At 44.9% G+C, this 288358-nt stretch overlaps 1 protein-coding gene across 1 annotated transcript; it reads left to right on the top strand.

Annotated features, from left to right (window-relative positions):
* Positions 1 to 45877: 45877 nt before the first annotated feature.
* Positions 45878 to 245212, top strand: LOC138481110 (aryl-hydrocarbon-interacting protein-like 1). Its single transcript, XM_069613025.1, has 6 exons — positions 45878 to 46478; positions 114559 to 114738; positions 136306 to 136494; positions 173203 to 173379; positions 187571 to 187712; positions 228952 to 245212. The coding sequence occupies exons 1-6, from the start codon at positions 46383 to 46385 to the stop codon at positions 229602 to 229604; spliced, it is 1437 nt and encodes a 478-aa protein (XP_069469126.1). The 5' UTR covers positions 45878 to 46382; the 3' UTR covers positions 229605 to 245212.
* The last annotated feature ends 43146 nt before the right edge of the window (positions 245213 to 288358 follow it).

Genomic DNA, 288358 nt, shown 5'->3' with positions numbered 1-288358 from the left:
TGATCACATTTAAAGAGTCTTCTCTTTGGGCAGCACCTGCCGGGCCCGTGGCTAACTATATATAATCACCTCCTATGATTCCCATGCAAAGGGATCAACACCAAAAAATAAAGGTTTCGGGCCGGGTGGAGAAGTTCGGCTACCCTCAGGGCTTGTCCTCTGTGTTGGCAAACGCCTCCATGAATTGCAGCCAGTCAGTTTCGATCTGCGCACTTGAGCCTTTTATTGCGGCCATTAGTTTGTTCATAAAGTAGATGTCTTTGGTCACTGCCACCCATTCCCTCTTTGTTGGAAGGGCTGGTCTTTTCCAGGTCCTGGCTCGAGCTGCTCTAGCTGCTAGCAATAGCGAGTGTGTCACGTCTGGTAACTTTTCCCAGTGCTCATCTCTGTGTTGCAGGCCGAAAATCACCAGTATGGGGTCCAAACTGTAGTCCCCCTCCCCCGCCTCCCTAATCCAACTAAGTACCTCTGACCAGTAGGAATGGATCTTGTGGCACGTCCACCACATGTGCCAGTAGTCGGCTTTCTCCCCGCACCCATGCCAACACATTGGGACTATGTCTGGGAACATCCTAGAAAGAGAGATCGGGTCGTACTCCCACCTGTGGAGGAGCTTGACAGCGTGGGACTTGTATTGGCATGAAATCGACGTCTTGAAGGCCCTGGTACAGAGTTTCCCCCAAAGACCATCCCCAATGGTGCAGCCTAGGTCCCTTTCCCATTTTCTCCTGAGGTTCCTGGTGGTTCCCTCACGGGGGGCCAGAAGAGCAGTGTACAGGAGGGAGATGAGGCCCTTCAGTTCCGTGTGGGAGTCCAATATTTTTTCCACCGGGGCGAGTTTCCTCTGTATGCGTTCCTTCAGTTTTGGGTTCATTAGGATTCCCTTAAGTCTGAGGTACAGGATTGGCGAAAGTCTGACGATACCTAAAGCCTCCTCTAGTTCCTGGATAGGTATGAAGGGGTCCACCCTCACCAGTTGGCCAACCCTGTAGAGCCCCGCTTCAAACCAGGATTGGTAATGCTCATGTCCTGGGATCTCTTCCAGAACTGGTGTGGACCATATGTGACTGAGTGGGGAGGGCCATGTTGTGACTTTTTCCTTGTGTCCCTTCCCTGCTAGTGCCTTCCACATAGTTCCCATAATCGGGTGGTCCCTAATCCTTCTCGGGAGTTTTTTTAGTGGGACCCACAACCATTCACCTACAGTAACTGGGCTTATGAGGGAGTTCTCAATGTAGACCCACTGTTTGTTGGGGTCTTCTCTAAGGTGGGGGGCAAATACTCTGAGTTGGGCGGCCCTATGATATGTATCGAGATCTGGGAGTGCAACACCTCCTCTTTCTTTGGGAAGGGTGAGGGTCTCATAACTTATTTTGGGTTTCTGGCCTTGCCATACAAACCTCACTATGCGCCTCCTGGCTTCTCCGAGGTATGCCTCAGGGGCCTCCAGTGGGAGCATCTGGAAGAGGTAGAGCACTCTAGGGAGCAGGTTCATCTTTATAGCATTTATTCTACCCATCCATGAGATTTGCCCCTTCCCCCAACCCTCCATTTCCCTGAACAATTTCTCAAACAGGGGGGATCGTTTGCCTGGGTCAGGTCTTCATTAGGTCTTACAATGTTGATCCCCAGGTATTTCATCCCACCAACGCAGACCTGGAGGCCCAGAGGGGGCAGTTCAGCTATGCACCTATCGGCGTCAGGAGCAAACAGGAAGATCATCGACTTGCCTACATTAACCTTAAAGCCTGAGAAACGACCGATTATCTGAAGGGCTGCCGGGACTGAACGCTTGGGTTCCCTCAGGTGTAGCAGGATGTCATCTGCGTACAGGCCGAGTTTAAAGGTGCGGTCTCCCACCACTATGCCCCGCACCATAGGAGAACCCCTGAGGTACTCTGCAAGGATCTCCATGGTCATAACGAAGAGAAGGGGGAGAGGGGGCAACCCTGCCTCGTCCCTCTCTGGAGGCCAAAAGTACGTGACAGGCGACCATTGACTGTGACTCTGGCAGATGGTGACACATATAGGGCTTTGATGGCCTGTCTGATCCCTATTCCAACCCCCAACTTTTTTAGGACTCCATGTAGGAACTCCCAGTCGACCCGATCAAACGCCTTCTCGGTGTCGATGGACACTAAGACTGGGTTCTCACCCATCGGGGCTGCGATCCGCATGAGGTGTAGAGTTTTACGCAGGGTATCAGCCCCCTGCCTCCCCTGTATAAACCTCACCTGATCCGAGTGGATTAGGTTCGGCATATGGCCGTCCAGCCTCGTTGCTATAATCCTTGTGAATAGCTTTGCGTCCACGTTGAGGAGGGAGATAGGCCTATAAGAGCGGCAGTCCGCTGGGTCCTTCCCTTCCTTCGGAATCACTGTGATCAGTGCTTTACCGAATGACGGGGGTGCCTTCCCTGTCTTCATTATGTTTGAGAATGGGCCCGCTAGGAAGCCCGCCAGTAGGCCCGAGAAGGTCTTGTAGAAGCGTGCGGTAAATCCATCTTCCCCCGGGGCCTTCCCACCTTCAGGCCCGAAATGGCTTTCAGCACCTCCTCCTCTGTTATGGGGGCATCGAGGGCTGTGGACTCCAACATTCCCAGGGTCGGGAGAGAGACCCCCTCGAGGTATACCTCCCGCGCCTCCCTCTCCACTTCTCCCTCTCTCCTATATAGGGTCTCATAGAAACTAGCAAATTTCTCTGCTATGCCTTCCGGGTCTGTACTCTCCTCCTCCGCATCGTTCCCAATTCGTTGGACCCACCTGTCCGCTCTCTGGCCTCTGAGTTTGGCCAGCATGGCGTCGGCCTTATCCCCTTTTTCGTAGTAACTCTGGCGCAGGCGTTGGAGGCCGGCTACTATTTTGCCCAATTCTAGGTCCCTGAGTTCCTGTCTCTTCTCTCTAGTCAAATCTAGGTCTCTCTCTTTCTCTCCTTCCCCCTTCCCCTCGTATCTCACTAGGGAGAGTATGTCTGACCTTAACCTGTGAGCTAGGAGGGTCCTTACCCTTTTCTTTGAGGCTCCTTCACTTATCAGCCTATGCCTCCAGGTTGCCTTCACCGCCTCCCATACCGTTTCCTGAGCCACTTCGCCCGTGTCATTTAGCTAAATAAATTCTCTAATTGCTGATGACATTTCTTCTCTAAAGACGGTGCCCCTCAATAGGAAATCTTTGCACTTCCACAGGGATTCCCTTGCCCTTAAACCAGAGATGCTTAGGTCTGACCAGACCATATCGTGGTCTGACCAACTGACGGGACGAATATCATACGCGTCTATTCTACTCATGAATTGGTGACAAGTGAAGAGATAATCTATTCTTGTCCTAGTTCTGTGGGCTGCTGAATAAAATGTGTACCCCTTTGCCCTCGGGTGGCGTTCCCTCCAAATATCCACCAGACCCTTTTCCCACATCAGGTCCCTGAGGCCCCATCCCTGACCTCCCCCCGCTGCCTGGTCGAGTAACTCCCCCGCTATGGTCTAAATCCCGGTCAGCCCACATGTTGAGGTCTCCACCCAATAACAGGAGACCTTCCGCCCTGGACATCACCTCTTCCATAACCTCTTGCATGAATTCCTTCTGACCTATGTTGGGGCAGTATATGGATACTAGGGAGACCCTGGAGTTGTGGAGATTACCTGACACTACCAGAACCCTCCCATCCTCCCTCTCCCAGTGCGAAATCTCAGTCAGTTTTTGGTGCCTGTGGAGCAAGATCCCAACCCCGGCTTTCTTGGTGGAGCTGGTCTCCCAGAACACCTGGCCCACGTGCGACCCAGGGATGGCCCTCTCCTCACCCCTCACCCATCTCGTCTCCTGCACGAAGAGGACAGCTGCCCCTGAGTTCTTCATTTCTCGCCCCAGAAGGGAGCGCTTAGTTAGGGAGTTAAGTCCTTTGACGTTGAGTGAACCAAGTCTGATTGTCTCGACCCGGCCCTTTCTTTCACCATCTGCCATTACCCCTATGCATGGAGTCCATTAGTTTCCTGATTCGGCGGGGGCTGCCCTGTCCCCCATTGACGCTGGATCCAAGGAGAGCCCGAGTATTCCTTCTCCCCCCAACCCGTCCTCCCCCATCCCCTTTCCCCCCCCTGTTTGTGACGCCTGCCAACAGGCAAGCCGCCAGGGCAAAAGCATGGTTGTGCACCACAGTTCTCCTAGTCGAAAATCATGTCCCCGGCCGGGGTTGCGTCGCTAGAGTCCTGATGCGTCCCATCCACTCGTTCTCGTTCCGTCAGTCACCTCCCGCTTCCGGCGGAAGGGGTGTTAGGTTTTTTACATTTTCTCCTGCCCTTTGTTTTCTTCTTTGTTGACAAGGGGCCAACCGGTTCCCTATCAGTTTCTGTTCTAGGCTGTGTTCCTGCTCCCTCTCGCTCCTCCGGAGGGTCTCCCTTAAGCACCTGTAGGACTTGTGTAGCCTCTTTACCGCTAATCACTCTGTAGTCCACCCCCGCTCGTTCGAAGGATAGGGCGAACGGGAAGGACCATCTGTATCTCATGTCCTGGCTTGTTAGCCACTGTGTGAGTGGGCGGCATTCTCTCCTGCGTGTGAGCGTAAGAGCCGATAGATCTTGGTATATCTTAATGGTGTCACCTTCAAAGACAAAGCTCCCCAGCCTTTTTGCCTTCTCCAAAACTTCAATTTTCTCCCTGTAGCGGAGAAACCTCACCACGATGGACCTTGGGCCACCTCCGGCGCCTCCTCCACCTCGGTGCACCCTTTCTAGCTGGACCTCTTTGCCCCCCTCCAGTGTGAAGAGTTGATTAATCAGGCCCTGACCTTTTCTCCCCACGTCCGCAGGTGTCTCCCCTCTTTCCTGGGACACCCCCATAATGCGCAGGTTGTTTCGACGTTCCCTGTTCTCTAAGTCGTCCATCTTGAGAATCATGTCCTCCTCTCTCATTTCCAGGTCTGTTAACCTGGCCTCATACTTCATATCTAGGAGGTCCGCCTGGAGATGATTGTTTTCCATTCCCTCCATTTTGTCTTCCAGGGTTTCCACTCTCCCTTTGAGGTCTACAATGGAGGCTTGTATATCTGTGCGGATCGCCTTAATCTCCTGGAGGATGTCTTTGAGGTCGTCCTTAGTGAGTGGGGTTAGGGGTGGATCCCCTACGGCAGGCATGGTGGCTCCGGGGGCCCCGGACTGGGGTGGGGGCCGACGGCGAAACTGCTGCAGGGAGCTAATCGCTCCGGGGAGTGGGGTCTGCTCCAGGATCAAGGCCAAGCCGGGCACCCGGGAGGCGGTGTCTCTGTGCCGGTTCCCCCTGTATAGGGCTAAAAGCTCATGTCGGTATTATCTCCGGGACCCCAAGGGAATTCTGTGTTCGGGGCCGGGGCTTTTTTTTTCAGGCGCCCTGGTGTGGTGCCAAAGCTTGGGCGTCCGGTATTAAACTTCTCCCCTGCTGCCTGTACTTCCGCGCTCACTCGCCTCGCCGTCTCCCCACTGGGCCCCACCGTCCGTGCGCCGTGTGAAGCTGAGCGGTTGGATTGAGGGCGGGAGGGGGGGCTCAAGCCACCACGACGACAACAAATTGCTTTCCCCCTTCCGGATCCTCACCTTATCTTGGCGTCGGGTCAGGCCCCTCTGTGAGTCCGGGGTCAGCTGGGGCGGGTCCCCTCATGTGCGCGGGTCCTCTGTAGTCCGGGCACCTGGGCGCTCATGCGGGGGATGGACGAGGAGCGCCTGAAACGGCGCGGAGCAGGCCCATCTTCTCTGGCCAGGGGTTCGCTATGGGTCCTGGACAGCCTCGACTTTTCTCCCCATGTTGCGGGGTCCTACGTGCTTGATGTTGGCACCTGGTGTCTCCCTCCAGACAACGGTAGTGGGGGTGTCTTCCCCAATGCCTGGCTACCACGCTATTTTGGTAGATGCAGGGGGTGGTGATTCCTGCCCTGCTGGCGGCTCCTGTGGACCTCCGGAGCGCCCGCCCGGAAAGGGCGCGAAAGTGGCTCCCCGGCCTCGAACGCTGGTCACGTTAGGCGGGCTGTGTCTCTCCCCCTCACGGTGACTCTCTCCGGGGTTGTGCCGGGGGAGGCTGACTTCTCGGGCTGCAGGGCAGGTGGGGCTTAGTCGGAGGACTGGGATCTCCTCCGAGGCTGCTTAGAAATCCCGGCCGGGGATCCTATAAGTGCACTAGGCCCTGCGGTGCAGACGGAGTGCGAGCTCACAGGTCCTTCATGCTCCGCGCCCCCTGGCGGTCTCCAGGCTGTTTTTTTTTTAACAATTTGCCGCAATCAATTCTCAGAGGGTCAAACAACACCAAACCATATAGATATCGTCCAATGATCTACACTCGGTGAATACGTGTTTAGGGGTATGGCTCCTGGTATCTTACATATTCGGCATAATCTTTGGGCCAGGGGGATCTTCAGATGGTCACCCACAAAAAACAAAAGTGGGAGTTGTTTGGTGCGCAGTCTAAGAATAAGATTGTGCACTGCGGGGGAAGAACTTTGGCAAAGGTAGGGTTGTAAGCTTAGATAGCTATGACCGACTCTTGGCGCATATGTATATGACTTCAGTGTCGATGGACGGGTATAGTTGTTAGGCCAATCCCTTTTGGCCAATCTCTTTCTGAACAGGGCTCTTATAGTTTCATATTTAGTCCCCTGTTCAAAGTTAGGATACAACCCTAAGTTCTCGTACAGCTGCTTAGACATATAAGAGAAGTTTCCACCCTCCTCTCCAATTTTTCCCACTATCCACTCCCACTACTGACAGCAGCATACATCTAGGGTTTGAATTAGCCTTGAGGTGGAGCCGACCTTGCGGTGCAAGCAACTGACCTCGCCAGCCCTCCAGATAAGGTGCGTATGAGGCCTTTTTATGCACAGAAATCTTCCTTGCATACAGCTTACACAGGCTATTTATAGCAGCACCCCCATACATTTTGGAGGTCACTGGAGGCAGGCTGGCCAGCAGCAGCTTGCAAACCCACTCTTTACTTTAGCAATTGCCACCAGTTCCTTGAAAGAAGCAACTGGGATGAGTCCTGGTCTATTTTTTTTTAACACTCTCTGTTAATAATTCTAACAAGATAATACTTTCTGAGCGATGTAGAAGGGGATTTGTGTTTTGTTCACTTTGTTCAACTGCCTGCATTTTGTAGGTTACAGTGTCATTGAAGCATTTTGACAGTAGATGACTCGAGGGCAGCCCCTGAGTGGAAGGACAAAAGGGCTAAACTGGGATATGAAACAAAGGCAGTCTTTCCACTTATCAATTTAACACACTTTTAATCTTGGATGTACCACTTTTTCTGAAATTTGGCTGGGATAAATCAGCCCTAGAGCAATCCTTCAAAGATACTCATGCAGGGTGAATGAAAAAATGTCACTGATATTAATGTTGCCTTGTATCTATGCATTAGTAGGTTGCTTTCACACACTTAACACAGACGGTTTTAACATATACCGCTGTTTATTTTTTGTATATCATTTTTTAGCATTTATTTTTCACAGTTGTGCATTTAAAACATAACAACAAAATGTGTGAAACAATCGTGAGTGACAAAACATGTAAATATGAACAACACATGCATCTGTTTACACTTCGGTGCGAGTAAATGGAATTTAGCCACAAATCAATTCTCATATCATATACATGATACAAGCATAGCTGAAAATGAATTAGTGTATACATTGTAAGTGTGACCTAACTACGGTCATACTGCAGACTAGAAAGTGACCAATCCAGGGTCATGCTGCAGATTAGGTAGTGACCAATTCTGGGTCGACGTGTGGTTCCCTCTGTGTATTATGGACTGGATGGGAGCAGTAGTTGCTTGGTCCATTGACGTTTTGGCTGCATCAAAGGCTGCCTTTTTCTGGGCCTGGCATCGTGTCTCTAAGGAAAAGAGAGCACAGAAGTGTTCAGTGTGGAGAATGTGGGCAAATGAAGGGTTGGATAAAAGCAAAGGAATGTGGGCTGGGCAAATAAAACACCTGCTGGGGCACCACTGACCTGGTAAGAGCACCCTAGTAGGGGGGCTCGGAGTAGGCTGAATTCTACATTTAGAAATGAAAAGTCGCAGTTGTAGTGCCGGCTGCCATATTAGTTGCTGGGTCCTCAGCTTGGATCATGAGTGGCTGACATACGAGATCCAAGGTGGAATCTGCAGAGGAACAGTAAAGGGGTGTGCTGTAGAAGCCTCTTTGCTTGTTGGGCACTTTTTAGGTTTGTCATTTATTACAGTGTGGAAGGGTTGGCAAGGCAAGACAAATTGTGAAAGTAATATTGGTAAAACATGTACCTGCTGCGTGCAGGATAATGTTGCTGGATGTTTCACGCAGCCTACATAATGGTTAGCCAGCGGCCGGGTAACGCTGCAAAAAGAGAGAGAGATGCACAGTGTCAAGGAAGGGCTGCCACATATGTTGCCATGTGTTAGTGGCATTGAGGCAAGTGTGCAGCAAAGGGGAAGAAAACAGAGAGCTTACCTCTGGGCCGTCCTGCTCAGGAATGGATCCTAACAGGAGACGCCGGGTTTGTTTGTTGCAACCCGTTGTTAGGACAATGGTGGATAGATGAGTAAAATAACACATGCGCGTAGGCATGGAAATTGAGCGGAACGGAAAGGCGCATGCGTAGTCGCGGGAGGATTAGATCAATGTGTGCTGGTAGTCATGGAGACGCTCGTGGAGCTGTACACCGAGAATCGAGACTTGGGGGAATTCGTAAGCCCCCGGGAGTAGAACAATTGCTGGCGTGAGCGTGCGCCTGTGGAAAGGCATACATGGTCATGGGATTGAATTCTCGCACATTTAAAGCTGTAACAAATTGAAGTATGAAAATTCTGTGAGCAGTCTGAAGTATAGCTGGGTAGTTCAGTGGTGGGAAGACACGGGGCCAAAAGTGCTGTGTGCATATGTGGCTAAGTCCTGTTGCTGTGTAGGGGAGCGAGGCAAGTGCAGTTGGGCTCCGCCGTGCAATATCATTACTGCGGCCTCATTAAGGCCTTTGTTAATGGTTGTGTAGTTTATGGTCATGCTAGTGGAATAGCACAAATGTAACTGTAAGTAATTGCAGTAAGCACTATTTGCGAACAGCCCAAATTCTAAATGTGAGGCTGCGTAGTGGCAGGGTACAAGGCCATAGGCACTGTGGGCGTATGAGGGAAAACACTGTGGCTATAAAAGGGAATAAGGCAATTGCGGCAGGGCTAATCCATACAGTGTCATTGCTGTGGCCTCATTAAGGCCTTTGTTACTAGTTTGTAATTTTTACATACACTATGCATCTTTGTGGGTCAGTGCATTGCTAATGTTGGTACTGTTTTCAACCTTGTCAACTACCCACCAGCATATATCGTCCTGGTTATGCTGATATTCAATAAAATGTGACACCAGGGGAGCAGTGGAGGATCTGCATCGTATCCTTAAGCGGTGTTCAATGATCTGTTTGTTTACTTGTCTGGTGGTTTGGCCTATATACTTGAGACCACAGGGTCATTCTATAATGTAGATGACATTGGCACTCTTACAATTAGAAAGGTGCCGGAAGGTCCAGTCTTTGCCTGCTATAGCAAAGCTCTTGGGGCCTCATTACACGGTAGGCGGTAAAATACCGGCACCACCTTGGAGGAAAGGGGAATTACCGCCCTATTCCAAGGTTTGCGGGGCGGTAATTCCCCCTTCCCCCATTCCCATTTTTGCCCCATAGGGCATAATGGGAATGGGGAAGGCGCTAATTACGGTGCTGCAAATTGCGGTACCGTAATTAGCACCCTGGTCCCTTTGCAGGTTGGTTTTTAATGCCTGCTAAACAGCAGGTTTTAAAGTACCAACCCTCAAAGGGACCTCGTAGTAAGGCGGTGAGGGTTTACCGGTACCAGTGCCCTTACCGGTACCGGTAAACCCTTACCGCCGTCTGTGTAATGAGGCCCTTGGTCTTTTTGGTAAATTTGCAGATTGAACACGTGCCACAGGGGTAGTGACTTGATAGGTCTCTAAGGTTCCAGAGTGTATTCCTTGATGTCTTCTTCGTGAGCCTGTCATGGGTAAGGAACTCCTTCAAGTTTTTGGAGCAAGTTTTTGGAGCATTTAAGTGCCATCAGGGGATATGGTTCATCCAGAATCTTCAGTTGGATCAGCAACCATTAAATGCGTTTAATTTTTGTCATATCTTGGCCGAAGGTGGAACACACGTAATAATGTCTTGCCCAGTGGTTTTGATATTCGGTTGGAGGAGGGTTTCCTTTGGAGTGTGTAATGCTCGCTTGAAATTCTTTCCAACCAGTTTATTTGGGTGCCCTCCCGCCTGCAGTCTTGTTTTCAACTGTTGGGCATGATGCTAGCACTATGAGATTTCAGTGCAGTTCCTTCTCAGCCATAATAATTGTCCATAAGGTAAGCTGTCCTTAAGGTTTTTTGGGTGACTGTTGCGGTAATGAAGCAGGGTGTTTGCCGATCTGCATTTTTCTTAAAGAGGGTGCACGTCAGTCTATCCTTTTGTACCTGGACGGATAAGTCCAGAAAATTGATTGAAGTGGAACTGGTTGTAAGGGTAAATTGTATTTCAGCAGTGCATGAGCTGAGCCAAACGTGGAAATTCTGCAATGTTGTACGGTCTCCTTTCCAGATGAAGATAATGTCCTCTATATATCTTCTCCATTTCCTGATGTTATTGACAAATTGATTAATTTCATTAATAATGAATGACCTTTCAAATTCTGCCATGTAGATTACCGCTAGACTTGGTGCAAACGCTGCCCCCATGGTGGTTCCACAGGTTTGAATGTAGAAGGTGTCGTCAAAAGAAAAACGGTTCTGGGTAAGTGCTAATTCCACTAAGAAGTTGGTAGGGATCCTTCTTTGGGTCATGTGGTGTGTAAGGTGAGCCCCTACACATTCCAGAGCCGCTCCTTGAGGAATACTTGTATGGAGTGATTTGATATCCATTGTTGTCAAAAGGTCGACAAGTGGATTGTACAAGGTGTCTACAAAGACTTGTATGGTGCCATTGTGTCACGCAAGTAGGTTGGAGTATGTTGGCTCAGGGGCTTGAGAAAGTAATCAATAAACTTTCAGATGGGCTCTAGAATTGATCCCCACCCCAACACTATAGGTCTACCTGGTGGGTACAGTGCATTCTTATGAATTTTCGTGAGGGCGTAGACCGCTGGAATTCAGCCTTCTGATGTATTGAAGTAAGCTTCTTCCTTTTTGGTTATCCAATCATGTTGAGGGGCAAAAGAGGTTATTTCTTGGATCTGTTGCTTAATGCCCAACGTCGGATCATTCTTAAGCTTTTTATAGTTGGTCTCATCACCAGGAGTTCGCCAACCATCTTCCGGTATTGGCTGATATTCTGTATTACGATTCAACCACCCTTGTCGGCTGTCTTTATGACAATGGGCCTCATTAGGACTCTGACGCTAAACCATGGTGCTATTAGCACCATGGTAATGCCGGAGTCCGCCATGGCGGAATGGGGAATTACCACCCCATTCCGAGGTTGGTGGGGCGGTAATTCCCCATGCCGCCATGGCCCTTCACCATAGGGCTCAATGGGAATGGGGAAGGCGCTAATTAGCACCAAGGTCCCTTTGCGGGTCCCTACTTTAACGGCTGGTAAAACCAGCCGTTAAGGTCGGGTCCCGCAAAGGGACCTCGTAATTAGGTGCTCAGTGTTTAACGGCGTCATAATGAGGCCCAATATCTTTGTTGTCCATTAATAGTTTAAGTGCTCTCTGTTCATCGTTCGACATGTTGTGCCTCTGGGTATGGGGGCCCGATTGTAGTTTGTGGATTTCACTTTTCACACATTTTTCAAAGGTGTTGATGGCAGGTGGGGTCTCGTTCACAAAATTCGAAGGGGGGGGTCATGTCAAGCGGAACACAATGAATTAAATAATATTCAACAGACTTCAAATGAACGGCTGTGTGAAGGCTTAATCAGGCCAAAACTAGAAAAACATACTTAAATATAGCAAATTTTATTAATATCAAATAGATGTAAACATATTAAATCTACAAATCTAGCCCATAATGCATATTGGGTTTTCATAATTAAGATACAGCACAAATGAATAAAGTGCTAATGCATGCCTTGTGTAGACCCAATGTCTGGTCAACGCAAGAGGGCAGAACTGGGGGGACAGAACTTCTACCAAGTGAAGGGGATCACATGGGGGAAGGCTGGCACTCCCAAATCTGCCAAAAATAAAACTTTCACAAACATACATGCATGATGCTCAATCAATTATTTCATAGGGGGTCATTACAAGGTTGGAGGTAGCCAATGCCGCTATTTGCGGCATGGCTTCCCCCATACCGCATACCGGGTCCGGGTTCCCTGAATGGGGAAATACCGGGCCATTCCAACCTTGGAGGACCCGGTATTTCCCCATTCAGGGAACACATCCCCATTCCCATTCGAGCCCCCATAGTGCTCAATGGCAATGGGGACCATGCTAACAACGGGGCCCGTTGTTAGTATGCTGGTCCTTTAGCGGATCTCGCTAAGGGCACCTAGTAAAACCAGGCGCCGTTAGCGGGACTCGCTAAATGACCTCGTAATGCGGCCATAAGGGGTTGACGGCTCCGGCACCTTTACCGGCGCCGTTAATCCCTTATTTTTGTAGAGCAATTGCCATGTAGCCTCACTATTGTTCACTAATGATAACCTTGCAATTTTTTGCCACTGTTTCAACTGACTTTCTTTTGTGTGCGTTTTTAACCACTGTAGTTATTTTTAAAATTTTTAATGTGGCTAGAAACTCCGTTAGCCACTTGCATATTGTTACTATGTTTTAACACATTCCTAATTTCAATACGAAGGTTTCTTTTTGCATCTTTTATCATATTATCGTTGCCATTTCTTTTGGGTAATACGAGATTTGATTTTTCACCAACCAATCTATAGGATCTTTTCTCTGCAACTTGAATTTGGATGTTTTCCATCAGCTTGGAGAAATTAGACATCATTAAATGGGTATCCGGTCATATTTTCAAAAACTTATTTTCGAATGACCATTATGTCGAAAACATTTTGCCAACATTTTTTTTTCTAATGGTTTTTTAAAAAAATGTTATGTTTTGTTTTTGGGTTTCGTTAGTAAAAAAAAGTGTAAATAAACAAAATAGGGGTTTGGGGGGAACACCCCATTCTAAAAATAAAATTAAAAAAACATTAGAAAAAGGAATTTCTGCAAATTTGGGGTCGAGAAAGTGTCATTCGAAAATATGGGTTTATAAAATATCATTATAAACCCATTAAATGATCTTTGTTACTCCCCAACACTCCCTCTAATAGGAATTCAGGTAATAAAGTAGACGCTACTTGGCTTGCCTTCTCAATATTTCTTTGATGCAAGAGTATCCGATTTTTACCTTCACTTATATAAACACCCCCATTGCGATAATAGGCAGTATCCTCGTCTTTGCAACTGGGAGAGATGAACAAGAGACATAGTGGTAGGTGATCACTCTCCTCTTGCTCTACAATACTCATATCTACTATGTACTGAATTCCATTTTGTTTGAAAAAATATAGTCGAGGGTTGTGTCACGACCCTCGCCCAAAACCCCCTCTGGCAAACCCATTGGCCAGGTGGAGTCAGGACTCGGGCCTCTAGAGCCTGGCATCCTCTTCAAAAGCCCTCATGGGGCCACTCCTATGGCGCCAGGCTCATAAACCATGAAAAACAATGTGCTTGGGAACTACTTTATTGTATTGTCAGCCAACATGGATGCATCCACATAGCTTGGTTCCTAAGAACCAAGCTATGCGGTCTAGTGTTTTGGGTGTGGTAGCCTAGGGACTACTTTACCTGGACTATTTTGTTGGGGCTATTTAAACCACACCCAAGCAAGACAACATGCTTTGCGTTACTTTGCAGCTTGCAACGTGACGCTCACCGTGTCCAGCTATTCCCTCGAACCTCGGAGAAGCAGAACCTGCAAGGAGACAAAAGGAACATCATAAGCAGCAGCATTTTACCTGCAGTCTTCATCTTTAAACACTCGCAGCTAAAGAGAACAGCTTCCTCGCAACCGCACGCCTCCCAGACAGAACAACCTGAAAGAGGAAGATAGAGGCAACATTAAAGAAAGCAGTAGAGACATTTACAAATTACGAACTGCTCAAAAGGCTTACCTGGCTGGTCGCCTCTCGGCTGGCACCACTCCGGACATTCCACTCGCGCTGAAGAACACTGCGACCTACAAGGAAGGAAAACACAGATTAGCAAAGGCAAGACTTTGCAGCGCTGCACATAGTGCTTACTTAGCGCATCACAGCACTCTTAATGCGCCATCATTTACCAGCGGGGCTCAACCAAACCAGTTCGCTGCGCTGAAGCTCCGCATACCTAAGGGAGAAAAAAGAGACATTTTAAACAAAGAAAGGCATGCAGGATAGCAACAAAACTAAAGAACAGCAATAAAACCTACCTGAACAATATCAAACGGGCCGGCGTCAGTGAAGTAACTGGACCGCACTCGCCCATGAAAGACAACGCGCCCCTGCAAAGAAGGCAGGACGGAGAGCACACCTAATTCTACCGCAAGGTGAGCAGAGGGCGCCAGAGGGACTGAATTCATACGGGGGTGGAGGGAGGATACTTACCCCAGTCGGTCAGTCTTGAACACAGTCCTCCTGTATTTTCAGGCAGAACCTTCCCCTCATCAGGGCAAAGCTGAGAAGCATACCAGTGAGTAACCCGGCTGGGTGGAGCCCCTGTGGATACCAGGTGAGCGTAACAGAACGCAAAGCCTACCATAAATAATCCACCTGGGCGCCATGGAGACATCAGAAATGGACCAATTGGCCCAATTACTAGGACCTGACAAGAGACTAATGCCCTCCGGAGAGACCTAATAGTGACCAAAGAACGCACTGAAGAGATTAGCAGGCAATACTTGCAATCACAGGCAGGACAGGCGCCTCTACCGGGAAGCAATCCAACGATGCAAAACCCTGCCATACCACCCACTCTGGTACAGATCACGTTACCTGGAACAGTGCCCCTGGCACCACCAGAAAGGCTCTCAGGCGATCCACGGAAGTTTGCAGTATTCATCAATCAGTGCCGCCTTCATTTTCTTCGTAGGCCTGGAGCATTTCCAAATGACCAAGCTCGGGTAGCTTTTGTCTTATCATACCTGAGTGGTGTAGTGCAGCAGATTGGTCGGTGCCGTTGGTAACCCATGACAATCCTCTATTACATGACTTTGGGGGGTTCCAGAGAGAAATGGAAAAACGTTTTGCTCGCCATACCCAGGAACAACAGGGGAATCAGGACTTGTTAACGTACATTGCTCCCTTCAACAGACTGGTTGCCGAAGCTAGGTGGCCAGAAAACAAAAGAACCACGTTATTCCATCGAGGCTTAGGAGGCGAATTAAAGCACATCTTAGCCCAGGTGTTTGATCCACCCAGAGACTGTGCAGAATTCATAAATCTGGTCGTGCAGCTAGACCACCTGTTGCAGGACCGAAAGGTAGACCGGTGTCATGATTCCTGCCCCTCATGTCCCCAGCCCTCCAAGATGCCAGGCTGGAGCCAGGCCACTATCACCTACATGGCCCTCAAAGGCCTCTCCATCCCTCCAAAGACCCACTTGGAGTCAGAATTGGCGCTTGTGGCACCAGACTCACTCACTCCCATAGGATAACATTGGGGATTGGACTTGTAGTGCATTGATGGGGACAAGATGGATGCCCCCACATATTTCGGTTCCCAGAACTGCATGTGCAGTATAGTCTTTTGGGTGTGGTTCAGCCCAGAGACACCTGGGATACCCAGAGACAATTTAAGCCCACGCCCAGGCTGAGAAACATGCTTTATGTTTTCTGCACCTGCAGCGTGACACTCACCGTGTTCGGATCGGTCTCCAGTAGGCCTGCATCTTTCTTCTGCGCCCAGCTCCTGCAAGAACAAGAACACTGTTAGGAACAGCCTTACCTTGCGGCGCTTCTGCCCATCATTCATCGCTCCTTCTGTTCTGCGGGCATCTTCGGTGGTGTCATTCCCATCCCGGCACGCCGCTTCCTAAGGAAAAGGGAAAAGAACAGAAAAAAGGCATTAGTAAGCATTCAGCAAATCTTTGTTTTAGGGAGAATTCTCTCTTTAGGTTGAATTTCCTAACCTAGTGAGTCCCCCAGCAGCTTTGCTGGATTTCTGGAGTTTGTTTTTTTCCTTCTGGCAAGAGTGAGACTCTTTTTCTCCCACTCTTGGACATGATTTATGGTGTTCCTTTGACTGCTTATGTGTTTTATGGGCTATAGGGTCCTTTACTCCACAGGGTCTCATGTGTTTTTCCTATGTGTGTTACACAGCACCCTCCGTGCAGTAACACAGGGGTGTCATAGTGACACCCCACCATAGACTCCATACCCTGGGACTGACTACTGTCTCCCAGGGCATGTAAAGTCACCATTGGCTTTACTAGTCCCAAATTATTAACAGAAACCAGTACAAACCATCATATTGTGGACGTACTGGTCGGGGCAATTCGATTGCCCCGGGGTCTGTTAGTCGAGGGGGTACGTCTCTGTCCCCCCTGATCGAGTTTTGGCTGGTGGCAGTGGAAACTACTATTTATATTCGACCGTGAATATTTTCCTATGGGATTTTCCCATTGTTCGAGGCTACCAACTTTAATTATTTAATTCTCATAGCCTTGAACATACCGTCGGTTTATTTAATTAATATTAATTCTCAGGTTGGTATTTTTTGCCAAGACTTGATTCTAAAATGGCGTTTGTTTGCTCTTCTGTGACTCCAACCCAAGTCGAGCCCTTTGTTCCACTTTTTGGCGGGCTTCTCCACAGAAGCCTCCAAAAGTGGTGCCACTCTGTCTGGGTACCCAGGGGGTGTGGGAGGGGGTTTAGGCACCCTGGACCGAGTTACCTTGGTAACTCAGGTCGCACTCTTGTGTGATTGGCCCAAGTGGTGAGCCGGCCGGCTCACCACTTAGCATGTTTGAGTGACAGTTAGGCTGAGTGAATGGGGGTTTTCTGCATAAAAGCAGGGCTTTGGGGACTGGAACTTCAAAAGTCGCCACAGGACCTGAGAATCCGACGAGGGAGAAGCTGAGCCGACCTACCACGACGACACCACCGGTGGAGCCCTGCAGAACCGACTCACCACTTCCCGACGACAGAGAAGATCTCCCGGCTGGAGAGGCTTCTTCCCCTGACTGGTGGGCACAACCAGTTTTCCTTTCTTTCTTCACACCCCAGCCCGGTTTGTGGTCGAACTGCTCGTGCCAAGCACCCCGGCGGCCATATAGCCACTCACCACTGAACCGCGAATCAACGGACCACTCCTTGTACCTGAGAAACTCCACGACTGGTTTCTTCCCTGGCAGTGCAACGGGCCCCTGTCTTCCTCCACGACGAGATCCTCTCTTCCCCCGGACGAAGCACCGACTTGCACCCGCTGCCAGGAACAACTGCCCCCGCTGGAGCGTTCTCACCACTTTAAAGTACCGTGTCCGCCAGGCCTCCCTTTCTTAAGATTGCTACAAGGTAATAATAACTCCTTAACCTTCTGGACTGGACTGGCCGCCTTGACCCTCTAACTGGTCCCTTTCTTTGGTCCAACTCCTTTTTGAACCTTCTCAAGACTTTTGTGCACTGCAACCGTGTGACCTTGGACACATTTCGTTTCGATCCTCTTAAAGCGGATCCAGCCTACTGACTCTGAATTCACGGTTTTACTTTGCCTCCTCTCTTGTTATGCATTGGGATCTGTTTCAACTTGTTCTCTGCTTTTCTCTCCCTTTTTAAAACGAACTATTAGAGTGCCATCTACGTTAAGCACTCACCGCTGTCTGAAAATAAGTGGGGCTTTACTTACGACTTGTCTAATATTCTTTTAAGGGAGTGTATATCTTTTAGTGACCGTGTTTTTGAATTGCTTACCATTAGTGCCTGTGTGTTTTTCTAGATGTGGTTTTAAATAAATAATTATATCTCTTTTACACCAAGCTCTGGTCAGTGTTTACTTGTTCTATTGTGTGTTCTTGACCTATTGTGAATACTCCGTATACTGCCTAACTCTTCTTGAGGGAAGTCTGACTGCTCAGCCACAGCTACCAAGTGAATCTGTGTGGTGCAGACTGCTACCAAGTGGGTTTACTGCCAAACACCTGTAGTCCTAAATCTTTTGCAGTGGTCCCAGAGGGAACTGCACAGGTTTCTGCCTAACACTTTGCTTATTTTGAAAGACTGTACGAGCTTCAAACGCTTAGCTGAATCCCAGCCGCTCTGGGGGAACTCTGTCTCTGGAACTTCTCATCCATCTGCAAGAGGGAAAAGACACTCCAGGTTAGCGTGGAAACATCTAGAGGCGCCACATACCGCGCTTACTCACTGCATTTCTTCTTCATAACCGGCATCCATGCTGAAAATGTCGCGGCACCTAAAAGACACAGAAAAAGAACTCAGTTCAATACAAATACGAAAGGGTCGCATCGCGCATCGCGCTCTCACTCACCTTCAGCACTACTCATCTCAGCAGCACGTTGCCATCCCCGGGCGCCGACCATCATCTAAGGAAGGAAAGGAACGAAGTTAGAGAACTGTTCAAAAGACTCATTATACTTACCTGTCGGACTCTGGCCAGTGAAGTAACTAGGCAGCAACGAGCCTGCATCAATCAACGCGCCCCTGCACTGAAAGCAGGACGGAGAGCACACTTTCCAAGAAAACAAGGTGAGCTGTGGATCAAAGGGAAGGGTTGGACCCCGGGGAAGGAGGGGTTCAAGCACACAGAGACAATAGGGAGTTCAACTCTACCAATCCTGTATTTCAGGCCTAGTCTCCAGTCGAGTAGACTCCAGGGAAGGGTTTGAGGTCGTGAGAGGTCGGAACAGGCTGAGTGACGTCCCCGTGGATACCAGGTGAGCGTTACACCGGTCTAAGACGGACCCTTAGACCGTGTATGTTCGACCAAGGGAAAACACACCCCGTGTACCTGAAAATGCTGTAGAACCCATGCAGATTGGAGGGATACGGCCTCCATTAACAAAACAAGAGTGGGACAATAGAAGACAACAACAGCTTTGTTTGTATTGTGGGAAACCAGGACATTTCCTGAAAGACTGTCCAGTAAAACCCCCAAAAAGAACAGTTGGGGCCACAGAGAAGGATGAAGCTAAGGAATCGGAAAACTACCAAGCTCGACAAACGTAGAGGTCAGTTTGTCGCGCGAGAAGAAAGAGTTGCTGACCTCGCACTTTGCAATAACAGTGATCTTAATTAACCACCAACAGTCGTCAAGAATGCATGCCGTTGAAGCATACATCGATAGCGGAGCAGTTGGAAATTATATTGATCAAGAACTGGCAGCAGAGATGGGGCTTCCTTTGGGTTCTAAGCCAACTATGGACAAGGTAACCACCGTGGATGGGACAGAAATCGCTTCCGGACCAGTAACCCAGTGCACAGCCAGGGTAACCTTGCTGTGCCAGGATGGACATCGGTAGTCTATTTCATTCGATCTCATCAAGGCACCTCAGTTCAGGCTAATACTAGGGATGCCATGGTTGGTTGCTCACAACCCTTTGATAGACTGGCGGGCACGAAAATTAACCTTCCCCGATGTCTGCTCCCCTGCCTGCTATTACCAAGAGGAGAAACCCGACGTCTGTATCCCCATGACTCCCGGAGCGACAGTATCAACCCTGGGAGCAACTAATACCTTGCCAAGTGAATACCATGATTTCCAGGATGTTTTCCGAAAGGACCAAGCCAATACATTGCCGCCACACAGGCCCTATGACTGTCAGATCGACCTTGTTCCTGGTGCACATATCCCTTGCGGCAGGATCTACGCTCTCACAGAACCATAAAACCTTCATTTGAAATCCTATTTAGACCAGTACCTTGCAAACGGATTTATCCGTCCTTCGAAGTCCCCCACAGCCAGTCCTTTGTTCTTCATACTGAAAAAGGAAGGAGACTTGAGAACCTGTATTGACTACCGCGCATTGAACCAGATCACCGTGAAGAACCGCTACCCCTTGCCACTTATCCCTGAGATGCTAGACCAAGTTAAAGATGCCCAGATTTATACCAAATTGGACCTTCGAGGAGCGTACCACCTGGTCCGAGTCAGAAAAGGAGATGAATGGAAAACCGCCTTCCGTACCTAAGTACGGCTTGTTTGAATATCAAGTCATATCCTTCGGGTTATGCAACGCTCCTGCGGCATTCCAGTATTTCATGAATGACGTCTTAAGGGAGTTAATTGATGTGTGCGCCTTAGTGTACATAGACGACATCTTAGTATACATAGCCTCGGAACAAGATCATGTCAGGCACGTTCGTTCAGTCCTCACCAAGCTCCCTCAACATCGCTTGTTTGCAAAGCTTGAAAAATGCTTTTTTCACGTCACCAAAGTAGAATTTCTTGGTTTTATCCTTACTCCAGGAGGCATCAGAATGGACGTGCACAAGGTAGATGCCATTCTGAAATGGCCTTCACCGACGTCTCTGAAAGGGGTACAAAGCATGCAGGGCTTTGCGAACTTCTACCGCCGGTTCATCCCAGACTTCTCTCAGGTTGTGCACCCAATAATAGTACTATTACGAAAAAACAATAAGTTTGCTTGGACCGAAGAAGCAGAAGAAGCCTTTCAGGAACTTAAACAAAGGTTTACCTCTGCTAAAATCCTGTGACATCCTCGTCCAGACCTCCCTTATATCGTTGAAACTGATGCGTGCAGTCTCGCTATGGGGGCTGTCCTTTCACAGAGAGACCCAGAAACCGACCAGCTACATCCTGTGACCTCTGGTCGAAGAAGTTCTCACCTCCAGAGATTATTATGCCATCACGGACAAGGAACTCCTGGCTATCAAATCCGCCTTTAAAGCCTGGAGGCACTACCTTCTGGGGGCCAGACACACCATTACAGTCATCACAGACCACCGAAACCTGCAATATCTCAAAACAGCCAAGGCCCAGTCCTCGCGCCAATTACGGTGGGACCTTTTCTTCGCCGAATATGAATATGTAATCACATTTCGACCAGGAGTCAGAAACGGAAAGGCGGATGCCTTATCTCGCATGGGCATAGATGAAATAGTATATTCAACTCCAGACCCAGTACCTATTATACCTGAAGACAAACTCTTGGATATCACGACAGCCTTAACACAAGCAGAACTACGAAAAGAAATCCAACGGACAATGAATCCTGATGCCTACCTCGCATGGCAAACTCAAGGAGAACAATATACCATCAAGGACCATCTACCCTTTTTTAGGGATCGCCTATATGTACCCAAGAAGGAATTACAGCAGCATATTATTTCAAACTATCACGATTCACTGATCGAAGGGTATCCTGGGATCGCCAAGACCCTAGCTAAAGTGAAAGAGAACTTTTGGTGGCCAACCTGGCGTAAGGACATCATTCAGTATATTCAGTCCTGCGGTGTCTGCGCACAAAATAAATCGCAGAAACAAAAGCCATCTGGTCTCCTACAACCATTGGACATTCCTCCAGTTCCATGGCACACTCTTTCCCTTGACTTCATCACTGATCTACCTCCAAGCCAAGGGTTCAACATCATCCTTGTAGTTGTGGACTTATTCTCGAAGATGGCCCATTTTATTCCTCTCAAAGGCCTCCCAAACGCAGCCACTTTAGCAAAAGTGTTCCTGGAGGGCGTAGTTAAGCTACATGGCTTCCCTTCGGTTCTGGTCTCTGATCGAGGCAGCCAGTTTGTTTCAAACTTCTGGGAAAAATGTTGTGCAATGGTGCAGATCGACGTTCGGCTATCTACCAGTCACCATCCCCAAACGGACACTTGAGCAATATTTACGGTGCATGCTGCACCACGAACAAAGGAATTGAAAAGACCTACTATGGATAGCCGAATATGCATATAACAATTCTTTGCATTCAAGCACGGGACAAACGCCCTTCTATACCCTTTATGGCAGACATCCACGTACCTCTGAACTAGACCTTCTAGACAGCTTGGAAATGCCAGCGGTAAAGACTCTACACACAACCATTACTCAGGCTTTCAAAAGGGCAGGCAAAGGAACACCTTATTCATGCCAAAGAAAAACAAAAGAGATTCGCCGACCAACACTGGAAAAAGGCCCCTGATTATCAAGTAGGAGACAAAGTTTGGTTAGCCGCTAAATTCGTACCCATCAAGGGAACCCGGACCTTTCATCCCAGATTCTTAGGACCCTATACCATTAAGGCAATTGTCAACCCAGCAGCCGTGAAACTGGATTTACCACCTAATCTACACATCCACCCGGTATCCCATGTGTCCCTCCTGAAACCAATGCAACCCGGCACACGGGTTGGGACACCACCTAAGCCCATACTTGTTGACGGAGAACCAGAATTCAAAGTCAAAGATATCTTGGACTCTAAATACTCTAGGACCAAGCTATATCATCTCGTCGATTGGAAAGGATTTGGACCACAAGATAGATCCTGGGAGCCCAGTGAGAATATCCACGCACCACGTCTAATCAGGAAATTCCATCGGAACTTCCCAACCAAACCTGGGCCAGACAGAAGGAACACCATGGGAGGGGCCTTAGGGGGGAGTGCTGTCACGACCCTCACCCAAAACCCCCTCTGGCAAACCCATTGGCCAGGTGGAGTCAGGACTCGGGCCTCTAGAGCCTGGCATCCTCTTCAAAAGCTGTCATGGGACCAGTCCTCTGGCGCCTATGGCGCCAGGCTCATACACCATGAAAAACAATGTCCTTGGGAACTACTTTATTGTATTGTCAGCCAACATGGAGGCATCCACATAGCTTGGTTCCTAAGAACCAAGCTATACGATCTAGTGTTTTGGGTGTGGTAGCCTAGGGACTACTTTACCTGGACTATTTTGTTGGGGCTATTTAAACCACACCCAAGCAAGACAACACGCTTTGCGTTACTTTGCAGCTTGCAACGTGACGCTCACCATGTCCAGCTATTCCCTCGAACCTTGGAGAAGCAGAACCTGCAAGGAGACAAAAGGAACATCATTAGCAGCAGCATCTTACCTGCAGTCTTCATCTTTAAACACTCGCAGCTACTGAGAACAGCTTCCTCGAATCTGCACGCCTCCCGGACAGAACGACCTGAAAGAGGACGATAGAGGCAACATTAAAGAAAGCAGTAGAGACATTTACAAATTACGAACTGCTCAAAAGGCTTACCTGGCCGGTCGCTTCTCGGCTGGCACCACTCCGGACATTCCACTTGCGCTGAAGAACACTGCGACCTACAAGGAAGTAAAACACAGGTTAGCAAAGGCAAGACTTTGCAGCGCTGCGCATAGCGCTTACTTAGCGCATCATAGCGCTCTTAATGCGCCATCATTTACCAGCGGGGCTCAACCAAGCCAGTTTGCCGCGCTGAAGCTCCGCATACCTAAGGGAGAAAAAAGAGACATTTTAAACAAAGAAAGGCATGCAGGATAGCAACAAAGGTAAGGAACAGCAATAAGACCTACTTGAACAATATCAAACGGGCTGGCGTCAGTGAAGTAAATGGACCGCACTCACCCATGAAAGACAACGCGCCCCTGCAAAGAAGGCAGGACAGAGAGCATGCCTAATTCTACCACAAGGTGAGGAGAGAGCGCCAGAGGGACTGAAATCATATGGGGTGGAGGGAGGATACTTACCCCAGTCGGTCAGTCTTGAACACAGTCCTCCTGTATTTTCAGGCAGAACCTTCCCCGCAGACCTCATCAGGGCAAAGCTGAGAAGCATACCAGCGAGTAAACCAGCTGGGTGGCGTCCCTGTGGATACCAGGTGAGCGTAACAGGTTGCCGCAGATCTACCCTCAATTCTAGTGAAAGCCCTTTTGACATCACCCGGAGTTTGGCCATTTAATTTCACCAGAGTATGGGTAAGGAGCATATTATACCATTTCGACCCTTGCCTATTATTAATCATATTATTAGAACTAACCATTTGTGATCTAACAGACATGTAATTATTTATTGGGAGATCTCCAATTTTTGCATTAAAATCCATATTGGTAGACAGTGAATAAATATTTTTAGGACAGTGTCCACAATCTTTACATTTTTTTTACTCATGACCATCTTTCGAGGGTCGTATACATCAATCACTAGAATTATTACTGTTAACCATGTAGGTTTGGTGACTACTATATTCTGAGTAGACAGAGATAGGCAGTTTCTCTATCTTCCAGGGTGGTTGAACAGATACGAGCAGTCCATCTTTATGTCTACCAAGAGGCCCCTTAGTGGCAACCTGGTTTACAGTACTTCGATCATCTAGCTGAACCTCAGCTGTTAACCATGTTTCTTGGAGAGCCACAATTATAAATGGCTCCATGTGTGCAACTAAACCCTCGTTTTCAAAGAGATGTGAGTGACCTCTTGTGTTCCATGAATACAGCAATTCAAGAGTTGGGTCTATAATCTTTTAAAATCTTGTGTGCACATTCATCAAATGGCAACAAAGTTATGTCATCTAAACATGTTGTTACCCCCCTCTAATTTAGCATCCCTCGTCACAAAATCCCACCGAACTTTGAAAAAACATTGAAATCTGGGTGTTAAATCTTTTTGCAAACTTTTGTGCAGATTTGTGAAAAGGCAGCAAATGTATAAGCCTTTCAAATATTTTGGAACAACCGCTCTAATGTTGTTACCTCTTGGAAAAACAGCACCACACATTGAAGGTCAGATCTAGGATGATATCACAACATTTCATGCAGTTTCATTCAGTGGTGCCAAAGTTATAAGCCATCCAAAAACTGCTTTTCACCAACCCAGAATATTACAGGACTGTCCCGAACTGTTAGCAGACTCTGCAGGTAGAAAAACCTGTGTTTCTTTGGCTTTTTATGGCCATATCCCATCACATCCTCATCACCTGTCACCACCCCAGAGATTGTTCATTAGCTTTACAAGTGCAATGTTGTGTTTTCTAATGTTTTTACTGTGATGTTCATGGACACCGGCCGCTGTCCGTGAATTCAACATGGCGGGTGTTTCCAAAAATATGACACCCCTCACACTTTTCACCATCCTATCAGTAGATATCACGACAGGCCCTGGACCAATCAGAAGCCTGTCTGTGGACCAAACAGGGAAGGGAGTCCATGGACCGAACCAGATATCTCACATTCAGTGAGGTCTGCAAGTCTGAATGGATTTTGTCAACTGAGAGCTAAGCAATACGACTATTTTATGTAGGTACACACCTCACTGATGATGCCCAACAAGGCTGAAACACGTGTATGGGGTTACTGATGGTACTCTTGTTCAGAGGAGAATTGCCTAGCATTTCGGCGCTGGACTGCCCCTGGGCAGGACAAAGGCTGATATGCAGGGAAATTTCTTCTCTGTGAAAGGGACAGTGAGCTAAAGACTTGGTAGAGTCTCTCCCAGGGGTTATTCACCCAAGAACAAGTCATTGGGCTGTGTTCGTGCTGGTAGAGAGATTCCCAGACCCCCCTTTGTTTTGAATAAATTAACTTTGGGTTTCACCCTAAGTTAACAGGGCGATCCAGACGTGGACCCCTTGCTCACTGTTCTTAGAGAGGCAACAGTTTCACCTCACTGATGATGCCCAACAAGGCTGAAACACGTGTATGGGGTTACTGATGGTACTCTTGTTCAGAGGAGAATTGCCTAGCATTTCGGCGCTGGACTGCCCCTGGGCAGGACAAAGGCTGATATGCAGGGAAATTTCTTCTCTGTGAAAGGGACAGTGAGCTAAAGACTTGGTAGAGTCTCTCCCAGGGGTTATTCACCCAAGAACAAGTCATTGGGCTGTGTTCGTGCTGGTAGAGAGATTCCCAGACCCCCCTTTGTTTTGAATAAATTAACTTTGGGTTTCACCCTAAGTTAACAGGGCGATCCAGACGTGGACCCCTTGCTCACTGTTCTTAGAGAGGCAACAGTTTCACCTCACTGATGATGCCCAACAAGGCTGAAACACGTGTATGGGGTTACTGATGGTACTCTTGTTCAGAGGAGAATTGCCTAGCATTTCGGCGCTGGACTGCCCCTGGGCAGGACAAAGGCTGATATGCAGGGAAATTTCTTCTCTGTGAAAGGGACAGTGAGCTAAAGACTTGGTAGAGTCTCTCCCAGGGGTTATTCACCCAAGAACAAGTCATTGGGCTGTGTTCGTGCTGGTAGAGAGATTCCCAGACCCCCCTTTGTTTTGAAGCAATTCAAGAGTAGTCGGTCATTGCGAGTATCAGCAAAATGTGATTTAAATGTTAGTGTTAGCCATTGCCAATAGCCTTCTGGTATATCTTTTTGGCTACCCTTCACCTGAGATGGAACCTGAAAGTGTACATCATTTACAACTCTCATTTCATCAGAGCTAGACGGAATGATCAGCTGCACATCATCCCGCTTGCTTGGTTTGTACAGTGGGTACAACCCATTTGCAGCCAAAGTACTATCGTCCAATCCTATGTTACTAGATGTTATATGCAGCAGTTTTGATTGCTCATTGCGTGGTTTCACCAACGGTATCTCCACTCTTTGTACCGCATACCCTAGACGCAGTAAGTCTGCTTCAAAGCACATAATGTAGTTCAAGGTTGCCTCCACTTCAAAACATATATTAGTAATATATTGGTTTCTGAGTTCTAACTGGTCCACTAGTCATATATCTTTAGATGTTATGCCTCTCAGGGGCACGATGGATTTAAAGATACACAATACAGCTGCCCTATTTAGGGGTTGAGATGACTTGTCCTCATGGACTTGAGAGATTTGCAACGCAACCATCATGTCCTTATTTGCATTCTTTTGTTCAGCACATTTAGGAACCTCTATGATTGGCTTATATGTTACCCATACACCCAGTAAAGTCGTTTGCGTCTTACCTACAGGGCAACATAACGACTTCGGGGGACCCGCATTTATTTGCACATTCTTTTTAAGCTTGGTTACATTTGCAGCTGGCAAATCAATTTCTGCTGCCACATAATCACGTTCAATCTGCGCCACAATGTCCATTTGGTTTGATTCCCCACCTGAGGGAATCATGTCTATATGAGCCAATTTGTTGTTAATAATGGGAGCAGATACTAATTCCTTACCCAGACAACTTTGTTTCAACGTAGATGCATCATTTGTCCCCACTGCATTAGGACTCTTTTTCTTCTTCATAATTCTGTTACTATACATAAATGCATGGTGTACACATATTGATGTATTTTTTGTTGGTCGTGTTTCTTTTACCTCTCTTCTTTTATGCTCAACACTCATCAATCGTCCATTCACTTTAGGACTTGCTAGTTTATCACATTCAGAGCCTATCTTTCTTGTGCACATGGCACAACATTGCTCCCTTATGTTAGAATGAATTAACAATGATTGCACATCTAGCTTAGTCTCCAAATGGTCACATTTCTTGAGCAACATAGTCAACAAATTTTCCAGTGCATTACACATGTCATCAGAATTCATGCTTGTGTCGTCATCCCCCTCACATCTATCTCCTCCTGAGTCTTTTATCACTTTAACCATAGGAGCCATCCAGGCTCGCGTCTCAGACTGAGCATTGGATTTAAAGCTAAATACTTGTGGCACTGTGGTATCATACTTCTCTCTGCCAATTCCTATTGTCTCAGTTTTAAAGGCTGGTATCTCATCCAGCACAGTTGGCACCATTGGCAGTACCATCTTATTTGGTGGCGTAAAATATATCGGCGTGGATACAGCCTCTGTGATTGACATTTTGCAATCATGACCCATATACTCTGTATCAAATTCGTCTAACTCAGTGTTAGATAGGTGAATTGCACTATGCACATTAGTACTAATATTGGGCATTATATTACATTGTTCACTATGAATTAAAGCTTTAGTACATCCCTTACTCACACCACCTACTAAAGGTGGCCTATTCGCCATATTAGACACATTAGACACAAATACCTCAGCCTTGGGGTCAAGTTTACTTGTACCAGTACATTAGACTGTATTATCAGCCTCAGTGATCTGAGCATCCTGACAAACCTTTGTCGACTTAGAATGACAACTGAACACATCACACAATAGTTTACCACTCACACATCCTGTCAATTCTGATACCAAGTTTTCAGATGCAACAGTGAGTGCATCACTAGTAGCCACAGAATGCAAATGATGCGCAGACGGTGTTCTACTAAAATATTCTGTAATTTGGTTTCCATGGGCTACAACCTTCTTTGGACGCGATATTATTTTAGGAACACAAATACGTCTATTGCGCAGATTCTTATGCATTGCAATTTCTTTTTCACAATCAGTCATATCGTTCATGTCCTCCATTGTCTATACCCTGAGCCGTGGCCCAATACTAACACTCAGACACTCAGAGATAGGAATGTTACTGTTCCAGATCTAGACAGAATTATCCAATATCGTTCACTTCCAGGGACACATTAACGGTGAAGTATTAGGTGTGGAGAAGGTGGGCTAATGAAGGGTTGGATAAAAGCAAAGGAATGTATCCTTAGAGACACAATCCCAGGCCCAGAAGAAGGCAGCATTTGATGCAGTCGAAACGTCAATGGGACCAAGCAACTGCTGCTCCCATACAGTCCATAATACACTGAGGGAACCACAGCACGATGTCGACCCATGATTGGTCACTACCTAATCTGCAGCATGACCCTGGATTGGTCACTTTCTAGTCTGCAGTATGACCGTAGTTAAGTCAAACTTACAATGCATACACTAATTCAGCTTCAGCTATGCTTGTATCATGTATATGCTATGAGAATTGATTTGTAGCTAAATTCCATTGACCCACACTGAAGTGAAAACAGATATATGTGTGCTTCATGTTTATGTGGTTTGTCACTCAAGATTGTTTCACAAATGTTGTTATGTTTTAAATGCACAACTGTGAAAAATAAATGCTATGCAAAAAATAAAAAGCGGTATATGTTAAAACCGTCTGTGTTAAATGCATGAAACCAACCTACTAATGCATAGGCAACATTAATACCAATGACATTTTTGCATTCACTCTACATGATCATCTTTGAAGGGTTGCTCTAGGGCTGACTTCTACCAGCCAAATTTCAGGAAAAGTGGTACATACAGGATTAAAAGTATGTTAAGTTGATAAGTGGAAAGACTGCCTATATTGAAGCATTTTGAATCATGATCATGCTTTTCACATTGCTTTAGGACACATGTAGTATTGTCTAAAATGAAAATGGTCTTAACCTAGTGCTGCTTTTCTGCTTAATTTTCCTCTGTTTTGATCAGCTTTAATTGAGGCAGCGCAGTTGCAGCATCATGGACATTTCATCTTTTTATCACAGAAGCACATCAATTGCGTTTGATGTCCCAGAGTCTTGGAAGAGCCTCCCAGCAAGCAGTGTTTGGCATTTATGAGAAGGAAAAGCTTTTGGTGTTCTATATGAAGATGTGTTTTATTTAGTCTTAAGATTGTATGTGTCTGTGTGCATATGCATGCGTGAAAGGCCACTGTACATAGTTTGTTGCCTTGGAGAGCAAGAGATAGCTGGGCATGTAGTCTGAACTTAACTTTAACTCCCTTTCTGAAAATATGCCCACCACAAGCGGGTCTAATGGGTGCAGCTAGAAGCAGTGCTGTATTTATTTTCAGTGGCACAGAATGTGCAGGTACCTCTGAACAGGAGTGCTATATATTCAGGCAAAGTAGCCTAATTTATCTTCTGAGCTGCTATACACATGTCATGGCACAGTGCCAATTATTCACAGCAGGGCTGATTGCATAATTCCCACATTTCTTAGCAGGACTCCTATGTTTTGGGACAGTATCTGATTTTCTTAAAAGAGCTGCTTTTGTCACACTCACCTGGGTCTCTGTGGGAGCGATGAAGCCTTCTGGACCCATTCCCTGCTTTGTCGGGATTAGTAGCGTTGTACTGCAGGTACCTGCCAAATAGAGAGGTAAGATGCTTTCTCTACCTGGATTTGGACCCAGAACCCTCTTCCTCCCTCCTCCCCTTGTTGTGTACTGTGATGGTGAAATGTAGGAGTATGGCTAACCTTAGGGATTAATTAGGTGAACTCTCCATCCTGAACTAGGCAGGGGCGCTGTGGTATCTGGAACCAACAGATCAGCATTTCTCTTGACCCAGGGTCTGGTAAGTCTCTGTTCTGCCACTCACTGTGTTCCTTCACCCAGTGGAGATGTAGCAGGTAAGTTCGGATTCCAATTGCTTCACTGGATCTGGTGCTGTTGCAGGTAAATTTGGATTCCAGTTGTTTTACTGGATCCGGTGCTGTTGCAGGTAAGTTCGGATTCCAGTTGCTCCACTGGATATGGTGCTGTTCTCAGCTCGTGAAAAGTGAGTATCTGAAAGTACGTTTTTTCTGGCTATTCCACGTGATCACTGTGGATTCTTAAATCACAGCGAGTTCTGCGCGCGAGAAAGAAGTTGCAGATGCTAATCTAATCCTTATTCTCTCTCTCCACAGGTTTTTTCTGCAGAGTTCGCTGAGAGAGGACGTGCGCGAGAACTCAGAATGCTGCTCAGAAGTTTCCAAGAAGATCGGGTAAGAGGTGCTGTAGATTGTGTGCGCGCTTGCAAGAACGAGCCAGGAGTCAGGTCCAAGCACAAGCGCTTACAAGGATTGTCTTTCTTGTATTTTCTTTTCTCCTAGATGCTGAGTTCAGGAACGTGCGTGCGGAGAATCCAGAGTGGAAGCCAAGGTAGGTGAAGTTCGAGGATCGCGGCGAGCGTGTTGCTTGAAGCTACAGATGCAACACGAAGCACAGGTCTGCCTTTGGGCTTGGCTTATATAGCCAACCACACCCAGAGGCTAGAGCGTGCTACTGGATTCACGGAAAGACTGCCAGGGGCCATCCTGGGTGTACAGGAAGTGTGGCTGGACCAATCAGATTCCTCCAAGGGGGCTGGGGCCAACTGTAATGTGTACCTGATTGTGAGAGGGTGGAAAAGGAGTGTTGGATGCCTGCAAGGTGCGTCTAGTCTGCCAGTCTCTAACCCATCTTGCCCCATTCCTGCTCTCCAGTATATGTGACAGTCTTCCCCCTCAAAGCCCCTCCTAACGCTATACTTCCTGCTCCTGATTTGGTAGGGTTATCTTGGTTTAATTTGCATAGTAATTGAGAGGCATGGATGTTTTCACTAGGTTCCCATGACCTATCTTGGGGTCCATACCCTTTCCAGTCTACCAAATAGTACAGGGTCTTCTTTACGATTTTAGAACCCAGGATACGTTTTACTTTGTATTCGGGTTCTTCTCCTTCGACCACAATTGGTGCCTGAGGAACTTGCACTTGAGTGCCAGGGTATACAGGTTTTAACAACGAGACATGAAATACTGGGTGAATTCGCATGTTGGATGGTAAGGTTAGTTTCATGGCTCCCGGATTGATTGCCTTTTCGATGGTAAACGATCCGATGTATTTTGGCTGACATTTTCTGGGTCCTTTCAGGGATATATATTTTGTCACCAACCACATGGAATCCCCTACTTGGTAATCCGGAGCTTTCCTCCGATGCTGGTCTGCATACTTCTTTTGTGTAGCCTTGGCTGTCTGCAAATGTCTGGTTGCTTTTGTGCTGCTTGAGTTATTCGCTCATGCAATGTTTTTACTGCAGGCATTTCAATTGCTTCCGGTGGCTCGAACACTGAGGTTCGTGGATTTCGGCCATACAAAGTATAAAAGGGGGTCTGCTGTGTAGAAGCATGGATTAAGTTATTATAGGCATATTCTGCCATCCATAAGATTTCTGTCCAAGCTTGATCGGTCTGATGTAATAGACAGCGAAGATACTGTTTGAGGGTCTGGTTAGTGCATTCTGTCTGGCCATCGGTTTGGCGATGGTGACTGGTTGACAATCGGATTTCGGTCCCTGCCAGAGCGCAACATTTCTTCCAGAAATAAGACACAAATTGACATCCCCTGTCCGAAATGATCACAGAGGGAAATCCATGTATTCTTACGATGCACTCAAGGAATACCTGTGCTAATGTTGATGCCAAAGGAATTCCTTTTAATGCTATAAAATGGGCCATTTTAGAGAAGAGGTCAACTACCACTAGTATAGTATTGTACCCAGAACTTGAAGGTAGATCTGTGATGAAGTCCATCGAGATGGTATACCAAGGGTGCAGGTGGTATTGGCATGGGTTGTAATAGACCAGCTGGTTTCTGTCTGGATGCTTTGTATTGAGCACAGACCCCACAAGAGTTCACAAATTCAACCACATCTTCTCGCCATGCCGGCCACCAGCAATGTTTCTTGACCTTCTCAAGGGTTTTCACTATTCCCGGATGGGCTTCCAAAGGAGAGTTATGGTAACTGGCTATAGTTTCCTCTTGGAGAGCACGAGTTGGGAGGAATAGACGATCTTGATGGTAAGGCAGACCGTTGTGCACAGTAAACTGTTTTCCTTTTTTGCCCCAGGCCTGCTTTTTGTGTTCTGATAGACTATTTTTAATTGTTTGTTGGAGTGTTTCCAGTGACGTGGAAGGTCTCCCACAAAGCCCCAGAAACTTGTGGCCAGGAATGATATCTACCGGTTCAGGGGTAATGTAAGCGCCTTCACCCTTACCTATTTGAGAGAGGGCGCCAGCCTTGAAGTTCTTCATTCCAGGCCGGTATGTAATCACAAAGTCGTATTCTGACAGGAACAGGGCCCACCAGAGTTGCCGGGATGACTGCGCTTTTGCAGAGCGTAAATACTGTAGATTTCAGTGATCCGTTATAATGGTAATGGTGTGTTTGGCCCCGAGCAGGTAGTGTCTCCATTCCGACAAGGTGTCTTTAATTGTGAGCAGTTCTTTGTCAGTAACTGCGTAATTGTGTTCTGCTGGAGTAAATTTCCTGGACCAAAAGGCCACGGAGTGTAAACACCCCGTCTCTGGACTTTGCTGAGATAGGACAGCCCCCATGGCAACGCTGGAGGCGTCTGTTTCCATGATGTATGTAAGATCCGGTTGTGGGTGTTGTAGCACCGGTGCAGAGATGCACTTGTCTTTCAAGGCTCTAAACGCTTCTTCTGCTGCTGGTGTCCACTCAAATTTTTGGTTTTTGCATAACAAAGAAGTGATTGGATGTACTAGATGTGAAAACACAGTTATAAACAGTCAATAAAAATTTGCGAAAGCTTTGCACTCCCTTTACTGATGTCGGTGACGGCCACGTAATGATTGCCTCCACTTTTCTGTTGTCCATTTTAATTCCACACAGTGATAATACAAAACCCAGAAACTCCACTTCGGTGATATGAAACAAGCACTTCTCAAGTTTGGCATATAGATGGTTTTCTCTTAGTTTCTGAAGCACTGCATGTACATGCGACACATGTTCTTTCATATCAGCCGAATATATAAGAATGTTGTCGATGTATACGACTGCGCAGATGTCCAGCAGTTCCCTGAGTACATCGTTCATGAAGTGTTGAAATGCTGCTGGAGCGTTGCAAAGACCAAAGGCATCACCTGGTATTCAAATAGACCGTACCTGATCCGGAAAGCGTTCTTCCATTCATCGCCCTCTTTGACACGTACTAAATGGTAGGCGCCGCGGAGATCCAATTTCGTGAAGATCTTGGCTCGTTGCACCTGGTCGAGTAATACTGGAATCAGTGGTAACAGGTATCTGTTCTTCATCGCTACCTGGTTCAAGGCTCGGTAGTCGATGCATGTTCGTAGGTCACCTTCTTTCTTGGGTACGAAGAAAAGCGGCGAGGCTGCGGGGGATTTAGAGGGTCTGATGAAACCGTTTGCCAGATATTGGTCTAAATAAGTCTTTAAATGAGCATTCTCTTTTTCGGTCAAGGCATAAATTCGACTACAGGGTATCTGCACTCCAGGTATCAGGTCAATTTGGCAATCATAAACCCTGTGAGGATGCAAGGTGTTGGCTTGTTCTTTGTCAAACACATCCTGGAATTCTTGATACTCCGTAGGTAATGTCCCTATCATACCCAAACCTGATATCACCCTAAGGGATGCTGGTAATGGATATTCTGATTCCCAGTCCTGACTGTAACAGTGGCTGCATTCCCTGGGGAAGGTTAGTGTTTGTGCACGCCAATCTATAAGTGGATTGTGCAGTTCCAACCAGGGTATGCCAAGTATCACCTGGAACTGGGGAGCAGCGATGAGATCAAATGAGATGCTCTACCTATGGCCGTCTTGACAAATGAATGTGATATCGGCGGTGCATTGGGTTACTGGACCTGAAAGCAATTGGGTTCCGTCCACTGCAGTTACATTCTCAACGTTCCTCTATGTGCAGATTGGCAACCCTATCCTGCCCGAGGTCTCTAAATCCATGTAATTCCCGACACCACCGCTGTCCACAAACGCCTCAAGTGCATGCATTTTGTTAGCTTGTTGCTGGTATACTAAGACCACCGGAATTTCAAAATGGGAGGTCAAGTGAAACTTTCTTGTGCTCGACAAACCGACCTCTAAGTCTGCCGGGCATCAGCGTTTCCCGTCTCATCTGTCCAGTTCGATTCAGTAATCAGGTGGTTGAAAGTGGCTACTTAAGCTATAAGTTCCTGATTGCCCTGCCGAAGGGACAGTAGTTCCTCATCAAGTGCTTGACCCTGTGTACGGCGGGCAAAGAGCGTCTCCAACTCACGTTGGAACCCAGCATAAGTTCCGTAGTAAGGGGTTGTCTCTACTGACCAACGGGACCGACCAATCCGCTGCATGACCCCCTAAATACGAGAGCACAAAAGCTATCCTCGACTGGTCCGCAGCTTGCACAAAAAGTGTAGGCGACACTGATTCATGAAGGTTCCAAACCTTCTTGGATCTCCTGTGAACCTCTCTGGGGTGGCCAAGGGTACATTCCCCAGGATGACTACTTGTACGGGCGGCGCCGATGAAGGCATTGGGCTCAGCCCTTGGGGAACCCCACCCGGAAGAGGGGACAAACCTGCCTGAGTCTGTAGTAACTGCCTAGCCAATTCCTTGGTCTTGTCTCTATTTACCACTAGCTCCCGCCTCAATGTGTTGGTCTCCGAGCGGGCTGCATGTACTTCAGCCCGCAACTCCCCTAACAACAGTGCCAACTGGTCAACCTCAGAAGTCTCCATCGCTTAGGCAGAGTGTTTCAGAATCGTTTTATGTTCTGTCACACTCACCTGGGTTTCTGCTGGAGCAATGAAGCCTTCTGGACCCCTTCCCTGCTTTCTCAGGATTAGTAGCGTTGTACTGCAGGTACCTGCCAAATAGAGAGGTAAGATGCTTCATCTACCTGGATTTGGACCCAGGGCGTTAGGTAGGGGTATTTAATAAAGTAGGTGGGTGTGGAGGGGGTGTGCTGCGAGTGGTCTCCCCCTGCTTTAAAAATACAGAAAATGTGTAATTTCCACGTAGATACTTCCCACCACCCTCCTGAGCTGGTGTGAGGCACACTGGCGGACAGTGTGAGAAGATGGCAATGCTGTCATATACTTCAATCGCTCCTACTCTGCCTGGCACTTTTCAAAACTTTTGCTTCTCCCATGTCACATTCCTGAGTCCCACTACTAAAAATCTAGCACATTTCAAAGCCTCATTATGAATCTACTGACTTGTGTAGCATGGTGCAAAGAGGCTGAGACATTTCTACATGCCAGTTATGTAAGGCAAGCCTCACATGGAACTGCCAGTGCCCTAACGCTATATGCCTTTCCAAGTCAATAGCATGTTGGGAAAAGTGGCTCAATTGGTCAATAACCCTGCTGCAGAGATCTTAGTGTCACCTGTTAGCTCAAATCCTGTTGATAGGTGAGCTAATGCGTCTGCATCAGAGGTATGTGTTCAAAATGCAGGTAACATTAGATTGTAACAGAGCTGACTTAGCTTTCAATTTATCAAAAGGACTACTAAATGTTCAGTGATTCAGAACACACACTGCTGATAGGGATCGTACAATTACTGTGCCTTTTTTCCGACCCCATATATGGGTACAGTGTATAATGAATATAGGGGGTAGCAGGAGGTTGCAGGGGTCTCCCCCTGCATATATATGGGGTGAAAAAGGTGTTGATTTTTGTTAAATAAAATCTGCATTTTCGGTTTTCGCAGTAAAAGCGGCCTCGTGATCACATATATATCCCCTCTCATCAGGCCTGCTATACATGTAATGCCTCGGAACACACACATCTCATCAGGGCTGTTATACTTGTAATGGTTCAGAACAGACACATTCAATCAGGGATGCTATACCTGTAATGGCTCAGAAGAAGCAGATCCCATGAGGGCTGCTAAACTTATAATGGCTCAGACTACACATCTCATCTCGGCTCTTATACCTGTACCTATGAGGTTCAAATGAAGGCCTTTACACTGATAGCATATCCTCCAAAATGTAAGCACAACATAAAGGTATACTCGAAGGTGTATGTTGTTTGCCCACCCCAAAACCTCTTTCTCCAAACCCCGCTTGCTAAGAGTGTCTGTGACTCTGTGCCTGACATTTGTAGGAAAAGTGATTGCACAATTGTAAAAAACACGCAAACTCACTTCCAATGAAAACACCTCCTGCAAATACCTGCTATACCCACAAAGGACAGCGTGTACACACTACCAACATGCATAAATACGCTTTAAGAAACAGTAGCCACTTGAACACGATCCAGTGAGACACTCTGTTCCTATTGAAAGGATCTGTATTTTGTCTTTTTTAACGAAAATGATCTATGGTAGGGAAATCATCCACAACCATAGGGAAGCATACAAACATTTCACACACCCCTACCCCCCACTTTAATCTTTTCCCAATTTGATTGCATGCCTGGATGTTCCCACAACCAAAATATTCCTTAACATCCCCAATGTTCAATCATTTAAACTGCATATTAAGTAAATGCACCCAGCACTGTTGGGTGTGGTCTTAGGGTCACTGCCCGATCCAAACGATACACCATGAGACCAGTCATGTACTGACTGCAGTTTTCCAGATTCTCCCTGGGATTTAATTGGATTTGATTTTCTATGGCACTCGGATATATCTGCTTTCTGGACACCTGTTGCTAAGTCTTTTTTTCTTTATTTAGAATTGCAAATGAAATGCCACGCTGTGTAAATCTGCTATTTCCTCTATTTTGCCACAGCTCACTACGGGTTTTGTTATGTACACATGTCATTGTTTCCTTTTCGTTATGTGGACACCTTACATTGGACCCAATGTTTCGTTATTGCTTTTTTTGCATTATTAGATTTACGTTATTTTTTATTTCGATATTTATTCTTCATTATAAACACATGAAACCATTTTTTCACTTCATTTTTCCACTGCAGAAGGTCAAACTGAGTCTGTCCACTCTGTGCAATTTCCCCTTTGAGGAAAATGCTTTCCCCTCGTGTATGTTGGGAGGAAAAATGAATTGCGAATCGAAGGATACTACGACCACCTTTAAAATCTGCTGGCTGCAGTGGGTTTGAACCCAAGTAAATCCTGCATTGTTACAAGGACAGGTGACCAGGGTGGAGAAGGCAGTTGCATCCTTCAGCCGCCAAAGACGGCAAGGAGTGAAGATTGTGGAGTTACGGGGTAGAAGGGAATCGGAAAAACAAACAAATACATGCTGTACTGGAATTAATATTTACAAATTATAAAAGGAGGTGAGAAAACCTGTGTAATTTAAGGGAGTTTTCAGGCTTCTTCATCTGTCGGGCATTGTACGAACTGGAGTATTTCTGGCATTATCTAATTAGCCAACAGCCCTAATTCCAGGAGCCATCTGGCCCTGTTTCTAATTAGCAACACATGAGCATCAGGAGGGAAACAGTCTTGGGGAAAGCCTTATTTGTGCCTATAACTGGGAACGTGAAGTACGGCTCGTACAAAAGTCCCAGAGATTGAATTCATACTGAAAAAATACAGTGCAGGTGAAACAAGCAAAAGGGTCATGAAGCGAGACATGTCAGGTATATTCGTGGTTAGTACAAAAAAGCTAGCAGGCGCCCCTCTCTAGAAAGAACCTGGCATGATAACTTGTTCTGTGGTTTTTTCCCCACTTTGAGAGTCCGCAGCCATTGCTTTTTGCTCACTGTAATTTTCACAAAGTAGAAATACCCATTTGCATATCTGTCTTTGTCCCGCCCACAAGGGCAGTCCAGCACCGAAATGCCCGGCAAACCTCCTTTGAACAAGAGTACCAACAGCAACCCCTGACACGTGTTTCACCTTGTTGGGCCTTGTCAGTGAGGTGGAGCTGGGCCTCTGTGAGCACAGTGAGCAAAGGGGTCCACGTATGGGTTCCCCCAGGTAACTTAGGGTGTCCAACCCCAAGTTCCTTGCAAAAATACAAAAAAGCTAGCAGGCGCGCCCCTCCCTAGAAAGAACCTGGCATGATAACCTGTTCTCTGGTTTCTTCCCACTTTGAGAGTCCGCAACCATCGCTTTTTGCTCACTGTACTTTTCACAAACGAGGAATATCCATTTGCAATACAGTCTTTGTCCCGCCCCAAGTGCAGTCCAGCACCGAAATGCTAAGCAAACCTCCTTTGAACAAGAGTACCAACAGCAACCCCAGACACGTGTTTCAGCCTTGTTGGGCCTCATAAGTGAGGTGGAGCTGTTTCTCCCTGAGCACAGTGCAAGGGTTCACGTCTCGGTTCCACAGGTAACTTAGGCTGACCAACCCCAAGTTCTTTTAAAAAATACAAAAAAGGTAGCAGGCGTCCCTCTCTAGAAAGTACTTGGCAACATTACCTGTTCTGTGGTTTTTCCCCACTTTGAGAGTCCACAGCCATCGCTTTTTGCTGCCCCAAGATCTCGTGTGATGGGTCCCCACACACCTCCTTTCTTAGGAAAAGCTGGTTCCTAGTCCATGATAAAGTCTGTGACTCTGGTTGGTTTCCTTCTTTCCTGTTGGCACCGGTTCTGGTTAGTAGTTGCCTTTGGGGAATTAGTGGTTATGCAGAATGTGTCGCATGGGGTTTGTTCTGCCCAGGTTGCTTCCCGATGTGGGTCTCAGGTGTGTGGGTGTGGAGCTCAAGGGTACATGTTCACTTTGGTTTTCTTCTTCACTGACCTCTGTCTCTTGCTGTTGGGGGTTGTTGGCTAACTCCTATCGGTCATGGCTATCTCCTACTCCTATGGAGGGGCGGGTTGTGGACTCCCTTTTCCTGTACACGGCCACCCTTTCCAGGTTCCACCTTCTCCGGTCAATGGTGTAGACATGGATGGTGCCTTTTCGTGCGAGGTCTATGGGTTGGCTGTATTTGGAGCCTTTGTCGTTGTGGGGCAAGCGTATCTTCACCAAGTCCCCTTCCTTGACCTCCGTGCGATATGTTGCTCTCCGCTTGTTGCCCTGAGATTTCATAATCTTCTTGCTCTTCTGTAATCTGAACACGATGACGCTCATGTTGATGTCGTCGTCCTCTCTGACTTTGTGTAGCCACGGTGGTACCAGTGTGGATGCGCCCCTTCTCCCTCTCAACATCTGAAATAGAGATACTCCTGTAATTTCATTTGGCGTCAAACAATGCGCTGCTACAGCCTCTTTGACGATTTTGCAGGTATTCATGCCTTATGCACATGCGAATTGTAAGGCTCCTTTAATGAATCGGTTTGCCCTTTCTACCAGCCCGTTGCTCTGTGGGTGAAACAGACTTGCTCTCAATTGCTAGATATTGTGCTTCTTGAGAAAGCTTTCCATGTCTCTGGAAACAAATTCCACTCCATTGTCCGTCACAATCTCTTTAGGGAGTCCTTCTCTTTAAAAGAGCTGAGTACTTATATAACTGTGCCTGTGCTGATGTCCGGCACAAATTCAAATTAGACCCACCCTGAGAGATGGTCCACCATGACTACCCGGTACTTGTTGTCACTCGACATGCCGTCTAATGGGCCAATAAAATCCAGCCCTAATATATGCCATTTACCAGTTGGGATTTCTGTGGGTATCATGGGTGCTTGCCTCACTTTTAGCCATTTGTTGCTGTTTGCGCTGTTAAGGATTTCAACCAAGCAATACACCCGGGTCTCGCCTAGCATGTAATGCACAGATGAAATACTTATTTATTGTGTCTATGGGTTCAATATTCTGAGTGATATACCACTCATATCACACCCATCTCAAAATACCCCCCAGGTCACAGTGGACCAGGAATCAGGCTGGTTGATAAAGGTAAATATTTATTTATTTAAAATTCAAATCAAACACAAATTTGTATATATATATATATATATATTTCAAAAACAAACAGCTTCAAACGGAAACTATTCAAGCGAGCAGCACTCCATGAACAAAAAAGTGTTCCAATGATCCAAATAATCACGAAAGTCCAACAGCAAATACTGCATCATTGGTTGTAAAATATAACAGCCTTTATTTTACATATGCAGCAGATAAAAAGTGATCTCCCAGTGCAAATTTTGCTTAGCCAGACGGCAGCCTGACGCGTTTCACCACTAACCAGTGGCTTGTTATATATATATGGGGCAGCAATCACCAATGTGGTGACAAAACAATTCAGAAAGTAAGTAAAGCAATTGAATTCACTTTTAGTAGTACAGAAGATAAAACACAGGAACAAAAAACAGTTTTGGTTGGTAAAAGATAGCATTTAAGTTAAGATTCCCCCTGCAAAGTTCTCAATTAACAAATGAGCAATTCTACACAGATGTAAGTAAGCAGCAGGCATCTAGTAATGAAGAACAGAGTACAGTGTTTGAATATAATCTTCCCTCCCCAAACAAGAGAGAAAACGTTTTTGGGAAAATTACACTTTTTAAAATGACAGTTGAAAATGGCTTTGTGAAACAGTGAAAAGTGTGCAAAAATCCTTAAATTGATAGAAATTCTTATGAGAGCAACACTGAACAGGTCCTAACAAACATGAGCTACAAGATGAGAAACAGAACACACTTTAATTCCAAACTGGAGTGCGGAAATACTTTGAATGGCAAAAGACACGTGTAAAACCTTTGCAAAAGTGCAAATTCGCGCCTAATTTCTGCTATGTAATTATTAGTAAAAACGGGTCAAATATACTATTCCGCAATGTGGTTTTTATTTGTGGATGTAGCTAGAGGTCTGAGGTTTAAATGAGAGTTGAAATTAAGTCTCTATCTATAAAATTGAAGAAGTTATGCAAGTTTGAATAAGAGATGTTTTTTTTTAAATTAAGACGTGAAAATGAAAACAAAAATCAGTTCCTTCAATGACAATTATGCTCTAAACTAGGGTATTCAGGCTGGTTATCAGTTTGAAACACAGTAAGGCCCAGAGTGGTCCGCGGAAACCAACCCCAGCACCTCCGGGTCCGCCTTGGAGGACTCAGTCGGATTACCCGTGGGATGATTTTAAGGGTTTGGGATTTTCACAAGACAAAAGGATTTTCAAGAAATTATCACTAGCACAAGAAATCAAAGCAAGGTTTCAAGACTGGTTTGGCACTATTACAAGTTTAAGTTAAAGAGAGGATGGGTTGAGATTGGGGTAGGACAAGGCAAATATACTATGGGTTACTATGATTTCTACTGTAATTAAGATTGGACCGTCAGGGTTCTGGTCATCCAGATCGGGTCTACAGGCAGAAGGGCACCTCTGGCAGGATGGTCAGCTGGGCAGTTCTGGTCAATTGGACTGGCACCTCAGACTGGATTTGGATTGGATTGGCCCTTCTGGTCACTGGACATAGTTGATTAGCGGGATTGCAAGTTAGCAGGTAAGCCTGGATGGTAGCGAGCCAAACTGGATCAGAATTATTCCCTTAAGTTTGGGATGGTTCAAGATTTGGGACTAGCTGAAAAGCGTTCAGCAAATGCTGAGGCCTGGGTTTTGCAAAGAGGTCTGGAATCAGCTGCAAGATGAAGAATTCTGGAACAGGGCGTCACGCGGCAATCAGGATGGCGTTGGGAATCAGTGTGTGTCTGTGTGTGGTGAAGTTCCTATATTTATCATGCCAAGTGACATCACAAAATTTATGGTAGGGGCAGAATTTCAAACCACACCTCCACGGCTGTGATAGATCAAAGGCACTTGCCGCTTTCTGGTTGGAAGTCAGATAGAGCTGTCATATTTTATGACGTGATTTGGGCACACTCACATTGATTTGAACCACAATTTAACTTTCCCACAAATGCACATTTCTATAATTATGCCCTCTAATAAAATCGGACAAATACATTACATATTTTGTGGGTTATCCTGACATCTAACTCCCATCTCAGTGAGAGCTGTCTTTGTCGTTCTGTGGAATTTTGTCAATTTTAATCATAACGGTTTGGCCTAACAATTCCTAATTCAGAACATATCTGGGCAATTAGCCCTAGAACACGGGTATACAATATTATATTTGCAGCATCAATAGTGTTGCCACAATTATTCCTTTTGTGTAACTGTGGTTCCTTATGTAGTACAGGGTTCACTCACGTCTTCACAGAAGGAGCATAAAATGAGATCTACAATTACCAATTTTTAGATTTGACCTCCTTCATGGGGCAAAGCTAAAGGTTTTCAAAAGTTAATCACAAACAGGCATTTTAAACAACAATGGGCTTCATTACACGTTAGGCGGTAACCGTGGCGCTATTAGCGCCATGGTTGCCGCCGGTATTTTACCGTGTCCGCCTTGGTGGATGGCGGAATTACCGCCCTACTCCATGGTGAGCAGGGGCGGTAATTCCCCATTCACCAAGGCTCTTCCCCATTCCCATTTTTGCCCCCATAGGGCATAATGGGAATGGGAAGGTGCTAATTACGGTACCGCACATTGCAGTACCGTAATTAGCTCTGAGGTCCCTTTGCGGCACCCTACTTTAACGGCTGGTAAAACCAGCCGTTAAAGTCGGGTCCCGCAAAGGGAACTTGTAGTAAGGCGGTAGGGGTTTACCAGTACCGGTGCCCTTATCAGTACCGGTAAACCCCTACTGCCTACCGTGTAATGAGGCCCAATGTCTTTTAGCAGTTTTCTTTCTTTGTAACTTTCCTTTCAACAGGCAGCAGCTGTCATATTCTTTTGATCAGGGTGGGGGTCCAAAGGGAAGTTTCCTGCCCCTCCCCTAAAGGGGTCAGTGCTCAGCCTGCCACTGTCCTTGGCTGGGCCAGAGATGAAAGTCTGATGAGGTCTTTGTTCTAAATATGCGAGAACCTCCAGCATCAAATAAGCCTTCCTGCTAACAGGGGAGTGTCAACCTGAAGTGTCATCTTTCCTATGCTGGGCACTGTCAACTCAGAATTAAATAGTTAACTCCAAACTGGGTTTTGAATTTAAGATTCACTTTAAGGTCTTTCATTTAAAACATATAAAAATGAATATGTATTTATAATGGATTTGGACATTTAAAGAATTAGGGCTTTCACAAAAACATGCTTTTAAACAGGCGACTTTGCACTTTTTCATGGAAAAAGCACATTTAAACTGAATCCTTTACATCAGAGTTTCCTCTGCATAGCTGGAATTTTGACATGCTTTGCCATGTTTAGATGCATTTTTCCCGTGGAACTGAAAGAAATGTTGCTGGTCTGCCTTTTTCATGAGATACATTGCTTAGCTGCTGTCAGTCAATGAGGCCCGGCTTCTCTGGCCACACTGGATGATCTGTAATTATTTTACTCTCAATGATTCACTGAAAAATTAATGGATGGATCTAGCACCAAAACAGCACTGTGAAGGTTGCAAAAGCTGCATTTTATAGGGCATTTTTGGTTTTTAGCTCAATTATGTGGCCTTGCTTCATGTTAACTGTAACAGCACCCACTGGCATTCTTCTGCAGTGAGAATTCTGTTGTCACCCCCCACTTTGAATGTGTGGCAGGGGTGTGCAGCCTTTGGTAAGTGTGACCCATGCGCAGTTTTGCAGATTTTTACGCACACAGGGGTAAGCACATCCATTTCTGGCTGTTTCTTTCCCCATTTGTACAGGGATGCAGTGGGGCGCATCGGCATGGGTAAAAATATCACACAGTGCATTCATGGGATCTTTTGATCATTGCCCTTACTTCTTGGTCCATTCCAGGCCACCAATACACGTCACACACTCTGCGTCATGTCATATTGCTGCCTAGATGACCTGCATGTGCTCTACATAATATCACTTTGCAAATGCCTCTTGGAGGTATCACCTGGCCGCCTCTCATTACTAGACCATCCATTTCTGTGATCTTGTCGCTGACTTTCCAACACAGTCGCAGACCTACCGGGATTGCTCTCTCGTTAGGCCAACCTTTGCGGGCCCATTCTGCTACTTGGCCCAGGGCATCATCATGTCTCATTTCCTCATGCCATTGAGACTCACTCATCTCCATAAAGTCCTTGTTTTTTAGGTCTCCTATGGATGCCACAATGCATTCGTCTTCCAGGAATGTGGTGCCCGGGGTACTTTGATTCAGTAACTTGGACATGCAGTCCACTTGGGGGTTCTTCCAGCCCGCAATATGGACAACCTCTTTCTCCAAACCCCCCCTTCCAAGAGTGTCTGTGACTCCGTGCCTGACATTTTTGGGGAAAAGTGATTGCAAAATAGTAAAAAAACACACATTTTAACACTCACTTCAAATGAAAACACCCCCTGCAAATACCAACTATACCGACAAAGTACATTGTGTACACACTACCAACATGATACGCTTTAAGAAACAGGAGCCCCTTAAACCGGATCCAGTGACACACTTCATACCTATTGAAAGAATCTGTGTTTTGTGATTTTTAACACAAATCATCTATGGTAGGGAAATCATCCACAACTATATGGAAGCATATAAACATTTAACCCTCCACTTTAATCTTTTCCCAAACTGATTCCATGCATGGATGTTCCCGCAACCAAAATATTCCTGAACATTCCCAGTGTTCATTCATTTAGACTGCGTATTAAGTAAATGCATCCAGCACTGTTGGGTGTGGTCTTAGGGGCACTGCCTGATCCAAACGATACATCATGAGACCAGTAATGTTCCGAGCGCGGGGTGGGATTTGGGGGCGGTATCTTGCCCCCCACAGGGCTCAACTGGGCTGACCACGGGACATTTTAGAGAGGTACAGGACATTTTTCCACCTGCTGGCTCTTCAGGATGGCCCTGCGGCTGGGGAAATTGAAGGGATATGTTTTCACACTTGCTTTTTTTTTATCCCAATGCCCCGCAAATGGGCAGCAATTCATTTTAATGGGTGCAGCTAAGCCCTTTGATTTTGGCAGTTGCTAGAGCAGTGGTCGTCAAACTATGGGGCTGACGCCCTGGGGGGCCCAAAGGGTGTCCGGGGCAGGGCGGGGAGGTGGGAGGCTCCTCCAAAAGGGAGTACGGTGACTGATGTTTACAGGCTGGAAGTCCTTATATGTTAATACTGACGTTTATTGGTGCAGCCTGCATGGACATGGATGGGCACAGCCAGCATGAAATGTTTTATATACTGACATATGTTGTGGGCAATGTCACCATGAAAATGCATTGTAAAATGGTCTTGTGCACTGTTGTTGACTTGCATCTGCTTGTTTTCTATGTGCATTTTTCATCTTCATACAAAACGATTTCCAACAGGGTGGCATTTCACCCAATGTTACATAGAAAGCGCTATAAAACACAAAATCCTAAAGCATTATTAAAACAAATCTATTTCGGGGAGAACCCACCTGAACCCCTTGTTTGGTTGAAGCTCCCTTGCGGCGTTCTGTCACACCCACATATTCGGCGCATACATGTATGCCCCTCCAGTTCAAAACTGTACCCGCCACCACTGTATGAAGGTGATTTTGTCTATGTTTTCCACTTCATTTTTCCACTTCAGAAGTTCAAACGGAGCTTGTCCCCTCCGTGCAATTTCCACTTCGAGGAAAATGCTTTCTCCTCGTGTGTATGTAAGGAGTAAAAAAAAATGCGACTCGTGGGATTCTGCAACCACATTTAAAATCTGCTGGCTGCAGCGGGATTGAACGCAAGTAAATCCCGCATTACAAGGACAGATGACCAGGGTGGAGATTAAAAGGCTGTTGCATCCTTCAGCTGCCAAAGACGGCAAGGACTGATGGTGGAAAGGTGGGGGTAGGGGAGGGGGATTCAGAAAATCAAACAATTACGTGCTGTACTGGAATAAATATTTAGAAATTATAAAATTAGGTGAGAAAACGTGTGTAAATTAAGGGAGTTATCGGGCGTCTTTGTCTGTTGGACATTTGCCGAACTGGAGTATTTCTGGCATTATCTAATTAGCCAACCAGCCCTAATTCCAGGAGCCATCTGGCCCTGTTCATAATTAGCAACACGTGAGCATCAGGAGGGAAACGGTCCTGGGGAAAGTCTTATTCGTGCCTACAACTGGGAATATGAAGTATATCTCGTACAAAAGACCAATATATTGAATTCATACTGAATAAATACAGTGTCGGAGAATCAAGCGGAAGGGCCACGCTGCAAGACGTGTCAGGTATATTCGGGGTTAGGCTTCGTGACGTCGGAAGTTGAATCAGCAAGAGGAGCTCACAGAGTTTGGAAAAGCTGCGCCCTGAGGAATTGGAATAGGACTGAAGGGCCGAAAATGGAAGGCATGCTTCTGCTTGACGTGGAAGGAGTAAGGAAGACGATTCTGCACGGAGGCCACGGGGACCTGCCACACATCCATGATGGCAGCAAGGTAATGCAATACAAGCTTGCCTGGCGGTGGGCGGGGGGGGGGGGGGGTAGTACACCGTTTCCGTGTATATTTGGGCGAGGGAGGATTGAGGTAAAATGGTCCCGAGGAAGTATCCAAGCCCTTTCAATGTTGACAGTTGCTAGAACAGTGGTCTTCAAACTGTGGGGCTGATCCCCTGGGGTCCCACAGGGTGTGGGGGGGCTTAAGGGGGGGGGGGGGGCGAGAGGCTCCTCCAAAAGGGCGAACTGTGACTGGTTTAATGACATCTGGGGCAGCAACAGTTTTACTCATAGGGGCTCAGCATAAAAAAGTTTGATTACCACTGTGCTACAGGGACCCGCTCACCACTGCTACAGGGACCCGCTCACCATCACAGCTGCCATGATTGGGACAAAATGCAGACGACAATACATAGGCACCTTAACAATGCCCCCCCCTCCACCCCCATTTCCTGCAGTAAAAGATTTCTTTTGTTAGCAACACCTAGCTCAAGCATGAGTGATTAGTCTATTGGCAGCGTGATGGGACATTTCCAAGTAAAAGACCCCACACCACTACAGTTACCCACCAGATCTGTGTCTGCTACCAAGGCAATTCAATTGTGTAAAGCTCAAGTCATATCCATTGTGTCTTCTAGCTTGCAAAAAAGAGTACTTTTTATTTGGCTATTCAAATGTTCATAACAAATATATGTCACAGCTAGTTTGGAGTTTGTGACAAATTCAATCTCTATACTCAGGTGACCTTACTACAAGAAATATTTGAGTGTGTGTTTTAAAGTGCTAAAATTAGTGTGAAACAGGAAATGTTTGAACTTCCATTATTTTGCTTTCTGGGACTTGTAGTTTTCCACTCAGAATGTGGAAAAAGACCCACTATGATATTATGTTGTCTTAACTTTTTTCTATAAGTATTTATGTATTGCCATGTTGCTTTATTTTGAGGTATGCATATTTTGTAAGTTATCAGTATAAGGCAGTATTATTGAGATCCATGAAAGCCAAAACTTGAATATCTGTACCAGGTAAATCACAGAAAGTATGTGGTCAAGTGCCTAAATTGCAGAGTAGGCTAACATCCTAGCTTCACTGCTTAATCAAAGTGTGTGATCCTGGACACACAATGCAATCTCACTGTGCCTTAACTGCAAAAAATAGAGTTCTTAGAAGTTATTGTAAATGGATTGCTGTGGGGTTTGCAATTTAATTACTCTTTCACTCGGTATGTAAAAAATTCAACATTTTGTGAAAATAAAAATGTCCACAAAATGTAAAATATGTATTCAATCATGTATGGATTCAATCATGCAACCTTCCAGAACAAGTCATGCATGCCGTGGTCCTGATTTCATTTTCCAAACTACATCCCATGTGTACTCGTTTGGCCATCATCTGTTTATGGATTTGAAGGTTGGGCCATTGTGCATGTTCTTGGATGTCTCATTTCCCTGAATGCTTCACACAGCATGTAAATCAATCATTCAGTCTCCCTCGCTTACCACAAGTTTTCTAACGCACTCTTTCAGGTTAAAGACATGCGCAAACCAGATCAAACGCCTGTTACTACTAACAGCCATTATAACAGTATTGGCACAGTATTAGTTACTAGGAGCACCATGGGAAACCCAGTATAGAAATGTACCAGATAAATCGGTACAATTTGAGGGTCTGGATTATGTCTTTAAATCCAGTTTTTATTAAATAAAGGAATTGTTCATGGTAAGGGAGATTTGGGGAGACGCAGCAGCTCGCTCTTGCTGCGTTCCTCTTAGTTCCCTGGTGCGCCGAATCTTGCCCTGTTTCCTCGGTAGTTCTGCTGCCCCTTGCTGCCATGTGGCATGCTACTGAGACATGCACAATCATAACATCACCTCCCTTCCTAGGAAGGAAGGTGAAGCAGATGAAGTTGGTGGCCTTCCTACTGACTTGGTATGCTCCTGCTCCATTGCGCTCTTGCTGCGTTCCTCTTAGTTCCCTGGTGCGCAGAATCCTGCCCTGCTCTCTCGGTAGTTTTGCTGCCCTTTGCTGCCATGTGGCATGCTCCTGAGACATTCACAATCATGACATCACCTCCCTTCCTAGGAAGGAAGGTGAAGCAGATGAAGTTGGTGGCCTTTGTACTGACTTGGTATGCCCCTGGTCCACTGCGCTCTTGTTGCGTTCCTCTTAGTTCCCTGGTGCGCAGAATCCTGCCCTGCTCTCTCGGTAGTTCTGCTACCATGTGCCATGCTCCTGAGACATGCACAATCATAACATTACCACCCTTCCTAGGAAGGAAGGTGAAGCAGATGAAGTTGGTGGCCTTTGTACTGACTTGGTATGCCCCTGGTCCACTGCGCTCTTGTTGCGTTCCTCTTAGTTCCCTGGTGCGCAGAATCCTGCCCTGCTCTCTCGGTAGTTCTGCTACCATGTGCCATGCTCCTGAGACATGCACAATCATAACATTACCACCCTTCCTAGGAAGGAAGGTGAAGCAGATGAAGTTGGTGGCCTTTGTACTGACTTGGTATGCTCCTGCTCTACTGCGCTCTTGTTGCGTTCCTCTTAGTTCCCTGGTGCGCACAATCCTGCCCTGCTCCCTCGGTAGTTCTGCTGCCCTTTGCTGCCATGTGGCATGCTCCTGAGACATGCACAATCATAACATTACCACCCTTCCTAGGAAGGAAGGTGAAGCAGATGCAGTTGGTGGCCTTTGTACTGACTTGGTATGCTCCTGCTCCACTGCGACCATGTTGGTTCTTCAACGCCTTGCTCAAAGCCTGCCCCTTCCCTTTCTTCTAATTATGCTGTTTCTTCACAATCATGAGTTCCGTTTCTTGGACTACGAAGTTTATTGAGTCCAATCGCACCTATTTTCGAGATCCTTCTGCGAGCTCATGATCAAAACCTTGCTTAGCTTCTTGAATGTTATCACTGTTCCTATTTGTTTCATAGAGCGCTTACCTTGTCCTTTTTCTGTTATGGTTCGCGAGTAGGCGCACTGTATTCTAACTGCGTCTTTCTTATGACAGCAGAGCATTTGTTTCACCTATGAAGAAGTTTAGAAGTGTTGTTACCTTTCTGTTATTGTACACTTCCTTTCTTTTCCTTTGCTGTTCTTGTGCTCTCGGCTTGATTTGTGGTTCTGGCTTTTTTGAGGACCCATGTTTTTGTTAGTTGTTTCTGCCCTCCTTCCACTGACTAGAAAAAAGGAGATAGTCCTCTTACAGAATTTGGGGTGCTGTGGTGTGCACAATAACGTTCAGGACTGCTTCTTCGCAGTGTACGGGGGCGGCCAATGCTGCAAGTATAGTGCCCTTTATGAACTGGTTCATGAGTTCTACCTGTCAATTTTCCCATGGGTGTTATCGGGAAAGCAGTATGTGTTCAATCCCCGATTGTTTCACATACTCTTCCATTTCACTAGATATAAATTGGACTAATTTGTCAGTTACTATTTGTGACGCGGTGGGTGAGATGCTAGTTGCTGTTTTTTTACAATCTGACCCAAATTTGCAGCGTTTTATTAATCAGGTCAGATATATAATCGCGACCGGCGTCAAGGTGCATTAGATATGTGGGTGCACCTTTGGCCGCCCCAGAGAAACTGTGCAGGGTATGATTTTCTTTGGCTTGAACTGGGGAAGCAGGCACATAACCCCACACTTCAGCAGCGTGATTACCAGTCACAGATTACGTTGCGTGATAAATGATTAAAATTTAATCAAAGGTAAATCCTCCAAGGTCCTTTCCAACATTAAGGATAACGCCATTTACTGACCAATTTTAGTGGATGAATTAATGACTTGCGCTCTCCCACCCGTGTTATTGGCAGTAGTGAACCCCAAATTAAAAAACCTGGACTCCCACTTCACCTGTGTTAATATTGGTGGCATCCTTCCACTAAGGTGGCCGACACACATTAAATTAGATTTATTCGTTTTCAGGCAGATATCACGGGCAGCCATGAATTCCACATATCCACTCACAAGTTTCTGCAGGGCTCTTTTGAGTGCAAGCTTTCAGAACGATGTCATCAACATAGGCCATTGCATATGTGTTCCTGTGGACAACAGTTGCAATACCCTTAGTTAATTTATTTATCTCACAAGAGAACGAATTAACGTAACGGTTAAACAGGAGTAGGGCTTGCACACAACCCTGTCTGACCCCTCGAGTAAATCAAAATGGTGAGGACACATTGGCCCTAATTCAATGGAATTATTTGCACAGAAAATAGGGGACATGCACGCGAAATTGAATGCAAGCGCCAGTTTGTGTATTCATGGAACACAATGCGCAGGGCTTACCAGGGACTTGTGATTAATCCGCGCCGGTCCAACATGTCCCTGCGAAACCACAAACACCTTGCGCGAGACTCGTAGCAAAGGGGTGTTGGATTCTGCGCAGTCACCTATAAATGCGCCGGAACACTTGGAATGGTGAACAAGAAGCGAAAATATGGGCTTAACGAGGGATGTACCAAAGTAAAATCCCTGCAACGCCCATAGGCGCGCTAAAATCCCATATTCATAGAATTGAACAGGGCTCTCCATCGCGCAGAAAAAGACGCGTTAATCCGGAAACACGTACACTACGCGAAAGCTGGCGAAGCATCACCCTGCACCAAAACAAATGCATAAAAAGGGAGCACGAACAACCGACGCGCGTATACAGCCAAATGTACCATTTGTCGCAGCAATGATCGTGGTACACCGCAGGAGGAGGAGGATGGCCAAGGCACGGATTTTTCTACCTAGGGCCAGCCTTTTTGGGATGCCTGATGATCAGGTTTATGGCAGGTATAGGTTTCCACCTCGTATCATATTAGACCTGGTCACGGGCCACTCTTTGGCCACTGGGTCATTTCAGAAGACGACTGCCGTAGTTAAGGGCATTTCACAGCCCATGCAGTCACGCTGCCTACACCAGGTGTTGGCAATCATGACTGCATGCCCCTCAGTCCGGGGTGGCGCACTACTCTAAAGTGCTTGGTGCGATTGATTGCACCCATGTGGTTCTACGTCCACCTAGGGCCACAGAGCACATCTATTGCAATCGCAAGCACTGGCATTCCATCAACATGCAGGTCATATGTGATGCCAAGGGTGGCATTACTTCTGTGTATGAAAACTATCCAGGGTCCACCCATGATAGCTTCATATTCAGAATCTCACCCCAACACTGCCCCTGGAAGCTGGGAGGCATGGCAACACATGACTCATTGGTGAGTATAAATGCCTGTGCACATGCATGCATGTCACACACAGACAAATGCACAGCAATGTCAAACATTTTAACATCTACAGGGTACAGTGCCTACCCTCTGAGCACCTACATGATGACGCCAATACGGAACCTTGCCACGCCACCCCAGGTAAGATACAACACAGCCCATATTGCAACTCGGGGTATAGTGGAGTGCACATTCGTAGTGCTCAAGTCACGTTTCTGTTCCCTTGACCACTGTGGTGGTGAGTTGCTATATGCACCACCACTAGTGTGCAGGATCATGGTGACAGCATGTGTCCTGCACAATTTTGCAACACGGCATGGTGTACCGGTGGACATGGTGGTGCCCCCACATCCCCAACCGCATGCACATTGCTTGCGCATGGTAGGGCAAAGGGCACGTGGTGAAGCTGCCCGTACCCAGCTTGTGGCACCATTTTTCACCGAAAATCCAACCCGTCTGGAGTGCACACAGCCCTGGCACATTCCAGACACCATTTAATGATGACAAAGGGGCAATCATCTGTGCCCACAAAACCACCCCGAGAATGTGTCCTTGGAAGTGCTACATTGCACTACCACCATGCCAAACTAGACATCCAATGTCCTCTGTGTCACATAAACCGTCCCATATTTATTTTCAATATCATTTGCATATATAAAGCGCACAACATTCCTTGGCCATCGTAGCACAGTCACAGATGGCGTACTCAGTCACACAAGTGCTTGTCAAACATACATATTGCCTAGCCCCATGTTGCAGGGTGACAGCATCATACAAATGCAGAAAGTCAATTTAGGTGGCTGTGGCTAGGAGGAGAGGGAAGATGGGGAATACACATAACAGGCAACCATAGGAGGGGGCAGGGGGGGTGGGGATATACACAGCATCACATTTGACCATGGGGGTTTAGGGGGCATACACAACATCACAGGTGACCATGGTGGTGGTGGGGGGTGGGGGCATACACATCACAGGCGACCAGGGGTGGGGGGCATACACAACTTCACATGCGACCAGGGGTGGGCGGCATACGCAACATCACAGGCAACCATGGTGGGGGTGGGGGGCATACACAACATCACATGCGACCAGGGATGGGGGGCATACACATCACAGGTGACCAGGGAGGGGGGGGAATACACATCATCACATGCAACCAGGGTTGTGGGGCATACACAACATCACAGGCGACCATGGGGGGCGTGGGGGCATACACATCATCACAGGCGACCATGGTGGGGGTAGGGGGCATACACAACATCACATGTGACCATGGTGGAAGTGGGGGGCATACACAACATCACATGCAGCCAGGGATGGGGGCATACACAACATCACAGGTGACCATGGGGTGGGCATACACAACATCTCAGGTGACCATGGTGGGGTGGGTGCATACACAACATCACATGTGACCATGGTGGGGGTGGGAGGGCATACACAACATCACATGCCACCAGGGGTGTGGGGCATACACAACATCACAGGCGACCATGGTGGGGATGACTGTCCATTGACATTGATCTAACAGGAGGAGTACAGTGTACCACACCAGAAAGAGAGGGAGGGGGAGGGAGAGAGGGAGAGAGGGAGAGAGGGAAAGGGAGAGGGAGAGGGGAGAGAGAGGGAGAGGGGGAGAGAGAGGGAGAGGGAGAGGGAGAGGGAGGGAGGGAGAGGGAGGGAGAGAGAGAGAGAGAGAGAGGACACACCAAGGAGTCCATGGCCCGGTTTACCAATGTACAATGACATGCTGCACAGCACAGTCGGTGCGCCCATTCAGGTATCCACCTAGGTAGCTAACACAGTGATATAGGCTCCAATGAAATTACCACAACGCCATATGAGCATGCAAAGGACACATAAGAGAACCGACACGTGTATCAAAGATGACCAACAATGAAGCATGCACAACATGCAAGACAGTGCAAATGCTTACCAAATAATGACATCTGAATGCTGCAAATCCCACATGACCCTCACCAGTAAATGTGTTTCTTGATTTGATAAAAGAACAACAGGCATGAGGAGTGTGGACTTTGAATGGTGTAGAATGTCTCACCCAGGACAGCAGTCACTGCCACATCACGGATTACTCGAACGACATGGGCGAACATATCAAAACAGACATTATGCAGTATGATTGACACAGCACATGCCTGCCACGGAAAAACAAAGCTATGATTACCTGCACATGCCATCCAGTGCACCCCCATGCAAACATGCTAGATTAGTTCACCAGGCATGCCTGCACGTACAAATAACTAGGGGGTGTGCTGGGAGTCACTCTGCCAGACATTATTCCTGGTTATGAGAACCTTACCCAGAGTCTTTAGCTCACTATCTTTCACAAAGGAGAAATATCCAAAACTTATCAGTCTTTGTCCTGCGGCAGTCCAGCACCGAAATGCTATGCAATTCTTCTCTGAACAAAAGTACCAACAGCAACCCCAGACACGTGTTTCGGTCTGGTTGGACCTCGTCAGTAGGGTGGAGCTGTGCCTCTCTAAGAATAGTGAGCATGGGGTCCACGTCTGGATTCCCCTAGTAACTTAGGGCGAGACCCAACCTGTGTTTCTCGTGAGAATGTGGAATTGGCCACCTTATCCATGCCCTGAGCCAACATCTCATAGGAAGCGGCCTGTTGCAGTGCAACATGCAACATTGACTGCTCCCACACATTATCCCCAGCCACGACACGTCCGCCACGTGGGTGTGCGCCACGGCTGCCGGACCCAAGGGAGCGTGGCCCTTGATGTGAAGCCGCTGTCTGTGGCTGCAGGACTGCATCCCTCCCTTGGTTATCCATCCCAGGACCGGAAGCCAATACACTGGAGTGTGGCTTTGCAGTCGTAATCACCACAGGCGCACGTGACAACACTGACTGGCCCTGTAAGGGGAAGTTACCCCCTGCAGACGCACAGGCTACATCAGCACCATCACCTGATGCATCCACCTCCAACTGCAGAGGGGAATGGACGCCCGGCTCACCACCAGAGCCACTGGTATTGTTGGATGTGACTCATACTGAGTCATGCCCCGTATGGACTGTAGCACCAGTGGATTCTGATGGGCTGCTACAACACGTCCTCCACTGGTGCTCTGTTGGGGCTCAGCCTCCTGTTCCTCCTCTACCTCCTCCCCTGAATCTCGTGGCTCATCACCTGCACATGGACACATAAAGACATGAAGAATCTTCTACTACATGCATTGTCATCACAATGCTGTCCTGCAACACATTTACATGCATGTTAGCATGGCATAATTTGCGTTAATACACTATGTACAAAAATCCCTCAAATCATGGTGTCTGCACACTTGCCACCACATCCCGTGTCCCTGACCATGTAAGCACTGCAGACATTCCCAACAGACGTGTGGTGTCCCAGGTGTGTGACGAGGAGAGAGTGAGGACATGTGCTTGGAGATAGGAAGAGGGAACAGTGACACACAAGAGGGACAGGGCCATGCACCCATGGGGGTTTGGGGGTGTCCAGTGTGGCAGGCCAACATGGATGACTCCAGGCTGATTTCTCACAAGGGACTCAGTGCCATAGCTGCGGCAGGGATTTGCACAGTGTAGCAAAATGCTAGGACACTCATGGCACAATGTCCTGCACGCTGACAGTGTGCATGGAAGGTATGTGTAGCATGAAGCCACCTATGGACATGTGTGGATGGAACCTCTACTACATGCAGTGCATGATGAATATCACATGCTTCAGACACAAGCACTTGACTGGCATAGCTGAGTCATTAACATCACTGATGTACATAGCCAGATGCCACGTTATGTTGTTATGCTGGAAATGTGTATTAGTTATGCTGGAAATGTGTATTAGTATCTGATGGTTGTGGATGACTACTGTCACAAAGCAATGTTCAACCGATGTGCAGCTCGAGTCAGTAGACCATGACATGGTTCACCCATGGCAGTCATACAAATGCAGGCAGAAGTGCCACACAATCATACCAATTCATTCAATCTACATACACATATTCTGGATGCACACCCTTCTTCATTCACCAGACGTTTCCTCGTATTATCGTATTTCCTCGTATTCTGGCGGCCCTCCCACACCTTGGATCTGATTCACATGAATCAACTCGCTCATGGCCTCTTCATGTGGAGTGAGCTCCTCCTCCTGCGGTGACCCACCTCCAGTAACCATAGCAGAAGCAAGGTTGGCACCCAGCTTTTCTTTGGTTTGATGGTGGAGGTCATGCCAACGCTTCATGACCTCACGAGGGGTGCGCCTCTCATTCCCCAAGGCGTTGGTGCCATCCGTGACTCGCTGCCAGTAGACCATACGCTGAGCAGGTCGTATGGGTGCTCCCTGGTCCCATGCACATGTCACAGTGGGGGTCACGCACGTAGTCTACGAGGATTTTGAGTTCATCATCATTGAAGCTCCTCTTCCTCGATGTGGTGGTCTCCTTTGCCATGCTTTGGGATTGAGCCTTTGCCTGTTCTGCACGCTTCTGCCTCTTGGAAGGTGGTGCAGACCCTGTGTGGCTGGGGCCACTCAGGGTATTGGGGGCTGCACCACTAGTGGCCTTGGCCATGGCATCACCCACTGATGTTGGGTCTGTACTTGGCCCTACAGGTCCCTCAACCTGGGAGCTGGATCAAGGTGCTTTGCATTGCCGTCCCTTCTCCTTGGACACACAGGCATCAGCTGCCTCTCCGTGTCCATGTCCCTGTGGGGGGGACAACAGATACTGCAGTTGCTCCCTGACCCTGGTTGTTGGGGACAGGAGCTGCCCCTGCAGATGCCTCAACCTAAGAGCAGGGGAGAGCAGATGACCCTGCAGGTGCCTCAACCTGGGAGCTGGGTCCAGGTGCTTTGCTCTGCCGTCCCTTCAGCTTGGACACACGGGCATCAGCTGCCCCTGGATTTCTGTGTCCCGGGGGGGAGACAACGGAAACTGCAGTTGCTCCCTGACCCTGGTTGTTGGAGGCAGGAGCTGCCCCTGCAGGCGCCTCAACCTGGGAGCGAGCAGGGGAGAGCAGATGACCCTGCAGCTCCCTGACCCAGGGTGCTGGGGACAGCAGCATCACCTGCAGCTCCCTGACCCTGTTGGGGGGTGGTGCACAGCTCTCCCTGTGGCATCTATGACACCTTTCCCTCGTGTGCCCGTTCCACACCATGGTCCAGATGGATTAGTAAAACAGGAGGCACACCAAGCAATTGTCGTGGACAATTGCAGTGAGGGGGCAGGGTACGTGATGTAAAACGTACTAGTATGGTCCAGCAAGGCTCAATATTACCCCTGTTGAAAACATAAACTGGACGCGTAAAGAACAGGCACCCCAAATATCAAAAAAGTGTGTACGCGACCCCTCAGTAGCTCACGTGAAAAGAAAAATTGTTATGTGGTACACTGTGGCACTCAGCAACACAAGAAATGCATAAGCAAAGCACACGAAATCCACTGCGATGTTAACAATAGGGGTACGTGATACACAAGGGCAGCCAGAGTATGAATAATGCGTACGCGACTCACTGTTAGCCTTAAAAAAATACACGCACGTGTGCACAGAGGCAAATCCCCCACCAAAATAAGAAGTTTGCACTGTCACAGTAGTGAACAAAATGCGTGGCACCCCAAAAATCTCCAAAGTCCACATGTCTGTCCGCTCCAACTCACACAAGCCGTATGATGTTCTCCTACGCACTCCTTTATCCAGAATCTCGCCAACGCCCAGCACATGTCACATAACTTACGCGATTAGGGACTTTCCTCTGATTTCACGTGTACACGCTAATTTTGCACGCGCAAAGTAACCATCACTCTGCTTCCAGCGGACCACACCAGTAAAACGGAAGACCAATGCGCTCCTGCCTACGAGCCATTTTACCTGCCTCCTACTGCCCTAAGCTGCCTCCTACGAGCCATCTGCTGCTGCCTGCCCACTGTGTGTGCCTGCTGCCCACCTGCCCTGCAATTTGAGTGCCTGCTCTCAAGCCATTGCCAGAGCTCCACCTCAGCTGATTCAGGAGACTACCAAAGTGCCAGATCATCACCACCACTCCACAGCCCAGCCCCAGGACCACCTTGCCCACCCACAGGGGTTGCCATGTCTGAGCAAACATCTCCGGAGGCAAGTGGCAACCCCACGGCAGCGAGGCAGAGGGCTGTCCGCTTCACAGCCAAGGAAGTTGACCTTCTGCTGGAGCAAGTCCTGAGGCATTATGATGCCCTTTTCAACACTCCAAAGCAAGTTGGCAAGGAAGGACGGAAGCTGATCTGGGACCAGATCGTGGGTGCCATCAATGCAGAGGGGGTGGCACCCCGTGACTACCGGCATGTGCACAAGCACTGGGAGGACCTGAAATCCAGGACCCAGAACAAGGCCCATGAGAACCAAGGAGTGCGTTGGGCCGGTTGAGCACCACCGACATGCGGGTACCAGAGAGGTTTTATCCGGCGCTGCACACCCAAGTCAGCGATGTGCAGCGCCATCTGGAGTCGTCAGGTGAGTCTCCATATGTTTCTGTCCTCCACTGTGCATGTGCAATGCCTCTTGTACGGATGTCTGTGTGCATGTTCCAGACAGTGCTGCACACGTGTTCAATGAAGCATGCGTGATTCCAACGGTGTCACTTTTGCAATGTGTGTTGTACTGCAACATATTACGACATGCACGTGGTTTCTTACATGTTTCTGAGACGTGCCCATGTGAGAGGTGTGACACATGGGTGTTGTCATCAACATCATGAACAGGCATGGTGTACATGTGTGTGTGTGACTGAGATGTGACTGGCCATCACTCCTGGATGGATGTAACTGGTGCATTTCAATGTGTGCACTACTCTTGTTGCCTGATTGACATTGAGGGGACTCTTATATGATAGCTCAGTGCACTGCTTCAGGACTGTCAGGTGATATGTTTGCATGACATGTGTATATCCCATGATGTATGGGTGTGTAGTATGCACAATTTGTAGGTGGTGAGAATGCCATGTCCAAGGATGTGATTCTCTGTTGTGAAGGACAGACATGTATGTACATTCATTACATGTACCTGTGTGTTGTGGAGAGTGATGATGGTTGTGACCTTTGGCAGTGTACTTCATGTGCATATGTTTTGTGCCAAACACACATAGGTACAGTACCCTGATGTTTGTGTTCTCTGTCTCCTTATCCACAGCAGCATTGGAAGAAGAGGGCAGACAAGGTACCTCCAACGGGCTGAGACGCAAGGCCCAGCCACGCCCCTGGTCATTTCATCATCAGGGAGCGAGGAGGCTGGTGCCGCATCTGATCCATCGGCCACAGCTGCTGAGGGGAGGTCCAAGAGGGCAAAGGTGGACGTGGACTCCTCAGCAGGGGGGGAAAGATGAGCTCACACATGGGAAATCCACTGCGGAAGATGCTGGGGAGGCATCCAGGTTGGTGGGGAGGAGGAGGAGGAGGAGGAGGAGGCCGTATCAGCCTAGTCCATGGGGCCCAGCGGGGATGGTGAGGTGGGTTTGACTGGTGCAGTCCTGACTCATTGCAGGTCACTGTGGAGGTGCCTGTGCCAATTACTGCCCCTGGGCCAGTGCTTTCAACAGTATGCACCTGCCAGCATGCCCCAGGCCGGACCCATCCTCAGGTGTCAGATGTTTCCACACAAACCGACACCCCAATGCCTGCAGATGTGGCCATTCGAGACAGAGTGGAACCGGTGTTAGCTGGTATTGCGAGGCATACAGCCGTCATGCGTGATGATGGGCAGGCTTAAAATCATGGGCTCGCACATCATCACAATGAGGTCTGGCTTCTCCTGAACTGGCTAGCTATGTTCCTGGTCTCGAATTGGGTGCGTAGGCTGGGCATTTTTATAACCCCCTCGTTGTCTTCCTCCTCCTTGTGCCATTCGTCCTCCCTGGCGCCTTCCGGCCCAGATACCACCAGGGCCCTCTGTGTACCTGTCCCAACCACATCGGCCCGTCTGGTGGAGGTCACATCCCTACCTAAGTCAGGAGTCAACATTGGATCAGCCGAGGTGGTCACCACACCGATCTAGCCTACGACAGGAGTTCTGGCAATGGAGGGAGAGCAGGCACACAGGAGCAGGGCATGTGCCAGATGCCCCAGGGTAATTTCATCTTCCTGGAGGCTGGCCAGGCAACGCAGGCACCAGACAATAAGGCAGCAGCAGGCTCTGAGTAGGAGGCTTTGTGACTCAGGGCATAACATCGAAAGGGGGCAGGTATCCGGTGTCAGGCAGGACACAAATGTGGACCTTCGTTCGTGCGGTACGGACAGCAAATTGGGCAGGGAGGCAGTGGGCTCGGGAGGCGAGATTCACCACAGCCAGGGCAGAGATTGCACTGCGTCGGGCAGAGGGGCCGGCTGATTTCCTCGAGGATATTTGCAGGGAGGGGATGTAGAGGACCATGTTGGACTGCCTGCAAGCCCTCGAGGTGAGAGCGTAGGCCTGCCTGGGGGAATTGGACGCAGTGTACAATGATGCCCTGGCTGACACATTGAGGGCGAATGGTGAGGAGAAGGACTAGCCCGCTGCCTTCGTAAATAGTTTTTTAGATTTAAGTTTCCGTTGATTTTATTTATTATTTGGAGCTTTGGGACATAGTTCTTCATGTGTGGTTTTCCTTCTATTCATTTTATAATTTTGAGTGAACTGTGGACATTACTTCATGTTAATTGTGTAATTGTTTTTTTTTTTTAGTGTTCACCATGCAGTAATGGTTCTAGTTTCATTTTTGATGTATTGACTATATTTTTCATGGACATGGACATGTTTGCATTATTATTTTTTAACATGTACAGATTTTGAACATTTATTTACAGTCTGTATGAGCACAATACAACTGTTCAATGTAATTTATTTTCTTAACTCAGTCATTGTTTTTCACATTCATTTTTTTTCCAGTGTGCTGGTTTGGTAGTCCCTATAGTGTCCCTAGTTCTGACCATCGTTGGTCATGTGTGGGTTACTTGCATGCATGTGTCATATTCAGTATCCATTTGTGTGGTGAATATATACATGTGGCTGACTGGTGGAGGAGTGTGAAGAGGGAGTTTGGGTGTGCACGGTAAAATGGCATTTGCTTTCACATGTGCAACATCACTGTGTATTAGCCCTCACTGTGTTTGTGAGGGAGGTGGGTGGGAGTGTTACATGTTCAGGATATTGACACATGATTTGCATGATGCTGTGTAACACACATGTGGTACTTTCCCCTTCTCCAGCATGTGCTTGTGCACTTATCATTGTCCCTGGCGTTAGTCTACCTCTTGCACTGCCATGCAATATTGGCATTTCATTTGGAAGATCAATGTAGCAGTCTGGGTTCGTGGCGCACTGTCTGATTGCCATGTACTCAATCAGAACTCAAGTCATTCCGCTTAGCATGTGCTTTCTGTCCTCCTATCCCTTGCTGAACTCCTGTCTGAATCTGTACTGGTCACCTGGCTACCCTCTGACCTCGGGCCAAGGTCCGCTCACCCGCCAATTGCACACCCACACTGGCTCCTTGGCATCCCCCGCAATTGGACTATTTTTCTTTATTCCTACAGCACCCTACTTGCACTTGACACCTGATGTCATGTCTGCACTTGGCCTTGCACTTGCCACCAGCAGACAGCACTTTGATGTGTTCATTGTTATTGTATTTCTTATGATGTCCTTCCCCTGTACTGCACTGCCACCCCACATTTTTCTCCTTCCCCACTTCCCATGCACTTGTGCCATCTCTATGTCACCTGACCTAGCAAGATCGTTGTCCCTGTCTTCACTTTGTTCACCCTCCCCTGACTCGTTGCGCCTTCAAACACTTGTGAATATGCGCATTGTGAATGCCATATCATTTTATATGATTTCGTATCCTATCCTTCACACAAGGGAGGAACAGTAATGCGTTTATTTGGAAATCTGTTCTGGTAATTGAAGCTCATTGAGTCTCAGGCTGTGACACGCCTCGGCAGTGTCTGTTCATGTGGCACACATTGAGGCTGCTTTTTATTCTGTAATTGTCTGACTATTTCTGCATGGGGATTTGTAACATGACATTGTCACATGGCCAGCAGGGCCTCACTTTACCATGAACTTGTTACATGTGTATATTGGTAGATGGTTGCAGACAGCAATTGTGTTTGAGCAGCTGCCACACTCATGGATGTGGGCAATGTGTATGCATTTATTTGTGTTTGCAGACTACATTTTCCAGTGGATATTTGGGGTCCTGTCACAACACGGCAGTCAAGGTGCATGACACACCATTGATGCAGTGATGATGGGTCACTATGTCAGCGTCCAGCATGCAGGTGATGTCCGGTCTGTAGGGGGCTGCCTGTGGGGTGACGAGTGATGGGGGTTGGGGTGGGCGTATCCCATGTGGATAGGGTTGCCTGCAAGGTGGGGTGACGGGTGATGGGGGCTGGAGTGGGGGTGCCCCATGTGGAGATGGATGCCTGCAGGGTTGGGTGACAGGTGATTGGGTCTGGGGTGGGGTATCCCATGTGGAGAGGGCTGCCTGCAGGGTGGGGTGATGGGGGCTGGGGTGTCCCATGTGGAGAGGGCTGCCTGTAGAGTGGGGTCACGGGTGATGGGGGCTTGGGTGGCGGTATCCCATGTGGAGAGGGCTGCCTGCAGGGTGGGGTCACGGGTGATAGGGGCTGGGGTGGGGGTATCCCATTTGGAGAGGGCTGCCTGCAGGGTCGGGTGACAGGTGATAAGGCTGGGGTGGGGGTGATGGGTGATTGGGGCTGCAGGGTGGGGTGATGGGTGATTGGGGCTGGGGTGTCCCATGTGGAGAGGGCTGCCTGCAGGGTGGGGTGATGGGGGCTGCGGTGTCCCATGTGGAGAGGGCTGCCTGCAGGGTGGGGTCACGGGTGATGGGGGCTGGGGTGGGGGTGTCCCATCGGGAGGAGTGTGCTTGCCGTGGATTACGAGGTGTTGACGCACAATTTGACTCTGATGCGGCTGGGGATCGCATGGTGTTTTCACGCGATTTGGCTGGGGTGCGGCCGGGGATTGCAAAGTATTTTCATGCAATTTGCCTGAGGTCCGGCCAGGGATCGCAAGGTGTTTTCGCGCGATTTTGCTGGGGTGCGGCCGGGGGTCGCAAGGTGTTTGCGCAAGATTTGGCTGTGGTGCGGCCAGGGATTGGCTAGGTGTTTTCGAAAGATTTGGCTGGGATGCGGCTGGGGATCGTGAGGTGCGTTTGCGCGATTTGGCTAGGGTGCGGCTGGGGATCGTGAGGTGCTTTTGCGCGATTTGGCTAGGGTGCGGCTGGGGATCGCGTAGAGTTTTCATACGATTACGCAGGGGTGCTGCCAGGGATCGCGTAGAGTTTTCACTCGATTTGGCTGGGGTGCGGTTAGGGATTGCCAGGTGTTTACACGCGATTTGGCTGGGGGGCTGTATGCTGGCCCAATGATGGCACAGAGGCTTGTGCCGTGTTGGGCATTTCACTTGCTATTTACTGCACGTGGGGGCGTTTTGGGGGCGTTACTGGCACAGCTTGCTGTTCCTTGCGCCACGGCTACTGATGCCTCGGGAAATCCATGAATATGTGTGCCGCGCAATCATTTCTCTGTGCCACAGCTGGTGCACGCTCCTTCTCTGCGTGCAGCACTTGCACCTTTTCTGCACCACATTCCATGATTCAGGCCCATTACCTTGCTGATCGAAGCAAACCCTTGCACAAAGTTAATGTATTGCTACCAAAATAGATATTAAAGGCCTAAGTAACACCAGCAGAAAGATTGACTCCAATCATGTTTGATAACTGAAGCACTCGAAGGCTGAACTCAAATCCAAAAATCCCAGGAAAATATGGCTTTCATAACCCAGGATACATTTCTCTAAAATTAATCTGAAGTTTAAGGATTGTTCGATGGATAATTGCTTTTTAGGATAATTATCTAAGCTGGTTTGAAATATTTGTAAACTGATTGTGCTGTGTAATCTGAGGGCTAATTGTCTTCCATTAGCCTCAGCAGTCTGCACATGAAAGTGAAACAGAGACCCTAAGATGTTGCCAACTTGTGGTGCTGTCCTGGTGGACAGATATTTGTCTCACGTGTGGCATACTTAGCAGAGTTCTACTGTTTGGTCAACATCTTCATGCTGGGCTAACAGTAGAGCTCTTTCAGTTGGCTTTTTGGGAGTGCTTTTCCTAGATGTCACTGAGCCTGAAAGTCTGATGGGCAATTTATGATGATCTACCCTTATGGAATGAAACCGGGATGGGGATGGAAGACTTGACAGGAACCTAACACCCTTCCAGGCTACGGCTGCTTCCAGCACCAAAACGGTAGACCCTGGCAGTAAATTATCTGGGCTGTCAATGATCTGCATGATGCTATTACTTCATCTCTTGACACTTTTTGTCGTCTTTCTCAATTTAGACCTAAAGGGAATCCTCCCTGCCCTTGGGTTTCTGAGTCCCTTAAGAAACTGAGGATCCAGCTATGCAGTGCTAAACGCCACTGGCAGAAATGTATGCCCCCTTATAAATTTTCTCTATTCTCTAAGCTTCTGCAATCTTTTTCTCAGCTTCTTGAGCAAGCTAAAGCAGATTAATTTCAATCACTGATTAAAGCCCAAAGTACTTCACCAAAGCCTTTGCATTCTACTATAAATAAATGTCTTGTCCCTCCTTCCTCTGACCCTGCGTGCTTGCCTTCTCTCACTGCCTCTGATCGTGCCACCTCTTTCTGCTCTAAAATCAGGAAGATTAGGTAATCTCTTCCTGTTCTGACATCCTTTCGTCTGCCTCTCTCTCTCTCTCTCTCTCTCTCTCTCTTATTGTTTACTCAACAGTGCTACCTCTGGACCACCCCTCTTTTTCCTTCACCCACATTTCTGAGACTCAAGTTGCTCTGGTCATTTCACGCTCTCATCCTACTGTTGCCCCTTGTGACTCTCTCCCTGCATCTCATGTCAAACACATTTTCCCCTTATTTATTACTTTTCTGACTGCTATCTTCCGGCAGCTATCCATCTAGCTTTAAAGCTGTGACTCTTATTCCTCTTCTCAAAGATCCTTCCCTTACTCCTACTGAACCTGCTAATTTCCGCCATATTTCTTTCTTGCCATATCTGTCAAAGCGTCTTGTTCATTTACAACTTAGCTCGTATCTCGCTACTAACATCCTCTTTCAACTTTTCAATCATGTTTCTACACCGATCTTTCTACTGAGACTGCCCTTCTTTCTGTATCTAACTCTATTCTCCATGCTCGTCTTAGCAAGCACTCTTCCATTTTTGTTGTTCTTGACTAAGGGCCGCCTTTGGCACTCTGGATGTCTTGACCTTCAGCCTATTATAAACATTAAAAAGAAGTACTGTTTCCCGATTAGGCAAGGCCAATTCCACCAATAATAGATCCTCAGACCCTGTAGGGATCTGCCTTGCCTCCCAATCGAGAGCAGCCCTTAGCCCGATCACCAGCCCCCCAAAGGGTCTACCTCTTATGTTCTTACAGTGTGACAGATCTGCTGGAGTTGTTCTTTCATTGGGTCAACGCAGGTATACTTCTGGTCTTGCAAATTGTGTACTTTGAGCATTTTGTGTATTTGGTGTCTTTTGCTGGACAACTTGCCTTGCTTGTTAAAAATAACACACATCAAAAGACTAAAATATTCTGTTAGTGTGTAAAAAGGTGCCAGCACACCGAGGTGTTTGAAAAAATAATACACTGCTAAAGTAAAACTTTCTGTTACTTATGGGGTTGACACAGGTCAGGCGATTGATCATTGCTATGAAAACCTTACCCCACCATAGGCCATCAACGGCAGTGCCATGCACTGCATGTGTGGATGATGTGGTTTGGGTCTAGCAGTGGGTTTGACAGACACCAAGCCTTAGTGTACCTTGCACTAATGGCAAATATCCATTTGCCTATCAGTATTTCAGCAACCCAAATGGGCAGTGCAGCACCGATGTGCTAGGGCAATTCTATTCTGAAATTTATCACCAATAGTAACCACAGACATGTGTCTTACTGGTCGAGGACCAGTAATATAAATGAAGAGAAGGTAAAAGATATACATTAATGAATCATACACCCGATTAAATCTGCATAATAAAATACGTTTTAATACTTTTTATAGCATTGAAATTTAGTGTAATAGCATTCGATTGTTGATGTACAATTTCCAAACATTGAGGAACATATCAAAAATGTTATTGTTAGCACATTACGAAGACAGCTACAAATCATTTAAATCGGGAATTCAACTTTTCAATAAGTTCCGCTTTAGGTGGACAGGGCTCGTTTGCAATGTTTTGTGGCATTGTATGTGTCCTAGGAACAAAATCTGGATTGTTTCTATGAGTATGCATGGCCAACACAGTTAATGTCAGATCTTTCACACATTCAAATTCCATTTCCTGGTATATTGGCTTGGCCACCCACTGTTTGCCTCGTTTTGTAAAGGGCAAAAGGTACCAAAGCATCCCGAAGATTCCTGCAGTTTTCACTTGTTCCCTCCCAACGTTCTCGTTGTGCGCAAATACATCTAGTCTTGTTCTGGCCTTCATACCGTCTATACCGAAATGCAACCTTTTGGGCCTGTACTTTAGGCACATATTATGGAACACCTCCAAATCTCTGGTATCACAGAATTCTGTGAGTCCCTTCAGGTCTCTTGAAAGAGTTTTATCATACACAATCTTCTCAAGAGCTTTGAATGGAGGTGAACATGGCACCAACTACTTCTTCTTGCATTCCTCCTCCTTCGATAAAGGTCCATGTGTACATTCGTGAAAATGCTGGTTTTCTGTCCATGAGTGTATGTTGGAACAATGGTGCATCAATGAACGCCATTTATCGAGTAGAATTTCTACAGACCCATAACAGGTTTTGGAGCTCCACCAAAGATGGTTGCTGATAGACTGCCACCACTTCAAAATATTTTGCTCTTTTTTTTAAAACATTTTTTTTTTTACCCACAGCTTTAATTTGTTTATTGACTAATTTGGCAACGTGCCATACATCAAATTGATGACGAATGTGTGGAAACTGCTCTCGCATAGACTTGGCTATTGAAACATGCCTGTCAGTAGCTATATGGTCTATTTTCATTCCCTTTGATTGAAGATGTTCAACAGATTTGATGAAACCATCTTTCTCCATGGCCACAGAAGATGTACATTCGGACACCTGCCCGATCTCCGAACTCACAATTTTTTTTACTTTCCATGTCTTCAAAGTGGTATATGCAGTATTTTGCTGTAGATCCGGGGCTGTCACACTGTCCGTCGCCAGCTAGCCAGAAACATTTGCCGGAGAATGTGCTTTTGATTGACATCTGTTCAATTTTCCAGGCTTGACTAATAGCGGGCAATAGGAATTCCCTTTTGATATTTGTAGTACTGGGTTTTAGCAAGGAACTCAACTCCCACAAATTGACAAACTGGAAATCTTACCGAAAGTAGACCCGCTGAAAAGTAAGCTGCTGAACATAGAAGATTTCTATCTGGCACTTTGCCCAGCATCGGTTGAGCGTACCATGAAAATGTATTATGGAGGTGGACACAGCTGGCTTGGATTTTCAGGTTAGTGCCTTGTAATGCATAAGACACATTTACCAATGGCTCTCCGCATATGTTCCACCTCAATGTATGGCCACATTTCAGCATATGTACAATCTCTAGCAGGCAGCTGTCGAATGGAATCTATTTTTGCTCCTTTATTAGCCAATCATCCGGCATAAATGTGGCTTGTGAATCGACTGTGGTGGACAAATCGCCCAAACTAGGCAAACTAAAGTCGAGATCTTTAGCAAGTTCTTCGGTCAATTGCATTGAAGCTTCAGTCTCTATTAGTTCAGGTTGTGATATTTGCACACGAATTGGAGAAACAGGTAGCATAGAATGTTTCTTGGGTGGAGCATTTTTAGCGGTTCTAGATTGTGTCAAGGGATCTGCGAGGAATTGCAATGCATCTTCATTATATTCAGTTTCATCTTGTCAAGTTGTCACATGGTAGCAATGGTCCATGGACACTTTGCACGGATCGCTGGTCACATTCCATTCAGTTTCTGGCTCTTGGGCATAAGCATCACAAGTCTGCTGATTGACAGGACCACGCTGCGCCCCAAATAGTAGTTGCTCCATTGTGAAGTTTGTTTGGCAAGCAACATCTTTGGTTTCATTTGTTGTCTGTGTCTTTATACTTCTCTTCCATCTGGGCCTTTAAGAGATGTGTTAAAAACATGCTCAATGTATAGCACACATAGAGCAGATACGACTTTAAAAACAAAAACATTGCATGAATAAACCACCAGCTTAAAAACGTCTACAAACCAAACTTGTTTGTTTGTTACCCTAGTTTTCTTTGAAACTGTGGGCTTCTCTTTTCCCACCGCATTAGCAAGCTGAAAAAAATGTGTTTTTATATGGTTAAAATCAAGCACATTTCATTTCCACGCAAAAATACATATGTAAATATCTACAAACAGAACCAATCTGGCTGAATAGAAAAAATGCCAACATTCAAATGTATTCCAAATGTGATGTCCAATTGTATTCAATATTAGGTTACATTCATCTCTGGTCCATGTGCCTCCTCTTCTAATTCCACACCTTGTGCACATTCCTTGAATAGAATATTCATTAAAAAAAATTAAAATCTTTCATCGCACAGAGCACTTACAAACAAAGTAGTATTAAATGATTAAGAACCGTATACTACAAGGTTTGTCATCGCAACACTAATAGAACATTCATATGAACATACCCTTGCAAACAGTGTACGTCATTTAATCATAATATACTTTTCAAATTTCACCTGATAACCTTCCAAGATGACACATGTACTTGATCAGAGATCACTGTGTAAAACACAATGATTATAATGTTGCCCTCAAATGTTTTGTAATGTATTCTGCATTAGGGAGGAAGTGTAACGTTAGAAGTGAAATCAGAAAGGTTTGTAACAGTGCACGGTCATATGCATTTCACTCTCTAATAATATCCTTTGTAGGATTTACTTTCATTCTTGAAAGGGAACTGTAAGTAAGCATACCTCATACTCTGGACGAGTTGCAAAGGAGTAAGTGATTGTGAGCGTAAAAGTACTATGATCTCTGATGTTAACATAAATATATAGGTTCTATCCAGGCCAGATCATAGTACCAAGATATTCGTGGTATCCCCTGCCTCTTCTGTTTTGTTGTGTTTTTGCACGGCCATTGTCCGTGGGATTTGTATGTATTCCTTGCCATTGGGGCATATCACCATCATTCGACACGGCGTTACATGTTTTGGACTCCCCGGGATGAGTTAGTGTTATACCTCTACCTTTCTTAAATGGCAGATATAATTCATAATATTTTTTGTCACTTCGACAGATTTAAATAACTGTTGGACATTTTAGGATTGACTGTCCATAGATTGGCGATTTTCTGAACCGAGCTTGATCCCAATGACCCATTTATACCCACTTAATGAGGCTACACCTTTAAAAACTGATCACGTTCAAGTTCACGTAACGTGAATATCATGTGACAGTACGAGAGCTCACATGATCCAGTGTCCGTGAGCTCATATGTTGCTCCTACGGCTCGCTGAATCACTAACGCGTGGTTCCTGGTACACTCTCTGATATAAGAGGTAAGCAGTGTTTCCTGACTGTGAAGATTAGGACCAGTTGTTATGATAAGCACATGTTTTCCATTTGCTTAAGGACAGGTTAGCCGACGAGGGAGTGACCTTAGTAATTTTTCCCATTTTTCCTTACACTCGCTTCCATTTTTGTGTTATCGTAGGTTTGTGAGGACCTGCCCTTGTGAATCATCGGGTTCTACATTTCTACATCCGTCCCTAAGATTGCGGATCGTGACCATGCAAACAGTAACTCTGCACCATCATTTTTGATGAGGTGAGTGTACCAAGTGAACACCAGAATTAGAGACCAGCTGTGAGTGTCCGTTGGATATATTCTTATATATTTGTTATATTATTGATTTGTTATTCGGTACGAGTCAGTCACTTCTTTACCCTCTGGGATAGCATTACGAGTCCTGGATGTCCTGATGTGTCACGCGGTGTCGGTGATGGTGGTGTTTTTTGAATACACTAATTGAGATGGTGTTTCTCAAATACACCAATTAAGATGGTGTACCGATCATGATTCCCTTGGTGGTCTGCATGATCCCTGTATTGGTGAAGGAAACAGGGGTATTAATAACCCTTACTCTGCACTCCGTACATTAACGGTGCAGTGATAGCAATGATCAATCGGGAGACTTGCACATTTAGTCCGATTGATTGTGTTTCTATGTTTTTATTTATAGGTGAGTTGTTGGTGTAGTCTACATGTTCCTAATCCCACTGACGTTCCTTTGACAACGCTGGACTGTTGTGCCCCTGAAGAATTTCTGTTGAATAATCGTTGTACAGAAAGAAACATGTCGGGTTTTGGAATGTGCTGTCATTAGTAACAGCACTGATATAAATGATACTGAGCCTTTTTGTGATGCACTAGACCAAATAATTGACGTCGACTCAGTTGTTAAAATCCTACCGTTCATATTTGTAATGGACACAAAGTCGTATTGTTGTATTGTAGGATGTTGTTTTTAAGTGATGATTTAGATATTAGTCGTGAATGAAATGATGAATCATCTGAGTATGAATGAGGTATGTTTGGCGTATGGTTTGATGTGGTTTTAGATGAGAATGATGTATTTTATCAGAAGAACCAGTGATTTTCTCAGATTGGTAAATGTTCACACTGATTTTGACACTTATAATAATGAGATCAATCTTTTACGATGTTTTTTCTACATATTAATAAAAATATTGAATTATTAGAGAGAGTCCTTTGATTTGAATTGAATGCCTTTCATCTCACTGTTTAGAGACACGTTTTCTTCACAATGCTTTGAAGTTATGATGAAATGGTGACTGTCAACATGAGATAACTACGCCTGAGCTCACCACATAGAAACACAAGTACTATGATCTCTGATGTTAACATAAATATATAGGTTCTATCGAGGCCAGATCATAGTATCAAGATATTCCTGGTATCCCCTGCCTCTTCTGTTTTGTTGAGCGTAAAAGGGCACCACCTATTCCTTTATGTCCCTCATAAACGAGTGAGTGTATTCTTGATTCACTGAAAAATTGAAACAACTATTCGTATATGCTCATTTGTATTTTATTTAGTTTGGTGATGTTGATGGCTCAATAAAAACTACAAATATGTATACTTGAGGTTGCAGCACAGTGTGTGAAAATCCCCTGTACTGTCTGCTGTCACTGAGGAATTTGGTGCAAATGACTCCAACGACACAGGCGGGTATTCCTCGGTGAACGCAGAATCCAAGCCTCCCATAAAGCCACCATGTAAATGAACGGTAGGCCACCAGTCTGTACCACCTGTGGAAGAGAAACATACATACTGTAATTAAATGAACCTGAAAAGTGTACAACCCTTACTTGAAAATGGACCCTGTATTCTATGGCATAGCTGCCCGTACAAAAGTTACTTTATGGATAAATGAACTTGGGCTTTGAAGGCTCGACATATTACAAGGAACACCCATTCAATCCACAGGTGACGCAGATAAATATAGTTTCTTATTTGAATGTGAAAGACACGTAAGATGAATACTCTGATTTCCCAAAAGCACGAGAACTAAATTCAATTTGCAGACTACATTTATTTGTCAGTGATCAATCAAAGTTACGACAATATAGGAGACAAACATGAAATGTTAGTCGTCTCAGTGTTCAAAATGACATCACATCTAGAGTACATTTACTCCTTACTTGGATTGCGAGGGCAAACTGTTCCGCGAAGTTCGTGCATAAGCATCATCATGATCCTCAACACTGACCTTGTGAGGCAGGATGCCTTGAAGTCATGCAGCTCGGTAACCCATAGCAGTGGTGTGTCTCTTTCTGATATGTAGGCCAAGCATCCAGAGTTTTCTTGGCAGCAGCAGTTCTCTACCTCGGTTGGCATGACCTTGCAGCGAATGCAGGTACACCAGGTGGAAACGTCCTTCATGCGACTAGACTCAGGCTCATGCTCTGTGATTCATCATGCCAACTATCATTCGATTCCCCATCGTTTGAGCATCTTTCTCTTTCAATTAATTCCTCCTCGGAATTCTCAGGCTCATACTGGTAGGGCCGTATTGTTGCCATTGTACGACAAATGTTTAAATAAAATGCAATTAACGATTGAAATCAATAGGAATGCTAGTGTAAGTATCTGTTCGCAGGGGCTTCGTGCAACGAAGATAGCTGAACAGAGCAGAAACGAGTCACAGGCGATCCAAAAAAAAGACAGTGAAACGATTGAAAAAGCAACTTATGTTGCCTGATGAGAAGGAGTCTGTTTACACTTATTAAGGAAAGAGGCATCCGGCCATTTCCATGGTGACACGTCAATAGCTTGTGCACAAATAACCTTGACACGAGATGTGCATTGGCGTTGTGAAGTGATGTAAGCTTCAGGGGAGAGTGATATGATTTACTGCCACGGGGGCACTTGAATTTAGGGCGATGCAGCAACGGATAAGATTAGCACAAGATGGCCGCGCCCAACCTGTTGTTTTCGCATGTGTAAGAGTGAGGAAAACTAAGGTAAAATGCATAGGAATTATTTTTACGATGGATCACAGTATGCTTAAAAACACATGCACGAAACTCGGGACAATACCATTTTTGAGCGCACTTTCCCTTTAAACATGCCCAGACTGATGGCAACAATGTAGGGCACTATGGCCACGTAAGAACACTGTCTTACTATGGCATTTTTATTGCCATCAATGGTAAAGCCATGGAAGAAAGGAACAGGAGTGGCCACCACCTTATAGGTAACATTTTCTAACAAATATCAAAGAAACAGTGTTTGGTTCCCACTACTAAATCAGATATGCGTAAATTACATGTAGTAGAATCTGATGCTCAGATTCCAGCAGGACGTTGGTAGTCTAGGGGAAACTTGCTGAGACCTTAATTCATTCATTTGCCCAGCACTAAGTTCAATGCCTTCAGAATGGCAGCTTTCTTATGCTTTCTTTTTGCACATTTATAAGAGAACAAATTGGTACACTATAAAACTTATTAACATAACAATCAGGAGCACTACAATATGAGTTGTTGGGCAGGAATGGAATGGGGCATGTTGACATGTATGTGGCTAAGTTCTAAGGTGTTTGAAGGTCATTGTGACTGACTCCTTTATAGTAACTCCAACTCTTGATTGTATTTCTGTCTTTATCCCATTACAGTGAAGTGCTATACGTTAAATGCTCTTTATATGAGTTTAAACACTGGCCGTTTATGTAAAGACAGATTCCCTCACATCTATTAAAGATGGCAGGCGTCTTGCGTAGTTGCTGTTTTCTCTAGAAGTCATCACTTATCTTGGACTCTCCTCTCTCCCCACTGTGATGAATCAAAGATTTTTGTCCCTTCTCCCAAAGGGGGAGCCTCCTCAATTGAGGCTAGGAAGGTGAGCCCACTCTGCAAGACCCTCCATAGGGGTCTGGGCAAGTGGGACCCCACTGGGAGAGACAACCCTTAGGGGACAAAGGCTCCCATTCATGTGAGGAACTCCCACAGCCACACAGCATAGTGGCATACATGGGACTATCTGCTACAAAGATTAATGTAAAATCTACATATTTGGCTGAAGGTAATGCTAGAACCTAACAACCCAGAGAAAGAAAGGAGAATGTTTCTTTTGCATACTTAACTGCGACAAGTGAAGGAACATGGACAGGCAGAGAGTATCCTATGGGGAAGCCACCTGACATGAGCACACCTTGGGGAGACAGACGTGAGGCGAGCTGTGGAGCCCGCGACTTTCGAAAAGCTCCAGAACACCAGAGTAAGATGCTGGAGGCCTGGCATATTCAACAACGGAGGAGCCGTTGTAAAACAGGAAAGCAGAGTTCTGTGTCAGGTATGGCAAGACAAAATATATCGGGGTTTGAACCAGACTGTACGGCGAGATCACATCCATAGTGTGGTGGGCATGACGGCCAGCAAAACACTTAGAGACCATCAGAGAAGGCAACTGGGAGCACAAAAAGCTTCCTAACCGTAACCCCCATACACGGCAGAAGGGAAGCCGAGACCAGGAGACCAATGAAAACGCAGAACGAGAAGGCAACTGGGAATGCAAACAGCTTCTCACTGTCAATCTCCATATACGGCAGAAAGGAAGCCAAGAAAGGAAGTACAATGAAACCAAGGAATGAGAAAGGCAGTATCAAAGACGATCACCCGAGCGATTGCCACTGCTCACAATGTTCTCCGATATGCAGAGGGGTAACAGGGAGAAGCGGGAGGCACCTGGGGCAGCCAGAGACAAGAAAAACTCATCCCAGTACTCGCAACACGTTACTGAATATAAACCTGTGCAATTGGAACTGTGTAAAGTTGATAAAGAGGAGATTTAATAACCCCGTGTGGGAAGTCTATGAAGACGCTGAACAAATACCTGATCAAGGAGGGAAATTACTGTATGAGCACTAAGACGAAAAAGGGAGAAATTGTGGCATACAATCTTGCAATAAAAAAGGACAGACAAGGCTATCAAGTGAACAAGATAGTTACACAGTGAGAACCAGGATAGGGGAAATACCAAGTTGGGAGAAACCACAGCCAAGCTGATACAGCCTGGATCAATAGATTGTGAGAGGTCTAAAACCACCAACAAGAAGATGAGAAAGTATCATGAGGAAAGTTGTCACAGATACATCACTAAAGAGAGTACAAAACCAAAGATTGTTGTAGAAGAACTACAAGAGTTAATCCAAGGGAGAGCCTAGTACAGAAGATTGTGCTAGACAAACAGCCTAAGGAATAGAGACATTGATACAAAGAAACTGTCAGAAGACATTGGCACCCCAGGAGAATCAAGCCAATCACCTGGACTTGTTTAAGTTAGTTATCTTAGTGGTAGGGTCAGGTAGAATTACATCCGGACTGAGGACTTTTCCTTCTTTGGGACTTCCTGACGACAGACAAGCACCTTTAGTTCCTTTAGATAGGTAGCAAACTTCCTTTAGAAATGGGAAAATATAGGCCTTTTTCTTATAATTTGAATAAAAGTGAATCAGAATGCCCATTGCAGAGTCTGACTCCTTCTTCCGACCCACCATATATGGTGTTAGAGATGGGATGTCAATCAACTGATAGAAGCTGGAGACCTATGCTGTTTACCAAATTAAGTCCCAAAGCCCCTACTGTGGCCAGTGAAGATTCTATAGGTTTCGACTTGCAAAATATAGAAGAAATCTTAATTCCACCAGATGAGAGGTGTTGGATACCTACGGAATGTACTCTTGCTCCCCTCCCCCCGGTACTTATATTTCGCTAGCCTCCAAATCAGGATTAGCCAGGATATATGGATTTGATGTTATGGCGGAAGTAATAGCTCCTGACTTAGGGGAGACATTAAAGTTCTACTACACAATTATGGAAATAATCCCTATACAAGACCTTATTTCCAGTACTTCAACAGGCCAAAGAATTAAGAGAAACAGAGAGGGAGTCAAGAGGGTTTGAAGAAGCAGACCTCCCGGTAGGTAGATACCAGCCAAGAAGAAGCAGAGGTACTACCTTTACCAGACCTGGCCTTTGCACAGAGAAATGTACGGGCCCTCACAGAGGCCTTTGCTAAGGTAATCAGGGAGGAAGTCGGGGCCAGACAGGCAGGTCCTTTTTTTCCCATAAAGAAGGGGTTGGTATATTTGGTTGATATAACCAGAGATGGTTTAGCTCAAACCCAGTTGGTGGTCCCTCAAAGTCATTGAAGAATTGTGTTAGAGTTGGCCCATTCACATTTAACGGCAGCTCACCAAGAGGTAGGGAAAAGCAAAAGTCGGGTAATCCGTAGATTCTGTTCTGACATGTGAGATAAGTCAAAAGACTGTAGAAACTCCAGTCCTAGTCAACCAGTTGCAACCCCTACCCATCATCGAAGTCCCATTCTCTAGAATAGCGATGGACACAGTAGGTCCACTCGAAACATCTAAGTTAGAGAACTGCTTTATTCTAGTGATTGGGGACTATGCCACCCGATATCCGGAAGCAGTCCCCATCACAATAACACTACTCAACAGATATTAAAACATCTTTTACCCTTTTTGCTCGAGTAGGATTTCCGAACGAGATTCTTACTGACCAAAGCACTATATTAATGTCCCGCCTCATGCGAGAAGTAAAGGAATTACTTAACTTCCAGACCCTATGAACGTTGGTCTACCATCCCCAGACATATGGTTTGGTGGAGCCGTGCAATTAGATGTTAAAGAGAATCTTAGACGTCGGTGGAAACCGATGGGAAAAATTGGGATATCATGATACCCTGGGCTTTATTCCCAGTCCAAAAGACCCCGGCATCCCATGGTTATTCTCCTTTTGAACTACTGTATCGGTGGGAACCTCAGGATGTTTTTGATATGTTAAAAGAGACCTGGGAATAGAGAATGGAGGCCATTTTACCAATTCCCCAAACCGCCCAGAAATTAAAAACCCATATGGCAGCGGTAAGAGAAATTGGAAAGAAACATCTAGGCCAAACCCAAGAACAGTAAAAAGCAGTTTATGAGAAACACGCAGTGGTTCGGTCCTTCTCTGTGGGTCAAGCAGTCTTAAATCTCCTACCAACATCAAAAAATATGATAATTTCCAAGTTTTATGCACCCTAAATTCTACAGGGAAAAGGTCCCCTAAATAATCTGATCTCCCAGCCTGACAGACATCAGAAAACCTAAGTCTTTCATGTTAACCTGCTCTAAGAGTGGAAAGCAGAACATAGCGAGGCATGCAGTCACTATGGCCGCTCTCCTTATGGACTCAGAAATAGAAAATCTGTTGATTTCCCCTGACTTGCCACTTTCCCACTAAGAAGATCTTAACGATTTATTCTCTGTTAGGTAGGGTCGCTAGCTTCTTCCATTAAATCCGAAGAATAGCCAGGAAGACTATCAATCTAAGACCTTACAGGATCTAGGAAGCAAGAGAAAAATAATTGAAAAGGAAATAGAGGAGATGCTCCAGGCTGACATTATCGAGCCGCCTGAGAGTCCCTGGCCATCCTCATTTGTTCTTTGTGGTCAAACCTGATCAGTCCTGGTATTTCTTTACAGATTTTAGAAAAATAAATTTCGATTTCCAATATCGACAATTACCCAATGCCACGGATTGATGATTTCATTGAAAAATTAGGATCCGCCGAGTATATTTCTACCCTCGACTTAACAAAGGGCTATTGGCAAGTTTCACTAAATTCAGCAGATGGGGGGGAAATGCTGCCTTTTCAACACCACAAGTCCTTTACCAAGTCCCTTTGGATTACATGGAGCACCTGCCACATTTCAACGGCTTAAGGACCGTGTGTTAAAATCTTATACTGCTTTTTGTGCTTTTTCGATGACATAGTGGTCCGCAGAAACAGCTGGCAAGAGCACATACACAGTCTCTATTCTATTGCCCATGCTCTCAGGAAAGCAGGTTTAAGAGGAAAGCAGGCTTAAGGGCCAATCCACGAAAGTGCCTCTTAAGGGCCAATCCACGAAAGTGCCACTTGGCCCAATCTGCTGTACGATACCTAAGATTCTTTGTTAGGAATGGCCTGGTCCAATCCCAGGCTGAGAAGGTGAAGGTTGTGCAACTAACACCAACACCTAAAACCAGGCGTGATCTGCAAGCCTTCCTGGGACTGACTGGGTATTATCGAAGGTTCATCAAAATTACTCCACTCTGGCGGCAAATCTCATCGACAGGCTAAAGAACGGCCAACCCTAAAAATTAGCTTGGGATGAGAAAGATCAAGCGAGCTTCGAGGGTCTGAAAGCCATCCTCTGTCAGGAACCAGTGCTTAAGATCCAGGACTTCAATAAAGAGTTCCTTTTACAGACAGACACCTCTAAAGTTGGCTTTTGGAGTAGTGCTCTCTCAAGAGTATGATGGGATTGAGCACCCGGTACTATACACCAATAGGAAGCTCTTTCTCTGAGAGCAGTCCTATGCCACGGGAGAACTCAAAGCCTTGGCAATTAAGTTGAGCCATCATACATCTGAGGTATTACTTAACGGGCAGGAAATTCAGGCTGATTACTGACCGCTCACCGTTAACCTGGATGAACCTGAGGAAATACACTAACGCAAGAGTGATGAGATGATTCTTTGACCTACACACTTTTTGTTTCGCTGTGGAACACCGAAAGGGAAATGAACAAGGAATTGTGGACTTTGCAAGTCGGTTCACTTACAATGGAGATGGGGAAGCTAGCAACACTCTACACTGCCAATGCTCTAGGTATGACGTATGAACAAGCATATTTAAGCTTAAACATGACACAGTACTTCAGCATGCGCCTGTCGTCCTCTCATCCGTGATTCTATTTCAGAAAGGCTTTTGTTTCATTCTTAAAACAGTCTCTGCAACTTAACTGAAGTATGGCTTCAGACGTGGCTATTCTTGTTCCTACTAATGTGACAAAAGCAAAGCTTACAGGCTTCTTAATTGCATGATAGTATTTTCATTAAGATATAAAATATTATTTTGTACAACTGTTCATAGTGTTCACGTTTTTGTTTATATTGCAGGACATTTGGATAATAACAGTTTACACAAAAAATAGTAAAACAATGAAAAGAAATACTGGAAGACCTCCTAGCCCCACACACCATTATTTTGTACAACTGTTCATAGTATTCATGTTTGTGTATATATTGCAGGATCCTAATAGTTTACACACAAATCAAATTGTAAACCAGTGAAAAGAAATACTGGGAGCCCTCCTAGCCACACACAACATCCACATCCCCCAATACACCGTTGACACAGAGCTATACCTCAAGATCGACTCCATCAAGGGCATCCAGAGGCTCAAAACCTGCCTCTCGCAGATACAGTCTTAGATGTCCAGTGCATACCTGAAGCTCAACCACTCCCAGACTGAATTCCTACTCATCACCAATAACACTGAATACCCAGAGATACATACCTGGCTATCAACCATGAACTATGAGGGCTTCACACCCGAGCTCACCACCTGTGCCAAGTCCCTCGGGTTCCACATTGACAAACACCTCTCCTTCAATACACACAGCTAAGAAAACTCAGATAGCTTCGTATCAGCTCTCCCTCCTGCAAAAAGTCAAGCCCTTCCTCCTTCCTGACAGCTTTAGATCCACCATTCAAGCACTGGTCCTATCCCACCTGGATGGGGGCAATGCACTCCTCGAAGGTCTCCCCTTATCCTCCCTTGTGCCCCTGAGAAGTGTCCTACACGTGGCCGCACACCTCATCAAGGGTCTACTCAGATACAACCACATCACCCCAGCCCTCATCGACCTTCCCTGGCTCCCACTGCATGCACAAATCACCTTCAAGTCTTGCTGCATCATCTTTAGGGCTGTCACACTCAAGTCACCCAGTTACCTCAAAAAGAAACTCTGCATCTCTGGTGGACAGCGCACCACCACAAGCCAGGACACGTGCAGACTTGAAATCCGCTGTTGCAAAAAGGAAAGGAGTATATACAAGATTAACCACATCCAGGTACATCACTATGTGTTGAGCACTATTCTGATGATGGCATTGATTTCTTTCACCTCAGGATAATAACTAATGAAACATGTTGTGCATTCTTAAAACCTTATGCATGGTGTGATATTGCTCCCTACCTGACCCTTAAGGTGTGTGTGTGGGGCTGACTCGGGGGGGGGGGGGGTAGGGACCCCCCAGACCCTCATGTGGTGGGATACAGGGGCAAATGAGGTGAACCCCCCAGTGTCCCCCTTCAACGCAGGGACCCCCACATTGAATGTACTTCCAAAACTGGCTCTTTAAAGGCTCTGACTCAAGAGGCATAGTTAACTGTCATGGTCAGTGTTCAAGCATATCAGCAGAAATCATGTACTGACACTAGGGAGTCAGTGTTTACCAGTTCGAGTCACCAGCTCACCTTCTCTCCCTTGGGTGCAATGACCCACCAGCAGGATACTGAGAATTTGCAAGACCCACCAGCAGGACACCGATAATTTGCAAGCCCCACCGTCTCCCCTTTGCGAACTCAGCATATGCGTTTCCCTACACATGCATTTGAATGAGAGTTCCAAAATGGTGGACAAGCCTACTCAAGGTTTGGTGTGCTTAGCGATGCATCCAGCTAGGGAATCAGTCAACACAGTTGAGTTTCTTGAAGGTTTATGGTTATCCAATCTTAAGTCAAAATTGAAGATCAGTCATCTTGCAAGTCATAGCCAGAAACCCTGCCAGGTGAAAGGGGAACACACCCTATGAAAGCCCGGACAAAGATACAGAAGGGTAGGGTGTTGTGGACACAGCATTACGTGTTGGCTACTGGGCCTTGTTTAAAAAAAATTCCATCTAGACTAGAAGGGGGCCAATAGATTAATTGGTTCCTTTATAAAGATGGCCGCTATATGTGCCATATCGAGGGGAAAGTTCCCAATCCACTATGGCTGCCAAATAGGGGACGCCAAGACGTACGTCCCTGATGTGATTCTCTGCAGCACTTCTGTTCAGAGTTGAGACGTGTGCCGGGCGCCGCATCTCACTATCACTTGACATGGAGGAAGAATGTTTTGGAGTCCCAATATACAAAGTTAAGGTAATTAGCCTTTTTGGTTTTGTTCTTCTTGTTTTCTGAGTTTCACGCTATAGAAGAGAGATTCTATTTTCTGACATGAGCGATAGAAGACAGCTCTGTGCATATAATATCGCTGTCTCTGATTACCACAGAACATCGAGGACCCTGTAGGTGGTTTGAGCGAGACTCAGTACAGTTCAGCTGGGCAATCCACATAGCAGGGTGGTTTCCCCTGGGGCGGGGAGAATTAGGGAGGAGAGAGCTAGCACTAATTAATGGTTAATCGTATCCTTTTCTTATCTCTTACAGCTCCTGAGTCGTGGTGCCTGGGTTCATATCTTTGGGGGCGCAATTCTATAAGTCGCTTCTGCCTGGTTGAGTATTTCTCCTTGCTGATTCTAGTTTCGGGGAAGAGTTGTGGCACTCCTTTCTGATTCCTGAGAGGCACTTACCTTAAACTGGCCTCCACCTGACCGAATCCCACTTAGCTTTGTGACAGTGGCCATTGTGGTTTGCGTCTGGTGCCACACCATGGAGAGTTGCAATTCATTTTCTTTTAGGCATTTCAAAGATGAGAGAATAAAATAAATAATTGTGCGATAGGTGACTGGCTGAGGTAAATTGCATTAGTATGGTTCCATGTCATTTCGCGGAAAAAAGTTACTTTACTTCTTTCTTTACTTTGATGACTTCAAAATCCCACCCTTGTCCCTCCTTCCGCTTCACTGCTACCCTTACCTCAAACCTCTCCCCACCCCCTTTTTACCCCTTAACGCACAACTACTTATATATTTTGGGGAGGAAGGATAGCTCAGGGGCAACACATTTGTCTTGGAAGCAAGATAACGTAGCCCAACACAGGTTTCAATCCCGATCCTGTGCTTAGAAACCACTCGCTAGTATTAAGCGCGTTATAAAAGAACAATTATAATTATTTTGAAGTAATTTCAAAGTAATCATTTTGAAGCAAATTACTTTGAAATAATTTCCGTCGTTGAAACCACGGGATACCCATTTATACACGGCTCATTGGAGATGTGAGTGACAACTACTATAAGTACTCATCTTTATAGGCCAGCGAACAAAGATGTCAAAAAGGTATTAAAAGTGTTTCAAAAAAGTGGGAACAAAGGTAGAATGCTTGTCGCATAGGCACTGAGTCAGCAAAGTATTCCACAATGATTAGGTGTGTTTACAAGGATTTAATCCAGCCCAATGGAGTTAATCTTAGAGGTTATTTTAATAACAATTTCAGCCAACACGTGTTTAGACCTTCCTGGGTCTTTATCAAGGTGTAACCAATACTGTATCATAGTATAACATAAATTTGCATTGATATTCTACCTGAATAGCCAGTCCCACAGAAAGTGGTATAGGGACCCAAAGTGGGGAGCAAATAGTTATGTTGATGTGAAGTGGGAAAATGGGAAAACACGCTCCCCCCATTCTCATCCAAACTATAGCCCAGGACATCAAGACCCAAGCACACCCCGCGAGAGGAGTTCGACCCCTTCACTTCATCACTAGATGGACAGGTCCCCTGTGTCCACGGCCCCCACGCCCGGGGAGCCTGCCCACTACCACATCCGGGAACCGCCGTCAACCTAATAGACCAACTCGATTAGATAACAGCCACAAACGCCATCATCGTTGGAGAGGCCATGACGACATAGCCAACAGACAAGAACACCCGCGCCACCATGCACACTGGTCACTCACATACCAACTCACATGAAGAATATACTCAGTGCTATGACACAGAGGACCGATACACCCATAGACACGCATCGTTGTTATTTTTCACATAGGCCTCCTACAGCACCGCAGAAACTTAAGATGCCTGAAGAGCTTGTGTATGTATGCTTGCAGATGCTTTGTCGCTACCTATCCCTGTAAACACGTGACCCTATATATCTACTGCTGCTTGTGACGCTCTGTCACCACTCACGACCCCCATATTATGGATTATGTACCTCCACCCAGAAACTAGGCCAAGGTAGGCCGCAAACGCAAGAGTCTCCAGGCAGTAGCCGCTCAGACGAAAATCCTCTCAGACGAAAATGCAAAGCGCTGATCACACAGAACGAGCCCCAACGAGAGCTCACAGCCAAGGCCGCAATGTTGCCATTCACATGCCGCGCTCCCCGCGCCAAGGTTACACCTGCCAACGCTGAATGCTCCTCAGAGCCGAAATACAAATCAAATGCTCATAATTCTGCTCCAGTCACGGTCTCTCCACACGTGACCAAGCCGAGCTGACAAGATGCCAAGCTCGTGAGACAGAAAGTCGCCGGGGTCCCATGTATTGGGACATGATCTGCAACAACGAAGTGACCAGTTGGATACCTACAGCGATGGGAAAGACATGCACATCAGCCACTAGCCAGACCTGTCCATTGTCCACCACTAACGCATAGCTGCACATTGTTGCCAGCACCAGGTGCACCGCGAGCTGGGAACACCGATGGTCCCAGGCTTGGGGGCTTGCGGGTGAACCAATCAGAATATGAGGGGCTCATCACTGACGCCATTTTAGCTAGCCAATCACCAAGTGTCCCCTTGTAACCAATTTGGTGTAGCAACTGTTAGGGACAACCCAAGTGTACCACCTGACCTGTCCTTGTCCAATAATCCTTTCCTCTATAGGTAACTATACTGACTCTACCACTCGGGGAGCCAACCCAAAGTGGCGTTAGGTTTTGGGCCAGTTTTCCCAGGTGACGCAAGTAGAGCGTCATAATACAGTAAAAAGGGCCTGCGAGCCCCATGAATGCTGAGAGTCTCTCCGGATGCATACGGGCTGAGAATAATCCCTGCCGTTACTATAATAAACAGCAGTAACTACCTTGCTCTTGTGTGCTTTTGGGACGCGGGAGGAGTTGGGACCTCACCAGGCCTGGAGGTCCGCGGATGGCTCTGCCGGCACCCGGGAGATCACCCCGACGAGTTGGAGGCACTGCTGAGATCTGTTTAAGGTCTACCTAACCTAAGGGCAGCTACTACAAGGCCTCTTGCGATGAGGTAACCCGGCAGCGCGGCTCCCCTCTGCCGTTGCCCCCTTTTGAGGACTACAGGACCATCGCGGAACTGCAAGACGACCGGTCAGCGCAATCCGGACATTGGCCGTCGGGACCCGACTTGAGAAGTATCCCGCCCGTGGTTGGCGAGTGTCCAGACGTGGTCCAGACAAGGGGAGGTGGCAAACCTCTTGGAGGGGTGCCCGCGGTCGAGCGGCCCCGTATCACGAGGACTTGATGTGAGTATGGCACACCCAACCAGCAATTAAATGTTGTGCGGGAGGGGGGAGGAATTGTAACAAAGGTGGCAGGTGGTGGGTGGTTGTTACAGTGTGTGGAAACTGATTTCGGTTAATAAGGGGCGGTAGATGTGCAAGGTGTAGCGGGACAGGCACAAGGGCCGTCTGCTACAGCGTCACAAAGTGGATTGGGTGGGGCTTCGAGCGCCCACGTATGACGGACAGATAGCACGGATTGGTCTAGATCGCAGACACCTGTATGAGGGGGTGTGGCTTTCCTATGAATTGACATTGTAGATCAATGAGTAGATGAGGATCCCTACTAGTTGAGCGTTTTAGCTCGGTGGGTAGATGATGTTTTCCCGCAGGAGGTAGCTAGATTGTTCCCGAGTGCGCAAAATAATTGGCTGGTTAAGCTCCTCTGGAGAGGGGGCGTTTCACAGGTGAGGCGACGCAGCTTGCGCAGTCCGATTATAACAAGTAATTGATTGTTGATTACTCCACTCCAGACGTAGTGGGAAGACAGCTGTGGGGTTAACGGGGAATAAAAGTGTCAAGGATAGCGCACGTTCACTGGTTATGAAATTGTATGTACTTGTAATATCTTGTAGAGGTTGGTGACGTCACCCATAGGGCTTGCATAGGACACAACGACCATCTCGTGTTCATCCAAGGGTGGTCTAGGGCAGGAAGTACGAAAGGGTAGAGGCGAAGGGGGAGAGGTGGGCGTGCACAGAGAACGCCGGCTGCGCTTGACGGGGAAGAGGGGAAGGAGGAGAGGTGGCCGTGCACGGAGAACGCCGGCCGCGCTCGACAAGGGGGTTGCCCAGACGAGGGAGGGAACTGAGCAGGCAGTGAGGACGGGGAGGAGGAAGAGCTAAATTGAAGGTGTGCCAAGTACAGGCGGCACAGGAAGGTGGGGTAGCTCAAAGGCATGCCACACAGGGCATGTAGCTGCAGGGGGCTTCGTGCACCATGGCCGAAGGGGGCCATAGGTGTAAGATCAGGAAGGAAGGAGAGCAAGCACTTTAAAATTGAAATTGCCTTCCTTTTCAGCGGACTGTCGGAAGTCCCCATTTTACGGGGCCAGGTAAAACGTTGACATTGAGAAAGGTGAAATTGTAACATGTCAACGTACCACGGGTCGGGGACAGGAGCAGGGCTGGGACTCGGAGCAAGCTCTTTAACTACACCACTCCAACACATCTGCACGACATTGTCACCACATAAAGAGAACATTATAAAGTACAGCATTGAATGGACACAAGGAACAGACAACAAAATAAGGGTACCGTGGCCACCCAACGGCAGCTTCGACACGTTTACCCAACACTACCTACTGACATACTTACATAATACCTATAAAGGGAAAAAGTTAGCAAACCATTTAGAGGTTTTTGATCTTTGGAAGATGTTCCAGGGAGGTACACCGGGAGCACCGGGAATGTTCGCAGTACAGGGGGTAAAAGAGGAGAAGGGGACAAGGGAAGAGAAGGAGGTAAAAGAGGAGACGGTGAGAGGAGGGGATGGGGGTACGACACACAAAATCCCACCCAGTACTGAAGAAAGTGAGGAGGAGGCAGAAGAATCATATGCGGTAGCAGAGGCAAGGGTGAAAAAGGAAGGGGCAGGGGATGTGCAAATGGCTAAGGTAGTAAAGAAGGAGGAGGGGGGATTGTATCCAATAACAGAACTAAGAGAAGCTGCCCAACAACAGCTAACGGCCGCTGAGGGGTACTCAAACCCCGCATACAGCCCTCCACCATACGCACTAACAGATGGCTGCCAAAAGGGGGTGGTAACAGGTGATAACAACGGGCCTGGCAGATATAAGCGAAACGAAGGCAGGCACGGGGGGCGGGAAGAGGGTCCCGAGAGAATTCGCAAACATAGGGCCAGATGAATGGATAGCAGCACAGGTGCTTCTGAAACTTCGGGGGACCTAACAGGGGAAGACGCAGTGAGGAAGGTAAGAAGGGAAGCGATGGACCACGTACAGACAGCGCACGAGGTAAGTAAAGAGAGAGAAGGGCAACTTTCACAAGAAGAGGAAGAGATGCTGGAGGAAAAGTTGGCAGAATTGAGGGAAGTACGAAGCTCACTGATTAGGCAGTTCGAGCAGGAAACACGGGAACGAAAAGAAGAGATGAAAGCAAATAAGGAAGAGAAGGCGAGGATGAAGGAACAGGCAGAAGAAAGGAAGAAGCGTGCATACGGGCAATAGCTGAAAGAGTGGTACGCATGGAGCAACGGGAGAAGAGAAGGAAGGAGGAGGAGCGGGAAGAAAATGACAGGGAAATGGGACTGTGGAAAAAGAAGATTATATCAGAAAGTGCGCAGAAATATGAAGAGGGAAAGGTAATAGAGAGCATATTAAAAAGGGAAGGGGCATATGGGGGAGAAAGGAAGAAGAGGAGAGGATACTTGCAAAGGTGAGCGAAGAAGTAATGGAAGAACTTTGCAGGAAATGGGTGGAAATAGGTGGCTAGGTAGTACAGAAGAAAAATGAGAAACGTGGAGAGGAGAGTGGAGCATAGAGTGAAAAAGTACACCCACCAGAATAAGGAGGTTGCGACAACATCAACACAGGGGGCTGTGGCCAAAGGAGGTGAGTACACAGACATAGCCCTAATAGATTTAAGGACAGTGACAGTGGGGGGAACACACAGAGTGGGGATTGACATTTCAAGATGGATTTTGAAGCGATGAAGAAGGGTCATGCGAGGATAGAAGAGATGGAAATAGGGAAAGTTTACATAAACTATACATAATGCGCACTAACTGCGAGTCACCATGGGCATGCAAAGACACAGGGAGAACAACACACAGAGGAAATGAGACGGAGACAAGTGAACAGAAAAACACCACGACCATTAACACCAACACCTGTACACACCCCATGTGTCAACAGACTTAGGGACCTCCCAGGACGCAGGCAGGAAGAGCGAGCAGACACACCCATGATGGGACAGGAGGGTAACCGGAGAGGAAGGAAGAGCATGGGAAGTGATAGCGTGAAATACTGTAATATTGACAGGATAGAGTATTTACCTAGCATAGAAGATGATGAATACACCATCATGTCCCCACACAGGCGAACGCCAGGGGAAGTAAGGGAGAACAATTTAATGCCACTACTGGAGAGGGGGGGATCAAGGCCACAACATGCCCCATGGAAACATGCAGATGAAGAAAATATTAAATGCAGACTTCCATCTCTGAGTGGAGGAGCTGGGAAATGGATATATGAAATGGAAAACCACACTCCGGGTCAAAAGTTAGCGGTGGGTGATGTAAAGGGGTTACTAATTTCAATACTGGGGGATGCTGCAGATGACATATGGAGGAGGGCGGGATTCCCAGGGGTAACAATAAACAACACATGACATGATGGAGCACCATTTGCTAACTGCAGGCACGCTCTATGGCAGGCCTTGAGGGTCCAGTACCCAGACACCTCAGACATAGGAGCAATAACATCTCGCAAGATGCGCGAGAATGAGGACCCTGTTGATTAAATCCAGGAGATCCAGGAGAAGTGGCGCCTAGAAACACGGGAACCATGGGACAAGACACTAGCAATATTTTACCACATACTAATACAAGGGCTCCCGGAAGAAGTACAAAGGCAGTTGAAGAAATTATTGGGAATGGAAGCAAAGGCATGGCCAGAAATGCAACTGACAATAGTGCACTACTGCAGGAGGTGGCAAGAAAAGATGAAACAAAAGGAGGTAGATAGAAAGACAGAGCAAGCGAAATTGGTCCAAAAGAAATATGCCATGGAAGGGGCACTGATAACAGCACCCACGCCCACACAAGCCACTGTAACACAAGACGCAACACAACAACAGATTGCACGTTACAGCAAGCACAATTTATGGTATTACCTGAATTGTTCGTTTACAATTGTTTGATTGACACAATTGTTCGAATAATAGGGGTCCTAATTGACCTTCTGCACAATTGACCGTATGGTCATTTTAATATATATTATGGGTTGGGTTGGTGTAATAATAATATAAGGGGATTGGGAGGGGATTTGGGTTGGGGGTTGGATTGGGTGGGGGTTGCGGGGGGTTTCCCCCCGCATATATATCCTAATTGACCGTTTAAATTCGGTCAATTGTGCAGAAGGTCAATTGTTATTCGAACAATTGACATTCGAACAATTTGTATACAACCCAATTTATGACACAACAGATGCCTCCGCCCCACCATACACAGCACACGCGGGAGGGGGTTATATGCAAATGGGGAATAGATACTCAAACAACTACAGAGGGAGGGGCGGACAAATGAGAGGGAGAGGATTTGGCACAAATGCACAACAACAAGGGGGAGGGTTCCGGGGTTACAACCAATCTGGACAGCAGGGGTACTCAGATAACACAGGAGGATACCCATGGCAAGCAAGGGAACCACCAATATGCTGGATATGTGGAGTGGTGGGACACATGTCACGCACATGCAGAATGAGGCCGTAACAAGCATGTTGGGGAGAGCAAGGACAGCAAGGGCCTATTGGGGAATAGCAGTTTTACCAACAACAACAAGAACCACAGCAACCACTGCTACAACCACAAGCACCACTGCAACAGCCCCAGCCACAGGGGTACGTACAACAACCACAGATACAACCACAACAACAGGCACAGCAAACACAACAGCAACCACAGCTACAAATAAAAAACACACACACCACCACAGCAACAGACACAACACCAACCACAACAGCAGGCAATTGCAACACAACAACAACAGGTCCAAACAGCGCAGCAGCTCACACAAATACAGGACAATGCAATATCATCGATTGATACACCTGTAAAACACATACAGCTGGGGAGAGTGACAATATTGGGTCACAACCCTTACACCGGGAGTGGACAGTCACTCTACCCACAATAGGACAGCCCACAGGTGTCCTTGATGTGTCCCATCCTATCAGTAACACCTAACCCTGCGGAGGAACCATGCATATAGGTGGCGATAGGTGACAAAAATGTTTCCTTCCTAGTTGACACAGGGGCAACTAGGTCTTGCATAAGGGAGGGAAAGTTTAACTTGTCAGGCGAGGCTATGAACACTCAAGGATTCTCTGGGGCTAGAGGTTTGTTCCCTTCACTGATAACATCTCCTTATCTATAGGAGATCACGATATGTCTCTCCCGCTGCTGTATTCAAAGCAATCACCAGTAAACATATTAGGGGGAGACAATATGAGCAGACTGAATATGACCATCTCCTTTACTGAGAAGGGGATAATTTGCTCCACACCTGGCATTAACATGCTCACAGCACGACAAATACTGCAGGCGGCTTATTATGGCAAAACAGTGGCCAGGGCAGAACCAATAGATGGAGACATCTTCCAATATGGCACAGACATGGCAATAGCATGGCTACCGGAATTGAAGGAAAAATTTGGAGGAGACCAACAGCTTACCTCTTCAGACCTGAAACACCAGCCAGTGAAAAGGAAGGGGCCATGATGCCAGTGAGCATTGATAGTATTGTGGCAACAGCAAACTGCATTGCAGTGCATGCCCGGGACAGGGAAGGGAGAGCATGGAGAGCAGTAATAGCACTAGCTGATGGATGCCGACTAACACAGGTATCAGATGAGGAGCTGTTCTTGGACGATAACGGAGAGGGGGGAGATGGTGTTTGAGATGAGCATTAACATTTGGTTGAGAGTGACATACAAAGAAGTAGCACAAAAGATGGCAATGGCACTAGAGGCACCTGCCACTACAGCATTGCCATTTTACGAGGATGACCTAGCAGCAGTACCAGCATCTCTATGGACCACCAGTCCATACGACGTAGGTTGCATAAAAAGCATTGGAGGAGTAAAAATAAAATTGAGAAAAAAGGAGCAATGCTGCCAAGAGTAAAGCAATACCCACTATCAAAGGAAGCAGATAAGGGGATATATGAAACAATAACAGCACTAATAGATAGAGGTATACTAATACCATCAGAGTCCCCATGCAACACTGCTGCGTACCGTGTGCACAAAGCAAAGGGTGGGTCCTGGCGTTTCATCCAAGATCTAAGACCCCTCAACCACATTGTAGAAGCAGAATACCCTATAGCAGCTAACCCAGCCACTATAATATGTGGGATACCAGCAGAGAGGCATCACGGTTCACCGTGATTGATCTCAAAAGTGCATTTTTCTCGATACCCCTACACCCTGACTCACAAGACTTGATCAGCTTCACATACCGCAACACAAAATGGAAACACACAAGGCTACCACAGGGGTACTGCGAATCACCATCCATCTTTAACAGAGTGCTACAAATGGATTTGAGTAACATTGAAATGGAAAGCATGGTGCTGCAATATGTAGATGACATCATCATCTGCAGCACCACAGAGGAAAGGTGCAGAAAAGACTCTGTAAAGATCCTCACAGTACTAGCCGATAAAGGGTACAAATGTCACGCTCACCTGGTTCCCACGGAGGCGCAGGTCTGGCTTCGAGTGCTGATGCTTCTTCTATGGTGAAGTGCAGGACTCTGAAGATGGACTCACTGGCTCACAGGAATATTACCCTTTGCGTGAAAAGGGAGTATTACCTACTGACGGAATAATGCTCAAGCCTCCCACTCCCTTCCAACCGTCCACGATACCCTTCCTCGATTCCCCGTGAAGTCTCACCTTAGGGTCTGGAAGGATGAGTTCTCCATCCTGCTTCTGATGCAGGGGCGCGTTGAAACCCAGTTACTTCACTGGATTGAGGTTTGATGGGAGTTCAAATAAGCTTGACTATTCAGGTAAGGCGCTGTAAAAGTTCTGTAGCAAGTTCAAAAGTTCAAGCTTAATAATAATGTTCATTGTCTTATTGCAGCAATCGCTAACGCTTATGTCTTTTTTCCTTTAGGGGCCGGGGTTCGGAATGCTGGAAATATGGCGCCGACCCGAAGTGAAACGTGCGGTTCCAGTAAATGACAGGTAAGTTCTGGATGAGCGTTCGGGTAATGTCTTTGCATTCGCTCATTCAATGTCTTTGTCTTTTTTCCCCATAGGGGCCGAGGTCCGGAATGCCAGGAAGCGGCAGGACCCGAAATGAAATGGGAATGACCCAACAGGTAAGTCTTAGAAGGAAACTGAGCTTTTCCTATTCCCTTCCTTCTCTCACCTTGTGTTCTTGTCTTTTTCTCTCTAGGCTCTGGGAAGTGGCTGCGGATCCGGATGATCGCTGCTGAAGATGGAGGTGCCCAGGAAAGGTGAGTGAAATGCAGCGCTGCAGCGATCGAAGCAAAATGCTTTTAAAATGATGTCTTCCCTTTCAGGATCGTCGGTGTGAAGTCTCTGTGATGCAGCTTTAGCAGGTAAGGTCTTCTTTCTCTCCAATTCTCTCTTAGCAGGTGACCCAGGATGCTGTCAGGCGTGGCTGAAGTCCAGATGCAGGAGCTGACACGGTGAGCGTCCAGCTGTGAGGAGCAGAACAACGCGAAGCGTGAGTTGCTGATCGGGCGTGGTTTAAATAGCTTTGGAAGAAGTTCCAGGTATGTATCCTTCCACCGATCAGGTATGTATCCTTCCCCGACCACACCCAGGGGAAAGTAGGTCCACAGGTAAAGTAGTTCCATTCAGGCCTCAAGAGGGCCTGGATGTAGCAGCATGGTCTGCATCAGGTAAGTGCACCTTAAATCACTTGAACACATGTCTAGCTTTATGAGCCTGGCACCTAGGGCGCCAGGACAGGGGTCCAACATGAGCCTGGCGCCTAAGGCGCCAGGACTGTGTCCAAAGGGCCCCAGCTTGGGCCCGCTGGCACTTCCCTGGGGGAAATGATGCCTGCCTCTGGGGTTGCTGGGTCGGACCTGGCTCCTTGGAGGTAGGCATCATGACAGTACCCCCCCCTCAAGGCCCCTCCCAAGGTTGTTCCCTCCGGGGGTTTTGGCTTGTTCGGAAATCTCCGGTGGAACCTTTGTATTAATTGAGGTGCGTGAACATGGTTACTAGGCTCCCACGATCTCTCCTGAGGTCCATATCCCTTCCAGTCAACAAGATAGAAGAGTTTGGACTTTAACACCTTGGAGTCTAAAATGTCTTTAACTTCGAATTCTAATTCCCCTTCAATTTGAACTGGGTCTGGAGGCTTGGACAGTCGGGTCCCTGGTTGTACTGGCTTCAAAAGTGATGCATGAAAAACTGGATGAATACGCATGTTAGACGGTAAATCCAGTTTAAAGGCCACGGGATTGATTATAGCCTTGATGGGATAAGGTCCTTTGAATCTGGGATTGAAGGTTCGCGGGCCCTTGAGGGGTAAATGTTTCGTTGCTAGCCATACCTGATCTACTTGGTAAGGAGGAGTTTTACTTCGGTGCAAATCAGCGTTTTCTTTATACTTTTTCTTGGCTTGCTGTAAATGAGTTGCAGCTTCTTTGAAGGCTTGGGTTATTGTGGAATGCAGATGATTTACTGCGGGCATTTCCAGGGTCAGAGGTGGATCTAGATCAGAGGTCCGAGGATGGTGACCATACAAAGTATAAAAAGGAGTTTGTCCGGTTCCCGAATGCACTGAATTGTTGTATGCATATTCTGCGATCCAAAGGATGTCTTTCCAATTTAACTCGGATTGGTGTAACATGCACCGAAGATATTGCTCGAGAGTCTGATTGGTTCTCTCGGTTTGTCTGTCGGTCTGGGGGTGGTGGCTGGTGGATAGCCGCACATCTATTTGTGCTAGTTGGCAACACTTCTTCCAAAAATGGGAGATAAATTGACTTCCACGATCCGAGACTAATATGGAAGGGAAACCATGTATGCGAACTATATTCTCCAGAAATTCCTTGGCCAAGGTGGAAGCTGAAGGCAAACCTTTTAAAGGGATAAAGTGGGCCATTTTGGAGAATAGATCCACAATTACAAAGATAGTGTTGTAACCAGCACAAGGAGGCAGGTCAGTTATAAAGTCCATTGACAAGGTGTGCCATGGTGCCGGTGGAATATCCAAGGGTTGAAGTAGGCCGGCTGGCCTTTTCTTTTGACCCTTGTTTTGGGCGCAAATTCCGCAAGACAATACAAAAGACTTTATGTCTTTTCTCCAAGAAGGCCACCAGAAGTGGCGTTTGATTTTTTCCTCTGTTTTAGCGATACCAGGGTGTCCTTCCATTAATGATTCATGATGATGGGCAATAACAAGTTCTTGCAATTCTTTACTAGGCAGAAACAACCGCTCCTGGAAGTAGGGTAAGTCATCCTTAACGGTGTAATGAGGACCCTTTTGACTCCATTCCAGTAAGGCTGAAGAGTCTAGAAGTTGTTTTACTTGCGTTTGGATGTCCTCAATAGTTTGCAATGAAGTTAGGCCTAAGATTCTTTGTTCTGGTATGATTAGCACAGGTTCTAAACTCGAATTGGGTTCTTCCATGCAAATCCGGGATAAGGCGTCCGCTTTACCATTCTTGCAGCCAGGGCGATAGGTAATTACAAAATCAAATTCCGCAAAGAATAGAGCCCATCGGAGTTGTCGTGAAGATTGAGCCTTGGCCGTCTTTAAATACTGTAAATTTCTGTGGTCCGTAATTACGGTGATGGTGTGTCTTGCCCCGAGAAGGTAGTGACGCCAAGCCTTGAAAGCAGATTTAATAGCCAGTAACTCTTTGTCGGTAATTCCGTAGTTGATTTCTGGAGGAGAAAATTTCCTGGACCAAAAGGCCACAGGGTGTAGTTGGTTAGTTTCTGGGTCTCTTTGCGACAGGACAGCTCCCATGGCCGAACTGGATGCGTCGGTTTCCACAATGTAAGGGAGATCTGGGTGCTTCAATATAGGTGCAGAGGTGAATTTGGTTTTCAGGTCCTGAAAGGCTTGTTCAGCCTCAAGAGTCTATTCAAAGCGTTTGTTTTTCTTTAGGAGAGCTGTGATGGGTTGGACTGTTCGGGAAAATTCCGGGATGAATCTTCGATAGAAATTGGCGAAGCCGAGCATGCTCTGAACTCCCTTCACCGAGCTAGGAGATGGCCATTTGAGGATGGCGTCCACCTTTCGCGAGTCCATTCGGACTCCTTGAGGTGTCAGGATGAATCCGAGAAACTCCACTTCTGTGGTATGAAAAACGCATTTTTCGAGCTTTGCAAATAGTCTGTGCTGGCGCAATTTCTCAAGAACTGCTCTAACATGTTTTCTGTGATCGGATTCTGAAGAGGAGTACACCAGGATGTCGTCAATATAAACAATGACACAGACGTCGATAAGTTCCCAAAGAACATCATTCATAAAGTACTGAAAGGCGGCAGGTGCATTGCACAAACCGAAGGGCATCACCTGATATTCGAAGAGCCCAAATTTGGTGCGGAATGCAGGCTTCCATTTGTCGCCTTCTTTTATACGCACCAGGTGATAAGCTCCTCGGAGATCTAACTTGGTGTACACACAAGCGTCTTTCACCTGGTCGATAAGCTCAGGGATCAGGGGCAGAGGATAACAATTCTTAATTGTTATTTGATTTAGGGCGCGATAGTCTATACATGTTCTAAGGATTCCCTCTTTTTTTGGCACGAAGAACAGAGCTGAGGAGACAGGAGACTTGGACGGGCGAATAAAACCATTGTCTAGGTACTGATCTAAATACTGACGCAAATGTAGGTTCTCAGGTTCCGTAAGAGCATAAATCCTACTACAAGGTAGTTGAGCATTGGGTACCAGATCGATTTGGCAATCATAAGACCGATGGGGAGGTAACGTGTTAGCCTGTTCCTTCTGAAAAACGTCTTGGAATTCTTGGTCTTCTGACGGTAGCTGTACAGGGGTGGAAGTTGCTGAGGCTAGACCCATAACTGGATTTCTTGGGTAACAAGTGGATTTCTTGGGTAACAAGTTGGTTCACAATCAGGAAAACTTATCTTCTTTGCTCGCCAGTTTATTCTGGGATTATGTGTTTCTAACCAAGGAATTCCAAGAATTACTTGAAATTGTGGGGCCTTGATTACATCAAACACGATTGCTTCCCGATGTCCATCCTGACCCACCAGTGTCATTTCAACAGTGGAATGCGTTACAGGCCCTGAGGCTATTTCGGTTCCATCTACTGTAGTAATGACATCTTGGGTTACTTTCGAGCGGAGAGGGAGCTTAATCCTGGAAGCCAATTCACGGTCTATGTAATTTCCAATAGCTCCACTGTCGCTGTATGCTTTTATAGCATGCAACAGCTGAGGCTGTTTTGGGTCCACGAGCACCATTGGCATGACAAAATGCGAGGTCAAAGAGTTTGTTTTCAAGCTCGGCAAGCGGATCCCTACGCTTGTCGGGCTAGGTCGTTTCCCGAATCAGGTGTCAATAAATCGTTATCAGTGGCTCCAACCACCTTCTTAGGTGGTTTAACCGGACAATTTCGAAGAAAGTGACCGGAAGTCCCGCAATACAGGCAAAGTTGCATTTGCCGCCTTCTCCCTCGTTCCTTCTGTGTTAATGGTCCTTTAACACCGCCGATTTGCGTAGGTTCGGATACGTCGGTACTCTTGGAGTTAGCATGGGTTTGGATCGGTACTCGGGTTTCGTACTTGAACCGATCTGCTTTTCTATTTTGAAGTCTGTGATCAAGTTGAACCACCAAGTCTATGTAGTCTGCTCAGACCTGGGGTGGATCTACTATCTGAGCTAGAACATCCTTAAGCTCTCCGCGCAGGCCTTGATGAAACAATGTGATCCTTTTGTTTTCTGGCCAACCAGTTTCCACAACCAGTCTATTAAAGGTGGCAACGTAGGACAGAAGATCCTGATTACCTTGTTGTAAGGATAGCAGTTCGTTATCAAGGGCCTGTCCTTGAGAGTGTCGAGCAAACAATCTTTCCATGCTGGCCTGGAAACCATGAAAATTCTGGAGAATGGGATCATCCTGATTTACCAATGGAATAGACCAATCAGCAGCAGTGCCACTGAGGTAAGATAGTATAAAGGCTACCTTGGTCTGGTCGCTAGGGAAGGCCCCGGGTCTGCATAGAAAGTGTAAACGACATTGGTTCATAAAGACGGCATATTTCTTGGGATCCCCCGCAAAACGTTCAGGCGGGGACAAAGGCATGTGTCCAGGTAGATTGATTTGTACCGGGTTATTCAAACCCATTGATGTGGAAGTATCTCCGGAATTAGGTAAAGGAGTGTGCCCTGCCTGGGCCTGCAATAACCTTTTGGCCAGGTCATCTGTTCTTTCCTTGGATAGGATCAGTTCTCTTTTGAGAGCGTTAGTCTCCTGGCGGGCTGAGTGCACTTCTGCCCGTAATTCCCCCAAAAGCTGGGCCAGCTGATCTGTCTCGGAAGTCTCCATAGCGCCCGGGTGGGAAATTGTGGGTAGTCTTCGCGTTCTGTCACGCTCACCTGATTTCCACGGAGGCGCAGGTCTGGCTTCGAGTGCTGATGCTTCTTCTATGGTGAAGCGCAGGACTCTGAAGATGGACTCACTGGCTCGCAGGAATATTCCCTTGTGCGTGAAAAGGGAGTATTACCTACTGACGGAATAATGCTCAAGCCTCCCACTTCCTTCCAACCCTCCACGATACCCTTCCTCGATTCCCCGTGAAGTCTCACCTTAGGGTCTGGAAGGATGAGTTCTTCATCCTGCTTCTGATGCAGGGGCGCGTTGAAACCCAGTTACTTCACTGGATTGAGGTTTGATGGGAGTTCAAATAAGCTTGACCATTCAGGTAAGGCGCTGTAAGAGTTCTGTAGCAAGTTCAAAAGTTCAAGCTTAATAATAATGTTCATTGTCTTATTGCAGCAAGCGCTAACGCTTATGTCTTTTTCCCCTTAGGGGCCGGGGTTCGGAATGCCGGAGATATGGCGCCGACCCGAAGTGAAACGTGCAGTTCCAGTAAATGACAGGTAAATTCTGGATGAGCGTTCGGGTAATGTCTTTGCATTCGCTCATTCAATGTCTTTGGGCCTCATTACACGGTAGGCGGTAGGGATTTACCGGTACCGGTAAAATACCGGTACCGGTAAATCCCTGCCGCCTTACTACGAGGTCCCTTAGCGGGTTGGAGCTTTAACGCCTGCTTTTAGCAGGCGTTAAAAACCAACCCGCTAAGGGACCTCGGAGCTAATTACGGCACCGCAAAATTGCGGTGCCGTAATTAGCGCCTTCCCCATTCCCATAGAGCCCTATGGGGCAGAAATGGGAATGGGGAAGGGCAATGGCGGAAGGGGGATTTACCGCCCCTCCAACCTTGGGATGGGGCGGTAAATCCCCTTTCCGCCAAGGCGGTGCTGGTATTTTACCGGCATGAGCCATGGCGCTAATAGCGCCATGGCTCACCGCCTACCGTGTAATGAGGCCCTTTGTCTTTTTTCCCCCATAGGGGCCGGGGTCCGGAATGCCAGGAAGCGGCAGGACCCGAAATGAAATGGGAATGACCCAACAGCTAAGTCTTAGAAGGAAACTGAGCTTTTCCTATTCCCTTCCTTCTCTCACCTTGTGTTCTTGTCTTTTTCTCTCTAGGCTCTAGGAAGTGGCTGCGGATCCGGATGATCGCTGCTGAAGATGGAGGTGCCCAGGAAAGGTGAGTGAAATGCAGCGCTGCAGCGATCGAAGCAAAATGCTTTTAAATGATGTCTTCCCTTTCAGGATCGTCGGTGTGAAGTCTCCGTGATGCAGCTTTAGCAGGTAAGGTCTTCTTTCTCTCCAATTCTCTCTTAGCAGGTGACCCAGGATGCTGACAGGCGTGGCTGAAGTCCAGATGCAGGAGCTGACACGGTGAGCGTCCAGTTGCGAGGAGCAGAACAACGCGAAGCGTGAGTTGCTGATCGGGCGTGCTTTAAATAGCTTTGGAAGAAGTTCCAGGTATGTATCCTTCCGCCGATCAGGTATGTATCCTTCCCCGACCACACCCAGGGGAAAGTAGGTCCACAGGTAAAGTAGTTCCATTCAGGCCTCAAGAGGGCTTGGATGTAGCAGCATGGTCTGCATCAGGTAAGTGCACCTTAAATCACTTGAACACATGTCTAGCTTTATGAGCTGGGGGAAATGATGCCTGCCTCTGGGGTTGCTGGGTCAGACCTGGCTCCTTGGAGGTAGGCATCATGACAACAAAGTAGACAAGAAGAAATTGCAATAGTGCCAAGAACAGGTACTATACATAGGCCAACTGATTTCACAAAAAGGGAGGAACATTGCACCACAAAGAGCGCAGGCCATAACAAACACACCGCAGCCACAGACATTGAGAGAATTGCAGCAGTTGTTGGGTCTATGCAACTAGTTAAGGGCATGGGTTTTCGACTACAGCACATGCATAGGACCACTGCTTGAGGCCCTCAGAGAAGCACAGAGGGGGGAGAAGAAGTTGAGATGGACAAAGGAAATGACAGAGGCTTTAAGTGAACTAAAACATGCCATCTCCACTGCACCAGTACTAGCAACCTCAAACTATGAAGAGCCATTCTACATATTTTCACATTGTGACTCAGCAGTAATGAAAGCGTTACTGACACAAAAAAACAGCATGGGACACTAACCAGTAGTATTTTACAGTTGCCATCTAGATCCTGTAATGATGGGTCACTTCCTGTGCGAACAGAGGCTAGCAGCAGCAGCATTTGCCGTACAAAAATCATCATCAATAACAATGGGGTGCCCCACCACACTACGTGGAACATGCTCTTTTTGCAATATTAAATAAACCCAAATCCACATTGACCACTCAGAGGGCAACAGGCTATGAAATTGTTCTATCCAGACCAGAATTGAAAATTGTGAGGTGCAGTAATGTAAATCCAGCAAGATTTATAGCAGAGGTAGTAGTAGACGGCACCTATGCCCATGATTGCACACAGGCCATTGAAATGTACTCAAGCAAAAGGAAAGTTGAGGAAAATGCCCTAGAGGGGGAGAGGTAATGTACATTGATGGGTCCTCAACAATTGATCAGAGTGATGGGGTAAGAAGAACAGGTGCAGCAGTGGTACGACTGAGGGACGATTGGTTGTACGTCCCAGTAAAGCACGTACAGTTACCACAACACTATTCAGCACAAGCAGCAGAGCTAGTGGCTCTGATTTTGGCACTAAAGGAAAGCTATGACAAAAGGGTAACAATATATTCTGGCACTGCATACATCACATCAACAGTACACTCAGGGTTAATTAAGTGGCAATGAAGAGGATTCAGAAGAGCAGACAGCACCCCGGTGTAGCATGCCCTACTACTTGCTGAACTAATTGAAGTCATTGAAGACCCTAGAGAAATAGCCCTGGTAAAGTGTCAGGCCCATACAAACGGGCATGATCCCGAAGGGCAACGAAACAGCAGACCCACATGCTAAATATGCTGCGTATTTTGGCGAGATTTGGACCCTCCAGAAAAACAAAAAGATAAGGGGGGGCGGGGGCAAGACAGATGTTGATGAAGGATGGGTACACACACATCCCTGAAACTCAAATAATGGAATTACAGGCAGCAGCACCTATGGCAGAAAAAGAACTATGGGTCAAAAGAGGATGCACCATGTCTCCCACAGATGCATTATGATGACAGAATAATACAGGCAAAATAGTGATGCCCCTAGCCTTATTGAAAACAGCTTTGGCACAACTACACCACCCCGCACACGCAGGAAAAGAGGTGATTGCAGCACGAATAAAAGAGGCGTGGTTCTGTCCTGAGCTAAATTCACTTGTTGCAAACTTTATTAGTAATTGTCTCATTTGTCAACAATTTACGGCCGGTCACACGCTGCAATTAATCAAAGGTACTATACCCCGGCCAGAAGGGCCCTTTCTGCACCTACATATTGACTACATTGACATGATCAATCTATGTCAAGGATACAGATACATGATTGTAGTAGTATGCCCATTTTCAAGGTAGATCGAGGCCAGTCCATGCTCCCATGCAGACACCTTCAGAGCAGCGAAGTTCCTGGTAAGGGAGGTGTTCCCGAGGTGGGGGGTATGCAAAGTGCTGCGGTCTGACAACGGCCCACACTTTGCCAATGAAATGTTCTAACATGCAACTGCCCTCCTTGGTATAAAGCATAAGTTTTCATGCGCGTACCACCCGCAAGCAAACAGCGTCTGTGAATGCCTCAACAGCCTCCTAAAAGAAGAGATAGCAAAGATTCAGCAAACAACCAAAAAGAGTTGGCTTTACTGCCTCCCCTTGGCTCTATTTAAATTAAGGAATAGGCCAGGGTCGGACCACCACCTCACACCCCACGAGGTGGTGACCGGACGCCAAACGCACCTTCCACTCACACCACCATCAAGAGCTATAACAGATTGCCATGCCTCGCAACATGTTTTTGGTGAAGAACTGTACGAATATGTCTCTTCCTTGGTTACTAGTGTCGCCTTTATCTCTCAACAGTTTGAACGGATGCAGGAACGGTCAAAGAACACCCAACAAGAAGGAAAAGCAAACAAAGAACAGGAACAAGCCGCACGGTGGACAGTAAAAGAGGGGGACAACGTTCTTTTGAGGAACTTTAACCTCCGGTGGAACAGCCCCCGGTTCACTGGGCCCCACCAAGTGGAAAAAACAGCTGCTAGAGCTGTAAAGTTGAGGGACAAGAACCTCTGATCCCACCTGCATGACATCAAGTCCTACAAAGTTTAGACCCCCCTTGTGTCGACGGAAGGGCCAACGCACCAGCAACGACAACCAACAGTGACACAAACCCCCCTAAAGACATAAGTGAACAATAACCCATACCCCACCATCACGAGATCCCAGACTAAAGCAAACACCACCCCAGCAATCCCTAATAAAGACATTTTCCAATAATACGCAAATTTACACCACACTGTGTAGACATGTGCATTTTCTTTTCTCCTTTTTGTCTCACACATGCAGGTACCGCACAGTACTGTTATATATAGAAAGAAGTGAATTTAAGTTATTAATGCATACGTCAGTTCGCAGAGGTTAATGCTGCCTATGGAAGAAAACACCCCAGAAGCATTGTCACACCTATTTGTGTACATTAGAAAAAGACCGAAATACTTAAAGAAAAGAAGAATATGTGTGTATTACAACACGTTCATTTTGATAATAGAGCAATCCTTCCCCTCCACGAGCACTTACCAGCTTTAAGGGATAGGATGCTAAGGAAAGCGTGGGAACAGCTTTTCTCCTGGGCTTTGAATGATTATACGATAGGGGGAGCTTGAAAAAACATTAACAAAATAACATATACTTTGAGAAATTTTCAGGCGGGCATCTATATCATCAAAAGTAAAGGAGCTGCAGGACCGCAGCAAAGGTAAGAGAACTATGCCAGTGATATTAGCAATTGTAATAAAGGTGACAACAATATTTTTCATCACTAGTCTACTTGCTGCCACTGTCTGGCAGACACACTATGCTTCCTATGTTATGGCATCACCTTCTACTAACAGACCCCCCACCACAGCTGCAACAGGTACGGTGTCAGGTGGTACAAATATCCCAAGAGGGAACAGGAAGAGGGATAAACGTAGTGCTTCTATTGATAACAACGGGGTAGACACATACCTTACAGATTCCACACACGTCTCAAATACCATGTGGTACCAGCACATGTCCAAAATTGTTAAGGGGACAACTAAGGACAACTGCTATGTGTGCTCATTGATCCCATACGCCATGAGCGCATCCAGAACATTTGTGGCGACTGAGTTACCTGCAACATCAGTGGAGTGCCTGCTATACCTGGCCCTGTTCCAAACAAGAGGATGATTCCAAGAGAGACTAGCAACGCTGAAATGGAAATCAAGGGACACATACCCGTATGAAAATAACTTCATCAAAACACTACCCATGTACGACAACTACTGGCAGCATACACAAGGGCTCCAATATGTGACGGATGGACCTGATAAAGGAGAAACAAGGGAAGTAACATTGAACTACCTACCATGTGAATGGCGCGCAAGAGAAGTTCCTGGGATACCAGGGTGCTGGGAAAGACCACTGATATTAATATAAGTATACACGAAAGAAGGATGGGTTGTGGGAAGCAATATGTTAACATTGACAAAGGCAACAGTAGTAACAGTAACTGAAGAGAACAATAAATGTTACAACGGATGGACAAGGAGCGCAGCACTAGTAACCTGGCTAGAGAAGGACAAGAAACCAATAACAATACTTCCACTAACTGCACCTACACTTTATCAACACGATGGGAATGTCGATGTTGGAAGAAACAGCAACTGCAAAAGAACAATAATGATAGCTGAAGGGGTGCCGGTACAGCAGTTCTGATGGACCACTATTGGGCCTGCGGAGAAAAAGCATACCACAGCTTGCCACCATCATGAAATGGAATATGCACTATGGTACACATCACCGTACCATCCCTGGTAGTACCGCAGAAACACATCAACATGGGGAACTTTCATAAGATGGACAAAGGGAACAAAAGGAAGAAAAGGTCAGTTAAGGTAGGAGAAGGAAGGGAAGGGAAGAACACGGCAAGCCTGTCGAGAGTGAAGAGGCAAGGAGAACCACTGATGGGGAACTACCTGTGGGGAAGATAAGAACGGCTCTTAGTGACATTCCACCAGAATACAGACTATTCAGCAGAGCAGCAATGTTCTTCTCCTCCATAATACATCCAGGGATGCAGGCATATGCAAATCTGAAGTGGCTCCAGATTACCAGATGGGCACTAATGATGACAATCAACGCCACCATGAATGGATTCAACGCAATAAAGGAAGAACTGAGGGCAGTACGAATGGTGGCACTGCAGAACAGATATGTGCTGGATCTCCTAACAGCAATGGAAGGAGGAGTTTGTGCGAAAATTGGGAGCTCGTGTTGTACATTCACCCCCAGCCAACGACGCAGTATCACAACTTGTCAAGATGCACGCCAAGATGGAAGAAGAAGCAAAGGGAGTGAAGAAAGATGGTAGCTGGTTTCCCTACTTGTGGTCATGGATGCCATCGTGGCTGTCAGATGGTCTTAAAATCATAGCAGGATGCATAATATTGGGAATGGCCACCCGGTTAGGAATGAGGTTATGGAAAGCAAGATTAGCGTGCACTACTGATGAAATAATGGAAATGATCGGCATGCACGACCAGAGGGGGGACTGAAGTGGGAAAATGGGAAAACACCCCCCCCATTCTCATCCAAACCATGGCCCAGGACATCAAGACCCAAGCACCCCCCGCGAGAGGAGTTCGACCCCTTCACTTCACCAGATGGACAGGTCCCCTGTGTCCGCGGCTCACACGCCCGGGAGCCTGACCACTACCACATCCGGGAACCGCTGACGTCAGCCTCATGGACCAACTTGATTAGACAACAGCCACAAATGCCATCATTGTCAGATATGCCATGACGACATAGCCAACAGACAAGAACACACGTGCCACCATGCACACTGGTCACTCACATACCAACCCACACGAAGAACATACTCAGTGCTATGACACAGAGGACTCATACACCCACAGACATGCATCGTTGTTAATTTTCACATAGGCCTCCTAAAGCACCGCAGAAACGCAAGACGCCTGAAGAGCTCGTGTATATATGCTTGCAGATGCTTTCTCGCTACCTATCCCTGTGAAGACGTCACCCTATGTATCTACTACTGCTTGTGATGCTCTGTCGCCTCTCACAACCCCCATATTATGGATTATGTACCGCCACTCAGAAACTAGGTGAAGGTAGGCCGCAAAAGCAAGAGTCTCCTAGCCGCTCAGACGAAAATCCTCTCAGATGAAAATGCAAAGTGCTGATCACACAGAACGAGCCCCAATGAGAGCTCCCAGCCAAGGCCGCAATTTTGCAATTCACATGCCACGCTCCCCGCGCCAAGGTTACACCTGCCAACGTCGAATGCTCCTCAGAGCCGAAATACAAATCAAATGCTCATAATTCTGCTCCAGCCACGGTCTCTCCACACGTGACCAAGCCGAGCTGACAAGATGCCAAGCTCGCGAGACAAAAAGTCACCGGGGTCCCACGTCTTGGGACACGATCTGCAACAACTAAGGGACAAGTTGGATACCTACAGCGATGGGGGAAAGACATGCACATAAGCCGCTAGCCAGACCTGTCCATTGTCCACCACTAACACATAGTTGCACATTGTTGCCAGCACCAGTTACACCGCGAGCTGGGAACAGTGATGGTCCCAGGCTTGGGGGCTCGCGGGTGAACCAATCAGAATACGAGGGGCTCATCACTGACGCCATTTTAGCTAGCCAATCACCAAGTGTCCCCTTGTAACCAATTTGGTGTAGCAACTGTTAGGGACAACCCAAGTGTACCAACTGACCTGTCCTTGTCCAATAATCCTTTCTTCAACTATACTGACCCTACAACTTGGGGAGCCAACCCAAAGTGGTGTTAGGTTTTGGGACAGTTTTCCCAGGTGACGCAAGTAGCATGTCATACTACAGTAAGAAGGGCCTGCTAGCCCCATGAATGCTGAGAGTCTCTCCGGGTGCATACGGGCTGAGAATAATCCCTGCTGTTACTATAATAAACAGCAGTAACTACCTTTCTCTTGTGTGTGCCTCTTACTCCTTTTGGGACGCGGGAGGAGTTGGGACCTACCCAGGACGGGAGGTCCGCAGACAGATCTGCCGGCCCCCGGGAGATCACCCCGACAGATGGAATTGGGCATGTGTTACAACATTGAATGCAGAAACAGTAGTCATGATCACGCGTCATAGTAGCGAGTAATATAAACAATTGTTAATATATCCATGATGGGTGAATGGATTACGTTAGTGTGCATCAAGGAAATGTACCAGGGAGAGTAGGGAAAAAATAAAAGAAAACATGGTATTTAGTAACTTTTAGTACTTAGAACTGTGGCCCAGTGGGCCGTATATGTCAAATATGTTCTGTTGATCACATGGTTTGTAAGTGAGACCTTACCGTGTGGTCTCGAGTAAAATGTCATCGGTGGGAGCGATGCAAGCAAGAATCTGATGAATTTCTGGCAATGCTCAACTCTGTGAAGGAAAGGAAGGGGATGTAAGGTGAAAGTTATTAACTTTATGAATATCTGTGGCACTTGCCTGTTTATGCTGTTTAACAGCTGAAGTGGTCCCGGAGGGGTTTGAGATGATGGTATCCAGTGGGGTTGGTGTGGAATTAGCATATGTGCAAGGTGTGAGCTGTGCCCCACAGGAGGTCTCAAGGAGACAGGTAAGGTAGCACCACACTCATTAACAGCTATTTATACTACAAAAGAGGGGAAGGTGGGAGTGAGACTAGAAGAGTGTTGCAGAGTTTGGTGCTTCTCACAGCAAGGTTGTAGAAATATGCATGTAATGTTACAAAGCAGGAAGGTTGAATGTAACTCTCTGTTAAGACTTTCACTCCTGATGAAGCAATTTGAAATTTTGGAAAATGAACATCACATCTGTAGAGGATATGTGAAATGTTGGGATTGGTGTTGTCAGTAAATAAGAGTGTTGTGCACTGGGATAGCTAGAGTAAATATCATGTGAAAAGGATGTTGATGCTATGAAAACTTGTTGAAAAACAGCATTGCTCTTCTATTCGAGTGGTGGATGAGCTAACCCTAGTAGGAGAACTGTTGATACTGGGAGGCCAGTTTGGTACCCTGAAAAAGGTAGGGTAAAGTTGATTGAGAACACTTTACAAGGTCATATGGGTATTTTAGCCATCAAGCCTGCAGGGAGTGTGGCCTACTATTGCCCATGATATAGGCTGCTCTGTTCAGTTCTTTAAACTACTATGTGCTCTGAAGTGTCCTGTATACATCGGGTGCATCACAAACAACCAAATAAATAAAAAGGAAATGTGTGGTGAGTTATAACACATTGAAAATGTCTATTATTCCACGTGTACTGGCTACTGTTGAGATTGGATCATTAATAAAGCGCCCTGTTGACAATGTTAGGTCAGAACAATTTCTGGTTTGCTGTGTCGTACTTGATTACTTCTAGAAGTTGCTAGAGGTAATGTTTGTTGCCCAAGTTACTACTGAGAAGATTATTTCAGAGATGGTTTCTGTAGTGAGTTAAGATCACACATGTTAGAGATGAACAATATAGTCAAGTGGAGGAAAAATAATCTGAAGAATTATTCAGAAACTGGGAACAATAGCCAGGCAGATGGTAAATTAAAAGGAACATATATGAGCATTGGGAAGATACTACGCTAGAAACCAGCATCAATTCAAAAGTGGAATATGTCAGTGTGGTTGATTGTTTATAGGCAAAACACTCACAGTATATTAAGGTAATACCACTACCACACGCAGTGGTGTGACCCACGTGTATCAAGGAAATCCCTGTAGGTAGTGACACATCATAATTAGAAGAGTTACTAGAAAAACAGGCTTCACATAAAAAGAAAATCTAAATTATATAAGCAAATTAGAGAGGCAACATCAAAAGAATACAAAATGGTAGATGAACAGTTTAACAAACCAGCTGACCAACTGCAATTTATTACCAGTTTCTGAGGAGAAGATGAACCAATGGGTACTTGAACAAGATTAGTTAAGAAAGAACCCGACTTTGCTGGTGGTGATCCATAGCATAGTGGGCGACGTGCTACAATAACAGGGATCAACAATGCAGGGAAAATATTAAATATTAGAATGATAAACGTTTAACTTGACTCTCCCTACTGTAAACCTTAACATGTCCATCATTGAGCACTAAAAGACATGATTAAAGCTCCATCCTTCAGCAGGATGCGATTAAGAGATGAATAAATTATGGGGAAAGAACTACCTTTGCAGTCTTGACTTGCAGGTCCTTGTCACGTGGTCCACACCTGACAGGTGTGGAACACCTCTCCCAGACCTTTGGTAAGACTACATGTGAGTCAGTAATCACTTACATGCGGAGTGCGAGTGGCTTCTGACACAGCAGTTGCAGTCCAAGGGGCAGGGTCAATGTTTGGGACAGGCAGCACTCCAAGCAAATACTCCAGATAGTGAGTGCTCTGCTCTTGCTGCTGGTAGCCCCAGGATTCACCATCACACAGGAGACTGGATGATGCAGGCGTAGAACACATCTCCCAATCTCTTTGTAGGGCTTCTCTGAATAAGTAATAGCGGACAGGTGGAGGGGGCATAGATTCTGACTCACAATGCTCCAGTGCACTCTGGTAGTTGTATAACAAGGGACAAGGCCAGCAATTGGGGCAGGCACTGGGTCCTCCTAGCTTGGGCTCCTGATGTTTAGCTTTTGGCTCCTGCTGCTATCGAAAGGGACAACAAACAAGGTTTAGAGACACTGTTTTATGTAGATCCGAATCAAGGTGCCCCGTCCATGTTCGAAACAAGGCGACGTGCCTATTCACGTTAAACAAAAAATATGAATTACACTCATTCAGTGATCAATCTATCAAGATTCAATCTCAACCAAGCAGAACTGTCAGTTTTAAACAAACTGTTATAATTTGTCCCCACGCACTTCACTGATTGGTTCACTGTGGAAAAGGAACTAGGACAGTTCTTCCATAAGGTGAGACTAAAAGCCTTTTTTAAGGAAAATGAATATACTAATGATCTGGTGGGAACAGGCTTACACCCAACATTTCTATTCACACCACTCGACTTACAGATACCAAATGAAGTTCTTACATCTGAGAAATGTGTTCTGAAAGAGATCATGACTATGGAGAATAAATCTAGAACGATACACAACAAGCTTAGGAGTGAAGAAGCAGAAGCATTGCAATTCTTACATGGGCACCTCAATGTGCCAAGGCAGTGGCCTCTTTAGAGAAGCATAGCAGTGGAATCCGCAGTTTATTCAATATGCATGGGAAAGGTGAAATTTCCCCTGCTCTTAATCTGTATAGAGCCTAGGGTTGGGCAGCGACCCTTTATGAGGCAGAACTATGGGGTTACTGTGTCAGTGTACAAATTAATGTGGTGGACAACCACTTTTTAAGATCATAACGTATGCAACAGAAGGGCGCCCTAATGGCTAGCCTGAAATTGGAATGCGATATGAAGCCTCCGAGTGATATTGCAGCAAGTAAGCCATTAAAATACCGGGTTAGATTGTGGAGCACCCTGGAGCTTGCTAAATATAGGGAAGCAATTGTGAGCCTGCAGGGTTAAGTTTGCTCCCATGGCTCAGGAGCATTCTCAAAGGCTTTGAGGCCCTTAATGTACCAACATTTTTGCCTGAGGCTGAACTGTCAACGAGCTCAAAGAAGGTGGCTCAAATTAAGAGTAACTTAATTAGGAAAATGTATAGGGCATGTGCTGCACTAAAGACTGGCATATCATATTCAATGGTGAGAGATAATGTGGGCTTTGAGCCCTATTTAAACTGGATAACGCCTGGATACGCCAGAGCCCTGTTTTCCAACTACCTACTGACACACTAAAGGGTGCCTTTTTTTACAGCTAGGTCGACCCGTTCCTCAGACACCCAATGTAAAACCTGTGTTCATTCCGAGGAAACAAACCATTTTGTACTTTTGTGCCTGGGTACTTGGACCTTAGGAAATGCTATTTTGTCCCACTATTCAGGCTAAAGGTTGTAAGGCAAATTGAAGCAGCTGTAACATTCTGTCAATGTTACACACATACTACCGATATGAACGCTATGTGTTTTATTGCAATATTTCTCAATAGAGCATGCTTAAGAAGAGTGAAATCTGTGTTCTAGGAATGAAAACTGTAGATGTAACTGGGAATCTGATTTTTAAATACTGCCAACCATGAATGGTTATTAATTGTAATAATATGTTCTGTTTTGTATGGTTGTTGATGAATTTTAAGCTTCCTGGGAATCTGATTTTTAAATACCGCCAACCATGAATGGTTAACAATTGTAGTAATATGTTCTGTTTGGTATGGTTGTAAATGAATTTTAAGCTTCTTAATTGTTTTATTTGTAATACTGCTTTTATGGTTAATAATGCCAAATAGAGCTTGTTTGAACAAACAATTATTAAAGGCCAACAACAAAATAATAATAAAACCGGCCGATAAGGTAGGAGCTACCATGTTAATGGATGTAAACAAGTATGAAGAGATGGCACAAAACATATTAGAGGTTAAGATGAATTAAAGAATGTTGCACAAACACCCTCCTAAAGACAATCAAGCATTAATCTTTGATGCTGCTACATTTTCTCTATGAAGTTATTGGATTAATAGAAATTAGTTTTAATGACTTAATCCTAAAACATCTAGGGGGTCATTATAGGTTGCCGGTACGGAATTAATATGCCAGTAATTCTGTTTACTGGCAAGTTTCCAGACTGGCAAACTACAAGAGCTGGCGGTAAGTCAGGCACCACGCGGCAAAAAACATCTGGTATTACTGGTGCCTGTATTACAATCCCCCCATGGACACCTTAAGACTCCATGGAATGGGGATTAGCCTACCACTGTCGACACCTGTAATCTGCTGGTAATTCCAGCTGATCAGACGCTCTTAACGGTATTACTCTTTTCCAGTATGCTGGCGGGACAACGGTCAGGATACCGGCAAACTTCTAATGATGGCCCTAATCTTTATGCTCTGCCTAAAATTCACAAAAACATGGAGAATCCTCCAGGCAGACAAATAGTGGCAAACTGTGGTTCGGTACGTGAACCCATTTGCCAGTTTGCCGAACATATTTTTAAGCCCATTAGTCAAAAAATAAGAACATAACTATGAGATAGCACAGCAGTGCTTCATATTTTTGAAAAATAAAATGTTTATGGTTACAATGGACATCCAATTGCTGTATCCAAGTATTCCCCAAAATGAGGCTATTGAAGTCCCAAGAAATGTCTTAGGCTCTATCAAATATAATGAACCGATTGCCAGGGAATGTATGGTCAAGTTATTAACTATTGCATTAGAAACATTTATTTTTAATTTAAAGATCAATTTTACCTTCAGGTTAGCGGGACAGCAATCGGAGCAGCAATCAAACCCTGTCTGGCCACCATATATATGGAAGACGTTTAAGAGAAATACATTTTCTCCGCAATGTGTTCCATCTACAAATCTAAGAATGGAGATGTTATGTTGACTATATTATTATGATCTGGCCTGAGGATGAAAACATTATTTTAGACTTTTTGTGCTTGGCTAACTACATGCAACAATAACATTGAATTTACCAATTAATATACTAAGAGTAAAATACATTTTTTAGACTTCAAAATCATAGCACAATGTGGTGAACTTGTTTGCTCACTATATAGAAATCCAACTGACCATAAGACATTGCTACATTATAGTAGCTATCACCCACAAAATTTAAGAGATAAACTGCCACATGGGAAATATCCAAGACTACAAAGAAATTACACATTAGATAGGATTTCAAATACCATGCTGACATGCTGGATGCGCGTCTGTTGGAGAGCGGATACCCAAAAAAACATATATCACGTTCTAAAACAAGAGCTTGCAATACACTGAGAGAGGTGCTACTTAAGGATGAAGACGAAACTTCTAGAAAAGAAAAAATAACATGTTGCCCCAATACAGTAGACATAAGTGATTGCAAAATATTGTCCGCTTATTCGAACGCCGCAAGAGGATTTACCTCGCTTTGCCTTGAAAAGAACAAAACATCTAAAAGACCAATGAGTACATTCAAGACAATCAGTACTACCCAAATGTCAAGATGTCAAACCTTGTTGAACTTAGGTCGTTTGGTGGTACACTTACCATGTGGGACCGGCTCAGTATGCAAGTTCGCAGGCAAAGTGCTGTCTTTTAACATTCACAGTAAAGATTGGAAACTCAGAACAATTACACATTTTAGAGCAAGCAAGAAAGCCTACTCTGTAAAATGTCCATGTGGCCTTCTCAACAAGAGAGGCTCAAATGAGGATTGCTGAATGTCGATCAAGGTTTAGATGCAAAACAATTGGTGCACCTATGGTTCAGCATTTTACAGATCGTCATCACTCACAGGATGACTTCTTCTGGTGGATAATCGACACAGGCAATAATAATGTAGGGAATTCACTACTCTTTAAAGAAGCTCAGTGGGTACATAGGCTAAAGACACACACATCTGGCCTGAATGAGCAATTCTCAATAATATGAAGATTTTGCCATGCGTGCAAAATAAGTGCAAAATTAGTTCTTTATATTCGAATTGCATGAAATGTGTAATTGCCCATCAGTAAAGTACATCTAAAGAGCTTGTGATACAACAAAAAAGTGATTGATTAATAAAAACATGCATCCTAATATACTGTGATTTATAAACATATGTTATTGTTTAAATAGTTTTTTATGATTGAAAACTAATAACATACCCCGCTCTAAAGAAGTAACAATGCATGAAAGATGAGTATTGCATAATATGGAGCATTCACCATATAGTTACATCTAAGACGGTGTGACGCTAAACGTCAAAAAATGTCAAGGACGTCATAAGCGTAACGTATACACGAGTGCAAAATCACCTTAGTGGTAAAATGGCATTTGATATGCATCCTTTGCAAGGCTGTTCAGCAACTATACGCGGATTGACCGGCGACATTTTGACCCAACTATGGAACATTAAAAAGGTAAATACTTTAAGACCATAATCCTAGCCTGACTCCTTTTAATACAAGTATGTCTTGAATGAAGAATAGAGAATTCTCTTGTTCTCTTTCCATCAGGGAACAATTTCATTATTGACAACCTGACTTTACGAATGGCATGATCCAATGATATTGAGAAGATATATCTATTTATAAAACGATGACTAAATAATGGCAAATACTTCTCTTATATATACTAAAAGGTTTAGTGCCAGTAAAAAGTGCAGCAAACTTTTAAATAAGTAGGTCTGTACCAAATATTACATTTGGGGTTTGTTTCCAATAGGAAATCCTTGGTGACAGATTCCAGTAGAATTTGGTTGATTAATCTAGTTTGATACACAAGATGGATACACTTGTTTCTTTCAAACACGTTGGGGTGAGTGCTAAATGATTGGGGCATTTAAATAATCTGTATAAAGAAATTTTATTAACAAATAATTATATATAAATAAAGTAAAAATCGATGTCACTTTTGTGATGACCAGCAATGATTTCCTCTAAGAATGACTGAAGGAGGATACATGTCCTACAGATTTAGCAATTATAGGGGTCCTGACAAAGGCGTCTGCAATTGTATTACGCCAAAACGTTGTTTAACGTCGTGATAGTGGACTTCAGATGTAGTTGAGATCCACTTAGTGATAGAGGACTTGTTGCATAAAAAATAGGTAAAAATAATAATAACAGCTTTGACTTAGACTATGATTAGTTTTGTTTGTCGATTGGGATTATGTAGATTATTATGAAAATGGCTCTGTGTTCTTTAATGTTAACACTTCGAGTGACATGATATCCACTTCATTCTGGCACTGTCCCACTTTGTATGTTGTTAAAATATTGTTGATGTTTTGAAAATTCTGTCTATGCCTCATGTAATGCCCATATGTTTGTAGGTAGAATGTGTATTAATTAAATAAATGATTGAAAATTGTCAGGAACATTAATTTGGTTTATAGCTGGTAAGCCCCTGGACTGACATCCGCGCAGGGGACTGGAAGCTGAACTGAAGAGTACACCCTCCATTTTCAATCTTTTAATGTTTGTAGTTAGGTGCATCTACTGTGGCCAATTAACAGTGAAAAGGTACAACATATACTGTTCTTTTTAGTCTAACTGTCCTTTTAGAAGAAGACATTTTTGCACATCCATTCTTACACAATCACTGAGTCATTGTCTGTTTGTGCCCTGGGTCCTTTGTGATGGATATTATACTGTGAGAATATTGACAAATGAGGCCGTGCATTGCTAGAAATACTGTTTCCCAAAGCCTGTTGTTCCATTATGTTTCATATATTTCCTTGACTAACTTTCATTAAAGTAGTCTGGCACAATCATACAGCTCTCTTTCATACCAGCACAAAGGAGCACAATGCGCTATCACTCCTTTGTTCAGAGGTGGACAGCACTAGTCACAGCTTGTCATCCCAAGCGTAAGGCAAGGGCTCAGAGACATTGCTGGTGCTCCCCACCCATACATAAGGATATGATAAGCTCTTAGCACCGGGAGCATTCTTCACGGGTTCTAATTGCTTTTTTTCAGGGAAATTGAACCAGTGTCTACTGCAAGAGCCTGGCGGAAATACCTGTGTTTAGAGTCACTTCTGTCATACAAGAAGACTGTTAAGGACTATAAGCTGGGTATTTTTTCAGCCAAGCAGGCTGATTATATTGTCAGAAGTTCCAATGCAAAATCTAGTTTGAAAGAATTGTTTGTAATCCTTAGATAGCTAGAGGGGACGACAAATCGAAAGGCTGGATCTGACATCTGCAATGCCTGGTGTCAAGATATACAAATGTTAATTTATTATTAAAATTGCTAATCATCAACAAGCGATAATCCCGCATCAAAGGCTTCTTGACCTCCCAGCTCCTGACACATGTGGAACATCTTATTTGCCTCCATTCTCTGTTGATAAACCCAGGTTTTCGTTTTGCCAGGTCTCTGAAGAGGAAGTCCTCACAATAATAAACAACATGAAACCAACTGTCTGCCTAGTTGACGTATGTCCAGCATACATTTTCAATGAATGCTTATGCTTTCTCCTTCCTGCAATTACACAAATTGTCAACTCCTCTTTTTTGGACTTCTCCGTACCAGCTAGCCTTAAGGAAGCCTGGATTATTATTATTATTTTTTTTAATTTATTGTGCAATAGCCAAAAAAATTGACTTTTAGCACACCCCTCTCCTCAAGAAGGAACATCTTGACCCTGCAGTTGCTGACAACTATAGGCCAATCACAAACGCACCTTTTCTGATGAAGAACCTTGATAGAATTGCTTACCTACAACTACAGGAGTTCATTGAGTCACACAAAGTTTTGGGGGTTCATCAGTCGGGCTTCTGTGCTAAGCACGGAACAGAAACGCCTTTACTTGATTTTAAGTCCAGTATGGCCAACATGATTGGCAATGGCCATACTGCTTTACTGATGCTATTGGATAGATCTGCAGCCTTTGACCTTGTCGATCACTTTACTAGAGATTAGAATAGTTGATGTTGTCAGATGCTCAAAGTGCTGTAGCGTGGATCAAGTCTTTTTTGGGGCCTCGCTCTGTGAGAGTGGCTATGGGTTACCTGTGGGTTCCCCAGGGTTCATGCTTGTCTCCAACCCTGTTCAATGTCTACACCACCCTCTCTTTGACCTTTTTGATAGTGTTGGTTCAATCTATATGAACTATGCCGACGATGCGCAAATATTACTAGAACTGTCTGGCGACTATGACCACAACTCTTTGGTGATTAATCAGATTTATAATAATTATAATAAATATTTGATATTTATATAGCGCTTTGTTCCACAGTGCTTTACATAGCAAATATTTACATTTATTATAAAAATGGAATTATAATATTATAAGCAGGGCTTCGAGCTGGTAAGTGGGATGGTGTAGGGCATGGGTGGGATTAGTGGGATTGACACATGGTCGTGGTAGAAATAAGTAAAGGGAGTATGTTTCTTTACCATTTTCCGTGGAGGCCATGACTGACCAGGGAGACAGCTGCAGTGAGCTAGTGCAGGGCTTTGAGCTGGCAAATGGGAGGGTGTACGGCATTGGTGGGACTGGTGGGGAGACCTCTTGGGAGGTGGTCTGGGGTGTGCAAGGTGCTGCAAGAAGTGGGGCTCAGGAGGAGATTCAAGGAAAAAACGTCAGACACCCGGGGGTGAGGCACAGATGGGCACTGAAAATGAGGGTCGTCAATGGGTTCCCAACCACATTCTTTCCCAACTAATTGACCAGCGCCACTTCCCAGAGGTGCCAAAAGTAATTTTCCCTAACAAAATCCTGTTTAGGTGCAAATGATAACCTTTCAAATAGGAATAAAGAGAATGTCTTTGTCAAATGATTACCTTAAAGGAAAATGCATCCCAATAAGTAAAGCATCCCCTTGGTAGATTCTGTGTCTGAATTGGTGGCAGTTCTCAATTCTGCAAGAAAATACCAGAAAAGGACTATGCACTTCTTCTAAAGGCCCGCTAGGTGTTCAATTTGATTTAAAGTGTGTTCAAGAAAGTTTGCTGTTCACCAGGACTCTTCTCATGTGCTAATGATGCCTTTATCCCTTCTCTTTCCGGTGTAGCTCACTTTCCATTTCCAGACGCTAGCGGCAGACTTTGAGCGGACTGTGATTGATGACAGTCGGAGTGCTGGCATCCCTATGGAAATTATCACTGGAAAACTATTCAAGATGGAGGTGTGGGAGACACTGCTCGCCTCAATGAGGATTGGAGAGGTTTCAGAGTTCTGGTGTGATGTAATTGTGAGTGTTGCCTGGAGGTGCAGTCAATGAGATCATGATGTGCATGCACACAACAACCTTTAACTATTCTACTAAGACGTGCTGATTGTGTATTTAAAAGGGGCTCATTTTCTAGAAGTCGGGCATTGCACTGGAGTGGACTGTGTCCATTTTCACGTAATGCCAAACGACACATTTGTCCAATGTTGGTCATTTCTAAGATGGAGGGAAAATGCAAAGGATAAAACGCAGGCAAAATCGCCTTTACAGTTCAAAAAAGATAGTCGGGTGGACTCCATAGGAATCCCTTGGTATTCTGGCAGCATGAAAGTACATGCTGGCGGAAAACCATGGTGCTGTTTGAAGGTGGAGCAGGAATGCACAGCAGAAGTGCATATCACATTCTGTGTCCAGCGTCGGATTGGGTCGTCGGCCAATCGGCCCGTGGCCGATGCAAAATCATGGCCGGAGACCTGGGGGCCGGTTCCTGAAGCCCACATGGGCCGGTTTCAGCCAAGGCGTGGGCTTCACACTTCAGGAACCAGCCCCCAGGCCAGGGCCTCGGCCTCGCCAGGCGGATGCAAGTTGCAAAGGATCTGTAAGTAAGTAACTTACAGATCCTTTGCAATTGCAGCCCCACGCCCGCCTCCGCCGCCGGCCCGCCGCAGATGCAGAGAAAGGTAACACTGAAGTATTACCTTTCTTTGATAAATGCGGCGGGCCGGCGGCTAACTGCCTCGGCCCGCGACACCCTGGCGCCAGCAGCAGTAAGTGCTACAAAACACTGGGAGGGACGGGCGGGGCTGCCTCAGCCCAGCCTGCTCCCTCCCAGTGATTTGTAACAGACTCTGCTCGCCCCAGGCAGGGGGCACCGTGCCCCCTGCTGCCGGCACCGATAGAACCAATGGCACGGACCTGCCCTTTGTCGCTGGTGGGAAGGACGTGGAGGAGACAGTGCTGATGGCAACAGCCACCCCAAAGCCCACTGAAGGGAAGCCGGGCAAGAAAGGTATGGAGCGCCCCCATGAATGCACGGGTGCTGCTCAAATAAAGGGTTGTGTGCATGCCAACATTACTGGTGTGGAGTTCCAGATTAAAAGGGGAGTTCCTACAATCATTTAAAACTGAGATGGGGTCATCTAAAGGCAAGCCGCGCAGAGCAAGTTATTGATTGCAACGTGGGTCATTTTAGGGCAAGACAATGCATATTTGTGCATTTACGAAAATGAATTAAAGTAACCTTTACAATCCTAAGGAATGCACTAATATATAGACTCAAGCAGCGCCGAATATGCGTATGTTGGCCAAGATCACACGGCTGCCGCGCAAAGAGACTCTGTGTGGGATTGCCAGAGACAAGGGCCGATACAAAAGAGGGTTACACCACCCACCCCGCCTCCCCGCCAACCTATGCCAGCATCTCGGGGCGCAAGCCGCAGGGGTCATTGGGAAGAGAGGGGTGTGCAGTGTGATCATTTGGCGGCATGCCAGTATGACGCCGTGTTTCCCATAGCTTAAATTGCTACCAAGCAAAACTACAGTTCCCACAATGCACCAGATTCTTCAATGACGGAAATGTCACTGCGCACACAGTGAGCGAACCCATGTACAGCTCTGGACGCCCCACAGTTGACGCAGCGTCTTTTTACGTTTAAATGCCCGTTACGGTTTTAGAGGAAATGGCCACGTGGCTATATGGGGGCCTGATAGTGCATCGAAGTTTCATCCCATGCCATGAGCACATTATGGATTGTGATGTTATGTCTTAAACGGGTGACATGTCCATTTGGGAAAACCTTGTAAAAAAAAGGGCTGGCATACACATGTTACACAGGATGGCAGGCAGCTGTTGTGGTGGGGGGCGTTAGTTTTATCTTGGGAGAATGGCATACAAAAGTATGGGGGCAAAAGTGTGCTGGCAAGGATGTTCTACAGGTGGTAAAAGACGTCCCTTCTCTGGCATGGAGCATGCATTGCTTCTGAGACATGTACATAGTAATACATGTAACAGGCATTGGTAAAACCGACAGGTCTGTTTTTTTTTTTTTAACAATGATAAGAACTTGTCTCTGGACTGTATAGAAGTTTTGCGTGCCTGCGCATGTGTGTGTGTGGGCGCGCGCGTGCGCCTCACTTTGGATTTTCCCTTTGTACGCTGGGACTGTTGGTTTACTTTTCCTCATTATCAGCAATTCCCATGGCTGTGCTGTTGTACTTTTTACGGCACAGTACAAGCTCTCCTCATTCATTATGAGGACAGTGGGACCCCACGGGGAAGACCCCTAAGCGGTCCCAATGGTACGGTAGGCGGGATCTCCCTCCGTAACCGTGAGTGACTATGTATTTTGCTTTTCAAAAGTTGCAGTACTAGCATGTTTTTTCTGCCTTTGTCTCTGTTACGATCATACAAGATATTCCATCTCTTTGTCCTCAGTCACTTGACAAAATCCTTGTGCCTAAAAGCTTGTGTACAGTGTACAAATATTTGACCATAGCATCACGTGTTTGCATTATGCAGGCACCGTTGCGGTGGGTGCTTCTTTGGATCCAGTGTGTTTGGGGTTCAGTTTTACTGGTGGGTGTGCATGCAAACACAGTCATGGGGGGGTTCGCTGGGAAGGGGGGGTTTCTTTCTGGCATGTAAAATAAAAAACGGATTTTGTCCAAAGAAAGGCCTTGATTCCGGCTGGATGTAATTGGTGTTACGTGAGGGTGTTGATGAGCTAAACTGGTCTGCTGTTAAATCTCAGTTACCAGTTTAATGGTATTCACACTACAGAATAATTGCTCATTTTACTCCAGCCGATATGATAGCTCAGTGGGTTGAGTGCTCGCTGCTGCGATGTGTGTCTGATCTGCAGGTTGCAGGTTCGAACCATCTCAGCCTTTCATCCTTCTGAGGTCGATACTTGAGTACCAACACAGGTTGGGTGATATTGTATGCAGGTTTTGTTCTATAAAAAAAGAGCTTAAGCGTAAGTGCTATACAATAACATATTATCATTTGGCCTTGGACGTCTGCTTGCATTCACAGTAATTTGACAATATGGATCCTACACATAGATATTAATGGTACATATGGTGATCCATTCTTGTATGAAATGTATGTCACATTAGTGAAATCATAACCATATTTTTCGTAGTGTACTTAGGAGCAATGCTATTTGATGCCACTTCCTGTTTTGTCAAGGGGTGAAAGGTCGTGTTCATGCTACTCCTGCTCGGAGCTGTGGACCGTGTCACAGAACTTTATGCAAAGTTATGTTATTTTATGTGTTGTAATGTAACAGACACTTGAACCCTCCATAAGTAGCATTTTCTGTAAAGTCATGAATTGACGCGATTCACGGATGATGGTTTGAGGGTCACTTTTTTTGAGGCGCGGGGTGGGCCACTTTTTTGAGGCGAGGGGTGGGCCACTTTTTTTTGGTTGTCCGGGCCTATTTCTTGTCCCAGTCCGACCCTGTCTGTGTCACCTCTACTCCTCAATATAGCCTTAAATTCCCCAGGAACACTCTGATGTGTTGTAAAACGATCCCCACTGTGTTCAGACCAGAAACATGTACATAGGCAAACATTGCAGAGAACAAAGCAGTCCTATGAGGGGCTAGGGTGGAACAGGAAATGTTGATGATATTGATGGATAGGGAAGAGATTGAGAAGTATGTACAGTGGGGTTACTCAATATATACTGTCACATGGCCGAGGGAACAAGGAACTACTGCTTAGTGATTTTTGGAGATCCAAGTGTCCCAAAAGTCCTCCAAATATTGGGGCTCACCTTCTCTCCATCACTCATTCCCCTCTTCCAGTGCAAAGGCACTGTGTAAAGTCAGAAGAAGGATGAAGACACTGGGTTGACATTTTCACCCGTTATTTATCAAATAATAAGAACATGGCCTAACTTTCCCTATCACTATGTGGGTGCTCCGGGCAGATATAAATAACTAAGCAGCTCTTCCGTGGTCAGGAAGTCGTCAAACGAAAGTCAGGTGTCCAAAGAAAACGAATTCTAACTGACCCTACCACTATTCTACCAGAATAAGGTCAGGAGAATGTTTCCCTTCTTCTGAGTGTCTTTCTTGCAAGGTTTTTCCTTTTCTTCAGGCTTCTTATAACTAGGCTAACTTTTAATAGCCTCTTGTCACAATCTGTGCAAGTTCTTGCAACTCTTTCAGAAGCTCTTCGGGTTTTCCCTCCCCTTTAGGGATTTTCTTCCAGGACTCCCTTTTCACGCTCTGGCTTATCTTTTATTCCACACTGATATGTCTTTTGTAACATATATTTTCTTAGATGTTTTCCTGGTGGTTAATCCCCCCCTCTCCTCCCGCCTCTCCTGGGATGGTTAGTTTTGTGTAACGTTTCTCTTAAGGGCTTTGCTTGCTCTTACTTCATAGAATTCTCCTTCTTGTTTGTTAACAGTCGCTGACTCTTAACATATGTGGTACTTTCCCTTCTTCCCAGGGTATTTGTGCTCTGCTCTTAATGATCTCTGTTTCAGGTTTTCTCGCAGTGGCGCCCCCAGACACTTTTCATAGGAGTGGCCAATCTTGGGGTTTTACACCAAAACAAACATACATAACTGAGTGGGACGGTGCAGGGCCAGCGGTCTTCTAAGTGTGGCTGTGGCGCCCCTGTTACTCTGGGTTCTCTTTCTCTCATTAGAGTATTGTCTCTCTCTGATTTTTATCCATTTTTCGGGTCTTAACATGTGTGTTACTTTTTCCTCTTCCCAGGGTATGTGCACCCCACTCTTAGTGGTCTTTTTTCCAGCTTTTATTGTGATGCTTTTTCTCACATTACAGTTCTGTTTCATCAACTTTACTGTCTTGTTAATTTCACTGGGATGAGTTCCTCTTGTTGCGTAATGATTCCAAGGCAGCCTCCCGGGTATTCCGTTCTCCCTGTTACCTTAGAACATCTCAGAGGGGGCCTTGGCTCGCTCAGGTTCACTTCGGTTGTTCCTGTACTTCGCCTTCTTATTTTCTCCAGCATCCCCCTCTCCGTCCTCTCTCTCTCTGTGAGCCAGTAGCAGTGCGGGCGAGGGGACAGTTCCCTGATTTCCCCACGTAGTGATTTTGGCATCGTTGGACGGGCACCCTGCCCACCATGAGTCATTGTGGTCATGCCACCACCAGAATCCAGTTTCCCTTCTCCTTGGTTTCTCTCTCCATACCAATGCTGGGCTTCCAGCATTTCACTCTTGCTCTCGGAGCATATCTGAAAGTCGCAGGCTCCTTGGCTCCCCTTAGCTCCGCCTCACTCCGGTGTGATGCCATCACAGTGCTTCCTCTGCTTGCGTATGCATTTCTCTGCTTTGCCTCCTCTCAGCGTGTGCTCTCACCTCTCAGTTAAATGGAGATCTCCTTTTAAAGAGACAGGTCCTCTTTCTTGTTTGTAACACTTTGGGCCTCATTACACGGTAGGCGGAGAACCATGGCCCAATTAGCGCCATGGTTCATGCCGGTAAAAAACCGGCACCGCCTTGGTGGAAAGGGGAATTACCGCCCCTTTCCAAGGTTGGCGGGGCGGTAATTCCCCCTTCCACCATTGCCCTTCCCCATTCCCATTTTTGCCGCATAGGGCATAATGGGAAAGGGGAAGGTGCTAATTACGGCACCGCAAATTGCGGTACCGTAATTAGCTCCCTGGGTCCCTTTGCGGGTTGGTTTTTAACGCCTGCAAAAAGCAGGCGTTAAATTCCCCATCCCGCAAAGGGACCTCGTAGTAAGGCGGTAAGGATTTACCGGTACCAGTAAAATACCGGTACCGGTAAACCCTTTCCGCCTACCGTGTAATGAGGCCCTATGTTTTAGTTTTGTCTTCAGTCTATGGATTTTATCCTCTTCTTCACCTCTAACAGTCTTGTGTATTCCACCATAGGGAATGGTTTAGGGAGTTCCTCACAGGAACGGGAAACAGGAGTCCTTGCCTCCAAAAAAGGGGATGTCTCTCCCAGTGAAGTCCCACTTGCTTTGGCGCACAGGGAGGGTATTGCGAAGTGGGCATACCAGGGCTGGACTGAAAACCATAAGTGGCCCTGGAATTTCTTTTCAAAGTGGCCCCCTATTTCACCGAAGGAGTGAGCACGGCGCTTCTATGAGGGAATTGGGAGTATCCCCCAAGAAAATGTTGAATACAATGTGTCAAAATTAGTGTACATAAAGCATGATTTAAACATACATGGATTACAAATTTCATGTTTTAAATAAGGTCATGATCTCGCAAAATAGATCTTCAATGCTAGAGGGATAAACCACAAGTGCAATATCAGTCTCAATAAAAGTAAGAAACATATCAAATAACAAAGCATGTTTTGCAACAAATGTTTTTTTTAAGTAACAGAAATCTATGAAAACTCTAGAAATGTAAAACAGCTAATAATAAATAATAAATATTCAATATCTCTTGTAACATTCAACCTTCAAAGCAAACAGAGCAATGGTGCCATCACGGCTTAGTGACTAAAAGCATCTCTCCACCCTTTCCACGAGCATATAAAGGCTTCTAACTGAGATATTGCAAATGAGTTACATTTGACATATAATGGTTTTTATTATTAAATACCAGACATCCACGAAAACTGTAGGACTGTGGAGCAGGTAATATTAAATAATAAATATGAAACAATGAACATCCCTTGTAACAAGCTGCCTTTTGTAGGGCAAAATATCAAGCATAATTTTGCTTAAGGAATGTGCATAACACCTTCCAACTCAGGTGTATTAGGAAATTGCATTTAGCATATTATGCATACAGTGTTAAATAATGTAAACCCCTGGAAAACTGCAGAACTGTATAGAAGCCTATATTAAATATTTACCAATCTTTGTAACAAGCAACTTTTGGAGGCTAAATAATCAATGATTTCATCATTGTTTAGTGACATCAAAGCTTCTTTTTCAACTGACATACGCACAAAGGCTTCCAAATGAGGCTGAGTAAGGGAACTGTGAAGTCTGTTCAAGATATACTTGAGCTTTGAAACTGACCTTTCACATCCTACTTGAGAACAGGATAATGTCAGTGTAAGCTTGTAGGCATTAGAAAGTGATCTATAGGCTTGACTGTACATTTTGAATCTCTGTAGCACATTATAGCAGCATGCTATACAATTCTTGCATGTTGCACTTTTGTCTCTGTCCTCAGAATGGTCACCTTCTTCAGTTTCAAAGATGAGATGAAAATGGGAGTCATCTTCTTGTGCATACACTTCATATTCTTTATCAAGAGAATTATTTTAGCCTGTTCCACTTTGATGCAGAATCAAGCAGTTCACTCTGTAATGTTTCAGCGGATGCTTCTGAAAGAAATCGGGTCAACACGCTGCTTAGGCGAGCCAGAGCATTACTTGGAAGGTTCTGCAGGATCTCCGGAAAGTTTCTGAGGTCCAAACATGTCAAATCTGCAAAGAGCTGACCATGGGTTGTCAATCGGCTCTGCAGACTTGTAATGATCTTGTCCATTGCAATATTGTACACTTCCACTCTGAATTTATCACTGGGTAACACAATATCTTCATCAGCTGCAGTTTCACCAGACATCACCTTCTTTCGACGTACCCGAGGCATTTGGAAGTCTTCTTCGATTACAACTTCAAATTCCCTTTCCTCCAGCTTCTCATTTGCCCAAATTATGAACTTCCTTGTTGCATCCATTACATCAGTAAAATTACGACGCTGTGTCTGTAGTCTTTCTATGGTTTCACTAACTATTCAATATGCCTGGAACACATCCAGACCTTGTGTTTGTAAGTACAGAGATAAAGGAGTGGCATTAAAAAAAAAAAATGGATACATCTGAGCAGTCAAAACAGTACGGAAATGAGTGACTTTGCATATGCATCAGCCTTGTACCTAGAATCGTCATTGAATTGATCAGATGTGGCTAACTCCAGCATCGTTTCCACAACATCAACAAAAATTGCTCTACTTGGGTCGATTTATTAACCAAACATTTAAGTAAGTGCCACATCTTTTGCCCACCATCTTGTTTCTCCAATTACAGACATTGAACGAAATCTATCTTGTTGGTATTTGTCACGCCACACGTTCATACGAAGGTATGATTCACAAATACATACATCACATGAATTTAATAGGCCAAACAGAGAAATTGCAGGTATATAAACTTTTGTGACATCCAACATTACTAGATTATGTACATGGGCATAGCACCACACATGAATCCGGCCTGGGGCTGTGCTGATCAGCCATTTTGTAAAGCCATTGTACTGCCCTTGCATGTTGGAAGCTCTGTCTGTTGAATTACCAACACAGTTTGATACATCAATATCCATTTACTGCAGTACATCACAGACCAGATCACACATAGCTTTTCCAGTGGTTGATGCACAGTTTACTAGAGATATAAGATGCTTGTGAACAACATCCGTAATGTATCTAATTACAATAGAGCACTGACCTAAAGCATTTATGTCCTGTGTTGTATCCAGATGCATTGAAAACCTTACAGCTTCTCTGATTTCTTCAACAAATCCTTTTTTCAATAATGATGAAATAATATCAATGATGTTGTTAACAGTGGTTTTTGAAATCAGTGTAACCAGGCTGCCACGCCCTTTACTACCCTTTACACGCACATGTCGTTTTTTACTAAGTTTCCCAACTTCTTCAAGGGAACGTTTTAGTAAAGGATCAAATTTGTTCAGAAGAAGGAGAATTTCTAGAAAATTGCCATGATCAAAACTTTCATCTCCTAAAGTATGGGCTACTTCAATTGTTGCCCGATAGCTGAGACCTCTTTTGCCAATCAGTTTAATTGTTTCCACCACACGCTCCAGAATGGCCAGTTTCCTTTTCACTTCCTCTTGTTTTGCGTTCTTTTGTTTTTGAAAGAAACAGCTAAAAATTTCAGTATTCTTTGATCTAATAACGCAAGAGGTTGAACTAGTGTTGTGTAGGTTGCTTCATTCATGCTTATCAATTCATTGGTAAATATGCTTTTCGTCAATGCATCCTACAATGAAAACACTTCTGTCTGTGTTTCTGCTAAAAGCAAGACAGACCATGCAGAAAAAAGCTCTAGCCTTGCATGAATAAGTCAACCACTGCCGCCGTTCCCCATTGTATGCTGTTATAATTTATTTGTATTGAAAGGAATTGGAATGTCATCTGGTTGACATGGGTGGAATTTTAAAAAGGCAAGTAGGGTTTCTGATGATGGCCTGACAAACCACTGTTTTTCCTCAACATTTTCAGTTGACTCAGCTTCAGCTTGTACTTCTAGGAAACTTTAAAAAGTTGAAGCATCAGTTTCATTTCTTTCATCACCCTGTCCTGTACTGCCAACTTCAGTTAATTGTGGCATAATAGCTGCTTTCCAGTGTAGGATCTTCCTGAGGACGAACACGTTTTGTTGACATAAACATGTCCCTTACATTTTGATATTGGCTTGCTTCTTTGTCAATTCTTTTCTTTTTCTTCTCGCGTTTTTTCTCAGCTCCTCCATTAAATTCTTCTTTTCCCGTCATCATCACCTTTTTTATCCAAGATGAAATCTACAAATGTAAAAGAACATCTGTGGGATCAAAAAGCTTCCTTTTTTGCATCACTTATAACAAAACAAGTATTACAATCAAGTCTGTAAGCCTGTTGTTGGTCGGTCCCTCAGGACAGCTGTCCTGCCTACGCTTTGTGCATATACAGCAGGTTTATTCGTGGCCTGATTTTGGGTGTGGGGGGATTTACATAATGCTCAAGTGTACTCCAGTCCTTTCGAAGCGTTTATCGAAGCGAAGCGTCTGATTGATTTATGCACATCAGCGTACCGGGTGATGCAGCCAATTCCCGGGCTGACAGTTCCATACAAAGGATTCAGTAGGCCCAGGTTTTCTGCATGATGTTTGACCTCTGCTTAAGCGCAAGTTACTTTTGCCCAATTTCAAATGTAAATAAGTTTGTGTTGTACAACAATTACTGAAATGAATGGTAAATGCTTAAATGGCTGAACAAAGGTTTGAACTGATTTTGGTTTTAAAATTCAAATGAGTTAAACTCTTGGGGAAGAAAACCTTGAGGCCCTTTTGTTTGGAAGCTAGAAGTTTTGAAATGGTATTTGTTTCTTGTCCTTTGGAAGCAGGAAGAACTTGGGGAAGGGAACCCCAAGACCATGTGAACTGTTTTGGAACCGTTCTGAACTTGGGGACGGGGAAGCTGACTGCAAGCCAAGATGTGGACGAAGCTCAGAACTTTGAGCCTCATTACGAGTTAGGCGGTAAGTTTTGGTTTTGAGTGGAGGATTTACCTCCAGCAAAACCCTGGAGGTAAATCTTCCCACTCAATGGCAAAAGATCAGCAGTGTTGAAAAAATCCCCATTGGGTCCATTGGACCCAAAATAAATGGGGAATTTCCCGGCCAAGACCACCTGTAATCAGGCAGAAATGACGCCTGACCAAGTGGATCAGGGATGATCAGGGATATTTATGGGAGGATTTACCTCTGCATTTCTGCTTAACTCGTAATGAGGCCCTTTGTTTTTTTAACACTATTTCTTTTTGCTGCTGACATCCCTACACATTGTATGAAGTTAGTTGTGAGGGCCTGTAACAGTTTTGGACACAGACAGAGTCTTGATTTGGACATCCTGACACATCTTATCCTTAGTTTTATTTAGGTAGGGAAATCCCACCTTAGCACAGGGCAAGTTATTTATTTATTTATTCTTTTCTTGTTAGGCGCTTATACAATAAGAAAATACTGTTTCAAAGCGCCCACAGGGCAGGGAGAGAGCGAGGGTGGGAAATACATTACAACATAAATATTTAAGAGGAGAGGGGGGACGTGACAAACCTACTATGCTTTGTGAGTATTCAGAACGTGCAAGTGCAGAAAGGAAGAGGAGGTAAGTGCTGGGGGGTCCGGCGCTCGTGGGTGAGCCATAAACGAAGCGCTAGGAATGTTAAGTGCTACACGGGCTGGGCCACGGGAGGTGTAAGTGCTAGCCTCCAGAGCAGAGGGTGTGAAATGCAAGTGCTGTGGATAGACAGGAGCTGGGAAGAATTGGTGTGGGAGGTCAAGGCCCTGAGGATGCATAAGGGCCAAGGACACTGATTTAGCAACTGTGAGATTAGCAGAGGAGAGAAGGAGGCAAGGAGGAAAGGAGGAGGAAAAGAGAAAAGTCTTAAAGAGCTACCGGAATTTGACAAGATCATGCGCAAGGCGCTGGGGAGGGGGAGGCTATTCTAAAGGAGGGAACCCACAGAGGAAAGTGAGTGACGCCCTGCCCTCTAGTTAGCAAAACGCTTTACACACAAAGAGTTGGTGCCAGAGGAACGAAGAGGTCTAGAGGGAGAGTACTTAGTGAGATAAAGTTGACAATAGTGTGGTCCCCGGGGCCAGACAGCCTTGTGGATGATGCAGAGTGATATACATTTAATCCGTGCAGCAACCGGGAGTCAGTGAAGACATTTTAGTGCCGGAGAGATACGGTCCTTAGGCTTAAGGCCAAGGATAAGTCTTGCTTCCCTTTTCTGGCTAAGCTGGACGGGTCGCAGAGTGGAAGAAGGAATATTCAGGAGGAGGCTGTTACAGTAGTCAAGTCTAGAGAGAACCAGGGCTTGAGTTACATTGAGTCTCTGAGGGAGTTAGGCTTTACTCCAACCAACTTTGAAGGAAAAATAAAGCTTTGGATTAGAAAGCTGAATGTGTCTTACTTCATGATGCCTTTACAGCGCCCGGACACTTACACACTCATGCATGTACCCACTAACTCACCCAACTATCTATCCACTCACCCAATTATCCCTCCTCTCTATTTTTCTTTCATTTCCTCATCGCTTTATTGAAACCGGTATGGGGCCTCCTCACAAAGCTATGGGTTTGCTTGCACGAGTTACATTTTTATATTATTGTTAAAAATGGTTGGTCGTGACATTTAAAAAGAACCATGTGTAAGGTATGATGGAGCAACATCACAATTTTGAAAGGGCAATATTGGGCTTTGCTTTCCAAAGAAAAAACATCCACCCACTGGAATGCTGGGGTTTGATATAAATGCCAAAAATTGAGAGCATAATGTGATTAGTAATGAGCATGTTTAGTTTGAAAAATGTATAGTCTTACCGTCAGAAATGTTCGCCTGTGTACACTGCAATCTGTGTTTGAGCTGTTGTGACTGGAATGTGTTCAGAAAATGGCACCACCAGCAGTTACCTCAGACCTCGTGCTGTGGGCATCAATGAGGAACGAGAGGCATAGTTGCAGAGACAATCAGGGCAGTACGAAATCATTCAAAGAAATAACAAAAAAATGAATAAAAGTTCACTGGCCCAAGCCTAAAGGAGGACAAAAATAAATGGTTAAATGGGAAATTCTCAGTGTTAATTCTCATGCAACATTTGAAGAAACGGAGCACCCACAAACATACAACGTATGATACACGATTATGCAGTGGTGAGCAATGACTATTGGGCAGAATTGACTTTAGCATCAGACCCAGCAATTTTAGGCTACTTTGACTTCATCTTGTTGACCTACAGACCCGAGGCAGGACAGGACATAATCACAGACAATACACGGTGACAGCAGCTGCACAGTTAACAAATACCTGGAAATAACTAGTGTTTAATTGTTAGCAACTGCATTCACATGCCCACATTATTAGGCAATACAAATCGTGATGGGTGTTAACATTTACATGACAGGGGAATGATTGAAAGGGTAGGAGGGAGGCGACAGCTCATTCTTAAAGCAGTCGTTAAGTGTCTGGTTTCAGACCACAACTCTTAAAGCTGCATCAGAAAAGCCTCATTAGACTGTGTAAAGAAGTTAAAGCCCGCTCCCACACATGTTTCCCCCACTCCACCCTACCCCACAGAGATTCTCAGAAGTTAACCTTGCTCTGAAAATGTGAAATGCAATTGGGGAGGCGACAGCTCATTCTTAAAGCAGTCCTTAAGTGTCTGGTTTCAGACCACAACTCTTGAAGCTGCACCAGAACAGCCTCATTAGATTGTGTAAAGAAGTTAAATGCCCCACACAAGTTTCCCCCCGCGCTCCCCCTACCCGACACACATTCTCTAAAGTTTACTCCACTCTAGAAATGTGAAGTCTTACACCCCACACACAGCCATAATGCATACAAAGCAACAAGCCTGGTGCAGCCTGTCACACTCCCAGTTGTGGGAAAACAATGACACGCAAAAGGAGCAAAATGAATGACAAAAAGTACAAGCACCCAGACCAGGATGCACATCCTAGGTAACACCTCATGCATGCTTCTCCCTGAGCCCCTCAGCTGCATAAGGAAAAGCGTGCACATGGGTTCCCTAGCACAATACACTGCTCAATTTGAGCTGAAGTTTTCAGGGGCTATTTGCTGATTCTGTGTTATAGAGTACAGCACCTCTATTGATCATCCTGTAATAAATCATGAGCCTTAATATGAACATTCAACTGTAATGCTCACCTGAATCCCACGGAGACGCTGACCAGGCCTGGGCTGCAGCGGCCTCTTCTAAGGTGATGCGCAGGACTCGGAACACCGACTGGGCCGGACCCCCAAACCTCGCCTGTCTGATGCGTAGGAAGATCTTTCTGTAGATGGGGAAAAGGATTTTAATCACCTGCGGAGTGACGAGTCGAACCCCTCCTTTCCCCTTTTACTCTCTCTTCAAACCACCTCTGAACCTTCCCATTAATTCTCACCTTAAGATTTGAAATGACGAGCTCTCCATCCTGCTTCTGGTGCAGGGGTGCGGTAGAATCCAGTTACTTCACTGGTTATCGGACGGGCATTCAGGTCCAGTTGCTTCACTGGTTTTTTGGATGAATAAGGCGCTTCCGTAAGTATATGACTTATCAAGTTCAAGGGTTGTTCTTCCTTCCTTTTTGGCCTTTATTTTCAATGGACTGCTTTTAGTCTTTTAGCGCAGGTGCAGAGCGAAGATTCCACGTAGAGAAGACAATTCGCTGTTGATAATTCAGGTGAGCTTATGTTGGGGTGGTTTTTCTAATGTCTGTATGTTCACCCACTAATGCGCGTGTTCTTTTTTCCCCCATAGGGGCCGGGGCGCGGTACTGCCAAAAGGCGTGCCGACCCGAGATGAGGAAGGATTCTCCCCCACCAATCGCCAGGTAAGCCTTCTGGCAAATCAGTTTTTTCCCAATGTTTTCTCTGGCTCACCTTTTGTTCTTCTCTTTTCCTTCCTAGGTGCTGGAATGCGGCGGAACGTGCGGATGGTCGTAGGAGTACGGAATTCCTTGTGGACAGGTGAGTTGAGCGCAGCGCTGCAACAAGCAACGCGAGGAATACAAAAATAATGTCTTTTCCTTTAGGATCGTCGGCGTGTTGGCTCTGGATCCCATGCAATATCAGGTAATGTCCTTTATTCACCTTCTCTTCCTCTCTTCTTCCTTTTAGGTGTTCCAGGACTGAAGCAGGCGTGGCTGGAGTCAGGATGCAGGAGCAGACACGGTGAGCGTCCAGCTGCTAGGAGCAGAGCAACGCGAAGCGTGAGCTGCTGTCTGGGCGTGGCTTAAATAGCCTCCAAAGAAGTCCCAGGTATGTATCCTTCCCCAATCAGGTATGTATCCTTCCCTAACCACGCCCGAGTGGCAAAATAGTCCCACAGGTAAAGTAGTTCCTTTCAGGCCTCAAATAGGTCTGGATCTGGCAGCATGGTCTGCAGCAGGTAAGTCCACCAAAAGCACTCCCTTTATGAGCCTGGCGCCAGGACTGATGTCCAAAATGAGCCTGGCGCCTATGGCGCCAGGACTGTGTCCAAAGGGCCCCTATTTGGGGTTGCTGGACCTTCCCTTGGGTACCTGATGTGTGCTTCCGGGGCTGCCGGTCTTGGACTGGCTCTCCGGGAGTATGCATCATGACAGCACTCCCCCCCCAAGGCCCCTCCCAAGATCGTTCTCTCCGGGGGTCTCGGTTTGTTTGGGAAATTCCGGTGGAACCTTTTGACTAACCGAGGTGCGTGCACATGGTCACTAGGCTCCCAGGATCTTTCTTGAGGCCCGTATCCTTTCCAATCTATTAAATAGTACAATTTGGACTTTGACACCTTGGAATCCAAAATGTTCTTCACCTCGAACTCGGGTTCTCCATTTATTCGGATAGGTTCTGGTGGCTTGATTAGTCGGGTTCCAGGTTGCACCGGTTTCAAAAGTGATACATGAAAAACAGGATGAATACGCATATTAGCTGGTAGGTCGAGCTTGACGGCCACCGGGTTGATGATGGCCGTAACTGAGTAGGGCCCCACATATCTTGGGTTAAAAGTTTGAGGTCCCTTGAGCGATAAGTGTCTGGTAGCTAACCATACTTGGTCTCCTACTTGGTATTGAGGTGCTTCACTTCGATGTAGATCAGCATTCTGCTTGTACTTTCTCTTGGCTTGCAGTAAATGCGCAGTTGCTTCCTTGAAGGCTTGAGTTATTGTAGAATGTAGATGGTTTACGGCGGGCATTTCGAGGCTTTGAGGTGAATCAAGGTCTGAGGTCCGAGGATGATGTCCATATATGGTATAAAAAGGACTTTGTCCAGTTCCCGAGTGTATCGAATTATTGTATGCGTATTCAGCAATCCAAAGGATATCTTTCCAATTACTTTCGGATTGATGCAACATACACCGTAGATATTGTTCAAGGGTCTGATTTGTTCTCTCAGTTTGACCATCGGTCTGAGGATGGTGACTGGTCGACAATCTTACGTCAATCTGCACCAGCTGACAGCACTTTCTCCAAAAATGGGAAATGAATTGGCTTCCTCGGTCAGAGACTAGTATGGATGGGAATCCATGTAAGCGAACAATGTTTTCCAGAAATTCCTTAGCTAGGACTGAAGCTGAAGGCAAGCCTTTTAATGGAATGAAGTGGGCCATTTTAGAAAATAAATCCACTATAACAAGGATAGAGTTATATCCACAGCAAGGAGGCAGGTCCGTAATAAAATCCAGTGACAAGGTGTGCCAAGGTGCTGGTGGAATGTCTAAGGGTTGAAGAAGACCAGCTGGTCTCCTCTTTTGTCCTTTGTTTTGGGCGCAAATACCACATGACATCACAAATGATTTAATGTCCTTTTGCCAAGAGGGCCACCAGAATTGTCGTTTTACCTTTTCTTCCGTTTTGGCAATCCCTGGGTGTCCTTCTATCAGGGTATCATGATAATGAGAAATAACTAGTTCTTGTAGTTCTTTGTGTGGCAAAAATAAGCGCCCTTGGAAGTAAGGTAGGTCATCCTTAACAGTAAAGTTAGATCCCTTTAAAATCCAATCTTGCAAGGCTGTAGGGTCCAGGAGTTGCTTAACTCTAGTTTGAATGTCCTCCAGAGTTTGTAAGGTAATCATACCCAGAATTTTTTTTTCGGGAATTATTGGTACTGGTTCTGCGCTTGTATCTATTTCACCCATTCCTATTCGGGAAAGGGCATCAGCTTTACCGTTCTTGCTGCCAGGACGATAGGTGATTACAAAATCGAATTCAGCAAAGAACAAAGCCCATCGGAGCTGACGTGATGACTGAGCTTTGGCAGTTTTCAAATATTGCAAGTTCCGGTGGTCTGTGATCACCGTGATGGTATGTCTAGCGCCAAGAAGATAGTGCCTCCAAGCCTGAAAAGCGGATTTAATGGCCAATAACTCCTTATCGGTGATTGCATAGTTAACTTCAGGTGCTGAGAATTTTCTGGACCAAAAGGCTATGGGGTGTAGTTGATTAGATTCGGGATCTCTTTGAGACAGAACAGCCCCCATGGCTAAACTGGATGCGCCGGTCTCAAGTATGTATGGAAGATCCGGGCGCGGGTGTTTCAGTACTGGTGCAGAGGTAAATTTGGCTTTCAGCTCCTGAAAAGCCTGTTCGGCTTCCCCAGACCATTCGAAGCGTTTATTTTTCTTCAAGAGTGCAGTGATGGGTTGAATGATCCGCGGAAATTCCGTGATAAATCTGCGGTAAAAGTTGGCAAAGCCAAGCATGCTTTGTACGCCTTTCACAGAGCTAGATGATGGCCATTGGAGGATGGCATCCACTTTTCGTGAATCCATTCGGACTCCTTTAGGTGTCAGGATGAAACCAAGAAACTCGACTTCTTTGGTATGGAAAACACACTTTTCAATTTTCGCAAATAGTTTGTGTTGGCGCAGTTTCTCGAGAACTGCCTTAACATGCCTTATATGTTCAGATTCCGAAGAGGAGTATATCAGAATGTCATCGATATATACGACAACACAAACATCTAGGAGTTCTCGAAGGACATCGTTCATGAAGTTTTGGAAGGCAGCAGGGGCGTTGCACAATCCGAAAGGCATTACTTGGTACTCGAATAGTCCATATTTGGTACGGAAGGCGGTCTTCCATTCGTCGCCTTCTTTTATTCGCACCAGATGGTAAGCCCCCCGGAGATCTAACTTGGTATATATGCAAGCCTCCTTTACTTGGTCAAGAAGTTCGGGGATCAGGGGCAGAGGGTAACGGTTTTTGACAGTTATCTGGTTCAATGCGCGATAGTCAATACAAGTTCTGAGGTCGCCTTCTTTTTTTGGCACGAAGAACAGGGCCGAGGATGCAGGAGACTTTGACAGGCGAATGAAACCATTGGCTAGGTACTGATCTAAATATTGTCGCAAATGAAGATTTTCAGGTTCCGTAAGAGCATAAATTCTGCTACACGGGGGTTGCGCACCCGGCATCAGATCAATTTGGCAATCGTATGACCTGTGAGGGGGTAGCGTGTTGGCCTGTTCCTTCTGGAAGACGTCTTGAAACTCCATGTACTCCGGCGGTAGCCGTAAAGTGACAGGGGTTACTGTAACCAGGCCTATCTTTGGATAACAGGTTTGCGCGCAATCAGGAAAGGATTTCTCTTCTCTCGCCAATCAATTCGAGGATTGTGTGTTTCTAACCAAGGGATTCCTAGAATTACTTGAAACTGCAGGGCCTTGATTACGTCAAACACAACAGCCTCCCGATGCCCGTCCTGACCTACTAGTGTCACCTCTGCAGTGGAATGTGTTACTGGCCCAGAGGCAATTTCGGATCCATCGACTGTGGTGATGACTTCTTTAGTGGTTTTTGGACGAAGAGGGAGGTTGATCCTAGAAGCCAATTCATGATCCACATAGTTCCCAATAGCTCCACTGTCGATGTATGCCTTTATAGCATGCAACTGCCCAGGCTGTTCCGGATTCACAAGGATCATTGGCATGATGAAGTGCGAGGTCTGAGAGTCAGTTTTCAGGCTCGACAAGTGGACCTCTACGCTTGTCGGGCGTGGTCTTTTCCCGAATCCGGTTCCTTATGATTCTTATCCGCGGCTCCTACCGTTTTCTTGGGTGGTTTCACCGGGCAATCTCGTAAAAAGTGTCCAGAAGCCCCACAATAAAGACACAATTGCATCTGTCGTCTTCTTTCACGTTCCTTTTGAGATAACGGTCCTTTAACCCCTCCAATTTGCATAGGTTTGGTAACATCGGCATTCTTGGGGTTAACGTGGGTCTTGACTAACACGCGAGTCTCAAACTTGGACCGATCTGCTTTTCTATTTTGAAGCCTATGGTCTAATTGGACCACTAAGTCTATATATTCCATACAGTCTTGGGGTGGATTTACAACTTGGGCTAGAACATCTTTAAGTTCCCCACGTAGACCTCGATGAAATAACGTGATTCTCTTATCCTCTGGCCACCCAGTCTCCACTATCAACCTATTGAAGGTTGCGATATAGGCTAATAGATCCTGGTTACCTTGTCGTAAGGACAGAAGTTAGTTGTCCAGGGCCTGTCCCTGAGAGTGCCGAGCAAATAATCTTTCCATGCGTGTCTGAAAACCTTGAAAGTCTCAGAGTATCGGGTCGTCTTGAGTGACCAGTGGAACCGACCAATCTGCAGCGCAGCCGCTGAGATATGATAATACGGAGGCTACTTTGGTTTGGTCATTAGGAAAGGCCCCCGGTCTGCAAAGGAAGTGTAATCGGCATTGATTCATGAATACAGCAAATCTTCTGGGGTCCCCCGCAAAACGTTCAGGTGGGGCCAATGGCATATTTGCTGGTAGATCAATTTGCACAGGGTTGCTTGAAACCATTGGGGCAGGAATACCCCCCGAACCTGGTAGAGGAGTTTGTCCAGCTTGACCTTGCAACAACTGCCTGGCAAGGTCAACAGTTTGTTCCTTAGATACAATTAGTTCCCTCCTGAGAGCGTTTGTCTCCTGACGTGCGGAATGCACTTCGGCCCGTAATTCCCCCAATAGGTGGGCCAGCTGATCGGTTTCGGAAGTCTCCATAGCGTCCGGGTGGGAAATCGTAGGAAGGCTTCGCGTTCTGTAACGCTCACCTGACTCCCACGGAGACGCTGACCAGGCCTGGGATGCTGCGGCCTCTTTTAAGGTGATGCGCAGGACTCGGAACACCGACTGGACCGGACCCCCAAACCTCACCTGTCCGATGCGTAGGAAGATCTTTCTGTAGATGGGGAAAAGGATTTTAATCACCTGCGGAGTGACGAGTCGAACCCTTGCTTTCCCCTTTTACTCTCTCTTCAAACCACCTCTGAACCTTCCCGTTAATTCTCACCTTAAGATTTGAAATGACAAGCTCTCCATCCTGCTTCTGGTGCAGGGGTGCGGTAGAATCCAGTTACTTCACTGGTTATCGGACGGGCATTCAGGTCCAGTTGCTTCACTGGTTTTTTGGATGTATAAGGCGCTTCCGTAAGTATATGACTTATCAAGTTCAAGGGTTGTTCTTCCTTCCTTTTTGGCCTTTATTTTCAATGGACTGCTTTTAGTCTTTTAGCGCAGGTGCAGAGCGAAGATTCCACGTAGAGAAGACAATTCGCTGTGGATAATTCAGGTGAGCTTATGTTGGGGTGGTTTTTCTAATGTCTGTATGTTCACCCACTAATGCGCATGTTCTTTTTTCCCCATAGGGGCCGGGGCGCGGTACTGCCAAAAGGCGTGCAAACCCGAGATGAGGAAGGATTCTCCCCCACCAATCGCCAGGTAAGCCTTCTGGCAAATCAGTTTTTTCCCAATGTTTTCTCTGGCTCACCTTTTGTTCTTCTCTTTTCCTTCCTAGGTGCTGGAATGCGGCGGAACGTGCGGATGGTCGTAGGAGTACGGAATTCCTTGTGGACAGGTGAGTTGAGCGCAGCGCTGCAACGAGCAACGCGAGGAATCCAAAAATAATGTCTTTTCCTTTAGGATCGTCGGCGTGTTGGCTCCGGATCCCATGCAATATCAGGTAATGTCCTTTATTCACCTTCTCTTCCTCTCGTCTTCCTTTTAGGTGTTCCAGAACTGAAGCCGGCGTGGCTGGAGTCAGGATGCAGGAGCAGACACGGTGAGCGTCCAGCTGCTAGGAGCAGAGCAACGCGAAGCGTGAGCTGCTGTCTGGGCGTGGCTTAAATAGCCTCCAAAGAAGTCCCAGGTATGTATCCTTCCCCAATCAGGTATGTATCCTTCCCTGATCACGCCCGAGTGGCAAAATAGTCCCACAGGTAAAGTAATTCCTTTCAGGCCTCAAAGAGGTCTGGATCTGGCAGCATGGTCTGCATCAGGTAAGTCCACCAAAAGCACTCACTTTATGAGCCTGGCGCCTATGGCGCCAGGACTGATGTCCTAAATGGGCCTGGCGCCTACGGCGCCAGGACTGTGTCCAAAGGGCCCCTATTTGGGGTTGCTGGACCTTCCCTTGGGTACCTGATGTGTGCTTCCGGGGCTGCCGGTCTTGGACTGGCTCTCCGGGAGTATGCATAATGACACCAACTAAATGGCAACATCTTTTCCTAAAGGTTTATCCAAAAGAAGGACGATTAGTGATCGAGTGGCAATTATTTGAATCATCAGGATCCAAACATGACTTCTTCAGCAAAGGTGTGACCAATCCTCTCCTTAAAAAAGATCGGAATTATCCATGGGAAAAAGGCTTATTAATCAAATCAATCAGGAGTCCCAAAGACTCTACTGCGAGTTTCATCCACAAGAAAAAGCAGGTATAGATAGCATGATCAGCATAACAAGTAGCTTTCATTGAAGTAAGTTTCCTTTCTACAGTTTCAGAAGGCACCAAGTCAAAACAATGCTAGGAAGGGCAGGTTCTTGCTTGGCAGATTAAAAGTGGATCAGATGCTTGTTTGGTCAAAAAGGATGTTTTAGGGAAATCACTCGTAGTATGGTTAAAAGCTGTTGATTGGCTGATATTTATACAGCTATTCATTATGCTAGCTTCTCCAGATTTACAGATTAAGTACATTTTCGTCATAAAATAAAATAAATAAAATGATATGCATACTACCAGTTACCCAACTTGGAAGCACTAACCAAATGTTACACATTCAAAACAGCACACCCATCTACAAGTGCATATATATATATATATATATATATATATATATATATATATATATATATATATTACACTCTCACTGGCACACACACACAAATCTTTCATAATGAGTAGTGCAAATATGCACATGTAATATCACAGTTTTGTAATAACCTTTTGTACCTTTCAAATATTTGTCAAACATCAATTGAAGACTTTTCAAACAAAAATTATTTCGACGTTCTGCTTGTTCCCAAAGTTTGTAAAGCAAGTGCAGCTTATTATTTCTATTCCAGCACACTGGCATGTATGCTCTGGTCTCCAAAGGCATGCGTCGGATCGCAGAGGGCAAAGACCCGCTGGAAGGGCAGAAGCATCGCTGTGGGATGGGAAACATGTTTGACTACCATACCACAGGCTATGCAGATCTAGATGAACTCCAGAAGAACCCGCAACCCCTCATCTTCATCATGGAGCTTCTGAAGGTAGGAGCTCGACCTTCAGTCCGAACGGGTAGTAGAGAGGGTAGCAGGGAAAGAAGAGAAGGAACAATACCAGGGGTTCGAGAATGAATAGCATTATATTTTGGCTCAGACTATGGCCAAAACCTAAAAAGGGTGGGATCCCCACATATATGAAACATGTCCAGGCATGGTGTTTGCTTATGTATCCTTTAGTAAGAAGAGCCAACAGACAGTATAGGAGATATAAATGTACTTGTCAAAATATGTAGCCTCTTTCTAAAATCGGTGTTTTGAAATATTTCCTACAATAATTTCATTTTTATTCCGAAATTGCAGGACGTGTTAAATGTCCACAAGACCAGTTTGTGTTCCTACAATTGTCATTTTAATAAAATGCAAATGGGTTTAAAGCTTCTCCAGTGGCTTAACACAAATGGGCAGTGATTTAAGTGCGTTTTACCTAATGTGGCTTACCTGGAAAAAGTAATTGACTTTTATCTCATTAGGGATCCAGAGAATACTTGGGCCATAGAGACCTCAAATACTGCTGAATCCTTATTAGTCACTCCACACTATCATCTATAACCCATGAAGATGGAGCAGGAAGTCTACTATCACTTACTACATCACCCACAACATGTTGCAAATTTGCTGGCAGCCAGTTTGACAGTGGAGGCATCATTGGGTTCTCCATATCAAGATTGAGCTCCCCTTGTTCCCCTAGCTGTCAGGCAGCTGTCATTAGGCAACCATGCCCACTCGCCTGCACTCCATTGTGACTCCTGATTGCTTGTGATCCTCATGTGGTGTCCGTGCCCCAGCCAACAATTGCTACTGAAGCACGTTAATTTAACAACACTCGCACCAAGCGGAGAGATGAGCCCCCGCACCACCACCAGATCCTCAGAGTGTTCTGAAAGGGAATCAGGCATCTTTACACCTCTCTGGCCACTGGTTGCTCACAATACCCATGTCACATCCCTTTTCCTTTCTTTTACCATCCCACATGTCCTCCGTGCCAGGCATCCTTAGATTATAGCGTATAGGACAGGAGTCTTCCCCCTTTGGACTTCTAAAAAACAAGCGGCTTAGAAATCCTGTTCTGACTACTAAACCCTGTCCCTAGCCTGACAGAGTAAGCACCACCTGCAGGGCTCCATCCGATTCACCACCCTCCACACAACTTAGCCTATCGCCACAGCACCCTGATTCTTACTAGTTCTTTCCATTGAGCTTTATTCTCTCACCTGGGGCCTCTGCTTACCCTCTCAAATTATACCACAGTTTCACCTTTGCCCCTCACTTGGGGCTCCCTCTCCCACTATCTGTTCTCCATTCAACTACTGAGCACCCTGGTCCTCGCCCTCACCCCCACCCCCACCATAGCCTCTTCTACTCCATTCACCTCGCTACTGTCATTACCACCCCTCTCTCTCACCACCCACCTGCTCTCCTACTGACCATACCCTGGGCCACCAAATGCACAATCCCTTTATGCTAAAAACTCCTTCCTAACCAACCTCTGTGACTGTATCACTCCAAGCTATCAGTGATGGCTGTCACTGAAACATGGCTCCCTACACTCACAACACTAACACTCTAGCTTTCCTTCATGCATTGGTACTTTCCCCCTGAATGTTAAAAACATGGTCATGTAGGTATAATGATCAGTGAAGACATAACATCAGCTTCTCCTCCACATCTGAATCCTTTCCTTCCTCCTATGAATACCTCTCTACTCAACTTCTTGTTCCCACCCTGCACTCTTCTCCTCTTCTACATCTACCTGGCACTCTCCATCTTTTTCTCTGACCTCGACTTATTACTAGAAACCCTCCCAGCGGAGGTCCCTGCCATTATCATGGGTAATCTCAACCTGACACATGTGTCGATGTCACATCAACCACTACTGAACGCCACTCTTTTTGACAACTAACCTCACACCCTCCCTGTTAACACTCACTGTAACGACCTTGGCCTCATCTTCATTTCATTCTCTCTGCTTTGTTGTTTCCCACTCCGAGCACTCGTTGACCCTGTTCACCATCTCTGTCCCCACCACCTACTTCACGCTTTACCGTCACCAAACGCAAATTTAAACCTGACTGAAGGATGGTTTGTGACATTTGAGGAATGTGCAAACAAGTTGGAACAAAATCCCATAAAACTATTACAATACTACCTAGCGTATGAGGTCTGCGGTTTGCTGCCTATGGCCATAATTTCCGCAGGAACCGGAGACCCATGAAAGTATTGAAGCAATAGTGTCTGGAGGGAACACCAGACGTATGCTTTCTAAGCTCTATAATCTCTTCCAGACTAGTCAAACCTCCAAAAATGGGGCGCGCTTGAAATGGGAGCGAGACCTAGGAATTAAGTTCTTGGATATGCAGTGGCAGAGATGCTGCCTCTTAACCAGAGAGGTGTCTATGAATACTGGATAATGGTTCATGCAATTTAGGGTGCTAAAACAACAGTATACTCTGGCTAAACTTGTTAAACTTACCCAGGGGTTAGTGATGCCTGTGTGAAATGTGGGATAGCGCTGGCAAATTCAATTAATACTGCGCCGCAAATTGCTGATTCTGGCAAAGTGTGACAGGGATGTTAAGTGATATTGCGGATGTTCCTCCTACAATGTCGCCAATTAAATACCTATTAGGGGATATCTGTAAATTGTAGATAGTCACCTGTAGATTTTTTAACATTGCCTGTATGGTGGCCAAAAAGTGTATCCTATGCTACTAGAAATCGAAACCAGTCCCAACTTGCATCGCATGACTGAGAGACCTGGTCTACACCAATGAGAAAGAGGAGACTTATGCAGCCACGGTAACTCCGACTTGAAGGCCAGAGGACATTTGGTCATCATTGCGGGTATATTTATCGCAGTTAGAACAGAGTGATGATAATAATCAACAGAATTCACAGGGCTGGGATTAATGGACTAATATGCGGGGGTGGTGAGGATGCAGAGATGTACAACTATGTGATGATTTAAGCCTGCACCTAGTATGCCATGTCATTATCATGCATGCCTTGCATATGTCGAGTATATGATAAAGTAAAAAAAATAATAATAATGTAAACCTGACTAAATGGCCCCATTAGCTCAAACATGTCAGCTCCCTCCAAATGCTCTCCACTACGCTTGCACACTCCATCAAACTCACATTCACTGAGTTGAATACCACACTGGCAACACCATTTAACCTGCACGGTTCTGCTCATTCCTTCGCCCCCTTCCACACCAGCCATAGATCCTCCCACCACAACGAGGAGCAGTCATTATAAAACCGCTCTACTATACTGTTTATCCGCGTTTTAAATTAGATTTTATTGAACGCTGTTAAAGCTAATGTGATTTGGGTGATTGTGAAATCTATTGCTGCTTTCTGGCGAACGTGTGGTTCTGATCTTTTGGGACAGCGCACTCACGGGCAGTCCTCTTTCTTTGTTGCGAGGGGCGGGCTTTGCCTTTCCTCCCACGTTACTTTGGCATTTAAGTGCCGTATTGCTTGCCCGCGCCAGTGAGAGGTGAGGCTGCACTGTAGGAGCAGTCATTATAAAGCCGATCTACTATACTGTTTTATCTCTATTTTAACATACCTCTCAACCTTTTTTGATACCAAGGCGGGTGAAAACCCAGAAAGGCCATAAACATAAAAGTAGGACTGCCGTAAAAACATGAAACGGCAGTCCTACTTCTATGTCGCTGACCTTTTACGGGAGGGTGGTGGGGAGGAATGCTCCCAGGCACAATCCTCTCATTGGAGGAGAGCGCCAGGGAGGGAAAGGGGGAGGAAATGGGGGCGTGAAAAGCATGACACTTGCTTTTCACGCCTCCATTCGCGCAGGAAGAGTCGCGCCGGGACCCGATTTCGGGATCTCGAAATCGGGTCCCGGCAAAAATATGAATCGTAGCTCCCACCTTTGCCAAGGCGGGTGAAACAGATGATCTGGCGGGTGGGCCGGTGTGTAGATGCTTTGGCGGGTGACACCCGCCAAAAGTGGGTGAGTTGAGAGCTATGTTTTAAATTAGATTTTATTGAACGCTGTTAAAGCTAATGTGAATTGGGTGATTGTGAAATCTAGTGCTTATGGTTGGTCTGATGATGTTGTTAAATCTATACCATAATGCGAGCAACAAATGCCTCTGGTGGATGTTGTAAATGAGACGCTCTATGCTACTGTTGAACACTCGATCCCTACCGGCGCATGCAGCAGAAATAAATTTTATGTTATCCGATCGCCGCCCGGCTTTGTTGTTTCTTACTGAAACTTGGCTTCAGAAAAGCTCGGCCCGGCCCTTGCTCGGGCTATTCCTGATAGCTATAAAGTTGTTTGTCTGGATCGGCCTGCCCCTCAACATGGGGGTGGGTTAGCTGCCATTTTTAAAACAGAATTGGCGCTGACTCAGGTTTGCTGCCCTCACTCCCTGTCTGTGGAGACTCTGCTGGTGAGGTGTGGGATTTCGCCTACTTCATTCTGGTAATTTTTTCATAATATATCACCCCCAGGGACTAGCACTATTCTACTTGAAGCCTTAACATATCTGATAACAGAGCTTCTTGTTAAATATACACATTTGATTGTATTAGGCGACCTGAATCTGAAATTTAATCTGCCTAGGGTTTCTGCTTCTGATATATTATTTGACTGGCTTGTCCGATCTTGAACTCTATCAACATGTTATGGGGCCCACCCACAAAATGGGCAACACTCTTGATCTAGTACTGGCCAATAAAGGTCTACTTAAATGTGTGTCTGCAGAGCCCGTATTATGGACAGATCACCATTTGGTGACCTGTTCGCTTCTACGGGTACATGGACAGTCAAAGATCAGGCAGACTAAAGTCTGGCAACGTGCCTAGCACTCGGTGAACTTAGCAGACCTTACATCTCTTGTTAAAGCAAAATGTGAGGCAGCTATAGTTCCATCCCTGTTGCGCTTCACGCAGCAGCTGATGAATTAGCTCCACTTCGGTTCACTCAACCCGTAGGCTTCCCTCGGAGCCCTGGTTTTCAGAGCATCTGAAGCTAGCCCGCCTGAAACTCAGGCAGGCGGAACGGAAGTGGTGCCTAAACTATGACCCGGTTCAAAAAATCCAGTATGAAGTCTGTTCTGTGGCCTATGCAACTGCAATTTCAGCGAAAAAAAATTGAAACTGCAATATGTCAACCTAAGACACTATTTTCAGTGGTTAAATCTCTCTCCTCGTTGAAAAATTGCACACCCTGTGTTGAACCAACTCAAATGTTATATGATTCTCTTTCTGAGTTTTTCATCAGGAAGATTGAGATTATTTGCGCTGATATATTAGCCAGCTCTGTACCTATTTTTGGTAATGTTCATTCTGATCTGGCTATGGACACTGCTCAGTCAGGTTGGTCTTCTTTTCCTCTTTTTTCTGACAAGTCAGTGTTGAATGCTATCGAGCGAATTAAATCTAGTGCTCCTTCTGATGTGGTGCAACTGAGAGTTTTGAAGGAAATCTCGCCCGATCTGTTGGGGTTAAATACGGAAGCCGTTAATGCCTCCTGTCAATCGGGCTATATCCCACCTAAGTTTAAGGCTGCTACGGTAGTTCCCATTTAAAAAAAACCTTCATTAGACCCCTCTTCTCCATCTAATTTCCTTCCCACTTCTCTTCTTCCTGCTCTTATGAAGCTCTTGGAATCACTGGTGTCTCCTCTTCTGTCTTCTTTTCTTGAGTCTTCTGATCGCCTTGACCCAGCTCAGTCCGGCTTTCTGCCTGGCAGCGGCACTTAGAGTGTCCTGTTTCTGTCCAAGATGACTTGGCCAGGCTGGTGGATGCGGGGGGAGTCGGAGCCCTGATATTATTAGATCTTTCAGCGGCTTTTGACACAGTGGACCATTCTACCCTGCTCACCAGCCTGGCCCAGGTTGGTATATCTGGTCAGGTACTAGCCTGGTTTTAATCTTTCCTGGCTGACAGATCTCAACCCCTTTTGTTATCTCCTTTTTCCTCTTCCTCCTGTCATCTTAGTTGTGGTGTCCCTCAGGGTTCCGCTCTGTCCCCCATCCTCTTCAACATTTACATCTGGGCCTTGTAGTGTCGCATCCTCTCCCTCGGCATCAGGTGCTATTCTTATGCCGACGACACCCAGATTCTGATCCGTTTAGTTCATGACCAGGCTGAGGTGTCGTCGGGTCTACATCGGTGCCTGACGGCCATGGGGGGGAGGGGTGAATGGGCCTCAACTGGCTAAAGTTGAATGGGGGCAAAACAGAGGTCTTGGTGGTGGGTTCCCCACCAGATCCCTCACTTTGGATTGCTTCTTTTTGCCCCGCCTCCCTGGGTTCTCTCCCAGTTCCCACGACAAAGGTTAAAAACTATGGGGTGTTTATGACTGCCACATTGTCTATGGACGCCCAGGTATCTGCGGTATGCCAGACCAGGTTTTTCCATCTTAAAATCCTAAAAAAGGTGCTTAATTTTTTAATACCATCGGCCTTGCGCCCACCGGTTGTAGCCGCGATGGTGCTAAGCCAGGTAGATTACTGTAACTCTCTGGGCCTGATTTGCCGGCTTCAACGTCGGCAGAACTTCGCAGCATGTGTAGCCACTGGCTCTCCTTATGGGGCCCATATTTCCCCTGTGCTGTGCCAGTTACATTGGCTCCCGGTTGCCCAGTGCATTGAATTCAAGGCGCTATGCACTTTGCACTGGGCCCACATGATCAGGGGGCTGAGTATTTGCGTGTAAAATTTATACGCTATGTTCCAAAGCGCACTCTGCAATAAGCGACTGCTGATTTGCTATGTATTCCTTCCTTCTGCCGTGCCCGGATCAGGGGACGCGCTTTTTCCATCGCTGAAGCCCAGTTGTGGAATAAACTGCCCATGAGAATAAAATAAATTCCAATCATCTGGCCTTCAGAAAAGTTCTTAAAACCCACTTATTCTGATTATAGCTGTTGATGGCTCTGTGTGTCTCCTACTATGATTACCTCCCCTCTCTTCAGCGCCATGATGCCTTCGGGGGGCCGTGCGCTTTACAAGAATTAAAATCAATCAACCAATCACAACCTTGGAGCTCACTTGCCATCCAACAGCGAATGTAAGGAAGGCAGTCACCCATTTCACTCACTGGCAGCGGTTGATCGAATTTATCAAGACCTTCCGTCAAGTCAAGGCTTTTGGCCCAGAGCAGCTAGCCTCCTTTCAAGTCCTCACACCGCGCATGAAGGAGGTACCGCTGTGACTTTCTGCAGTAGCAGGGAGTTGCCCCTTTGGGATTCTATGTCAAGACAGGAGGCGAGCATTATCCTATACTTTCTTTATTACTGCATCTCACATCACTTTAATACTTTGAACATTTAAACAGAGTATTTTCTGTTTTACACGCATATCTCTGAGGAAAAGGGAAATCCAATAGAGTTCAAGGGGCAAACATTTCCAACTGGCACTACAAGCCCCAAGAGCCTCTTGTCTCTGGTAGTCGAGGCTCTTGGGGATACTCCTGCGTCTCTCCTCCGGGTGCCCCACTCCCACTCCCCAGGGACCCCTCATCCAGGTGATCATCCCACTCTGGTCCACCCCTGGGTCTATCTATGTGTATGTATTTTTCTATAGGGCCACTAACCCATAGGCCACAGGGCGCTTATCCAATAGCGATGGCCGTGCCCCGGCCACCTCGATGACAGATCCCAAGGGACTGGTTGGTGAGACACCCTTTGGTTTCTCACACTAAACACTGCAGAGCTCATTTTCATCAGGGGTATAATGTTAATGGAATGTGTGAAGCCTTTCTTAAGGCTTTTACACCTTCCATTAATGTCATGCCCCAATTTTGTCCATTTGTATGGTGGAGAGGAGGGGCAGAATGGAACTCGTCTTTCCTCTGCCTTCCTTCTTCTCTGCTATACAGCAGGCACAAATGCTGGGGATCCCTATGTATCCCTCTGGCTTTATACACCAGCATAAAGCAGGCGAACTCTGTAGGGATCCATTGTAAATGCTGCATCCCATGCATGCCTGGCAAGCAGAATTTAGTTGTAAACAGTGCCGAGCATGCAAGCATGGTAGGCAGCATATACAAATTTGCACAGCAGATTGCAAATGTGAAGGTCTAAAGGGGGCATGCAAGCATGCATGCTGCCTTTTGCCCTGCACATTGGTACTCTGCCGTGCAAATCGGCGGTGGACCTGTGCACGCCAAAGTGCATGCATGCAGGTGCCCGGCGCTGAATTATGTGGAGACTCTAAAATGTTACATTCTTGGAAGCTATCCATGAACCTTGATTGCATACTTACCCTTGTAGGTTTGCTTCATGTCCTCTTCCCTCTCTGTCAATGACCATGCCTCTTATTTCTCAAAGATCACGAAAATACAGGATACACTGCTATCCCTAACCCTTCCATCCTTCTCCCCTGTCCTACACTCTCTCCTCTTTATCACACTTCATTCCCACCTGCCCTTCTCAGCTAATGCCCCTCGTCCGCTCAGGCTGCTCTTTCTACGCTGCCATTGACCTCTTTGCACCTCAAACAATAGCACCTGTTACTTGCCCTCCCATCTCCTCGCTCTTCAATCTCTCCCAATCCACTGGCATCTTCCCCGCTTGCTACAAGATGCCTATGGTCATACCAATCTTAAATAAACCTACTGCTCACCCTAAGAATCACTATTCTATTAACTTATTTCTCTTCTTTTCCCCCATTTCAAAATCATTGAGCAGGTAATTTAGCAAAATGTAATGATTCTATTATGCTACTTCGATAGTCATTCCCGGTAACCTGCACTCATCATTCTATCATTTGATGGATCATATTGAGGATCAATTATAATCTCCTCTCATTAAGGAGCTCTACAATTAGCTTTTCCGACCAGCGCATTCTGTTTTGAGTTTGGGGATCGTTTTGCATTCCTGGCGAGTCAATGTCTTGGCTATCCGAGTAAAAGTATGGGATGCTTGGTTTTAAGTTAGAAGGCACTGTGAGTATTCAGTTTGCGCCATTGGATCAGCTATAGATTTGTAACTCATACTTACGCGGTATCGACACAAACAAGGGACCATAGTCCTTATATAAATCCTCACTCAAGATAGCGGCCGCCTATCCTTGAGGAAAAGAGGGTGAAAACAACCGGCGACAGCGAGGACCCGCAAAGGACTCGCCCAATTGGGATACCAACTACAGGTTAAGCCTTTTTCTTTACTCTATAGACCGGGGTTACTCTTGTTCCCCCGTTGAGTAGAACTAGAATAAGATTAAGTATTCGCGACAAACGCGGATAAATTACTAATGAAATGGATTCTGTTTACATAAACATCCCCATTTCTATTCCGGCAGGTATTTAAAAGACGCTTTACTACACGGAAGCCTATTGCAGTCAACGTAGTTCTACTTCAGTCTTCATTAAAGAATACGGCGACTTATTATAACGAGCCACGGTAAGATTGCAAGCCCACAGGCGGTTAGCTTACCAGTTAACTTAATCATTCGTAACAGCTTAACCTCTTAAGACCCTAATGAGGAATTCCATCTGTTTTTTCTAACAGCTCATTTCTGCCGAACGAAAATTATTCTGATGGCTGCAGAATGAGCCTCCCCAATTGACCTCATTGCAAGGACCATTTAGCCACTATCACCCTAAACCCACAGGTAAATACTGTGGGGGACAGTTTCTAACTAATGCAAAACTATTCTTAATGCCTTCTGGGTGACTCCTTCACTCTGTTCCTTTTTATACAGCCTTTTTTTGCAGGGTGTTTATCCCTTATTAAGGGTCTCTTCACCTACAGAAGCCTTAAATATGCCTTAATAAAGCCAGCTTCTGCATTAACTCCACAGAGGGGACAAGGTAATTTATATCCTTTGCCTTCTCATGAGATTTTTCTCTAAATTGAGATAATAGCACTAATAGCTTCTCCTTTTTCTATTGTGTTTTACCAACAGTTACAACCATTTGAAAACACGTCAGATTTGTCGTGTACACTTTCCACATCCAGCCAGAAGATTCTTCGGCTCAACAAATTCAAAGTTTAGATTGTGGTTTTTTTTAATCATAGTGACTATAGTCCTGATGAAAGTTCTGTATTAATTGACATCGAACAGAAACATGTCGAGACTACACAATGGTTAAATTTTTTTACCATAGTAATACGAGAAATGTCGAGACAAGGACAATACTAGAGAACTAAACGTTAGATACTCTGCATTACTATTGATCAGATTAACATTGATGTTGATCCTACCCATTAGGGTACGATATTGTCACTGTTTTAGAGTTTTTTATCAAGTGATTTACAACGAACTTGTAAAAATCCTTTTATGTCTTTATTAAAATATTAAATGTGTTGTAAATAGCAGTTGATGTTTAATGCTTATAACTGTTGTGTTATCCAAAGCTATCTATCTCTTGTTTAATCAGTAGTACAGTTACAACAGTTAAAGTAGTTGAATGGTAACCGACTCCTTCAAAAGACTTTGATGCTCACCATCTCTTTCATGTATTTACAGATTTGGGGAATATGATACTGCTGCAAAGAGAGCTAGGAGAGCTTTATAGTGACCCTAGTATAGCTAGCTATCTTCTCCCTCTTCAAGAGAGATGAAAGGTCACAAAAAAATGTACAATCTACGCAGCAAACAGGCGACAACTTTAGACTCGGGTAACGCTTAAAAGGAAAAATGGGGCGTACTTCTCAATCCAAAATCAGTGTTTTCCCTCTGAAATCATATAACCTTGTGACAGCAGGTGACTGCCCAGAAAGTGAAGGTTTTATCGAGGGTCCTTCCCTATTTCAAGGTGGCACGATGATGCATTCTAACACCACAGGCAGACAATTAATTAGAACCACACAGCAATCCATGCACAATACCTCTCTAATAGAAGCTTGTCTGAGTTTTGAAAAGGAAATAGTCACATCGCAGAGTTTGTTAAAAAACCTAAGTGCTTTGCTGAGCTTATTTATTCCTTCAGGGAGAGTGTCTATCCCAGTTGACACCTTTGCTGATTCTAAACTCACAGAAACTGATGAGCTTCCCACCTAGTATGTCTACAACACCAACAAAGAACGCTGTGGCAGCCAAATCCCAATTTGGGTGCGAACAGGAGAGTTATTTTAGAGGATCAGGTATTACCTCAAGCTATCCGGAGTTATCAGACCACTCAACCCTAGGAGCTAGTTCGATTGCCGCTTCAAACTTTGTCCTACAATTGCAACTGTGCCTGTATGATAATATAAGGGGCGAAGTCAAAATATAAGATATAATTGAGGTACAATCTAGAAACCATGTGGAAAGTCCAAATAAAGTCTCCTTTAATAACACCTCATCCTTAGTCTCTGCAGTAATTCAAAAGAAAGGTGAAATCAGAGTCTTCTTTCAACAAGAGGGTCACGCTAAGGCCAGTATTCCGAAGGTTCCTCACTGTGTCACGTCATATAATGAATTTGTAGTGCCTGAAAGACAGGGTGTAACTACAGAAGTACCTCAGAGCTTGGACATGAACCATTGACCAACTACCAGTTGCCAACATGTCACAAACACTACATATCGCCTCCTCTAAAAATTATGATTTTAACTTGTAACCAGCTAGCCCCCGGAGTTCTGAACGCGGCAAAACCTGATGAGCCCAATTCTGTTTCCAGATTGAACTTTGACATAAGAGACAATAATAACTTATTTTGCCTTAAGCTAGAGGCTATTTTTGAGGAGGGCCGTGAAGTTTATGAATAAAAATGCACTAAACAAGGTGTCGGTTCAAGAGGACTTTTTGCAATGGGGCTATGACTTATCAAGTTTAACTTCAAGTAGCATGAAGTCTAAATCTACTTTCCTGGACTCATATAGTGTCCAAAGTAAGAACCCCGAGTGAGCGTTGGAAAATGAAAGATGCCAAGTAGATATGGGGGAAATCGTCAAGTGTATGGTAATCCATGCAGTCTTGCGTGGGAAACTGACTGGTCGTGGCTTGCCTCGACCCTACCGTGCACCCAGTCTACTGCAGACACAAAAATCATAACCTGAGTTCAATTGGAACTCAAGGGGTTTAACAGTTTTCTAAATGACAAACCCCATGAGATGTGGGGAAACTATGATGTGATTTTTTTTTGCAGGAGTCTTGGATACTGGGTCCATTAATTGTTGATGGTTATGATGTGCTGTCTCATGCAGCACAAAAAGGACACCCATTTGGGGGGTCACCTATTCCTTGTAAAAAAACTTAGGAGCAATGTTGGTTGCAGTTAAATCAACTGTAACGCTCACCTGATTCTCGCAGAGGCGCCGGTCTTGACTGGGCGACTACCGTATCTTCAAAGGTGATGTGTAGCACCCGGTTGGCTCTTTGGGCTGGACCTCTGTGCACTGTATGCCTGACGTGTAGAGTAAGAAGTCTGCAGATAGAAAATATGGGGTTAATGAACTGGGGTTATTGGGGTGTCCCTATCTCTTTCCTCTTCTCCTCTCCTGTAGACCCCAAAGGTTAACGCTCTCACCTTAGGTAAGTGAATGCCGAGCTCTCCATCTGCCTCGGGGCAGGGTGCTGTAACCAGTTTCTTCACTGGATAGGTAGCGCAGGCCTCTTGACTTCAGAGGACTGCTGTCCGTCGTTTACTGCACGAACGGTAAGTTTCGAGTCATTCAAATGTCTTTAAAGTCTTTAGTAATGATGTCTCTTGTTTTGCAGGGTTCCGGCGATGGCGGATGACGGGCTGAAGTGAGTTGAAGATGGAGCCCGTGTGATGAATAGAAGCGCCTGGAAGCACGTAAGTAAGCGCTTGTTGCCTGCTTCACTATGCGCTCTAACTGTCTTTTTATTTTGCAGGTACGAGTTCGGAGCGGCTGCAGGGTGCCGGAATACCCACTGGATTAGATGTGGAAAGGAGTAATGGCACGTGAGTATTAAAGTTCCCCAATGTCTTTAAACGCACCTTGTTTTGTCTTTCAGATGCGGGATGCAGCGCCGAAGGCCTCCGGAGCGTGCGAAGAGTAGGTAAGCCTTTGCCTTTCAGATGCCGGAATGCTAACCTGTTCTTTCTTGTCTTTATAGGTGTTGCTGAAGACTGGATTCAGGATGGTAAGCCTTTGCCTTTCAGATGCCGGAATGCTAACCTGTTCTTTCTTGTCTTTATAGGTGTTGCTGAAGACTGGATTCAGGATGGTAAGCCTTTTTCCTTAGGCCCAGGACCGGATGCAGAAGACACGATGAGCGTTCTGCTGCAGAGGTTGCAGAATAACGCAAAGCAAGATTCATCCACCGGGTGTTGTTTAAATAGCCTCCTGTAGTGCTTAGGTGTCTCCTTCCACAGCCACGCCTAAGTAAGAAAAGAGTTCCTGGTAAGAAAAGAGTTCCTGCCTTCCAGAAGAGTTCCAGTGTTCTGAATCTAGGGAGTGGCTCCAGCCCCACCCAACAGGAAAAGTAGTTCCAAACAGAAGAGGATCAGAGGCTCAACTGGCAGGCAAGTAAGCAGCATGGTCTGCTGAAGGTAAGTCCACCCAAGCATTATGAGCCCGGCGCTTCCAGCGCTGGGACTGGGCATATTTATGAGCCTGGTGCCACTGGCGCCAGGACTGGGTCCAAAAGGTCCCAATTGGGACTGGTTGGCACTCGGAACCTGGGTTATGGATCTGCTTCCAAGGGAGTTGGGAAAACCCTGACCTTTTGGAAGCAGAGATCATGACAGTACCCCCCCTCAAGGCCCCTCCCAAACCGGGCTTCTCCGGGGGTTTTGGCTTGTCAGGAAATGTTCGGTGAAATCTTTTAATTAGGCGAGGAGCGTGGACATATTCAGCAGGTTCCCAGGATCTCTCTTGGGGGCCGTAGCCTTTCCAGTCAATTAGGTAGAATAGTTTAGATTTGGAGATCTTGGAGTCCAGAATGCTTTTGACTTCAAACTCGAGTTCTCCATCCACTAGGATAGGTTTTGGAGATTTGGTTAGTCGGGTTTGAGGTTGCACGGGTTTTAATAGAGAGACGTGGAAGACCGGATGTATCTTCATGTGCGGGGGCAAGTCCAACTTGACCGCTACTGGGTTTACTATGGTAGTGATGGAATAGGGACCAAGGTATCTTGGGTTGAATGTGCGTGGCCCTTTTAGAGATAGATATTTGGTGGATAACCAGACTTGATCCCCTACTTGATAGTGAGGGGCTTCCTTCCGATGTTGATCTGCTCCTTTCTTGTATTGTTCTTTAGCCCTTTGAAGGTGAGAAACAGCTTCCTTAAAGGCTTGGGTGATTTTAGATTGCAGGTAGTCTACTGCTGGTGTTTCAAGATCTTGGAGGGGATCCAACTCCGAGGTTCGAGGGTGACTGCCGTACAAAAGAAAAAACGGGGTTTTCCCAGTTCCCGAATGGACAGAGTTATTGTAGGCATACTCGGCTATCCAAAGGATATCTTTCCAAGTTTTTTCAGTTTGTTGCAGCATGCAGCGTAAATACTGTTCCAGAGTTTGATTGGTCCTCTCGGTTTGTCCGTCGGTCTGAGGGTGGTGACTGGTCGATAGTCTCACATCAATTTGAGCCGACCGACAGCAACTTCGCCAAAAATGAGAAATAAATTGACTACCTCGATCCGAAATTAGAACTGAAGGAAAACCGTGCAGTCGGACGATGTTTTCGAGAAATTCTCGGGCCAGAGTTGCTGCTGTTGGCAAGCCTTTGAGCGGAATGAAATGCGCCATCTTGGAGAATAAGTCCACGATTACTAGAATCGTATTGTATCCGGAGCATGGAGGTAGATCGGTGATGAAGTCCATAGAAAGCGTATGCCAAGGGCGAGGTGGGATGTCAATAGGGCGTAAGAGGCCTGCAGGTCTTTCCTTTTGACTCTTGTTTTGGGCGCATACTCCACAGGACATTATAAAGTCTCTGATATCTTTTTTCCAAGACGGCCACCAGAAGTAGCGCTTGATCGTTTCTGAGGTCTTGGCTATACCGGGATGACCTTCCATTAAAGAGTCGTGATAACAAGAGATTACTTTTTTCTGTAAATCTGTGCTGGGTAGGTATAATCGTTCTTGGAAATACAATAAGTTGTCCTTTACTGCAAAGTCCTTTCCCTGCAGATGCCAATTCTGTATGTCTGCTGGAGTTACAAGTTGCCTGGCTTTATCCTTAACTTCCTCTATGGATTCTGTGGCGATTACACCCAGAATTCTTTGTTCGGGAATGATTGGTACAGGTTTAGGGTTGACCAAGTGTTCTTCCACTCCCATCCGAGAAAGGGCATCGGCTTTACCATTCTTTGTACCAGGTCGATAGGTAATTATGAAGTCAAACTCGGCAAAGAATAATGCCCAACGGAGTTGTCTAGAGGATTGGGCTTTTGCGGTCTTCAAATATTGCAGGTTTCGGTGATCCGTAATCACAGTAACGATGTGTCGGGCCCCCAGCAGATAATGCCGCCAAGCCTTAAAGGCAGACTTGATAGCCAGAAGTTCCTTGTCAGTAATCGTGTAATTGATTTCAGGAGGCGAGAATTTGCGGGACCAAAATGCCACGGGATGCAACTGATTGGTTACCGGGTCCTTTTGTGATAGAACTGCCCCCATGGCAAGGCTTGAAGCATCAGTTTCCACGATGTAGGGGAGTTCGGGGCGAGGGTGTTTTAAGATTGGTGCAGAGATAAATTTAGTCTTCAAATCCTGGAAAGCTTGTTCCGCCTCGGTAGACCATTCAAAACGTTTGTTTTTCTTTAACAAGGCAGTGATGGGCTGGACTATTCGAGAGAATTCGGGAATAAACCTTCGGTAAAAGTTAGCGAAGCCTAACATGCTTTGCACACCTTTTACGGAGGATGGTGATGGCCATTTGAGAACTGCATCGACCTTCTTTGAATCCATACGCACTCCGCCAGGTGATAATATGAATCCCAAGAATTCAACTTCAGTCACGTTGAAAACACATTTTTCCAACTTAGCAAAAAGTTTGTGTTGACGCAATCTTTCGAGGACCATTTTCACGTGTTTCCGATGTTCAGATTCCGATGAAGAATAAACGAGGATGTCGTCAATGTAAACAACAACACATACATCTATGAGCTCTCTGAGGACATCGTTCATAAAATATTGAAAGGCGGCCGGGGCATTGCAAAGTCCGAAGGGCATGACCTGATATTCAAATAGCCCATACTTGGTGCGGAAGGCCGTCTTCCATTCATCGCCCTCTTTTACTCGTACCAAGTGGTAAGCTCCTCTAAGATCCAGCTTTGTATATATGCATGCTTTTCTGACTTGGTCCAGGAGTTCAGGGATCAAAGGTAACGGATATCTATTCTTAACAGTGATCTGGTTCAGGGAGCGATAATCGATACAAGTTCTAAGGTCTCCTTCCTTTTTTGGAACGAAGAACAAAGCTGAAGAAGCAGGGGACTTGGAAGGACGAATAAACCCATTTGCCAGGTATTGATCCAGGTATTGTCGAAGGTGAAGGTTCTCAGGCTCGGTGAGGGCATACATTCTACTACAAGGAGGAGTAGATCCAGGTATCAGGTCTATCTGGCAGTCATAAGACCTATGAGGAGGTAGAGAGTTAGCCTGATCCTTCCGGAAAACATCTTGGTATTCTAGGTATTCGGGAGGTAACTGGGGAGTCTCTGAAGAAATTGCGGCCAGTGCAACACCAGGTGGAGGGTGACAAGTAGAGACACATTCTGGAAACTGGACCGTTCTTGCTCGCCAATCGATCAGAGGATTGTGTTTCTCTAACCAAGGTATTCCTAGAATAATCTGAAACTGAGGGGCCTTGATCACATCGAACACGATCTTCTCATGGTGTCCATCTTGACTTACTAGCGTCACCTCTTGAGTGGTATGCGTTACTGGCCCGGAGGCTATCTCCGTACCATCCACCGTAGTAATGACGTCCTTTACAGCCTTGGGAGAAAGAGTTAGATTCATCCTCAAAACCATTTCATGATCCACATAATTGCCGATGGCACCGCTGTCGATGTAAGCTTCAATTGCATGTAATCGATCCGGATTATCAGGGCTAATGAGGACCATAGGTATCACGAAATGCGAGGTCACGGAACTGGTTTTCACGCTCGGCAAGAGGACCTCTATTCTTGTCGGGCGAGGTCGTTTCCCTGCTCAGAGTTTGTAACTTTGGTAACTGCAGCTCCTACTGCCTTCTTGGCAGGTTTCACCGGACAGTCTCGAAGAAAGTGCCCTGAGTTTCCGCAATATAGGCATAATTGCAACTGTTTCCTCCTTTCCCGCTCCCTTTGTGTTAGAGGACCTTTCAGACCCCCTATTTGCATGGGTTCCCCGGAGTCTACTCCTTTGGAAGGAGTTGGCGGTTTGGAAAATACTCGAGCATCAAACTTGGAACGATCGGCCTTCCTGTTCTGCAGCCTGTGATCTATTTGAACGACCAAGTCTATATAATCCGAACAGTCTTGTGGGGGATTCACTACTTGGGCTAAAACGTCTTTGAGCTCTCCACGTAGACCTCTATAAAACAGCGTAATCCTTTTGTCCTCAGGCCATTGAGTTTCCACTATTAGTCTATTGAAAGATGCAATATAAGCCAAAAGGTCTTGATTACCCTGTCGCAACGAAAGAAGCTCATTGTCCAAGGCCTGCCCCTGTGAATGTCTTGCGAACAGTTTTTCCATACTAAGCTGAAAGGCTTGAAAATCATGGAGAACCGGATCATCTTGATTAACTAGAGGGATCGACCAGTCTGCCGCATTGCCACTAAGGTACGAAAGTACAAAAGCTACTTTTGCTTGATCAGTTGGAAAGGCTGCTGGCCGGCATAAGAAGTGCAACCGGCACTGATTGATAAATACCGCAAACCTCTTTGGGTCACCAGAAAATCGTTCGGGCGGAGCCAGAGGTACATTCCCAGGCAGGTTGATCTGCACTGGATTCATAGAGGATGTTGAAGGAAGATTTGCCCCTGATGCGGATAACGGGGTCTGTCCGGCTTGTGACTGTAGCACTTGTCTAGCAAGATTGTCTGTTCTCTCCTTGGAAATAATTAGGTCCCTTCTTAGAGCATTTGTTTCCTGACGAGCTGCATGCACTTCTGCCCTTAGTTCCCCAAGTAACCGGGCTAGGGGGTCAGTATCCGAGGTTTCCATAGCGCCTGGGCGAGAGTTTTGCGGTAGGCTTTGCGTTCTGTAACGCTCACCTGATTCTCGCAGAGGCGCCGGTCTTGACTGGGCGACTACCGTATCTTCAAAGGTGATGTGTAGCACCCGGTTGGCTCTTTGGGCTGGACCTCTGTGCACTGTATGCCTGACGTGTAGAGTAAGAAGTCTGCAGATAGAAAATATGGGGTTAATGAACTGGGGTTATTGGGGTGTCCCTATCTCTTTCCTCTTCTCCTCTCCTGTAGACCCCAAAGGTTAACGCTCTCACCTTAGGTAAGTGAATGCCGAGCTCTCCATCTGCCTCGGGGCAGGGTGCTGTAACCAGTTTCTTCACTGGATAGGTAGCGCAGGCCTCTTGACTTCAGAGGACTGCTGTCCGTCGTTTACTGCACGAACGGTAAGTTTCGAGTCATTCAAATGTCTTTAAAGTCTTTAGTAATGATGTCTCTTGTTTTGCAGGGTTCCGGCGATGGCGGATGACGGGCTGAAGTGAGTTGAAGATGGAGCCCGTGTGATGAATAGAAGCACCTGGAAGCACGTAAGTAAGCGCTTGTTGCCTGCTTCACTATGCGCTCTAACTGTCTTTTTATTTTGCAGGTACGAGTTCGGAGCGGCTGCAGGGTGCCGGAATACCCACTGGATTAGATGTGGAAAGGAGTAATGGCACGTGATTATTAAAGTTCCCCAATGTCTTTAAACGCACCTTGTTTTGTCTTTCAGATGCGGGATGCAGCGCCGAAGGCCTCCGGAGCGTGCGAAGAGTAGGTAAGCCTTTGCCTTTCAGATGCCGGAATGCTAACCTGTTCTTTCTTGTCTTTATAGGTGTTGCTGAAGACTGGATTCAGGATGGTAAGCCTTTGCCTTTCAGATGCCGGAATGCTAACCTGTTCTTTCTTGTCTTTATAGGTGTTGCTGAAGACTGGATTCAGGATGGTAAGCCTTTTTCCTTAGGCCCAGGACCGGATGCAGAAGACACGATGAGCGTTCTGCTGCAGAGGTTGCAGAATAACGCAAAGCAAGATTCATCCACCGGGTGTTGTTTAAATAGCCTCCTGTAGTGCTTAGGTCCCTCCTTCCACAGCCACGCCTAAGTAAGAAAAGAGTTCCTGGTAAGAAAAGAGTTCCTGCCTTCCAGAAGAGTTCCAGTGTTCTGAATCTAGGGAGTGGCTCCAGCCCCACCCAACAGGAAAAGTAGTTCCAAACAGAAGAGGATCAGAGGCTCAACTGGCAGGCAAGTAAGCAGCATGGTCTGCTGAAGGTAAGTCCACCCAAGCATTATGAGCCCGGCGCTTCCAGCGCTGGGACTGGGCATATTTATGAGCCTGGTGCCACTGGCGCCAGGACTGGGTCCAAAAGGTCCCAATTGGGACTGGTTGGCACTCGGAACCTGGGTTATGGATCTGCTTCCAAGGGAGTTGGGAAAACCCTGACCTTTTGGAAGCAGAGATCATGACATCAACCTCAAGTTCAATGTTGATTGGTACATTGAAGTCTGTGCTATGGTATCAAAGTTCAGGCGTTTGATCGATTAATATTTATTGCAATACTAAATTGGAGGGTGAAAGGGGAATCAGATCAGAATTAGTTAAAAAGTCTCCTTGAACATGTAAGCAGGGGTCTGGCTCAGTAACTGTTGCAGGCTATTTTAACTGCTACTTTCTGGAAATGGATAGCATTCTGGAAAAAAAAAATCTAACTCACATAACCCTCATGTTAACAAACCTAAGAATAGAAATTATGTTAAATCATGAGGCTTAAATGGGCGAACTTTATGAATAAACGGATTTTAGTAACATCTCATCCTTAGTCTCCAGGGTAATTTAAAAAAAAGGTGAAATCTGAGGCTTCGTTCAACAAGAATGTCACGCTAACAAGATCAAATGGTAACATAAGGGGGAATTAGCCCAGTCAACCTACCTGGTATTGATTTAATTTATATATCAACTAATTTGTTTGAAAGAGCGGAATGGATGAAAGTGGAAAGAATGACACAAAGTGATCACGCAAAACTGATACTTGTGTTTGATCATTGAATTTTTTTTCACCAAGGAACGAGGAGGATAGCTCATGGGCAATGTGCTTGCCTTGAAAGCAAGACGACACGGAGAACCACATATTCGATCCCCGGGTTCGTGCTTAGAATCCTCTGGGTATTATGCACGTTATAAATAACCTATCATATCATATATCATATCATATCTTAATTGTGTTAACTTTAGTGTGAACAATGCAGGCAACAGGTAGAATTTACCTGATTATAAGTTAAAACAACTCACAAATAAGCTAACTTTAGAATTGGAGAATTGGGGGACTGCAGGAGAAATTTCCTGGTGTTCACCAGACAACTTTTATGACATGATAAAGGATATCAACTGCCCATCTACTGGTCCTATAACTGTGTCCTCCAACAATTGATCACATACATCCCATTGACAAAGATCTATGCTAAAAAGAAAGAAATGAGAAATCTTGTCAGAGAAATCATAAATCCTAGACAACCATCACTGGAGGATACAAAAATATTACTCTCTCAAATAAAGACACGCTACAACAATTGGCTTCGACAATATAAAATTAACAAAGGGATAATAAGTAACCAGTTTCTGATTAAATCCATAATAAAAAAAGATATCAAAGGTATTTGGAGTACATTAAACAGTGAAATTAATGCACACAAATCCATGCAGATTAATCCTATCCCGGAATCTGAATGGGTTTCTCACTTCCACAACGTATATTGCCAAATTGATGAGCCTATTCCCACTGAATCCCACTACCCTAAACAGAGCTGGTCACTGAATTGTGTTATTGAAGATCTTCAAATAGCAATTAAAAATCTGAAAGGCTCTAGGACCGCATGACCAGATGGATCCCTAATATAGGCTATAAAATGGATATTACTTTGGTCTAATCTCCTTTGGTCTCCTTTCTGACAGATAGCTCATACTATGACCATGCCTAGTTCCTGGTCGTAGGCAATAGTTGTCACTATCTACAAAAAATGTGTTCATACTTCACCTCTAAACTATGGACTGATAAGTCTCTTAGACTCTTCTAGTAAAATATTGGCTTCCTTTGTCTTAATTAAGTGGGCAGAGAACTCAGGAAGACTGCCTATCTTTCAAACAGGGTTCAGAAGAAACATGGGGACAGATCTTAACAGACTCTTTTATAGCTTCTGTCAACAAAAAATGAGTAGATCTAAAAGTATGGCACTCTATTCTGCCATGTTGGATATGACCCCTGCATTCAATAAGGTAAATAGAAATATCCGGTTGAACAAATTGTAGCAGTGGAACATTCCATCAGGATTGTTAAACATGCAGATTATTTTCCACTCTAAGAATTCACTTCAAATCCATTTAAACACAGGCGGAACACTCTCTGAAAAGATTGATGTAAACACAGGGTTGGGACAAGGGTGCATACTCGTACTCTGTTTATTTAACTTGTACATAGCTGACATCAAGGCTGCCTTATCAGAGTCTAATGTGTACCTTCCCAAATTAGGATCTGTTCCTATAGGATGGCTTTCCAATGCCGACAATATAGTGTTATTTGACTCAACCCCCATAGGTCTACAACATAGTTTGAATTATTTCTCTGAGTTCACTCACAAGAACAAACTGGAACTAAATGCCTTGAAGTCCAAAATAATTGTGTTCCAAAAGAATCACACAAACAAGAAGAAAACATTTTCATGGTTTGTAAATGGGAGGAAATTAGAGAAGGTTGATGATTTCATTTACCTAGCGTTCACTTTATTAAATAATAATCTCTTTGAAATAGTGAAAAATAGAGTAAGCAGAAAGAAATTCATCACTAAAATGAAGATTATATTATCATGATATTACGGTTATTTGCAATACCAACATTGAATTTTATAAAACTAAAGTATTGTCAAGTGTTACCTACGGGCTTCAACTATTAAATTGTTCATCTTGCCAATGGCTAAAAACCATCGGAGGTGCACTATGATGGTCTGTTCTGAATTTTCCATCTTTGGTCCCTATAGCATTAATTTGCCTCGAATTTGGCTTAAGATCATGGCAATACTCTGTAATATGGAACAGACTAAATTTACATAGTAAGATATTGATACCTGACGCAAATACATTGTATAGCGTACTAAATAAAATGTCAATACAGGACAGTGGTAAGGGTCTCATGGAGTTTAAGCAAGCTTGCAACACTGAATTAGAATCAATAAAAATAAAGAGTTCTAATGTGTTTGAGAACTTGAGCCTAGTTAAGAAGCAAAAGAATTTGATCCCATTATGAATCTAGACCCCATAAGTGGGCTGAAGCTATACAAAGAATAAGCTGAATTTACGTTCTCCAGTGCCGTATGTTATTGAATTTCCTACACCATCCCACAGGCAATGACTGTTTAGGTTCCTTTTTAACTTGTTGCATACATTGGAGATAGTAGGTCAACGTTTTCATCTCTCGCCATACCAGCATTATGCAGGTTATGCGATACAGGGACGCCTGAAATGCTGAGGCACTTGATTCTCCATTGCCCGACCCTTATGCAAAGAGGTTGTCTCTAATTAGAGAAATGTGTGCATTCTGGCACCGCACTATGTTCGGAAGCATTATGGCAAGGACTTATGAGTTGTCACCAATTGTCATTATCATTAGCCCTATGAGTTATCCCCAATTGTCATTATCATTAGCCCAAATTGTTTTATAAAGGAAATAATCCAATGCCAAGATTATATTTCAAATAACAATGCTGATTAACTATTGTTCCAACCAGAGTCCCTTTTACTTCTTAACTAGTATTATTCTTTTATTGAATTGTGAGTTTCATCAATTGAACTGTATCATTGTCTATGAACTAAAATTGTAAATAATCAATTAAATGGTATAATTGCTTATTAATTCATATTATAGATCATTTTTGTATTGGATGAAATCATGCTTTTAATACCTTTTCTCCCTTACTTCCTGTTCTTCCTTTCTTTATTTGTATGGATCAATTATATTAGTTTTTATGGATAAACTTTGTTTTATAATTGTAAAATGTTACAATTGTAGCTAAAATGCATGAAATAAAATTTCAATAATAATACATGCCTCTCCACCATCCATAAATGGCTAGCACTATGCTGCTTAACTCCCCCAAGACAGAAGGCGCCTTTCTCCTAGATTCTAAGCTAACCCTACTGCCCTATCTCCTGGCCTCATGACATTCACACCCCATGACCCAAAGCCCACAATCTTGGAGTTCACTTTGACAGTGAACGTAAACTCACCACTTCATAATTGCCACTGCTACTAAGGTCAGGATGAACCTTCCTAACATTAGAAATATCTCACCACACCTCACTCACCATGTGTCTAAAGCTCTTATCTCTACCCTTGTAATCAGCAAACCATTCTATCCTACTCCTGGGTCGTCTGCTCTACCCATTCATACCACTTAATAAAATATTGCACTTTTCTACAAACACTATCTTCTATTTACCCATTAATAGACCCAGACCCACTCCCATGACAACCTAGCACCACCATCACGCCTGATGATTATCAGTACAGAATCGCACCCTCTCCAAGTCTCTGCTCCTCCGATTGAAATCAGTTAATAGTCTTGCCTCATGTTACATCACGTACTGCCTCTCTCTGTACTCTGTCTCAACTCTGCCCCGCCCACCCTCCCTCCACCACCTCCCACTTCCCCTCCTTCACAGTACCTGACCCCCACCACTGGAATGCGCTATAAAGCAATCAAATCAATGGAACACTTCAAGGCTAGGCTCAGCTTGAATTGCTTGCCTGTGATAGAGGTTTCTTGAAGCCCCTGTTTCTCTACTCATTCGTCATCCTGCCTGTCTGACCTGGCCATGAGGCAAATATACATATGTGTGCCACACCTCTAAATACTGCCAGAGGATCAAACATGTATCATATGTATGTATGGTCCCCTTTTGTATAGTGTCCCATTCTAGGTACTGTTGCATTACCTCTCCAGCAACTGCCACGCTCTCGTCCATGCAACCAATGTAACTTTGTAATGGCACTCTGTATGCGGATTGCCCATGCTACCTGCTAAAATCTATGTCATTACCAATAATGACTCTAAATGCTTTCCTGCTCTTTCCTAACACATTTCAGATTTGTGTGCCTCACTCCCATATTAAAATGCTTTCGGTGATCTCTAACGCAGGATAACTAAAAATGCAAATTAACTTCATGTTTTTTTTGTTGTCACCGTGACATGTTATATGGTACTTGGGACTTAGGAGCTTGTGGCCATTCCCCCCTATATGCCGGAAAGCACATAAATATTTTAAATCACACACCACCATGTATTGTCAATCCCAAAGGATGGGGCAGAGCTTACCCCCTTTTATCATTATCAAAGAAGTATTAATTTTCCACACAATGATGTTAAGTATGATATGATATGATAGTTTATTTATATCGTGTCCAAACACAAGTGTTTCAGTATGCGCACGTATGCTTCTTTAATTATTTTGTAGGTGCAGTAGTGAAATAGGGGTTCTTCTTATTCTCCCTCAACATGTGGCAGATTCTGGCCGCTCAGTTTTTAGTTTCTTATATTTTCATGTTTTACATGTTCAGTCAGTGGTGATTGAATTTACATTTGGGGAATAATATTTATTTTAGTATTCATTTATTGGAAACGTTCTACTCTGGCAACATGCCAACGGCACCATGTGGGTGCTCTTGAGTACTTTTGCAATGGTTGGAGGAGGCTAGCGAGAGTTTTAGGACTTGAGTTTCTAGTTATACGTGCATTGGAGTTTTCAGGACGTTGCGTGTGAATTTTGTGCGCCAAAAAAATTTGTTCTGGTGGCGAGTCAGCAGGGAGGCTGACGTTAGGCATCCGGTCATGTCAGGCAGGTACGTGGGAAAGGTTCTTATGTTCTGATAAAGTAGACGGGCTAGTTGCTGGGCAACCTGGCATAGAGCCTTTCAGTATGTTCATTTTTTGGCAATGAGCCAATGCAGTAATTTCCTGACCAGTGAGATAACATCATATGTTTTTTGGCCAGATATGTGGTGGACTTCATGGTTTTGGGCATTCTAAAGTGTGTTGATAGTGTGTACCTGAATCCTGTGTGGGTGCTATTGCAGAAGTCAAGGAAGATCATTACTACTACAAAGACCAGTGTTAATCTGTGTCATAAAAATAGGAGGTCAATGAACCCTTGCGTCGAACACAAATTTGGTGACTACATGTGCTTCAGGTTTAAAGGTCAGATCAGTGCCCAGATCATACCCAAGTTATGATTGTTTTCAGCAAAATAGGGGGCGATCCTAAAGAAGGAATCAGTTTGAAAGCAATAGGAGAGGCGTGAACCTTGCCCGTGAGTATGATTTCTGTCTTGGAAGAGTTAAGCTCGAGGTAACAGTCTAGCATCCAATTCTGTACAGGAAATCTAGTCCCTGGAGTCTTCCTGAACCTTAAGGTATTAGAGGTCTATTTGTCCAGGATATGGGCTGGTGAGATTTGGAGATGGAGCTGAGCACTAAAGTACTTAAGAGGTGATGCCAAAGATGGATGGAGGAATGGGGTCACTTTAACTTGGTGGGTACTCTTTAAAAGGAGAATCGCAACCATCAAAGGTGTGTTTTCCTTTCTGGGCACAGTGAAGTATTACCCAAGACCAGATTTCACTCACTCGGTCAGTCACTCAATAATTCACTTACGCTCAAGATAAATGTGTTTGCATGTGCAAAAAAAACAAGTAGTGTCAAGTGGGTTATACTGTAATGCCTGCAAATCTTGAGTACTTACCTTTTTGCACATGAGTAATGAATGAACATCTTTTTGCTTGTGCAAATTAGATCATTTGGCAACTGTGAAGCTATTTCATTCTCTGTTGTCTCACTTTTTTGCTATGTATTTGCTTTGCTGAGCCGTCAAACTGTCATTGCAAAAAGGTGTGCAATGGACATTCAAATTGAGGACCGCCTCACAGGTGGAGTTATTTTACAGTACAGGAGCTTATGGGTTCTCTGCTGAACACTATTGTTTCTAGCGGACATGTTTTTTCTTATCTGTGTTTCTTCATTTTTCTTTAAAAATACCTTTCATAAAATACTTTCGGTAAATTATACATTTTACAGATTTTTTTATAACATGATGAAAATGGATACTTAGCTTGATTCCAACTCATATTCAAATATGAGTACACAACATTTTCAGACAACCCGGCCAATCAGGGAAAATTGAAGTACATGCCTAAATGTTTTCATGTCAGCCAACCTTAGAATACATCATTGACTGCTGCTCACAGGTATGGCGGCAACACCTGCTCACAGCTATGATGGGAACTGCCAATATGTGGTGGGTTGGAGGAACTTCCCAAACTCCTGTAGGAGGTAAGCAAGAGAATGAGGACAGGGTTAACCTGGACGCCATCAAATGTGGGCCCGAGGGTGATTGAGGAGGGCATCTTGGGAGCCCACCACATTCTCAGAGAGAAGGTGCCTAGTCCATTTCCTGAGCCCATGTTGCTGCATTCAGCCACCTCTGTTACAGGGCACTACCTTGCCCCACAGCCCATTGGTTGGGGAGGCTTGCTTGCCTTCTGCATAGGGCACAGGAAAACGTACATGCCTCAGGGTGCTAGGGAGACAGGGTAGCTTGGCCGCAAGAACAAGCCTGTGCCGTCTCACACCGAGACCTTCACTCCCCAGAATACACCACATGCAAGTGGACTCACCCATGGGCTAGGATAAGAGACAAGCAGTGGGATGCTCACCGACCAGGCAATCCAGTACTCAAACTGGGAGAATGGTTGCACCAAGCAGAAGAGACTGCAGAACCACCAATATCAATCTTGGGAATTCCAAGATGGCACCTGACACTGCAGACTCTTATAAAATCCTGCGGGTTCAATCAAACCTTAATAGAAGCCATTATCTAATAAACCAATTAAGTTTCTCAACCAATAATCAGATAATGAAGGGAGATAAAACTGATAAAAGGAGTGTCTAATCCCAGGAGTGAACACACTGGTTCCTGGGGAAGGACCAATCAGACTCAGCCTTAGAAAACTGCTCAGCCTCATGGGTATAAAAAGGGCTGGGGAAATTAAGTTAGGGTCATGGACCCAGAGGAAGCAGACCTACCTGCTGATGTTCCCTTGATACAAGAGAGGTAGACTGGAAGGACTGCTGCCCGGAGGAAGAATGTGCAAGCCTGAAGGGGCTGGGAGGAGAGGTGGAGAGCAGTAAGCATTGAAGTGCTGGTGGAGGAAGGTTGACCAGAAGGGCACCACAGCCCTTCTCAACTCCTTGGGTGAACTGGAAAGCCAAAGCCTAAGGCTTTCCACCAACACCCCCTGGGAAAAGATACAAATAGGTACTATCCCTTGGTAGGAAGGGCCAAAGCTGAGGGGAGAGGCCTGCTGTAAATGCTGCAACTTGAGGCCTATGAGAGGGGCCTACTGAGAGACCAATAACAGAAGGCCTACAAGAGAAGTATTTTCAGACAACCCGGCCAATCAGGGAAAATTGAAGTACATGCCTAAATGTTTTCATGTCAGCCAACCTTAGAATACATCATTGACTACTGCTCACAGGTATGGCGGCAACACCTGCTCACAGCTATGATGGGAACTGCCAATATGTGGTGGGTTGGAGGAACTTCCCAAACTCCTGTAGGAGGTAAGCAAGAGAATGAGGACAGGGTTAACCTGGACGCCATCAAATGTGGGCCCGAGGGTGATTGAGGAGGGCATCTTGGGAGCCCACCACATTCTCAGAGAGAAGGTGCCTAGTCCATTTCCTGAGCCCATGTTGCTGCATTCAGCCACCTCTGTTACAGGGCACTACCTTGCCCCACAGCCCATTGGTTGGGGAGGCTTGCTTGCCTTCTGCATAGGGCACAGGAAAACGTACATGCCTCAGGGTGCTAGGGAGACAGGGTAGCTTGGCCGCAAGAACAAGCCTGTGCCGTCTCACACCGAGACCTTCACTCCCCAGAATACACCACATGCAAGTGGACTCACCCATGGGCTAGGATAAGAGACAAGCAGTGGGATGCTCACCGACCAGGCAATCCAGTACTCAAACTGGGAGAATGGTTGCACCAAGCAGAAGAGACTGCAGAACCACCAATATCAATCTTGGGAATTCCAAGATGGCACCTGACACTGCAGACTCTTATAAAATCCTGCGGGTTCAATCAAACCTTAATAGAAGCCATTATCTAATAAACCAATTAAGTTTCTCAACCAATAATCAGATAATGAAGGGAGATAAAACTGATAAAAGGAGTGTCTAATCCCAGGAGTGAACACACTGGTTCCTGGGGAAGGACCAATCAGACTCAGCCTTAGAAAACTGCTCAGCCTCATGGGAATAAAAAGGGCTGGGGAAATTAAGTTAGGGTCATGGACCCAGAGGAAGCAGACCTACCTGCTGATGTTCCCTTGATACAAGAGAGGTAGACTGGAAGGACTGCTGCCCGGAGGAAGAATGTGCAAGCCTGAAGGGGCTGGGAGGAGAGGTGGAGAGCAGTAAGCATTGAAGTGCTGGTGGAGGAAGGTTGACCAGAAGGGCACCACAGCCCTTCTCAACTCCTTGGGTGAACTGGAAAGCCAAAGCCTAAGGCTTTCCACCAACACCCCCTGGGAAAAGATACAAATAGGTACTATCCCTTGGTAGGAAGGGCCAAAGCTGAGGGGAGAGGCCTGCTGTAAATGCTGCAACTTGAGGCCTATGGAAAAGGCCTACTGTGAGGCCTTCAAACAAAGGCCTTTGAGACCGGCCTGTTGTGAATGCTGCAACCAGAGGCCTCTGAGAGATGCCTACTGAGAATCCTGTAACAGAAGGCCTAGGGGAGAGGCCTGTCATAAATCCTGAAACCAAGGTTCAGGGGGACCTGTCATGGATCCTGACACCAACGTCCTTGATGGACATGTTCTGAATCCTGTTCTGTCCAGAAGGGGCCTATTGTAAACCCTGAGAAAACCAAGGGGCAAGTCTGTTTTTTATAGTAGAGCAGGGATGGACTTTGAAGAGTAGGTGTGTGAACTGTTTTCTTTTTCCATTCCCTGGAATTTTATGTTTTTAGCTTAAATTAGCCAGGGGGCTACATACGCATAAAGATTAGAGTTCCAGACTGTTGGACACATCGTTGCAAAATGTCCTTTGTAGCATAGTGTGTCCCAGGAGGCACAGGTGCCTATGAAGAATAGCCATTACTTTGAACTAAGATATTTAGAGATGAGAACTGGAGACCACATATTTGGTTGGTCCATTGTCAAGATTATCCCCATCCCAAGGGCATTCTAATTGCCCACTTGGCCAAAATGGCAGGTTTAGGGAAAAGGATAGCTCTGTACCTGATGCAAGGATTTTGAGAGAGTTGGATGTCTGCCTTTACTCCAAGAGAATTGGAACAGGGGGGTGTACTACCCTCTAGTATTTCAATCTTTGCAATTATTTAATGCAAAAACATTTATACCCTTCCATTGATCCAATGGGACAAGACCATCTTTGTCTCATAGGTATGCAACCTAGAAATACACATGAAAAACTGTAATATTTCTGCAGCTCTTGATCATTAAGCTGTTGGATTTTTTTCTAGAGGTTTATACATGTTCTAGATGAGTAAAACAACTGGCAATGGGGCAGTCCATGCACAAAACATTAATGCCATTGTGGTAGCTCACAGTGTTTATGAGCACTTAATTGACAATGGATCTGTTTGCCACTTTCGACAGGAGTTATCAAAACAGAAAATGAACACAACGTAATGTGGTCTTAAACACTGTCTACAACAATAGTCAACAAACATGCACTGTTGTAAGTTAAACATCATCAGTGAATTTGCATGTTGTGTCATAGTGCATTGTGTCAACCATGTTGGGTTGTATATTTGTTTTCAAGTCTGAGTCTTGTTCGAGTGGGGGGCCCCTGAGGAGGTGTCCCTCTGCCCGGCAGAAGGACGACCTCCAAGAGAAATCACTACCTCTGTGCAATCTTTTTTTAACATCTTTATTTGTCATTTTCAAACAAGCATATGCGCAAAAATTATCATACAAAGGAAACATTCCATTAAACAGAAATTGTCCATCATAGCATATACAGATATTAAATGTCAAACATGTCCCAAAATTATGTTCACAAACTGACTAAAAACATACTTATTGGGACAACAATAACTAATCTTAAGAACATTAAACAACCAAAAACAAAAGTTGTCCATATTTCCAAAGATTTAGATTTTAGATTTGTGGGCCTACCTCTAGAGCATCTAGGAACCCATGCTTATTACCCCTATGTGTATAATAAACATTAGATTTTATCACTTTTTCCCAACACAGTATTTACACTTGCAAAATAGTGTATATTACACTTATAAGCAGAAACACATTAAGAATGCTCTACAGTATAGTAAAGCAATATACACCAATATGAGCTATACAGTATTTGATTCGATGCGCAGCATCCTACTCTTATTTTAATTTCTAAAATGTTGAAGCTACCTACAACCAGTTAGCTGTGTATATGTGTTTGTTTGTGGCCATTGTGGCACAGTAAAACTTAAAATCTTACTCACAAACATGGTGCTGTCAAGGGGGCGAGTCAAGGAACAGGTGAGGTTATAGTTACCAACCCCTGAATACCTCATTAAATGTAAAGGGTTAAAAACTCTGTCAAAAGGCCATGGCTTCTAAGGGCAGTTAATTAAGATGAGCTAGAAGCAATTTAAGGCCATGGATACAAAATATCCTGATAAACTCTACTGTTTCCCCAGCAGAGAGGCGATTGAAAGGTTGTCTATCAAAATACATCATGGTATCTCTTAATAGTGTAACTATGGGAAAGAAAAATGAATGTTACAAAATGGGTAAACAATGGCTTATTTCAACCCCCAAAAATGTTGAAACAGACAACAAATTGGAAATTGGGGAAAAATGGCAAAGTGCCAAATTTCAGGCCCATGAACAGCTTACTGTCCCAGGATCAAGGCATCTCAACACTGTTTCCTTCTTCTCACCAAATCAGTTCAAGTCTGTAGCTTAGATTTGCTGCCAAATTATTGAAGGAAGCATTAAAAGTCACAATTTGGAAACTTTGTGCCAATTATTGGTTCACAGGCAGAACTACTGCCAAGACCCATGCATTAAATTAGCTGCTTGCATTTTCTTACCCAGGAAGCTAAGTCTTGTGAAATTACCTGGGTCCTCCAAACTCTTCCTCCATTTGGCTTCTTCAGGGACTTGGCATCTGGCTGCTTCTGTAGTCTTTGTCCTCTGTCACAGGCAGCTGTTTATAAAGGTGTAAGCCCACACCTTCAGTCTTATCTGGGCCACCCATTTTTTGTTGCTAGCTAATCCTCAGTGGGTGTTATTTATTTGATCAGTAGTTTAAATTTGCTGGCCCTCACCATGAGCTCTGTGTCCCACTGGAATAGCACTGAATTTGGAAAATGGTTATCTTTCAAAGTGTCCTTCACCTTGGAATCTCCTCCCAAGAACAGTGGCATCACATTTCCGCCTGCGTTGAAGTGTTCTTGATCAGCTGAACCTAAACGTGAGGCACAGCCCAGTGGAAGCAGAATGAATCTGCAAAATAGTTCAAGCTCATCTTAGAACATGTACTCCCTACTCATTTTCATTCCATCTAATTAGCATCTGCTTCATATGATTGGCATTCATAACTAACCACCATTTTTTCCTTTAACTCCGTCAAATTTTCATGATGGCAGATCTTTCATATTCGCGTTTACATGGATCATGATGAAATGAGAATTATCTAACTGTACATGTTATAATAATTTATTAGTACCCGCCGCGATAAAAAAAAAGAAAATCACTTACCTCTGGTTGGCTGGATTCCGAGCCTTACCTGATGGTAATCCCGATCACTCAATGGCGTGCAGCTCGCTCTCATCTCCAACGGCATTTTAGTTCCGGAATGGCCACCATGGAAAGGAAGAAGGGACTACATGTAGTCCCTTCTCCGTTTCCATGGTGGCCATTTTTTTGTTTACTTTTTTTTTCAATTTACTTCAATGGCCGCCATGGAAGGGGCGAAGGGACTACACGTAGTCCCTTCTCCCTTCCATGGTGGCCATTTTCTTTGTTTATTATGACCGCCACAGAAAGAGAAAACAAACTGTTTTCTGTCCGCAGCGGCCATTTTTTAAAAACGTTTATTAACTTTTATCTAATGGGCCGGGGTACTAATGGCAATAAGCCCCTCGACGGTGGGCCATTACCGGCCATGGTAATGTCCCCGCTAGGCTCGGGCCTGTAACTGTGGGCCCCGGGGGCATTACCTTAGGTGGTAATGGCCTGCCATCTCAGGGCTTATTGCCACACAAAGACATGTTCTGCATGATAATGTAAATCCTCTTTTCTTATGGTATGCAATTAATCCTTTCAAAATAACACATTGGGCCTCATTCCGAGTCCGGCTGTAACCCTTCCGGTGCTACCGGCGGTTTGCCGTGGGACTCGGAATAATTTACCGGCCCCTGACTTCCCGGTGCCACCGGGAGATTACAACCCCGGCGGCCCAGAAAGCCAGGCGCCGGTAAATTGTAAGTCCCCATTCCCATAGAGTCCCATGATACTCTATTGGTGTGGGGACCACGGAAGCACCGGCACCGTTCCTAACAGGGCCGGTGCTTCCGTGATGGTCTGCCTACCGTGGGCGCTGTGCCCGGCAGGATCAGACTTGTCGGGCATGGCAGCTCCGGCAGGCAGACTCGTAGTTTGCCGGTCCAGAAACAAGGGTGCCGGTGAGTTTACCGGCACCTTTGTTTCCGGACCGTGAAACTTTTAATGAGGCCCATTGTGTTTCGCAAATAGCCTTGCTGTGTTTTAAATCCTTGTGTTCTCTGTTTCACAATAATATGAGGATAGCAATAACATTCCTGCTGCACTGACTCATTTTGGCATGGAGTACGAAGCAATGTTTTCACAGAATGTTAGAATAAAGAGGTGTTAAACTAGATTTCGAGGTGTGACCTGTATTATTGCCATCAGTTCCCCCCACACTGCCAAAATAAATAGTGAGGGAACACTTGCTCCTATTTGGCCCTGCCAAATCTTTAACATGTACCAGTGCAGCCCGGGAGTCCGCATCCTACACTTGGAACCAATGTGTTTCTTCTGACCTAAAGCAGACCTTTGCTGCCAGGCGTGCACTGCGACTGCTTCCCATTGCAGACTTTTGCCATCTTTGACAAAGCTGCTCGACCAATTTCTCTTGATATTGTCAATTGATGCAGCCTTGCCATCAGTTGTCCCACAATGCTTTGCAGTACCTTTTCCTTGATCCTGTACTGGCTCTTCATTTCACTGGCATAATCAAGACTGCAGAGGGCTGAGAAACCACATACCATTTCAGTATCAAAATGGGGTATTTTTCATTGCACTTGATTGCATTTTTGCAGTATTCTTGGACATTCACATATATATTTACGCTCCTCTTGCAACACTTGCACAGTGTAAGAATACTTGAAAAATAGCAACCCAAACGATTTGCTCATTCCGCGGATGTTCCTCATCACCTCGAAAATGCCCGAGCAGTGCAAACGCAGTGCACTGCTCCTTTTGTCCCGGAAAATCACCGGCTTTCACTCACACACAGAATCTGGGCTTCACTCACTCACTACTAGTCCAGTCCTCACTTGTCATGATGTTGCAATGGAGTCATTCTCATACATTTGCAGATATGAAGAATTTAGCAAAAATGTTGACAGATAACCTTGGGCAAAAATATTACTTTCCAATAAGTTAAGTGACTCTGCAAAGCCCCTTCCTAGTACATTCCTCCTTTAGTGTGTGGTGCCCCATTGTGTAATTCTACAATGCCATGCATTAGTTCAATTGTAACACTGTAATGCTGGTCTTTGGAGAGTTGGATGGTTTGTTACTTTAGCGGATGTTTTACAGACGTCTTTATCATTTGTCTTATTGTAGCACATGATTTCAAGGTGCACTTTTTAACATGGGATAACTAATACCTTTTCCGCCTCTGATCTTTTGGTGTTGTTTTTTTGTGTGAAAATATCATTTTGACTTGAAACAGGGTCTCCCCCTGTTGTATGAGAGGAAATATCATCTCTCTCATTGTAATTAGTAATATGTATAGGGGCTGCAAAATGTTCTGATTCAGATTTCTTCTTCCATTTGAAGGTATGGTAGTTGAACCTGTACTTTGATTAACCTTTGACATGTGCAGTCTTATATTTGTGTAGTTGAGGTGATGATAAATCCTGCTTGATAATGGGCTCCCCATTCAAGTTTGCGGCATATTCCACATCTCCTCTTTAATGGGGTGTGTGTTGCAGGTCATGCTTATTGACGCTATTAGCGCCATGGTTGCCGCCGGTATTTTACTGTGTCCGCCTTGGTGGATGGCAGAATTACCGCCCTACTCCAAGGTGAGCGGGGGCGGTAATTCCCCATTCACCAAGGCACTTTCCCATTCCCATTTTTTCCCCCCATAGGGCGTGATGGGAATGGGGATGGAGCTAATTACAGTACCGCAAATTGCGGTACCGTAATTAGCACCGAGGTCCCTTTGCGGCACCCTACTTTAACGGCTGGTAAAACCAGCCGTTAAGGTCGGGTCCCGCAAAGGGAACTCGTAGTAAGGCGGTAAGGGTTTACTGGTACCGGTGCCCTTACCGGGACCGGTAAACCCTTACCGCCTAACGTGTAATGAGGCCCAATGTTTTTCCACAACAACAGGAATTTTCCTACAGACAACAAACCCCTAGAACTGGATCTAAGTGCGTGAGTTGGGAAATAGTGCTGAGTGATGCCACAAAGCGAGTAGAATGGCAACTAATGGTTTTCCTGATGTGAAGCAAAACCCTTGTTTGCATATGATCCTCTACCGGTAACCATTTCAATGTAAGGTGGTCTTGAATTGCATGATCAAACTTCTTTAACCTGCTCACTACGGTTCTATGTCATAATTCCACCGCAGGGAAGACCGCGTCTCCTAAACACTGCCCTTTTCAAGCTACCCAGGAGTGGCTTCCAAAGGGCAGGATTTTGTTTTGTCAGGGGGTTTCACCCATGAACCCTCCTTTGTGCAGCTCCCTCTCCCAAATCCCACTCCTGCCCCACCTGCAGCAAACACACTCCCTCCTTTTCCCACCAAAAACACATGCCTAAAACCCTGTCCCCCCACATACTTTCCGACTACCCCATTGACACCAGCCGTCCCTCATTTGGGTTCCCCCTCTAGATGTTGCAGGGTACAGGCTTTCTTCTGTCGTTGATGGAGGTCTATTGAAAGTGTTTTTTTAGCTACATGGTCAAAGACACAATACACTCATTACTTGCATAGCTCAATGTTGAACCCCCTGAAGATTATCCAGGGATTTATTTATGTTGTCTAAGTAAATGGACATATTTAACTCTACAGACAGCTACTCTTGCTCTAAAGACCTGCATTGCACTGGTGCTGCTTTACCTTGCAGGAGATTACATCTTTAAATATTAAGGAAAATATGTCTATTCAGGTCTAATGCAGGATAATATTACAAAGATGAAAATGTGCAGATTTTCACAACCATAAGACCTGTGGGGAACAGTACACCCGGATTTCTAACAATCTTTAAGGGGGTAAGAGGAGCACCAAAATTTTTAAGCCACTGAAAGGGCAGCTGACCACCAGTAGGGCAGCCCATGAGCAGACCCTCTGAGTTATATCAGTTTAGTCTCACACAGTTGTCCTGCATCCTTTGCTACCCCATATCTAGACATTGCTCAACCTGTAGTTCATCATATGACCCACTATGGAAATTAACTACAAAGGAGATATCGTCAACGTAGAGTTGGCATTCGAGGACTGACCTCTTCCCCACCTGGTCTAGAGGATACAACTAGATATTAAATAAGAGAGAAGAGAGGGAGAGTACACCAGATGGATGAGATGAAATTACCCAGATGCACCCTCTGTCTCCTATTCCTCAAAAAGGATTAATTCTAAGCCACAATGGATCCTTTAATTTCCCTTATGTTGAGAAGTGCCTGTGTCTTGTGATAAAAACTGATTTTATGCTAGGTTAGGCTCAGAAATTGATGACCAAAACAAGAAATGACTGCTGGGTAAGTATTTTATTGCAAAGATAATAGGGTGGTTAACCAGTAGGCACACTCAATGCTTGACAAAAAACAAATTAACATAACCTTCAAACATAACATAAACCCTCAAAATCAGAGACTAAAATCATGTTATGTTATAGAGGTTCATAAAGTATGCTTACACCACAAAATTGTCTTTGTGGTGCTACCTCAGCAAGGTAAATCACAAATTAATAATTATTCTTGTGGAAATACTCAGATTTTCAAGAGCTTACAAAATTACAAGTGATTTTCTGTAGGGCGGTGTTCCAGATGAAGTGCGTGTGCGTGTGTGTGACCGTGTGTGTGTACGCCAGTATGGGATCTCCCATATGATGAACCAGTCAAAAGATTGAGTTGGCTTGGAGCCACCTTCTTTTATTCAGTCACCGATTACAGAATTTACATATGTAGTCTTTAAATGATCAAGTTCACTTTATTTTCTAAAATGGATTAAATATGACCTATTCAGCAAGGTTGTGTAAATGGTAGAGGCATGCTTCGCTACTCCCACATAGCATGGAATAACATAACACATTATGTTTCTGACTTGTGCATCCAATAGGTTGAAGGCCCGGCCACTTACAAACAGGACATATGGGCGATGAACAAAGAAGAGAAACTACGGGCTGTGCCAATTTTACACCAAGAGGGAAATCAATTGGTCAAGCACAAGAAGTATCGAGAAGCAGCAGAGAAATACCAGGAGGCTGTAGTTTGTCTGCGTAATGTTCAGGCCAAGGTAGGAGTGAACCACATATTTAATACACATTTTGCACAGCATGACTTCTTCCCACTATAAAGGAAAAGTGGTTGTCTGATCTACTTGCATTGGTAGAAGGCAGAATTCAACAGACACATGGCGAAAGTAGAATGATGCCTCTACTTTTAGATCTTGAGGTTTGATTCCTCCTCAATGAGGGACTATGTATAAAAACTCCAGGAGCATATGTCAGCAAGGCCTAGACACTGACACCAAATCCAGTGTTAAAGGAGTCCAACATTGTTTACGGTGTTGGGGTGGTATTGGGTACCAGGCTATTGGAAGTATATAATATGCCTTGGGCTGAGTTAATTAATTGTAAACCCTGTTGACAGTCCATCACCACTAGCCAAAAAGTCTCTAAACCATTTGAGGGTGAATATAAACTGATTTTATGGTACTTGTATTGATGAATGTCCTCTGAGCATTACATGACATTGACATGTTTGATAATAGCCACCCCATTAGTTTTCATTACCTTCGGCACAGGAAACTGTACCCCACTATGAACCCCGAATAATGCAGTAAATAAGGCTTTATTTGTTGACATGGATATCGTTGAAGGGAACAGCAGTCCACAACAGCATCTGCAGTCAATTCAGTTGTCGGGTCCCTTTGTTAATAATTGGGATCAAAAAGCAAATCTTGTAGGTTGCACGCCATATATATATATATATGTACATTATAACAATATATATTATAGAATATATTGTGTGACAGGGCCAGCGTTGTGGGCCTATCAAGGGGGAGGGCAGTCCACCCTAACCCAACACTAGTGCCTGAGTGCAGGAAGGCTCCCTCCCCACTCCTCCTCCCCTCCTTACCAGCGGTGATGGCAGCTTCCAGGCCGCAGCAGATCAGCAGCCAGAGAAGACATGTCTGATGCCGGAACAATGGTATGCAGAACACAAAGGGGTGCCACGAGTGGCACAACACCAGCCGCCTAGCAGGAGGACGTGGAATGCAGAAAAACAAGGAGTGCCGGAGTACCCACAACACCGGACGTCAAAGAAATCAGGCTCCAGCTGACAGTGTCAGCTGGAGCCTGCACCGGGACGAGCCTCCACTAGCCCACCAGGGAAATTCTATTAATAAATGAAGGTCCCACGGAGCCCTACCCACTATACCACCAGTGATGTAATTATTATTTTAAAAGGCCCTTTAGGCCTTGAGCAGCACAACGAAACTGGATACCTATGGATCCGGAGCTCTTTATAAATAATAAACAAACCCTTGCAGGGTCCATGTTGGAAAGGGGTGGGGCTTACCAGCCCTTTTAAGCCGTCCCATGGCCTTTCCCTGTCACACCCCTGTGAGCCAGGTAAGTGATTGGACAGGGTAAGTATCCAATCCTGAGAGGGGTTGTGGTATATAAGTATGATATGATATGATCGTTTATTTATATAGCGCCTATACACAATGTGTTTCAAAGCGCTTCAAGGCAAGGGAGGGAACAAGGGAAAATACAACCACATTCTTACAGGCCATGAACAGTCCGGATGTGAAATTAACTATCGTACTGACGACATTTCAGATAGTGCAAGAGCTACGACATAGATAAGGAAGGGAGGGGGAGAGTGGGAAGGAAATGGAAACAGACAGGCGACTACCATACTAGGCCTGACAACATTTCTGGTAGAGCCAGAGAAAAACAAAAGGTGAGGGAGAGGGGAGCAGAAAGGGAGGGGAGGAATAAAACAAGCAACTATCATAGTAGGCCTGACGACATTTCAGATAGTGCTGGAGGGGTTGTGGGGAGAAAAAAAAACAGTAATGGGAGGGTGGAGGAAACAGATGAGGTTGCTATCATATTGGGTCCAGGGACAATGCTGATAGAGTAAGTGCATAGAAGAAAGTAAGGGGAGGAGATAGGAAAAGGGAGAAGGGAAAGGAGGAGAGAAAAGAGAGTAAGCAGTCAAAAAGAGTGGAGAAGCAAGAGTGGAGAATGAATACAATTGCAGAAGTCATTAGTAACACATAAAGTAGGTGTGTGTGATTGTGCAAGTGTGGGTTAGTTGGGTGAGGACAGGAGGCAGTGGAGGACATCCAAGAGACCAGAGGAGGCAAGCACGATTGGAGTGCAGAGGCTATTGTTAAGGAGGGGGTCTGTGGAGTGTTTGTGTGAGAGAGGGAAAGAGTGTGAGTATTAGAAGTAGACTAGGAGTAGTGGTGGAGTGGAGAAGCGTTAGCGGGGGTGGTGGTGGCAGTAGTTGGAAGTAAGTCAGTAGGTAGTGGGAGTAGCGAGGCAAGGAGATAAGAGGTAGGCCGGTAGTCGGTAGTCGAAGGGGTGTGCAGAGCACAATATCCCTGATTGTTTGTGAGGGTCTGACCAAGGGCTAACAAGAGGTGTGAACAGGGCACAATATTCCTAGGAGCCCAGAGAGAAAGACAGCAGAAGGATAGGGGTAGAAGCAAAGTGGAATTAGTAGAAGAGGGAGAGAGAGAGACTGGGATACTGACAGTGAGTGGGAGTTTTGGGTTGGAGAAGCTATTGGTATAGAGTAAAACAGAGCTGGGAACCAGAGGAACAGTAAGAGGTGGGGAGTGGAGCGAGAGGAAGGAGGGAAAAGAATAACATAGGCAGAGGGATAGTTTGAGGTACCAGCAGTAGAAAGAATAGGAGTAGGAAATTAAGTAAGATCAAAGGGCGGAGGTGGAAAGGCAGAATGAGAGGTTGGAGGGACAGTGACGTGATGGGAGGAGAACAACTTAAGAGGCGGGTGTAGCAAAGGGTCAGGTACGAGAAGGTGTGAAAGGAGTGAGCGTGACACAGAGCGAAAGAAGGCACCATTCCCTCTTCCCTGAGACTACTAAGCGGGGATAGGAGAGGGACAGTTAGAAGATCTGTAGGGAGTCAGCTAGCTAACGATTTGGGGAAAACACTGTTGGCTCAGAATGAAAGACAGATAGGGGTTATAGTTCCTAGTGCTACTAGCATCCCTGATAAGGCGTCTGGGTTAGGGAGGCGGGGACAAGCTCAGGGTAGACCAGAGAGAGGGAGGGCCAGCCCTAGCACCAAATATCCCAAGCCCTGCTAGACCCAGACACAAGTGACACAGAGATACGACTATACCATCTGAAGGAATTTTAATAAACACCCTTCAGCTATATATCAGCGTCAGCGTGGTTCTTTGTGGCGGGCCACCCTGTCACAATTGTTTATTTAGTGGGTATATGAGATGTGAGTTGGTGAGGGTGGGGTGGGTGTCGGCTATGCACAGAAGTCCAAATTTTAAAACAAAAGAAAATTGTACGAGCTGTAAGATTCAACCAAATTGTGGTCGAAGTAACTGTAGTCGAGGTAAATACACAAAACCGTGGATGGCATAATGCCTGTGCAGTGTCCGTACTCTTCTTATCGGGCACTGAGGGTAGGGGCTCCTGTCGGTCATATGACTGTGAAAGCTGCTCTAGCTTACGTGTATAATAATAAAACAAAGTGATACTTGCCATTTACATGGTTTATCCTTGACACATTCACTTCATGTATGCTGAAACAATGGTTCCCAGTGATGAAGTCAGGGTCAATATACACACACGCTCATGTTCATCAAATAATGTTGTTAACTTAAAACCAGCAATATTTGCAAGAACCCGCTTTCACCGAACAGCATGGAGTAAGTGGGCATCCACTGAGAGGCGAAAGGAAGAATGGAAGACCAGGAAAGAAGTAAATACATGTTGGAGACCAATTAAAATCCCTGATCCTTCATGGGGAGGCAGTCAAAGATGTTGGGTCAGGATCTGCCATCTAGTTCTAATCAGAGTGCAGCCCCCATGAGCCCCAACACCTAATAGGTTAGAAGAGTAACTTATCAAGGAAAGGTGAAGAAGAACTCTAGGAAGAATGTTGGATACAGTGCCAAAGTCCTGCCCCCTAATATACCCATTCAACATTTGAGTCGAACAAATAAGAGATATAATGGAACCAAGGAAACAAGAGAGCTTGAAGGGGGCACTTTTTAATGAGGGAATAACCTATTCCTCTATAGATGAACAGGCATGTTCATTCATGGAGCAGAGAGTATTGAAATAATCTGTCAGAAGTCAGAAATGAGCTGGATTCCATAGAGTTATACCAAACCAGTCAGGGTGGTTTTGGAAATGTTACAAGGAGAGGGAAGAAACCAACTAAGCAATTAGGGAAACAGTGAGCCACAGAAAAGTAATGTCTTGATCAGAAAAAAAGAATGTGATGCCTTGCCTGGGTGATGAACCACAAATAAAGAGGCAATACCCAAGCATGGGTCCTACCCACATACCCCATGATTCCAATTAACAAAGAAGAGGAGGGAACAGAAGCGACAAGGTCACAGATGGGAGTTTGGAGTTGCCGAGAGAGCTGCAGTGCTGTACGAAGTCTTGTAAAGACAAAGAAACACCTTGTGCTGCCTTCGTAAAGCAACTATAAGAACAATTGACCAATACAAAGCCATAACCAGGACTCCAAATTGAACCTCAAACCAAACTGAAGGCAAGGAAACGTAAGAGGCAGCAACATATTGGCAAAACCTAAAGAGACCAAGTGATGCAAGAAGCAATATAAAAGAGCTCATTTTCTTACAATAAGTAATAAAAGTTACTACAGACCCATTGACAAAGAAAATCTTATGTTGTCCTTTTATATCAGCCCCAACATCACTTAATGAGGAGGTAGACTTTTCATTTTATAGGTGTGCAGTGATCGATTACTCCATTGAAGTGCCAACAATAAATATATTTTAGTAAGTAAGGAATTATCTGAAAATGTGACTCTATGGAAGAACGTCTCAAGATGTAAGTCCTATTATACCCAGATGGCACTGACAGGCCACAAAGAAGCTCTCTCAGATGTTTATTTGACTGCTCCAAACTAATTATCTGTCCCAATGACATCAGAATTCTCCTCAGATCGTCTGAGCTGCCCCATCCAAGTTACAAAAATAGGTTCTTAGAGCAAAGGTATACAAGTCCGAACTTCATTTTGAGTGGATAACCCAGGGAGCAGGATGGCAAGCAATAAACTGGGCACATATATAAAAAGGAATACTTGCATCTTTACAAGCTGCTTATCCCACATATTTTGGAGACTTCCATCGGGTGAAGGGTCCGATTTAGATCCAAGGGTAAATGCGCTAAGCGGAGTGAATACACAAAATGGCATGGCCAGAATCTCATAGCAGGCTACTGGATATTGCTGGCATATGTCTCAAACCAAAATCTGAGTGTCATTGTTTATCAAGTAGAGAGAATAGTGTTGAGGCAGGTTTTAAAACATTCATTTTGCAAGGAAATTTGTTCATGTGTAGGTGTGAAATATAGGTGGGATGAAGACTGTCTGCGACAGGAACGCAGTGGGCTGTGGTCCACCAAACCCTGACAGGCTTGTCATACCGTGGTGTGCCAGCACGAACAGTCTTAAACTGCTGTCAGGCAAGGTCTGTTCTAAGAGCATGCGACAAAGAAACCATTAACATGGATAGTAAGAGCTGTTTTTTTTCCTTTAGATTGCTGGTGGGAAATAGTGTGCTTTAAATTTGCATTGAACTATATGGACAGTCATGTCTTTCATTGGACAGAAATGTGTTTCAATGGACTATGACTCCACAAAGATGGAACTTTCCTCAGATCAGAATCCCCTGCCAGAGTCACCAAGTCTCCCCAGCTCCCACCTTTGCCCAGTGTTTTCTCAAATGTTACTCCCATATTGCAAACTATTCTTCCTGGCACCTGGAAGAGGGGTACGACGTCCCCTTCTCTAATTTTATACTACCCTGGAGGTGGACTTGGCATGTGTGTATGTTTTAATTAATCAACCCACTTTATTTTATCATAAAACTTTCTTTAACACTTCTACACATGTTCAGATTTGCATCATCTTAATTTCAATTTCACAGTTTTTTCATCAGCTCTCCAGCTATATACTTTGTGCCAAAATGTTTAGTTATTGCACCCTCACATCTGTTTTTGTACTTGGGACATCCTCCCTGAACCCCCCCCTACATATGTCCTTCATATGTTCCCAAACCCTTGAAAATCTGAGCCATGCCCTGGTTTGGCACACCCCTCTTGCCTGTTCATAGGAGCCTGTTGCTGCATAACCGTGTGCTTTCCAGATATTCTTCCAGGGAGCATGTTCCTGTATCCAGTTGTGCTCTTAGCAAGGCCTTTCCCTGATGCCTTGCTGCTGGGTGTTTGCCCTGTGCCTTGACCATTCCTGCACCCTGACTTCATTTCTGTTGTATGGACTTAGCTGAGTTTGCTGTGTCCCCTACTGATCCACAACCCACCTCGGACTGTGAAAAAGCCACTTCAGCCCCAAAGCCCTAGAACCAGAGAGGAGCAAGGGAGAAGACCCACAACAGTGCTGCTGCTGCCTGTCCTGTGAACCGTAGCACTCCCAGGAGAGGAAAGCTTGCCATGGCTGCCCTTCCCCTCACCTTTTCAGCTGCATTGTCCGAAGACTAGAAGCCTGGGAATGTCTTTCCCCACTCTGCAGGTAGGACCTGCAGTAGACCCATGATCTTGCCTGATCTACAACCCCTATGTTAACCCTTTGAAGAACTTGTCCGAGTACCCATGACCTGGCCAGAATTCCCCCCTAAAGTGTTGTCTGTTCAGATAATCCCCATATTTTTCTAAAAGACCACTTAAATAAGTGAAGTTATTGCAAACAAGCCCCAGGTACTGAGCATCAAAAATCAAGGCAAATACTAAAAGGTTATTGGGGGTGGGTGCATTAATTCCCTCTGTTAATCAGATCCCCAGCATAGGTACTCTTGGGTACATATATTTTTAAGCTGCATTTTCCGTGTTCGAAACATACGGGACCGTTTTGAAAAAAATACAGGTTCTGTTCTAAGAATTAACTTCTTAACTCATTTTGTGGGGCTTTATCAAAAAGAAGTTTATTCAGTGTCCCTATTGAAGTTAAAATGAAATGCCGGGCGTGGTGGCGCGCGCCTGTAATCCCAGCATGAGTGCGGGAGGCTGAGGTTGTGGATGTTGGTTTGCGGCTGCTGTTCGCCTCCACTTGTGATCTGTGCTAGAGCTACTCTGAGTATATTCTGTGAAACCCCAAGTCATGAACATGAAATGTATTTCTTTTGAACAACTTCAGCTGCCTCTGTTACACACTATACCCTGTGTATTATGAACTCATTGCATTTATTCCGCCTGTGCAATGCAATCTTCAACCTGAGTTTTCCCCATTGAACTGTGTAAGAACTATGCAGTAATGCTAGTGGCAAAAGTCACTTAGAGTCCACTGTGCTTGCAATATGGTTCAGAATAACTAAGGCTGCAGGTAACTGGTTAGAGCTGGGCACTTTGCCATAATACACCATAGGTATAAGATAATTGGAACAAAAACACACAGCGCCAATATATGTTAAATTGTAATATGCTTCAAATGCTTGAGTATTTTATTGGTGTTGAACTGATAGTCCAGCCTGACACGTGTTTCGAGCATAGACTTGCTCTTCTTCAGAGGATTATGTCTGCTATTGAGATTCCCAAAATCACAAATATGTCCAGTCTGGTTGGGCTCCAAGCTGGTGCCCTGTAGGATGTGCGAAATACTCTAATCCTTCGCGGTTGCGGTAGATATCTTGTAAATACGTGTAGCTGCTCTGTGTTCAGAACACAGGAAAGAAGCACGATCCAGACAATGGATATCAACCTATGTGAAAGTGGCACAAATAGCCCAATGGTCAACAATAGTTATTGCATATAGATAGCATATATTACAAACTGAATAATCTCTGGAGGCTGCTTGCAGGGGGCGTTATTATCGCTATTATCCAAATCAATTGGACTAATTTCATTGTCCTAGAAAAATTTGAAGATCTGCAAACTTGTTTAGAGTAGTTCCAAACATGTGCCCTTAATTCTCTTTAAACAATACATTCACTCAGTGAGCTATCCTGCGGCTTCGGTTAGGTGAAAACGAGGCAGCTTATTAAATGATGGTCCAGCATGCTTCAATCAGTCTCTGTAGAGAAAGGGAACCCCGTGACAAGGATAGCTAACACCTGTTATTCCAAATGCCATTAATGACAACACATTGCATAATACCAGGCAATTAATTAATCGGAATCCATGCAGAGGTTGGGTCAGTAGTGGGGCAAAGGTGATCAATCATGAATATAGCTTCCAAACCTGACACTGGCTGCATTGGTGCATGATGTACTTGAACCTTGGCCCAAATATTTTGAGTGCCATTTAAAGTATAAAGGATTCAAGCAATTGGTCTTGAATCCATGTGCATGGGGGTACTAAGAACATACTGGCTATGGAGACATTTATTTCAATATTGAGATGGAATTGGGTGTGCAGTCAATGGCCTGGTGTGCTAGAGTATCTCTACTTCAGATAATCTAAAGAAGACAAAAAAGGAAGCTTGTTCAAACCATGATTCTGGCTCCCCGACACAATGGCACTCCAAAGTAAATTGGCAGGTGCCCTTCTTTTAGAGATCTGGGATCATCCAACTCTCCTACCAATTGGATAGAGGAAAAGGTGAGGAAACGTGTTAGGAGCAGGGGCCTATCCTTTCCGCACCCACCTACAATGTGAAGCTGCAGGGTCCTGGGAACCATCACAAGTTACATGGCATGAAAAACATTTGTAAATGGACAGTTCTGCAAAAATACACAGGCGACCTAATCAGACTGACAGGGTGATATGGTAGAAAAGCAGCAGAATGACACGACTGTGCCTTGTATCGTGGCTAAGTTTAAGGAACCAACACAAACAAGCCCCAATGGCAACACAGTAAGAAAATGGGGGTTGGTAGGAGAAGGCTTAAGGGACACAATGTCCTGCCGGTGTCTATAAGGAAAGGCTGTGGGATGAAACTCACATTAAAGCAAGGAATGGCTAGGAGAAATCTGTTAGTAAAGCCAAGTACAAACAAACTGTAAGATAACATGGAGACTTATGTATTGTTGAGTTGTCCAAAGAGTGAGAGAGGAACCCAGAGCTGACTGGTCACAAGACCAACCCAAGAGACTTTGAAAAAGTGGAATACCAAAGACAGACTTCATAATATGCTCAGCAAGTCAACTGTCAAGGAAAGAAGAAACGTGTGGCAAAAGATCCATAGACCTTGGCGCCCAGAAGCAATATAATGAATTCCAACACTGGAGAGCCAACAATGCAATACATTAGGCCTGCAAATTGACAAAAGGGGAGCAGTATCCAATAAGCAACTAAGCCAGATGTAAGATATGCCTGGCAAATTTAGAGGCGTTTTGTGCATTGTCAGTCAGAGTTATGGATCTCCAGGCAGTACATTTGGATTAATTTACAATGACTGAACTGTGGAGAGAGGTTGAATGAACAGAGGATGCTGCAATGCTAGACATGGTTCTAAGAAGAAGAGAAAGAAGGTCTTCTTGGATTTTTAAGGTGTTCTGAAAACATCCTGAAACAGACAGCCAAAACCAAGATCCCAGTCGAGTGCTCAGATGTAAAAAAGAAGTATAGCGGGAGCAGCATACAGAAAAGTCCTCCCGAGAACCAAGTATCGCACCAGGGTTCTCCGAGATTGTATACTTTAAAAATAAGAGTCTAAAACGCTGTCAACTGGACACTATCAGTGTGGCCTGATTAATCATTGATATAATTCCATTTGCCACCATTTGCAAAGTGAATGCCTCTTCAACATTCTGATATTATGTACCTCCCTTTTCAAGGGGAATGAGCTGAGGTCAACTCAAATAGCATGCAATCCCATCAATTCACATCAGAAAAATTCCAAGGCACACAGCATAGTGCTAAACCCCAATCATGATATGTGTATTTTATCATTAGTATGTATTATAAAGGTAGCCACTGACTATACCACTTAATGTCAATGAAGTGCCTAGAAGTAATGAAGCTCAGGATGAAGAATGGCTCTGTTTGCATCAAGGTTACATCACATAATATTGAGAACCACCAAGACTGTAAACATTCATCACCCTTTCAACGCTTTCAGCTAAACGACTATTTTCTCTTTTTAACTACATTTTTTCCTCATATTGCAATATTCGTCATCACCATATTTCTTCATTTTATTGTTTCGTTATTTCAATCTGCAGCGTTCATCGCTTAAGAATTTGAACTTAACCCTGAACCTCTCAGTTACTCGAACTTGAATGTCTCTAAATCCGTCCTCATACTTGCCGAAATGTGGCCTACAAAACTGAATGCAGTCTTATACTGGAGGTCTAACCAATAACATGTCCTTAATGTGTCTAGAGATACATGTACATCCCAACCTGTCCCCTGGCGCTTACCACGAACACGTTATGCAGACTTTTTAAACCCTAGCTCTCTCTTGTTTGTGTTTGATAGCCTGAACCTCATCCTCCATTCTGAAATAGTGTGCTGGATTTCTGCGTCTTATATTAACTACTTCACATTTGTCTGTGTTTCATGTTATTGGCTATCACTAAGACCATGCTTCAGCCATTGTGAAATTGTGCCTCTATAATTGTACACTCATGGACAAAGAACACAATTGCAGCCCTTTGTATCATCATCTGCAAAACAAGATATTTCCATTCATCCTCCGTGTGATGCCACTCATGACTGCATTGGGGCACAACATATGCTCCAATCATGGAAATTGGGGATCCTCAATTACTGCCAACGTCCACCTTTCAGCGTGGAACCCGTTCAACATTATGCTTTGCCAGGGTAAATCAGGTGAAAGCCACATCACTAATTGATCGGTGGAAGCAGAGCAGGCGAACTCGGAGCCCTTTTCCCAATGTTCCCAGGCAAGCAGGTTGATCCGCACCTCGGGGACGTCCGTCAGGAGCACAGATGTCAATGGACAGCGCCATATAATTGAAGACTCAGTGCCAAGCAAGACACCCACGGGAGGGTCTTGCAAGCCGCGCATAGTTGTGGCTGTGTTGTTTCCAGCTGTACGTGAAGGTTACGAGCACAGAAGGCTGTTTTACCAAGAAGGCGCGCCTACCACGCCGTGGATAATATTAATTATAGTTACCACGGACTATGGAAGAACACTCTCACCACGTCGAATGCTAGTAAAAGAAATTGTACATGTCGGATGTGTTTTCTCCCCTGAAGAAGTTCTAAAAGCATTATAATTGTATATTGTAGAATGAAACATGTTGGGTATTACTGTTGCCAGTGTTCAAGGCAACTTTGTTGAGTAGGTTATTAAATTAACAAAGGACCTTGAGCTATAAGGATTCGCCTAACTAGGACACTTAGGGTTTTTGAGAGCATACCTCAGACTACGGAGGGCACTCTGTATGGTTATATCCGACTAGTATATTTATTCTAGTGAATGGGGATTGGAGTATGGGTATGGGAGCGAATGAATGATTAGTGGTGTGTAAGAGAGCACTTTTAGCACTTTTAATGTTTTATGGAATTGTTAATTGCAGGCCAATAGTACCCTGCTTGTATGTTGTTTTATTGAAAGTGATTTAATACTTTTTTAACATTTATGGTCTTAATAAAGAAAAAAACATTTTGGAATACATAAGTGAATGGTGTCACTATACAGTTATTATTGGTTTATGTCTGTGTGGGTTTTATCCCAGAGGTGTTCTTCGTTTGTCCTCTAAGGTTTGGTATTGGGGCCACAAGTTTCCCATGTCAAGGAGCCTCCTCAGATTGTTCAGGGGGATGAAACTTGCGGCCGGTAAACAGTTCCCCTCAATCTTTTGATGGTAAAAGTGTGCCAATAAGCAACTAAGCCAGATGTAAGATATGCCTGGCAAATTTAGAGGCGTTTTGTGCATTGTCAGTCAGAGTTATGGATCTCCAGGTAGTACATTTGGATCAATTTACAATGACTGAACTGTGGAGAGAAGTTGAATGAACAGAGGATGCTCCAATGCTAGACACGGTTCTAAGAAGAAGAAGGTCTTCTTGGATTTTTAAGGTGTTCTGAAAACATCCTGAAACAGACAGCCAAAACCAAGATCCCAGTCGAGTGCTCAGATGTAAAAAAGAAGAAGTTTAAGCGGTAGCAGCATACAGAAAAGCCCTCCCGAGAACCAAGTATCGCACCAGGGTTCTCCGAGATTGTATACTTTAAAAATAAGAGTCTAAAACACTGTCAACTGGACACTATCAGTGTGGCCTGATTAATCATTGATATAATTCCATTTGCCACCATTTGCAAAGTGAATGCCTCTTTAACATTTTGATATTATGTACCTCATTTTACGAGGGGAATGAGCTGAGGTCAACTCAAATAGCATGCAATCCCATCAATTCACATCAGAAAAATTCCAAGGCACACAGCATAGTGCTAAGCCCCAATCATGATATGTGTATTTTATCATTAGTATGTATTATAAAGGTAGCCACTGACTATACCCCTTAAAGTCAATGAAGTGCCTATAAGTAATGAAGCTCAGGATGAAGAATGGCTCTGTTTGCATAAAGGTTACATCACATAATATTGAGAACCACCAGGACTGTAAACATTCATCACCCTTTCAACGCTTTCAGCTAAACGACTATTTTCTCTTTTTAACTACATTCTTTCCTCATATTGCAATATTCGTCATCACCACATTTCTTCATTTTATTCTTTCGTTATTTCAATCTGCAGCGTTCATCGCTTGAGAATTTTAACTTAACCCTGAACCTCTAGGTTACTCGAACTTGAATGTCTCTAAATCCGTCCAAATACTTTCCAAAATGTGGCCTACAAAACTGAATGCAGTGGAGGTCTAACCAATAACATGTCATTAATGTGTCTAGAGGTACATGTACATCCCAACCTGTCCCCTGGCGCTTACCACGAACACGTTATGCAGACTTTTTAAACCCTAGCTCTCCCTTGTTTGTGTTTGATAGCCTGAACCTCATCCTCCAGCGTCTTATATTAACTACTTCACATTTTTCTGTGTTTCATGTTATTGGCTATCACTAAAACCATGCTTCAGCCATTGTGAAATTGTGCCTCTATAATTGTACACTCATGGACAAAGAACACAATTGCAGCCCTTTGTATCATCATCTGCAAAACAAGATATTTCCATTGAGCCTCTGTGTGATGCCATTCATGACTGCATTGGGGCACAACATATACTCCAAGCATCGAAATTGGGGGTCCTCAATAACTACCAACGTCCACCTTTCAGCGTGGAACCCGTTCAACATTATGCTTTCCCAGCTGCAGTGTGGTCAACAACTTGATGGTCATTTTCTAAAACCCAAGGATATTTCTCAATTTGGCAGCTGGGTTTGTGGGGCTGAAGGGACTTAAGGCATGTGACCATTTTCCTCCTCCGCCTGCCAGATCCATCAGGTGTGCTGCCGGCATTAGTATTCAATGTATTCCAATGGAATACGTCTGATTGGTTCGCCGGGTAAAAGCATTCATCTTCCATTGGTATCCATTGTAAATGCCTCCCACACTCGTTATTTTTGGGGGGCATATACATTTTATTCTGAAACAGAGTGGGAAAAATATGGTATCCTTTAACCTCCAGGTTTTGTACATGTTTTCCACCACGTATCAAAAAATATGAATGTTGTACAGAAATTTGCATGAAAGTTCAAACTTTGTCGGACCCTTTTGTGGGAGCCCCCCATGGCATTTAGCAAAATGTTTTGCCTCTTTTGCGTTGAGTGTTGTACTGAAATGTAAAGAGACACATCCAGTCTACTCACGTTGTCTAATTCTCCACCCATCCAGTCAAAACACTTGAATCAACATTTCTGGTGAGACCACCAACTGATGAAACCATACTGCCACTTGTCCTGCTAACCTCTTTTTAATGCATGACTGCATTAATTTCCCTTCCACTGACTGAACAAGGACTGCCTGCAACCTCCTTTCCTTCTGCTTTGCTTGATGTTTGGTTGGCCTGCTTCTTTATCTTAATCTGTTTTATTATACATGGCATCTGATGTTACCAGAACATCCCCTCCCCAGGCTGGTGCAGTACCATACCGTGTTCAAAGTCCCATTTTATTAAATCACACTTTAGAACAGCCCAGATTGCCCCCTTTTATTTTTTACTCTACTTTCTGAGTGTATCCCCCTTTTTTAGATCACACTTTTCGCACTGTTTTAAAGAGGGTCTTATCTAATGACGTGTAGCTGGTGGGAGGCGGATGGGTGTGGCTAGAAGATAACCAGTTTGTGTATAACCTGATGCAGTTGTTTCTATCACTATAAATCTGCTGTCTTTATTGAATGCAGGAAAAACCCGGGGATACGGACTGGCTTAGACTGGACCATCTCATCACTCCTCTGGTGCTCAATTACTGCCAGTGTCAGCTGGAGCTCGGAGAGTATTATGAGGTTCTACAGCACACCACAGAGATTCTGCACAAACACAATGGTAAGTGCACCTCGTCCTCAATGTGGTTTTGTGCAATAGAAGGAGCCCGGAAGCAGGCAAGCTGAGCGAGGGGTATTTGGTCTTGTTTTCACAAGCGTTTTGGGCAATGGACATACGTAGAATTTCTCGCAGGCATTTGTTTCACCACACTTTAATTATAGATACATCTTTATTCTTGGGCCTTCTACTTAACTCATTTCTAATGGATAAACTTAATTTTATCCTGATTGCACCCTTTTTCACTCTACTGCTTTTAGTTACGATGGCCTTCTTAAAACATTCTTGCTATTTTGTCACTTTTTGTAGGATTAAAGACTTGGGCTAATGGAAGAATTATAGCGGTAACTATGACATTTCCACCTGATTGAGTTGTGGTTAATCCCCATTTTGAAGTCCTCGTGACTTCATTGGGAATAGTGGTATTACCACCTCACAGCTTTGCAACTCAGAAGGGCTCAAAAAAATAGAGGTCATTCTGTTGCCTCTAGGTTTTTCACTTACCTTCAAACTTGTCATGATGCCCTGTATTTTGCATTCTGCTTATCATTTTTCTTAAACCTTTCTGAATACCATTATTCAGGTTTAAGCTTTGAACATAACAAGTCCTTCAAGAGGAGGTCTCTGAGTTCTTTAGAGATATGTTATCACATTAATATTTATCAATAACTATTTTGGGGTAATGTTGAAGATTACCCCAAAAGTCCGGCCCACGAACGAAGGCACAGGAAAAAAGGCACCTGACTGAGCCTTCTGCCTTCAGTCCATCCGTACCAGAGCTGGAGCTCTGTCTGCCCACCCCAGCTGCAGGAGCAGCTCCGTCAGCACCTTCACCCTGCTGGTTGTTAAGGTAAGCTCTGGAGCATCATTACAGAGCTCAAGCTATTTTCGCGGATGATTTCGCATCCCGCAACTTTTTTACAATTATATACGTGTCCCTGGCTGTAGCAAAACCCATCCGCAGCATTTGTAGAAGAAACGCTGATTTTCTACGTTTTTGCCAAAATTGAGTGCAGCCGCCATTGTGCACCATGAGGACTCTGCACACTCCATAATGGCTGCCCCGGCCTCCTGCACCCTCCCCACTACTGCCTCTGACCCAGAATCCTTGTGATTGGCTGCTAGCACCAACAACTAGTCAATCATCTCTCGCCGGTAGGGGAGCGCCGGCCCACGAACGAAGGCACAGGAAAAAAGGCACCTGACTGAGCTGACCGAGCGTGCCGCGCTGTGGGCTGCTCCAGGTCCAAGCTCATCTGTCGTGCCTTGACTTATCCCCCTTCCAAGGATTGCTTCTATCACGGTGAGACACTCCACTGACAGTACTAAATGCTTATATCTACAGTATGCTACTACGAGCACCTTTCCATTTATACCAGCGGATCGCCTCATAACAATTAAGCATAGCGTACCACTCGCATTGCCCTACTTTCTTCCTGTATCCCATATGTGTCCCGTATCATGCACGGATGTGTTGTACTGACTATTTGACCATGTATACTGCCGCTCCAAACACCATATCGCGCCGTTCAGCTTTATATACCACATTTAAACACTGCATTGCCACGCTTATTCAATGTTACTGCTAAAATCATTTAATCTCTAGATGCACAGTTGCATTTAGTCTGCCTGTAAGGTTTTAAGTAAGCCCTGCTATTGTTGCCATTTCCAGCACATAGGAGCACAGTCGCATTTAGATTGTTGTGATGTGTCTAGTAAGCCCTGCTATTGTTGCCATTTCCAGCACATAGGCGCACAGTCGCATTTAGATTGTTGTGATGTGTCTAGTAAGCCCTGCTATTGTTTCCATTTCCAGCACATAGGCGCACAGTCGCATTTAGATAGTTGTGATGTGTTTAGTAAGCCCTGCCATTGTTGCCATGTCTAGCACATAGGTGCACAATCACATTAAGATTGCTTAGAACGTCTCTAGTAAGCCCTGCCATTGCTATTACATTTCAGCACATAATTGTTTAGCACCTTTAGCTCATTGGTAATGTGTTAAGTAAACGCTCCTGTCACTGCCTAGACCTGCACCTCTAGATCTCCCAATCACGTAGTTTCAGCCTTCTGCACTATTACTCACCCAGACCCGCTCCACAGGTGTGACATTCCAGTTGCACTACAGCTAGCCGGCACCCAGCCAGCCCTCCTCACTTAACTAAACCATGCCAGGTTGGTTATTACTCATGATTTTTCCCTTTTGTATTGTACCGCATGACACACCCTGCATAGGCTCCCACTTTATTATCCATGATAATGGCCTCTCTAGAGGCATGCCCCCGCCACCACCCCATCCCCTGCCCTACGCCCTTCCTGCCTCTCACCAATCTATTTCCCCAACATCACCATCTGATTAAGGGTCTTACAGACTACATAGGGATCCAAAAGCCACAAAGACCCAGCACACCCTACACATCTACTACTAATAAATTACCTAAAATGACTACTCCGGTCCTCAGTTCACTTAGACGCTCCAGACTTAGATCACAGACCTTCACCACTTTTTGCTCTCCGATCAGGGACCTCCCCAAAGTTAAGCAAACAAAACAAATCCCTCTACTAGGATTCATAAGAACCCAAAGACTCAGATCCCGATTCATAAACCATCCTAGCATAAGTGCCTCCTCCATCTCTGCCATCATAGGAAGCTCACCTCCACTAGTGACCCAATCTAAACGCCCCAAAAGGATCACCACAACCAAACAACAATCCATTATCATAGGGACCTCCAATACATACACACCCCCCCCCCCAGTCCAAGAGCCATTCCGTCCTATACTCCTCAAAGCAGCACTCATTGATGCACGGTCAATACCTGCTCAGGCCACAGAAATATATGACTATATCACTGAGCAACAACTTGACCTACTTATACTGACGGAAACCTGTCTTCACCAAGCTTCCTGACCTTCACTCTCTATTGCCATTCCTCCAGATTACACCATCCTTAGGACAGACAGAATGAAATCGGTAGGTGGGGGGAGTAGTTATTATTGCTAAAACCCATCTCAAAATAAGAACTTGCCCTATTGAGAACCCAGACGGTTACGAAGTCCTGCTAGCCAAACTAGCTACAAACTATAAGACTACTATAAACATAATAACTATCTATAGAGCACCCAACGCCAAATCTCAGCAAGAATTAGATATACCGCTAACGCCACTTATTAAACCGAAAACAAAATGCCTAGTCCTAGGGGACTTGAATTTAGGATTCAATGATACCCAAGACCACAAAGCAGAAGCACTACACAGTGCACTCAAAGACATGGCATTCACACAACTAGTGAACGCCCCTACCCATACAAAAGGGAGAATATTAGATTGGATACTACCACTCAATACCATAGTATCAATAGACTCCATTAACTCGGTACCCTGGTCAGACCATCACATTGTAAATTTCTCTATTTTGTGCAACAAACCAGACATACCTACAACTGTCATTGAGGAATCTTACATAACGAGAAACATCCGTAAACTTACAGCAGAAAACCTCAACCCTTTATTAGCCACCTCACTCCACAATAAAAAGATCAATACCGAAAACCCCTGTGCCCTGGCAGACATTTATCATAATTGTCTTACCAGCACAATTGATACCTTAGCACCTTTTGTTAACAAAACCAAACGCAAGGATAAAAAATCCTCTTTTTGGTTTAACGAGGAATTAGTCTCTCTTAGACGGATTAAAAGATCGCTCGAACACCGGCTAAATAAAACCCATACCCTAGAAGCCATGGAAGCATTCAACTCTGCAAACAAAATCTACAAATCAGCCATCATTGCCCATAAAGCAGATGCCTTCAATACCAGAATCAGTAATGCATCCTCTGACAGCAAAGAACTATTCACCATACTCAAGGAGTTGGAGAATCCCATCCCCATAATCAACCCAGTCCAACCAAGTAAAGAATGGTGTACCACCATCCAAGATGCCCTGGCATCAAAAATCAAGCTATTACAAAATAAAATCATCTCCAAAAGAAATCTCCTATCTGATAAGCACTCCACGTCTAACCAAATCACCATGAACATAGAAGATACCACCCCTCTCTTCAACTTCACACAAGTCTCCCATGATGTAGTACTTAATACTATATCCAAACTTAAAGCTTCAAACTGCAAAGGAGACAACTTTCCAGCGCACCTAATTAAATTATGTGCCCCTACCCTCACACCCATAATTACCAATTTTGTGAATGCCTCTTTCTACACCAATCAGGTCCCAGTCAGCATTAAAGCGGTATGGGTCACCCTCTACTAAAAAAGCCCACTTTAGATCCATTAGTGCCTACGAGCTACCGGCCCATAACGACTGTCCCCTTCTTACTTAAAATTATCGACAAAATAGCCTAAAACCAAATACAAACCTACCTCGAACAAAATAACTTACTAGGAGCTAGACAATCTGGCTTTAGGCCCAACCACAGTACGAAGACAGCTCTCTTGGACTTGAAAATCCAACTGGATTCTATCAGACTCAGGCAAATTAGCCACCCTACTGCTACTGGACCTATCAGCAGCATTCAACCTGGTAGACCATGACAAACTATGCAACACCCTAAAAAAAGATTTTAATGTTTCCAGTAACGCTCCTCAGTGGACCAAATCCTTTCTAACGGACCGTACATCCAGAGTTGCCATCGGAAATTATGCAGCAGACCCTATAGTAGTACCCATAGGAGTCCCCCAGAGATCCTGCCTCTCTCCCACCCTCTACAATGCATACACCAAACTCCTATTCTCGCCCTATTCTCGGTCCTTGACGATATAGGTGTCATCTACAATAACTTTGCAGATGACACCCAGATCCTCATCCCCATTACAGGTGACTACACCCAAGACACCTACACCATCAATAAAGTATACTCTATAATTCAAAATTGGATGGCCCTAAACAGTCTCTGCCTTAAAGATGAGAAAACGGAGGTCCTCATTGTGGGCTCCCAAAAAAGAATAAGCACCCTCCATTCTAACTACTCTCACATCAACATTGACGGTACACTGATCCCAGTACTCAAACAAGTCAAAACTCTTGGTGTATATATAGATGCCAACCTCACTATGCACAAACAAATAGCAGCCCTCTCCTCGTCCACAGCCTACACAGCAAAACTTATTGCACTCAGCCTCCAATTTCTTACCCCTACAAATTGCATTACTTTGGCCAGAGCGCTGATCTTAACGAAATTGGATTATTGTAACATCCTCTTTCTAGGAACCGCCGAAACCAACCTAAATAAAATCCAATTATTACAGAACAAAGCCCTTAGAGTGGCTCTGGGTATAAAGAAATCCGAACATATATCTAGCATCAGAAGAGAAAACCACTGGCTGCCAATTGAAGCAAGAATAATCTTCAAAACACTTAGCATCGTCTATAAATGCATCACCAACAAAGCGCCTAGCTACCTCAACAACACCATCAAGAAATCTCCTGTAGGACACTGAGATCTAATAAACTGGCCCTCTTGGAAGTTCCTCAATACAAATACAGTAGAGCAGGAGGAAGTAGCTTCAAAGTCCTAGCCCCATCGCAGTGGAACGCACTACCCCTTAGCATTAAAAACGAGGACTCCCTACTAAGATTCAAAAAAGCACTGAAAACTTGTTTATTCAACAAATATTAACCTCAACTAGTCCTACTCCACCTCAGTACTAGAACGCTTCTGGTTTACCACCTTTCTTTGAACCTAAACACTAAATGTAGTCCCCATGGCCTTCATGTATCTACAGGGGTCACCTCTAGATCTGCAACTAGTGTTTAAACAAATTGTGACCTGCTACTTTGACCGATTGTAACTCAGTATAAGAAATTTGATCACATGACTTTTTATGTAATTTAGTATAAAATATGTTTTATATGATTGTAACTGTAACACTGTATAAAAATGCGATCTCACCTGTAATTTCGCTGTGATACCCTCGGGTCTGGGCGAGTAACAAATGTAATAAATAAAAAATAAAATAAATATGTATTTTTTTATTTTTTTTATTCTGTTGGATATTTATAAGGCGCGTATTCAACAAGACAGTGTTTCAAAGTGCCACAAGGCACAAGGGAAGGGAACAAGCGAGAAAAAAAATGAAATTGACACTGAATTGATAGAAACGGACAGCGGTCCCTCTAGGCCTTGTGACATTCGGAGCATGCAAGTGCAATGAAAGAGGAGAAAAGAAAGGGGTTTGGGGTAAGTTCTATTAGGATCTTCTACAGGAGGAAGTGGCAGGGTTCCCTTTGGGTAGGCAACAGGTAAGTGCATGGATGAAGACATCCCAGGCGAAGAGGGAGGTCTACCGCCCAACTAGTAAGTGCAGAGCGGAGATGTGGGCCCAGAAAGCAGTGGGGGGTGAGGGGGGTCTGGGGGTGATTGGGCAGAAGGCCAGGACACGATTGAACTCTTGAGGGAACAGGCCGCCAATCTCAGGGATAGAGGGGATGGTTAGCACGGGAGGGGGAGAGGGAAGGAGGAGTAGAAGAGAAAGGTCTTGCGTTTCTTGCAGAACTTGAGGTGGTCCGATTCAAGAAGGAGAGAGGGAGGGAGGCTGTTCCATAGGAGGGAGTCATCTGAAGAGAGAAATCTGCCCCTAGCTCTCTGCTTAGAGAAGCGTTTGATTAGCAGAGAGTTGGAGCTAGAAGATCAAAGGAATCTGGAAAGAGAGTATTTAGTGAGAGAAAGTTGAGGTAGCGAGGTCCAAGGCCCCAGACAGCCTTGTGGATGATGTAAAGGGTCTTGAATTTGATCCTTGCAGCAACCCGGAGCTAGTTGAGAGATTTTAGGGCTGGAGAGATATGGTCCCAGGGCTTGAGGCCAAAGATAGGTCTTGGAGCCCTATTCTGGATTAGTTGAAGAGGACAGAGAGAGGAAGAGGGTAGATTAAGGAAGAGGCTGTTGCAGTAGGACTCCCTAGAGAGTACCATGGCTCTAGAGACATTGAGCTTCTAGGGAAGGTGAGGAAAGGGAGAATGCCCCAAAGGAGGTGAAGTTGGAAGTGGGCCTTCTCGGCAAGGTTCAAGATGTGAGGAGTAAAGGAGAGGGAGGATTTGAAGATGACCCCAAGGTTTCTGACCTCAGTTGAAAGAGAGGGAGGTGAACCCATAGAGGACAGCCAGAATGAAGCAGGGAAACTGGGAGCAGGTGTCCCGATAGGAAGGATCTCAGTCATACTGGCATTAAGACAGAGATCATTGGATGTGCACCAAGAATGAATAGCAGACAAGCAGTCAGGGATAATAGAGGAGGAGGAGGGAGAGGGGAGCTTGAAGAAGAGTTGTGTGTCATCTGTGTAACACTGGAAAAGAGGAGAGAAGAAAGAGATCAGGTGAAGATGAAGCTTAGATATGTACTTTACAAACCTTTACCCTCTGTTCCTTTTAAAAGGCCTTTGGCATTCTCAACAGCACATCTCTCCAGCACTCTCTAACAAATATTGGATGGTGGGCTGGCAGAAACAGCTCAAGTAGCATGAGCATAGGTTAATGTGTGGAAGAAGCATGCAGATCGCTGCACCAGGCCTCCTAGGGCAGCATCCCAAGTCTCATATTAAGCTGCTCTCCAAAGCTCTAGGAGTAGGAGATTGTTCTTGGCTGTCCATCCAACTTGGTTTGTGTGCTACTCGGCTCTCTTGGACTGTCTGCAGACCAAGCTCATCATTACAGTGATTTTGGCTAGTGGATGGTGGCTATCACCATCAAGAATCAATAGCACATGGGTTAATGTCTTTCCTTTGGAATCTGCTTCAGGAGGAGAGGTACATGAGGAAATCACAAGGAGATGTCTGATGAGGAGTGGATTGGTATGGTGAGTAAAACATGGGCCAAGGTGAAAGTAAAGTCTCCATACGGCCGTGATGGAGAAAGAGCAAAGGGTTGCTTACCGTGTGGGGAAGGGCAGTGAAATGTTTGGAGAAAAAAGTAGTAACATGACAGTTGTCATTGAGAATGGTTATCTTCTAGATCCTGTGCTCTTGTTGTGCATCTTTATCCCTTCCACTGTTTCTTGAGATTGGCTAATACACTGTAGCCATAGCATCCACTTCATGCTTCCACTGCTCTTTATTCGACATTGGATCCAGTTCTCTGTTTCTGATCTCCAACAAAGTACCCACACCTGTATTTTCAAAAAGGGCTTCATAAGGAAGTTGTTGGGAGTGCACTTGGGGCTTGGAGGCTGTGTGTGAGGCCTCTGTCCACTGTCTTCACTGTTTCAGAGTGGCCCTTGGATTTCTTGTGGCAGGTTTGGATTTTTGGGACAACCAAAGGAGAGACCAAGGAGAATGAGCTCATTGGATTCAAAACTTCCCATTCAGTAGAATTAAGGTCTGGTCATGGGAAGATACTGAAAGTGGTGAAGAAATATCCAACCTTAATGGAAGTCTGTTACAATCTCACAGCTCCATACATTACAACTGCAACGCCACATGCATTGATAACCCGACCCCCACAGAATATTTCAAATCAAGGATCAGGCCCATCAAAAGGGAAGCTAGTTGACTGGGGCAAAACATTGCCCTCTTAAACCTATCAAAATTTTAGTGAACAGGAGTCTAATATTGCGAGATTGGAAGGTTTCTTTTGCATCTACTGAATTTACCACATTAATCACTAAAATTCAAGGTAAAGGTTGATTTTTGCTTAATGCAATTCTTGTCAATATTGTAACAAAGTGAAAGGATGACGAGAAAACCTTTGAAGAAAGCAGAAGTGATGTAATCCTAATATTGGGAGAGCTATGCACTAAAAAAACCTGTCTTCTGAAGCTTCAGTTGTCTAGCCAAACCCTTGTTAAATAACTTCAATCTTGGGAGAGGACCATGCAGATGATATGTCACAATCACTACAAAATGCCAAAAGCACAACTGAATTGGGTAAACCTTCTGCAAAGAGGAAGCAAGACAGACACTGGGAAGAAAGCAATAAACTAACAGTCATCTAATCTGCTTCTCCCTACTCACCTTCACTCCCGACTGTTCCTCCACTCGTTTGTTCCGCTGGGACGCAAGCCTCCTTCCCCTAAAGTGGGTAGGGACTTCTGTCGGGGGTCCTTTTTTCATTTTTTCCCTTTATTTTATTCTTCCCTGGTGCTGCACTCCTTCCATTGGATGCTGAGGACACAACAACAGCCCTGTTACCCAATATACCGAACATGGGGACCAGGGGACACCCCCACAACACCTGTTCAGTATAATGGGATACACCATTTTCGTGTGTGCCAAATGCTCACTAAAAGTGCATTCAGAATTTCCCACAATACCATTTGAAGCCAAGGAGAGATGGCCCCAGACACGCCCAGTTCATCATTATAAAGCCTGGGTGTGGATGCCACCCCGTCTATCGCTGCCTCTGAAACATCTGAAAGCCCAAACGACTGGTACAGGGTTTGAAATCCATTATGCTAAATTTGAGATGATGTGAGAACATAGGCTATTCTAGAACTCCTAGGAGTGACTGTGGGTTGAACATCAGGTCCTGCATTTGAAGGCCCCAGCCGCCATTCCTCTCAAGAGTTGGTGAGTTAGTTTGTGCAGATGGAGAGTCTATTATATGATTGAGAGTATGTGGAGGTGAGGGTCAAGGCCCATTCCCAAGAAAAACAGAAAGTACATTGGGTAATCCTTCCAACGGGGACATCGTGAAACATGAAGGGGAAATGCCGTAGGTATCACTATCAAAAGTAAATGAACAGGATGCACAACTAACAACATATGTTCCCTTTGAATGTAAAGAACCCCCATCTGATAGACTAAATGGTGCATTGAAAAAAAAGATAGGTGTTTGGCTATAGGACAAGCTAGCAACATGGGTGACAAGATCACAGGACCGGATGGCTATCTATAGGTTTTTAGTGATTTTTATATAATCATATTAGTAAACATTTTATGTACACACTATTATAAATGTAACAGTTCATATAAGCCATTGGGCCTCATTATACGGTAGGTGGTAAGGGATTACTGGCACCGGTAAGGGCACCGGTGCCTGTAATCCCTTACCACCCTATTCCGAGGTCCCTTAGTGGGTCCCTTCCTCAACGCCTGGTTTTACCAGGTGTTATGGTAGGGACTCGTTAAGGGACTTTCGAGCTAATAACGGGCCCTCTAAAAGCGGGCCCGTTATTAGCTCCATCCCCATTCCCATTGAGCCCTATGGGGGCTCGAATGGGAATGGGGGATGGTTCCCGGAATGACCCGGTCCGGTCGGAATGACCCGGTAAGTCCCTATTTCGCGAACACGCTATTAGCGCCATGGCTACCTCCTACCGCGTAATGGGGCCCATTGTGCCTATGTGTAAACAGTGCTTGCTAATTCAAAAATGCAAGTAGCTGTAAGAATGCTTGGTGCGGTTTTAAAATGACTATGGCCCTCATTATGAGTGTGCCTGTCCGGGAAAAATGCCGGTAAAATGGCCAGTAATACCGGATCCGGCATTTTTCACAGACCGGCACACTCCGAGTTTGCCAGTAGGGGCAGTGAACTACCGGCAGGCCTGACCTGCTGGGAGTTGAAGCCCCTACCAGCAAAGAATTTCCCCTATCACTGGCACTGTTACTACCGGTGCCGGTGATGGGGGCAAGCGCATTCCATGGAGTGCTATTGGACTCTATGAAATGGGAATTTACTGCTGTTGCTGGCACCCGTAATATCCCGGTAACACTGGGATATTGTGCGCTGGTAATGGTAAAGAGTTTGCAGCACCGGGGGGGGGGGTTACCAGCAAACTCGTGATGAGGGCCTATATCTTAATGTGAAGTATCATGTTGCATGCACTTATTGCAAGAAGGTAGTAAACACAAAAGATGGAAATGGTAGATATAAGTGGATGCCATGTGAAATCTGTTGACGTTATTGCCATTGGAAATATGGCAGGAACAAGTCACATGTGTACTGAAACAATTCAGCCCATTTTATACCTCTATATGGACATCATGCAAAAGCAATCGGGATGAAACCCTGCATAAACTATGGCACAGTTGTACATTTTTATTAAACTCCAAACACATTTTGTCATCCTGTTAACGTAAGATACCCCATCAGAAATGGCAATCATATTAAGTGACGGCTGGTGACTTTATTAACTGGAGGGGCGTAAATGCATGTGTGTAATATTCACAAGCAATCGAATGCAATGACAGAGCCCAAACCAAACAAGGGTGGTTTGGAGGTTCTCCCTCTCAGAATATTTTTTAAATAACTAGCTATTGCTGGCGTAACATATGTCATTCTAGCATATCTTAAAGGTCAATATCGGTCGGTAATTCCTAGGGTCACTTCTGTCTCCCTTCTTAAATATCTGCAATTACCACCGATCACTTACAGGAAGGAGCGTAGGTCCCTGTGACATATTAATGGTCATTAAAAAGGCTAAATGTATCAGATGGAATGTGAGGTATGCACAGTATAAGAGCAGTATCTAAGTTCCATCGATCACACAGGCTTTTATGATGTGTCTTTGTAGAGGCATAATTGTCAACCTTGTTCCATTACAGAGTCCTTGGGATGGCATAAGATTGCATAGTAACATAATTAGAGCACCTACCTTCAGTTTTAGCATGTGAGGAGGCATTCGTCCTACAGCGTTCCGCTCTCTAGACCCTGAAACGATTAGAGGGTAATTTAACTGTTCATTGACACTGGAAACTTCGTGTCCTGTGTGAAGAGAAGTGGGGGTGGAAAGAAGTAACTTGAAATTATTCTGAATGTTTGCGATAGTGGAAGGTGAAGGTGACAGTGTAGAACCATGCTCATTCTGTTTGTTGAAATGATAGCTGTTGTTGAAGTGGGTGCACTTTGCTATTTGAACATCAGAGGGCTACCTAACACTGATAAATTGAATCAGCTGAGTATACCTAACACTGATAAATTGAATCAGCTGAGTATGGAAACTTACCTACACATTAATATATATATATATATATATGGGTTGAATGGTGCATTTTACAGCACTTTCTGTTAAGAAATGAGTGAAAAAGGGGTGGTGCACAGGGGAGGATTACATGGGAGAGGAAGTCCCTTATGGGATTAGGGAGGACCATTCCAAGGGAGAGTGGTATACCTCTGCCTTGTTACACTCTCCCTCTTCCCAAAAGCCACATCTTCCTTCCCTCACTCCAACCAGTGCCAATATCTTTTATTGCAAAGTCAGTGAACCTAATACAATGAATATGAATAAGGCACAAGATGATCAAAGTTACCTTCAATACATTCTTAATGCAAGTACTGGGAAGAAGAAGGCTATGAGTAGGAAGATTACTCCAGGGAACTGTTGTGAGCAGTCTAGTGTTCCGCCATACCCAACTGGACCAAAGTGATACAAAATAGAGGAGGGAAACCAGGTGAAGAAGATTCACCCCTCTGAGAATAACTGCCAGGTACACCGAAGCGACTACCGCAGAACGGGTGAGGAGAATGCTGTGCACGGAGGAGGGAGAAGGACTGCACATAGTCCAGGATGTGAGGACTATGAGGCTCGCTGCTTGAACAACCCTATGGGTCTCGCAGGATCACAGGAGACACCGTACTGTGAAGAAGCATCATGAGAGAGATGCAGAGGTTTGCAGATCTGCGACAGAAAAGTCGAGGTCCCTGAACGCCACCACAGCCTCACGCTGACATGCTGCTGCTCGGAAAATGCAAACTAAGCACACAGGTATGCAGGCAGACCAGAAGGGGCTAGAGGTCCGGGAAATCTGGGGAACGAGCACAAAGAGCAGCATGAGAGGGTCTGGGACCATAAAAGCCCAAAGATAGGAATGTCTGGGACCCTAAGAGAAAAAGAGTCAGTCTAGAAAGAAACATATGCTTGGCTGAAAAGTAAACCAAGACATTGAGATAACACATTGCGAGTCTGGGTCGTGCTCCCATATGAGAACCAGAGAATAAGAGTGTCTGGGACCCTAAGAGAAAAAGGGACATTCAAGAAAGAAACATAAGCTTAGCAGGAGAGTAAACCAAGCCGTTGTGATGACGCATTGCGAGTCTGGGACGTGCACCCATATGAGAGCAGGAGAATATGATTGTCTGGGACCCTGAGAGCAAAAGAGACAAACAAGAGAGAAAGCCATGCTTGACAGGGGAGTACACCAAGCGGGTACAATACAGCACTGCAAGTCTGGGACCCGCACCCATATGAAATTCTAAGAATAAGGTGAACCACATAAAAGAAAGCACGGGTCTGGGACCCAAGGAGATAAAAAGGAAGAGAAAAGCAGAGACTATCAGTTATAATTTTGTGGGGTATGTTTGGCAGGAAGGTGAGCCAGGCATAAGCCTTACGTGAACCAAGAAGAGGTTTTTACGGGAAACCTACCTGGAAAGGTTTGTTTGCATCATTGGGAAACTTTGAAAATTCCTGTGAAATGGAGGCTGAGTGAACATTGTGTTGTAATCTGTGACGGCATAGAATTAGCCAGGTTCTGTGAAATACTTCCCTGGCCTATCTCTGTTTTGTTGTTTTTGCAAACCTAAGGAAAGCATCTCAGAGGAGACAAGCTCCTAACGTTTGAAGTAGAACAAGAAGGAATCCAGGGGAAAGGAGCTAACCCCTGGTAATTGGAACATTGCATGGAGTAGAAGGAACATTTGTTTTGTTGATTGATAACCTGAGACACTGGGAACTTTCTGTTGGCAAATAACTGTCATTATCACTTTAGTTGAGAACATAGCAGCACGTTAGATTTATGTTAATAGTGTTAGGGTCGTAATTAGGGCTTTTGGAGATGACAGTGACTATTTATTTGACATCCCGACATTTTCCTCCATATATTTATTTGAGGCGGGGAAACCCCTGTTAGCTTTAGGGACAGGCTGGTAGTTTTTCCAACCCTTTTATTGGTTCATAAACGTTGATGACCAAATCTATGCCACATTTGTGTCCGAGCCTTACTTCTGTACCCTTACAGTTTGCAATCAATTGTATATGGTAGCACATGAAAAGACCCAGTAGATGCAAGTTACCAACAGTGCACAAGACCATTGTTCAATGCATTTCACAGCTCAAAACATTGCCAGCGTATAAAACATTTTCATGCTGGCTATGCCTTTACATATCCATGTATGCTGCACCAATATATGCCAGAAATATCATATAGGGACTCCCAGCCAGTATAAAATGCCATGCCACGGAAAGGAAGTATATCCAAACTGGCTATACCAAGATAGACCAGTGTACCAAGTAATCACACTTATGGTTGCTTTTACCCTTGATGCAAAGTACTCAAAAGGCCATGACACAAATTCATTTATGTCCAAACTGGAGCCAACAATGTAAGTCAGTCTAGCCACACAATAACACTCATAATGGTGCTTTGTCTTTAATGTCAAGCAAAAAGTAGCAAATGCCATGCCACAATAAGAAAGTAAATGTACACGGACACCATAGGCCAAGCTAGCCATGCAATAACACTTATCATGCTTTCTTTACCCTTGATGGCAAGTACAAAAGTAAATGCAACACTGAAAGTAAATTCAGACTGGCACTACTAATATAGGTCAGTCTAGCCATAACAAATGCCAATGCCTTATTAAGAAAGTATATTCAGACTGACATTAGTAGTGCCAGTCTGCATATTATTTCCTAATGTGCATGACATTTTTTACTTGGCATCAAGAGTAATGCAAACATGATAAGTGTTATTACCTGGCTGCACTGACCTATATTCAATGTAGGCCACACTATCCAGGTAATAGCTTATCATGTCGGCTTTAACCTTGGTAGTGGCTGCTGGTGTGTAATCACTTCTCAAAAATCAATAGTTTTTGATTTTAAGTTTAATCATAGAAAAATGATTGAAAGCAAGAAAATGTAAAGAAAAATAATTACAGATCTCTTCTAAAAAGCAAGTATTGGCATCATGTAATATGTTCCGCTTTATGTTTACAATTGCTCCATCAAAGACTTGGTAAATTATTTTTCTCCAAGTGCACTGGTGTCTTTCCAAATTTCAACTAAAATCCAAAATGTTTGTTTTTCTAGTATCCTCATTATAGGTAGATTATATTAGGCTGGCTTTTCCTTTCCTCCTATAAGTATCAAAGTCATTCTACACAGATTTACAAGTGTTAATTGATTGCTTGTCATTACAGATATCAATGATTGCATTTATGTTCTCTCATCAAACATCCATTTAGTTGTCCTTGATTTGTTCTCCTCATTTGAATAGCTGCATTCGGATTTGTTTCCTTCAAATATCCATCTTTGTAAAATGTGTGTCCTTATTGTAGCAACTGTGCATCAAGGGTAAAGTTAAGATGTCTTATTACATGAATTCTTTTACATTTACTGTGATCAGTAATTCAGCCGTGGCAAATCTGCCAATTCTTAGCCTTAAAGTACAGGATTTACTTACAATACCTTGCTGGAGGTGAATCCTTCAGTTCAAGGTAAGTATTCGAAATTGGGCCAGGCAATAAAAAATTGCTGTAATTTCATTACCATAAAAAAAGTAGCGTTAACAGAATTACCACCACTTTTCTGCCACATCACCAAACCTGAGGCCCCAAGTGTTCTTTATAAACAATTAAAGGAATGTTGCTGTGACATGAGACTTATAAAAACACTATTATGAATCCCAGCCCAAATATGATGAGGGACAACAGATCATACAATAAACGGGACCAAGGAACAAATGATTGAAATATTTAACAAGTGATCGGCTAGTAAATATAATCAGTTTGTGAATACGAGTGGTCCTTGTAAGGTTAGATTTTATATATATGTCTGTTGTGAAATGGTTTGAGCTGTTAATGTTGTTGTATCCAGAGACACCTCTTCTATCATGACCTCCAAAAGTGGGATTTATTAAAAAGGTAAATATATGGGGGTTGACTTCATATGCTTTGCCATCAGTAGAAACATATGGAGAATTAATGTACCACACATTTCTTAACTTAGGCCACAGGTCTGCAACCTGTTGCTCTCTACATGTTTTGGACTGCAACTCCCATGATCCTCTACCATTGACTCTTCTGAATAGGATTGATGTGAGTTCTAGATCAAAACATCTTGAAAGCCAAAGTTTCAAATATAGGGCTCAAAAGCTGTTCCAGTGCCTAGAAGAAGAAGAGTATTCCAAGTATTAGTTCTTTCACGGATCAGCCCATCCAAGGCCATGCAGGGACAAGGCCTCATTCAAAGTGGAATAACCCAGTAGGACACCAGGATAAGGGGATACAACCTGTGAGGAACCTGAGGGCGTCCTCACATTCTTCTCCCCAATATTCTCTGCTCAGGTGGACAAGGAAGGGGTATCGCTTTGGGACCCCGACAATGGGGGTGGATATGCGAGGGAGGATCACCTGGCTAGAGGAGAACTTGATGTCCTTGGGTGAGACACAGTATCTTCCATTTCCATTTCACAATGGACCTTTAGTTTCAGCAGCCTTTGTGGGCTATTGTCATCTTTTCCCCTTGATGACCTTGGGAAATGCCATCAATGTGTTTACACTAGGAAGAGGTTAAATAGGAGGATATTTCCTTATTCAGGGAGGGTAAGCACATATCAACCCCCTAATATTGTTTCAGAGAAACATCAGGTCAAGAACCAGTCACACCACTATAGTACTGGGACCATAAAGAGGCGACTAGGAGTTGTACGCGCTATCATTCAGTTACACCACTCTGGTACTGAGTCGAGAAGGGGCCTGGAAACTATTGCGAGGGTCAGGCATGTCCAGAGAATAGAAGTGAGTGTGGTCAGGCAATTGAAGTCAAGGGATCACACCTGCAACCAGTTAACAGGTTCATAAAAGGTGGAGCCGCCAGCAACAGAGGAAAAACCAGCAGGAGAGAAACTGGGCTGGGAGAGACAGGACTGAGAGGGGAGAATTTCTGCCAAGGAGGGGGCTGCCGAGGAGAGTCCTGCCTGGAGGCCAGGACACTGGCTACTGCATAGGAGAGACCGAGATTCCGAGGCCTGAGCAGTCCATGACAGGGTTGAAGCCACTAGAGTCTCCTCTGCCTTGTGCCCACAGCCAGAGCTGTGGGGGATGGAAGACTCCCGAGTGCTGCAGGCCACTGGTAGCTTCCACAGGTGAAGAGCAGAGCTACTGGCAACCCACAATAAAGGTTGCAGAAGGCGAGCGCTGCTTGCGTAGCTACCTAGAAGTGTGCGCAGAGCCGAAGATTGCCAGGAGAAAGAAGAGAAGGGACGCTCGGAGGAAAAGCTGGAGACCGGTGAGTGAATTGAAGGGAACTCTCATACTGGGGCACTCCTGGGGCTACAACTGGGCATATGGTAATGCCGGATTAACTAAAACATGTGTGTAATTGATGGTGAACCCAAAGTGAGGGGTTTTTGAACATCAAGCAAACTTTGAACTATAAGTAAAGGAACTTCAATATAATGCAAGCATTATTGAACACCGAAGTAAAGGAAAGCTTTGATGAGCCTATAAATGAAATGAAAGCAAGTGCGAAACACAAGTAATGAACATTTAAAGAGGATAAATCTTTATGAATAAAGTAAAAAGCAAGTGATGAACATTTATGAAGATTGTGAAAGCAAGGTGGTGGAAGAGAGTGAGCACCACAGAGTGAGTTGTGTGGAAGAACACACTGTGGCAAAGTCAAAGGACTATCAAGGAGAATCCAAAGTGAAAGTAAACCAATGCACAGCTGCAGTGAGAAAGAAACCTGTGTGGGCAAGAAAACCTAGGGTTATTGGTTGCATGACCTGTAATGGGTGAATGGTGTGGTCTGACAACTGCGCCCAGTCCAAGGATACCCTGTCTGGAAAAGCCAAGGAAAGTAAAGATAAAAACTGTCCCCTTGTGAATTAGATTGCCGAGGTGAATGTGAAAGATAGCAATCTGTATAATCTAAACCTGGACGAATGTAAAGTCAACCTTTGACTGGTTTTGAGAATTAAGAGACTTGAACTGATGGTGAGTTTAGGAAAGGGAAAACTTGAGACTTTGTGAACTGTATTGTCGCCTTTGGGAAGAGAACCCTGAGGCCTTTTTGGAACTGTGTTGTCGTCTTGGGGAAGGGAACCCTGAGGATTTTTGGAAATGCTTTGAGCTTGGTGAAGGGGAACCTGAAAGTAAGCCAAGAGCTGGAAGAAGCTGAGAACTTTATTTGGAACACTATTTCTTTTGTTGCTGACATCCCTACACATTGTTTAGCTTTAGTTGTGAGGGCAAGTATAGGATTTGGACACAGGCAGACTTAGGTTGAACTTACTGACTCAGACTATCCTTAGTTTCGTCAGGTAGGGAAATCCCTCCTTAGCATAGGGCACGTTAGGCCTTACAATATCCTTACATTTAAGTAAATCAAAGTGCCTTGTTTGAACCTTGAATCTGTTGTCTGTGTGTTGCTTCATGGTGCCTTCACAAACCACACACAAAGTGATCGCCCAAACCCACCAGTCTAAGCTCAGTTCATTGGGCAAGTGTACAACTACAGTCATATAAAAAAATATGTGAACTGACCATACCTCAGAGGAGTCCACAACAATAGAGATACTAATGGTCTTTAGCGGATCATTAACTCTGTGTATAATTGAATTGCCCAAGCTAGTGCTGGAGCAGATTTATATGTGTACCTGTGATCTCTGTGGTCATCTTTCATCCTAACAAAGCCTAACAGGTATGCAAAATCCTTAGCAGGGTCTATCCCCATCAAGCTTCTATTTCCTGGAGGGGATGGCGCAGAATTAATATTTTATTAGGAATAAAAAGAATAGCCCATTATTCCACATTGTTCCTAACAAGGGCTACATCAGCTTTCCTATGTAAAAAAAAACATAATTTGAGTTTTCTAGACATTTTGTTGCCTGGAAACTCATTAAAAACATCAGCAAATACAGTGTTTTTGAACAAGACATACCCAGTAGTTGTTTGTTGGTTACATTTTTTTCGTGCCCTTTTCTGATGCACACCATTACAGAGATTTGCAGAGGTTCTTTTTTTATCACTAAACTGATATTTGCACACACATTCTAAATACCAACACGGGTATAATGCCTCCGTGAATGCTGCAACAAGTCATTTTCAATTCAGTAGAGACAAGAGGCAACAACATTCAAAAAATCATTCACATGTATTTTGAATTTAAAGAATACATAAAAGATGGGGTGTTCAAAATAAATGTAATTTCCAATATGTTCTGCTTGTTCATTCTGGTTACAGAGATTTAAACTGTCAGGCAACCTTATATCTGTTTCTGTGGTTAAAGACTTTACAAATATTGAACTTGTTATAAAACACTTTGTTTCCTTTCACGGAGTTTATAGTCTGGAAGGTTGAATTTTAGGAGCATTGCGTTGAGGCTGCCTCATCCATTAAGAATTCAAAACAGCTAATTGTGGCATTTTATGTTTTCGAGTAGGTTATTAAATTGCCCTGGATCAGTATTCCCCATGAAATATCCGCTAGTAATACAAAAATTGAATTTCAACATCTTTATGTATAAGCATTTCCATAAAACTTGAGTTTATTTTTGACTTTTCTTTGTAGATTAAATTGAAATGTTATTAAGTATTATAGAATTATATATGAAGCTCGATGAGATAAGTAGCTCGCTTGATCATTGTTTACATTAAGAATTTGGCTTTAGTTTTAAGTTCTTTGGAGTAGCCAAAACAGTTTTTGGGAAGCCAGTCCCAGTGTTTTCCAAAACGCACCTCTGGGAGTGTGTTACCACATGAGTTTACAGGTACATTTGTGTCATTCTATGGCATGTGACTATCCCCTGCCCAATGATGGGGGCTCGGTTCGGCTGACTAGGGGAATCTCTCCATACCACCCCTAAATCCAACATCCACTAGCTTGCGGAGGTCCCAGGTCACCTTCATCACCCCACTAGATGTTCCCAGCATCAGGCAGAGGACTTTGTCAGAGGACACATAGGGTGTCGCACATACTCAATTCAGGATCGAGAGCAAAGACTGGTTTGTGAGGACATTCATGGGCACCTCATTCTGCACTCCAGTTGAATTTTAACTTTGTCTGGATTCTGGTGTTACTTTCCTACAGGATCTGCCTGCCAGGGCAGATGATTCTTCCGTAGCTTAGGCAAGCCTAGCTGGAGCGCTTCAAGCAAGTGTTTGGATCAGGATTTGCTAACAGACAAGTCTGCTTGACTTAATAATTTCTATCAAAGGCAAAGAGTCTTGAGTTTTGCAATTTTTTATTCTGTTTTTGTTTTAAAAAAAATGTTCTTTATTGATTTTGGAACTGCGGAAAACAAAAATAAGTGAATGACACCTTAGGATACAGCGACTACATATGAAGGCATTCATTATGTTGTTATATACATGACTTGAAGTTTGCCCTTTCAACAAAATGGCAACTCCTAGATTAGATTAGGGAATCGGCATCATTGGCTTGAGAGTCTGCTTACGATCTTTACCTAGATCACTGACATTCTTTTTTGATCTTTCAAGTTTTATTTTGTGGTGCTGCTCACCAGAGGTTTCCTGGTGTGCAATTGTTTTTTTGTTTTAAGTCTCCAATTGTGATGCTTTCTTGGCTCATCTGCTTCCGGCTCGCTCCTCAATATTAGTAGAACATCATCTCATAAGAGATGTAGATGATTGCCATACAACGTTTTAAAGCTCCTTCTTTTATTTTCTTCTCAAATTCACAAGCCAGGAATTTGTAACATTTGGTACTCAACAGTATGTGGTTCTGATTTCCATTCGTCCCCTAGATTGTTGCAGTCTCACCTTCACAAGATTCAGATTAGCATTAGGTATTTTTTTGGAGAAATTATTATGTTCTATTCTGGTGCCATATTTGCACTTTCCAGCAATCTCACTGGGGCTATTCTTGGCGCATTTGTATTCATAGACAATAATGCCAGCATGTTGCCTCCAACCTAACTCTTTGGCCCTGATTCATGGAGCGTTTTCCTATGGGATTGTGCGATTATAAAACACTTCCATGAATCAGGCCCTTTGTCTGGTGACAGATTTCCAAGCATGTCCATAATGTTCGATTGATCCTGACAGCTTGTGTATTTCCTTTGGGTTGATATTTAAAAATCCTTGGTTTCCAATGGCTAGAGTGTTAGCAATACTCTTCTACATCTCAGTTGTGATGCGGCCTGGACATTCTTCTGCCCATGTCCACATTTTCTCTATTTCTAGATGTTCATTATGGTCATGTAGTGTCCATTCATTCATTATCTTGTATGCACTCTACTGGGTATTTACATCTATTTCAGAAGATGGCGTTGAGGTAGTTTTAACATCGTTTTGCTATTAATCAATTGTCTCTCATGAGTTCTAAAGCTTTTATTTTTACATTTACACTTCCTCTAAAATTAGATTTATTGTGGCAGCTCATATACTGGTCTTCGGACCTTTAGACATATTTTCCACCGCTGTCAAAATTGTAGGTTTATTCAGCATTTCTGATGCACGATTTTGTCATAAGGCGACTACATCTCCCATGAACCACTGGGGGTCACTGTGACTCCTGCAACATCAAGTGACGCCCATCAGGCTTAACTGACTTGCGTCAGTGTGCGAGTCTGATTTATGCATTAATTGTTTTGTATGCACTTTACTATGAATTTATATCTACTGTGTTATGCGGACCGTGGTCCTGGGTCCCGTTCGTGAAGGGCCATGTAGGGGAGGTGTGCAGCGCCAGTGTGTGCAGAAATAAGACACCTGCAGCCAGAGTTGCAGTGGTAATTAACTGCAGAACGGGCACTTTATTAACCCTTTATTAGCTTGGTGACACGTCTCCAGTGTGTCACCTCACACGTGGTCTCTGCACGGGTCCAGGAGGGACTTGAGACACAACATCCCATGCCAGGGGTATAGAACAAAACAATGCAAACAAGAACAACATAATGGCAGCACCACCCAAACTTGTTACTTATTCAATTTTCAGTATGCGGCAGACATCACATTACACACAGACCATTAGGCAGTTTTTCGGATAGGGGCACCGACACTCGTTTGACTGAGTCCAGTTTTGATCCTACTATAAGGGCAGGAGCACAGCACTGAACGTGCATCACTGTCCGTTGGGGCAGGGGACATGACTGGCTCCTAACATATGCTGAGGCGGCATGGCCGAAAGGATTGACACCGTCACAGGGTCACACATACACCATGGTGACAGGGACATATCACTGGGTCCACTTTAAGCCTACCGGGGTACGCAGGGCCGCAGTTTGGCACACATGGTTGATCACAGACACAAATGACAACATACACATTGGTAATAAGTCCATTTGGGTGCATTGGGACGACTGTGAACTTGGGTGACCTTTATTAGTCCATGTATGTTGAGGGGAAGGCGTCCCACTGGCCGGCAAAGCCGTTACCAGGGGCCACATTGGCTCTTTAGTCCTTGGGGTGGCTGGGGCAGCAGGATTGCTGAGTGGACCAACATCAGCAGCAGGATTGCTGAGTCCTGTTTAAGCAGCAGTGTGTAGATACACAGTTTGACACACTGCGTCACTGTTTTCCAGGGGACATAGGGTGCAGTCACTTCTTTTATGCTCCCGCAGTCCAGAGCGTCGATCGTGGACAGGGGGCCAACCTGCAGCGGAGGCCGGGCCGCTTTCTCTTCCCCAGGCGGGCACTTACTTTAATTGATGCAGCACCCTTCTCCCGCAGCCAGGAGCACTTCTTGTGGGGAAGGGTGGGCCGGCTGCAGGCTACGGCCTATGGGCCATGTCCCTTCAGACACCCCCAGGTGGGAGTACTTGTTCAGTGAATGCAGTGAAGGCTGTGCCGCCCACTCTCAGTTCTCCCCTCAGGCTGGAGGTTTTCCCATTTTTACGCGGCTGAGGCCACACCGCTCTCTCTTCCACAGCGGCAGGAGTGCTGGGTTGCGCTGCTTCGTTTCCCCTCCAGTCGGGAGTATGTGTCGTGGGAAATGGGTAGTGGGGTAGCCCCGACGCCAGACTCGCTCCTGGCCCCCAGTGGGCCCCAAAGATAGGTGAGGTTCTTGGCGGGGCGGTGGGGAGGCCATACCCCCTCGTTGTGGCCACCACTATGGCTTTCTTTATGTGTGGCGCACCACGGCTTCATTAACACTGTTGGCCCGCTTCATGGAGGGGACCTGCAGCATCAATTGCACCGCTCAAGCTCCTGCAGGAGCAAGCTGGGTAGTGCCGGCAGCACTGCAGAGGCTGGTCGAGCCCCTTTAGCTTTGGGGATCGGCGGGGGCCGGATCCCATCCTCATTGCCATATGTTAAGGGGGCTTTGGTAGTCCTGGGCCCATTTGGTGAAGGGCTGTGTGGGGAAGGCCCACAGCATGGTGTGCAGCGCCAGTGCACGCTGAAATCAGACACAGGCAGCCGGAGTTGCAGTGGTAATTATCTGCTGAGCGGGAAGCCGCTTGGCCCTTTATTAGCTTGGTGACACATCTCCCACGTGTCACTTCACAAGTAGTCTCTGCATGGGCCCAGGAGGGGCTTGAGACACAACATACTGCAGAAGTCAGCTTTGAGGTAGTTTTAACATTGTTTTGCTATCAATCAATTGTGTTTCATGAGTTTTAAAGCTTTTATTTTTCAATCACTCTTTCTCTAAAATTATATTTATTGTGGCATCTTGGGCAACTGTTTACTCATGTACTGGTCTTACGACGTTTAGGTATATTTTGCACTGCAGTAAACATTATAGTTTCATTCAGTGTTTCTGAGACACTGTTTTGACAAAAGGAGATTACATCTCTCATCAACCACTAGGGGGTCGCTGCGACTCACATTTACGCAAAGCCTATTTATGTCTGCTTAGGTTGGTTGGGAGAACTAGGCTGCTGTATAATGTGTTTTGTCTCCCTGCTCCTGCTAAAGATAAGGGAAAAGTCAAAGTTGTAGCTTTGTACTTACCATGAGGCATGGAACTGACCTTCCTCTTTCCTTTATCTCTCCCAGTGATGTTGTCCAGTGTATCTCAAGTATTGGCCGTTTTAGATAAATATAGTTGGTCTACCCACAGCCTTGCTGCTCCTTTATTTCGCTAGTTCCTCTACTCCCAGAACCTGTGGGTTCCTGGAAACAATATTTGCATACTCTGGAGACTAGGATTCAAGCTGCTGATAAGGATGTTTCTTCGGTATCTTCTGTTTTATCAAACACATTGTCTAGCTCCCTGAAAGGCAAGCAGAATCAGTGTGATAATGGCATCAAATCTATGATTGACAGCTTGAAATGGGCTCCTATCAATGCTCGCTATGTCTCTGCCAACTCCCTAGAAATGATTGCCTTAGTTGGAGATTTCAATGTGGATATGCTGCCAAACATTGAAACCTTGTATCAGGACATTTCAGGACAAGAGATTTCAGCGGATCTACGTGCCGGTTATTCTATGATTACGGCCAGCAGATTGGAAGGCAGAGGTGGAGGAATGACTCATCCATAGCATAGTGTGGTTCTCCAAATTGAAGATCACAAACTGTGAGCTTTTACATCTTAGTATAACAATATAATCTCAATGCACTCTTGAAGTTAGTCTTAATACCGGTTTGGTACCACTTGTGCACTCATAGTGACTTCAGAGAAGAAAAAAAACACTTTCAAGCTTACTTTCTGTATTCAGGTTTAATTTATTCCTGTTCTGTTCAAATGATTTGTATTTCATCTGTTTTATATTTTCATCTCTCAACACGTGTTTCCCCATAGGCTATACTATGGTTCATCAGGAGAGCAAAAACTTATGTTGTATGACCTGTTGATGAGTCCTCTTTTTAAGTTATAGCCTAATTTGGCTTTATCTATCCTTGAAATGTAGAAGGAAGACGCTGATCCTGGCGTTGAGAAGAAGACAACCGCATCTTCCTTCATCATTTCAAGGATGGATAAAGCCAAATTAGGCTATAACTTAAATGATGAAAATATAAAAGAGATGAAAGTAATATCTGTATGAAAATAATACAAACCAATTTTTGCTTTGGAAGAATATGAGATTGTATGGAAAATAATACAAATCCTTTGAACAGAACATAAATTAATTAAACCTGATTGCAGAAATTAAGTATGAAAGTGGTTTTTCTCTTTTCTGAAGTCACTGTGAGTGCACCAGTGGTACCAAACCGGTATTAAGACTAAGTTCAAGCATTGCTACAGTCACAATAAAGGCACCTCCAGTGCAGATCACAGTAAGAATTTAAACAATATAAGGAATCGCCCAAGGGAAATTAAGCCACCAGTGACTGTCTATTTAAGAAAGCACTCTTGAAGTTGTTATTGCCTATCAGGCCCCTAAATATGATACCTTGTTTGGCAAAAATCTGCTTAAATACATCATTCCTTTGATGAAATTGTCTTCCCCTTGCTGCTTTTAGGGGATTTTAATCTTGATGGCAATGATCTGACGGACCCATTAGCCTGGGCTCTTAAGCAGAATCTTAGTTATTTTAGATTTTATCCATCTGGACTTGCCTCATACGCATATCAAAGGCCACATTTTGGACTGGGCATTTGGGCACAATGCACCTTTGTGGACCAATCCTCTATGTGGATGGACTGGACAGAACATATTATTGTCCCTTTTCTGTCCCTTCTACTATCCCTTTAAAGGCACGAGAAAACAATACTCTGTCAATCTCATGCATAGAAATAGATGTAGGGAAGTTATGGTGTAATGAAGAGCTTTTCACCTTGAGGAGTCATATAAGGAGGCTTGAACACAACACAGATGGAGTTTGAATCCCTGTCAGGATAACTGTCTCTCTTTTGAATTTTCACACGCTAAATACAAGGAAGCAATATCGGGGGCCAAACAAAAATATTTTGCTGATATTCGCACACGGGGAAGGGCGCTCAGCCAATCAGGTGGCTGGAACAGCGGGCAAGAATACACAATCCCCACCTGCTGTCCCAGCCACCCAAGGCCCTTCCCGGGTAGTGCTATTATATTTTCCTTTTTTCATTGTGTGGAGGCAACAGGGAGCCTCTCCTCACTGCCTCCCCACCCTCTCCACTTACCTGCGGGATGGACGCATTGGGCTCCAGTACCAGAGCTCCTCCTGTCTGGCCGCCGCCATAGACATGGAAAAGGGACTTAGTCTCTTTGCCATATGGCGGCGGCCATCTTTTTTTCTTCTTCATTTTTTCACCGGGAGATTGGCTGCGCTAGCAGCACAGATTTCCCAATGACAAATTGTGAAAGCCATTTGCACCCTGGACGAACCCTGTGGTACAAATGGCTTTCATGCCCTGCCAGTCAGGCAGACATGGCATTTAATTAAAGACCATGTCCACCCTCCTGGCAGGTCATGAAAGCCATAACATTGACCAACCAGCTAATTCTTTGAAAGCGTGTTTACAGTTTTAAAGGAACACAGAAATCCTTCTTTTAAAATTGATAATGATCATGTTACCATTGAAGGGTGCAACAACTTACAATCCTTTATAAATGAAATAATGGTTATACAGACTGACATTAATAACTATTTTATTTGGCCCAATAAGCACTTCCCGATAGGCACTTATATTTTTCTACGTAATCTTGCCAAGCATGTTCAGAAGTATCACCACCTTGATTGGTATTCAAGGATTTATCCCCAGCAGAATCAAAGAATATAATTTTAAACTTAAATCCTACTAATTGCACTGGGGGATCCATGCCAGTTTCAATTAGGGAAGCACTGTGCAGAGTCACTGTCTAACATAGTCTCTCCCATTATCAACACTTCCTTCATAGAACATATCATTCCTAAATGCCTACATGATTCATGGATCACTCCTCTTTTAAAGAAGCACTCACTTGGCCAAAGGATCTTCAGTGATTTTAGACCTATAACCAATGCCACTTTTCTCTTAAAAAACCCTCGATAAAGAGGCTAAAAACACAGCTTCACGAACATCTTGAATTCAATTTTATATTTGGAGATCAGCAATTTGGCATTCGTCCAAGTAGAAGCACTGAAGGGGTGCTGCTTGACATCAAAGTTACCTGCTGAAAATATTGAATGAAGGGGACACAGGGATGTTGATGCTGTTGGACTTATCCGCATCATTTGACAAGCTAGATCACCAGGTAATATTAAAACGCATGAAGGAGGTTGTCTCAGTCTCAGATTCGGCTTGTTGGTGGTTTGAAGCCTTCCTAAAGGGCAGGTCTTGCAGTGTGAAGATTAGAGACATTTGCTCATATCTGGAGACCTTGACCTCTGAGGTACTCCTCCTTTGTTATTCAAAATTTCTGTTAAACCTTTGAACAACCTTTTGATGGCAGTTGGTGTGGATTTTTTAACACTATGCCAACAATACATAACACAAAAGATAATGTTAGCTTATCCAACATACTCTACAGAAGATCTGCAACTAAATGGCTATTCATTGGTTAGAATTAAACTAGGCTAAAAGCATGCTTCTTATGATCCCTCCTAAATCCCTGAGAGGGAACAAAATCGCACATCCCAAGGGATTGAGTTTGGCTAACTGTCGCATTAAGATCTCAGATAAAGTTAAATCATTAGGCATGAGTCCGGATGTGACTTTGTCAATGGCCGGCCAAATTAGTAGTCTTATTAGTTCAACCAACTATAATCTAATGGTCCTTAGGCAACTAAGGCCATTACTATCAGAAAAACATTGTGCCATATCGGGCAGAGACATTATTGGTTCTACAATTGATGTGGTAAGAGAGCAGGCAGTGCGGGAAGGGGCCAGTAAAGAGTGAACTGGAAGGAAGGGAGAAGGAACTAAAGGAGGAAATTATGGCAGAGTCTGTGGAAAGTGGAGATGAGAAGGAGGAGAACCTGGACAGCTAGAGACAGAGAGGGAAGGTGCCCAAGATATTCCCTACATTGGCAGACCAATTATGGGTGGGAATAGTAGTGTATGTGTCAAAGTGTTGAAAAGGTGATAGAGGTTTAGACCAAGGACAGTATGAGCAGTGAAGGGAAAGAGAGAAGGAAGAAGGAAGCCAAAGGAACACCATTATTATAGAGGCTAGGGGAGGACAGCCAAAACGTAGGCTTGGGGGATAGTGAGAGGATTCATAAGTAAGAGTTAGAAGTTGCTCCCTATGACACCCTAGATAACCTGCCAAAGATCAGACAGAGACCTTGGGGACTACAGTTTATGACATGTGTCCTCCTTCCAGTGGCTGTCCATGCCAGTGTTGTGGACACCCTGGACTGAGGCATTACAGAACAAGTGAAGAAGAATAGAATGACACATACCCAACTTGTGTTAAGGGCACTTAAAAGACCTCAGATTAGGAGTGACTATCATCCCCCATGGATTGCCAGGAAGGTGGACCTGGAAAATGTTTATCCCACAAACTGACTTTTGGTTTAGTTGCTTCCAGCCCAAAGAGAAGCAACCCTTTTCTTTGGTTGGTCACTTGTGTTAACCCAAGGAGAAGCCATCCTAATATTTGTTTGAGTTGATGCCTTTAACTTTTGTTACTCAGAACAAAACCTAATGAATGTTTCCCTTGTATGTATGGGTCTCATTTATCAGCTTTTGGCTTGTGACAGGGCTTTGAAATGCTCTATAACTCGGTGGTTTAGGCACAATGTAATGTTTGCATCACAGCCAGAATTTCCAAAGTGTACAGAGGCCCAGGAATACCTTCATGCAGTGTTGGATCTCTTAGTTCTTGGGCTCAGTGGAATTATTGCCTCTTCCTCTGTCTGGATGGAAGTGCAATATTGGGAGTGAACTGGGAGCATTTTTAACTGTGTCCTCCATCTGTAAATTGTACAATATTTGCTATAGAGCACCAACTAGTTTTTATCAGTGCATCTTGGTTCTCTGAGGAATTTGCACTATGGTGGCGGCTGTCTGGTTGTCTTCCATCTCTTCCTCCAATGTTATGATTTATCTTGTTAGTTCTTTCGATGATGGAGAATGTTCAGTCTTTTCATTTTGTCTAAATTGCATTATCAATCAACACATGCCATCTCTATTGAGTACAGCAAAAGCCATGCAACGATTTTTTGTTTTACAAAAATAGTACTTTCGTATAAAACCTCATGCTAACCAATAGCACCTTCCATCTCTTCGTGAATACTTCATACCCTGGAAATCATTGTTTTGGACCCATTTATTTAGAGTTAAAACCACTACTTAAAATCAGCTAAAACGACCCCCTCAACGCCCCTAAAATGTTTTCCAAAGTAAAAAAATACCATGACCCTACTCCTCCTGCAGAGTTCATTATTTCCAGGCACACCAAAGGTACTGGGCTACCTCTTCTACAGTTAACAAACTGTGTGTTGGGTGACAGAATTCCATAACAGTAATATCATTACTTTTAAATAATAGGATAAACTTCAGTCTACCCCATCTTCTAACAAAAAAGTAAAAGTGGTTCACTAATTGGTGAGTTTTTCTTTCATGCCCACATTCGCCTGAAAATGCCACACCCCATTTTGCAAACAAGTAGGGGAGGCTGCCTCACCAAACTGCGCAAACAATTTCCTAGACCCCCAGGAATCGGGAAGTTGGCTCACCCTTCATCTTCACTTCTTTTTTGTGTACTAAGGACCATGAAAGCATGGAACACCTGCCTCTTCACTTGCCAAAACCTTTCTCCCAGCTCTCTTAAGGTGTCCTTCCGAACGGATGCAGAAAGTCAAAAAATTCAACATTCCCCATTGTATAGACTTTTATTGACCTAGAGCAGCCATGGCACTTTCCTCACACCTTTCCTACCATGCTTTCCTTGAGTGACTGGATAAATACCACCTCCTGGGTGTGTCCGTGTTCTAATCCAGTATAAGACTGGTGGGATGGTTATATGGTCTGCTATTAAGCTCTCCCCTACCTCCAGGTGTAGGGAACACAAGGGATTACCCTTAGTATGTGAACGGTTTTTCAACCATTACCTCTGCCATGCAGCATAGTGCCACCTCTAGCAGTCCTAAGCATACAGCTAAGTCCCATCACTAGCACTCCTTGACAATCAGCTTATTTCCAGACTTCTGGAACATACATTCCTGCCGGGACAGCTTCTTTGTTATAAACGTCTAGGGTCTGTTCTCAACAGTTCACACAAAACATATGAATCCCACGCCTACACCATTGTGTTCTAACTGGAGGAGCCATTTCATCTTTTCATCAAAGGAAATAACCAGATAAACTTGGGAACAACGTACAGCCTATACACTGTAATTCATAAAATGCCCTTAAAGGCATTTCTCACTATCTTGCCCCATTAACTGGGTCATTCTTTTGTTAATGATCATTTCTTGTGGCAGCAATACTCACTAAGAGCACTCAGGAGTTTCTGCATGGATACCACAGTGTGGCTGATCTGGACGGCATTATCCGGAACGATAAGAAAAGCATACCCTGGTTGCCCATCCTTGCCACATGAAACCTCTGCGATCAGCAAATCCTCCTGTTTAGTCATAAATAAGCCAAAAAGGGTGGGTGCCAGGATGTGTCTGTACCTGACTTCCATTTTAGCTTTTAGGAGTTCCAAAAATTTCCCATTTTTGCCATACCGAACCCTAGAAGTGTTCTCATGTAGGACCTCCAGAAGGTCAACATATCCTTCATGCATGCCTCACTCCTTAATGACTCCCTTAATAGTCAAAAGCTACCCACAGATCGACTGGCAGGAAGAAGCGAGTCCTTTTTGGGGAGAAATATTTTGTCATGAATACATATAGATAGAAGCATTGAGCATCTGTGCCTTGGCCAACTTTGAACCTCATTGGGCTCCACAAATAATCTCCCAATCCACTAATCACTCCTGGGCCCCACCCAATAATAATTTTGCTAAAATGTTATCTGAGCCATTAAGGAGTGATATTGGGCAATAATTCTCTGTCATTACCCGGACCACCTACTTGAAGTAGGTATTATTTCAAACCTTTTCCAAGAAGGGCGTTCCTGCTGATATCCAGCACAGCATTAACTTCTCTCACGAGCACTTGTGCACAAATTCGGATCCACCGGTAACTTATCCTGCCCTGCGCCTTATTTCCTTTTGTGCCCTAATGGCATTGCCCAATTCTTTAAGGGTTTCCGGTTAAATATACACATTTAAGCTAACACTCTCATATAACTGATGCTCCATATCAGGGGAAAAGGTATCAAAAGCATATGTGTGCACTTATATTGAATTGTAAACATGGAACATAATCTATGAACCACCCAGGCCACCATTTGCCAGAAAGCCCTACTAACCGTGTTTATTTATAGCAACCATGATCTCCTCTATGCTCTCATCTGAGTCTCTGCTATATCTTTCCCTAAAAAGGCCTTATAAACAGCCATGGGGTGTCTTATTACCATTAGGACCTTTCCACACTCCCGTCCCCTTGCCACTCCAACTCTGATCCTTTTTGCCAGGCTTCATTTAGCAGCTAGGCATTCAGCATTGAACCAAGTACCTACCTAACTCATGCTTAACCCCTCTCCTTGGCATATCTGTGGGAATGTTAGACAAGAGACTAGCCTGGAGATCTTATCTTATCAATTATAACAACCGTAATCACATCCATCAATTGGGTAGCAAACAGACCTTCCAGTACTTCCAAAGACGAAAAGGTCACTTTTGGGATCCTAGTGTCGAGATCTAGTCCTGGCCATCTCTAAGTCCCCTCAGGTCAGATACCAGAGAAACTGTGGTTCTTCTCTGTCTCTCATCTGTTCCAGATGTCAGGGGAGGTTTTGTAGTTACAACAAGTGGGTTGTGGTCATTTTCCAGTTGGAATTGACCATACAGGCCCAAAAGTCTATTTTAACCATTCCAGAATCAGCTAAACTTGCTTATTTCCCTGTTCTAAAGGTTGACATGGCTGGTATGTCAGCCAGTAGTCAGCTGTTGAGGGCGGGTAGGAAGTGAACCTGCATAAGCTTCAATAGGTTCATCACAGCCTTGTTTGTTCTCGGACCACTATCTGGGAAGCTCATCTCAGGAATGCCCCAGGCAGCATCCTCCCTCATTAAAGTCTCCTCTTAAACCTTGATTCTTACTCCCCCTCTGTTCTCAACTTCCTTGATTTCTCCTCTGCCTTTTTCACAGTAAATGATGCCACCCTCTTAAAGTGGCTTCACAACAACCTTGGTATCTCGGACCTTGCACTGGATTGGTTGACACCCTTCCTTTCTAATCGACCTTCCCAGGTGCAACTGGGCCCCTTCCTCTCCTCCATCTCTCACTCTACTTGCGGCATCCCTCAGGGCACTATCCTATCTCTTCAACATCTATCTTGCCCCTTTGGCCCACTTTCTCCTCCTCTCCTCATTTCCAGGGTTACCCTGAGGACATTCAGCTCTCCTTCAAGCTCTCCCCCTCTATTCAGGCATGGTGCTCGGCTAATGATCTCTGCCTTAGTTCCAGTAAGACTGAGATCCTTCTCATTGGACGGAACAGGGACGCCTGATCCCTGCTTCCCTCCCTCTCTCTGGCCACCCTCCTTGGCATCCCTCCCCTCACCATCTAATGAGACAAAAAACCTTGGTGTCATCTTTGACTCAGCTCTCTCCTTCTTTCCTCACATTGCGGACTGTGCCAAGAAGCCCCACTTTCAGCTTCACCTCCTCAGAGGTATTTTCCCTTTCCTTATGTTCCTCCAAAAACTCAATGTCTCCAGAGCGCTGGTTCTCTCTAGGCTCGACTACTGCAATAGCCTCTTCCTCAATCTATCTCTTTACACTCTTTGCCCCCTTCAACTTATCCAGAACATGACTGCAAGACTTATCCTTGGCGTCAAGCCCAGGGACTGCATCTCTCCAGCCCTTAAATCTCTCCACTGGCTCACGGTGGCTGCAAGGATCAAATTCAAGACCCTCTGCATCACCCACAAGGGCTTCTGGGTTTTGGGACCCTGCTACATCCAACTTCTCCTTAAGTGTAGGCGGGAGGGCATGAGGGCAAGTGCAGGATAAGGATAGGGAGGGGTGGGAACAGGAAAATAAATGCAGATGTAGACTGGGCAGGGGAGGACCTGGTGCCCTGTGAGGCTCTGAGGGAACCAGGCCCCAGTCTCAGGAAGAGTGGAAATCAGCAGGGCAAGAGGAGGGGGAAGGAAGAAGAGAAAAAGAAGGTCTTGAGGAGCTTCCGGAACTTAAGGAGATCCGGCTCAAGTCTGAGAGGGGCAGAGATGCCATTCCAGAGGGAGGCACATGCGGAAGAGAAATCTACCCCCCACTTTCTGCTTGGAGAAACGTCTGATTTGCAATGAGTTGGAGCTAGAGGACCAAAGGGCTTTAGCAGGGAGGTACTTTGGGAGAGTTGGATATAGCAGCATCCCAAGCCCCAGAAAGCCTTCTGGATGATGCAGAGGGTCTTGAATTTGATCCTTTCAGCAACCAGGAGCCAGTGGGGACATTTAAGGGCTGGAGAGATGCGGTCCCTAGGCTTGAGGCCAAGGATAAGTCTTGCAGTCCAATTCTGGATTAGTTGAAGCAGGCACAGGGAAGAGTTAGACAGATTGAGGAAGAGGCTGTTGCAGTAGTCCAGCCTGGAGAGGACCAGAGCTCTGGAGACATTGAGTTTCTGGGGGAAGGTGAAGAAGGGGAGAATGCCTCTGATGAGGTAAAACTGAAAGTGAGCCTTCTTATCCAGGTCCATGATGTGAGGAGAGGAGAGGGAAGAGTCACGGATGACTCCAAGGGTTTTTGCTTTACACAAGGTTGAAGGGACGGAGCCCAAGGAGGGTGGCCTAAGTGTGGGAGAAGGAAGAAGTGCGGAGGAGTCCCAATGAGAAGGATGTCAGTCTTACTGGCATTAAGGCAGAGATCATTAGTAGTGCACCATGCCTGAATAGCAGACACGCAGCCAGGAATGAGAGAGAAAGAAGAGGAGGCAGAGAAGGGTAGTTTGAAAGAAAGCTGTGTGTCCTCAGCATAACACTGAAAGTTAGGAGAGAAGGTGGAGATGAGATGATCTGGGGGGCAGGTAGAAATTGAAGAGCCAGGGTGAGAGGATAGAGCCCCGAGGGACATCACAGGTGGAAAGTGAGATGGTGGAGAGGAACATTTGGTGGATCTCCAGGCACTCAAACACATTTGGAGCAGACACTTGGAAGGTTTTAATGAGGGATTCCTTTCTCTCAATATTAGTCAATTTCCATTCTCTAAGCATTTGGGAGGTTTGATAAGCCGACATTTTTAATATATATCATCCTTTTGCAATAAGCAGATCTTCAGAAAAGGGCCTTAACATGATGGCTGTCCCAAAGTCACTTGGGGTTGACATCACTGTGAGGTCCTTCTCTGGATCTATCAGGTTCCTGTTTCAGGTAACAAAATGCAAGGAATATGTATCTTTTGGATGTTTCCCCCCATTTGCGCGAGCCTAGAGGGAGCAGAGGTCCAGAAAAAGAGTGTTGTGGGGCTGAGAAGAGCTGAGAGCAGGAGACCGGTATGGAGGAAACTGGATTAGAGGAAATGATTTGGATAGGAGGCGGCTTTGTGTTGAGGAAGGAAGATGACTTGGAGAAAGGTAGGAGGAGGTTTGGGAACAGCAGATGAGGAGGTGGTGAGACATCAGGAGCAGTTGGTAAGACATCAGGAGAGATATCAGGGGCAGATGGTCAGACAATGATTAGGTGAGGAGACATGCAGAAGAGTAGGTGGTGCGGTGCGACCGCAGCAGGAGGAGGCATGAAGATATCAGAAGGAGGAGGTAATGAGTCAATGAGAGGAGGTGGTAAGAGATAAGGGAAAGGCAGAGAGACATCAGCAGGAGGTGGTGATGACAGAGCACGAAGAGAAGGAGGTAGAGATCTGGTGGAGCAGGTGGAGAGGAGGAATGGCATGGGAAAGGTTAGGGTCAGACATACCCTAGATACCCTATCCTCCTGGTAGAAAAGAGTGGCAAAGGAGGTATACACGTGTGGCAAGGTGATGAGAGACAACATGAGTTCAGAGAGGACCAGTATAGCTGCAGAAGAAGAGATCGAGGAATAGAGAAGGGTTGCTGAGCAATGAGATTGTTGCAGTGGCACGAGGAGCATATTCAACAGGCAGAGTTGGGCGTTATTGAGAAGCACCGTCAAACACTGCTAGAATAATCTCCCCTAGTCCAGCTAACCTTCGAAGGCTCATCTTAAAGACTTGGGACCTAAGCTTGATGATCCCCAGACTCTTCCCACTGTTTGACTGGATCTGGATGCCACCAACTTGTTACCTCTGGAACTGGAACCTATCAAGAGGGGGAAGAAGGAGAACCAATGACTATTGGACAAATGGAAATAAGTGCAGAGGACACTTAAACACCCAAAATGTGAGTGACTGAAAACCTCTGAAGGATTGCCAGGAGGGAGCCTACATTTCTGAGACTTTTGGAACCCCAGCAACTGTCTTTTGGTTTGTTTGTTTTCAGAGCAAAGCTGTTAATTTGTTTCAGGTTCATACCTATTTGGTTGTCCACAATAAACTCAACATTGAAATCCTGAGCTCTGGTACATGCTAGAATTCTTACTGAGTGCCCTTGTCTAACATGTGATTTTTATAAACAGTCAAATATTCGAGGTTGCTATTGAGAGATAATGAGACGGTTTATTTGAAATATTTTTCAGTGACGTACTCAGTGTTACGCAGTTAAGTCAACTATTCCATACTCGGCAAGCATTATAAAGCGGATCCTGATGACGGTGCACGTTCATTAAGTGTCTTTATGGCTGTATATTATATATTCTAGGTCGCTATTTGAGTAATTAGTCCATATCTGTGAGGGGAGAGGCTTTACTGCGTCAGGTACTGTCCTGGGGCCCATAGTTAGAAGCCCGAGTGAGGGCCTTAACGCAGGCTTTAAACTGAAGTTAAGTGGGGTTAGATTGTTAAGCAGCCATATTAATATGCCATTTGCTTACTTGTACATCTCCCAACCTAGGTGGATTGCCTCTGATTTCTAATTGGAGTTTTGGTGTTCGAAGGGTTCGATAATCTATGACTAACAGGCTTGAGGCCAGCTTTTTGTCATTGAAGACAATTTTTAGATAGTCGATGCCTACTCTCGCTGAGTCATGAGAACGAGTTACCTTTCTTAAGTCAGTTCTAATTGTCGAGCAACACCCTTTTTCCCCAGATCCAGTGGATACATTTGTTTTTCAGTGACTAACTGTCTTCATACAATTTGGCTCTCAGTTTCAGGTCCTTAATCATATAGACAGTACCCGCATTACAATGCCCAATCTCAGTTCTTAATTCTTTTATTCTATTTGGTGGAGATTGCAATAGTCTTATATTATGCTCTCCTACAATTGCTTGCCCGGTAAAGCTCACTGCATTTCTAATTGTTACTACTGAAATTGGGTGTTTTTTCTTCCCATAGGAGGATGTAAGGTGTTGGAGGATGGTTCATAACACCCTGTAGAGCACACATGGGCTGTGGTTGACTTGACCCTCCTATTACTGTACTTTGTGGGGTAGGTTGTGTCTCCGGTGTCTTGTATGTGCTACCTTTCAATGCACTCACTTCTTTTACAAGGTTCTCCTTACCACACGTATGTTATTTATTTCATTTTTTATTTATAAAGTGCACACATAGCCCAGAGGCATTGAGGCACTGTTGCAGAACCAGTTACTTGTAATATCCACTGAATAAGACACCAAAGTGAACAGTATACAGTAAGCATACAAGAAGCAATGCTAACTAGGCAAATAGCCAGGTTTTGAGGGATCTTCTGAATACCCAGTAGGATGTTTCTGCTCTTAGTGTGGGCGGTAAGTCGTTCTTCTGTTTAGCTGCTATGTAGGGAAGGCTCAGGCCTCCAACTTTGGACCATTTGATTTTAGGTTGGCGGAGACGGTGTGCATTAGGGTTCCTGGTTGGCCTCAATGACTGGGATTTGGTGATTTTCTGAGAAACGTATGGAGGAGCCATTTTAGATAACCACTTATGCGTAATGGACATCGTTCTGAAGATGATCCGTTCACAGATTGGGAGCCAGTAGACTGCTCTTCTCGCGGCTGATATGTGTTCTCGTTTGAGAGTATTGAGCGATGCTCCCAGGGCATTGCTTTGAATGACTTGCATTTTCTGTAGGTTTTTAGCGGAAGTGCCAGCGAAGAGGACGTTTCAATAATCGAGTCTGGACCCAATGACTGCTCGTACTATGGTCAGGCAGCTGTCCGTGGATAGGATCGGTCTTGATGCATTTAGGAGTTTCGTGGTGCAGGCTGCAGAGGATGCAATGGCACTCACCTGGCAGGATTGGGAGAGGGTAGTGTCAAGGTAGACACCAAGATTCTTTACCGTGGAGGATACAGGGACCAGGGTGTCATCAATTCTGAAGGCTGTATATTGTTCATTACGTTTTTTTAGTACTGCAGGTGGACCTACAAGTAGAAAAGCTGTCTTATTCTTATTCATCTCTGCGTTATTAATTTCAGTGATGTAAACTGAGCAATACTGGCAAGGGTTGTCTGTCCTGTGTTGGTTCATTGTCCACTATAGAGTTATCTCCATGTGTTTCTACCTCTAGTATTGGGTCAATGCCAGAGTTGATATTTGGGGCATGATCCGCCTCCTGGAGGGGAGCAAATTGGTTGACAGTGCTAGTTCGGTCACAATCCCCTCCACGGGATCTCTGTCAATAATGCGCCCCTCTGCACTAAACCCGACATTTGTTGATGCGGTGTCGGGGTTAGGCGCCATCAGCAGTCCCTCTTTCAGATCATTCTTATGAATTCCAACTGGGAGTAATATTGTTTTCCCTACTTCTAGATGGGGGTTTCTGGGCAAGATTGTTGGTTCACAATCATAGAATTGATCAGGTCCCGTTGGGTTGTTCCCCTGGTGCGCATATGGTAACTTAGACTGTTTATTCTGCTTGGGATGGGCTAGCTGTTTGGATTTCATAGCTACCTCTGCTTTAGATGTGCACAACTTGAGGGATGGAGCCATTTGATTTTAGTTTAGGGTCTTCCTCCTTGCAGTCAGCGAGCAATATGTTAACCTCATTTAGAGGGGCCAACATTCTGGCAGATTTATTTTTGGAGTCATTCTCTGGGGAGGCAATGTTAAATTCTTTCCGTTTTGACATTGGTATGGTTAGCAAAGTCTACAAAACTAGCACTAAGAGTCAGAAATTGAATAAACTTAAATGTAATTAGTACATATTACATAAAAGACAAATACATTACAGATTAGGCACCATTACCATTGATCAACCATAGAATAAAGTCTTTACAAATATGTTTAAAAGATATAGTAAAAGGACAATATAAGATCCAAAAAAGGAAACATCAAAACCTTTCACAAATAGAAGAGGGAAACGCCCGACTGGCTCAAGGGGTTGCCTTAGCCAACTCCCACAACCCGTTATAACTCCAGTCAAGCCTCGAGCGAGCAAAAAATTGATACACTGGAAGCGACAGGACTTGTCCACTCACGTCTTGTGGTTTGAGAGGAGCAGTGCCCTGTTAAATCCTGGCTGTTTTGATTTAAGTTTCACCGGTATGCAGTCTTTCCATTGAATATTTTTTCCATCTACACATTTTCCATCACATTTTTTCCATCGAAAAAATGACCGTCAAATGCATATTTGTGTGGGATAAAGGGTTCATTGGTTTTGTGGTGGGGTTTTAAGGGTTAAAAACGGAGGTTAGGGGGACCCCCCCATAAAATAAACAAAAAAATGCATTCAATGGACATTTTTTTCGATGCGAAAAATTTAATGGAAATATGAGTAGATGAAAAATATTCGATGGAAAGACATGAAATCGTTTCACCAATTTTGGGAAAGTGAAAAGTAGTCCAAGAACGTTTTATGAATCGTCTTTTCAAATAAATCAGTGTAGCGCTTTCACAGTATGTGTCAGGGAAAAGTGAGGAAGAGGTAGCGACAAAAGCATATGCACGTACCCTGCAGCCTCCAGTCCAACAGCCACAACAGCGCGACTTGAGCGCTGGTGCACCCCCAGAGCCCTTTTGAAACTCTCAGGCTGTGGCAAAGATCTTGGGGGCATGGCTTCAGTCCCTGCAGTTTCCTTGTCTCTCCCCATCAGGGAGTACAGCCTCAAAAACGCGACTTGAGCAAGTTTTACAAAGCTCCATTATAAACGTATAGTTTCCCAAGGCTAGATAGAAAGGACCAGAATATGACTTTCACCCTCCTTCTGGTGGACGGACATGGACCGTAACAGCCTGCCAGCCCGAACCTCGGTGAGGGCTGGGGGCCTTTTACCGGCATGTCCTACCCCCACAGCAGGGGTGAAAGGCATTCACACCTCAGAGTTTATCCGGGTTGCGAAAAGTCCCTTTTCTATTTCTATGGTGGCCAGGAGACGGGAGGAGGACCAGGACCGGATCACAAAGCTCTAGTCCAGCAGGCAAGTGCGGAGGGAGGGGATGGGTAAGGTGTATGGATTGTTTTGGGGGAGGTGGGGAGGCAACAGGGAGAAGCTCCCTGTTGCCTCCCTACATTATAAAAAAAGAAAAGATGGCGCCACCCTTGGAAGGGCCTCGGGTGGCTGGAAACAGTGGGTTGAGCATGTGTATTCTCACCTGCTGGTCCAGCCACCTGATTGGCTGTGTGGCCTTCCCCGGGTGCGAATACAAGTACCAGTGCATACTTTTCAGCAATTACCGTCATGACTATACTGTTAGGTCTTGCTGCATGGTGGCCTGGTTAGGCCATTCTGAGGATAGGGTGGTGCACCCTTATATGTGGGGAAAAAATGTCTGGGAACCACTCTAAGAGAAGGAACCGAGAACGGACACGGCCAAATAACCTGTTCTCTGAAAAGGTGTCCGCTTGGGAGTGTCTAAAACCACTGTACCTTTCACAAATGGAATCTCATGTAGATCACAATGGATTGCAGTTGTGGAACTGCGTGCAACATGTGCTGATTGGAAAGTCCCAGGACCAGATAGTTTCAAATGTCACCTGATACTTAGGAGTTTGGATGTGTAGTCGCAGTAGAGGGGCAGCTGTTCTGTACAATCTGTGTACAGGGTGGTTTATGCTTTTGTGTCTAGCGATCACTGTTGAACAGTTGTGGTTTGGTTTTGCACAGATGAACACACTGGTTAGCCAGAAAATTACGTTTGCGGCTGTGCAATCTTTTCTGAACAGTTGAGCAACATTCAATAAATGAATAGCTAGAGCACTTAATACACTGATAGATTGGGTGACCTACCCATTGGAAACGAGCTGGGAGCCTCGCTGCTGTGTTCTGGAGCGAAGAGAAAGAAAGGGATTGGATAAAACAGTTAGAGAAGAGCAGGGTGTCAATTTCCTCCTCCAGTTTTTCCGAATTTCTTTTTCAGTTACTGATGTAATCACTGATGTCATTATTAATGTGATGTAATTGGCGCTAAATCCACAGCACTTTTTCCTTTATTGCAGATTTCCTCCTTTAGTCTTTTCCCTGAACAAAGAATTTTCAGTAATTTTCTTTAATATCATAACACCAGTCTGAATAAAATATATGAGAGTATGGCAAGGCCCAATTTATCATAAACATCTTTATCCAGGAAAGTAGTACATTTGGAAAATGAAAAGGTGTGTAGTAAAAGACTAGAAACCCCAAAATATAATATTGAGTGGAAAAGCAGTAAGTAGTAGCACTTGTTGTTCAGAGCATATTCTTATTCTTGAACCTGATTTACTACTCTGGGTTGGTTGTGCTATTTCAACTTTGCTGAAGTGCCAGTCTGTAATGTCATCATCTCTGCTCAGTGGATTTTAGCATCCGCACACGCTTCTGGAAGATGGTGCTGCCTTTAGCGCCTTACCCACCAATTGTGGCCCTCAATGCAGTTGAGGTACATGTTATGGACGGATACCACCAGTGGTAATCTAAGGTGCCTAACTATATTACAGGAATTATCACTGCCATGGCAGTAACTTGTGGGGACTCACTTAAATACCACCTGTGGTATTGCACTAGATTTGCGCTCATCATGTAAAAATATATTTTTTGTAGTCCTTTCCAGTCTCACCTTGAGGATGGAAAGGGATTACGTACAGTAGTGGATCATAATTCATAGATGGCTGATAATTGATCCTTTTCAGAGACGCCCACTTTTTCACTCCCTTTGGGGGTCCCCATTCAGTATTTTTTTCCTGCTGTGAAGGGAAACACATGCACTTAACTTTACAACAGGACTAATAAAACAGCAAACTCGTCTATGGACCAACTACAATTTTTAACTCCATTGCTTGATGTTTTTTAAGCAATTTTCCACCTGTAAGCAGCGGGTATTTACCACCAGCCTTAGACCCAGCCCCTTAAATGACGGACAGGAAACCAAGGGGTATTTGCCGAATACCAGCTGTTTTTCCATTACTGCCATAGCTACAATGAAGATCTGCAAAGTAGTGACAATCTTGCTGTTGATATCTCGTTGTTCGATTAAGTGGATTTGGCTAATTAGTCTTTCTTTTTCGCCTTTCAGATAACGTGAAGGCCTACTACAAGCGAGCTAAAGCGCACTCAGCCATTTGGAATGAGAAAGAGGCCCGCGAGGATTTCTTGAGAGCTGCTCACCTGGATCCATCGCTGACTGGGGTCGTGAAAAGGGAACTGATGCAGCTAGGTGCAAGAATGAGGGGTAAGAAGGTGGAAGAGCAGCAGAGAATGCAGGAACTGCTCAAGGGACGCCTGCCTCAAAGCGTAGCAAGGTTGGACGTAGAGGACCGGAACTTGGGGAACGAATCTGACAACGGGCAAGGAGCGAACAAAGTGAGAGAAGGTGTGTGCGATGAAGCGAACTGGACACAACTGGGTGGAGAAAAGACCGCTGAAGAGACACCTGAGGCGAAGAATGAAAGCGACGTAGGAGGTTATAGACAGGGGGATGCCCATGAGATGTCTGGGCGCATAGAGGAAGGGACAGGGCCCCAGTACTTGGAAGATCATGAACACAAAGAAGGGACAGGAGATTATGAAGGCAACGAGAAGGAAAGTGTGGGAGATGCGGCAGACCACACGGAAAAGGATAGCATAGAGCATGGCAATCCCAAGTCAGATGATGAAGCGATCATTGTTCCAAATAAAGGGTCAAGCAGCGAACAGGAGGGAGAAAGGAATAGTGAGTACTCAGAGTAAAACACCCTGGTGCTCATTTTCCAAAAAGTGATTACATGGTGTAGAGGCCTAATCTTGCAAGGCGAAGTGTAAAACAAAGGCATTTTTTATCTAAGGTCAGTTCAGAAAAGGAAAGACTGATTTATTTGTTTTGTCAATCTTTACTGTTATTCTGTTCTTCTTGAGCGCTCTTCAAAACCCACCTGAAGATTTAATTAGATATTACTTAGAAAGCCCTTACGTCAAGCCGCTACAAAATGGGGTTTTAGTGTAGGGAAATAGGGTTGTTTTTTTCGTATGCATGCTGCTCTGAGTGTATGAGTTTGTTATTCTACCTTTCTTCTTTTGATTGTTTGTTTTCAAAAATATGACCCATAGATAATTCTAAAGTGTCACCCGAACAGCGCATCTTCTCTGCAAGCCTAGCATGGTGTTAGAACCAGAGAAAGGTTGCTGCACAGGACTAACAGCAGAGAATACGCTTTGGGGGCTAGAAGTGACCCCATGAGTGGGTTGTCAGTGTAATTTGTTAAGTCTTTTCTCAGAACCCAATGCATCTGGACAGCGATAGCGCTGATGTTTCAAGGCATATGTGGTGACTTTGGTGAAGACTCAATTTTTCGTTGCGTGTCATCTTAGATCATTTGTCCTTCTTAAGACTTGACAGGCACCTATTTTTCAACCTTTCTCTTTCCATAAACACTTTCTCTTCTTCCTAGCCTTAGTTTCCCCCCTCTTTTTCTTAGCAACTGAATCTGATTAGGAATAGCAGTCTTCTACTTCATGTGTGAGCAACCACCCTGTATCCTTCTCTTATCCCTGTCGCGGAACCTCTGGCAGGTAAAGACTTGGCCCAGCAACGCAGGGCCTGGTGATGGAACAGCAGCCTCAAACTGTTGTCGGGTCTGAAACGTTGACTCAGCGCAGAAGCGTGGTGCATTGTGAAGGAGCAGCACCGATTCCTGTATGTCTTGCCTTTTCTTACCCCAGAGAGAGTGGGAATGGGTCAGTAGAAGCAGTGGCCTCTCTCCTAAAGGAAGCCCAGCTTATTATATTTACATAAATGATTTCCCCACAACTTGCAGGTTGCTGGATCGATGGTATTTTATAAGAGATTACATTATTAAGAAATTGCCTGAGGTGGGAACAACCACATGATCTAGATACAATTGATAATTCACAGGAAGCTCTGTGGTTCGGTGGATCCAACGTACATCAGGAACAGTGAGATGCCTTTTCTGATTGATATTCTGAAACTACTAAGTGACAAACTGACTCACAGACGAGAGGTCCTACAGATGCCCAGGAAAAACTACAAGACCACCTGCAAGAATTAAGACTTCAGGGAGATTTGGGCTGTCCTGAGAAACAAGATAGGTGATAACGAACTCTATTCATCACTGCAAGAGGTAACGCTACCGAAAGAATCTTCCGAAGATATTCTTGACACTTACAATCCACCACCTTATCAACAGCCCGATCAGCACAACTACAGGCATCTGCGCCCCCACATCGGCAGGATGAATGTGTAGAGTTACCCAGTCCAGATTCTACCATCAATGAACCCCTAGCATGCAGCCAGTCTGCCACTCTACCATCGCCAGCGAGCCTTGCTACACAATCGCTCTCCGCCCTTCACTCGCTGTGTAACCATTTGGCAATCTCAAACATTGTTTGGTGCCTCACCCTCACATGGGGTGACTTCTAATTTCAAAGGATTCACTGACCCTCACACATCAAGCAAGCTCCCTAGCATTTCCCTTCCAACTATTGCCGGGCACTGGGAGCACACGAGTGACTGTCCAAGCCCTGTGGAGTTCCACATGCTTAACATTGTCCAATATTTGTGTTTCCCAAAAACGCAAGATGATCCTGTTAAGGAACTCCAGGTGATAATAGACTGTTATAATCAAGATTTGTTCTGATTTAAAAAAGTGGCACGATTTCATGGTGAAGTCAAAGTAGCCAGAGGAGAGTGGTACGGGCCCTTTAAGGAGTGCTTTCTAGAGCAGGAAGTGAATGCTTTAAATATGTTCCCAGGAGCGAAGTGCCTGCAAAGTGTTCTGCCAGCAGTTGTTTGCAGTTGGGACAAGAAGGGGCATAGAGAGGCGAGTCCTCAGGTGTTCACTAATCGGTCTTGATTGATTCCATGCCGTTCTTCAAGCTGTGTACCTATCGATGGGTGCAGCTGACTTATGGCATATATAACATTCAGAGAGGGGGCAGACCTCAATACTGAGCCCATTTATAATTGTAATTCCCCATACGCTTCTCCACTGAAGGAGTATTACTTGCATAGCAAAGTAAATAATAATGAATGCATACAAATATGGGAGGTCTGGCAGATGTGAGCTTGGAAGTGGACATGTACGTGGCACAGTGTTTCCGTGGTGGGTCTCTGTACTCCTGCTTTCGGGCAGTACACCTGTGTTGTAAACCAAGCTGTTGGGCTGGTAGAGGCCATGAACTTGAGAGGTATTAGTTGTAAGGCTTCGAAGTTGAAAAGCTCTGAAGTTGTGCGGCCTCCATCCGCTGGACGCGCTCGTCTCTCCAGAAGCCCCATACCCCTGCTGGTGAGCCAGTGAGCAGTTGTCTTGGTGCACCGGTGAAAAGGAGCAAGGGGGCTTTGTTTTGGAGGGACAGAGAAAGAGTTGTATTACTAGGAAAAGCATCAGTATCAGTGTCACCCCCAGCTATTTTGCTTACACCTTTTTACAACTGTCTGATGCTCAATACCGGTGAGGAGTTTTCCTTCAGTTTCTTTTTCATAGCAATGCATAAACAGCGTCACAAGTAATGTTTGGATTTGGTATTTTTCACTCTCCAAAAGATGACACTCTGAATCCTGGTCACCCTCCCTTATTGCTTATACCATTATGAGACCATTACTACTATTATTAGAGGAGGGGAGCTGAGAGTATGCAAGGGCAGATACTGCCAGGAGCTATAGCTCTTTGCAGCTGATGTATTATTGAAGGTACTTTATTATTTCAATCATCTTCAAATATTCTAGTGCTTTGCACAGATAGGGAAGATGGCACTAGTGAACTCGGTGGTCACAAGAGATAAAATACCTCTTGAGGAGTCTAAAGGTCGGCATCGGCCAAAGGGATCAGTTACACATACAGAAGCAGTCACAGCTACCTCCACAAAAAATAATACTCAGAAAAGAACAACCTCTTCTACGCTGGCTATTGAGAAGCTGGGGAGCTGGTCCTGCAAATAGTTTGGATGGCGAACAAGATCCTTTGACTGACTATCAATCGTATTTAGAAAAGTCCTTCAGTGAAGATGAATATTCTAACCCGCCTCTGAAAACCTCTAAGGATTGTACTCCTGCTGATGACTTATTTACTGTACTTTGAGTTTCAGACAACTTTGCTTTGAAATTACTGCTAACGCGATGACCATCTCAAATAAAGACTTTCAGTGTTGAAATCTTCAGTCAGTGATGATGAGTTTGACCAATTTAGGCACACAACGGCATCACCTTTCACTCACTTGAACTAACTTCCAAAGAATCCATGTAGAAATGTGACTGTTGACTGTGCTCCTGTCCCTGTCTCTGATGCCTCTCTGATACAGAGTGCCTCATTTTTAGTCCATGAAAGTCTGGCATCTGTTCTATTGCGTGCAGCAGAACCTAAAGTTGATGTCAATGAGTCTTTGTTTTCTTTGAAGGATTTGTTAGACGAGTTGGCTAATTCTGTAGCTCAAAGTAAAACCTAGGATGTATCAATATTAAACCAACAAACAAACCAACAAACAAAAGTGCAAACAACTCTAGATGTTTCATGGTCATCTCACAGACCTCACAGACCCTGTCATGCACTGATGAGTGATGAGGGTACTGCGCAGCTGTCGAACACAGATAACTCTTCCCCCAATTATACCTGCAAATGCAATTACTGAAGATCCTATTTCCCGGGAAATGCGACCACATGAGCTCTCTTCATCCTCAAGGAAAACATTGCACTTGCAATTTATTTGTTTGGAGGTGCCAATAAAACAGCTTACAAGAATGGTAATCTACCTGAGAGAGGAACAAATTCAAGACCAAATTCTCCTTGAGAAAAATCCTGACGTAATCAATTTGTCACTACATCTGTCAGATGCAAACAACAACAGCCACTCTCAAGAATCGAATCGTCAGAGACCGGTCTGGCTTCTTCAGCTGACCTACGCATTCCAGGCAATTCAGAATTTGAAAATGTCATTGTTGCACCTGGCTCATTAGGTCATAAAAGCAAGATTGCAGTAAATAAAAATTAAGGCTCAGGTAGACAAAATTTGGCAGGGCGTAGCTGTGAAAGCTATAGGACCCCAAGTAGTACCTTCCTCCCCTGAGGATTGACGGAGAATCACTAAATGTGTTACTGCAAATGCCAACAATATGCCAAGGGCTTCTGCATCTCAGCCACTCTAAAAAACATGTAGAGTTGCAGGCCATAAACGGGTAGAGACAACAGATCCAGTGCAAGTACGGTGCTCTCCCATAAGGTCAGATCATTTAGCTGGATGAAGGAAAACAAATCTCAGCTGTACTTTTAAAGGGCTATTCCATAGAAATAAAAATGCTTATAAAAGAGCTCTAATCAGGATCCTACAGACAGTACGAATTTAAATGAGATATCCTTTAGAAAAAATCAGTTCTGTGAGGATTCTTCTGGATTATGTGTGCTGCAGTGGATGTAGCGTTCGAGTTTAATTCACTGACCTTAATATTAGAGCATGCATCTGGGGAAGAAGCGACATGATAGCAGAAGCCGGTGTGGAAGTCTATCTAGATCTTGCCACAAAACATTGTCATTTACACAATTCATGCTATATTCCAGGGTCCCGATAAAATTTACTAACTGGGAAAGGTCCTAGTCCAAAGACTAAATTGGACTCCAGCCCACTGCTTTGTGATTCACTTTTGGATTTGAATCAAAAAGATAAGCTCAAATAATGTCGGAATTGGCAAGACAAAAAATGTACACTCATATTCATTTCACTAAACCAACACATCCAACTATAATCCGACATAATCTAGATCTGAAAAGTCTGAAAATGATTTCTTGGAATATAGCTGGTCTAGCTGATAAATGTTGTGAAAGTGATTATATATATGTTGTATTAGACATTTTGATATTGTATGCCTGCAAGAAACGTGGGTTGGCTTTAGGTGGTCCTTTTCTGGTTTCCTTTCATTTATCCAAAAGGCAGTACATAGCAAATAAGGTTGACAGGCGGGGCGTCAGTTGACGTAAATTTGATGTGATAGTAAAGGTTTTGGATCATTCAGAGTACAGTTGCCTGTAACTTGAATTGTGTACTTTAAATGAACATTTATATAGCCCTCTATTTTAGCTGAGAAAATGATGTGCAAAGGAGGATATTTGGAAAATGTATTTGATGCTCACAGAAATAAAATCCACCTTGTTATGAGAGATTTTAATGCAAAAATATCAGGGTCTCGGATGGAGATCTTAGCGCTGTCTGTAGATCTGAAACCTGCTCCCTGTCTAAATGGTAAGAAGGACGCAGAGGCCGATAACTGAAGAATTTTACGTTAAGTTAATGTCACACTCATCTGAATGGTGCATTCTCAGTTGATGTTCCACCTTTGTCAGTGGCAGTTACTTTTCAATAATAATTATATTTTAATTGATATTTTTTATATGAATCGTTTTACTGATTTTAAGTTATTGACTTAAAAGTGACCTCAACCATCTGTTTTGCTCCATGAAACTGCCAGCTGTATTCAATATGAATATTACAATGGTTAGTAAGTACTATTAGACTCAAGACAATTCAGGTTTAAGTCATGGTCAAAGTCCGAAAGGTTGTTGACTCAGAATTATTTACTTAAATGTGAGACTTAACTTTCCAAAATTTTAGACGGGGTGGGATCTACTAATGGAGCTGAACTTCTGGAGATTTCTCCACCCCGTGTGACATTTTAGTTCTTGCTAATAGCAACTGCAAATTGCCTCAAAGGCCAAGAGAATGGAGGCAGCACGGCCCGGGTCCGATGTTAACTGCCATCAGGCAAAGGCAATGCTATACACCTCTCTAAGATGCAATAATGTCACTGATACAAGAAAGGCCAAACTCAAAAGGGATTACAAATGATTAATTAGGGAGAACAAAGAGAGACTTTAAGCTAAAACCAAGGGATATGGTTTTATAGGCAATTTGCGACAAAGACATGTCATTATTTTGGTGACTCGTAACCAAAGGTTCAAAAGTAAGAAAACCCTACCCCCTGAGAGTTGTAATCCGATGAGTAATTGGGTGTCCCATCTTCAGAATGTGCTCTTAGAGCGGGACGCTATAATCAAACCACGTCCAGTGGATCGGATCAAGATTATTCCTCCAATATTTGCTGAAATTCAAACAAGGATTGCGTTTCTGAAAAGAGCGAAGGCCGCCAGTCCGGATAAAATGAAACCAGGGATCTTTTTAGCCCAACAAGATTGGTGGGCTGAGATTTTGAAACTGGTTTCTGGTATTATTATCCAATCTAAAAGGCTTCCAGAATACAGATCTCATAGTGTTATAGTGCCGATATTTAAAAAGAGAGACACTGCAGACCTGTGCTACTACAGACCATTATATATTTCAGGAAAATGTTTTACAAGCTGGATCGCCAGTAGATTTGAGGAATGGAAAAAGACTTTTAATGTGATTCCGAACAATCAAGGTGGTTTCCAGACTGGCTGTTCACCAATTGATCAATGTATGCTACTTGCTACACTGACTGGTAGGTGGGATTAGCCTATATGTAGCCTTTCTGGACTTGAAGCAAGCTTTTGACTTAGTGGAAAGGAACATCTTATGGTCCAAGCTGAATAAGCTTGGGCTTCCAGAGGGTCTACTTAATTTAATTCAATGGATTCATAAAAATAATCTCTGGTGGAAAGGTGGAGCTCCAGGCTTTTGGCCCCTTTCGCATCAAACAGAGGTGTTAGACAGGGCTGCTCACTAGCTCCGTTATTATTTATTCTACTGCTGGCAGACTTTGAATCCTGCTTAGTTGACCATCAACATGAAGCACCTTCTCTTAATGGCACAAAATACTGATCTCTACTGATGACACATTCTGGATGGATTTAACTCCAATAGGACTACAAAGGAGTCTTTTGAAGCAGCCTCCTCTGTTCATGTTAAGCTCTGCCCTGGTGGCACTAATCAAGCAGCAAAAGCCCCCTACTGAGAGCTTTTGCTTACTGCAGCCAGAGCAGAGCTGAACATGGAGGAGGCTGCCTTAACTTTCATTTTATGTTTTCGGTGCTCCCCAAGGGAAGCACAGGCGCGACAATTATAAATACAATATTGTTATATTTTTTATTGCCGTGGTTAGAAAACTACGGATATCTTATGATTACAAAGGCTTCAGCTTTGAGTCTCCTGGGCTCTTAGGGGCACTGATTTCCATCAAGCAAAGTGACTGGCACTCTTCACAGTCGTTTTGGTCAATAAAACATCCGGATGCCAAAATGTCAATTGGTAGAAAAAAGTTTTCTTTATTTGGATCCTTACAACTCAGCAAAAAAAAAAAAAATATATATATTTTTTTTTAAGTTCAAATTACGGGCCATCAAAGTATGGCACTCCCATAGTGCAAAAAAGTGCGCGTTTTTGGGCGTTAACGCGTTTCGCGGCAAATCTCACTGCTTGTTCACAACTCTATTGGGAAAACAGTTGTTGGCCCCTAGACTGCGCTCTTCCTCAGCTGGTGCTATTGGGCTAGAGCGTGCTAGGCTCTAAAAATTCAAGAAAATACTCGGTCAAAGTACAGGATAGCAGATAACCATAAGCTCCAGCTTCAGCCAAGAAATGCCCAAGCACCCACGACCATTTACTAAGTTTAAAATTATTTTATTAATCACAAGTAGTGCAAAATAATCATAAAAAGCATACAACAACAGTGGCTGGTCAGACCAGGTGTGAAGCAGCACTCACCCCACCGGGTGGAAAAACGCCATGCGTTCCGCTCGACTCACAAGCTTCCTCAGGCTTTTAGTTGTTCCCAACTAGTGTATTCTCATGTTTATAATACCTCGCAGGCCATGTGACAGACCCCTCCCACCTGCCGTCTGCGCGTCATGTGATAACCAGTCTACATTTACTGCAGTCGAACTCTATGGTTCGGTGTGGTGGTAAATCCGCCATATTGGAATGTCTGTGTTGTCTAAGGATTGAAATATAAATATTTAAATCGGACATTAATAGGCCTACTTAATAGTAGGCTAACGCGCGCAACCAGCAGGTACAGGAGTAGTCAAACACACCATGGCTCTGTGGGGATAAAGCGTATCGACTTAATTACTAGATTTTGCGCCATTGCGCTAATACAATATTCGTTGGCTCACTGTGTGAGAAAAATTATCCGCAGTGTGACAAACAATCCACATGAAGGAATGAGAGCACAAAACAAATGCAGTTGCTGCAGCCAAACTCCGACATTGTCCGCCTGCGTGATGCACAGAGAGAGGGATAGACACTGCAGTAGTGTGGCCAATTCATCTCCATGCACTGTGGGATATTGAACAGTGCATATTGTATAAAGTGCAAGTGCATCTGTGGAGATATCTAAGGTGCTAGTGCAATATAAAGAAAGGGATGAGAAAAACACTAAATGGCCTACTTGGACAGATGTCCAGATATATCCCTTAATCTAAATATATACCTATCTCTTAACATCACGCAGCAGGCATGTCAAAAACCTGGCAGCAAATTCCTGGATGACCTGTTTTAAAGACAACAAATTCTTGTGAAAAGACCAACTAGCCGTGTAAAGTGACACGTGCAATTGGTTTAGTCCTAAAGTGCAAAGTGATGCATATACAAAAAGATTAATCAAAACATGAATAAAAAATATATAAGATCAATACATATTTAGTTGACATAAAATCAATCTAAAAAATGTCTTATATTCACATCAGAGTCTATCATGAGGAGTCTATTGGTATCTCATGTATAGTGGCAAAGAACAGGTGCTTTTAAGATTAAAAGAGCATAGGTAGCAGAACTGACTAAAAATAACTATAGTAGCTAAAATGACTGGCTGTCAAACTGATCGTACATATTTAGTCATGTAAAAACACATAAAGCTCAGAGTCCACATTCAGGCCATTGGGTTTTAGGGTATCAAATTTACAGATTAACTTCGCTTCTAGTTGGCGTAACTTAAGTTCTCTGTTACCCAACCTTTTGTGTTGTGGTATGTGTGCTAAACCTACAAAGCTCATCTCTGATGTATTTTTGTTATGCTTTTCACCAAAATGTAGCGCCAAAGGGTATGTCTGATCTCAATTTTTTATTGCTCTGTAGTGTTGCAAAATACGCAGTTTGAGGGGACCAATAGTGGATCCTATGTAGTGTAACCCACAACTGCATGTGATTGCGCAGACTACAAACTTAGTCGGGCACGTTATTTTCTGCTTGTATTTCCATTGTTTTCCATTGGCACTAATCAGAGAGTTTTTGGATACACAATTACACATTTTACATTTACCACATTTTTAAAACCCACATGTTCATGACTGCCTGAAAGCCAACTAGATGGCGTAGCGTTAGTAATCACAGTGCTCGGTGCTAGAATATTTTTCAAAGTTGGAGCTTTACGGAAAGTTACACTCGGTCTCAACTCCAATACTTTGCATAGGTCTCTATCTGTTGTTAATATATTCCAATGTCTATGCATGATCACTCTGATGTGTTTGGCTTGTTGATTGTAGCCTGTTATGAATCTTATCGTTTCATTTTTTAGTTTGGAGTTCGGTTTAAAGAGATCTCTTCTGGATTGTTTTTCTGCTTTATTAAAGCATTTCGTCACTGTGCTTTTCAAATAACCTCCGTCAACAAATCTGTTGCCAATATTTTTAGCCTCTTTTTGAAAATCTGCCTCTTTACTACACACTCTTTTCGCCCTGAGAAATTCTCCATAGGGTACAGATTTTTGAGAGCTGTAGGATGATGACTGCGAGCATGGAGCATGGAGTTGGAACTGATTTCTTTTCGGTACAGAGTGGTTATTAATTCATTCTGATCAACTTGTAGTAACACATCCAAAAATACCAATGTTTTTTTGCTAATGGTGCTCGTTAACTTCAAATTGAATGCATTAGAATTTAAAATGGTGATGTACTTATCTAATTCATTTTCAGTCCCATCCCATATTAAAAACAGATCATCAATGAATCGATGCCACATAACTATGTGTTTAGTAAATTCCTCCAGCTCCTCATTCCATGCCACCGTCCTTTCCCACCAACCCATATAAAGATTGGCGTAAGTGGGTGCCATGCAGGACAACATGGCCGTACCTTGGGTTTGTCAATAAATTGCATCATCATACAGAAACAAATTGTGTTCCAGGCAGAATTTCAAAATTTCCAACAGCATCTTATTGTGCTGGCGGTAGCTTACAGACCTGTTGTCTAAAAAGTGACGGCATGCATTCAGTCCATATTGGTGCTGTATAGACGTGTACAGGGACACTACATCGAAGGAGACAAGAAAACAATTAGACTCCCAATTGACCTCACTTAATTTCAACAGGAGATCTGATGTATCACGAATATAAGAGTTTAGACTTAGGACAAAAGGCTGAAGGTAATGGTCTAGAAATTTAGAGGTGTTTTCCAGGAGGCTACCTATTGAGGACACTATTGGGCGTCCTGGAGGATCAATTAAGGTCTTGTGGATCTTTGGATTGAAATAGATCAACGGGGTGATGGGATGAGCATTCTTTAAGAAATAATATTTGTCATCGTTTATCAGGTCTTCTTCATTCCAATGAAAGCATAATTCATGGTATTCACTGTTGGTGATTCTCAGAATAGATTTTTCTGCTAGTTCATAACAAGATCTGTCACTGAGTTGTCTGTTTGCTTCTTTGACATAGCTGATACTGTCCATGACAACTATACTCCCTCCCTTATCTGAGGGTCGAATGACTATGTTATGATCATTTTTCAATGTTTCAAGCGCACATATTTAAGTGGGGTTAAGATTTTTAGACCTCATGTTGACAGAGCTCGATAAGCCTTTAAGATCTCTCATCACCAATTTTTCAAAGATTTCTATTGGACTGCATTCGATGTTGGGGCAGAAAGCTGATTTGGGCTTAAATTTGCTGAAACAGCTCATGTTGGTATTAATACCATATCGTTCCACCAACAAGGTGTCATCCATTGTCTTTGTGTGTGTATTCACAGAGCCAGGATTAAAATGCAGTTCATCTATACAGAATAAGGTGGCTAGATCTTTCTCTGATAGAATGGAGGCAGTCTCTGTGTCTGAATCTTTCTTGGGTCTTTTGTCCCCAACTTGTGTGGTGAAAAACTTAGCAAGCTTTAGTTTTCGCGTGAACTTGAAAAGGTCTATTCTGGCAGACGTGTAGTCGTAGTCATAAGTAGGGCTATATGATAGTCCTAGTGATAGGACAGATGTTTCGGTCTGGGTGAGGCTTCTGGTTGAGATGTTAAATATTTTTTACTCGTCGTGTTCTTGCCTCTCGGATTCCCCTTCTGTTTGTTCCCAGATCTTGTTGCCCTTCCAATTTGTTCTTCCCCACTTTGCACGGCTGCCCCGCCTGGTTGTCCTCTTCCTGTCTTTCCTCTTGATCCTCTTCCTCGTCCGGCTGACTGGCCTCGTCCTCTTTTGGCCATTCTGCTGTCCATGTGGAGCAGTTTGAACTTATCTAAAAAATTCAACTTTTTTGTCGATTGTGCTCCTTCAGAGTCTGAGAGGTCAACTTCTGAACTGCTAGGTTCCTCTGCAGATGCTTCATTTTGTCTTTTTTGGGGATTCTTTTGTTCCATTCTTGCTTTTATGGGCCCATTGTATCTCTTAGCAAAGGTGTATATTCTTCCTTGCTCGTAATTCAGTCTGTCTCTTTTAAATTTGAGCTGTTTCCTTGTTCGTAATTCTCCTTCGAATCTTTCTAGATTTTATTCTAGTCTTGTCATACGCTTTTTACATTCATCACCATCTTCTGAAGCAAATAGTAGTTCTTCCATGGTTTCTATTTCTTTCATTAGTTTTATTCCATCTAATTTCGCATATTTGACAAGACTTTCAATCATTCGAAATGAGCAAGTATTCGTATGGGTTGTCCATTCTTCTATTAATAACGGATCCATATCTCCAAACGTGGGTATTGTTAAGATTCTTAGTCCCCTTGGTATGCGTTGTGCTTCTAGTGCTTGGGCATTTCCTGGCTGAAGCTGGAGCTTATGGATATCTGCAATCCTGTACTTTGACCAAGTATTTTCATGTATATATATATATATATAAATAATTTTTTACATTTATTTTTAAACAGAAATTGAGCCCCTGAACAGGGCAAAACCAGCGGGTTGCACTCTCGAGAGCAGCTGAATAAAGAGGATCCAATCAGGCAGCACCAAATGTTCTTTATTCATCAAAAGTGCATAGGAAAGAGGAACCTGAAATAACACAACGACGCATTTCGCGGTACTCCGACTGCTTGTTCACGTAGGTAGGGAAAACACAGACAAGGGACTCCTTAAAACGTAATTCAAACTCTATGGTAACAATGCATAGAGCGTCACATTGCACAAGTCAATACAATGTATTGTACACAAGGCTGCCATGTTGTAGTGTACCAAAGGCAACGCATTCATTAATGTACAACAAAATAGAGTACACATCATAGTAATCTGGACATTGAATAACATCTTGAAATCAAAAATGCTGCCCCAAGTGTCACGAAAGTCAACAGAGTAGGGACTGTGGAAGAGACGGCATATAACGCGTGAGAGAAAGGGAAGGGAAATCATAACCATGGGAGGTAACCAGTTGGTGAAGTCACCGCTGTATAAAAGGAACCTAATATAAAAAATATAAGGTACTCCCACAGTGTAAACATTCTACGGGGGCAAAACAGACTGGGACTTGCCTCTAAACAATATAAACAATAATATGGATAAAAAAGAGGCCCAGTCTGAAAATGCCGGCCAGAAAAATAAAGATGGAAATAAGAATAAAAAATAGCGCTAGACATTGGCACACACGCAGTTATATTGCCATCCCCTCAAACAGTCCCACAGTGTTAGTTTCAGACGTGTAATTGATTGTTTGACAAATAGGCATGCCCCAAAAAATTCTATAGTCTCTAAATGCCTAAACATATGTTACATCATACATGCACATGGGTAAAAATGGGACATTTCAGGCAAACGTAGCAGTATATGGGCAGTATAAAGTGCATAGTGCATTAGCAGCCAACAAGGTGCAAAAGTGCATAGCAGCCAGGATAAGGGAAACAAGAGGGAGAATAATAAAAGGCATAAGAGTTGCAAATTCGACAGCAATTATAATGTGCACAGTGCTCTACGTCCATGGATGCACTCATATATATCTAAATATACTGATATTTCACAGCATAAGACCATACACAAGGTAAGCAAGGATCAATTAAAAATCATCAAATATATAAGATGACATGAAGTGTCAAATATTTAAAAATAACCCTGCTCACTATGAAAAAATAAATAAATGGCACAAAAACCGTGCATCCATGGACGGCTGAAGAATAGTCAACTAATTAATCCACAATAAAGTGCAAAGTGCTTTAACCCTAAAATGCCCCGATATTAAAGGCAGATTTCCTTCCTCATAAACCTTCTACTGCTAAAAGTTGGTACACATGTGTTTGATAGTCCCAATAAAAAACATAGGTTATAATAGACCTAAACAAGAGGTATCATACCTAAGTAACCCTTGCTGAGTAAGTATCTGCATCTCTAAAGATGTAACATAACCCTCTTCAAAGCAACAAAAAAAAACGGGGGAGGTTAGGGGCGAGACAGAGTAAAAAACAGAGAGAAAACGTATAAGGAATTCAACAAACATACTGTGTAAGAATATTTTCATCATAGTGATCAGAATAAAAAGTTCACCCTACTACTGTACATGTTAAAACCAAAATTGTACAAGAAAGACTAAACAATGTCATGAAATATCAACCTGAAAAATACGTCAAAACATGAGGGAATATACTTTATTATTGAAATCAGAAGAAAACACACAAGGGCAGATGTTAACGGGGTCATATAAAAAACATACAGGGAACCTAAAATCCAGAAGTAATTCATCAAAGATAAAATACAAATGTAAAATATTAGGTTCCTAAGAAGGTATATAATTCTTCATCAAGATTACGACCCCTAGGTTTCTTGGTCTCGAGATCCAGAATGGATTTAGTCTCCAATTGCCTCACCTGTAGCTCCCGATTACCGCCCCTGGGTGATTTAGGCACAGTTCGTATTCCAAAAAAGGAGAAACCCTCCAACTTACTGTCATGTTGGGACTGAAAGTGCAAAGCCATCGGATAGTTAGAATCAATATTTCTAATGGCTCGAATATGCTGAAGTAGTCTCAATTTTAGTTTGCCTTTGGTACTGCCCACATACTACATATTGCCAGGACAGGTCAGAATATAAACCACATAATCAGTATCGCAGGTAATTCTGGATGCGATCTTGATATTGCTACCTAAAATAGGATGTGTGTAGCAAGTTTTGTTAACAGCGTACATGCATGCTTTGCATTTGGAGCATTTATGGAAGCCACAAGGTTTAGTATTTAACCAACCATTAGTCAATGCATTATTAATGGGCCTCATAAAGCTGGGAACTAATGTATCCTTAAATGAGGTGGACTGCCGAAAAGTGATATTAATGCGATCACCCAAAATGGTATTTAAATCTTCGTCAGATTTAAGGATGTGCCAATGACGCTGCATGACTTGTCGAATGTTGTGAGCTTTAGCTCCAAATGTCAAAATAAACCGTGTTTCACTGATATTAGTGGTGATATGTTCCGAGGTGTCTGATATATATATATAAGCACTTACCTGCATGCAGCCTTCTTGCCTGCATTCTCTGCTCTCCGGCAATATTGCAGCAAAAGCCACCCAGTGGTAGCTTTTGTTTATTACAGCTGGCTGGCTTTTGCTTCATTAGTGCCACAAAGGGCAGAAGCACAGGAGGCTCATCCATTTCACAAAATGGATGCCACCTAGTGCTTGAAATGTTTGAGTTTGAGCCTCATTTGTTCAAAACTTTACATAGGAACTTTGTTTAAAAATATTTTTTATATGTATTTTTGGTTATGGGCCATCTTTTTAGCCAATAAAATGTTAGAGTGAACTATCCCTTTAAGCTGAGTGCATTGAAATCTTGGGTATTAATAAAGATCTACTTGTTTCCAAACATTACCTGCTCTCAATATTCTCTCTTATACTAAGAGGTTTTATAATTTGCATACAATGAATTGTTCTCCCAACTGGCAATAAAACATGTTGATGCCCTGTGGCTAATAGGATATGTGATTGTGACATTGGTGGAATTGATTATTTATCTCATCTTTTATTGCGCTGTTCTAAATAAATGATTTTATGTAGAAAAACAAATTGGGCCACACTTACATAGGCTTGGAAAAAACAAGAAGGGAAGCCCTATTGACACATTTGTCTGCCTATGATCTACAGCTTAATTATGATGCTGCATGTTTTATTGACAATGTAAAATGTTATTAGCTATGTGTATATGCTCTCTTCTGTATTGTATTGTAATGGCGGAAACCAGATAAAACCTTTTGTTGTTGAATCCCTTGGTATTCACTAATATGTCTTGATTGATTTTGTGTTGCTGTCCAAGCTGGATACTTATTGTGGGATGTGGTTATCATATGGCTTCTACAAACTTAGGAGAGGGGGCAGACCTCATAACTGCGCCCATTCCTAATTGTAATGCCCCATACACCTCTCCACTGAAGAGTTATTACTTGTATAGCAAAGTAAATAATAAGGCATGCATACATTCGCAATTGGGCACTAAACCAGGAGCGATTGCCAACAATACTGGGACTGGTGGAAAAGAGTTGTTTGGTCTGTGGCATAATTTGGAAGCAGACTGTTATGAAAAGCATATTGAGAAACAGGTTGAGTTGCTTGAAATAGATGAAGGTGTCAAAAAGTCACAAATGAAAGAGGAGAACACAATCAAAATATACATCTCTAAGTGAAACAATGCTCTCATTAGAGATCAATCCCCACCCTGGTCCTCGCACACACTATCAACCTCCACAAGTGTAGAGGAAATGAATGGGAAGTTGATTGGAATGATTAGTTGTCCAGGCAAACAACCTAAGTTCTCCTTTTCAGGAACTCCCTTGATAAACACCTCCTTATTGTATACATGCATTAGTTCAGAGAAGGAAGCAAATCTGTTCAAACATCATGATTCAGAGGTGTCTGAGGCAGATTCGTGGGGGGAATTCTATACATCAGTGAGGATTTGTGATTGGAATGCTTTTGCCCAATTTGGCACTAAATCAAGGCCTAAACAGGCACCTGGAAGCAGAGATTGTGATGGTACAGCCTGACATTGCAGGTTCCTCTGCACAAAAAGAAACATGAAAACACCTTACAGTACTTTGTTATGGGCCTTAAATGTTTTATTAGAATCCCTGGTGGGATTTTATGACAGTATCAGTTTGGATTCGAGAGCCAGACTTAATTCAGCAAATCAGTTTGCATAATGGTCTGATCAACTTTGAAACAACATTCTCAGTCAAAAAAGTTTGTGCTGAGTAATGGTCCGTCCAGAATTTGGCTCCTCCTAATCAATTTAACTTGATTACATCTGGACAGGGAGAAAGGCAAAGGGAGAATCATTTGTAAAAGAGGACATGCAGACACAAAATGAACGTATGTGATTGCTGGAGAATTCTTTGATGGATACTCACAATAGTGAATTAGAAATTTAGAAAACATCTAAATTAACAACATCTAGAGAGCTGGGTGAAAAGTTCAAGAAGAGTAACACAAAATGAACGTATGTGATTGCTGGAGAATTCTACTGGGTGAAAAGTTCAAGAAGAGTAACACAAAATGAACGTATGTGATTGCTGGAGAATTCTTTGATGGATACTCACAATAGTGAATTAGAAATTTAACAAATCAGATACATTGGAAAGGTGATGACATGGAGAGAGAGACCTTACAATTCAGTAGTGCCAAACTTGTAGATTATGATAGCCTGTTGGAAGCAATGTAATCATTAAGAACTGGAAGATGCCTCTAAGGAATTATTTGATGAAATGAAGGCCAGACTAACAACGGAGGCATCATGAGAAGACAACAAAAATGACTATGAGTAAAGTGGAGAAAGTTACCCTGATTGAGAAATAAAGAAGTGTGTATGAATGATTGAAACTGGGAGCAAAAACAAGAAGTGCAAATGATGAGTGGGGCACCTCGGAATTAGATCAATACTGTAAATATTAAGAACGTATGAAAAAAGATGATACAGTAAAAGAAGAAATCCATGAACAACAATAATATTTTGTGGACCAAGAGTTCAGCACATAGTGACCTCCTGGGCTCAGAGTCCAATAGTAAAATGTTGATTCTAAAGAATGACTTGGCTATTGGTTTCCAAGATGCGGAAGGAAGTGAATTTGGAAGAAGTAAACATGAAAACACTTTTGGCTGATAGCAGGCATAATTCTTTCTACTGTAAAGTACGACTGTCCTCGTTTCTGGGTATTGAAGCCATTTTCAATGAGGCCAACCCTTAGCCATGAATCAAAATTGGTATTACAACTCAGGACATTACTTTTTCTGATAAAGGTGTATTAACTAGGTTGAAAATAAATGTAAAGACTGGAATAATGCCATTTCTAACATTGGGATACGGCCTGATTGTATGGAGGAAGGATAAGCTTGATGAGGGTAAAATATGTGTGGGCCCCACAAGTGGTAAGAATAGTGACAGTCCAGGATATGATAACCTAAGGCTGCAGTTTCTGAGAGTCCATTTAAATCTATTACATACTAAGGAGATTCTGCATTCCAGGAATAACAAGGAACAACCATCCCCATTTTGTCACCATTGCGGGCCCTCCGATATTGAGTCCTTGAAGCATTTACTGGTATCATGTCCACATGGTCAAATGTTACAGCAAATTCAACAATCAATTATGTTTCTGTGACTCCCTCTCTTTTTCAAATGACAGATGAGTTTAAGATTGTTATTTAACTACTGGCAACTACGCTTATGTATCGTTACTAATGGTTATTAATGGTTAATTAATTTTCAATTACTCAACTCGAGTCAACCTGGGTTTGTTTGAGGTTTATTCGGGTTGCGTGGTCAGGGAATGGTATAGATCAAGTTATTACATAGATTGGTGAAATAATGAGTGTGTATCATGAAGAATAATTAACTGCACCCTGATTGCACTTGCAGTTGTTCTTAAACACTATGGTGGTCTAATAGGATAGGTTCCAGACTTGTGCCTATCAAACCTATTGATGTCCTATTAACTTTAATCCTATTATAATGATTAAGAAGGGGGAAATGAGAAGAAGGTTGGGGCATTTAGATAGGCACATGACTAACTTGGTGGTAATTAATTGAATTAAAAATACACATTTAACAACAATACAATTGGAGTAAAATATATAAATAAAGTGGAAAGATAAACAAATAGCAAGATATTTTAGCAAGATATTTTGCAAATGATCAACAAAAAAGTTTCTAAGAAACTTTAGACACCTATGCAAAAAAGGTTTATTGTACAAAGTTAAGTACACAATATAAACCTAAAACGGAATGCGTATGGTCAACGTGTTATGACACACTTTACACTATAGTCACAGATGGGTCAAGCTGTGATTATAAATATCTACATAATTGGAAAGGGGAAAGAACTAACATCGTAACCAGAAAGATAAATGAGAACTTGAAAGTCTTCTGGAGTACCAGGACCCGATGACCTTTTAAACATTGTGCTGAAGGTCAGCCCTGACAATGCAGACAGAAATCGTTTATGTCCTGTTCGGCAGTGTTATTCAGGATTCACTTTTACCAAGTACTTGGCACAAGGCACACATGGTACCCATTCATTAAAAGGAACCTGAAAAGATCCAACTTATTATCGCTCGATAGCGCAGCTGAATGTGCCTAGCAAGGGCTGTGTATGCTTGCTATAAAAACATCTAGAGAGCTGGGTGAAAAGTTCAAGAAGAGTAACACAATTTCAAACGGTTTTAAATAAAGTAATGGGAACTGCAACCAATGAACAAGTGCTAAACCTATTCCCACAGTGTGGTATTGGCACTTTATGTGGCATTTGTAGACTTCTTACTCAGCCTTTGATAGAGTGAATGGTGACACATTGTGGCTTAAATTGAAAAGGTGGGGTATTGATGAAGGCTTATCGAAGTTGTTAATTTTACAACATACCGAGACAGTGGTTACTCTACAATTGAATATGGAAGGCATATAAGCAAGAAGTATTAATACACACTGTGGGCTAAAGCAGAGATGTGTTTTGACTCCAGGTCTTTTTCATCTTTTTGTCTCAGATATGAGTGAAGCAGACAAGACAACTCAGAATTATCCCGCTAATTTAGGCCTTGTATAGGCCCACTCCCCGGCTTGCACGCGCAATGCCAATAAATGAGACACACCCCAATGGGGAATGAGACTAAGAGAACAGGCTGCGAGAGTTAAGTTTCATTTATGTAAAATTGGAATCCAGAGAACTCTGCTGCCCGAGAGCGCTCTGGCAAACAATACACGTACAATTGATTATATGGTCAAAAAGCGTCATCAGTGATGTCAGATACGAATGTTAAAAAAGTTCATTATGATTGGACACAAGACCACAATGTATAGGCGCTGCTCCTCCGTGGTTGGCTGCTTGGTTGGCGGGAGGGTGAGCGTCACGAGGTCCATCTGTCTGTGTCCAGGGGCGGTGAGGGTCAGGTCACGGTGAGGTAGGGCGGGCCCTAAGTAAGCTAACGTGAGATACTACCATGAGACATGCACTAATTAATAGTCACTAGAGTTCCTCTGAGTATATCATCATAAACCTATAAATCGCCTACATATAATCACACCATTACTCATTGGGACTTGTATGAAGTACAGGGCTTTAGGTCTTGGTCAGTGAGAAAACATTGATGGTGGGGTGGGTCCAGGTGCATCAAAAGAGGCTATAAGGCATCCTGACATTTGTTAGTTCTAGGGTGCAATATACTGTGACAGAGGTCTGATGTTAGTCGGGGGCACACTGGGGGTGGGCTTCACAGCAGGGTCACACGTCTGTTACATCAAGAGAATATCTTGCAAGGGCCCAAGGTTATAGTGGCATTAATTTTCCAACAGCGGGGGTAAGAGGGCACAGGCAGGTTTGTGGAGATGGATGGGCATGTTTCAGGCTGGTTCACACACAGGACAGTGAACTCAGAGTAAGAATGAAATGTCACATTGGTGTATTTGTATCAATTATTTCCGGCTCATCCGTGAGAAATGGAGCTGCGCAGCTTTCAGGCACAGTGAGAAAAGGTGGGGGCCATGAGCGCGGTGAGCGCGGTGCTGCAGAGGGGAGAGAAGCCTTTTCGCATTATCGCAGTGAGGCCTAGTCCAAAGATGGAGTCGAGGGTACACAAAATGGAAGCCAAGTGTCCCGCACAATAACCTTGCATCTGCCACTGCCAATGACACTGCTAGTGCGCATGCGAGCAATGGAAGCGTCCCCTGTTATTGTACGAGCAAGTGGTTTACATCGTGCTGAATGTATGAGGGGGCCTAAACGACCCCTCACTCCCACACAGCCTTCAAAAATGAGTGCAGCTTGCTTATATTGATGGCTTTGTCTTCTGAGATCAGACGCCAATAGGATTACAAGATACTCTAAAGAATGTGGGGACATATGCAGTGGAGAATTCGCTGGACATGAGCGAAATGAGACCTAAAGTGATGAAGTTTACTAATAACTTGTACCGGGCCCTGAGGCCTATGGGATATGGTGCGGTACAAATAAATAAATACAATAACAATAATAAATGTAAAAGGTTAAGACTCATGTGGCCTGTGAGGTACACTCCATTAGAAGAGGTGACAGAAGTGATTGATATATGTGGGGTACTTGATGAGCGCTCAGAATGTGAAATCGAAGGAATATAAAGGAATCAGGACATACATTTCTCCTATTATAGTTAAAGAACAAGATGAGACATTTGGGGGGTTCTCTCTAAAACCATTAATTTGAATATATCAGCAACCAATTATTCCAATTATGCTTTATGGGATAGGATTGGCTGTATCGTCTAGAAGGTTTTAAATGGAGGTATCGTTTAATGTTTCCCAATTCCACCATGCATAGTGCTATACGATTGGAATTGTGAGCAAGCTCAATAGTAGCTGTAGCCAAGTTTAAGAGGCTCTCGGTTTACTTGAAGATTAGAAATGCGGATGAGAATTCTTTATTGTATCATGTTAACTTGGCAGAGAAAAAGAGACTTGTCTGCTGCATTTATTGCATTTATGAAGGAATGTGAGGAAATATTGAAGCAGATTGGCAGCGGCAGTATGAAATAGTTCAGCAGGAACTGGTCCATGAAAAATAGCATAAAGAAAATGTTTATGTATTACTGCTGCCATAATCAACAGACTTTGGGAGAAATGATTATACCATGACAGAGTATGTGAAAGTGATATCAGGCATGCATATGCTGTATCAGTACAATCCATGTTTCCCAGAGAGAACATGCATACTTTCGCTTTAACAATTTGTAAACAATTGAAGTTTTTGGAGCTCACTTGGCAATAAGGATGCAGGATAACAAACGTAGAATGTGTAAAGAACTCAATACTAAAACACCTATGTATTGACTGTCCTGAACATTGGGATATGAGACAGATGCCTTTTATTTGTTTTTTTCATAATGTTTTATCAATTTCAGAAGAATTAATCTGGCTCAGCATGCTGCACGGATGCCAGCTATCTCAATGTGTGGTTAATTTATGTAATATGATTTTCTCGATATTTCATGTCGAGGGAATTATATTGGAAAAAGGGCCAATGTTTTGTATGAATTAGGTATTTATTCTCTTGTAATCATTGTATTGTAAGAACTGTGTAATGATTTAATTAAAACTAAGACGCAATAAAAGAAATTGCATTTGCTGACTGTATCCACAGATGTTACGTGGAACAATAGCCCAGATGCTGCACCATTGATTCTCCTGCCTAAACGGTAACACCTTCCCCCAGGTCACAGGAACTGTCCCCAGGAGATCTCCTAGCAACTGGTGCTTCTGGGGCAGCACTGATATTACAAAGCCACTCACACATCAGGATGCAGATTGCTGTAGTACAGAACAGAAAGACTGACACTGACTTAAAATCCCTGGATTGCGACTCCCTGCAACCACAAAACCAAGGAAGTGACCCCTAGCTTCCCTTGCATCTCTGAAATGCCTCAACATCAGTTTGGGCATCTTCGACGCTCCCCAAGCTGATGTAATTAAAATACCCGAGTTATCCCTGACCTCGACAATCGACCACCACCACACCTAAGAGTTTTGCTCAACACCGAAGCTCGGCCATCTTCATATATGAGACCTGTCAAGCCATCCAACATCCACAACTCAACATTGCCACCTGATAACCAGCTCCCTACACCTCCTAAGGTGCAAGCCAATGCCGCTGGAGTGCCCTCATGCTGTGTTAAGCTAGCCTTGCCTGATTGCTGCTGAAGGCCAGTTTCCACTTCTCTGGAACACAGACCATTGAGTTTTCCAGTGCCATCGACTGAACATTACGTGCTTTGTCCAGCATCTTCGACCCACAAGCTGTTGCCATTGCTGAACAGCATTGCATCATTGGTCCCGGCCCTGCCATTTCTCGACCCAGCACTGGCCTGGTAACCAAAAGCACACAGACTCCCGGTACAACACTGAAAATCTTGGTTCCGTGCTGTTGAGCCCCAAAGACAAAAATGTAAGGTATTGTGAAGAGGCCATGTCCCCTGGTCCACTTTTGAGACCATATTGACTTATGCCCCCTTCTCTAGCTTACAGACATATCCTTTGAAAAGTAACCTTGTGCCATTCATGTGCCCGAACACCCCAGCTCATCTACTCAGAGTGACCTTTCACAAATGTCTGCATTCTCTTTGCTATTTTACAGGGGTGGATTTTGTTAGTGGTTTCAGATTAGTTGTTTGCGTTTTACTGTTTGATTAAAAGTCTATACTTTTATAGTACCCTCATTGGCCGTTCTTTTATTTTGGACTATTGTACTTAAGATGTTTAGGTTGCTACTGTTATCAGCTTACACCTCTTCTGAATATATATAGCCTGCCCTCAGCCCTATGCACAAAAAAAGGCAAAAGAGGTATACCTGTCAGGCTTGGCCTGTTTGACCTATATGATTGGGATCACTGCCAAAATGATAGTAGTGTGGGTCTGAGGGTTCTATGTGATAAAATCGCCAGGAAAATATCGCCAATGAGAGGATTTGTATTTACTCCTCCCTAAAAAGCCTTCCAACATATTCTAGGACTTGTGTTTTTTACTATTCTAAATTCAAGCCCTTGAATATTTGGGGAAAATGCATTTTATTCAGGGTCCAAATTTGGGTAAATATCGCCACTGGTACCATTTTCCTTGGTGACTTTATCACTGGATACCAGACTGAGTAGGTGGGTTAGTCACTACTGATCACTGTATTCCTGCAGAGCAGTAGGGATTCTGACCCACTGGTGGGCAGCGATTGGATTTAATACAGACTGAGCCTATCCAAAATAAATTACTGTGTTTTCAGCGTTAGAAACACTGGAAGGCATTTTATGATTGCTACACATTGGAGCTACACATGAGCTCAGGGACGGTATTGAAGTCCAGTGCCCTTAGTGAGCTTAAGCACTCCCCCAAAGCAGTTTGATTAGTAAGGCTGAAATGCTTATGAGCCTCCAAGCTTTTGAGGATGTTACGGTGGCGAAAGCCTAGCGGCCAGTAGTGATCTGGTGCTTGAGTCCAGATACCCATTCCACTGGGGCGTAGAAATGGGGGCGACAGTGATAGTCCCCAGTATAGTTAGCTGGGTGTGGGTAGCGTGATTCCCTGAGGGCCAGAGCTTCAGTAAAATCCCCAGCTTCGCTTAGGTACCAGGCCTCAGTCAAGACCCAGGGTAGTGTCTGTAGGGCAGTGCTAGCTGCAAGGAAGCTCCATCTAGAGGAGAGGAGGTTGGCCTTAGCAGAGGAGAAGCAAAGGAATGTGATGGAGAAACAGAAGGATTTTGTGATGCTGCACAAGGTGGAACTCGAGGGACAGAGTGAGTCCCGCCAACAGACCTCTAATAGGAGTGGGAGTGTTTCCAGCAGTGGCACCCAAGGAAGCCTAGACACAACATTCCCAGTGACGTAGTCCAACCATAATAGTTTTGGAAGGACATCTTTGGCTGGTTCAAAGCACTGGAACTAGCCCCAGGAGGTGGGAGGGGTTTTGTGGTGGGGCCAAACCCTTATGAGCCATTTACTGATAGCTGGAAATGATGTAATCACTTAGTTGGCCCCTGAAGAAAGATCATTTATGCCAAAATGAAGGCTACCGACCTTATGAGGTTCTGCAAAAACCTAGAATAATACCTTGCTTTAGAGCACTCTCCAAAAAGGTGAATCAAACCTTTGAGCTCTAGAAGCAGCAGGAAAGGAAGCCCCCTTAGCAATGGGCCCAGTGGCTCTTCCTGCTAGAGAATGCGAGACACCAGTGATCCCAGTGGCTCCTAGTTCAATTTCACAGTCCACTGGGGAACCCACTTCTGCTGGGGAGGACATAGTGGCCACTAAGGTGCCTACTGCAGTGGCACCAGATTCAATCATCTCAGGGTTATCTATTGATGTAGAAAAATAATCTGAGATGGCGGACAAGGTAGCTTCAGACTTCAGGGGCCTGCCAGAACTTTAGTGAGTTGTCATTCGCTAGAGGCCTAAAACAGGCTTACTTTTTCCAGGCACAGAGAGATTACCACACTCTAACAGACATGGAAGAACAGGCTCAGGGTGAGAGCTCTGGGATGTTCAAGTTGTATTGGGTTAATGTCTTCTGTACAGTGAGCCTAAGAATTCTGAGTCAGGGGCCATTTTGAAGTTGATTATGGCCCAAGTGGTGCAGGAGGTTGCTACGGGACTCGGTACATGACATTCCTTTAGAAGATTAGGAGTGACCAAGGAAACTTACAGGATGTCTGCCCATTTTTATTGGCTACAGATGAGAGTATAAATCAAGGAATTTGTCTGATCCTGCCATAGAAACCGGGAGGATGGCTCAGGGGCAACACGTTTATCTTGGAAGCAAGACAACGCATAGCAACACAGGTTTGAATGTGGGTCTTGCGTTTAGAAACTGGTCTCCGGTGTTATGATTGATTATGGCCCAAGTGGTGCAGGAGGTTGCTACAGGACTCGGTACATGACATTCCTTTAGAAGATTAGGAGTGACCAAGGAAACTTACAGGATGTCTGCCCATTTTTATTGGCTACAGATGAGAGTATAAATCAAGGAATTTGTCTGATCCTGCCATAGAAACCGGGAGGATGGCTCAGGGGCAACACGTTTATCTTGGAAGCAAGACAACGCATAGCAACACAGGTTTGAATGTGGGTCTTGCGTTTAGAAACTGGTCTCCGGTGTTAAGCGCGTTATAAAAAGAACAATTATAATTATACTTGCCAAGCCTCTGGTAAGTCAGGCAAGGTGACAAAGGCTCTCTCAATTCCACTACCAGTGGTTGGAGAGCCTTTTGAGAGGATTGGCTTGGACATTGTGGGTCATTTGGATCCCCAAACCACCCCAGGGAAATGTGGGATATATTGATCCACTCAACTGCATTTCCCCACCTCACCAAGCTGCAGTTGTGCACAAACCACAAAATGGTTGCTCTGGCTCCTGTGAGCGGCATGGCTCAAAACTGCGTTTTGCAACAACAAAAATGGCTGTACCGTCCTGCCAAGCACACATTGGGCAGGATGGAACAAAGGGGGCACATTGAAGGAGATTGCCAGTGTGTTCCGACATAAAGAAAAGGAAGAAGGTAGAAAAAAGCAGTGTTGCTGTGCTGCAAAAGCCAAAATCCCCATTGAAAAGAAACCCTTTTTACCCTTTAAAATAAATGCGGCTTTGACGCTAATTCCCTCTGTTCCTTAAAGCCACTGTGATTGATAAGCCCTACTATGCCCTGTGTGTTTCACTGTGCATCAGCAAAACCAGGCATGATTCCGAATTGACAAGTCCTGTCAAACCAACTCACTTCACTTTTACTTACCCGGGAAACGCAGTCATTTTCTTTGCAAAAGTATCCAAAACTCAGCTGTTCATAGAGAGACTCTAACTAGCTGATCCATGTCTGTTTCAGTGTATCTGTGCTGCAGGCCAACTCCAGCACTTCAAGAGAATAATTATAGCTGCTGGAGATGAAAAGTCGAATTTAAGAAGGAAGGCCAGCTGTACCATGTGTAAAAAAAGGGGCTTTTGCAAATTAAAGAAAAACAAATGCCTGTGTGTTGAAACAGTACACTGGTGAATTAAAGCCTGCCAGTCTTTAGCAATATGAAGGGGTTTGTTGCTGGTAAGACTCTATAACATGGGTTATTTTATTCAACAGGCTTGATTTAATTCTGGATCTAAGATCAGAAATAAAGGGTAAACTATGGTGGCTGGAGTTGCAAGTTGAAAAACAGGTTTGGGGTGGCACCAAAAGGAGGGCTCTCTCTCAGCAGATACTGACAACCCCCTGATAATTACGGGGTTGAGCAGACTTTGGTCTCTGCTGGGAACCTGACAATGAATCTCCCAGGGAAGGAAGTCTGAAGTGTGAAGGGGCAATATCACTTCAACCAAGGGAGAAACCGATTGACTGACAAAAAAGCCAAAAACTGAAAAGTGGATTGTGAGTATTTCATCACCCCATAGTAATCCCTAGTGTACCTTGTCTTGCATTGTCCTCATCCCACTCTATTAGTCATCCCATCCTTACCCTGATAACTTGTCCAACTGTCAGAATTCTCTGTGCATTTTGTCATTAATCTCCAAGCCTCATCACTACTTTTCTCTTCATTTCTGTCTTGCATAGACCATATGTCATTAGCGATAATTTGGTTAAATAAAGTAATTTTCCTTAAAGAAAAGGGGTACACTGTGTGAAGGGTTGCATCTGCAGCGTAACCTAGAGAATTAATGGGTGGCGTTCCTCTTTTGTTAGTCATTAAATCTAATGTAAGTAAAACGGTTCTTTTCTCAAACTGATTCCTTTTCAATTTCACCCTTCATTTTACTCGCGCCTCCTTCTATACTACATTACTCTTTCAATTTACCATCTAGAGACTTACTTTCATTTACATTTTGTACCTGTGATCTAAATTGATTCCCCAACACAAAAACCGTTTGGGTAATTTTAGGCGGGAATTGCAAAAGTGTACATTTTTTAAACGTGTTATTTGACTCCAATCTGTTTTAAACTTTCCACTAATTTCTGAACTGTATGCTTTTGGTAATCCATTCTTTGTGATTATTAGTATGTTTGCATTGTTTCTTTATTAAGAAATCGTATTTGCTTCAAGGTTTTAACACACATTCATTATTGATTTATCCATTTCCGAGTGTCATTTCACCACATTGCAAGGGGTTTAAAATCTGTTTTCCCTCTTATTTGGGGAGGGAAGGTCAGCTTTAGATTCCGTTTTCAGTTTCTTATTCCTGAGTACCTGAGTATCCCTTTGTATCCACTCAGAATTGATTATTGGTGGGGTGAGGGAACTTTGCAGGGGGAAATTCTAACTTGGGTGCTATCTGTCCTAAATCAAAAAGTGCTCCTATTCTGCTGTGCTGTGTATATGTTCCACTAAAAAGTCAAACCCAGTGCATTGCTCACATTCTCATTGTAACTATCACCCCATTGGTGATTGCTGCCCCATATTAAAAAAGTGTGTGATTTCGTTTGAATTTTAAATAAATAAATATTGCATTTGACCAACCAGCCTGGTTCATGGTCCATTGTGACCCGGGGTATTTGAAAAGGGGGTGTGATATGAGTGGTGTATCATCCCAAAATTGAACCCACAGAAATAAGGAGAAAAGCACCTCAGTTAGGTGCTACATACCAGGCCGAGACCAAGGTGTGCATGTCACCTGATTGAAATTCTTAACAGAACCAATACATCTTGGTCATGGTAGATCATGCCGCACAGTGGCCTAAAGCGATACCCTTGAACTGAAGTTGTTTGGTTTACTACTGTCATCAGCTCACACCATTTCTGAACATACATAGCCTGCCCTCGACCTGCTCTAACACATAAGGCGAAGGAGGCTTATCTTTCGGGTTGTGCCTGTACCAGCTTTATGATTGGAATCACTGCTTGTTTAGTAGTAGTTTAGTAGTGGTGTGGGTCTGAGCAGGCACTACTTATCCCTGTACCCCTGCAAACAGCTTATTAATTAACGCTGGAAAGAAGGTTTGTGCATGGCCCCAGTATTAGAATTCCCAGACCCTGGTTAGGGAATCATATTCCAGACTGCCACCTGTAAATCTGGAATTGGAGCAGACTCAGCACAGATGAGCTCTGAAGGGATTGATCAGCCTACTTCTTACAATAACAGGTGGTGAATGGGAGAACTTCTGAAGTCTGTAGATTTGTCTGACATTTCATCATCATAGTGTCTCCTTCTAGTTCTCTGCTTCTTTGAATGTGCACTGCCTGCGTGTCATCCTGACTTCCACACATTGGGGTTAATTGCGCCGTCGGTAATAGCACCAAAAACGTACCACAAATTGTCATTTTTACCTGCAGCAAAAAGCTGGAGGTAGAAATGCCATTTTCTACCCAAACTGTGATTTGGTCAATCTTTAAATGCGGCAGCCACGCCGTTACCACTGCATTTAAGAGCTACCGCCCAATTCGTGATGAGACCCATAAAGATTATTGGGAGGTGAAAGAGGCCCACTGGCTGATGGAATTAGGTCTGAGATCTTTAGAGAGGAATTTTACTGATATAATGCTTTATATTTTATGGCTGGTATATCCTGCAGGAGGTGCTGTTTGTTTCTCGTCTTACAAAAATGTGTAACATGTTTCATCTCTTCTTCTTGGCTACCTTTTTATCTTGACCATGAAAATGTAAATAAAAGTATGAAAAAAAACAAAACTTCCTCTTAGTAAACTAAATGTTTTCACAGTCTCTAACAGTTGACCTTATACATGCAAAATCAAATCAACAATCGCCAATTCTGCTTTCAGTGAGACTATATGCATAACCTGTAATCAGTGTAACAGCCCCCTGCAACTGTATACACCAGGCCACATGTCCCATGAGAACAGGAGTTGAGGTGCAGCTCCTCATGTGTGTCATCCAAACCCCTTTCTTCCCCTTAAGGACACATCTCAGCAAGCCTCCGTCAAGCAGGAATGATGCAAAGAACCTGCGTTGAGTGAAACAACCAAGTCAAGACTTTCATTCAATCTCTTCAGGACTTCACTACTGAGAAAAGATATCCAAAAGGCTTGATCAAGGAAATGGAGTTCCAGGAGGCTGACTGCATCGCTGAGCAGCTGGATAATCAATCCAACACGTGAATCGCCCCATATTGAGGCACTTGGAGGACTTGTGCCAGTCCAAAGAGACCCCTGAGAGGAAAGATGTGCAGGGATGGGCACAGCGACACCATTTCACGGAAATGAAATGGGGAAATGTTCCTTTTCTTGTCTCCAAGAGCCCCTGCTCTCTTTCCTTCGTTTGGCTGCTCTATTTCTAAAGTATGGCGGCATCTTCCTCTTTCAGGGCATTTTTAATATTTAGTCACCTTAATCCAAACTCAGGTGATTTCCCACTCACATTTTACTGGGCTGACTTCACTGGAAGGTGCTGTGCATAGTCCCTCGTCCCCCATCCCCATCTAAACCTGGTCTGAAAACGGCAAAACTAATGTTTATTTACGCACATTTTATTTTTTGATAATATGATTTGAACTTTTAACACTGCAGCATTTCTTATTGTTTGTTTTCTGGCATGAAAGTCACGGTACGGCCTCAAAATGCCACATCATAAGAATCTTGAATCTTTTATGAGTACCTTCTCTCACTATTAATTGATTACAGGAAATTGCCAAATGGATTAGAACATATGACAGCGATGTGCCCATTACCCAGAATCGCAGTAGTGGCCCAGAGTGAGCGAACTTTTTTAGCGGAGTAGTAGAACGTCATTATACTCTTATTTGCATGAGCACGTGCATTACCTTAATTCAGTGGTCTTCAAACGTTTTATGCCAAGGCCCCCCTGAGCAAACAATACATTGTTCAGTAGGGCAGGGGGCGGGCATGACATGTTTTACTGGACTTCTATGATAGATGTCCAGCAAACATATACCATCCCTGTCCCCTGGGCCCCACTAGGCCTAACACAATCAACATGGTTATGTGTGTATGCAAGGCACTGGGGTGCCAAGGGGGAAAGCATGGTATTTTGACTGGACATCTATGATAGAAATCCAGTAAAACAAATACCATCCCTGTCCCCTGGGCTCCACAGTGCCTCAGGAGAGCTGATTTTGGCAGGTGGGTAGGGGGATTGTGCAACAAAGGCATTTAAGCATTTGTTGTACAGCCCTCCTTCCCCCCTCTATCCACCACTTGCCAAAACAAACTAACACACACATTCATACAGCAATCACTATCATTCAAACGAGCATCCATCACCATACACTCACACATAACACAAGCATTCACGCATCCATACACATGATTCAATAAAATAAATTAACATTAACATACCTTCTGCATTGGCTTGCATGTGGGTGCTGAAACGCCCTGTTCCAGGCTTAATTGGTAATGGACATGCTCTAGTCCACTCAATTGCTACAATTAATGATTGCATATCATCAGACCATTTTCTCATAACATTGCCCCTCAATCTCTGCCCAATCCCCAACATAATCTTTCACTGCGTAGTTACCATTTTATCAAATCCCATTTTAATGCCACTGTCATTCCACCTTTAATTCTATCTATTAATATCGCATTTCTATATAGCTCTTATAGACTGCATCCCGCCCCCACGAAGGACCGCATGGCCCACTCCTCTTCTCGTTAGAACGCTGACAGACAGGAGGACTCCTCTGCTTTCCGGCAGCATGTCCATGTTATTAGCACAATAATGAGAGGCGGCAGGTCCATACTTCCTACACCCCGCCTTTCTCGCATTGTGGCAGCCTAAGTATCTGCCCAGCCCAAAGGGCTTCAAAAGTGCATAGCAGGTGGAAGCGGCACCCCTGCTCATAGGCAGGCAACACAATTCCCCTGCAAATAATGGATTCTGCTGCCTGATACTGAAGCAAAGGGGTGGCTCCCCCCTCGATACGGAGGGTCTGCAACTGTAACACCCATTACTCCATAGGATGTCACTGAGAATACCCACTTACGCTTGGAGAAGACCAATAGAAAAATCAAAAACTAATGTAATGACTCACTCATAGGTCCTTTCGTGAGTTAGGTGTAACATACTCATTCATCTTATTATTATTTATTTATTTATTTATTTATTTGATGTGTTATAGTTTACAAGTAATCTTTTCACATTTCATAAATACATATAGCTCAAATCATAAATGTATCAAAACCAATAGTATCGTAAATGAATACTAATACTGAATAACGTAAATGTGACATATGAATATGCAATATAAAATGCCATTTAAAAATAAAAATGGAAACATAAATTTTACAACATTTACAGCATTAAACAATTATCCAATTGACCAATTCCACTATTACATCTACATGATGGTCAATCTTAAACTTTCTACAATATGAACGTAAGGGGGATGAATATACCAGTCCACTGCTATATGGTTATTTCCAGGAGCTTTTCTACCTTTTGCCAGACATTGGCCCTCATTACGACCCTGGCGGAAATCGAAAAACGATGGCGGAAATGCAATACCGCCATCGAATAGCGCTCGGTGCGACTATGACCCGTCACCGCAAAGTACGAAGCCATTAGCGACACCGTAGTGAACGCCAACGCTAACTGCACCAAGCACGCGCGCGCTCGCCATGCCAAACCGCAAACACCACCATGGTGCAACGGTACGGCAATTCCGACCCTAGCGGACATGTACCTAACGCCATCAGGCATGGCGGAATGTACCATTCCGCCATGGCGAGAAGTACGGCATCGCGAATCAACCGTAAACGGCCCCACTGAGTGCCTGTACACCGCTCCCTGCCCACAAAGTACAACTCCCCGTAGGTGCAATGAAGCCACAATGCAACCATTGAAATGTACAAGTCACCCATGCATGCCAACGAACAAAAGAAACACAACAGGGGCCAATGGGAGCTGCAGGGCACAGATGGCACGAATACAGAAGCCATCCCAATGGACATGACCACAGTCCCCCACCAAGAAACGCACGCAAACACAGGCACCTGTGACCAGCAATATACCGAAAACCACATCATTCAACCAGTCCACCTGGCTGACCGGCATCTGTTACACAAAACCCAATCCCCCGCCCCTGAGCATGACAACATTCAAACTGGCATATTGGCAGCCCCCATCCCTGACCTCACTGGGCTTCGTAGGCAAACGCGCACAGCACAGTACCACGCAACGAAACCCCGAAGCTGGAACCCAATGCAGATCTCCTCACAATACATCGCCCCCCAAATAGGCATATGCCACATCACTTGCAAAGAAAAACGCTACACGGGCCAAATCAGAATAGATATTTATGCACATCAAAATCACCAAGCACATACAGCCATCAGGCCATGAAATCCAAAACACCAATCACCATTGTGGGCTGCTTCCGCAAGAAATGACCAGCCACTACCTGTGTGTCGCCCTGTTCCCCCATGGTACACAGAGCCACATTCACGTCCGATAAGGCAACATGGAAGCGCACAGAACCGCAGGGCCGTCCCAATGGGGAGGCACTAGTCCAGCTGAAAGGCCGAAATGTTGCTCCGAGCCACCAGTACTGCGTAAGGGCATGTGGCCCATTGGCGATCGTCCCATAAGATCGTAATGCTGCTCCACTGATTAACACGAAGCAGCAGGTGTCGGGAGTAAAATCCATCTGCAGGAGTGGCATACAGATGGCAGTGGCAAAAGGGGAGGAGATACCTGTCAACCAAAAGAAAAGAAAAAGAACAGAATGGCCATCAGAACTACATACCAACAACTCACTTCAATGATCACACGAAATCCACAGCCATATGCATGCTAGCCCACTCCAAAGGAACATCACCACCCCAAAACCACTTGCGACTCATAACCATCTATATCGAGGTGCAAACACCATCGCAAACGAGTGTCTGAGGGCGCCTCGAGACAGGGAGGGCTCAACAAGGCCAGATGGACGATGGTCCCACTATGGCAGCCCTGCATCACATAGCGTAGGGGAGGCGGATAGATCCCAAGAAGCCCTGTACATGGCAAACTCTGTATCAAATCACCTGCCCATGCATCCATCCATCATTCCCTCATCCCGGGATCAAAATGCCTGAATAATTACTCACATGACATTAGAAACATCCATTGAGTCTGTGCGTTATGCAGCCTGCTAAATCCACAGTGCCCCAGCCCGTAATTCCAGTGTTGTGAAGTAACATGTATTTGGGAACGGACGGCCTCATCGCCCACGTAGCTATTGCGCATCCCAAACTATTCATATCAATCATTGCTCCCTCGCCATGGGCCCTGTCTCAAGGACATAGAACAATAGAACGTTACATTTGCAGTCAGACCTGTGGGCATCTCCTCGCCGCTAGCTGGAAACCGAAAGCGCCGCCCTTCGAATTCCTCATTTGCAACATCACGTCGAAAAGGCATCTGTGGCCGTTTGAAATCACTAATCATCCCATCGAGTGCGGCTGTGTGTGAAAATGGCAACTGCCTTCACCCACGAATGGGACGCCCCGCCCGTCGTTGCAACTCGGTACAGTGATGCATGAGGGCCCACCGTTACTCGAGTACTACGTCCCACTGACCCCTCACAAATCTGTTCGCGACTGCACAGATAGTATGTGAAACAATGGGACCACAGCAGAATGAACATATCAACCAATCTTACACGGCCATCGGGTACTAATACATGATTGCAATAGCAAGATACAATTCCCCGAATTGCAGCGTTGTGCGCGGGACGTGCTCGGCCAAAGGGGAGAGCAGTTTGCACAGGTGGAATCAATCACCACAGGTGGAGGCCATACAGCCTGAAAACACATAAATTGCACAGCCAGTCTCCTCCCACAACCACACCGAAATGCTACCGGCAGGACTCGCGATGTTGGCCCTGGGGGACCTGATAGCACTGCAAGTGCTCCGACTCCAAGAAGTAGACGAACACCAACTACAACCAGCCGCACGGAGGAGACGCAGGAGGAGGAGGAGGCCAAGGCAGGGCCAGCAAGGCCCACCAGCACAGCCACTACCACCACGCAGGCAGCCCGCAATTCAACGCCTCCGAGCACATCCGTTCAACCTCACTGATGAGCAGATCCACACCCTCTACCGTCTGGACCGGGACACCATAGCCGCCATTGTGGACATGACACAGGCTGACCTTGTCAGCATGATAGATAGCCCAACCGCCATCCCACCCCTACTGAAGGTGGTGTCTGTACTCCACTTCCTGGCCACAGGCACCTACCAGCACACAGTCGGACAGTTGCATGGCATTTCTCAGCCACTGTTCTCACGGACACTATTGCAAGTGCTCGATGCCCTCCTGAAGCACGCAGACGACTACATCTCTCTACCACGCTCGGAGCAGGAAATTACCAACACAAAAGTGGGATTCCATGCACTTGCCGGCATACCGGGTTGCATTGGTGCCATCGACTGCACCCATGTTGAATTGGTCGTCCCACATGCCATGGAGGCCCAGTACCGCAACCGAAAACAATTTCATTCCCTGAATGTACAGATGGTGTGTGACTCCAACAGGATCATTACACATTGTTGTGCCCGATTCCCTGGATCAACCCATGATTCTATGGTCTTGAGGAACTCTACAATACCACGCTACATGGAACGACACGCAGGGAACAGATCCTGGCTACTCGGTGAGTCTCATTACATGCATGATGATGTGGGGTATGTGAATTGTCAATGACCTGCCAGGAAGGGGGGGGGGGGTGCGTACGTATCAATGGCATTCCACATCATACGTTTCTCGTCCACATACAGGTGATGCTGGATATCCACTGAAGAGATGGCTCCTCACACCAGTCCGGAACCCACGGGACCAGCATGAGGAGGACTACAACCATGCCCACTCACGTACCCGTGTAGTCATAGAACAGGCATTCGGCCTACTGAAGACCCGTTTCCGCTGCCTCAGCAGGTCTGGCGGGGCACTCCTGTACCGCCATGAGAAGGTTGCAAAGATGGTGATGGCATTTGTCATGCTCCACAACATGTGCGTACGTAGAAATGTGCCCATGCCCCCTGACGCAGAACTGCAAGCACCTGATGATGGTCATGATGAGGGTGGGGATGTGGCAGCACCTCATGGAGTCTGCGAGGCACCGGAGGGCCGTGACATTCGTCAGCATCTCATTGATGTATGCTTCTAGCACTCACGCCTGGTGGCTGATGCATGGACACGGGACTCGTGGCACTGCGTGTGTCTGGGACATGCACAATATGGACTGTACGCCTATGATGGCCTAGTACACAAAGATCAATGTCCACACTTCTCATTGGTTGATCGTGCACTTTTTATGGCATATGTGATATCATGTTGAACACCCTATCGACCCGCCACCCAAGTGAGCCCAACACACCCCCTCCACCCTCCTACCTCCCACCCGAACACCAGTGTCCAAAGATGCTCATTGTCAGTGGGCTGTCGCTATTGCATGCCCCCTCTGCGGGTATCAGGGGCACCCCTGCCTGTGGAGCGCAGGTTCCTTCCAGATCTACGTTGGGGGCTGCCCTGGACGGAACTTGCAACGGATGATGTGTCTGCCTGCTCACGTCCATGCATGTCCCTAAGGGTTTGCGAGAGCTCAGTGAGCACACGGCGCACTGCGGCAAGTTCGGCACATACGTCTTTGGACGTCGCATGCAGTTCCCCCCTCAGGCTATCGGTGCTACTCTCCATTTGGACTCTCAGGCTCTCGGTGCTACTCTCAATTTGTGCCCTTAGCGTCTCTGTACCTCTCTCCATTTCTGCCCTAAGTGTCTCTGTTGATGTTTCTATGTCTGCCTTGGTGCCCCCACATTCATCGGCATGGCCCTTGAGGAGTGTGGCCATTTGCTGCTGTTGGACGATTAACTTGTCGAGGGACTGTTGCCTCTGCTGGGCCATGGCCATTTGCGGTGGTGTCACAGAGGGGCTGTTGTCCTCATGTTGCCTTGCCACAGGGCTTGTGGGGGATGGCCAGTCGTCGTCTTGTGGCTGCACCTGCGTGGTATCCTCATGTTGTACGGGAGGGGACAGACAGGGGGATTGGGACAGGTCATGGATGGATCTGACCTCGACATCCCCGTCTTCTGTGTCCGAGCATGCTGCCATCAATGGGGTGTCACCTATGGTGCTGCTGCCACCAGAGGCAGTGCCTTCTGTGGCATCCATTGGGGGGACCTGTGGTGGTGGTGTTGTGGCCATGCTGGCTGCTGGGGTGCCTGTTGATGTTCCCTCCTCTGTGCTGCCACCTGATTTGTGCTGCTGCCGTGTCTTGATGCGTGCAGCTGAGGTGGAGGGTCTCTGGCCGTTGGTCTTGGCCCTCTTTGCAGGTGTGCTGGTAGGGCTGTCCTGTAGCTCGTCGTTTGGATCGGACCCTGTGGTGGAGTAAAGGAGGGCGAGGGTTATTGATGGGTCAGTGGGAATTGGAATGGCATTGTATCACATGCATTGGGGTGGTACCTGAGGGTGATTTGGGTCGGGGTCTTGGAGGTGCTTTGATTTGTGTGTGGAGTGAGGGTGCAGTTGTTTGGCAGCCTGCAGTTAGGGTGTGCCTGCTGCACGTGTAGTGCGTGTATTAGGGGTTTTTAATTATTTATGTATTTATTGTGGGTTTTGACGTGCGCTTTCAGGCCGATGTGTGTGGACGTTCTCCTGGACATGTGTTTCTGTTGCACTATGTGGACGCATGGTACTTCACATGGTTGGACTTTGTGGATTTGGCATTGTTTTATCTGGCCCACCTACCTGAATCTTCGGATGTCTGCACTCCTTTCTCCATCCCTCCGACTCCCTCTATGCTCTCCATTCCGATGGTGGAGGCACAGATTTCTTCCCAGGGGGTCAACTTGATGGGTGATTCAGGACCTCCCCCGGTGGCTGTGGCAATGTTGCGGTTGGCAGAGAGTATGCTGCGGACGCGTATCCGCAGGTCGTCCCATCGCTTGCGGCATTGCTGTGGGGTGCGGGGTGCGGTCCCCACCGCACTTACCCGCTGTGCCACCAGAGCCCATATGGCCTTCTTGTTTGCAAGTGCCGTCCTGGTCATTTGCGTGGAGAAGACGACGGCTGCATTCTCCTGGAGGGTCTCTGTTAGCACGGTGAGTTCCTCACGGGAGAAGTGGACCTGCCGCTTGCGGTCGCACGCTTTCTTCGCTACTTTTCCCATTTTTCGTGGTTTCGCTAGGGTGGTTGACGGGTTGGGGTGTGTTTCAGGGTAGTGATTTTAGTGGTTGTGTGGTTTTGGTGTTTTTATAGGTGTACGCCGGGATGTTTCCCGTTCCGGGCCCATGTTTTAACTTCCGTTTCCGTATATTTCCGGGCACCGTACTTTCCGGTAGGCGCACACTGCGGTGACCGCTAAGTGGGGTGGCGGTATTGCACCTAGGGCGCCGTACGGCGGCGGTGTGGGCCGTTTTGGGGTCATTTCCGCCATCGCGGACTTTGCACTTCCGCCGTGGCGTGGTGCTCGTGCCCGATGGGTCGGAATGGGCCGCACTTTGCTCCTTCGTACAATGGCGGAAACGCTATTTACGCTGTGGCGCTCCGGTCAGTCGCTTTCCGCAAGGGTCGTAATGAGGGCCATTGTACATTGAGGTATAAACCTTCATGTTCCTTGTGTTGATACACTGGGCCCAGAAAGCCAAATCTTTTATTGTGTCAGGATTATGTACATATCTACCATAAGCACTGAGGTATGTCACAATTAAATTAGGGCATTTGGGCAATAGATGCTTAGCAGTTTCAATGACATCCTTGTTCTTGCATATCCTGCACCATCGGTCAGCTCATGGTATGCCCCCAATTGACCCAGTTACTGCTAATACTGGTAGGTGATCCAATCTCAGAAGAAGAATGAAACGTCTGAGTCTGGGGGAGGGGGAGAGATTCAAGTACTGCTGGGGAGCTTTAATCGTATACAACATGTGGGACCTCGACTGGTACTTTATTAAGCTATTCAGGTGAGCATAGTTTTCCAGCCAGTCCCACAATTCAACATGTCTAGTAAGCGCATGCTTCATTTTGGCTATATCATTCCCCTTCCTCTTTATCCAACATATCTCATCAAAAAACACGTCCATGCTTTAGATTTTCCTGATGCAAGGCCAAAAGCAGACCATTAGTGGGATCATTCCTCATCTCATTGTGATGTACATTTCTGCTCGTTTTTTCAGCACAATGGATCTGAATGACACAAGGCCTAACTCCAGTCTAATATTCGTCATAGGGATACAGTCCGGTAGACTGAGTATTTTCTTCCAAAATGTGCCCTCTATGATCTGAAGCCACCTTAAATCTATAGATAATAGTGATTCCAGTGCATACGTTATCATCGGGGCTAATACCTGGGTATATAGCTGGCGAGCTTCCCAGGCAGTATATCCCCCATATTTGAGAGTAAAACGATAGACCATCGCTGTAATCTGTGCAGCTCTTATGATACGCGCTTATTTACATGAGGGGTAACCTCCCTTGTCATTAATTTCAATTCCCAGGTATTTTTACAATGGTGTATTGGAGATCTCTAGTTCTTTTATTATCAATTTAGGACGAGTAATTTTCCTGTTTTTGTAAATAATCAGCTGTGTTTTATCACGGTTGATAATTAAACCATTGGTGTCTGTGAATGCTCATAGAGCTTCCGTGGATCTGCCAAGGCCACTAAATGTATGATCAAGGATCACTAAATCATCTGCATATGCCAGAGCTGGGCAATGGGTGGAACCTATCATTGGTGGACAATTATATACAGACCTTATTGCAATCGGCAGTTCATAAACAAACAGGTTGTATACTAGGGGGGGCAGTAACACACCCCTGTTTAACCCCTCCATTTTGGATTATGGATTTAGTCGTATTCCCTAGTGAATCTAATTTCAGGGTGGCACTGGTGTTATGGTGCAAAAGCCTAAGGTAATATAACAGGCCGTCAGGACAGCCCACTAACTTGGGTTTTGCCCACAACTTTTCTCTTGGTGTCAGATTGAACGCTGCCTTGAAATCCACAAAAACAGCATATAATGGTGGATTGTCTTTCAATCTGGGTTTTGTATGTAGTATGTCCATGACGGGGAGGTTGTGCGCACATTGCAAGCCAATATTTGCAAAAAACACAGGAGGAGAACAAAGGGAAAATGATTGAAGTAGGAGTGGATGAAAATACAAGAGGGTAGCAGGGAGTGCAGTTAAACAATCATTCTATGTTACAAGAAACTCGAATTTCTCTTTTGCCAAATACATCCTATACATCAAGAGGCAGGGCAATGGGACACAAGTTCTTAAACAGTCTAATGTTCTGTTTATTTAAAGAGCTACCAGTCTCTGTCAAGGTATAATAGGTTGAAGTGCAAGTATCTCCTCCTGCCCATCCTTTTTTTTTTTAAACTTTTATTTTTGGCGGCAAAGGTTACATGGTACATACATCAAGGCAACAATCAGAAGTAAGAAACATTAGGTGGAGCAGTGCATAAGCTGTTGTACATAATCACAGTAATGTCAGACAATGATCATACAAGATACATATGAACACAAGTTTATGTTGTAGTAGTGGACACTGAAGGGGTGGGGGACGAGCCAGAGCCAGGTGTGTCTTCACTACGACTGTTAAGGTACGAGTTGAATTCCACCCAGATGTTCTTGGGTCGAGAAGTGACGGGGAGCATGGATATAAATTCCTCCTCACAGCTCCGTGACCAAGTAAGCATATGGAGCCATTTCTGGTGGGCCGGGGGGAGGGGACTTTTCCAGTTCTGAAGTATGCATTTTTTGGCTATCATGCACCCAATATTAAGAAACTTAGCCAAGCGTCTGGTGTCATCCGTTTTCCAGGCTCCAAAGAGGACGGCTAAAGGATCAGGGTCAATCACTGTGTCAGTGATAGCCGTGAGCGTTTCTAGGATGCTTTCCCAGAACCCCAGCAATTTGTCACAAGACCAGAACATGTGTAAATGGTCAGCTGCCTTCGCCCCGCAGCGGGGGCAGGGGTGCGCCGTAGCACGGGTGAACCTCAAAGTCCTGTGTGGAGTGTAGTAAAGTCTATTTAGAAGTTTGTACTGCATGGCACGAAGACGGAAATTGAGGGAGACTTTCTGAATGTGTAGGCACATATCCCCCCAAACCCTATCTGGTATTTCTAGATCTAGTTTGCCAGCCCATTCATCACGTGCCTTGAGAGTGGGAGTAGGGGTAGCCTCCTGTAGGATCTTGTAAAGTGATGAGACTACTCCATGGGCACCTCCAGAATTGGCAATATATGCAATGGCTGAGTTGTCTGGGGGCTCATCGGGGAATGTGGGCCATTTGGTGCGAAACGCAGCTCGCAGTCTGTAGTATTGGAGGGTCTCCAAGGCGGACCCGGTGTGCCCCGGTTTCCAAGTTTGGGGGTCGATGAACCTGCCCTCGGGGTAGAAGTCCGTCAGTGCTTGGTATCCCAGCATCCCCCAGTGTCGGGCCAGTGCCGCATCATGAGTGGGTTCTAAGCCGGGAAAGGCCCACACAGGAAGCCACTTGTAGTACGGAGAGGCTTCAGGTGTCTGAAACAGCAAGCGAGCCCAGGCTTGAAGGGTCGTGTTGATTGGGTCAATGGGAGAGTCAGGTGTGTAGTGCCGATGTAGTATGAGGGACATTAGGTTGACACTAGCAGCTGGCAGTCGTTCCCGTTTGATATGGGGACGCACTGGAGTACCAGGGTACCAGTGAGTGGCATGTTGGGCCTGGGCCGCGGACCAATAAAGTGACAGATCTGGAGCCATGAGTCCCCCTTGTCTATATGGGAGTGCCATGTCCGTCCACTTTTTGTGTACTGCGCCAGAGTGCCAGAGGAACTGTGCACATAGTGTGTGTAGTCTAGTAAAATATTGCCTCCCGGGCCATACGGGTACGTTGCTAAACGTGTATAGAAGTTTGGGGAGTAGGATCATTTTAATGAGGGAGAGCCGTCCAGCAATGGATAGTGGGAGGGCACGCCACCGTAGGAGTTTGGTCTCAGCTATTTGTGATATCGTGGAATAGTTATCAGCGATGAGGGTGGATTTGTCTAACGATATTTGCACACCCAGATATCTAACACCATTCAGTGACCAACGGAGGGGGTATTCAGTGGTGGGTTGCCGGGTGGACTTAGTGAGCGGGAAGATCTCTGATTTGGAATAGTTAATAGTGAAACCAGAGTGGGTGCCAATGCGGGTGATGTCCCTTAGTATGGGGTCAAGATGTGTTGCAGGGTCTCTGATGTATAGTAAAACATCATCCGCATATAGAGATATAATTTCGGGACTGTCTTTCAGTCTTATTCCCTTGCGGGCGTGATGAGCACGGACATAGTCAGCCATCGGCTCTATTGCTAGGGCAAACAGAATAGGAGAGAAGGGGCATCCCTGTCGGGTGCCCCTGAAGAGTGTGAAAAGGTCAGATGTCAGTGTATTGGTTCTAACCCGCGCCACAGGAGAAGTGTACAGCAATTTGATGAACCTAATAATGTTTGGGCCTATGCCCATGGTCTCCAGCACTAGCCATGTGTATTTCCAGGAGACCATATCAAAGGCCTTCTGGGCATCAAACGTGACCGCCACAGCTTGTACATCTTGATCAATGCGGGACATCACGTTAAACAGTCTTCTGATATTGTGGGAGGTAGACCTTCCGGGTACAAAGCCGGCCTGGTCTTCATGGACTAAATACTTCATAATGGGCAGGAATTGGTTAGCTATAATTTTTGCAAAAATCTTTGTGTCGAGATTCATAAGGGAGAGGGGTCTATAGGACCCACATTCATCGTCAGGTTTACCAGGCTTGAGCAGCACTGTAATGGCTGCTTCGTGCATGGAGAGGGGGAGGATAGAGGCATGGAGCAATTCGTCCCAGACCTCAAGCAGCCTGGGGGCGATTATGGCGACGTGCTCTTGGTAGAAATCGGCGGTTAGGCCGTCAGGTCCCGGGGCCTTGCCTTTGGGCAAGTCAGAAATGGCTGTTACAATTTCATCTAGTGTAATTGGGGAGTCCAATTCGTCACGAGTAGCGGAGGAGATCTCTGTGGTGGGGATCTGGTCGAGGAGTTCACGCATATGTTGTTCTGTGTGTTCAGCGGGTTGAGAGTAGAGGGACCTGTAGAACTCAGCGAACGTCTCTAGGATTTGTTGGTCAGCCCATTGTGCATTGCCATGTTTGTCTTTAATAGAGGTGATTTGCGTCCGGCCAGATTCCCATTTTAATAGCGTCGCTAATGTTTTCCCAGGCCTGTCTCCCTCTCCATATTTCCTGGCTGCTTGCGGGCGGGTAAAGTATTGTGTTTCACTGACGGCGAGCTTGTTGTATGCCTGGAGTTCATCGGAGACCTGAGCAAGTATGGCGGGGTCCGCTCTAGTGGCACATTGTAGTTCCAATTGCTTCAATTTGGTTTCAGATCGACCCAATGCGGCTCTGATTGATTTCAACACCCCAGCCTCCCGGGAGATAGACATACCCCTAATATACACTTTGAAGGCATCCCACCTGACTGCAGCCGAGGTGTCCGGAAGAGTGTTGTGTTCAAAGAAAGACAGAATGTCAGCAAGTATTTCAGCCCTAAATACAACGTCCCTAAGGGCCTCGGGTTTGAAACGCCAGGTGGTAAACATCGGGACAGGTATCCCCAGCCTCGCCGAGAGTGTAATCGGGGCATGATCAGACAGTGTGCGAGGTAGAATCTGGGCTTCCACCACCCCACCCATGACTCCTTTTGATACAAGAAATAGGTCTATCCTAGAGGAGCTATCGTGCACTGATGAGTAGTAGGTGTAGTCTCTCCGTTGGGGGTGTAGCTTTCTCCAAGCGTCACAGATGTCAAGTGTCATAATGTGGGCTTGCAGTCTGCGTGCAGCACCGGACAAGGAACGAGGAGCAGATCCAGTTCTGTCCAGGACCGTGTCAAGGATAAGATTGAAATCCCCACCCCACAGGATCGGTACGCCCACATATCCCAGCAGTATGGTGGTGATATTGTCAAAAACTCAGGGGAATCCACATTGGGGCAGTAGGTATTGACAAGTAGATATTATTTGTTAGCCAGAGTGCAGTGCAGTATTACATAACGTCCCTCGGGGTCAGTATAGCTTTTGTGCAGTGTAAACTTAATAGATTTGTGGATCATCGTTAGAACACCCCTGGATTGAGTGCAATAGGAGGTGAAGAATATCGCCGGTCCCCATGCAGGGGCCATAGTTCTTGGTATGGGGCCATTGGAGTGCGTCTCCTGTAGGAGCAGTAACTTGCAGCTGTGTCTGTTAGCATAAGCTATGATTTTATGGGCCTTGGTGTGATTGCTTAGCCCACGGACATTCCAGGACATTATGACGGTAGACTTTGCAGTAGTAAATATCCTATCATACCGCACACATTTTTAGTGGACATCTCGGACCCAACAGTGGTGTGTGCCCCAACGTTTGACATCGAACATGCATTCATGGACCTTTAATGCTCTCACCATGCAACCTCGTGTGCCTTTTTTAGATAACACCCCGTTCCCACCCACCACCCTCACCACTAACCCAAATTTAGTAGTGTAAACGCCAACCCCCCCTACCTGTGCACAGCCGGATCAACCCTAATCTGATCCAGCTGGTGCAGGAGCCCAACAGGGGCTAACCCATAACATAAGTATAAAGAACAGTGCAATCGCAATGGGGTGTGCTATTGCCGTGCGCTAGCACGCTTGGAGCCCAGTGGGATCCGTGAGAAAACAAGCAGTGTATGCGGTATAAAAATGCATGTCGCTGCATCTATCAGTGGCCGTGCCGGGCCTGAGTGTGGATCAGAGGAACGTTACACTTAACAACAATAGGAAGTCAACATGGTCAAGATGAGTAGTTCAACATTATGGTAATTTGACAGTGCGTCTCTGAGAGATTAGGTGCTGTGAGTACAGCCAGGGCTACATAGGAAATGTAAATAGAACAACCAGATACTTGTGTAGCCATCAGGACGCCTGGCCATAGGACGATCAGAGGGAGCAAGCCTCGGATGGAGTTCAGTCATTCTGCATCATATCCTCAGCGGGTGGATGAGGGGGAATGTGTGCCTCTATGAATTTCACCGCCTCCGAAGGCACCGTAAAGAAGTAAAGTTTGTTGTTGAATGTGAACTTCAGACGTGCAGGGAATAGGATGGCATAAGGAATGCTTCTCTCCCTGAGCAGTTTCTTAACTCCAAGGAATTGGCGACGTTCCTGCTGGACTCCAGTCGAGAAGTCAGGGAAAATCCAGATCACCTGCGAGTCCATTCTGAGCTCACCCTTCTCACGTGCGAGGCGGAGGATCTGGTCGCGATCTTTAAAACTCAGGATTTTTGCAATAATGGGTCTTGAAAAGTCCCCAGGCCTGGGACGTGGGGCCAGTGCCCTGTGAGCCCTTTCGATCGTGAAGAAGGGGGTCATATCCGGGTTGCCCAATAGATCCTTCAAGAGGTTCTCGACAGCCAGTTCGAGTCGGCCCTTCAGCGCGTTTTCCGGGACCCCAATAATGCGTATATTATTCCTCCTTGATCTGGATTCGAGGTCATCACACTTAGCCTTTACTGACTTCATGTCCATGACAAGGGTGGCCACTGTACTCTGCAGTGTGGCTATAGTGTCCTTGCTGGCACCAATTCTATTTTCAGCCTCACTTATTCGCGTCCCCTGTTGATCCAACTTGGCCCTAAGAGATACCACATTTGCATTGATGTCATCCAGCTTTTCATGAAATGCAGTGAAGTTTCTGGCCATAGTTTCCATCATGACTGTCAGGTCCGCCTGAGGCCCCTCCGCAGGGAGCGGCGTGTCGGTCTGGTTGCATGAAGAATGGGCCGATTCAGATCTCGGGGTGGCTTTTGCAAATTTATCCATAGCCCCAGTCTTGCTGGTATTCCTGGATCTGTTGGACATTATGTGGTATGAGTACTTAGGCACTATATATAGAGGAAACCACTCTCTTCTAGATGGTGTAGCAGTAACTCACAGAGTCATCCGGAGCAGGCCGGCGTCGCGAGGACCCAGGGGCGTATAGCACAGGTGAGGGCGCGAGGGCTGCAAGTGGAGCGGAGGGATTACAGGGACGCCCGCACGCAGCAGCCACCCCGGCTCCTCACCTCAAGCCTGCGATCGATCCAGATGACAGGGTCCCCAGCGATTCCACGCGTCACCCGCCGGGGTATCACACGCGTCTGGTGGCACAGCAGTGCAGCGTGAAGTTCCCCAGCCGCAGGCCCTGCGGGGGAGATGTCCTTGGGGGTCCTGCGGAGACACAGGGGCCGCAGGAGGGAGCCAGCCAGCGGCGCCACGAGGGCGCAAAGCGGCGGAGGGGCACGGAAGATCGCAGCTGCCAGGCGGTGAAGTCCAATGCGGGATCCACCCACGCATAGCAGGGCAGTGAAGGCGGCCCCCGCGCTCCAGATCAGCCCCAGCTCCCAGGCGACGGTAGGCCAGCGACTGAGCGAGGGAGGCGGGTAGTGGGATTGCGCGAGCCGCAGGACCGCAGGCAGCGGCGAGCCCCGACCGGCGCCACCTCGTCCCCGGCTCGGCAGCAGCGCGGCGGCCCAGTCGGCCCAGTACGGGGGGCAGCGCCGTCGGTCAAACCCAGGTTCAGAAGGTCCGGTTCGGGGCAGAATTTCACAGACAGGTAGCTGCAAGTGTCTGGAAGGCAGGAGCCGGGTTTGAAGATGGGGCAAGATGTTAAACAGCAGATGGAAGCAGATATGAAGCGGCAGCACACGAAGCTGGAAAGCTAGGCAGCCATTTTGTCGGCTGCTCAACAGCGCCCCCCCCTTTTTTCAGCGCCCCCCCCTTTTTTAAAAAAATTTTTTTTTTTTATATGGGCCCAAGTTCCCAGTTGCCTATTTCTTCCTGTGGAACAATCTAATTATAGATTAGCAGCAGCAGCACAAGGTGGAGATGGGGTACACTGTCCTTGCCCTGCCTCACAGCTGAAAGGCCCCAAATGGCCACAAACGGCCAAGCCTTATCTGAAGGGATTGTTCTTGGGGGAGCATCCCCTGGCCAGCTGAAGGTGACTTTCGGCCGCTGTCCCTATCTCAGGAGGTGTGTCCCTACCTCAACTAAAACTAAGGGTCTGTCCATTGTCAAGATGTCCAAAGAAAAAATGTCCTGTGTCTGAAATACTATTCTAAGATGAAAAGGGTAATGTCTTTGGCCTTGGAAGTGCACAAAATGTTCAAATAAAAAAAAGGAAAAGGCTTAAATCCATAACAAATGTTCCTAATGGGTAAAGTTCACAGTTCCAGGGGATTGCTCACTTCCTCAGGTTTTCCCTTCACAATATTTCAAACTCCTAATGGTATGAGTCTTCCTTGGATTTCTATTGATCAACAAAAACAACTTGTATATTAAACAATTTGGTCTCAAATTCACAGGATACCTGGTGTACTCCCCTGCCAGGTTTTTTTCCACTTTAATGTAACATTTTCTCACAGTCTTGGTTTTGTTTGGTGTCTTCTTCTACCAGGATTTCCTCATGCGATTCACGTTACACGCTTGCAAATTTGCCTTTGCCTAGTATACTCACCTGTCGGGGCTTTCCCATTTACTTCATTTAACAAACTTGCAAACTTGACTGTGCCTGGTATACTCTGCTGCCAGGACTTTCTCATATGCTTCACTTGCAAATTTGACTTTGCTTGGTATACTCTCCTGCCAGGACGTTCTCATATGCATCACTTGCAAACTTTACTTTGCCTGGTATACTAGCCTGCCAGAACTTTCTCATATGTTTCACTTAATACACTTGTAGACTTCACTGTGCCTGGTATACTCTCCTGCCAGGGCATTTATGTGACTTGTTTTACAGACTTGATCACTTGATTCACAAAAGTACTTGGTGGTCGGTTCAAAACATAATATTCACCTAATTCCGTTACAATGACTTGGTTCCCCTCTTTGGCAATCTTGGTTGTGCTTTATTTGGGTATTTTTCGCCCCTGCTGTCCCTCCATCTGGTACTCTTGTTCGCTCGGGGGTTTCTATGACCTCCCAGATATTTTGCACCTGTCCTTCCACCCACGTACCTGTTTCTCTGGTGCGCCACACTGAGGGAGAGGTGTTTCCTCCTGTCTGATCAGTAGAGTTGGGGTGCCTTCTGCGATTGGCGGCTTCTCCGCCACTTGCTTTTCGTTCAGTTCTCTAGCTGCGTCTGGGTTCTCGGGTGCGGCTGTCGCTGCTGCGTGTTTCTCACTTAGTTTTCCATCTGTGTCTGGGTGCTGAGATGTGGCTGTCTTTGTGGCTCCACCCACACCCAAGTTCTCGAGTGCAGCTATCTCTGATGCTTGCTTCTCGCTTGGTTTTCCACCCACGTCCGGGTGCTCGGATGCAGCTGTCTTTGCTGCTTGTTTCTTGTTCGGCACCCCACCTGCGTCTGAGAACTCGGGGGCAGCCGTCTCTGCTGCTTGAGTCTCACTCAGGGATATCATTTCCCTGCCACAGACAAACCAGAGCGTTACCGGATGGTTGATTTGGACAGCGTGTCCAGTAGGTGCTCCTCCGCGGATCTCCCACTCTCGCCTTCCTTCCCTCTCAGCGTTCTCAGCTTCACGAGACTCCTCCAGGCAGTGTCTCCCACAGCCATGGTGGGTGTGGCTTTTAAATGTCCCAGCCCCTCAATTCATTACTTTCACATGCATGGAAATGGTAGTCAGTTCTTGGTAACCTATGCACAGAACTTTAGAAGGTATCCTCAGCAGCTTCCATAGGTGAATGAAGGGAGTCATGTCAATATGCTATTAAGGCATGGGGAATGGAAGGGGTATCCAAAAGAGGAAAAGGGGGATACAAATTGAATTCATATAAAGAAATAACAAAATAACATTTGAACTAACCACTGGTAGGAACAGCTCTCTCTGTATATCAATTCACTTGGCAGTTCAACAAAGTAGGGTGGAGTGTTTCCCTTCCCCTGGTCTTTCTCAGGCTTCACTTCGCAGCTCAACAAAGTAGGGGGAATGTCTCCCTCCCCTGGCCTTCCTCTGGACTGTTTTTACATGTCCACAAAGTAGTGTGAATACTACCTTCTCCTGCCCTTTCTTAGGTTGATTTTCACAGTTCCAGAAAGTAGGGAGAATGTCTCCCTTCCCCTGGCATTTTTCAGGCTGGTTATCACAGTTCAACAAGGTAGGGAGGATGTCTCCTTTCCTCTGGCCTTTCTTAGGCTGATTTCTACAGTTCAACATAGTAGGGGTAATGTCTCTCTTGCCCTGGCCTTTCTCAGGCTGATGGTTTTCACAGTTTGACAAGGTAGGGGGAATATCTCCATCCCCCTGGCCTTTCTCAGGATGGCTTAATAGTTCAGTTGGGCAGACCTGGTACACTCGCCTGCGAGGTACTGCCTTGGCTCCCAGAACCTTTCAATGTGCTCTCTCTTGCTCTTTATCCAAGCCTCTCCAGTGGCTCAGCGGGCAGTCCCTGGTACTTCCTCATGTCCCAGAACCCTTCGACTTGGTTTCTCTTGTTTGGCTCCCAGACCCTGTCAATATGGTTTGTCTTGTTTGGGCCCCAGACCCTCTCAATATCATTCGAGCAAATTCTCTAAATGAGCCCATCTCCAATGCTGCCTCTAATAGTAAAGAGCTCTTCGCCATTATCAAAGAACTGGAAACACCTGTTATCCCACCTAGTACAGCCATAATAAATAAAGCCTGGTGTAACACCTTCCAAGACGCACTTGCCACCAAAACAAATTCCTTACAAAATAAAATCATAACACAAAGAAAATCACTAGGAATCATCTCAGAGACAGAATTGACCTTGTCACAACTCCCTTTGCAGATAACTAACCTACCGGAATTCCACCCCATTTCACCCCAGTGACTATTGACCAAGTACAAAAAATATTAGCATCGCTTAAACCCTCTAACTGTAAAGGAGTCAACTTCCCTACCAAATTAGTTAAGGATTGTGCCCCCACTCTAGCCCCAACCATTACAAATTTCGTTAATGCTTCTTTTGCCACCAATTGTATTCCATCCAATATCAAAGAAGCCTGGGTCACCCCTCTCCTCAAGAAACCCTCACTTGTTCCCATAGTCCCCAACAACTATAGATCCATCACCACATTATCCTTCCTTCTCAAAATTATAGACAAAATTGCATACACCAAAGTACAAGCTCACCTTGAAAATAACCATCTGTTAGGAGAAAGACAATCAGGCTTCCGCCCTGGACACAGCACTGAGGCAGCATTGCTGGATCTAAAAAACCAGATGGATGCGGTGAGGGACTTAGGTAAATTGCATACTGCTATTACTTAACCTCTCTGCGGCATTTGATCTAGTTGATCAGAGCAAACTGTGCCTAACACTAGCTAACAACTTCCAATTCTGCAAAGAAGCAACCGATTGGATTAAATCGTTCCTATCAGACTGCACCTCTAGGTTAGCCATAGGAGACGTCTCAGCTGACCCCATCTCAGTGCCGCTGGGAGTCCCACAAGGATCTTGCTTGTCCCCAATGCTCTACAATGCATATACTAAACGTTTTGCTGCCCTAGATGCAATGGGAGTACTATACACCAACTTCGCCGATGATACTCGAATACTAATCCCTATCTCAGGCAACCTTGAACAGGACACTATGCTAGTGAATAAAATATACTCCATCATCCAAAATTGGATGGCAGTAAACAGCCTCTGCTTAAATGGGGAAAAAACTGAAATTCTGATTGTAGGCGGTCCAACTAAACTAACCAAACTTCAACCTCAATATACAGCCAAAGTCATTGACGGCACCAACATCCCTATCTCTAGTCAAGTAAAAACACTAGGCGTTTACTTGGACTCTAGTCTCACTATGAATAAACACATCAGTGCCCTATCATCATCTACTGCATACACTGCCAAACTCATAGCACTGAGTCAACCTTTCCTCTCACAACAAAACTGCATTACTCTCGCCAGAGCCATTATACTTGCTAAGATTGAACACTGCAACATATTACTACTAGGCACCTCCAGGAAAAACCTAAATAAATTGCAACTACTGCAGAACAAAGCACTAAGAGCAGCTATAGACATAAAAAAGAATGAACACATATCTCAACACAGAAGAGAGGCACATTGGCTACCCATTCAAGCGAGGGTTCGCCACAAAACCCTTACACTCTCACACAAATGTGTCACAGGTAACACACCCAGCTATCGCAACAAAAGCATCAGCCGGAAAATCACTACAAGAGCACTTAGATCCTACAATCACACTCTCCTGCATATCCCAAGATTTAAAAACTCAAGAACAGGTCATTCCAGCTTCCCAATAGCAGCACCCAGAATCTCGAACTCCCTTCCAAACCACATTAGTAATGAGCCCTCCCTTATCAAATTCAAGAAACTACTAAAAACCTGGCTATTTAACAAATACTAAATTGCTGCAGATACCTAGTTCCTCATCAGCCCGCAACTGCCTAACTCCCAACTCTCCTGCAGTAATCCCCAGTGATGGCTACACCACTTGCACCCCACGATCTTTCCACTGGAACTTAGATCAATACCCAAGGAATAAGCTTGCGTCCTGAACTTGCACATTGTAACTGAGTTATTTGATTGCATGGTTCCTTTGTTTATATTACCTTGACATTTTCGTCACTGTACTGTATCTGTAACTAAACCCTGGTCATGTACAACTACTATGCACCGTCAACCACTAAGATTATTACCAACTATGTATGTATAATTACGCTGTGATACCTTAGGGTTGGGCCTATAACAAATGTAATAAATAAAATAAATAAATTCCTCTTGTTTGGGTCCCATGCCCTGTCAACATGGTTCCCCTTGTTTAGGTCCCAGACCCTGTTAGTATGTGTGGTTTTGCTTGTTTGTGCCCCAGATCTTCTCAATATCATTCCTCTTGTTTGGGTCCCAGAACCTGTCAATATGGTTTCTCTTGTTTGGGTCCCTGACCCGGTAATTGTAGTTTCTTGTGTTTGGGTCCCCGACCACGTAGGTATGCTCTCTCATGTTTAGGTCTTCTACCCCTTCGATTTGGTTTCTCTCACATGGTACATAGGTCCCTTCACGGACCCAGGCAGCCCCTGTATCTTCTTGTCTGGCTTCTGGTCCTTGGTGTCGGTCTTGGGGCCCTCTGGAACTTCTGACCGCTTTTCTCTGCTTCCTTCTGTTCTCGCAATGACTCCATCAGCTCTGCTGTGCTTATGTGGAGCCTGGGCTGTGAATTTTAGGTCTGTAGTGTCACACAGCGTTCTTCCACGCCTGGACCTCCTCCTTCTACTCGCCTCGGTCTGCTGGTCCTCTGGAGGGCATGTAGAGATGTCGGACTAGAATCGTCCATGTCCCGGTCAGCTGCTTCCTTCTCAGCTTTGCCATCTGCGATATTCGAACTTTGCTCACAGTGCCTCCGGGGAGGGACTGACAATGCAGTTAGTTCTTCCGCCATCTCTAGGTTGCTTGAGGTTTGAGAACAAGAGCCCTCAATCCAGCTCTCAGAACGATTGCCCAAGGGTCTGCACTTCTTCGTCATAGTATGTTGACCGGTCTACTCCACATAGTAAGCCCTGTTCTCCCTCATCCCAGTACTACAGTCCTTAAATGTTTGGCATAAGTATATAGGGAAGTTGGAAGGAGTAGAGGAAGGTAAGGAAGGAGGTGTGAAAGAGGTGGATAAATGGTGAAAATACTGAATCTGCTCATGCTGTTCTCCCTGTATCCCAGAGGGTGAATCCCTCTCCATGAGATCCTCCTGCTGAGTACTACCCCGAGGGGGGCTTTCGGGTAGCGGCCTCAACTCCCTGGCCTTATGGAAAGGGTCTCTCCTACCCCTAGGGAGAAGGGACAACATGAAATAATTTGTCACACTATGTCTCAATCTTTTTTGACCTTGGAGTGTTAGATGTGTTTCCTGAAGAGCCCCAATAATTATATGCTCTTTTAGAAGTACTCAAACATTTGTATTCTTTTATTAGGTGTTATGTTATGTTACTTGGCATTTATATAGCGCCGTATGTATCATAGCGCTGGTAGGTTGTACGCCCTCGAGAACAGCAGTTCAGTCAGTAGAGAGTGAGAGTGTGGCATGGTGCGTGGGCGCACCGGATATGTGTGCAGCTGGTGTGGTTGTTGCATGAAAGCTGCTTCTTAGCTGTAGGTGTGGTGCTGACGAAATCAGTTGGATATGTTCAGTCTGGAGGGTGGACACCCAGACTGAGTTCTGGTTGCGTTAGGCTGGAAGGGATGCTTAAGATAGCCGGGATGTGCTCACCTAGCTGTGTTTTATTAGGATGATGTGGAGTTCGTGGGGTCATGTTAATTATGAGAACAGCTAGACCGAATGTGTCATAGTACAGCTGTGTCCTAGTTGAATGATGGTGTACAGGGGAGAGTAAGCATAGTAGTTTGACATGGTGATTTTCAGTAAAGCACCTGTGATCAAGCACAAGATCAGGACAAGGGGCGTACATTTAGGCACACTTTCTAAGTTCATCAATACCAAAGTTACGCTATTAGGCACACTTTCTAGATTCAACTTTAGCACAGTGACGCTATTAGGCACATTTTCTAAATTCAACTTTACCACAGTTACGCTATTAGGCACTTATTTTAGATTCAACTTTAGCACAGTGAGGCTATTAGACAGACTTTCTAAATTCAACTATACCACAGTTATGCTATTAGGCACATTTTTAGATTCAACTTTAGCAAAGTGACGCTATTAGACTTTCTAGATTCAACTATACCACAGTTATGCTATTAGGCACACCTTCTAGATTCAACTTTAGCAAAGTGACCTATTAGGCACATTTTCTAAATTAAACTTTAGCACAGTGAGGCTATTAGACAGACTTTCTAGATTCAACTATACCGCAGTTACGCTATTAGGCACACTTTCTAGATTCAACTTTACCACACTGACTATACTACAGAGACGCTATTAGGCACATTTTCTAAATTCAACTATACCACAGTTACGCTATTAGGCATACTTTCTAAGTTCAAACTTTGGCACAGTGATGCTATTAGGCACACTTTCTAGATTCAACTTTAGCACAGTGAGGCTATTAGCCAGACTTTCTAGATTCAACTTGAGCACAGTTACGCTATTAGGCACACTTTCTAGATTCAACTTGAGCACAATGACGCTATTAGGGACATTCAGTGATGTTGGGAAAGCCTTCTAAATTGAACTTTATGGGACATGCTGCCATTTACAATTCTGACTAAATGTGGCGCATGCTAACATTCACATTTCAATTTAGATGCGACACAGGCCAATCTTCACAGTTCTCTCTGGGTGTGGGACTAGCTAACATTGGCAAGTAAGTTAGTGTGTAATGCAATGCAACATTTACAGTCCAGCCATGAATAAATACAAGCTGGTGGTCACAAATCTCTCTAGGTATGCATGGTATAAGTCTATGGCAGTCAATGTTATGGAAAGGAAAGGCAGAGTGGTGGGGGCTTTCTGGAGTAGAGCAATTGCTCTACACCCCACCCATGCCACACTCACAGTTTTTGTTGGGTCTGTTGACTGCTGGCTTCATTTGCTTCCCCTGCGGACACCTGCTGACACTTCTTGGAGCCGCCATTGTAGGAGCCGCCCTTTGCCTTGAGGTCCACCATAACATTCCGACTTGTCCTACAGAACTTTAACTAAGATTTTGCTATGGGCTTTGTGTCTTCTCAGGATTCTGCCAGACAGAACTGCCTTAAATTCTAACCTTTGAAACCCACCACCCCACAACTCAGAGCATTCTTTGAGCTTCCAATGCCTTGAACTCAAAAACACATTTGTAAACCTTCTCCTTGTTGTGGCTAAACGCCCCTTTTGCACATCATCATGCAATCGGACAGGACACCTAAAATAAAAAAACACACATTTGGGCAATGCTTTACTTGTGGTTTCTGTCTTTACGAAAACATAAATAATCATACAATTCTGTAAAAGTGATCTTTTCTTCGAGGATTTACTTTCAAGCCACAGTCCTAATACTCTAACACAGTTGGGTTGTACCATATACTTTAATTCTCAGCCATTTGAGGATTCTTTCACGACCTCTTCTGTTGCCAGGAGGTTGTTCTTAAACTATCACATGAGGCTGAAGGCACTGGGTTGTCATTTCTTTCCCAACATTCGAGCCCCTTCTTCAGATGTAAACACACTCCTGGGACCTTCGTTCAAATTACGTTAGAGGTATCCATTTATACCTAATTTATTGCTTTTTTCAGTTCAATAGTTTTGTCCTTATCAATCTCCTTCTGACAAGTGTGGCTAGTGAATTTTAAGAGAACCGTTGAGATAATTAGCAAGCCTTTATTTCCTTGCCTCATTCGAAATCACCTCCACCACAGAGTACTCATGCAATTTGACCACAATGTCACGTGGAGATCCCTTGTCTCTCTTTGTCAAGGGCTCCAACCTGTGTGTTCTACCCAACGTAATCTTAGTGGTTGCAGTTTCTTTCAAAATCTGACAGAGCATTCATAACCTCCAATTTAGAAACTTCCTTCAGAAACCTTTACTTGTACGTTCTCCCCTTTGGCTTTGTTCTCGAAAACCTCAAATTTCGTTTGTAAGGTAAAAGTAACATATTGAAATCCCTTTAGCACTTGAGAAAGTCAGTGGACTTTACCTTCCAGGAGGCTAAGTGACATTTCATTCTGGTCCACCCTTTCTTCTTATTTCCACTAATTTCCTTTGTAAGATCGATTTTTAATGTGGCTATTTCAGTCTTGAAAGTCAATGTTAAATCATCTTTGAATGATTTCAACATCTGAGCCAGCAGTTCTCTTGTGTATGGTGTAGTAGTAGGCGAGTCCGCTCAGACATGTTCAATTTCGAAGTTGACTTGGATGTTTGTAAAAATAATGTTACATCATGGGACTTTGCAGTGTCTTGCAACTTTGACATTATGATTTCCACCCTTGAAAATCCGATGGCGAGGGACCTGATAATCCATCTGCATTTGTTGTCGTCCTCTGTCTGTTTATATTATTTTAGCACCATTCCTTATTCTATGAGCCGTAGTAGCAGGCTACACTAAGTGCGGTCGATACAGGCCTCATGTTGTCAGTTATGGAGACCTTTCAAATTGTAGAGTGCTCTGGGGTTTGTTCTTATTAAAAGGCCCCTCCAACCACTGTCTCTATCATTCCAATCTCTGTGCTCAGACAATTATCGCTGTAGCCCCACTTTTTGCTCCCATTTGCTCAGTTGTCTTCCTGCAAATGTGGGCTGTTTCTTCAACTCTTATTTTATTAAATAATCATGAGGTTGTTTTTGCAAAGTGTAATCCTTTCCCTAAACTTCCACTCTCATAAACTCACCTCGACAATGTTCCCAAAAATCTGCAGAGCAGGTTGATCTTTCTCAATCCACATTCTTGGAGCCTGCTTTGACCCTTACTTAAGGATGGGTCTTAACCCCAGGCCCAGTCGCCATAGTCCACTAAAAATCACTGGTGATCCATGCCTGCTGTTAGAAAGGGGGTGCATTTGCTTTCAGCACCGGTAGAGATCTTAGTTGATTGCATCAGACATCTTTTTAGGGTTCTCCACTTTAGTGTTTTCAGGGTTCTGCTAGTGATCTATCCAAAGTGGAGCTTCACAGCACTGACTCTGCTGTGTTCTCCATTACTGGCAGTCCTCCCTGTGTCGAATTATGGTCCTTGGCACGTTCAATTATTTGAGTCACCAAATAGGGGGCTGGAGCCTTTGCACTATGCGAGTGCTCTCTGTGTCATCTTGGTCAAATGTCCCGTCATCTTTGAATTTTGTGTCGTAATTCCAGAGGCAATCTAGCTCCTTCCCAGTGGGTACAAGAACCCCTCGTATTAATATGGTTCATAGACTGAAAAGAAGGGACAGGCTGGCTCATCAGTAAGTTAGTCCATCTAAGTTTACTTTTTGGAAAAGCTTTCTGAATTAGTATCATAGGGTTTATAGTCAGAATGTCGACAGTCAAAATGTCGACAGTCAAAATGTCGAAAAAAAAATGTCGACTTTTTTTTTCAATGCATTTTTTTTTCTATATGGGGGGGGTTCCCCCCCCAACCTCTATATGGGGGGGTTCCCCCCCAACCTCTATATGGGGGGGTTTCCCCCCTACCCCCCTTTTTAATTTCTTTTTTAATTTTTCCCTTTTTTTTAGCTCCCAAACCCCTAAAATAAATATATAATTAAAAAAAGAGAAAGTCGACATTCTTTTTTTCGACATTTTTTTGTCGACATTATGACTGTCCACCGTATCATAGTATTATGTTGCAAATATATTATTGCAATATAGATGTGAAATCTGGAACGCTTGTCTGTTTCTGTTCTTAGGTGCCTAATGTTCAATTACCCAAGTTTTTAAAACTCCATTATAAACAAAGGTCAGGGTGACTTCGCAAGGTGGGAGATGTGTAACTTAAACCCTGTGGCTTAAGCTATCCTGAGCCTGATCAAAATGAATATTCCCCTGAAATGTCTTTGCCTCTTTACTTGTGTCCCCAATAAGGTTGTAAATAAGAAAGAAAATGCATGCATGATGTGCCAGGTAAGTTCTTGTGCTAGGACAGCAACATTCTCATGTGATGTGCTGAGTAAATCTCATGAAAGGGTGGGTTTGGCATCCAGACTGGCTAATGGCTGAGGATCCCAGAACCTGGATGAAATTGGTCTAATACATCCCTTCAATAATATTAAAAACCTGCTCAAGGGTGGGAATAATCTAGTTTGGAAAGGTTTATGTGAGGCCGCACATAGAACTTTTGATGTGCTAGAGAAATGTTTTAGGTTCTCTGGGTCAGGAATTAGATGTATAGTCAAAGACAACAATTTGAAACAAACCCCTATTCAACACTAGTGGGGGAAAAGCTAAAATGTAGAATGTGCATTGATTGTGTTATCTTTACAGTGAATCAGGTCTTGGTGGACAGCACACTATTGAGTATCAATTGTTTTTTTAGCATAAATACAAATTTTCTGGGTTTGAGGCAGTGAGGTAAAGGATCTTGGAGGGGGCTTTGAGCTGGCTGTAGGTCAGAGGGTTTCACCAATACAGGGCCAACCTGATTTTCCTGGAGTGACTGGCTTGTATTGGCAAGGGGTTCTAAGAGGTAATGAATTCTTGAAGCAATGCCATGATTGGTCTGTGGAGTGGAGTAGTCGGATCCATGCGGACACCATGCAGAGGTTGGTCTTTAGCTTCAGGATAGATCATAGTTTGCTATATGCCCAGGTTAAGTTTGTGCTGTGATCTTACTGGACACCCACTAAGATGCATAGGATGGGAATACTGCAGGATGAAAAATATTGACCGTGACACTCCCCCCACGAGGAACTATCTCACATATTTTATGATTGCACAAGGGTGCGGCATTAGTGGATGGAGATTTCAAGAGAGTTCATTTTGTTTTAGGCTATCAGATCAGGAAGTTATGTCTAGTGTTCTTGGGTTTAGATGGCCAAGTTGGGTGTGTGTGACTGGTGGAAAGGGACTTTCTGAAGAGGGCACCTTGCTAGGATTTTTCCTAGCAAGGTGCATGGTTGCGAAAGTCAGAAAGTGGCTAAAAGATGACGAGTGGGGGATGCGGGCCTCTTATGAGAAATTTCAGCAGCAGAGAGGAGAATGTCAACACAAGTTTGACAGGATTTATGGTGGTTTCACAGGGTGTTGTGCCTGATCCCTCTTTGGACACAGCTGGTTCAGTGTTTGCTTTCTTTACCTTACCTTTTTCCAATTCTTGCTTTTTCTTTCTTTCCACCCACCCCCACCACCCCCTTTCTCTCCCACTTTCTCTAGTACTAAAGGTGAAGGTTTGACCAAATTGCTGCTTAAACTATGGCTTAATGAGATTGATATGTCGTACAACTTTATTGTTATTTCACTTCTGTTATATGTAAGGCTTCTCAAATAGGGTGGTATTTTCTTTATATAATATATGAAATATAAGTTATAAGTCTGGTGCTGTACCCAGATTTGTTGGTTTGATTTATTTGGTAAGTATATTTCATTCAGTTTATAACATTACTACTAACATTTGGTTGTGCAATCAACTTCTTCAGGGTAAAGATGTGCTGATTGCTAAATAAGGCCGAACTCTAAACATGAGTCCTTTGTACAGTGGTTCATGAATAGAGATGCACTGCAGCGGACCATTGGGGCACACCATAATATTGCACTTATACGGAGAGAGGAGCAAATCCACAGAGCACAGACTACCCTTCACTCGCTGCTTCCGCAATCCAAAATCCACAGGCTTTACTTTTATCAACTGGAATGTAGAACTAGAAGTTCCATAATGCAAAGAAAACACAAGGACTGGGTGAGCGACTCACACCTAACTGGGGCCAAGTAGTGGCTTCAACATATGGATTCTAGTTAAAGTAGATAATGTCATGTCACTTGATAAATTGCAAATCATGATATACCTACTAAATAAGACTTTTAACAAGCAACTTGAGGAGGAGCCTTAGCTGGATGAGACTGGTACAAATGCATTCCTTTGTCCACCCATGTGTATCTTCCTCCCTTCTCC

The sequence above is a fragment of the Ambystoma mexicanum genome, chromosome 5p, assembly GCF_040938575.1.
Source record: "Ambystoma mexicanum isolate Mex_15411 chromosome 5p, UKY_AmexF1_1, whole genome shotgun sequence".
Classification (NCBI taxonomy): Eukaryota; Metazoa; Chordata; class Amphibia; order Caudata; family Ambystomatidae; genus Ambystoma; species Ambystoma mexicanum.
Note: the sequence above shows the minus strand (reverse complement) of the source record. Positions and strands in the feature narration are given on the sequence as shown.

Excerpts from the sequence above, each read along its gene's own strand:
- LOC138481110 (XM_069613025.1), top strand. The coding sequence starts at position 46,383 with ATGGAAGGCATGCTTCTGCTTGACGTGGAAGGAGTAAGGAAGACGATT. Across the intron at positions 114,739-136,305 it reads AGTTCTGGTGTGATGTAATT|CACACTGGCATGTATGCTCT; the intron begins GTGAGTGTTGCC and ends TTTCTATTCCAG. Across the intron at positions 136,495-173,202 it reads TCATCATGGAGCTTCTGAAG|GTTGAAGGCCCGGCCACTTA; the intron begins GTAGGAGCTCGA and ends TGCATCCAATAG.